This window comes from Gouania willdenowi, chromosome 7 (genome assembly GCF_900634775.1).
Source record: "Gouania willdenowi chromosome 7, fGouWil2.1, whole genome shotgun sequence".
In the NCBI taxonomy this organism is placed as follows: domain Eukaryota; kingdom Metazoa; phylum Chordata; class Actinopteri; order Blenniiformes; family Gobiesocidae; genus Gouania; species Gouania willdenowi.
In genome coordinates this window covers 24151902-24417984 of record NC_041050.1, presented here as the reverse complement: position 1 = coordinate 24417984, position 266083 = coordinate 24151902, and the positions used below count along the sequence as shown (strand labels likewise).

At 39.6% G+C, this 266083-nt stretch overlaps 10 protein-coding genes across 17 annotated transcripts; 4 read left to right on the top strand and 6 right to left on the bottom strand.

The window, feature by feature from the left end:
* The first annotated feature begins 4998 nt into the window (after window positions 1-4998).
* mrpl49 (mitochondrial ribosomal protein L49) lies at window positions 4999-7585 on the top strand. The gene has a single exon (XM_028453418.1). It carries the CDS (start codon window positions 5031-5033, stop codon window positions 5544-5546), a length of 516 nt encoding a protein of 171 aa, XP_028309219.1. The 5' UTR covers window positions 4999-5030; the 3' UTR covers window positions 5547-7585.
* A 14961-nt stretch (window positions 7586-22546) lies between these two features.
* On the bottom strand, window positions 22547-45129 carry haus7 (HAUS augmin-like complex, subunit 7). The gene is made up of 9 exons (XM_028454079.1): window positions 45021-45129; window positions 41005-41120; window positions 40855-40928; window positions 40715-40776; window positions 30320-30516; window positions 29412-29508; window positions 29108-29320; window positions 25126-25237; window positions 22547-23224 (listed from the first exon to the last, which is right to left on the bottom strand). The coding sequence occupies exons 1-9, from the start codon at window positions 45075-45077 to the stop codon at window positions 23103-23105; spliced, it is 1050 nt and encodes a 349-aa protein (XP_028309880.1). The 5' UTR covers window positions 45078-45129; the 3' UTR covers window positions 22547-23102.
* A 5039-nt stretch (window positions 45130-50168) lies between these two features.
* las1l (LAS1 like ribosome biogenesis factor) lies at window positions 50169-52215 on the top strand. The gene has a single exon (XM_028454078.1). It carries the CDS (start codon window positions 50308-50310, stop codon window positions 52021-52023), a length of 1716 nt encoding a protein of 571 aa, XP_028309879.1. The 5' UTR covers window positions 50169-50307; the 3' UTR covers window positions 52024-52215.
* Window positions 52216-55051: 2836 nt separating this feature from the next.
* Window positions 55052-59223, top strand: crebzf (CREB/ATF bZIP transcription factor). 2 transcript variants are annotated; one of them, XM_028453800.1, is made up of 4 exons: window positions 55052-55227; window positions 56793-57613; window positions 57796-57869; window positions 58852-59223. In XM_028453800.1, the coding sequence occupies exons 2-3, from the start codon at window positions 56823-56825 to the stop codon at window positions 57803-57805; spliced, it is 801 nt and encodes a 266-aa protein (XP_028309601.1). In that variant the 5' UTR covers window positions 55052-55227; window positions 56793-56822; the 3' UTR covers window positions 57806-57869; window positions 58852-59223. The 2 variants fall into 2 exon arrangements, with proteins under 2 accessions (XP_028309601.1, XP_028309602.1); XM_028453801.1 differs by having other exon boundaries at window positions 56793-57869.
* An 18696-nt stretch (window positions 59224-77919) lies between these two features.
* Window positions 77920-173592, bottom strand: atp2b3b (ATPase plasma membrane Ca2+ transporting 3b). Of its 6 annotated transcripts, none has more exons than XM_028451873.1 (26): window positions 173081-173592; window positions 169120-169930; window positions 158779-158976; window positions 157220-157477; window positions 150938-151063; window positions 150516-150641; window positions 128489-128530; window positions 128068-128232; window positions 125896-125967; window positions 125580-125722; window positions 124415-124547; window positions 119639-119748; window positions 119355-119489; window positions 119039-119145; window positions 118873-118948; window positions 113152-113310; window positions 112897-113076; window positions 109802-109889; window positions 109610-109716; window positions 107941-108132; window positions 107593-107806; window positions 104902-105113; window positions 104539-104646; window positions 95031-95213; window positions 89345-89458; window positions 77920-80705 (listed from the first exon to the last, which is right to left on the bottom strand). In XM_028451873.1, the coding sequence occupies exons 2-26, from the start codon at window positions 169367-169369 to the stop codon at window positions 80262-80264; spliced, it is 3942 nt and encodes a 1313-aa protein (XP_028307674.1). In that variant the 5' UTR covers window positions 169370-169930; window positions 173081-173592; the 3' UTR covers window positions 77920-80261. The 6 variants fall into 6 exon arrangements, with proteins under 6 accessions (XP_028307674.1, XP_028307670.1, XP_028307669.1 ...); XM_028451872.1 differs by having other exon boundaries at window positions 80546-80705; window positions 89299-89458; window positions 173081-173590; XM_028451869.1 differs by lacking the exon at window positions 89345-89458 and having other exon boundaries at window positions 173073-173591.
* A 2416-nt stretch (window positions 173593-176008) lies between these two features.
* ccnq (cyclin Q) lies at window positions 176009-184719 on the bottom strand. Its single transcript, XM_028453331.1, has 5 exons — window positions 184378-184719; window positions 180877-181060; window positions 180545-180677; window positions 178210-178428; window positions 176009-176310 (listed from the first exon to the last, which is right to left on the bottom strand). The coding sequence occupies exons 1-5, from the start codon at window positions 184520-184522 to the stop codon at window positions 176221-176223; spliced, it is 771 nt and encodes a 256-aa protein (XP_028309132.1). The 5' UTR covers window positions 184523-184719; the 3' UTR covers window positions 176009-176220.
* Window positions 184720-189858: 5139 nt separating this feature from the next.
* On the top strand, window positions 189859-194870 carry cfap126 (cilia and flagella associated protein 126). Its single transcript, XM_028453630.1, has 5 exons — window positions 189859-190037; window positions 190118-190180; window positions 191030-191104; window positions 191477-191656; window positions 194212-194870. Exons 1-5 carry the CDS (start codon window positions 190011-190013, stop codon window positions 194416-194418), a joined length of 552 nt encoding a protein of 183 aa, XP_028309431.1. The 5' UTR covers window positions 189859-190010; the 3' UTR covers window positions 194419-194870.
* Window positions 194871-196834: 1964 nt separating this feature from the next.
* On the bottom strand, window positions 196835-205019 carry LOC114467393 (alpha-1,3-mannosyl-glycoprotein 4-beta-N-acetylglucosaminyltransferase C). 2 transcript variants are annotated; one of them, XM_028453633.1, is made up of 5 exons: window positions 204815-205019; window positions 200237-200355; window positions 200000-200150; window positions 198020-198274; window positions 196835-197950 (listed from the first exon to the last, which is right to left on the bottom strand). In XM_028453633.1, the coding sequence occupies exons 1-5, from the start codon at window positions 204981-204983 to the stop codon at window positions 197064-197066; spliced, it is 1581 nt and encodes a 526-aa protein (XP_028309434.1). In that variant the 5' UTR covers window positions 204984-205019; the 3' UTR covers window positions 196835-197063. The 2 variants fall into 2 exon arrangements, with proteins under 2 accessions (XP_028309434.1, XP_028309435.1); XM_028453634.1 differs by having other exon boundaries at window positions 200237-200335; window positions 204815-204952.
* A 2935-nt stretch (window positions 205020-207954) lies between these two features.
* On the bottom strand, window positions 207955-243816 carry ap4b1 (adaptor related protein complex 4 subunit beta 1). The gene is made up of 13 exons (XM_028453819.1): window positions 243530-243816; window positions 242572-242796; window positions 242012-242142; window positions 240964-241111; window positions 240016-240301; window positions 235635-235733; window positions 233918-234029; window positions 233319-233402; window positions 226502-226605; window positions 225781-225988; window positions 215888-216151; window positions 212132-212281; window positions 207955-209496 (listed from the first exon to the last, which is right to left on the bottom strand). The coding sequence occupies exons 1-13, from the start codon at window positions 243640-243642 to the stop codon at window positions 209096-209098; spliced, it is 2325 nt and encodes a 774-aa protein (XP_028309620.1). The 5' UTR covers window positions 243643-243816; the 3' UTR covers window positions 207955-209095.
* A 2529-nt stretch (window positions 243817-246345) lies between these two features.
* On the bottom strand, window positions 246346-265788 carry sephs3 (selenophosphate synthetase 3). Its single transcript, XM_028453094.1, has 8 exons — window positions 265403-265788; window positions 258169-258272; window positions 256604-256711; window positions 254182-254336; window positions 251963-252053; window positions 250543-250642; window positions 250219-250431; window positions 246346-247231 (listed from the first exon to the last, which is right to left on the bottom strand). Exons 1-8 carry the CDS (start codon window positions 265680-265682, stop codon window positions 246987-246989), a joined length of 1296 nt encoding a protein of 431 aa, XP_028308895.1. The 5' UTR covers window positions 265683-265788; the 3' UTR covers window positions 246346-246986.
* Between the last annotated feature and the right edge of the window lie 295 nt (window positions 265789-266083).

Below are 266083 nucleotides of genomic sequence, written 5' to 3'. Positions count from 1 at the left end.
TATTCTGTAACGGTTGGCCCCACTCCTCTTATAAAAGCTGAGATGAGGGACTACGATAGTTTTCCTTCTATGCCAGCCCTCAATGAGCATTGATTAACAGCTCCATGCAAAGCTGCGTTCTGCTGCGGTAGTGATAGTGACTCTGTGCTTCTATAAAGAGCTGATTCTAATCAAAGGGTTCGTCAAGCTATGTGTGTATGTAAAGAAACATTGTGTGTGTATTCCCGTCGGTCTCTGCGTGTATTCTTTGTGTGTGTGTGTGTGTGTGTGTGTGTGTGTGTGTGTGTGTGTGTGTGTGTGTGTGTGTGTGTGTGTGTGTGTGTGTGTGTGTGTGTGTGTGTGTGTGTGTGTGTGTGTGTGTGTGAGGGTATGTTTTGGGGCTCATGGCTGGGTCTGTTTTCCCGTGAGTGATATGGTGTCTGTGAGGTGTGTGTGCATGGATGAGCTTCACATCGAGATTGTGTGCCTATGATTGTAGTAGTTGATCACAGCTCTCCTGAAATTTCCATCGCATCCGTAACTGCTGCAACATGCTGGAGCTCTCTGCAGCAGATAGGCAGCCGTTCTATTTTTGCTGGACAACAAAGCTGTGCTGCAGCAATTTAACAAATATAAACCCAATGCGGGACAGGAAGTAGTGCATAGACACAAAATAAAATATCTAAATTATTTTCAAAACAAAAAATCCGTGTTCAAGGCAGATCGTAATTTTGTCACTTGATCGAGGTTATCTCTAGCAGAGGAAAACACAGACCTTCCGGGGGCCTCCAGCGGGCCCATTTTGGACTCTAGCTGAAAACCGAGCACATATCTGGACTCGGGAGTAAAATCTGTTTGACACCGCATTTATGACAAAATGAACACTTTTTTTCGGCCCAAAAATTTTGCGTTTTGGTTCGTTTTTGAATGAAAGTGTCTATTCGTACGGTTGCCGTACGGAAAGTCCCCGGTGCTATTGGTATGTTTACCAAAGTACACGTACGTAGCGTCTTAGGGTTAGGGTTAGGTTTAGGGTTAAGTTTAGGGTTATGGTTAAGTTATAACCCTATATCGCAACAATTTTTAGGGTTAGGTTTACGGTTAGGTTTAGTCTTAGTCACGTGACCTAAACTGGCCAATATCTGATCTATCACGTGACCTAAACTGGCCAATGAGGGGCGCTGTGTATGGATAGAATGTTGGTATATTGATACGGCAACTGTACGGATAGCCACTGCCTTTTTGAATCTCAGGTCAGCAGAATGCAGGGGTTTAATTACTGTTTAAACAAAAACAAGCATACTTATGCTACACCAATGCAAATAGCTACTCAGAAAAAGAACAGAATCTCCGTGACACCAACGAACATCCTGGAACAAAGCTGCATAAGAAATCCAAAGGTAGGTAAAAAATGTCCTCCAATGCTTTACTTGAAGATACAGTATATTAAAAGATATTGACTCACTTGGAAGCCGTTTGGGCGACCGCGTGGATATTAGCAGTCAGATGCAGCAACAGTGCAAGTCAGGAGTGAAAAACATTAAGAAAGAGATGGACAATCTCAGAAAAGAAAATGAGGTGCCAAAAGATTGTCTACTGCACCAGGAAATAATACAAAAGAAGGTAGTGTTTACAGATAAAAGGCAAAAAAGAAAATGCTGTCGAGAGTAAAAGAGTAGTTATAGCAAACCTCCTACAAAAAATTGCACCTGACTTGGCTACTAAAGCCTAATTTAAGGTTCTGCGTAAAAAATCCCCTGCCGTAGACGCACGTGGGCTCAGACTCCCTCCCCCGTATCCTTATATGCGCCTCCCAAAAATCCTGATTACCCGTCAAGTCGACGCTTTGACGCGTAGTCAGCTAGCGCTGTGATTGGTCAGCTCTAAACCTCAGCCCCGGTCACTGCCTTTTCCAGTCACACCGCCATGTTTCAACTTTTAGCGTAGCGATACAAAAATTGTTTCTACAGTAGATTGAGTCAAAAAGAGAACCGAGACGGTCTAAAAGTGCAGGAGTTTTATTATTTCCTTTCACGGCTGCAGCACGCGAAGCACCGCCAAACGGAGTCAATCACAGACAAAAGGTGTGTGTTTACTGTTATTATCACTACTACTGCCCCATCTCTGTACCTACAGTGTGTTTCATTAACAGTAAACAATGACCTCCATGCTGTGGAGGCTGATAGAGGAGCAAACATGACGTTATGTTTAAAGTGATCTTTACAGCGCTGTCCTGCTCCAACTCCCCGCTTCCCGGGGGCCGTGGACCCGGTTACCTCGTTACTCTCTCTCCGCTCTACAGTGTTAGGGTTAGGGTTTTTTAATGCTCACTTATAATAACAACACACAGCTACAACCCCCTAGCGGCAGGGCGGCCAATCACATAGCGAGGCCTTCCCTCCACGCAGAAGTAAAAGGGCCAACCTTCGCGTCAAGTTGACGGCATGCCCCCGGCGTAGGTCCTGACGCTGAACCTTAAGCCAGGCTTAAGGCGGAAGATGCTGTGGACATAGTTCACAGGATTGGAAAGAAAGCTGACTTCAGACACGGACAGATCATCATCCTTTTTGCCGAACAAGGGATAATCATAAGTCATGAGATATGGAAGCATACAAAGACTTCTCCAGTGTGTAAAAAAGAAGGAAACCACTTTGCAGAGGACCTAACGCAGGAAGACTGGAAGTCCAGATGAGCTCTGTATGAAGGTAGATATGTTGCAAAATGGGAGAGCTTGTAGAATGTGATGTGAGGTTGTGTATAAAAAATCCACACACGTGAAATAAATATAATGTCAAATGATGAGAACAAGTTTATAGACTGATATGTACACATAAAATTACAGCTGCAAACTTGTAATCCAACATTTATTCACATGTTTGTTTTTTTTAAATAACTTGTGTAAATGATTGTTTACAACCACAACTCTTCAGTTACAACTTCTCCAATCTGCTGCTATAGATGCACAAACTACTTTTCTCGTGTGAATCTGCGCTGCTTGAGTTTTGCTACACATTTTGCGAGACGTGGCCCCTCTCCTCCACGTTCCCTCGTGTGTGGGATTGACCAATCAGAAGCGAGGATTTGGAGACAGAGCGCTGTGTCTTTTTTAGCGCAGCAGCAGGTGATATGACCAAAACAAAGTAATTTTTCTTCACTGTAATGGCAGGATGCTGAAATATGCCTCCACAGATTGTTTAAAAATGGTTGTTAAAGTCATTTCTGCACAAAAAGAGTCATGGAGAGTGATTCTTCTTGTTTTGATTTAAGTAAAAGCTATGTGGAGATGAGGATCAAGAGTTGACAACTGATGCAGTGGCCAAGCGGTTAATGTATTTCACAAATCTGTATAATGTGACGAAGCAATAAAACAATGAACATGACTGTGATCTGTCTCGTAAAAATAAAACAGGAAACGCTAGCCTGGAATCTATTCTTATCTCCTTGTATTAAGAACTAGCGTAGTTCTTTTTCCTTAAAAGGAGCCAGCAGACAAAAACAGCGTGTAGTAAGGTACAGACTTACGGTTTTAAAGTCTCTTCTTGTGGTGGTTTCAACAATATATCCAGGTCTTTTAAAACAGAGCAGAGCACAGTTTCAAACGTCTTCTCCGTGTCAGCCCCATGTTTTTTTTGATACTGCTTGGCGCAGGGGATATGACATTTTTTATTGGTCGATCTACTCTGGACCGAGGAAGTGAGCAGAGACGGCCGTGTTCTGGGAAAATCATAAAGACAAAGCAGACAAAGATGCCCATTGGGTGGAATGTGTTCTTTAGATTGACATTGTGATCATGATTTTAGTACATATTTATGGTTACAATGACGATCATAAAAATAGGATTTTGTTGCATCACGTGACAGTAGTTGGAAGAACTCCACTTGAACTTTCCAACTGAACATATTCTGATACGGAGGAGATTTCAGTTTGACTCGTAATGAATGTTCTGATAGACGGCCTCCCAGATTCCAACATGAACACCTAAATCCCATAATAGGGGAATTTATCAGAAATAACAACCTGATATATGTTTGGAGAAAGTTGAATATAAATTTAAAAAAACAATTAATTTGGTAAAAGGATCTGGGGTGGTGCTGCCACAAGGAGTCTTTTTCTATTGCTTATTCTGTATTTTTAGTTTTTGAAATAATTTACAACCTTGCACTATAGTTAACAGGTTTCTTTTAAGGTCCCATGTCATATGCTATTTTTCACCCATCCGCATTTGTTCTAAGAACCCCCAAAACATAATATTTGAGGTCCATTTTCCCAAACTCGCCTGTTTTCCAGAGTTTTAGCCTCTGAAAAGTCACTTTCTGAGCAACTACACAAACAGGCTGATTTGCGTCCTACTTATGCATATTGGTGAGTAGGCATTGTCTATAGACGTGACACTGACTTCCTCTTCCCTGCATGGTGACGTAGGGCCAGAGGACGGCCCGCCCTCCTCCCCGCTTTATAAACACGAGACAGAGTGTGGGGGCGGGGCGTTCGCCGGTACATACAGTACATAGACTGTAGAAAATACATACATAGCACTGCACGAAGGACGCTGAAATGCTCATCTTCATGGGCGTGTCTGTTTACATGTCAATCACGGCAGAGAGCTTCCTGGAGGCGCGGCTTCTCCAGCTCAGTGCCACATCATATTTGTCATCACAGTGGGAACGTGTCATCAAATTAGCGAAAGAGCCACGGAACCAGCCGGTTACCGGGACGACCGTAGCCGCTCTGTGAGAACTAGCAGGCGATTGCCAACAGCTTCGAGTTTTATTGTGGGTGTTCGTTAAAAATAAAGTTTGCTGAATTTAAAAAAAAAAAATCTTAGTTATTGAGATGTGTTTTATTTTCATTTGTTTGTTTTTTTTATGTTGTATAATGTCTGTATTCTTGAAGGACCAAAATGTAATACTTGCCTGACTGGTTTGTATATTTTGTTTACAATGAAAAAAAAGAATTTTTTTTCATGACAATAAAGCTTTTTTGAATGAAATTAAAACTTGAGAGATTTGCTCCGGAAGTTATGAACTGCTTCCTGCTTAGCGTCATACAAGATGGCGGTCCACATCTTCCTCTGTCCATCTGTGTTCCACCGCGCGCTGAGTGCAGCTTTCAGTCCGCTCAGGCTTCTCCAGAGGCTACCGTACAGCGACTGTTCTGCTCCAGAGGAGAACCAGACGGTGTTCGTGGAGTCTACAGAGGAGTTTAGGTTCGTGGAGAGGCTCATCCCTCCCTCCAGGGTTCCCTCTCCGCCCAGGTACGAAGGCCCGGCTCCATCCGGCTGGGTCAGCCCGGCGGACACTCCTCCCTCTCTGCCCTACGGCATCCGCCGCTCCCGCATGCACAACATCCCGGTGTACACGGACTTGACCCACGGCAACCGCAGGATGACGCTGATACGGAAGGTGAAGGGGGACATCTGGGCCTTGGACAAGGACGTGAGACACTTCCTGAAGGAGCTGACCGGGAAGGAACTGCCCACACAGGTCAACGAGGTCACAGGAACCCTGAAGGTCAAAGGTCACTTCGACCAGGAGCTAAAGGACTGGCTGGCCAGCAAAGGCTTCTGACGGACTTTTTCGTGCTGTAGTCACGTGTCTGAGTCTGTAATAACTACCTGTGACTGAATGCTCTGTTAGTTTCATCATAAACCTTTTTTTGAAAGCATAAATAAACACAAACTCATACAAAGCAGTAACTATTTAGGTGAATTGTACAAAATTGACATTAATTGACTAGTTATTTGCTGAGTTTTCCATCATTCATCTGCACACTGTTCCACTGTAGGAGAAATGTGCTTTCTAATGACGTGGTACAACAATTTCATGAATTAGATTTTTTTTTTTCTCTTTCAAGTAAACAAGTTAGTAACAAAAATAAAGGTTGTATTAAGATACTATGGGTTTTCAGTAATTCAAGTAAGAATTAGTGTTTTCTTAAATTTTTATTGTGACTTGTTTTATGTCATTGAAGTTGCTTAAACTAGACCAGTTAAGTGATCATGGATGAATGTGGTGTAACTAAAGCAGCAGGGTTGGGGTCAGTTACATATAACATCTTTAATTATCCATGTTCAAATATGATTATGATGACCAGCATTTTTCCAATTATCTGAAAGTCAATTGCAATTATGTTCTTAATTGCTGAAGTTAAAATTCAATTAATCAGTTAGTTAGCCTGAAATAATCTCATAAAACGAGACCTTCCTCTTGTGTTGGCATGTCTTATAATGAATCTGATATGACCTATGTCTTAAATCAGCTGGAAAACACACAAAATATTATCTATCATCCAATTTGTTTCTCATCCCTTAGTTATCCATGAAAATGTTGGTATTAATGTGTGGGTGTCTGATCCTTTTTTCTGTCATTATATCTATTGATTTAATTTTTAAAATGATCCTCATTAGAACTGACTGGTAGTGGGAAAATGTGATGTGAAACATTTGATTGTCAACTAGATATGTGTAAGCATATTTTCATCCCAGTTTAAAGAATATTTGCACTAGTTTTAGGGTCTAATGATAGCCTCGTTTTAGGAAAAAAGAATGACCCAATTTTTCCCATTTTTAGGATCTTAGATTTTTTTTTTTTTTAATTTTCATGCTTTACCTGAGAAATTGGGTTTTTCTCTCCACATTTTGGCCCCACTTTAAGTGTAGTAAACATTTGAACAAGTTTTTAGTCTCTGATAGCCTTATCTCAGAACAATAATAGCCCAAATTTTTCAATTTTCATGCATTACCTCTGAAATTTGGGTTCTATATTTCATGCAAAATGTTGCTGCATTTTCATCCCAGTTTAGGTGTGCTCACATTTGAAGTAGTTTTTCATGGTCTTATGATTTCACAAATGCAGTAAAACACAAATTTCCATTTTTATGCCTTACTATAGCCTTACCTCCAAAATTTGGGTATTTTTCACATATTTCTCACTTTACTGGATTATCACCCCAGTTTAAGTGTGCACATCATATTTGAACTAGTTTTTATGGTCTTATGATAGCCTTATTTCAGAAAAAATTCAAAATCTTTCAATTTTTATGCATTGGCACTGAGTTATTTTTTATTTGAATTTTTTAGAATTTCCATGCCAATTACAAGGTAATATATCTAAATTCAATGTTGACAATAGCAATAGATTTTTGCACGTACAAGTATAATTGTCATAATTGTAATTAATTATCAATTATGCAATTACAATTTTATTTCACCCCAATCTTGTAAAGAAGTTCAGCCAAGTATATGCAAATAATTTAAAATGAATCCATTAAAATGGTCAGTCTTTCACTGCTAACGTGCTGCAGCTGTATTCTAAATAGGTCGTGTCCCACCTGAACACCGTTTCTGAACCCTTTAATGTACCTTAACACTCTAATCTGAAACACGTTAGTAACATCACATACCACAGACATGCTCACATCAGTGCTGCTTTACGTTTTTTTTTTTGTGTGCGTGCAAACGGTAGTTTTCTTTATAACATTGTGGATGCAGAGTATTTTGTGAAAGACACAGAGGTAGGGATGTAATGATTAATCGTCAGGCAGTTAAAAATTGATTCATAGGTATCACGGTTCACATCGATACCCTGAAAATTGAATTGAAATTGTATTATTCCTTTATTTCATTCAAGATTTATTTTGAGTTAAATTCCATTGTTTTGAATAGTTTATCAAGGGGTTTTTTTGACAATGAAAAATAAAAGGAAAATAGTACAGTATTGTCTTGTTTTTTACCCCCCCCCAAAAAGGAATATTTTTCAGTCATCATTTGTCTTCAGTCCCATTTTGTAAAATAATTTGTGAGAGAATCGTATCGTGAATCCAGTATCATGAATCGAATCGTATCGGGAGTTGAGTGAATCGTTACATCCCTACTGAGAGGTTGATCTGCATGTAAAGATCTGAGGGGTATTCCATGAAGCGGGTTATGTTTAAACTCTGAGTATGTTCGGGCTCAAGTGAGGGAAACTGAGTATCCCAATATCCCCCGGTGTTCAGGTGGGCGGAGCCAGGTAGAAACCCAGGGTTTCTTCGATAAAACCCGCCAGCGACCAGGTTTAGTTCACGGACAATGTTGCCATGGTAACATACTCAGAGAAGAACATAACTCGCCTTTAGGAATGGTATACTCCGAGTTTCCCTCATTTGAGCCTGAACATACTCAGAGTTTGAACATAACCCGCTTTATGGAATACCCCCCAGTAACATAAATAGAATGTATACAAAAATAATACAAATCAATAGATCCCCATCAACGTAGTCAATGAGTCTCCCACCTCTCTCATGCTATCTTCATCACATCACTACTGAATAAAAAATCCAATGTCACTCCCATAAACTAAAGCCTTAGATTATTCCACTCTACTGCAGGGCTGTCAAATACATTTTAGTTCAGCTAAATGTTGCAATAGTGATGTTGCGAATACTGCTCCATGTTAGCTCCTATACTGACATGGAGCAGTTGTATCTCAAATGGGCTGCAGATTATCAGTAGGAAAACAAGTAAAAATCTACATTATCGTACCCTAATTGTACTTCCATGTTTGAATGGTATGTAAAGTATGTAAGACACCGACAACATCAAGCTGTAAGTGACAGATATCAGTCCCAGCAGGATCTTTTCGCCTTTGATTTTATGAAAAAGTTTTTGTGTAATTGTGTAAACATTAAGAGTTCCTTCCACAATTTGAGAATAAAAATGGCTGTTATGTGATAAAAGTGTGGAGAATGTGTGAGTGCTACCAAATCTTTTGGAGTTTCATTGTGTATTTGGATGAACTGAATTAGTTGGTCATGTAGAACAGTGGTTTTCAACCTTTTCAGCCCATGACCCCCAAAATAAAAGTGCCAGAGACCGGGGACCCCCACTGTGCACTGTGGTTGACCACAGACATAAACAGTGAAGAACTGTCATGAGGAGACAGGGCCATCTATAAGGGGGAATAAAAGAGATTGCTTTTTGAGGCCCATCCATAATTAAAGTCAGCAAAAATGTTGGTCCATTGTTCTGTGAATATGTGATCATTTATTTTTTTATTTATCTGACTATAATCCACTGTTATCCAGAAACTTTATTATCATTTGCTCCATATAGCCATCTTAAAGATCAACATTTTATTTCTTTATTTGTATTCATCAGAAATAAAATGGTTAACAATGACAAAAACTGACAGAAAAAGTGGTAAAAAAGGTTTCACTATGTCAATATTGGAACATTTTGTAGGACACTTAGTTTAAACTGGCAAATAATAGGCATGGTATATCATGAATGTGGTTAAATTGGCAAAAAAAAAAAAAAAAAAAGCATGACATATGGTGAAGAGATTTGAAGTGACAATAATGGGTCAGTATATGCACCATTAGGTGGGAAAAGCGGTGGAAAGGGTTTATGTTCCACAAATGTCTTGGAAGTGGAAAAAAGTGAAGAAAAGGCATTAAAATGTTATAGAGAAGTGGCAGAAATGGGAGTAATGTAGCAAAAATGCATTAAAAGGAGCAAGGAAAAGTGATGACAGATAAGGCAGGTTTGGTGTAGTTGCAGAAAAAAAGTAAAAAATAAACAAAAATGGCCTTAAATTGTTCAAAAACATATCTTAGTTTCTTGAAGGCACCTGGTGACCCCCTCCCAGTGACTCACGGCCCCAAATGGGGTCCTGACTCCAAGGTTGAGAACACCTGATATAGACAATGAAAGATGTTTTCTTTGACTTTGCCCTGCGTGCTCGACAGGGGTGTAAGGAAAGGGTTTGTTTTTTCACTTTTCTTTTGTGTAATTTGGTCATTTTAGGTGTTTTTATTTAGAGTCATTTGTGTTTTTGTTTTATCATTTATTGTGCTTATGTTTTTTTGTTTTTTTGTGTATTTTTTTTGTGTTTGGATTAATTCTTATGAGATTTGAAGCAATGATTATGTATGGTACTAACTTGTGTATTGTATAAATTAGACCTTTTTAAAATATTATTATATTGTATACATTTTCACATAATAATGCATATGGGGTGACAAACTAAAGACATTGAAACCCTGCCTTAGCCTATGACAGGGGTCAGCAACCTTTACTCTCAAAGGAGCCATTTTGCCCAATCTCACCAGGATTAAAGTCCTTCTGGAGCCGAAAAAAAAAAAAAAAAAAAAAAACCTTCTCAATGCAAACAATACAGTGTATAAAATTCTATAAAGTTGAAATAATATCAAATAATTTTATGAGTTAATTAATTTAATTTCTTGCAACATATCAAACAATCTATTTTCTTCCAGAATAGTCTTTTTGTTAGTTTTGTTATCTTACCAGGGATTTCATTACAATGAAATCCCTGGTGCAATAACTTGCACATTGTGCAAGTTATTGCACAATGTGATTTATTTTTAGGTTAACAAATTGTTTTTAATCCTAATTTTATTTGAAATTAATGTCATTATTAATCAATACCCTCTGTAAGAAATAATAATTAATTATTTTATTAAGTTTTTGAAAGCTATCTAGAGCCATTGCAAAAGAGTCATGTGGCTCCAGAGCCGCAGGTTGCAGACCCCTGGCCTATGATGTCATCATTGGAACCCTGCTTGTGATGTCTTTAAAATCAGGAATTCTGAATTTGAAGCCTATTTTTTGCAGAGGTACACAGAGGTAACAACGTATCTGACTCGGTAAAAATGCTTGCGGATTTTCTTGAAAACCTGGTTTTCTCGTTCTTCGAGCTAGACCATCAACATCAGATGATGTGCTTCGTACAGCAAGCTACTACTGTTACTGTTAAGAAGATAACAGACGTGTGTCCTGAAAATAAGGACACAGAGACAAGACAAGATGCTACTGCTAGGAAGATGACAGATGTGTCTCCTGAAAACATTAGCGTTGAAGAAGCACAGCCTGTGGATGACACTAACAACAATGTGACAGCAAACAAGGGATTTATACATATGCTCAAGATGGTCAAGGGTATTGGAAGAGATGTCTCCGAACTTCGGGAAAAAACGGATTATTATGAGGATAAAATAAGGAAGTTGGAGGAGGAAAGACCCTTGCCACACATCAATTTTATTGAAGACTCTTACAGAAAGTGCATGGTCCTTACTAGGTGTCAGAATGCAAAAAATAAACTCCATGGATCTGAGAAGTTGTTAGATGATAACTCACATATCATTAACAACCTAAAAGTTTCCCTTGTGGAGTCAAAGGAAGATCAAAGTAAGTTCAAACAAAAAGTGAATGTATCGACCAAAAACGAAAAAAATCTTGGTGGACAAGGTTAATACAAACCTTTAAGGTGGATTTAAAAAAAGGATCTTATCACATCCCAGCATCTCCTCAGAAATCCAACGGCTCCCTCAGCCCACCGAACATTTAAAAACCAGGGCTCCATTTTCATTAAAAGAAAAAGAAATAAAATAAATGCCTCTCTAATCTCCACCATCACCTAATATGTTCAGGCTCAGGATTGCAAACTCTGTGCCAATCAGGTGCACACCCTAAACAGGGCACCAGTCCTTTCCCAAATTATCTTGTCACGGCAAGTGACTGTGTTGAATGATGATGTCCAGTCAAAGCTTGATGATTTTATAAAAAAAGGATATATTATAAAACTAAATTCTCCTTTCCTGGAGCAAGGAGAAGCATAGCTGGAGTTGCAGTGATTCTCAAACTGTGGTACATCTGCTACTAGTGGTACACTGATACCTGGTGAGAAGCAACAATTTGAGAACCACTGTTTACAAGGACATGCAAGTCAGATAGAAAAGTGTGGAGTTACAACAATTTCTTCCCAAGATGAATACATACAATTGGGAGACATGGAGATGTGAAAAAGCCAACTAAGTTTAACCAAATAAATAAATAATGTTATTTATTCATTTAAATTGCTTGTTTTGTTTTTCTTTGCTATCTCTTATTTATGAAGGAGAAATCTTATTCTATCCTTTATTTATTCTGAATAATGTTAACACTCCACACCTAATAACATAACCAAATTATTTTTATAGAGCTGAATTTGTCAGTTCATTTATTTCATTATTTTCCCCTGTATTTGTTATTTGAAATGTAATTTATTTAATTTTTTAAGCTAAATTAGTGGCAAAAGTGTCTCCTATTCTGTGTCTGAACCAGAGTTAAGCAAGATTATCTGCCCTTTTAAGGTTAGACAGAATTAATGTTAAGTTGAGTCGAACAATCATATTGTCTTTTGCTCTCTGCATTTATCCCATTCGTAGGAGTGACGAGCCATAGCACGGTTTGGAGAGCTTCCTTAAATGCTCGGAAGTTACTTAACTTTAAACTATCTCATTTATATCGATCAATTATTAAGAAATTCAGGAGGACCTTCTTTAAATCTCAGGCAACCCAGATTGGGCCACCAACCCAATGTTGAGAACACTTAATTTTATTCTTAAAAATGTCTAAACCCAGTGAAAGTGTTTTATGGTCTTGCACGCTAAGTGCTGGTGGGGGAAGAAAAGGGTTGGAGAGTTTTGAGGTATATTATTTTCCTATGATAAAATACAAATCAAAAATCAGAGGGACGTTGGCCCTCTCCCTTCCCTTTTTTACATAAGAATACATTTGGATTCTTAAAACCATATGATAAATATCATTGGAAAATCACTTATCGGATCATTTTGGATGTGTCTCCGTTTTCCTCTCTCTTGTGTCCGCCTGCTTTTGTGCCCTACAGCCTCCTCGACCTCCTCCTCCTCAGCCATGAAGGTCAAAGCCAGGGTCAACTGTACGCTCCCTTTGGGAATTTGAAGATCTGTTCCCACAGTTGGATTGGAAGTCTCTGTAGTCTCTGGAATAGATATTATGTTATAACATCCACAATATGTCATATTGTCACGTGTCTATTTCAATCTATTTCCCCTTTGCTTCCCAGTTATAGTTATGGACAATACTTCCCTTTAATTCTCATCCTTCATCATAAGGAGCAGTGACCAGGCATGACGGCTGTAGGAGGCAGGATCGGAGTCGAAAAGGCGGTGGCTATTTCTGTTAGGAAACACTCAGAAACAGAAAGAGAGGAAAATATTAAGACTTAAATGAATCATTTAAAATATCCCTTTTCTTTAGTTGGATTTGATTCGTCTCCTTTGAATATACAGCCAGCGACCTGTATATTGGAAAAAACAACACAATAACAACAACTAAGACGAAGACATAGACAAGTGTACACAACAACGAGTATACACATACAACAACAAAAACATGAACACTGAACATGAACAGTAAGGTCAGTCAAGGTCAAAGCAAGTCATTCCACTGAGAGTGGTATTATATATATATATATATATATATATATATATATATATATAAAATGTCATTTGTTGCTTTTAAACACCCAGAAAAATAACCTTTAAAACCTGGTAAACTTTTTAGAAGGCCCAAAGCCAAAAATCATAATCCCATTAACAAGCAGCAGTGAGATCTGAACACCCCACTACATAATTGGCAAAAACAGGGAGAAGATTTAGTGCCTCGAAACCCAGGAGGAAAGGAAGGTGAAACAGAGGAACATGTGTAGTCAAACAGCCATTCATGATCAATCACTCAATGACACGTCCACGGCACATTCGCACTCACAACGCGGTTCTCTCAGGCATACGTAACGTGTCATCATTCAGTCATTCATGCACCGCACACGTTTATGCCTCAATTTTCACGTCCATGCATTCACAAAGTTTCGCTGCATAGTGTCTAAGTAGAATACAGGCCTCATCTAAACCCACCAGCGGCGATAGTCAGTCCACCTCCTCTCTCGGGGTCAATGAGCTCTTATTGGCCCCCCATGCTTGGCAACCTTTTAGCGTTGATTAATTTTCACTGGCATTCAACCCAAATAGGTTACTTTTCACAACATTCATCACACTATTTTTTCTTCATCTGATTATTAAGAGGTGCGCTCCAATCCACTTCCACTGGCCCATAATTCTCCTCACGGTCCGTTCTATGCTGATCAGGCACTCTACACTGGCCAGCGATTCGGAACCCTTCTGTACACGCTCAAAACAGTACTCTTTCCAGACCTATAAAAGTCCAAACCGACTGGAGCACAGCTCCCCCAGCTATTTAAAACAACAGCCTGGGAAACATCCGGTATTGTCCGGACATCAAAACCCTAATAACAGACTGTCTGGACTCTGGGCACTGTAACAGGATTGGAGGCAGCCTCTAACAACCCTCACTCTAAGGGAACGTACAATATTAATATTGTAGACTGAGAAATTTGTTCAGAACAATATTCGGTTACCAAGCATGTACAGTATCAGAAGGTGGACCGCTCTCCCCTGGCAAGACAGTATGTTCAACGAGTCAAAGATGGTGTCCGGGAGAGAGAAGCATTCCCCAGGAATTGTCCCGCATGTCAGAAAGGAAAGACCCCAAAGAGCGGCTCCCCTCGTAAGGTTTGTCCTTTTTTTTTTTTGCACATTAAAACCAGGACTTCTTGTTTGAAAAGTAATTGCCTATGTACTCATAGCAACTAATAGGACAGTTTTCTCAGGAAAAATTTGGTCCCCCCTGCTGTCCGACACGGTAAGGAGAAGGCGCGCAAAATCAAAACAATAAATGTTGAACTAGGCTGCCTGTTGCAAGCAGCTTCAAAAGGGTAAGGATACAGATTGTTTACGAAAGTATCGGTCAAAAAAAAAAAAATGTCAAAATGTAAACTTGGTTGAGGCTGCAGTCCTCAATGTCCATCTCAATTTTTCTGAAATTGAGTAAAAACAAAAGGGCAAAAGAAGAATCGTTCAGAAATAACGAAGGTATTGAAAAGAAGAAAAACGTGCAAGCTCAAAAAAATTCATGGCCAATAAAAAAATTTAAAAAACTTCAGCTCCAAAAGCTAAAGCAGCACTACAGAGAGCTCTGTCTTCAACGGATGTAACCATATCTTGCATTGTGGGGGTCTCCCCTCAACAAGAAAAGAAAAGGAAAGAAAAGCAAACAAAAACAAAACCATTAGTAACACTATTTTCCTCTCTTTTGTTTGTCTTTCTCATGAAGGCAAAAACAGTGTAAATAAATGAACAACATAATGAAAAAAAGCAAAGATAAATGATGGGCACACATGGTCTCATGCGGCAAACAGAAGGGTTCTGCGTGAAGTTATGGTGGTCTTGTGTTTCAGCTCATAGTTATGAACGTGAGTGTGTGACTGTATGTCTGGTCTGTCTGCCTAGAGCACACCTTCTTTTAAGTGTATCTCAAAGTGTGTGAGAGAATAAATGAAAACAAAATAATCTAGTGTACAGTCAGAAAAAAGAGGGGTTAGTATTGTCCTATCGAAGGAGAAGCTTGTTGGCTATTTGCTAGTTGTCCCCCTCCATGCCAAAGTTCAAGGCTAAAGTGATATAGCACTACCACCAAAGACTTGGTATCCTCGTGGCTTTTGAAACAGTGTCTTTTTTGGTGAAGGTGTTCCAGCAGACGTGTGATCAGTCTACAGTTGCTACCGCATCGTTCAGGCAGTAATCGTGGCGTTTAACCCGCAACTCATTGGTGGGGGGAGTGTCCAACCAACTCTGACGCCCACAGGTTCTCAGTCTTTGATGATGGGGCAGGATGTGTTAATCCCAGCATTGGCATGCGGCCCATTCCATAGACGATGAAGAGTTGACTTGGGACTGAGCGAATTATTTTGTTACAGCATTGTTTTGCTGAATGGGAGAGTTGAGTCCTTTGATAGTCGACTTACTTCTGAAGCTTGGTCCTTTGTATGATGTTGACATTTCATTAGCATAAGAGTTCAAGGTGATTCCATTCATTAAGGGCTTTCATTAAAGATGTCGTATCTTCAGGGACAACCGCAAAGCCAACAGAAACTAACAATAAAATAATAAAAAAAAGAATCATAATGATGATAACAGTAATATTAAAATCAAATAAAATGAAATACTTTAATCATCTGTGTGTTTGTTTGAGTGTGTGTCTCTTTCTCTCTGTGTGTGTGTGGCTCTCTGTCTCTGTGTGTGTGTGTTTTGTGTGCGTGTGTTACACACGCGCACAGGGGTTAGCACACGTCATGACCGAGACGCACACATTGAAAACAGGGCTCAAAGTGCTGCTTATATCCATACATTCAGCTGAGAGAAGCCGAAACGCACGGAAGACAGAGCAGCTGATACACGTCCAAAATGAAAGCATTAAAGCCAAACAACCAAAAGGAGAAATCTGATTCCATTCACACATTTAAACAAAATAAAAACAAAGAATAAAAAAAAGTAAAACTCACCGAAAGCTTGCCGGTTTCATGATCTGAGTTCACATCATACCGAGATTGTACATGCGCATGCATATATTATTTGTTTATTGGATTCTTCTCTATTTCTATAAATAGTACTAACTTATCCAATAATATCCCACTATATATATATATATATATATATATATATATATATAAAAAGGCAGCTTTACCTTATTAGTTCGAATTGGTGTTTGAAGATCAACCGATGTTTCGTGGTCCAGTCTCTGTCCAGGAGGCAGACCACCGCGGGGCAGACTCGGAGTCCCATGCCAAAACCTGGCTTTGGGGTTTTAAGCACGTCCGCTCTCCGGTACCGGTCCGCGGCAGAAGCCCCCCAGAGCAGAAGATGGATCCTGTTTGTGGTCGCCAATTTGTCACGGCAAATTTGCAGTTGACCTCATTTGGTGACATGAATTATGCCCTGTGTTAAATGATGATGTCCAGTCAAAGCTTGATGATTTTTTAAAAAAGGATTTATTATAAAACTAAATGAAAAAGAGTATAAAAAGGAGAGTGTCCCATTCGTATAGGATGGGCAAGCAGCCAGGTACTAAGCAGGATGGTCCAAAAAGTCTTGTCCCCGGCTCAGGATATGCAGGACTGACTAACCGTTTCACAGCTCAAGCTTTACACAGATATGAGAAAAAGTCCCAACCCTGAAGGAAGAAAAAGGAGGGGGTCAGATGCTCATCAGATGAAGTGGAGGAAGGCTGGCGCCACTGATATCTGTCCTCGAGTTTGGCCTTCAGCAGAGAATGTGTGTTGCTGGCACTGTGGATACAATACAATCTGTACTGCTAACCTAACATGACTCAGCTGTTCAAAAGTGGAAAGAGCAATGTAGTCATCATGTATTCAAACATGACAAATTGTACGCATGAACACACATTTGACGATAAGATGATGAATATAATAATTGCCATAACACGTAAAAAAGTTATTGTTGATATTTCTAACCTAACAGCTTTTGTTATTTTATTCCAGAGATCTTTAGTGTTTTAATAGTGTTTATATTATTAATATTACACATATTCAGAGCACTTTTAAAAACTGATGGGAGCAGCTGCAGCAGTAAGGTGCCCCCACCAGATATTAAAAAGCAAAAAAAAAGGCGGCGCGGCACGGCAAAAGCAACATGGCGAAGGCTGCGTGGCAAAGGCAGCGCAGAAAAAGGTGGCGCGGCGAAGGCGCTGCCTCAAGTTCATACAAAGACATATTATAACAGTGAATTTATGCTATTAATGCATTATTACTGGTTTGTTTAGATAGAAATGTACCATTGAGATATAAACTTAGTACAACAACAGAAATCATAAAAATGTCTAACACATCCAAGAACAATGCTGAAGTTGTGATGGGAGTCATTAAGAGTTCAGCTATCATATTTTGATAAAGAAGAAGATAACATTTGCCTTTAGACTATCATCCAATCATTATTTTTTCAATTGGGTTACAATACGGCCCAAACCCAATACACTGAAGCCCTTTACAAACAGCGTACATGGGTTGTATGTATCAATGTATCAATTTTACAGAGCTGTCATTAATTTCATTCTTCTCCTGTGGTGTCGAAGTTTCCCGTTTCTCATGATTTTGTGCGTAAGGCAGGGTCAGAGCTGCCATGGAGGTGCAGACATTAAATTGCCAAGTTTTTTTTTTTTATAAATACCAAACTTAAATGAGGGCCCTGGTAGTCTTGACCAAGCCTAGCATCAACATCAGGAGATGGGTCCTGACACTGCTTCTGACAGAGGCCCTATACAATAAAGTACACTTTACACCAGCGGTGTTTCATACAAAGCCCTGAAGAAGACACCTCGGAGTTAAAACGCGTTGGCGTAATAGAAAGGCTTACTTTCAAAGTGCCTTGGACCTTTTATCTCGTTTTCAACTCAATGCTATACCCTAAAAGGACCTTGAAGAGCACCTGTTATAAAACATACTGTGATCTGGGTCAGCACTCCTAGCTTTGTATTTTGTACACCTTACACCTGTGTTTTAAAACAAATATGGAGTACAGAGTGGCCAGGGAGCCTGCTTTTATCATCTATCAGGTCAATCACCTGTTGCCCGTTTTGTTCTACTAAAGCCAAAAGAGTGAGGACTTTAAATTCAACACATGTATTTAAGTCTGCATGTGGTGTAGTCTGCCACAGCCTTTCCTCTGACAGATACAGAAGTGAAACTCTAATTTCCTACGAATACTATTTCATTCACAACATTAGTTGTAGTAGTAGTAGTAGTAGAAATAGTGGTAGTAATAGTAGCTCCAAGAGGAGTGTGTTAAAGTTTGAGCAGTCAATTTTCAAGATTTGGCCAATTTCCCATTAACACAAAATGGATAGAATCTCAATACAAAACAACACGATAAAAAAGAAAGCATGCATCTCATTGACTTCTTTGATCAGGAGGCCAAGATAGAAGTTTGTAAAAAATTCCAGACATTTTTTATTTATTTTTTCCCCCCATATTAAATAGTTTTCACTCTGTAGGGGGCACTAACTCGCAAATGTCTGTTTTTCCACATTGAGCTGGTTTTGGGCCGGGGGTTTGACAACTGATTCGCATTTGACGCAAATTGGAGTTTTAAGTAAAAGTACTGTTACTTTGATTAATTTTTACTTAAAGTAAAAGTAAAGTTACTGGTGTAAAAATCTACCCGAGTAAAAGTAAAAAGTAGCTCACTTAAAATGTACTCAGAGTAAACGTTGGTTACTCTTTTTTTTTGGGGGGGGGGGGGGGGCTGCATATCTCCCATGCAATAAAAAATAAAAAGATATGCATAGAAATCAAACTAGGTTATTTTTTTTTATAATTTATTAGAGAACACCATTTCAAAATAACGTGCAAGAGAACAATCAAATGAATGTCAATTGGATGAGGTAAGTGCTTGTGTCAATACATCCAATGTGTAATAGCATCCAATAAATCACCTCTGTAAGCAAGAAATGAGTATAGTATGTTATATAGTCTATAAAACATTCTAGGTGGAATGAGCCGAAGGAGGAAAAAAATGATACTGATGCCCCAGGGTGACGTACAAATAATAATAATAATAATAATAATAATTAAAAAATAAATAAATAATAATAATAATAATAATAATAATAATAATAATAATAATAATAATAATAATAATAATAATAATAATAATCACATGATTATTGTGAAAAACTGCTGATCAATTGGCTACAACACCTATAGCTGTTATAAAAAGAAACGCGCACAAAGTGCGTAAAGACGCACAGTGGCTTATCTGGCACTGGAGGACGAGGCGCACGGGAGACCAGAGTTGGCGCCAGGCAGTAATAAATGGGGGGGCATTAAGAAAACTGCTCTGTGTCGCATGCAACCCCCCACCCACCAAAATATAGGTCTGCAGCTGGTCTCTCTTGGCACTTCTGAGCAGGTGGGTCCACATCCTCCTCCGCATTAACAGCTATAATGTAAACGAACTTACAAAACATCTTAACGACGTTAGCCTGACAGTCAAGGATACATGAGGTATTCGCTGCCACCTTTTTAACCCGGTCTGGTCCGGTGCCAGAATTACACCACAAGACAGAGGGATACAAATAACAATCTTTATTTAATTAATTTTCTAAGAGATGCTGACATCAGCAGTTCAGAAGAACTCCACACAAGGTTACTGTTGGCCCAGGTGGCCCCGCCCCAGCCCCATTTAACACACAGGACCCTTATCAATAAACTCCACTGCAAGCAAGCACAGCACCACTTCACAGCACACTAAAACCAGAAACATGCACACCCTTCAATACCACTGAAACGGAAATTATGGATCCAAGCACTGAGGCGAACAAACGTAGATGGAACTACATGGAGCCCAAAATCAAAGTGGTCGTATGTTTGCAGTAGACATTTCATTAATGGTAGGTTGTGTATTTTGGGAATCTAATTTCTTACTGACTGATTCTATGACATTCATTATGAATTAGCCTACATTTAAATTGTAATTTATTCAGTAATGACTGAAAAGCTTATGGCTAGTGCGTCTAACTTGAAGACAAGCAACGTGAAATTAACAGTAAATATGCAGTGCGTTGACTTGTATATGAAGTATATTAAATAAATTTATGTTTATTTATTTATTTTATTTATGTTTTAATTTAGGATGTGTTATTATGATTATATTATTAGCAGCGCTAGCCTAGCATAGCCACATTACGCAACGAGCCAATTATCATGATGACATAGGCCTATATAGACACAAAAACACATACATAAGCCTACCATAAAGAAAATATATGCATCCAAGCTTTAGTAAGTCCTCATCTTCTCCATTGTGTAGATGCCAGGCCTGTTAATGAGCTACTTGTAAATAGAAAGCCATTGGAGATCTGGCCATGTTGTCGGGTCGTTTTTCCATTAATCTTGAGGTCCTTTGTATGGACATGATTCCAAACCAACCAGATGTAACTTCCCTTCATATCGGTGCTTGGCCTTTGGCTCTAATCTGAGGAAATATTCGTACAACATTGAGTAAAACCTTTGTGTTGTCCGCGGTAAATAGTGTAAATAGCGGTTGTCAGACAAATGTAAACCCCTCTTAAAATGGCAAAGGGCGTTGCTCAGGCAATTCCCGGGTGATGATGTCACTGCGTAAAGGTGTATTAGGCATCAGTTGACTAAAAATGGGCTACAAACATAATACAAATGCAAAACAGTGAATCAAGATGCAATGGAGTTATTTAAATGGATAAAACTTATCCAGTCTGCTGTCGGCAACCCCCCCCCCTCCCCCTCCGTTATGGGGTTCCAAGTGTAAAAATTTAGTATAAAAGTTGTAGCTAACACATTTTCATTATATATCTCACTTTTCTCATATTTAGAACATTTTCCTACATGTAACACAATATTTAACCACATATATAGAGGTTAAAAAAAGCATTAAATCTAAATGGTATATGTTATACTGTATCTAAATGTTAAATCTATATCTAAATATTTAATCTAAATTTTACACGTTATCTAAATGTTAAATCTAAGTCTAAATATTTAATCTAAATGTTATATATCATATCTAAATGCTAAATCTTATATCTAAATGTTATATATCATATCTAAATGCTTAATCTTATATCGAAATGTTATATATTGTGACACTCTGCACAGTGAAAGGAACCAGGCAGGTCGGCACTCAAAACATCGGTTTATTTAACCAAACAAAAATTGTCACTGTGGGCCGTGACAACGCCAACAAAAAAAAATAAAACTAGCGAGGCTCATAAAATCCATACGCTGACTCCTCTGCACACTTTTTACTCTCTCATCCCAGCATCCCACTCGCTCATAACCCCTCCCCTCAGGGCCGCTGCCACCCCGTTGCCATGACAATAACATAAAAGATAGGAACCATGACAAAATAACAGTTTACAGCATGAACATTAAACACTTAAGTCATTACAATATCATATCTAAATGCTTAATGTTATATCTAAATGTTCAACCTAAATGTTTTGCACATATGCTAATTGACCCCGCCCCTTGTAACCTCAACCAATACACAAGCAGAGACACACACAGCCACTCCCACCCACCTCTTCACCGATGCCTGCATAACTGGTGTAAAACCATTGCTTAAGGCAAAGACAAGTGCAGCAGGTAAACATGTCCTTTCAACATTTTCATTTCTGAGCTATTGCAGCCACTCACCCCCTTCCTTGGAATGGTCAAGGTCAATGCCATATATGACATTATTGAAATCTTTGTGTAAAAAGTTAAAAACTCACTTTCTGCATTACTTGAGATGTCTTTTGTAACATTGTGATGTTGAAACGATTATAACGGCTCAACCACACTTTATGTCTGTATTAGTTATTGGAGTCAGGTTACACAAGAGCACAATAACTGATAAACGGATGACGTGAGTGGTAAAGCATAAATTAGCCCTGCACATGAAGTTCGGGGCTCTTCCTCTTTGATTTTGCTCAAGACTCTGGTTTAGGCATTTTTCTTAGAAGGGTGTGGTTGAGCTCGAGATCTCGTATTGAACTGTTTCCTGCACAACAGGTAAAATAAAAGGTCAAGTAAGAATTTAAACTGTGATCCTTCCTATTCAACGAACACGCTGGAATAAGGAAAGATTATATTCCAACACAGGCCAAAGATAAACACACACTGATCCTAACAACAGCTCTAGGGTACGTCCAATAGCACAAATGTAGCAGACTCCCGTCCGTGTGCGGGATTTATTTTACTCTATAACGTAATTTATTTCAAATGTAGTGAAGTATTGTTACTTGAAACTAAATTCACTTAAGTAAAATTACAGATTTTAAAAAGTAGTAGTACACAAAAAAGCTACTCAATTACAGTAACAAGAGTAAATGTAATTTGTTACTTTCCACCTCTGGTCCCTGACGGGCATGTGGTGTTCGAATAGGCTCCACCCCTTCTCTACGAGAGCAAGGCCCTTTGCCAGCTCGTGGCGCTCGGGCCAAATTATCTAAACTCAATTATGCTGACAACAGCAACAGACTTTTGCAAATACAAGTACAGGTATAATTATGTCATAATTGTAATTCATTATCAATTACGCAATTAGAATTCACCCCAACCCTGTAAAGAAGTTCAGCCAAGAATGTGCAAGTAGTTTAAAATGAAACCATTAAAATGATAAGTGGATGTTGTCAGTTTTTCACTGCTAACGTGTTGCAGCTGTATTCTAAATACAGTCTAAATGTTCTGTTAGTTACAATTTATTCATTCACACATTTATCAGATGACACATGATGAAAATATTTAATGTACAGGTATTGTCACACAGCATGAGGCTGCAATAATTTGACAGCAGAAGACACACACACATACACACACACACACAGAGAAACAATGCTTCGTTTCCCACTGACAGGTACAGGAAACAACAAGTCGTCACAAACGTCTCAGGTCTGATGACTGGTCGGAGCTTGAGCTCCCAGTGATTAAGTCACAGCTGAAATGAAGGTGAAGCAGGAAGTCTCTGATTCGTCGACTCATTTCCACCAACTGCTCCGCTGCAAGGAGACAAAAACAAACTGAAGCATGTCTTCAAAATAAAGCAATTTATTAATTAATTTAATTAATTAATTAATGACAGCTGCAGCCGCTGTTACTGAGGGCTGAATGGGTTCAACAATGACAAAATGCCAGGATTCTGATTAAGCAAAAAAAGAACTGTGACCTAGATCCTAGGTTCCCAAAGTGGTGTACGGGAACCCCAGGGTTACACAAATTTTCACAGGAGGTACATGAAGAGAAATTAAAAACAGCGTTCCAAACTAGAATATACTGTAAATAAACCAGCAGACAGGGGCCCTGCTCTGGCATAGACTTGCGTTAATCTCACTGATTGATTTACACCTGTGACTGACTGTTGCTCATTCCATCGGGCGCGGCTAACTGATAAAAATGAATAAGATAAATGTCCTTCCACATGGACTGCTACCACTAGTCAGCCCCCAGTTGAAGGGTCACCTGCCAGCGACAGCAACACGCAATATTCAAGGTGTACGGCGGACCAAGATGCTAGCAGTGGTACATGTGGATAGCTGAGTGACTAGCATGGCCATGGACAGCAGAGAGGAGTCAGATACAGAGCCCCCTCATGCAGCCTCATGAGGGGTCTCTCTGGGGGGGCAGATACAAAATACAGTAAGCAAAACATTCAAACATTCAACTGTGAGCCAGATAGCAAACAATAATCATTTTTGCCATCAAAAGCCTTGTCTCAGTGAAGTTGTTTATTTTTGTGTTTTTTTAGAAGGAAATTAATGTTTAGATGTTATAGTTTTCAATAAAGCAAAAAAAAGTCACTGACAGATTTTTTTTATTTTTTTTTTTTATGAAAAAGCCTGTTTTCTCAGCTTTTTGCTCTGATATTAGCGAATTGTGTAAAACTTGCTCTATTCAACTGCTGATAACGGAAGGACAAAACAAGCTACAAACAGAATCTTTCAGAATCTGGTGTCACATTTCAGATCGTCATAGTACAAAATATTCTGTGAGTCTTTAAAAATTAGTCAAAATGCTCTAAAATGGCTGGCACTGAACGAGTTAAGAGACTTACAGCTGTCTTTTAATAAAATGAATCTATTCCACAAAAGCTTCTGTTTGTCGGTTTGACGTTACATGATGACCGCACATTACAGTGCTCAACAAACCAAAACACACACGCACACAGGTTGTTTTTGAGTGAGCAGCTTACAAGCTGCTTTTTGGTGCATCAGCTGCTGTCTTACAATATAAATGAGTTTTTTTTAAAATTATTATTATTTATTTATTTATCAACTTTTACTTTTATTGTGAAAACTTTCTTTTAATCCATTTTTTTAAATTTAATTTTTTTTAAACAATGTATAAATCTAAAATGAAATTAAAAAAAGATGATAAGTTGATGACGTGACAATAACAACAATAATAATAATAACAACAATAATAATAATAATAATAATGCATTGGATTTTATATAGCGCTTTATTATAGACACTCAAAGCGCTTTACAGAATTAAGGCATTATTCTTTCACTCCAAACTTAGTGGTGGTAAGCTACTATTGTAGCCACAGCTGCCTTGGGGCAGACTGACGGAGGCAAGGCTGCCAAAGTGCACCATCTGTCCCCCGACCACCACCAACACTCACTCACACACTACATTCATACTAGGCAATGTGGGTGAAGTGTTTTTCCAGGCCCAGACCTGCTTAGCTTCTGAGATCTAACAAGCTCGGGCAATGACAGGCTGGTATGGTCACAAGTTGAAAGAGCATTTCATTAGTGATCTAATCATTAGTTGCAGCCCTATTCACTAATGAACCCAATATTTTCATTTGGACTTTTCTTTTCTCTCATCTTCTAATTCCTTTATTTACGCACGCACGCACGCACACGCACACACAAATATCGAAAGCCATGCCTTACACAACGTATACTTCTTCCCTTGGCTCCAGTACTGTGGGCGTGTCTGCAGCTGCTTTATTTCCTTGCTGATGAATGCAGAAGCTTCACACAATTCATTAAGCATCTCCAACTCCTGATTGGGAGAATAGACAGATAAGAGTGTAAACATCACTGTACTTCACTTCCTCTCTGATACACCATGTAACATTGAAATACTGGAATCTTGTACCAAAACAACAGTGTCATTAAAACATTTCCCAACTAATCCGTCCAATCAAAACCTCCAAATGCCTTGGTTTACTTCAGCATTTACTAAGTCACAAATGTCACCCTAACGTAAATCTGCATCATTTTTTTTTTTTTTTTTATCAGAGACATTGGTCCTCATTTATCAACCTCATTTATCAATTGGTCGTATGAAAGGACCAACGTGTGATTTATGAAACATTCATATGTGACCAATCCCAGCTTACAAATGATCAGGTGTTGAGAAATGCGGCAGCTGATAAGCCAATACATGTTACGCCCTTAAATATTCCTGATTCGGAGGCTCCGCCCACTTAGGTTAAACAAGAAAAGAAACTTTTCCAAGATGAAAATTGGCATCTTCACATCTGAGGAGGAGCCAAACAAAGATGTGAAAACTGGACTTAAAGGAGCTCATTTAAACGCTCTGGAAGACGATCAGCTACTGAGCAGGTGATGTTTGCCCTCGTTTGCAATGGAAACAACCTCACAGCAGAGATCCTGGAGAGACACACGGGAATATGACGTTTATATTGACCTCATTCCACACGCTTGAGGCACTAAATATCACAGCAAAAGAAATGAACAACATCCTTAAAAATGACTAAATCTTGTCCATTGTGTTTATTATGCTTTCAGCCAATTTCACCAATAATTTTTCACATTACTGATTAAATACTGCAGCATGTTTGTAAGTTTCAGGTGTACTTTACATTTTAAAAGCATGAATGAGGTCCTATTTCCTCCGTACAGCCCCCAGCAGAGATGGTAAGTAACAAATACTTTGTTACTTACTTAAGTAGATTTTTCAAGTACTTTGTACTTTTAGAAGTATTTATTTCTCTGTCGACTTTTTACTTTTACTCTGTTACATTTTCAACATAAATATCGGTACTTTCTACTCCTTACATTTCCTACAAAAAAGGCTCGTTACTTTATATATATATAGCCTATAAGCCTATATTGTTTATTTTTTGGCACCGCGACACCAATGCACGTCAACTGTTTTGACCCAGTGGCTCACTCAGCCAGGATCAGAAGCTGAACGTAAGGGGGAGGGCTTAGATGGACATACAAGTAATAATGATTGGCTAAAGGTAGAGTGAAATTCCATGGTAAGCCAATCAGTGACAGAGTTTAGGTAAGTGGGCGTTGCTACCAAGCTTGTGCAGACAGTGAGAGGACAAGAAACAACGATGTGGAGCCTGAAGCAGTCTGTTGATTTAAAACTGGTGTTTACAGCGTGGAAGAACAATCACCCCTTCAACCTGCTTGCTGTAAAAAGAAAAAAATACATGTCAAGTGTCCTCTTCATACGTAAGTTTTTCTAATCTAATGAAACATTTCTCAGCAGTGAACACCACTACTAAGCTAGTGGCCAAAAATATTAGGGCTGCAAAGTGTTGTTAGTAGCAAGCCAGGTGACATCAGAGAAAGACATGAAGTGCTCTTGAGCGTTGAAAGTAATAAAATGAGCACCACATCCAACTGTGTTAGTGCTCTTTTTCACTTCATGAAGTCAGATGTTATCTGTAGGTTTTATTTACCTGCCAATTTTGTATTGAATGTTATTTTATCAGAAAAAATACCTGACCCATGACTCAGACATTCAAAAAATGAGCGCCACCAAGAAACAACCTCCGGTGCTCCTTGAGAACCAGATCAAAATTGTTGTGTGCACCACTGGTTATGACATAAGAGCCTTATATCATAACCAGCGCTGCACACAATGTTCAGAAGTGTACAATACAAATGCTTAAAGGACTATATAGTGAAGTACATTGGGATAGTAGACAGTTTGTTCAAACAATAACATTGCTAAAGCAGATTTCATATAAATTATCCTGTGTTTAATAGCTTTGCAGCCAGTGAATCATTCAACAGAATTACATTTTACTTTTAAAGGGGACATATCATGGTTTTAAATCCTTCCTTTTTACATATAAATCATACAGTTGTGGTCTATATAAAGCGGAACTGCAATGCTTGGGTCTGAATTCCTCAATATTATAGCTCCACAGGCCCCTTTTCTACCCCTTTTCTGATGTGCTTCTGAGAGCAACTCGTTCGTGCGGCCTCTTTAAATGCAATTGAGACACTCCATACCCTGCCCCCTCTTCAGGTGACACTCGGTTCAACTCCACCCTGCTCGGCCATTTTTGTAGTTTGATAGAAGAGCTATGTAGCAGCGCATAAACTTTTTATTCAGGTTATTTACAAAATGTCAACAACAGAAGACTTGTCCATCCAGCCTTACATGTTTGAGCCAGAGTCTGACCCAGCGGAGCGAGATGAAAATGAAGATGATGAACCTGCAGAACCCTAACAAGTGAGCTAACACAAGCACCCGAGCTAACGCTAGCGCCAAGCTAACGTCACGAAATGCATTTTAATACAGTCTTTTCAAAGACAAAAACGGCAAAATGAAATGACTAATGAAAACTTTAGAATTAAATTAAATCACGTAGGCCATATCATCAAGGATCTAAAATAGCACACAGCGCTAACATATGAAGTCTGAAGACGGTGCAACTGCTAATGCTAACAAAACAATGACAGGGACGTCTTATCACACTTTTTAGCGTTATTTACAGCTTACTGAAGTGCTCTGTTCGTCGTCTCCAAAGATAGAAGGAATTGAACCCTCAATCAGACAAAGTCTTTTGGCAAATCCTTCTTTATACTGGCGAAGCGGTCATCCTTGAAGTGCTTCACGCACACAAAAATGACCTTACCCACAGATGTGGGTACATTTCTGTGAAAAATAAAACTCAACCAGGCACTTCGAAAAGGTTCTGATGCTGGGAGACGGTGTAATGAAGTGTGTGGGTTACTACATCCAACAACCGAACATTTTGACTTATCCTCTCGTAACTTCGGCATCCTTGAGCGTGGACTACAAAAGAAAAGCGAGAAATAAAAATGGCGGATTGCTCGAAGTGTTGGACCTGGAGTTGATGTACTAATTTGGCAGTTCCGCTGCAAATACTGTGATGTAATAGTTCAAAAAACGTAATAGAGAATAGAAAAATCGAAACAGATTGAAAAATATGAGCAAAACAGAATATAAAGATATCAACGGAGCACCTGAAGAGACTAATTTGATTTTTTCTGTACTTCTAAGCACTCTAAATATACAACAAAATGCATTTAAGGGCTAAAAAAGTGGATTTAACATGATATGTCCCCTTTAAAAGTACTTTTGAGTACATTTCAGAGCTGGTACTTTTTACTTTTACTTGAGTAGATACTTGGATCAGTACTTTTTACTCAAGTTGTTTTTACATAGGTATTTTACTTCTACTCAAGTAAGGAATCTGGGTACTTTTGCCATCTCTGGCCCCCAGTGATGTGCTGTGAGTAGGAAATACGACCCCGTTCTCCAATACAGAGTATAGCAGCGCTGCGTCCCGTTTGCGTATGTGTGCGTGCGCACTGGGTGAATCTATGTGCTCTGGTAGCAAAGTTATTTAAAATATACTTAAATGACAGCTGAGGTTTGTTTATTATTTTATTTTCAGTCTCAGTCAGATTTTGCAGTGCTGCACCACAAATCCACACACACAGATTTGCGTACACAAGGTCAGACCAGACGTGAGATCTGATCGTAGCGTACGCTCATGTCAGAATTGACAAATACCAAAGCTTGCGTGAATATGGTCAGATATGAATGTACGAACGGTTGATAAATGAGAGCCATGGTTTTTAGGTCTCGGGATGAAGAAAAAACATTATGAGTTATTTATTGTGTGTGTACCGTGTCGCAGGCGAGAAGAAGCTGGTGCACTCTCTGGAAGATATCTGTCCCAGTTTTGAAGCTGGGTGGCTCTCTGCTACAGAGAGCTCTCAAATCAGACTCGTAAACATGGCTGAAGGTCCCCATTAGCTGCTGGAGGTCTTGTGCCGCTACACGCAACAGGCTTGGAGAAAAGGCCGCAGGAGTCTGTCCCTCATGAGCTAAGAAATCACACTGAGGAGAGAGAGAGAGAGAAAGAGAATTGTCATTAGTAAAAAATAGACATTCATGGCAGCATTTATGTTTGTTCATTTCAGCACAGCACCTTTGACTGTAGCTGCTTCAGTTCTGACTGAGCTGCCTGCAGGAGTGCAGCAAAATCAGCAACGTCAGCTCTGCAGGGCCGATGACATGCCTTAGTGCTTTAGGAAAAGAAGAGATCTATCAAACCGGTTAACACCTGGAAACAAACACTACTTAAAAACATTCAAACTTCCACAACATGCAATAAGTTGTAAGGGCCTCCGATTTTCCATGATTGCGAAAAAACAGAATTACAAAAAACAAATGTTCCCTCTCCCTCTTTATTTAAAATAAGGCGGAAACATGACATGGAAATGCCTCACATGCATGTTTGCAATCTCTAGAATGCATGACAAACAAACAAATATGTCCAATTCCGCACATAATCACATGTAACAGATCAAGTAGTCACATTATCCTGTGATTGAAAATTAACGCAGAGCTTCATCTGAAATGTTCTTTTAATGTGTTGATTGAGGTTGTTGTGACTGCATTTAAATGTGAAAAGGCTCTGGCACAAAAACAGGTTTAGCTGATGGTGTATTAGCTGAACTGGTGATCAGTTTATCTGGTGACACGTCACGGTAGAAGCATCTCCAATCACATGGCTGAGCGGGATTCCGTGCAGTCGTCAGGAATCCAAGGTTTCACAAACAATGTTTTTGATTCATGTCACACATTTCCAGGCTGAGGGATTAGCAGTGTGGCTAACATTGCTCTAACAATATAATCTACAACCCTATTTATCATGTTTGGTATGATTTCAGGATGTTTAATAGCCAGTAAAGTCATCTCAACAGAAAAAGAAGATGAAACGAAGAGGAAACGGGTAAAGTGTAATGTGACGTGGAGAAATGTTGAACCGGATTATCAAGGCCCTACTCTTGGACAGGAAATAGTAATGATGACAGAGTTACTGGGCACACGTACCGGTACTCAGTGTGAGCAGGCCACGGGTCGAATGCAGGTTTGGTCATTTGTGTGAGGTGTGGAAGATTCTCAGGAGCAAAGATCTCATTCAGCAGCACCTCACCATCCGCTCTGAGCCCAGCAGACGTCTGGCAGCCCGTCACCAGAGCTAGCAGCTGCACCAGGAAACGCAGCTGCCGCTGAGGGCTTGCAATACCCTGGACAAATTGAACACTGATGTCAGGCGGGTGGAGTATTCTGATCAGAACAGTATTTCCCTGCAATGGGCAATTTCTACCATATGGAAGCCCAAAAGAGTTATAATTAAATAAATAAAAACAACATTTTGAAATAAATACTATTTTGATAAATAACAGACAAATATACAATATGGCCATTAAATTGTTAAATAAGGTAATATTAATATGAAATACATTTTATTATTTTTAAATACATGTATCTATTTCCACAATGGTCTTTTTTATTTCATAATGTCGTTTTTCAGCAGAATGACTTTGGTCTGTCAATCAAAGCTAGTGGGTTGGACCTCAGCTTAATCCTTTAAGATCGATTAGTTTTCCTGGACATGGGTCATGGCCGTTCTTTGACCGACATAGTGGTAGCAATGGGAGGGAATATAAATAAAAGTATTATTAATAATAAAAAAAATGAAGCAATAAAAGTGCTGTGAGATGTGTCTAGCTTGAATGTATTCATTGTGAGTGAGGGAGCGGGTTCATGCGCATGGCCGATGCACGCGTGTGTGCGTGTCAGTGGAGCAGGTGTGTGTGTGTTAAGACCTGGGTTCAGTCCAACACGGTGACCGTGACAGGTAGCGAGGTTTATGTTTACAGTCCAGGTAGTTAATAAGGTACAGCTCTCCAACTCCAACACAGCCTGTTGTTTCTGCGCTGTTCCACTTTTATCTGAGGATTTAACACCAGAGGAGGAGCTACAGATTCCAAATCAAGATATCTTCAACTCCCATCCATTAAAGATATCTTTCGTGACATTTGTAGATATCTTTAATCACGTTTTAACTAGTCAAAATGAAATTATAGATATCTTGATCTGGAATTACGCCTTGTCAGAATGCACTTGTAGATATCTCTAAATGGAGTTATGGATAGTCAAAATATAGTTGCAGTTATCAATTATTAAGTTAGAGATATCTTTAAATTTAGTGTGGTTAAAGATATCTCAGATTCAAGATATCTTTAACTTTAATTGTAACTAGTCAAAATGTTATTACAGAAATCTTGAACGAGAGTTTCGACTAGGTGAATTGCTATTGCAGATATCTGTTATGACAAGTAGGAGGAGGGGCTAATGGTGTGCGGGAGGTCAAATGTGAGACAAAAATTGTTCAATACGACGTAGATTTTTTGCACAACTCTCAAGTGAACGTAGCTGTTGCTCCCCACAAACACCGTGATTGTAACTTCTCTCTAACCCTAAGCCATTTCCTAAAGATCTAATCAATTACCGCAACTGCCATTTCTTCTGTTAACACTAAAATTACATTTCCTCTTCTCCTCCAGGTCATTTGCTTCGAAATCTTTTATCCAGTTAAAAGTTAAACATTCTGTTGTCAAAATGCAATTCCACAGTATTGATTCTCATTACCGATATTGTTGTATTCTCCAATAAGAAAAATCTTAGTTTTAAATTTAGTTGTCTAATTTTGTTCATTGACTAAAAATGTGCATAGTCATTGTGGCTTTGCTATTGTTAGCAAAACATGCTATGGTTCCAACAATTTAAGTCCAGTTGTGGTAAAGAGAACTTGTGTTTCGGTAATGAGAATGTAACCATACAAACTATATTTTTAACTTGCCTAACTATTAACTTTAATATTATAAACTAACTTGGTATTTTCATTAATGTCCTGTTTAATTGCAGACAGTCAGCAAGTGACAGAAAGAAAGCTATAGCGAAGACCAGGCTGAAAAACTTTAGAGAGAAGATTTACACCAACCCAGAACTACTGGAATAGTACAGAAGGAAAGAGAGAGAGGTTAGGGGTTGTAGAGGTCACAGCAACAGTAATTAGCTCAACGCGCATGCACGCATATTATTATATTATTGTACCATCATGCATTTGATCGCAAATTTCACCCCCTGAGCTAGGCTAATGCAAGGTTATTGCTAATGCTAGGCTAATGCTAATATTAACCCACTGATAATGCTAGGTTAACTAGACTAATGCAAGGTTATTGCTACATTATTGCTATTGCTAGGTTAATGCTAATGCTACGTTAACTAGGCTAATGCTAGGTTATTGCTACGTTAATGCTATTGCTACATTAATGCTAATTGATTTCTCCCTCATATCTATCAGATTTGAGGGGGAAAGGTCTGGTATTACTTTGATGACATTAAACCTATCATCCCAGAGCCACAACCTGCCCCTCCTCAGCTTTACACTTCTGTGTGTTTCCTGAGATCTGGGCAAAGTACACAAAAAGCATATGTAAAACAGTTGAATTAGAAGTTGTAAAGAGAATGTAACAGGAAGTAAAGAAATTAATTTTTAGTTAGTAATATGTTGTTGAGAATCTTTAGGTACAATGGACAGCCACTTATCAGTGACTTAGAAAAATGTATTTTTAGCATATGTTCTAATGCTGTATTTTTGTGTGTCTAATGTATTTTGTCCATGTATGTCATATAATTTATTATACCTGTATCCAATCTGTTCACCTATAAATTATTTTAACCATACATCAGTCTTAGTGTTTACTATATACAGTATAGTATATTTATTTATCATCACCGAAATTTTGAACCTCATTACCGAAACCCATGTTCATTACCACAACAGGTGTTGATTTAATGTCAATTTAATTAATAGAAATCTAGTAGGAGCTTTACAATGTGTGTGTATAATATATACTTTATGCCTTTCAGGTTTGTCAAATCATTTTGAAAATACCTATAGGTTTCATTAAAATAACAAAACTTTTTGGTTGCAGATTGTGGAAGGTGTTGCGGTAATGTAGATCATACAATTTTGTTGCACAGATTGCAAACATGGGTTGGACTAAATGGAAAAGTAATGCAATGGTTTAAGTCATACTTGGAGGAGCGAAGTTATTTTGTAAGCATTGGACACTTTGAATCTGACAGATTACCAATGTCCTGTGGGGTTCCTCATGGCTCTGTTCTTGGACCCCTTCTGTTTAGCCTTTATATGCTTCCTTTAGGACAAATTTTACAGAACTGTAAGGTTGATTATCAGAGCTACGCAGATGACACACAACTATATCTATCACTGAACCCAGATGACTATGGTCCCATTGAGGTGTTGTGTGACTGCTTAGAAAAAGTAAACTGCTGGATGAGTGAAAACTTCCTTCAACTAAACCATGACAAGATGGAGGTGATTGTTTTTGGTAACAAGGAAAAGAGGACTGCTGTCAGCAATTATCTTGAGTCTCGATCTTTAAAAGCTAAAGACCAAGTCAAAAACCTTGGTGTTCTGATTGACTCAGATCTTACATTCAGCAGTCAGATCAAATCAATCACAAAAACAGCTTTCTGCCACCTAAAGAACATCTCCAGAGTGAAAGGTTTAATGACTCAGAAAGATCAGGAGAAACTGTTCCATGCTTTTATCTCCAGCAGACTGGACCATTGTAATGTTCTTCTGACAGGAATCTCCCAAAAGAGCATCAAATAGCTACAGCTGGTTCAGAACGCTGCAGCTCGGGTCTTAACCAGAACAAAGAGGTCAGAGCACATTACTCCAGTTTTAAAGTCTTTACACTGGATCCCAGTCAGCCTCAGAAAATACTTTAAAGTTCTGCTGCTGGTGTATAAATCTGTGAATGGGTTTGGTCCAGAATACATCAGTGAGATGTTAGTCAGGTATGAACCCAGCAGGTCTCTCAGATTTATGGACACAGGTCAGATAGTGGAGCCCAGAGCTCACACTAAACACGGTGTTGCTGCGTTTAGTTGTTATGCTGCAAAGATGTGGAACAAACTGCCAGCAGAGCTGAAGTCAGCATCACATGTGAACATTTTTAAATCAAAGTTAAAGGCACTTTTTTTCTCTACTGCGTATGATTGAGAGAGAGATTTTTGGTCATGTTGTTAATGTAATGTTTGTTGATGATTTTAATTGATTTTACTGATGATTTTAATTGATTTTACTGATGATTTTATTTGATTTTTACTGATGATTTTAATTGATTTTACTGATGATTTTAAATGTTCTTATTGATTTTAAACAATTGAATGTTTTATCATGTAAAGCACATTGAGTTGCCTTGTGTATGAAATGCGCTATACAAATAAATTTGCCTTGCCTTGCCTAATGAGAGAACTCAGTCTAAATCACATAAAAGTGTTAATTTAAAGGTATTGTGGACGATGTTTAGCTTCCGGGTGGATCATCAAGGCTATTGGTCCTCCAAATTGTCAATCATGTTTACAAAAGGCCGTCGCACGTGCTCGTGCCCGGTGCGCACCGGATCCTTTTAAAATGGATTTTCACTTACCGGTGGCGAGTCTGACGTAGTGGGAAAAGTGCAAATCTTCTTTTGTAAGGTAAGCTTGTATGAACGATGCCGACTCCAACTTGTAAACAGAGCTGTGCACGAGGAAAACGGGGCTCGTGCACACGTAGGCGTGTTGCGCATGCGCATTTTTTTTCAAAATGTGGAGAGGAGTTTCTTTTTTAAACATCGTCCACAATACCTTTAAATATATGTCATGTCAGTTTCAAGTAACTGTGCAGGACTGTCAGAAATCAAACTTTAAAAATTTGAAAATGCATTCTTTTTCCTAATTATCTTGACGTTTTGAGACTATTGCGGTAATGAGATTTTTTTTAACTTGTTCTGGAAAATATGTTCTAAAAGGTGCTAAACTGTCAATAAATATTTTAAAATTAATGCCCACAAACACTTAAGACCTTGTTAATAATGCCTAAAAAATGTGTTTATTCTTGTCTTTTTAAAATTTAATGTTGTAACTCAATGAAAGGAAAATTTCATGAGCATCACCCCATTGCAGATATCTGTAACTCAGTTTTGACTAGTCGAAACTGAGTTACAGATATCTCTAACTGTCATTGTGACTAGTCAAAACTGAATGCAGATATTTCTAACTCAAAATTAAATTTTGACGAGTCACAAATATGTTGTTGATATCTATAATGTTAATTTTGGATAGTCAAATGTAGCTATTAAATGTTAAAAGGGCTTGCTATAAGCAGAATCTCTCCTTTCTGCTCTCTGTCGTCCGTCACCGAGTAAAAGTTGGAAACCGTCCATTTCCACAACCGAGTCCGTTGTTAACGCTGTGAGCCACTAATCCGTAAAGATCCCCATTGTTTCCTCCTTACGCTACACCGTGTCTCGCTGCATAGGCTAGTGTAGCATTAGCACATAGTGCTAACAGCTGATGTGTGTTAACAATGGGCCCGTGGCTCCAAGCAGTGACTACCAACATTATCAGCAGCAGAAAAAGTAGTGCAGTTTGGGCATCCAGTAGTGCAGTTTGCATTGACATATAAATAAAGTATAATATAAATTCTCTATTAACCCGCAGTGTTTGTTTTAGCTGTTAGATAGTTGGAGAGGGAGGAGCTAACATTCTAGGAGGCATGTTAGGTGACATCACCTGCCAACGTGGGCAAAATCCAACTGTCCAGTTTGGAGCAGAATTTTTACAAAAATGTGGAATAACAAGGGAGGGAGGAAAAAACTTTTTCAACTTTGGCCCTCTGAATGAGGCTAAAGAGATGTACTGTATATCACTGTAGCAAAACCATTATAAAATGATTTTTTCATCATGCCTTCCCTTTAAAGCACTTTAGCTTTTTTTTGGAATGCATGTTGTTTTATTTGAAGGGCTAATATAAATGAAAAACTTTGTTGTGCTTTTTATGAAAAGCAAAGACTACTGGAATATTTAAAAAATGTCATAAAATTCAATAAACATTTACCTTCTTTAAAAAACATGTCTAAAAATGTATTCTAGCCTATTTATGCACTATTTAAAAAAAATAGTAAAAAACTTAACCTCATTCAATATTCAGCCAAGCGTTTATATTTTATTCGCTTTTTAAACTAATGTTACCATTTATTTTGAAATGTGAGACTAATTACAATTATGAAATTATACTTATGTGTTAAAATTTAAGACTTGAGAAACATTAATTTAGGACATTTAAATGACAATTAAGGCCTTATTATCAGATTTATTAATTTAATGCCTTTTAAGACTTTTTAAGGATCCGCAGGAGCCCTGTTAATGCTCAGTCAGCCTATGTGATCGATAGCCATTAGCCGTGCACTCCAGTGACGTGCCGTGACCACTAGGGTTGGGTAGGCACGTTGCAAATTGAGACCACCAATGACAATTTCATATGTTTCTGCTTTCAAGTGTTAATTCAATTCAAATCAATTTTATTCATAAAAAGCAATTTCCGACAGTCATCTCAATGCGCTTATCAAAATATAAAATTAATAATAAAAGAAAAAAAACCTAACAAGATCCACATGAACAAGCATTTAGCCATCTAACAAAATCAACATCATAAACATCATCGAAGAAACATAAACAATTATTTTATATAGCCTCCATACTCTCCCAACAAGATATTTCTCATGACACGGCAGTGCATCCGTTGTTTGTGTTGGAAACACAGAGAAAATGACAACAACAACTCGGTACAGCCTCAGTGAGGAGCATCCACAAAGGCAATCTTTCCTTTTGTTCCTTTCACTGTGAAAAGTATGAAACATTTTCTGACCTTACCTTTGCTGAAGGTCTGGTAATTGAGGTGTAGTTCTCCCATCTTTTAAAAGCTGTCGTTTTTCCTCAAAAAAAAGTTTCTCTATCATTTCTGGCGCTGTCATCCTGTCTGTAGTATTATCCCACCCACTAGCTAGAGAACGTAGCAGCAGCGGTCACATGGCACCTTAGTCCTCAGTTCTGATAAAATACTGATAGTAGGAGATTTTAATATCCATGTGGACAAAGATAGTGATAGCCTGAGCTCAGCCTTTATGTCCCTAATAGACTCAGTTGGCTTTTTTCAAACTATTAATGAAGCTACTCATCGTTTAAATCATACTCTTGATCTTGTTCTAACATATGGCCTTGATATTAATGAACTAAAAGTCTACCCTGAAAATCCTCTGCTATCAGATCACTTTTTAATATCTTTTAACATTATATTAGAGGATCTCGCACTGTGCAATAAAATAGTTACGAGTAGAAATCTGTCCAATACTGCTGTGGCTAAATTTAAAGAGGCCATTCCTGCTGCCTTAAACTCAGTGCACCATCCAATAAATAACTATGATATTAATTATAACCCCTCTCAACTGGATCTGCTTGTCAATAGCTCTGCTAGTCTGCTAAAATCCACCTTGGACTCAATTGCCCCATTGAGGGAAAAAACTATTAAACGTCAGAGGAAAGCTCCGTGGTTTAGCTCTGAAACTCACACACTCAAACAAACAACCCGTAAATTAGAGAGAATGTGGCGCTCCAATAAAACAGAGGAGTCACGAATACTCTGGCAAGAAAGCCATAGTAAATACATGACAGCCTTACGACATAGTCGATCTACATACTACTCCTCACTAATTGAAGAAAATAAAAATAATCCGAGGTACCTTTTCAGCACTGTAGCCAGGCTAACACAAAGTCAGAGCTCTATTGAGCCCATGATTCCTCTAGCCCTCAGCTGTGAGGACTTTATGACATTTTTTAACGATAAAATTCATAAGATTAGAGATAAAATTAGCCACTCCCTGCCTTCACCTGGGCCTGCTGTACCATTAAATGTAAATAGGCCTAACCTAAACTGTTTCACACATATAGGACTTCAGGAACTTAACTCTATTATTTCATCCTCCAAACCATCGACCTGCCTTTCAGATCCGATCCCAACTAAGCTGTTTAAAGAAGTTGTTCCCCTGGTCTGCCCATCTTTGTTGGAGACAATAAATATATCCCTATCAATAGGCTACGTGCCACAGTCCTTTAAAGTAGCTGTAATCAAACCCCTTCTCAAAAAACCTACTCTTGATTCCAGCACTTTAGCAAACTACAGGCCTATATCTAATCTTCCTTTTATTTCAAAGATTCTTGAGAAAGTTGTGGCGGCTCAGCTCTGTGAATTTCTTCAAAACAACAGCCTGTTCGAGGACTTCCAGTCAGGTTTTAGAGCTCAACACAGCACAGAGACTGCTTTAGTTAAAGTAAATAATGATCTACTCTGGGCTTCAGATGAAGGACGACTCTCAGTGCTGGTTTTATTAGATCTTAGTGCAGCTTTTGACACTATAGATCACTATATTCTACTAGAGAGATTAGAGAAATTACTTGGAATCACAGGGACTGCCCTAAACTGGTTTAAGTCCTACCTATCTGATAGGTACCAGTTTGTACACGTGAATAATAGGTCTTCTGTGTACACTAAAGTAAGCTACGGGGTTCCTCAGGGCTCTGTGCTAGGTCCAATCCTCTTCTGTATCTATATGCTCCCCCTTGGTAATGTTATGAGAAAATACTCTGTTAACTTTCACTGCTATGCTGATGATACCCAACTGTATGTATCAATGAAGCCAGGTGAGACAAATCAGCTATCTAAACTTGAGGCCTGTCTAAAGGACATTAGGGCCTGGATGGACCAAAATTTTCTTCTTCTCAACTCAGACAAGACTGAGGTCATTGTACTGGGCCCACGACACCTTAGAGAAACCTATGCTAGCCTAACTGCCCTAGATGGCATTACTCTGGCACGAAGCACAACTGTTAGAAACCTTGGGGTTCTATTTGATCAGGATTTATCCTTCAACTCTCACATAAAACAAACTTCAAGAACTGCCTTCTTTCATCTCCGTAACATTGCTAAAATCAGATCTATCCTGTCTCAGGGCGACGCCGAAAAACTCGTCCATGCTTTTGTTACCTCTAGACTGGATTATTGTAATTCTCTTTTAGCAGGCTGCCCGAGCAAGTCGCTTAAGACACTTCAGCTGGTTCAAAATGCTGCAGCACGTGTACTGACTAAAACTAGGAGAAGAGATCACATTACTCCTGTATTAGCCTCTCTGCATTGGCTTCCCATAAAATATAGAATAGAATTCAAGATTCTTCTTCTCACTTATAAAGCCCTAAATGGACAGGCACCAGCCTATCTCAAGGAGCTTGTAGTGCCATACAATCCCCCCAGAACACTACGCTCTCAAAATGCTGGACTACTCGTTGTTCCATTTGTCTCTAAAAGTAGTATAGGAGGAAGAGCTTTCAGTTATCAGGCCCCACTTCTCTGGAACCATCTACCAACCACGGTTCGGGGGGCAGACACCCTCTCTACCTTTAAGGTTAGGCTCAAAACATTCCTCTGTGGTAAAGCTTTTAGTTAGGAACCAGCTCATAGCTCATAATTAAGATGCAATAGGCATAGACTGCCGGGGGGGGGGGGGGTCTGGCATGCTCGGTTGGAGAGAGGTTGGAGAGGGCGTTAAGAGAGAGGTCATTTAGGCTAGAGAGGGACCGGAGAGGGTCCCATTCCTCTCTCAAACACTCCCTCTATGTCTGCTTCTTCCCTTGTGTGTTTGCTCCTGTACTCCTTCTGGCTTTTGTCTTGCAGGTCCGTGGGATCCTTAGTGTGGAGTTACAGAGTCTCAGCGGTTCTGTCTCCACCCTCTCCTCTGCACACACCCAACACAGCATAACGTGGATGGCTGTTCATCATAGGAATGGGATCCACACAAGGTTCCTGCTGCTTAACAGAAGGTTTTCCTTGCCGCCATGATGAATTCATGTTGGGTGTGGGATACATATGTATGTGTATATACGTATATATGCATATGTGTGTATCCATAAAATGAAGAGTCCGTCCTTAAGACTGCTCTACTGTAAAGTGCCTTGAGATACCATTGGTTATGATTTGGCGCTATACAAATAAAGATTGATTGATTGATTGATCTATTCTCTAATGTACTGTGAACTTACGTATAGCATTTAGCATAGCACGGTTACGTGCAAAGGCAGCTCTCTACGCTGTCTTTGGACGTAAATGGTTGTCATCTTGGGGACCTGACTGCGCATGCGCAAACACGTAAAACCACGCAATGGGAACGGAGGCAGAGGAGCAATGTGCCTTTGGGAGGGGGCGTGGCCTCCCTCTGCCTTACAGCGGAGTGAAAAAAAAAAAGGACTGCAGCTGTTCCAGGAAATAGCGCCGTTTAGTACTTTGGGCTATGAAATGCACAAAATGCGGACACTTTCAAACTTATAGGTACTGTATGCTATTGGAAATGGAAAAATAAATAATTTATAATTATATTATAATTAAAACAAATAATCAAAATATCAATTCACCCTTGGGTAGGCACAGCCTACCTTGCCTACCCTGACGGCACGTCACTGGTGCACACTCACCTTTATCAGATCGAAGTCATCTGCATTGCACAGCATCAACTCTTTCCCGAGCATAGCCATTTCTGTGTGATCATCAACAAAAGAGTCTACAGACAACAGCTTTACTAGAGATGTGCACAAGTGTAGTACATCCCTCTTACCTATCACAAAAGCATCTTCTTGGTCTTTCACTCCATTTGATATTGCCTTAGAATGGGCAAGTTTGGGGTTTATACTGTAAAAAAAAGGGAACCAGAGTAAAAAATAAAGCTGATTGTTTTTATATTCTGTGTTGAAGCAAGTCCTTCAACCTGGTGCAGATCCAAGCCAGTATATGGGTGCGGCGCTGTGAAGGAGCAACAAGCAGCTGCAGCATGTCGTCAGCGTCCTGAAGGTACAAATCCTCCACCAGGGGACAGGATGCGGCCTGAAGCAGCAGAGAGAAACAGATAGCCTGAACGTTTACTTCTAACACAGTTAAGTCTGCCTGACAATTTGTAAAATCATACAAACCATTACCCACTGAACAATATTAAAAGAATATCACTGAAAAATGATCATTAGATACTTTTTAACACCGAACATTTTAGCAATGCTGAGAAAAATCAGAGTAAACACATATGTTGGTCCTCCCCTAAAATATGAATATTTTGAAAGTATACATCAATCAACATACTTATATCAGCAGCAAATACATGTACAGTATAACATCCCATCAGCTAAAAGTGTGATCCCAACTAAAAATGAATGGCTTGATAGAGGAAAGGAAATAAATTTAATGGAAGAACTAACTTTTAAATTAATTATGTGACAAATAATAGCAATTACAAAAAAGCTAATATTTACAGCAAATATTTACTGTTACAAGTAATCATACCTATCATGTCATTTTTGGAGTTATTTTATTGTATTTTCTAACTTTTATTAACACCAATGTAATTGCTTTGGTTATTATTTGTATGTATTACTTACTACTGCTATAATTATGTATTTTATATAAATGTTTATTATTATTTTATAATCACTGTTGCGATTATTATTATCTAGTGCTGTGGTTGTCAAACTGGGGGGGCGTGCCCCACATCAAGACAGGGGAATGGGGCTACAAAGGCCTTGCTGAACATCGAGCATAATTTTTTAAAAATGTTTTTTCTTTGCACTTAATAAACTTATTACTCATCCAAAAAATTGGATAATAGCACATTTTACGTAATTTTTTTATGGGTTTTTGAAGAATAGTCACAATGTTTACCTTTTAAATACATAAAAAAAAAATGTGATCTTTTTTTTTGACATTTTGTAAATTCTTCATTCTTCAAAGGGGAACGCAACAGAAAAGGTTCGGGAAGCACTGACCTAGTGTTCTCCATTTTTTTTTCTCTCTTTCTCTTTTCACCATCCCTTGAATACCAAAACTACTGTTGTAATGATTGCTCTTTATCTTATTTATAAAATACAAAAATATTAATTTCATTTTGACAAAAAGTGACAGCATTATTAAAATGTTATTTGCACCCCATCTGCTACACAGTCTGTGACTTTGCTTGATAGATGGTGGTTTGAATTGGGTAGTTGTGTGTCATTTAATGTTAGTTCGATTTTTCCTGTGTGCAAACAGACAAACTGGTAATTGTGGATGAAAGTGGTAGAAAAGGAGCTCTGCATGGATTTGAATGTCTTGACGGCTCATAAAGAGTTAAAATCCAAATTTCCTGCAAAGTAACACCTTAATTTGAGAGAAACTCAATTTTGAGAACAAAATTTAGCATCACTTTCAATTCAGTCATTGTTAAGAAAACAAAAGCAGAATTTGGTTAGAGCGAGTACCATCAGTTCTCCCACTTTCACACAGACTCACCTCTTCTCGCAAAAACGACATCAGATTTACATTCAAATTAGGGCTGGGCGATATATCGAATATACTCGATATATCGCAGCTTGTAGTCTGTGCGGTGTTGAAAATGACCATACCGTTAAACTCGCGGACTTTTTTTTGATTTTTTTTTTTTTTTTGAAATGTCATCTTAATGACAACATGCACAAAAGGGCACTATTTGTTTTAAAATATTGTAGTGGCATTATGTACAAAAAGTGCACTTTAATTTTGTGTTTTGAAATGCCATGTGAGTTGCATCCTGCACTAATGTCTTGTTTTGAAATGTCTCTGTGACAATTTTGCACAGAACGTGCACTTTCTGTTGACAATTTTATGTTTGAGCCACTCACTGTTTAATAAATACAGTTATGTCAACTTTGACTTAGTTGTGATATCCCCTTTTTTGCATGAAAGTTTAAAATTGGCATATATTAATGCAGTATGATCAAGAATGTTTTAATGTAGACATATAGAATCATCATACTGGTGTGATTTTGTGCATTAAAGTGTTAATTCAAGGGTAATGCAAAATATCGAGATATATATCGTGTATCGTGACATGGCCTAAAAATATCGCGGTATTTATAAAAGGCCATATTGCCCAGCCCTAATTCAAATTAGTCTTTGCTTGAAGGCATTTAACAAAGGTTATCAATCAATCAATCAATTTCATCACCAAATTGTACATTTCATCATCTATTTATTTTCATCAACATTTCTTTCAGCGAAAACAAACTAAGATCAAACTAGTAACTATTTTTATCATTAAAAATTGCATTTTTAGAAAGCAAATCTGAGTAAAGGCTTAAGTTTAAAAAAACCTCCAACTGTGTATGAAATATTTGGCCATTATAATAATGGAAGTGTCTATTGATACAAAAACGTATTAACTGGCCGAGTGGTGGCACCTGACTCAAGAATTCCTCCTTCTGCTGCAATTTGGTTCGAATCCCTCTTTGGTCATATGTATTTTTTTCATTTTAACATATTTAACACGGCAAATTCGACCTTTAAAAATACATATATACAAAAAAAGAAACATTTTAGGGTATTTCCTGGGTTAGAGCTAAAATAAAAGGGTTAGCGGGGTAGCTGAAAATAAATATGCAGTGATGTTGCAAGGTATGCGTCCTGCGTCGCTGACGCATACAAATCTGAAAGGACGCAGTAAATCCACTATCCATGCGTCCCAGGGACGCACCTAATTATTCCCATGAAAAACGACACATTGTGAGTTACAACTTATGTTTAAAATCACAGTAACTAGCAAAAGAAACCTAGCCGTCAGAGGACCCCTTTATGCATTAAATCTGCGCACACATGATCCCCTTGTGTACATGCTAGTTTAGCCGCTACAACAACAACTAGCACGTTAACTAGCTGCTTACAATACACCACAAACAAATCTGCATAATTTTATTTTTCTCAACAGACTTTGCATTGTGTTAGTTAAGTTAAATTTTTGTGCTATAAGTTTCATAGTGATTGACTCAGTTCATTTGATTTAGTTGATGTTCAGACAAGAAGATTTTGGTCTTATTTTGGTGACAATTTATTTTTTGACTGTCATGGTGATGAAATTTGTGTTAAAATCAGCACTTTTATTGACAATTTATTTTTGTACAACAGACACCATTTTGTTTTCATTTGAATTTTAGTAATATATTTTGGTGCTCTTTTATGTTGCTACAAAAGTACAACATAACCTGCCACTGTGACAGCTATTGTGGAATAAAGTTTTCAGATTTGGAATTCTATTTGTTTAATTTCAGATACATTTTGAACATACATGAATAAATCTGCTAATTATATACATATCATATCACCATTAAGAGAGTTTAAGACTACAATTTAAGAAATAGAAAGATTTTTTTATTTCTTTTTATTGGGGACCTATTGAATTTCCCATGGACCTACTCAAATCACCACCTGTGTGTCCCGGGACTCACTACATTGAAAACCTATCAACATCACTGAATATGAGCTAAAATAAAACTGACGGAACTTTACGTCACGTGGTGCACCTATCACGTTACCTACGGCCTATAATGATCCCATGGCTATACATCTTTTTCTTCTCGTCCTGTGTTGCAACTCCAAATGTAATGTTTGCAGTAATGAGGATAGTAAAAATTTCAGTCGTTTCCAGCTTTTCAGGTTTGAAACGCATCCCAAAATAATATGTTGGGCTTCTATTTCTACTTCTCAAATTATTCTCTGTCAATTTTAAACCTGTCACAAAAACATATTAAATTGATCATGAATGTATATCATTAGATACCATGTTAAACACGAAGGATACACATATAAGTGGGCGAGTACAGTTTTAAAGAGAAAACTGGTTAATAACTACCCATTTTGGTAGAGTCAATATTAGTAACGTTAGCAATAAATACCTAAAGAGAGTTTCTTCATTTTTTGTGTGTCTTCTTTAAAGTAAACACTTCCTACCTGCAGTGATGAATATACATGATGGGACAGTTTTTTTTCTGTCGAAGCTCCCGCCATTTTCTAAACAAAAACAAACAGCCCTCACTTCTTCGCTGGTTATCAGAGAGAAGAGACACAACAAACAGGCAGCGCCCCCCAGCGTCAGTCCGCCGTAACGCTCAACTCGCAAGACATTTGTTTCTTTTACTTTATTAGTGGTTGTTTTTTGTAATATTTACAGAAAGAACATGACAAAACAAATGCTCCACAGAATATCCACAGCCATAACACCAATAACACCAAAAATAAATTAAACAACTTACACTCCAACGCTGGTTTAAAATATAAAAATAACAAATCAAATAATAATATTTATATTTGTCTTGTTTTATACTATAAAGCCAAACAAGTTTTAGAGCCTCGGATACATCACCACGGAGTACTGATTGCTTTTTTAAAACAAAGCCATGTTTTTTTTTTTTTTACATTTTCTAAATTAGTTTAAATTGTATAAATAGACTAAAATTTGTCCAATCTAAACCAGCGGTTAAAGTTTCCCAAATTAATGGAATTTTGTCTTTAGGGGCCTGTACTACAAAGCTGGATAAGTATATCCAAGATATCTCTCCGAACGCAGGCTTCAACTAACCAAACTTTCTTCATCAGAGAGCCCCGTCCTACGAAGCAGAATATAAATATGTTCACTTAAGCTAATTGTTTTTAGACTGTCTACGTGCATGCTCCTGTGGCAGGGGTGAAGATTGCAGTGATAGACAAATTACAATCACGGAGATTCACTGATGTAGAGCAATTTATGTCAGAATTGAGAAATAATTCTTCAAAAATATGAAAAATTTAAATCCATAATTCAGGCCAAAAACAACACTGTTGCTGCAGTAAAAGCAGGAAGGAAGGAATGCAGGCAGGAAGCTGCAGACTCTGTTAATGCAAAGGATTGCATTTACCCAATAATAATATTTATTTCCTAAACGCAGCTGTCAGATCCATTCACCAACCAGGATCTTCTAAGAATGTGCAGGTCGTTTTCCATTGGTCTGGAGGCAGAACTTTTGTACTCGCTCAAATATTAGGTTAGGTGTTACCACAATGATTTAGCCTGGAAAAAGGAAATCCAGCTCTTACCCTGGGTGACCTCTTCTTCTAATAATAATAATAATAATAATTATTATTATTATTATTATTATTATTATGAGATACCTCAGAAATATGACTTAGTATCTCTTATGACTTAAAGCTGCAGTATGTCAATTCATTTTAGTGTCATTTGGTCAAAAATCCCTAATCATCTTTGAGCATATTGTAATTCTAAGGGTTCTGAGTGGACACTGAACAAATGGGGGATTTTTTATAATTTTTAAATTATTCAATAATATATATATTTTATCTCCCTGACTTACAGTCCTTGATGAGAGAGCTGAAGGCCTGAATTCCTTTGCATGTTATTTCCGCAGGATGGGAATGGGAAGAGATGGATCTTTATACAAAGTGATGAGCACAGTCACATTTAAATCTGCAAAGATCTTTCACCAAGCTCCCAACCTGCAGATTCCATACCTCAAGTTTCCTCTGTGAGTGCTCCTGCTGGGTTTTCCACACTCTCCTTCATCGGCCTCACCTGCTTTCTCATCGCCTTCTGTTGTGGTTCATGTTGATGTACTTCATGTTGGTTTTAAACCCGATTCCCCTGAGTGAATAAAAAAATTTTGGTTAATCCATCTCTAACTCTCCAGGAGACAGTGATTGTTGAGATTATAGATTTCTGGTTTCTGTGATCATTTCATAAACATTTGAGTCCATATGGTTATTAAAACGAATTAAACGCACAATAAATAGAATGTTAAGTAAAGTACCTTTGAAAATATAAAACTTTAAAAATTCATGTCTGTTTTGCATGTTGTGATTTGTGGAAATGAGGCAAGCCACGCAATAGATATCATATATAAAAGCTACAGTAGATGTCTTGTCCGCGCTGCCAATGGAGTTGCACGTCCGCACTGGCGGCCATCTTGTTTCGACCCATAATATTGTGTAGTAGTGGTGCATGTAGTTTTTAAATAACAATAACTTGCTCAATTTTCTACCAATTTTCAAATGGTTTGGTTTGTTATACAGGTCAGAGGTCTCATTATAAGACTGCATTTATGGATAATTATATGACACTTCCAGTCAAAATTTTTAAATCCCCCTCGTCAGTTATTGGAAGATTTACTCACATTTAAGATGCCAAGTAGAGGGGTTATCTCAGTAATGTATAGCCGCATACTGAACCTCGGAGATCACTCCAACTCCAAAACAAGGGCTGCATGGGTGGAGGAGATGGTTCTTCAAATTGATGAAGATTGGTGGGATGGGGTGGTGAGCAGGTCAAGCACGATCTCATCTTGTGCACGGCTGGCACTTATCCAGTTTAAGGTGATACACAGGGTTCATTTTTCCAAATGAAGGTTGTCTAAAATCTTCCTGGAAGTAGAGGACAAATGTGACCGTTGCTCAAATTCACAGTGTCATTTGAGTCATATGTTTTTCTTTTGCCCTCGCCTGCATTACTATTGGTCAAGTTATTTTCATATAATGTCCACCGTAATGGGAATTCATTTGTAACCCTGCCCATTTATTGCCATCTTTGGCACTCCCATTAAGCCAACACAACTAAATTTGGCCAAAAAAGAAATTATAAATTTGACCTCTTTGATTGCCAAATGTCGCCTCCTCCTTCAGTGGAAATCCCCTAACCCTCCCTCTGTATCACAGTGAATTACAGATATCATGTTCTTCCTTAAACTTGAGAAGATTAAATACAGAGGGTGTACTGTTAAGTTTTTTTGTAAATGGCAATATTTTATTTCATACTTCAAGGAGTTGCAAGTCCTGCCAGACTGAGTGCTGTTTTGTCAAGTATAGTTTGTGTGATCTCCATTTGAGCCAGGGTGGGATGGGTGAAGGATGGTGGCTTTAATCTTTGTTTTTTTTGTTGTTTTTTGTTGTTTTATTTTCTTGTTTTTGTGTTTTGTATGCATTAAAAAAAAAAAAAAATTTTAAACTGGAAAACTCTATTGCATGACTGTATGTTGCCAATTGATATATTTTCCAATAAATATGATTTGAAAAAAAAAAAAAGTGTTGGATGACCTACTTATTTCCCCATTGGACTTCAGATAGGTGCAATGAATACACACGCACACACAAGTTATTAATATGTCAAATCAATATATGAGCTACTAAAACTTGGCGTACAGAATGGCAACAGGAGATATATGTATGCTTTTATTATAAGAATATTACCAATATGATAAAATAATTTGAATTATTACATGTTTAGTTTAAACAAGTAATAATTCAAAAATATTGTATCATAGTAATATTTTGTAAATGTGACATTTATTTGCAATAAAAAAAAAATATGTACAAGATTTCCCCTTAAATACACATCAACTGTGGAGGTATACACATGGAGAAGAGAGAAAAGAAATGACCCCCCCCCCCCAAAAAAAAATAGTGGAAACAATAAATAATATTTATTACATAATGGTTCTGAATGAAAGGTGTCAGAATTAAAATCCCTTTCAAATTAATTTAAAAAAACAACAACAACATTTTCTTTATTATTACTAGACAACCCTGCAGAACATGAAGTTGTCGACATCTTGAGTCAGGAGCGTATGGAAAGCTCAGTGACTATTTACTAATCAATGTATCCTTGAAATCAAGATGTCAGAAAGAAACACAAAATGGTTCACTAGTGAGTTGCAACAACTCTGACTTGTTAACTAGTCAATCATAGATAAGATATCTAAATGCTGAAAAGATAGAATTGACTAGTAAACCCCCTTGCAGCAGGCAGCACTAGTGAACTAATGATGGTAAAAGTGTATAATGAACTAACTTACTAGTGTAGTGAAAAACAAGCACTAATGAACTAAATACAGAAACAAAAAAATGATAAGGTGGGAGGAGCATGCGCCTAGGCTTTCTATTGGCTCCCCACTCCAAAATGAAACATGACAACCAATGACAGTTTGTTCTTATCCTACCTGCTTCATTTGCTCTATAGTTCACTATTGAACGATGTTACCTCAGGAAATGCAGCATTAAGTGCATCTTAGTGTGTACATGTTAACGAGTTATATTAGTTCTAAATGTGACTCTGATTTTATATCAGCTCATTCACACAGGATTATCAATGGATATGTAAATAAATGTGCAATATTGTAAAACAGTATTTTTTTATTTTTTTTACAGGATTCATGAATTTAGCTGAATAAGTAACTATCCATCCATTTTCAGACCCGCTTTTTAATAAGTAACTAAATGTACAATATTGTAAAACAAGCAGTATTTTTTACTTGATTCAGGACTATCACTAAATTAGTCATTATAGTTTACAATAATACAAGAAACTCATGTTGGTAAAAAAAAAACTAAAACATAAACAAAACAAAACAAAACAAAACAAAACAAAAAAAAACAAAACAAAACAAAACAAAAACATTTGTCACTGAGGATATCTTGTGGCCAATCTTTACAAGGTGTTTTAAGGATATTAGGATATTTCTGACAGTCCTTTGTGCAGTCGCTCCTGTAGATTCTGACTTTATCTTAGCCTTACCTGTCAACATTCTGCAAACCTGCATTTATGACATATCATAAAGCACTACTGGTAGAAATGGGTTTCCAAAGTAATGTTACCTATGTATTGTGTTTTATTCTTTGTATATATTTTGTTAATGTTGTTGTCGTTTGTTAATAATATGTATATACAGTATTTTTTGTCAAATGGGGTTGAGGATACCTTTAAAGAATGCATTTGTTTACAGACTGCTCATTTGCTGCTGTGCTTGACCCTAATCTCCTCTCTGCCTATGTTATGATTATTATTCACCTGTTAATTTATTTTATTTTTTATGCCCAGCTCTCTTATGTTATGCTCCCCCTTTTGCTTTAAATGTTTGCTTTTATTCTGTTCTTAGTTCTGAGGCTGTAACAAGTTGAGATATTATCCTCATTGAGCTTTTGTAATTGTTCAATAATAATTAAAGAAAAAAAAAAAAGAAATACCTTTAAAAAAAATATATATATATATATATAATACCCTCCAGATGGTGGCGCTGATGAGCTGGTGGACACCGTATAAACAAAGCCGAAGAAGAGAGCTTTCCGGCAGTTCCTTGTTGTTCAGGTCGAGGCCTCCGCGTGGATAGTTTAAAACCGACGCACGGCGCCACACACGTATTTTAAGGACTTGTTGAAGCGCAGAGCTTTATAAAAGTTCACCACCATCACGGCTGAAATGAAGAAGAGGAGCTCGGAGAAGAGAACCCATGTGGTGGCTTGGCTTAATAAAGCGGAGTGGGACCGAGTGCTGGAGTGTCTGTACTCCACGGATGTCGCCCTGCAGAGGTTCGCACTGCACAGGATCTCAGCGTGGAAAAGCAGGTATGCACACAGCACGCCCGTGGCTGTGGGCTGCACTGCGGACCTGGTTCGGTGTCAGGTGTTGGATCGCTCGGGACAGCTCGGCGCTGACGACCTGGTCCTGCTCTATGGAGCTGCTCTGGTCCGGTTTGTCAATCTGATCACGGAGCGGCAGCAGGGCAGGATGGCCCGGCCGCTGAGGAAGCTGGCTGGGAACCTGAACATCCCAGAATGGGTTGTAGACCTGAGGCACGACTTCACCCATAGAAAGCTCCCTACTCTGAAGAGGTGTCGAAAGGGCTGTGATCTGGTAATGCAATGGCTCCAGCAGGAGTACTGGTCCAGACAGCTGGGAGGAGCCCCCCAGAATGACTGGGACTCCAATTCTGATGTGGAAGAAGACTATTCTGGGCCTAAAAACCACGATGAAACGATCACAGCGCGACAGAAAGAAAAAGAAGCATACAAAAGCTGCAGAGAGCTTTTGATATCTTATGAAAAGGAGCAGTATGAAGTTCTCAGCGGCCCTCCTGCTGAGAAAGACCAAAACCTGTGGCCGAGCCCACTCGCAGACATGAGCTGGATACTTGGTGAGATTAAACATTTGGCATTGGAGTTCAGTGACCTACTGGTAGATGTTTTGTTAGAAGATGGCTTTCTGGTTCCCACGGCCGAGCAGCTGGAGACGTTGGGCTGCAGTTCCTCTGACGCTGACGATCCTACAGAACCACGTCTTCCTCAAGCCTTTCTACGCTTCTGGCTCCCACTGCTAAAGACACTCAACTCACCATCCTTTATTCATCTCCTGTTAGAAAAGCTCTTCCTTGAACTCAAGCTGAGCACTAAAGAGCAGAGCAGCAGTCACAAGGTTTTCATCATTTCTGCTTGGATTTCAGAAATCATTCTCTGCAACAGCGACAAATTTGAATATCACTTTGAAACAAAAGGCCAAAAAAAGGTTCGAAGAAAGGACAGGATTTTCACAAACCGCATTCAGTTAAGGTGGCAGCAGCTGCTCTCTGCATGCCTCGAATCCCCCTGTGTCAGCACTCCTCATTTACTGAGATTTGTGTTGGAAGACATGGAGCATCCACTGCCCCTGGAGACCAGAGAGCGGCTGCTCCAGCTCTCCTTAATATACACCCAAAGAGAACACTCTCCATTAACCAGCGCTTCTTTGAAACAAAAGCAGCAGCAGCAGCCCATCTACACCCTGGAACATCTACATGAGAAGCTGAACCAACTGCAACACAACACTCATTCCCGCCACTTTGAGGCAGAGCAAAGCGGGCCCTCTCACGAGTCCAGGGCGAAGGCTGCTAAAGTGCTGCGAGGTTCTCCGTGGCAGGTCTGCGCTGATAAGGTTTTGTGGAAAAACTATCCTCTTGGAAAAGTTCCTGGACAATCAGAGGACCCCTCCTGCCTCATGTTGGAGAACTACTCCTCCATGACTGCTTTTGACCATCCAGTGGAGCTGGAGAGTGGCTCGGCACAGAAGGGTGTGGGAGCGGCTTCAGTCCGAGCAGCAGAAGGTCTGCTTTGGAGCCTCAGTGACGTCAGCAAGCTGAAGTCTGGCCTGCAGCTTTTCTGAGTGTTAAGACTCACACTGGGCTTTAAAATGTTCACAAGAAATATCAGTGTTTCATGCATTATTTTGTTGTCAAAAAAAAGAAAGTGGATTTCCAGTTAAATGCTCAGATCAACATTTAGTTGTTTGTGCCCAAAAGTCTGAATTAATTCAAATTATTTTTTGTAATCTGAGAATTAAAAAGCTTTTGACTTACTTAATTGAAGAAATTTGTTTTGTTTTTTTTTTTTTTCAAACAAGCACATAAAAATATGAACCTACCTTTTTTGTATTGACCCTCACATTTTAAAGGTTTGAATGTAAAGTTATCTTGTCAACACATTTATTTATTTTTTATACATTTTTAACAAACTTCTCATATGCTTAACATATCAAACGGTGGCTGGTACTTAGATTTAAGTATAATCTTATGCTAACATTTAAAGGAAATTTTACTATTTTCACATTTTCTCTTGTTTTTTCAAATCAAACATGGGTGTTTTTTTGCAAACAATACACAAGAGGGCAAGAAATACCAGAAATGATTGAAAACAATATACAAAATGACAGAAAATGTTTTGCTAGTAATGGCACCCTTACAGAAAACGAAAGTGACCCAGGTCTAGTTTTTAAACAAGGCTCTACAAAGAAAACCTATTTTTTTCTGGTCAGTTATCAATTTATTCTCTCACTTCAGCCTTCAATCCTTTGTTTGATGCCAGTTTTTAATAATGTAACTAGCACTCCCAGAGTAAATGCTTAAAATGACAGAAAAACACAAATGCAAAAATACACAAAAAAATTCTAAAAAAAAAATTACAAAAATAAACTAAATTACAAGAAATGTACCAAATGTAGTCCTGTGCCACTGTGATTGTAGCCCATCTCTGTTCTAGATCATGATAGACCTGAAAAAGACCACAATAGAAGTGTTTTTCTGCCAGGTAAACATTGACATCAATGGTCTGTGTAATGGGTGCCCACACTTCCTACTATAAAATATGGCCGAGTCATCAGGATCAGCTGTCCCGACTGAGTAAATGTAGATGAGAGTTGTCTTTGCCTTGCCTTTGCATCTGTTTAACGTTTCAATCAAAAGTCAAGTGAAAAATAAACATACATTTGTGTTGCAGCTTGACAGTACATGAAAGTAGATGTTTTAGCCCTTCCAAATTCACAAATCCAATGATACTATAACAATAGTTGCAGGTGCTCGCAGTTTTCCCGTGCTTATGTCACATGACTGCAGTCATTTAAATCAAATTAAAGAACTAAACTTTTCTTAAATCCTGCCATTTCTCACAAGCAATACCACAAAATTCCCCTTAAATTACATAAAAGAATACTCAAAAAATCAAGAATTTATTAAGTGAAGATCTTGCAGGGACTGAAACCTATCATTTATTGCTTGGATGTTGTCAATGCCTTTCATACTGTATACTTCATTTCTACTAGAAAATGCAAACTAAGGCACATTAGTGTCAAATGTACTCTTTTACGGTACCCCATTTAAAATCAGCCTCCCACTTTGGTTCCTGAGCAAAATTAAGTAATGTGAAAAATATTATTATTAAATTTGTAATTAAAGAATAAAACTGGCACAAGAATAACCTCTTTTTTCCCCAAAATAAAGTACATGAGAACCATATAATTGGTTAGTTTAGGTTAATTAAATTGTAAACTTGTTGTGGTATGTCATATGGAGAACCTTTTGTTTTTGTTAATTCTGTCTGGAGGTGGTTTTCCCCTTTATCTTAAGAAAAAGAAAACAAATTATTTTAAAAACAAGTTATAAACAACAAACATAGCTCAATGTTTTGCATAATATTGGTGCAGCATAAGGGATCACGGCAGTAAATATAAGGGTCACCGGTTCGAATTTCACCTGTGTCATCACTGTGGGATGTTGAGCAAGTCCCTTAACCCTAACTGCCCCCGCGGGTGCTACATTGTGGCTGTCCACTGCTCCTCGGGGATGGGTTAAATGCAGAAATTTGAATTGCCCCACAGCAACAAATAAAGTTTCAACAATGAATAGGGATGTCCTGATACAAGTTTTTTATTTCCGATATGATACCGATATTGCAGTCTTGTGTATCGGTCGATACCGATATTGATCCGATATCAGCATGAATTTTTTTTTTCTTTAATTAAAAAAGTGATGTTACTCAAACAGTAGGTATTAGAAAACTGACCCATTTATTATTATTAAAATTGGTTACATACATGTTCACCTTCAAGATAATATCTACAGTATTCTATAATTGAATAAAATAAATAAAAAATTAATTGGGAAAAAAAATTAAAAATAAAGAATCGGGAATTTGAATCCGATATTCGTTTTCAGGCTGATATCGGACTGATGTCCGATATTGATATTGGATCGGAACACCCCTAACAATAAATAAATATACGATTAACAGAAAACAATACATATAATAGTGAATTAATCATATTCATCTTATTGAAGTGTTAAATAATTATCATTTTTTTAAATTGCGGGGAACATGTTCTTGTATAAACTTGGCAAGTCATAAGATGACATTTACAGAGTTACTTGTTGTGAGTCGAATTTTTCATTTATTTTATGAATTACAATAGTGCAAATAGCCTACACTACTAGGTTTTCAGAGTACTATAGTATTGCAGGTCAGAAAACGTTACAAATCTGGCAGAGAGAGTGGAATACAGAGACTAGACATTGTTATTCTATTAAAAAAAGAGTTAAAAGTGGGGACACAAGTCTCTAGATTAAGATTAGGACACTCTGGTCTGGCCCTGGACTTGGCCTTAATTGGAAAAATAATTAATGTCCTTTGTGATTGTGGAGGAGAAACTGCTTTAAAACATTTTCACTAAAGACTGAAGTAACGGTAGTTCTGTTTGAATTTATACACAATACCAATCTGCACCTCAAGATCTGAAGCGTTCTTATCTCCTACATGGAGCTCTAACAAAGGACTTCAAGTGGAAAGACAACAATGCGCCAGGTGGCGCTCAGCTCAGCCTGCCCAAAACGCAAAAGAAGAGGAAGAAGAAAAATAAGAATTTGCACTCCCACCTGTGGGGGGCGGTAATGCGCCAATGAGTAAAAAGCTTGAAAACTGCGAACACGTTAGACTTCTGCTTCGCAATTACTTCTAAAAGTAGGACAAGTTCTCTGCTTGTTAAACCTCAGCCAAGGAAACATCAGTTCCTGCACTCAGTCTTTCAATACACAACGGGACGGTAAGTATATTACGTCACCATAGCTTAGCGCGCATTGGTAAATGCTAATGCTAACAGCCGTTTCAAGCGTGCTCGGTATTTGAGTAGTAGACGTGTTTAAACCTATTCTGTTATGTTTTGGCTTGTTTGAATTACAACATTTAATAGAATTGAATCCCTTAGAATAAGATAGGATTTTGGATTCCTCCTTTGTTAGCAACACGGACAGGTGGGGCCTAGCCTAGCTTAATCATTTTGTTTCGTAAGACGTAGATTAGGCTCTTAAAACGTAATGAGAACACTCATAAATACTTACTGATTACATTAATAATAAGTGTAGATGTAATGGAGTCGAATCCGTATTTTTGGTCCTATTAGTTACAAAGAATAATCACATGGCCCGAAATAAGATGGAAACTATACGTGAGTCAAACGTTTTGCTAGTAATGGCGCCTTTGCAGAGACCAGAAGTGATCATGGACTATTTTTTATTTTTTTTAAATAAAGCTTCACAAAGATAAACCTGTTTTTTTTTTATATTTATTTATTTTTTTTAATATATATATCTGGTAAGTTTTTAATATATTTTCCCACTTGTGCCCTTAAATCAATTGTTATAAACGAAAAGTTTTATTTTGATGGTCCAATCCACACATAAGGCAACTGGCGCCCCCCAGAGTAAATGCGCAAAATAACAGCAAACACACAATGCAAAAATACACAAAATCATGCGTAACAGAAAAAAAAAAACACAATTATTCAGAACAAAATACACAACGAGAAGAATGTACAATAACACACAAAACAAAAATGTGTAAAATACACGTTTATAATGTGACTTTCCAGTCGATCACATTTTTGTGGCCCCCAAAGTTTCCCATCAAGCTCGAACACATTCCTGTCAGTGAATTAGTGAGTGAACCAGTCACATCACAACCAACTGAAACTGAAGCCGATTAAAGCTGCAGGAGGTAGAATCCTTCCTATGCTCCCTGTTTTGAAACTTTACCTCCCTACTTGTGAATGCTCCAACTAGAAACATCAGAAACTCAAATACGATAAATGCATAAAGTTTAATGCTAATATTGCTTCACATAATCTCTGTCCGTGTCAAGCAGACATTCAAGACAGAAAATGTTGACAGGTTGCTGTTTCTTACCCAAAACTTCTAGCCTTAAGCCTAATGTTCTTAACTTTTCTTTCTACGCTTTGTTTTCAAAAAGCTGCACTCTGTAACAGTGTATTTATATTGTTTGCTGATAGTTAATTTAAAATTATTGGGTGCATTTTAATATTTACTATTATACTTTTTTAAAGCCTTTTGTTTGAACTCTAAACTGTTCACATATTGTTTGTTATGAAGTAGTTAAATAAAAATAAACACTTTCCCTAACAGAATGAATTATTGTGATTAAAATATTGTTCCAAGTAATTGTGATTATCACTTTGGTCATAATCATGCAGCCCTACCTTGAGAGGAGGTTGAGTCTGACTGCAAATATTACTTCCTATTATTGTATATGTTGTGTATTTCTATTTGTGCTCTTTGTAACCAAACTCAACATTATATTTTTCTATTTTTCTAGGCCTCACAGTCCACCAGTCATCAAGCAGCAATGATCACAAGAAGAAGAAGAAGATGCCCCTCCATCAGCAGTGAACATAATGAGTCCCTGGACGTGGGGGATGTTGAAGTCGTGGAAAACGTTGAAAACATCCTGAATTCCCTGGAACAGTCGCCAGATGACAGTGTTGGAGCTTCTGGTTTGGATGAGTTGAACGACCTTTTTGGAATTGAAGATTTAAAATGGTCCCTTGAAAGAGATCTCTCCTCTCCACTCTTTGATATTGATCCGACGACTCTGGATGGTTACGGTGCTGAAGGCAACAGCTTTGGGCCTGAAGATTACACAGCCTCATCTCCAGAGAGAACATCATCTGATGAAAGACAGAAGAGCAAGCGGAGTCATTCCAAGCCGGTGACCAACAAAAATGCCATTGCAGCCAGATTAAATCGTCTGAAGAAGAAAGAGTACGTCAGCAGCTTGGAAAGGAAAGTTGGATGTCTGGTGTCAGAAAATGGTTTACTGAAGCAGGAAAACTCTCAACTTACCAAGAGGGTTGAAGAACTGGAAGATGAGACCAGGTACCTGAGAGCTGTGCTGGCCAATGAGAGCACTTTAGCCCAGCTCTTATCCAGGCTGTCAGGTTTGAATGGGATGAAATTATCTTCCTCGCTTTTCCAGGGGGCCAGCTCCAATGACCATGACTATGCCCTGCCCAGGAAGCGCGTGAAAGTGGAAGACAAAGAGACCTCTGGTGGCGTGTGTCTGCACGTGGACAAGGACCACGTCTCTGTGGAATTCTGCACCAAGTGTGCAGAGAGTGCAAGCACATCATTCAAAATGTAGGGTCAAGTACTTCTCTCTGATTTCAGATGTTGACATTGGTCTTGGTGTGCCTAAATAACTTGCACCTTCGGGTGGATAAACACTGTTCAATGTGTTAGGATTACCTAAGAACTGCTGACACATGCATATATGAATGTTAGATGATGAAGAATCGCATACTGCTAAACCTTGTTGATAGTTTCTTCTAGGTAATGCTTGATCCACCTGTGGGATGAGTGGCTTTCTGAACGACATTACCTGCCTGACCTCATGGTAAGGATCAGAAAAGACAAAAAACACAATGAAATAGTTTTTTCACTGGCTCAGTCATCAGCTTTCTTTGTAAGTTTTATAGAGTTTGGTTTGGCAGAAATAGAATTCATAAGATGTGTAACTTGGGTTGTATTCACAATTTTTTTTTTTTTCATGTTCAGATTTAGTTTTAAATTCTGTATAAACATTATTATTGCTTGAGCGAACTCCAAAAAGAAACATTGGATGTGGAGTTAATTCCTACTATCAGTTTGGTCACATTAGTTAAAGATGGATTCTGTTCACTAACTGTTGTTTACTTGAACACATATGCAGAGTTTGGCTGGGTTCACATTTTGTTGCGTTAACACAGAATTGGATTTTCACCTAAACATAATTGGACAAAGAAGATTTTAACACATACACAAGCGATGTAAGCACTTCCCAATACCAGATAAAATTAAAACATCCATTAATTGAATTCTGACAGGAGATAAAGTACATTTCCTTAAAAGTTTTCTGAATAAAAGAAAATCGAAGCATATCTATTAATTTATTAAAGAATAATTTGGTTCCTTGTGAAATTTTTACCATTCAGACTTGGAACTTAATCTGTCAAGAAAAAATGGTCTGTACTGCCCTAAACATCAATTTGTCAATATATTATCTTGTTTTTTTCCTTTAATGTTGTCCCAGTATAGCAACATGTTTTTGACTTCGCTTCACATGGGAAGGCTTATATTTCAACAGAATTTGTCAAAATGTGAACACATCCAAAGATTTAAAATTCTATTAAAATGTTGAGATGAAGGTGAAGGTTCACAAAGAGGCGTCCTAGCTTTGCTCAACCTAATTGGAAAACTCCAGACCCATTATTGGCGCTAATAGCCAGTTAAAAAATTTTTTTATTATTATTATTGTGACTGTCAGCCTCTTTATGGACCTGCACCTGGTTTGTAAGATTACTTTCATTTAGCACCACCTATTTTTTTTTATGCTAAAGTGGATTCTGCTGGTGGAACAGGAAGCGCCCGGACAAGCTGACGCCAACGTGGCCTGATATTTTTATTAAAGGTAGTATTGGTAACAAATGGTATATGTGGTTTTCTTCTCTTCCTTTTTTTTTTTCAAATGTGCTTCATTGAGGATATCTGAGCTTTCTGTATAGCACCCCACTATAACAGTGTATATGTCTGTAAATACCTTTTTTAAAATGTATGTTGGAAGACACTGACTTCAGCTGTAAGTGCAGGAATTGATAAAGTGGGTGAAATGTAAATTTGTACAGAATGTTTTTGTTTTTTTTTTTGAAATCCTACTGTTTGAAGGAAATCACCTCTGAGAACTGAAAAAAAATAAATATTATTTTGATTAAGTTTGTGTTACAGTCATGTGCTGAGTCATGTTGTGTGCTGTTGATATTAATGCCTCTCCTTTTCTCTCTCTGAACAGCAAGCTCTCTGCTGATATACTGAACAATTGGTCCAAGTCTGGTAAAGGTTGTCAAAGCAAATGGCCTCGTTCCTCAAACATGCATCTCCCCTAGTCTAAGTTATTATACAACTATCACTGACATTCTTATGCAGAAGCATCAGTCAATCACAGCTGGGCCAACCTGGTATTTCCCAGGGCAGAATAATAATGGCTCCTGATTACACTATATGGATAAAAGCTATAGGACACATGACATGCTCCCCCCTTTTTGCAACTTCCACTGTCTCAGGAAGGATTTCTGCAAGAAGGGCCTTGGATTTTCCATTTCCAAATACCTAAGCTCTGTTTGAGCTTACTCGTTTCCGCTTCACGTTACACTTTTACGTTTCATCATTTTTGCCCTGTTAAGATGACTTACCAACTATTAACCTTCCTGTAATCATACCAAGCATGCTAAATAAGGTTAATACAGTCAACTACTATTATTAATTTTACATTTTTTATGCTTTACATTTACAAAAACGAACGGTTTCGCTGAAATAATGCAAGATAGCTGCAGACCCTCACAACCCGTTTAACAGGAAAACTTCCATTGAAATTTGTGATTATGGTCCCAAAATATTTTTGAAACCTTGATAAAAATGGCGAAGCATTCTTACGGTTTGCACTAAACACTGCAGCCATGTGATTGGAGGAGTATTGCTTCTGCAGTGATGCATCACCAGTTCAGCTAATACAGACGCTAAACCTGTCTTTGTACCAGAGCCTTTTCACATTTTAATGCCGTCACCATAATGTGAACGAACCAGGGTTGGGGTCAATTACATTTTTCAGTTAAAATTACATGTTCAGTTACGATTAGTGACCTGCATTTTTTTTACAATTAGGTTGCTATTAATTTTTATCCCTAAAGTCAATTACGAATACGTTCCCAATTACTGAGCCTGAAATAACCTAATAAGAGTTAACTTTTCTCTTGTGTTAGCTTTCCGTTAGCATCTCTTATACACTAAAGACTAATATTTATCTAATTTATATCCTATCTATTCGTTGCTTTGCTAGGAAAATATAGGTTTTAGTATTTTTGCTGAGGACATTTAAGCCATTTTTGCATCAGTATTACCCCTCGATTTCAACATTTTTTAAATGGTAAAATGTGTGAAAGCTTGATATGTAACATTTTAATACTAACCTACATATTTGTAGAAGTGTAACATGGTTCAACAGTTTTTCTTTAAATTATAATTTACTTCATAATTGCCATGAAAATTCTATAAAAACTCAATTATCTAAATGATTACAACAGCAAGAGATTTTTAAAATTTGTAATTATCAATAACACAATTGCAATTGACCCCAACTCTGGAACCAACACATTGAAAACACCTTGGATGACGCTTTCGCAGTATAACATGATTACAACATATTTGTCAAACTTGCCACACATTCATTATTTTTCCAGTGAAAAATAGTGTGTAAATGCATGATATTGTCTCAAAATGATCACCAATTGAACCGTGACATGTAGCGAGAGCTTTTAAAACTGGATCATAAGTGGAAATGGACATTTATCCCTTTGTCACACTTTCTAGACATTCATTCACTTGTTTTCCGGTGGAAAATAGTTTGTAAATGCGTGATAGTATCTCAAAACATGCGTTAGCAATTTCTGTCATTATGAGGCCTGAGTATAAAGACAAAATATACAGGTGAGATAGCTTTCTTTGTTTCAGGTCAGGAATTCAGTTTTTTTGGCATCTGTTTTCCACCATAATGGAAAATCTGAGGCCCTATGTCTATGGGAGTTCATGGTCATTCATTTTGTTGGGCATTTATTAGGTCAGGCACTGATGTTGGATGAGAAGATCCTGTCCACAATATTTGTTCCATTTGATCCCAAATGTGTTTGTAGATGAGATTTGGCTCCGTGCAACTCATCAAGGCCTGTCTGGATTAGGGCTGGGTATCACCAGGTACCTCGCAATACATCACAATAATTTTGCCCGCAATAATATTATTGCAATACTGCGATAAATGATATATTGCGGGGAAATTCAGAATTTATTGAATCCATTTCACTATAATTACAAAACATTGTCATTTAATTTCACATGAATGACAGCCAAGTAAAACAAAGTGTATACTGCACAATGGTTTAAGTCTCTATGGGAAGACTGACACAAAAATAATGCTTCACCAAAATATTGTTTGTGCAAATTAACTTTAAATCAATAAAAACAAAATGGATGCAGAAAATACTCATTGCAGTGCTAGTGTTATCAACTAATCTGTAAACATGGACACATTAGTGCTGCTTTTCAAGCAGAATGAACTTGTTGAATGAAAACTGGAAAATTTCACTGCATTTGAAAAAAAAACATTTCATCCAGTGCATTACCCTGGCAACGATGGTCTCGTCAACAACACGAAACGTTTCCCACGGAGACTTCGGTAGCTCTGATGAGATGCTGTTGCAGGTAAAGCTGCTCTGCAAAAAAGTTTCTCAGGCAAAGCAAAGTTAAGCAGGCACTGGTAGGCTCTGTATTTAGGAGTCAGTGATGATTTGCATAGTTTTGGGCAGTTTAGACAGCATTTAATGCAGCCAAGATGGGAGAAGGAGAGCGGTGGTAAGCGCTCCGTCCAGAAACATTTTCCCATGAAAAAAAAGTTTTTCCTCCTCACGGTGATACATTTCATGCAGATTCTGTCCATTTCATTTCGTCTGCGATTCCGTTAACGTGGATTTTATAGGGCCCTATACTTGTGTATTTTTTTAAAAAATAAATGAATATTGATTTTTGGTGCCAGTGAGTCGATAATGTACCGTTGGACGAAACATTGCGAATATTATATCGATATATTGGCACACCCCTAGTCTGGATGCTTTGTGCACTGGTACAGTTGTGTTGGAAGCATGACATTGTCTAAAATATCATGGAATGTTGAAGCTTTAAGATTAGCCTTTACTGGGGAAAAGGGGCCAAATACTTTTGTCCATATAGTGTAACTGCTGCCATAAAAACAGTGCTACGTCATGTTTCTTGGTAATTGTCACATTTTAATACCATATTTTTTTTACTGCATTATACCCAGTTTTTCATATATATGATTTTGTCTCAGGCAGAAACTAAAACAATTAGAGGCCTTGATGGAGGATCTTTTTAAAGTTGTCATGTTAATCCCTCAGTCAAGTCTAGAATTAAATGATCTGAAAGTTGTGGGAGAACGACAAAATCTTAATTACATAAAAATGTTGGTTTGTGCAAAGCAATCTTGATCTCACTCCAGGGATTTATATAGCGCTGAATACGACAAGGAATTAAGCTCATTTTAATAGTTTTGTTTTGGCCACAGTTTTTTTGCTTATGGTTTGTGGAAAGGAAAATGCATTCATCAAATTTTATTGCTGGATTTGAAGGGTAAGGAGTCGGAGTCTGAAAAAAGTATGAAAAATATATGTGAATATTAGCTTGTCTAGAAAAAGGTTTAGGATTACTTGACCTTAAAGTGTAAGTACATCCCCAGGTTTTTGCTGACCTGTCACTAGGAGTAAATCCAATAAACACCTTGATTATGGGCGTTGCTCCAAGGGTAGTTAAGACATGCCCAGTCGCAGCAACCCCGCCCCCACAGCGCTGCACAGTTTTGCATGGAGCTGTCAGTCAATGCTCACTGAGGGCTGTAAGAGGATAAAACCAGTCCCCCATCCCATCTTTTATAGTAGGTGTGAGGTCAACAGTAACAAGAGGATAAAACCAGTCCCCCCTCCCATCTTTTATAGTAGGTGTGGGGTCAACAGTAACAAGAGGATGAAACCAGTCCCCCATCCCATCTTTTATAGTAGGTGTGGGGTAAACAGTAACAGTGATGTCACTGATCCAAAAAGATGTCACTAGCTGTATTTCCATTACCCTTGGAAAAGCATAAAAATATTAATACACAAACCAAAAAACTGAGTTTAATTAATCTATAGTCAAATATGCTCACATTAGTGTTTTATTGCCCCATACTGGGAGCTGGAGAGGAGCCTGATGGCTGAACGCTTTCGGAACACAGTGGGTGACCCAATTAATAACCAAAGAAGAATATTCTACAAATGAATGAGTAGGCACTGAAAAAAATAGCCTCAATACAGCTAATTAAAACAATATATATATTATATATCTTGGATGCAGATATTTTTTTGGACTGATATTAGTATCCGTTCTGGACACTCAACATCCAGTAATACATTCAACCAACATTGTACGAGTGTACAGTTCTGCTGGGAAGATTTGAAATAATATGTAAACTTTACCATTAAAGAGCATTGTCTGTTAAAAAGATTAAAATGTAGTGCAATGCATCTTTGTGTGCTGAAAACAGGTTCAAATGAATACAAAGGTTGGTTTTCTGTTCATGTATCTTTTGGCAGCACCTGTTTGATTTAATGTGTTTTAAAGGTGCAGTCTGCAACTGTTATAAAAGTGACTTTTTTGTCATATTTGCTAAAGCTGTCACTATGTAAGGATAGCTTAACATCAAACCCGTAGTTTGTGTGAAAAGAAAAAAAAACAGGCTCGTTGAATCCCCCCTGCTGCTACTGCAGCCTTTGGCAGATTGCCAGAATGCACTGCGACCGAGCAAAAAGAACCAATCAGAGCCAGGGTTGTGTTTGATGGGCTGTCTGACAGCAGTCGCTCACAAGCCCCACCCCTTTCCCAGAGCTAGAGCGCCGTCTTTTTTTTTACAGTGTATATTGTGGAGGAGTAGAAGATGGAATTGGTGACTTTTCCGCTTGAAAGGTAATTACTGCAGCTTGATTTACATTATGTTTGATTTGTTATTGTTACACTAGAACTCTAGTGCATGTGTGCGCAGCAGCCTCCGTGTGGCTGCTGTAAGTGACACTGTCTCGTCGACAATGGGTCATGACATTTATTGACATTGCTTACCTGGAGCTCTCCACGGCACGGATGCATGGTGCTAAGGTGGGCACCACCAATATGTGGGACAGGGCAATTAAAGAACTTAAGTCATCCCTTCTTTAAGTTTAGTTTTTGTTTGAGTGCAGATTGTGTTTTTCATCATGTAATGTTCTTGTTGCCCTGGACCTGTGTATGTTTATGTTGGTGTGTGTTTTTGTTGTTGTTTGAAAATGAATGAAAAAAAATTGATAACAAAAAAAGGTAATCTTGTCAATTTATTTTTTGTAACTTACACATGTGCGGCTTATCCTCCTCCATCATCATTTTTGAAATCATGCACATGTTCGAAGTGCATGCTGGGAAATATAGCTAGCAGAGTATGCACAAGTCTCCTCTGATGCATGCTCGGTAAAACGGGTGGAGCAAGTCCTCATTTACAGCGGAATTGCTGAGAAGCAGACTTTGAATTGGATTAGGACTGGCCGCTCACTAGAGTGGTGCGTGAGGTCCGTGTGACTGCGCTCGTGTTAGAGAAGGTCAGCGACACATGTCTGCAAGCAGCTAAGTGCTGACTTACCCACACCAAAATAATACTATATTAAGGGCTATGACAAAGAGAAAACCTATCAGTCACACCGGAGGATATATTTGACAGACTTTTCCGCCAAAGGACACATTATTGGCAACTCCTCAAAACTCGGATTGACTACCGAGTAACAACAGGTGGAGAGAATCATGGAGTCAGACGCTGAATACTGCATGTTTGCACACTCCTATGCACGACTTCCAGAGAAACAACAAAATAAAAGCTTGGACAATCTTAAAACACAGGATGAAGATATGGGAAGTAAGAAGCAAAAACGTCCAACTAAGAAAGCTTAAACCTTTGCTAGCAAGGAAGACGAGCAGCCGTCTAATGCTATGCTAATGGATATTATGCAGCGCATTGAAGGAAGGCAGACGGAGTCACTGAACCATCTTCAGTCACAGGAGACCACAGTCAAGGACAACACCCTCACTATTAAAAGTATAACAGCCTGTGGAGCTCCTGGGAAAGCAAGTGCAAGAAGTGAAGGGGCAAGCAGACACTCTTCAAGAGCAAGTGAGTCATCTGCGGAGTGTTAACACCACACTGTGGAAACGCTGCCGGGACATGGAGACCCACCAAAGGAGAGGGAATCTTTGTATTGCTGGAGTTCCTGAACGAATCGGGGGAGACGTCAAGGAGACCGTTGTGGACCTGTTTCAGCAGGTCTCTCCAGGCATCGCAGACCAGATAATGGATAATGGTGGATGTAGCGTACCGACTGGGTCCCCGAACGGCAGCGGAGCGGTTTAATTGATGTATCCTGGTGCAGTTTTTGTCTTTCTCCAGGATAAGAAGATAAAGGTGTTTGAGGATCTGACGACTAAAGTGAAGGAGTCTAAACTGTGGCCGATGGTTGAAGCGGCGAGAAACAAAGGAAGGAGAGCCAGCTTCAGGGGACCGCATGCCTACATAGATGGTAAAAAAGTCATCTTAAAAGAAAAGGGAGGCTGCACTGGCCAATAGCTTCACATGGCATTACCTGAATGTGCGTAGGTATTGTGTATTATTAGTTGTTGAGATTCTTATGTGGAAATCATCTCCAATGGGACGGGATTAGATGAACATACGTCATTTATTATTATGATATTACAGTGCTGGCAGGTTAGCGCCCAATTTAGTTTATTATTCTTAACTTCATCATTTTCTTGTTATTTCCAAGGTTGGGGGATGTCGCTTTCTATTGTGTCTACAAATGTAAGGGGGATTCGAGAGCAGCTCAAAAGAAAGAGCTTATTTCTTTTTTGTCAAAATAAATGTGCAGATTTTAGTTTTTTACAAGAAACGCATGCTGTGGAGAAAGATGCAATGTTTTGGAGGAGTCAATGGGTTAGAGATGTGTGGTTTTCTTTTAGTACTAATCTGTCAGCAGGGGTCACAATACTCATGGGTAAATTCAGAGGACAGATCATCAAACACATATCTGATATACAGGGCTGGTGGATCATTTTAGTAATTGAGTATAACCACACACAAATTGCATTAATTAATGTCTATGCATCCAATAATCAACGAGTTAACTCTAATATTTTTAAAATGGTGGAAGACAAGATACAGCAGATACGGTCAAGTCTCTCAGATATAAAAAATATTTGGGGAGGAGATTTTAATAGTGTAATGGACAGATGGCCCCCAAAATCAAGAACAATGAATGAACTGCATTATATTCCTGAAAGGTTGAATTTGATAGATATTTGGAGGACAAAACACCCAGACAAAAGGGAATATTTTGTCTAGGAGCAATAAAGACAAATCCATGAATTCCAGATATGACTTTTGGCTAATATCAGCAGATATTGAGGTTAAGGTGGCTAAAGTGCAAATAGATCCTGCAATTTTGACAAACCATAAAGTTATATTACTAAAAATCAACCTCGGGAAGCACAGAGCCAATGTATTTACTGACTACTGGAAGCTCAACAACTCTCTCCTTCAAAATAAAACTTTTCAGGATGATGTTATAAAAAATATTGAGAATCATTGGAAGATAGCCCAAGAGACTAATGAGTACAGTCAAAACTATAAATTGCTGAAATCTAATGTTGGACTAGTGGCAAGGTCATTTGCACATCGTACATCTAAAGAAACAAAAGAAAGGAAACTCAGATATTGGATAAGTTGATAACCCTCTTAGGGAAAGCCTCTTTGACATCAGAAGAAACAATAGAATTAACAGCAATACAGAATCAGCTTGATCAATTATATGAAGAGAAGGCCAGAGGAGCTTTTATCAGAGGGTGAAGTGGTTAGAACAGGGAGAGAAATGCTCCAAATACTTTTTTAGCTTAGAAAAAAGGAACTATGAATACTCCTCTTTAAGTAAACTAAAAACTAATGATGTAAATTGTGAGGACCCAAAACAATATGTTGCTGAGTTCTACAGCCACCTGTATGCAGCCGAAAGTGTAGAGGAGGGGGAAATGAATAGATTACTAGACAAAATTAAAACCTCCAATGAGAAGATGAGCATTGAAAGTTTTAAGGTAATTTAGCTCCTAGAAATCTATGAATGCATTGATGGCTTAAAAGATAATAAATCATCTGGCAATGATGGTATAACAGGGGAATTTTACAAAGCTTTTAAGTCATCCATAGCCCCCTTCTTACTTAAAGGTTTTAAAGAGACCATTGATACAGAAGCTCTACCACCAATTTTCAAAAAAGGCCTAATTAATCTGATCCCCAAACCAAATAAAGACAAACTAAATATTGAAAACTGGAGACCCATAAGCCTGTTAAATAATGATACCAAAGTGTTTGCAGCAATTTTTGCTAAGATACTGAAAAGCGGGCTGCAAGGCATCATTGATGAAGAGCAGTCAGGCTTTATGCAAGGTAGAAATATAACCAATAATGTCCGATTCATTCTTGATATGATTGAATATAAAGAACTCTTACCAGCTGAAAGCCTTATATTGTTCAGAATCAGAATCAACTTTATTGACCAAGTAATGTATGTTCTACACATGAGGAATTTGTCTTGGTGAACTGTGCTCTCTCTAATAGTGTAAACATTAAATAATAACAATCAACTAGAAAAAAATCTAAACAGTAGTTAGACTAATATGTTCAAAACTAAATAAAATAACAAGATAAGATGATAATAATAATAATAATAATAATAATAATAATAATAATAATAATAATAATAATAATAATAATAATAATAATAATAAGATAATAGTGCAGTAGTGCATTGATGAGTAGTGCAGGTGAACATTTAAATTAAATATTATGTACATGAACATTCTCAGTGACAGTTTGTTCCAGGGTTGTTATGTTTGGCTCCAGGGTTATTTCAGAAACAGGTCTGACACTCTTTGACTGTTTAGTGTTGGTCAGAGTGACAGTTTTTATGGCGGGTTGTTTTGGCGTACAGTGATCTGTAGCATCTGCCGGAGGGGAGGAGTTTAAACAGATTGTGTGCAAGGTGTGTGGGGTCTGCAGTGATGCTACCTGCCCGTTTCCTGACCCTGGACAGGTATAAGTCTTGGATGGAGGGCAGATCGACACCAATGATCTTTTCTGCAGTCCTGATTATCTGTTGTAGTCTAGTTTGGTTGTAGAGCCAAACCAGTGATGGAGGTGCACAGAACAGACTGAATGATGGAGGTGTAGAACATTATCAGGGGCAGGTTGAACTTCCTCAGCTGACGCAGGAAGTACATTCTCTGCTGTGCCTTTTTTCTGGTTGTGTCTATGTGGGAGGTCCACTTCAGGTCCTGTGAGATTGTGGATCCCAGGAACCTGAAAGAGTCCACGGTAGCCACTTTGCTATTCAGAATGGTAAGGGGGGGGATTTCTCCTGAAGTCCACTGTCATCTCCACAGACTTGAGCGGGTTCAGTTCCAGGTGGTTCTGACTGCACCAGAGAGCCAGCTGTTCCACCTCCCGTCTGAAGGCAGACTCGTCCCCGTCCCGGATGAGACCGATGACGGTGGTGTCATCTGCAAACTTCAGGAGTTTCACAGAGGGTGCCCTGAGGTGCAGTCATTGGTGTAGAGGGAGAATAGAAGTGGGGAGAGAACACACCCCTGAGGGGTGCCAGTGCTGAGTGACCGGGTGCTGCACTCCCCAGCCTAATTTGCTGCTTCCTGTCAGTCAGGAAGTTGGTGATCCACTGACAGGTGGAGGCCGGCACTGTGAGCTGGGTGAGTTTCTGGTGAAGGATGTTCGGGATGATGGTGTTGAACGCAGAGTAGGTCCCTGGGGAGTCGAGGTGATGCAGGATGTAGTTCAGTCCCATGTTGACTGCATCCTCGACCGACCTGTTTGCCCGATAGGCAAACTGCAGGGGGTCCAGCAGGGGTCCTGTGATGTCCTTCAGGTGGCTCAATACCAGTCTCTCAAAGGACTTCATGACTACGGACGTCAGAGCAATGGGTCATATATTTGTTCATATGTTTCTACAAAGCCTTTGATACAGTGAGCCACCAATTTATGTTTAGAACCCTGCAGGCATTTGGCTTTGGACCCAGATTTCAAAAAGTTGTTAGGGCTCTGTATAATGGATGCAATAGCTCAATAAAAATTGGCATTGGAACAACACCCAGATTTTTCATTAAAAGGAGGATCAGACAAGGCTGTCCACTAAGTCCATTTCTTTTCCTACTGGTTACACAAGTTTTGGCTAAACAGGTTAAAATCAACTATTTTATTGGCATCAAAGCACTCAATACAGAATTGAAGATTGCACAGTTAGCGAATGATACAACATTTTTTTTTTGTCCAATAAGGAGCAGGTGGTTAAGGCTGTGGAATGTATTAAAGCCTTTGGTTTCTGGTTTAAGAATGAACTTGAGGAAATCTGCTATCCTACCTGTCCATAGTTGTGAGATGGTAGATATAGTAAGCATTCCTATTACTGAAACCATAACATACTTGGGTATTACTATAGACAAAGATCCTAAACAGTGGCCGTCACTTAACTTTGACCCACTTTCTTTAAATGGTAGCGTTATTAACCAAAGTGGAAGGATCTCAAGGACAGTTTATACCTCATTATCACTGGAGGTGCCCCTCTCCACAACAAAAAGCTGGACAAAACATTATTTAACTTCATTTGGAGGAACAGGTGCCATTATTTAAAGGTCATACTGTGTATCCTGAGGGACAAGGGGGGGCTTGAGGTGCTGTCATTTACGTCCATGATTAATTCATTTAAAATTAGGTGGGGTTAATATATTGCTCAAGGAAGGAGGTAACATATGGAACATCTTCCCTAACTATATTTTTGATTCTGTGGGGGGATTCATTTTTTTACTAAGATGCAATTACACTGTGGAAAAAATACCATTGAAATTAGCACAATTTCACAAACAAGCTTTAACTGCCTGGAAGCTCATTTACAAACATAACTTCTGCACAATATGGAATAATACCTGGATTTTGTACAAAAATAAAACATTTCCCTGCATGCCCCTGTGTTCCCATACCTGTAAGCTGCTGGAACTGTGAATTTCTCTTGGAGATGAATAAAGTATCTATCTATCTATCTATTGTTCTTCTTAAGATGGGTGGAACATGGTATAATATTAAATAAACAACTGTTAAATGATCAAGGTTTTTTGTTAAACTATTAAGAATTTCTTAATTGGTTTAAGTTTCCGGTTCCAGAGAATTTGCTGTTGTTTTCGATGCCATAACAAATGGAGTACTTCAGCTCCTGAAAGGAGGAGATAACATTAATGCAACCTCTACCAACATCTCTAACCAATATATTTGAACATTAAACCCTGGTCCCCACTGCTCAGTCCTTTAGGAACAGTCAATACACAACGACATAAATTGGAGAAAAGCCTGGACCATTGCAGAACAATTTTTTGTTTGATAAATAAAATTAAAGAAGTGCATTATAAAATAATCCATAATATTTTCCCTACAAAAAAAAACTCTCCAATGGTTTGGCATCGAAGAAGAGCCCAATTGTACATTCTGTGATCATGAAATAAAGTCATTTACTCACCTGATGTTTCATTGCTGATTTTCTAAAGCTTTTTGGAAGGACATTCAAGAATTCATATTAATGAAAATTAATAAACTTGTAATTATCAATGCTAAAGACGTTCTTTTATATGTTAGTGGCCATAGTAAAACCAGTACATTTATTATTCAGTTATTTATTATTTTGTGCAAATTCCACATCCACTGCATGAAATGGACATTCTGTTAGATTAATAACTGAGATTTTAGCATCTACCACGGAGGAAGAAACAACGTAAGTCAGCATAAAAAATCAGCCAATCACAAGCTCCATAAATACGCTCCTTTCAAAAAGTGAGGACGTAAAGTCTCCAACAAATGTGTCTAATAACTCATTAGTGAATACCAGAAAACCACATGAGTGAGCATGATAAATTAATGTCTAACTTAATGACAAGCAACGTGAAATTAACAGTAAATATGCAATGTGTTGACTTGTATATGAACTGTAAGTATATTAAATAAACAAATGTGCTTCATATACCCATTTATGTTTTAATTTAGGCTGTTTTATGATGTAAGGATTAGGGCTGGGCAATATATCGAGATTCAAGATACAGTATATCAAGTTTTCTATTTTGGTGATATAGAAAACTACAATATTGTATACATATATATATATATATATATGCAATAGCTTATTTTGTATTAACATACTCGCCATAAAGCTCAGTTAGATGGATTAATGAGTGCGTCCTAACGGAGACCTTCCCCATAACAAGCTACACTACAGAACTCACTCACACGTGCTGTCCCTTATAGGAGAAAAAGCCAAAAGTGACACAAATTGTACAGTTTGTTAATAAATGTCCCTGTGTGGCATTTTGCATCAGCAAATTGACCCCCTAATTGTCTTTCTGGTCAGACTTTATTTAAATAAAATGATCAAGATTTATATCATATATCACCATTTTGAGAAAATATATTGAGCTATGAATTTTAGTCCATATTGCCCAGCCCTAGAAGGAATGTTCACAGCATTTCAATGTCATTGAAGGTAGGCCCACCTGATTCTAATCACATAATTGTATTTAGTAAGTGGTTGACAAGTGTGTATTTTAGATTTCCTGTACACTTGTCTTAAAATATAAGGGACAGTGGAGCTTGGTTGGAGTGGTGGGACTGCTCGGAGCAGGTGTCAGAAAATGTTCCTTATTGTCAAATCCCAAACTTGACAGGTATGAGTCCAAGTATAAAGGATATCAAATATCTCTGCACTGTGGTTGTCGTTAGAATGTGATACTTATCCGTTCATCTGATGAGTGATGGTGAAGTAAATCAACTCTTTGTTGGAGTTTAATTCCAAAGAGTGAGACACAAACCGCTGCAGCCTCAGTGCAAGTGTCGGGTTCCTGTTTACACGGAGATGGAAAGGACTTCCACTGTGGAGCCCGTATTTAAACAGTTCAGTTTTCAAGTATTAAAGCACAGTTGTCATGTGAATGGACTGCCAAAACGCAACAAAACTTTGTGAAAACGTTTTCATGTAAACAGGACTTCAAACTCATGTATTTTGTGTGGAAGTTATTTCATGCAATTAAACTTATTGCAACATTTTATTCAGGGTTAGGATTATAATTAACGTTATATAATCCATTGACTTAAATCGGTTTATTCCAAGCAACTCGACCCAGATTTTGTGTCGCTCAGCATGAAAACATTTTGTTCCCTGCAGCACAAAACTCATGAAAATGTACATAGTTGTTTTTGCGACAGTTTCACAAGCCTCTGGGCTGAATATCCAATAAAAAGCAATGCCAGTTAGTGACTAAATAAAAATCATGCAACAAGAAGTAGCAGAAGTTTTGCTTTGATTTATTTTGTTTGTGTTTTTAGAATGACTAGCATTGCATCATCAAAGTTCTGATATGTTGTCATTAAACATCAAGTGAATTAAGTTAGATATAACCCAATAAAGGTGTGACAATATATTGCATTATTAAAATTACAATATCAAAAAGGGGTGGAGCCTACCTGTCCATCTCTGCGACATCTGTCCCAGTGTCTTTTCAACTACAGAAGAAAAAGTCTCACCAGCTGCCAGAAAATGTTGACATGCTAATATTGTTTTAAAAAAGAATGATTTTTGTGTGGCACTAACAGTGAGCATACAAAATGAAAGAAATATGTACAAAACATAAAAAATGATATTAAAATACACAAAATTTAGGCAAATAACAAAAATATTCAGAATTGCAGAAAAATATACAAAGCGAAAACAAAAACAGACAAAACAAAAAGGAAAAAATACACAAAACAACAATGTTAATGCTCAGATTTGTCATCATTCTAAACTATGGACCATTGGATCTAACACATTTATTTTTACAGTGTACACTGTTCTAGTTTGATGTTTCAAAACTTTTATGTATGGATAACAATGTCATGACATTTGTTCATGAATTGTTAGCAATTGTTACTGTAATTGAGTTCATTTCAAGGGTACTTGTACTTTTCTGAGTATATTTCTAAATCAGTCATTTTACTTGTACTCAAGTATGTTTTAAAAGCGTTAAAGTAATTTGTTATATTTTTACACAGACTCGTTACTGAGTAAATTATTTTTTTATTTCCGTTTCATGGTCAGTTTATAAAGGCACATAGTCCAATATGTTCTTAGTCGTGCTATTTCTGATAAATGCCCTGCCACTTTCTTTGGTTCAGGTTAAGGTTTCTACCTATCATGTTGTTACCTACATGGCACATTTGGCATATTCATAAATGAATAGCCTGAGATTTAATTCTTTTTATTTTAAATTGAATTTATTGGTGTTATTTTTTAATTTATTTTTTTTCAAAGAATTGTGCATTTTGACAAACCTTTTATTTTATTCAGATGCCTTTGTGGAAAATAATATAAGTTTCAATTTGGTCTCTGCCTTTTTAAGTTTATACACAACATGTTTACTGTTTACAAGAGAACCGTGGCAAGATTTATGACCAAAAATAAACGTGGTGGGTTAAAGTAACTAGTAACTTTTACTTTGAGTACTATTCATTTGAGCTACTTTTTACCTGTGCTTGAGTATTTTATGTATGACCTACTTTGTAGTTGAGTACAATTTCAATCAAGCAATAGTACTTCTACTTGAGTAGAATATCAGTACTCTTTACACCTCTGATTGTTAAGTCTCTGTGTTTTATTTCCTATCAATTGAAAAGGTCATACACAAAGTTTGTCCAGAGTTAAAGGAAAAAAAAAAAAAGCTTGGTTATTTTTTAAACTTTTTTTTTCTTCTCCTTTTTATAATATTGTCCCACCCCTATACCTACACTACCGATGATAAATACCAAGAACATTGTTGCTTGAAGAAAATTTTAAGATGGTAAAATTTTGTTTTTCACTCATAAAAATCTAAGTATGTTTAAGTAGGTGTTTTAATTTCCCATTTATTCACAAAAAATATGTTCGGTCACACGTCCCTCTTTGTTATCTGTGGTGTTGTATTCTTTGAGACCGGTCTTGGTCTCATCTCAGATTTATACACATAGCAGCAGAACTTTAAAATCTATTCTGAGGCTGACCATTTCAATAATCCAGTCTGATGGAGGAGGGGCTTCTCTTTCTGAGACAAGCCTTTCACTCTAGAAAAGTTCTTTTGATGTTGGAAGGTTCTTGAAGTAGGAAGGCCATATTCATAACACCAAAAAGCAGCACATCTTTCAAGATTCTGCAAAGCCAGGATAAATACTTGTTGTAGTGCTTGAGATCGGTCTTGAGTCCCAGACAGGACCTTCAAATTGTAATCTTCAGTTGCTCAAGAGCATTTTTCTGAGTCTTGAACTGACCGGATTCTGGGTTTTCCATCAGCCAGCACAAGCTATGTGAACTGTTCCTGACTAATATTGTAGTTTGACTTCAAACATTTAGCGTTAGCTCAACTTTTTTCCATCCATCCTACTTCTAGTCAGAAATCCATCTGAACACTTACTTTAGGCCTCATTCACCTGACTAATAAACATTTGTTTTCACATATTTAAAATCATTCTGGACCTTTAAATACATACAAGGATTTGTTTTGCAAGAATATAGTGGAACACACTTGTAAGTGGAGTTGCAGACACCTTGTTTGTGTTTGTCAAATGTATTTCAAATAAAACTAAAATTAAAGGGAGAAAAATATCTTAAACTGTTTAACCTTGTCATGGTTTTCAGAATGGATTTTTAAGGTCTTGGTATGGATTCTTGTTGTTGTGGTCTTGAGCACAACACTAGTTATTTGGTTAAAAACATTCTGGAGGTTTATGTAAAGTACTGACAACTGAAATGAAACAAGGCAACATAGACTTTGTCAAAGTTATTATTGTAGAATACTTTGATGTATTTTTTTTCTTTCATACAGATAAAAGGTGGTGGAGTTATTTCCCATTAAATTCTCTTAGATTTCATTACAGATTTAGTCTACAGTATACAGGTGAGTTATTTCTCATATATAGATATTTATTCGCTTAAATAACAGGCAGGTAACTCTGTAATATTTAATAATCTTCATGTTTTTTTCTTCTTTTTTCTGATCTTTTTCAGTTTCAGCACGATTAAGGCTGTGTTTTCTGTCAGAAGAACAGCGATGGTGCGCACGGCGAGCGACTATTCCACACACCATATGTACAAGCGCTTAATGAATAATGGAAAGGTAGGATTCCTTCCCGTGGACAGCATGGCAGTAATAACTTGTGGCAGATCTAACAGCGCAGCCTAACCAATGCATGGGGTGGCATTGCACTTCTGCAGACTCTAGCTCTGCATTCATCAACCGTCTGCTCTCCCTCCTGACTTTGGTCCAGTCCTTCAACAACACCATGAGGTCTGTGTGTTTTTGTCTATTTACAGACTGAGTGAATCTGTACCGCGTTACGTCACCGCGCACCACAGAGGCTATTCCATGGACAGAAAACACAGCCCGGGGAATATGCTCAGGAGAATGTGCAACTGTCTGGTTTCCATCAGTGGGAGCACTGGTGGAAAATAAATAAATAATTAATTATAATATACAAGCACTTCTGTTTGTGTTGTTTCTCCATACAAAAAGCAATCGAAGTAAAACAAAGAAACATAAGAAAGTGTAGCAGGAACATAGTACCTGTAAAATCAAAGATGCACATGTGCACGTTTGGGCAAACTGTACAAGTAGTAGTAGTAGTAGTAGTAGTACTCTTGTTGTTTTACAATTTCATAATTTTGATAAATATATTATTTTTCACATTGTGGTTTGCCTTCTGTGACACCGTCTCACAACATCATGATGAATCGTGGCAGGACAGAAAGGACAGAAGATGGCTGTAACTGTATTTGTTGCAAAAAATTTACACCGCGGGAAATTTTGGTTTTTGTTTTCAGCACAGAAAGCACACATGGAGTCGTGCTTTAGAGGTGCAGAGCTGGAACAGGCTGGGGGGGGGGGGTCTGTGTGACATGGACAGATATCAGGGGCTGAGAAAACTGATGTGGAGAGTTTAAAGCACACAGAAGTAGTGACAACAGCCTAAATGAGTTACCAACACAGTAAGAGTGACAGTAATGATACCAAATGCATGCTTCAAAAACAGACGGAGCAGTACAATGTTAACGTCAGCCCACCTGCTGTGAGGGTGGGGTGAGGTGGAGGGGGCGGGGCAACAATGCAGATGAGCATTCAAGAAGACAGTAAAGTTCTTTACAGGAATACAGATGATGTTCGTCCTGAAAACAGACCCAGCAGGACAGACATGCTTCTCCTCGCCACCGCTGCGTCCCCGTCCCAGAATCCTTTGATGAAAGAGGTTTGTTCACGCGGTCTGGCCCTGCTGCCGCTTTGGGCTAAGGGACTAAGCTGTGGTTTGGGAGCAGAGTAGTTGGGACAGGGAGAAAACACAGGGAAAGAATTCCTTTCTATTGGCACTTCACCCACCCCGAGTGCAACAGGAGACAACAACGTGTGGAATGTGATGCATTTGGTTTGGAATGTTCTGCTCCATGGAATGTCGAGTGATGCTGAAAATGACAGAATTTGGACGTGGCTGATCTGATGCCTTCCTGACATTTAAAACTGACACTGGCAGGCTGAGCTAGCTCTAAAAATAACACAAACAGCTTCAAAGTACATTTGTTAGCAGGGTTTGTTTTTGTTTTTTGTATCCAGGACCAGAAGACATTTGGCACCAAAAAACCTGCAAATCTGTGATTAGTCCAACACTGACTGTTTAAGCTGCTTCTCCTTCCTGAGTTCCTGGACTTGATGAATTTTGACAATTGCAGACCAACAACATCCCACAAACACTGTATCAACAGTGGTTCTCAACCTTTTCAGCCCACGACCCCCAAAATAAAGGTGCCAGATACAAATGTGGAAAAAGTGTGAGCGCTACCAAATCTTTTGGAGATTTATTGTGTATTTGAATGAACTGAATTAGATGGTCATTTAGAACAGTGGTTTTCAACCTTTTCAGCCTATGACTTCCAAAATAAAGGTGCCAGAGAGCGGGGACCCCCACTGTACCTGAAGGTGGTTGAACACAGACATGAACATTTAAGAACAGTCATATGGAGACAGGGCCATTTATAAGGGGGAATAAAGGGGAGAGCTTTTAGGGGCCCATCCATAAAATCAGCATTGTTCCAGGAATCTGTGATTACCACATTTATTTATTTATCTTAATAATATTTATTGTTATCCAGGAAGTTTATTATTTGCTCCATACTATATAGTCATCTTAAAGATGTAAATCCTTGTTTTAATCAGAAATAAAATGGGTTGAAAACCACAGAAATTGGGTTAAAGTTGCAAATTAGAGTAGCCAAAAACAGACAAAGGGACTGAAAGGGTTTAAAGTGTCAATATTGACTTAAAAGGGTCAGAAATGGGAGGAGGGGAGGTTGGGGTAATGTAAATTAAAAAGTAGAAACAATTATGGGTGAGACTAATTGTGAATGTGGTTAAATTGGCAAAAAATAAGTATGAAATATGGTGAAAAGAGGTTAAAAGTTGACATTTTAAAAAAAAAAATGGCATTGAAATTTGATGGAGAAGTGGCAGAAATATAAGTAATGTAGCAAAAGGAGGATAAATATGGCAAGAAAGAGTGATGAAAATAAGTTAAAATATGGCAAGTTTGGTGCAGTTGCAGAAAACGGGTAAAAATAAAAATGGCCTCAAATCTTTCAAAAGATATTCTTAGTTTTTTTAAAGCATCTGGCAACATATGGGGTCTTTGGATCAAGACCCCATATGGGGTCCTGATCCAAAGGTTGAGAACCCCTGGTTTAAGAGATACCCAGTCTAACCATCACAATGAGGTCTATTAGTAAAGTTGAGTTTATTACTAGTAGTTGATATAGCTTTACTAGTAAGGTCTACTCACAGCAAAAACTTTTTCTAGTAAAACCAAAATATTGTTTACTAGTACACTCAAAATCTCACTATAGTACTAGTAGAGCTAATGCAAATGTAGTGGAAGGGACTGTAACCAAAACCAGCTCCCTGATTGGTTGGAGTGTTTCCAAAAGCCAATGGAAAGCCTGAATTTGCTTTTCCCTGCCCCCTTATTAGCATATAAAGCTTACTAATAGTGCTAGCGACACTTTTTGCTTCACTAGTAAACCAATGTGAGCGCTAGTAGAGAGTAACCACAATTGATATAACTAGCTGTGTTTCCATTACAGTTTTTTCCAAAATAAAAGTGATATTTCCAAAATTTCAACAAAGTGTAATTGCACTTTGAACGTGTTTCCATTGAAGGTTTTTTGGAGCCTCGTAACATTCATAAAATCTCATCCTACGAGACTTCTCTGCAGAACTATGGACAATCCAAACCTTGTTATAACACTGTGCATTTCTTTGTTGTTTGCTCTATATCGTGGCAGTAATAACCTTAAAGTCTAATGCTAAGAAATGTTTCAGTTTCCTTTTCCGTCCACACGCACCGCACCATGTTTTTTGGGGAGAAGTGGTCATGTGATCAGGTACGTGTGACGTGACGTGTAATTGCAGGAAAAGAGTTTCCATTTAGCTTTTGTGATATTATTCAACATTGAAACGTCTGAAAAACCTCCTCATCAAATCATAAAAACGTTTTAGCGATATTTGAGTGTTTTTTCTAAATTGAGGTGTTTTAATCACCATTTCTAAGCTCTAAGTCATTGTGAATTTCTAAGGCCGGGTAATGGAAATGCAGCTACTGATATCTAATTTCCATGTTTTCCTTTCCCTAGGCACTCTTGTGATGAAGTCTTTTAATGGAAAGGATAACTTCTCCCTCATTGTAGTCTTGTTTCCTTACCAGGAGGAAGTTGTTTCTAACAGGTTATTTTCACTCCGTTTTTGATTTCTTCCTTTTTCTATTGATATGGCATGTTGTCCTTTTCTGCGGCATCAGATAGGTAGGTTGTAAATCTCGACAACAAACAAACAAAGAACCTCAAACCAAACAAATCTGACCTGTGCACATTGAGAAACAAGTTATTACTGTTTGTATTTCCTTTCAGCTAAGCTGACTCTCATGGTTGCCAGTCTTTAAGCTATCTGCTTACCGCTGTTTGTCAATTTTTTGGGGAGCAAACTAATCCAACAGTAGTCTGTTTTTCCCTAAAAGAGGTGTGATAATTCCATCTACAAAACTATACATTGCAATATTGGAGAATGAGTCTGATCCTGATATTGAGACATTTTTTTATCACCTGTCAGTAAAGAAATGCAGAAAATAACCAGATGTCATGAGCATGAGTGGCTTTGCAGTCGGTCATCTTAAAGGGCCATCACATGTGCAATGGGACTTATTTCATGGCATTTAAAGGGTTAATGCATCATAAATGGTTGAGCTTTTATAAAAAACTAAATAAAAAAAAACAAAAAGAGAAAAGCAGATGCACACCAATCGAAAGAGTGGGAAATAAAAAGGAAGAAAATGTCAACTGAAAGAGAGTTGCTGCTCGTACGTGAGCTGTTCTGTGCAGCATGTGAACGTGCACACACATCGGATCATACACGTCTGAGTTATCAATCAAAACGATTCACAAAGAGCCACTGAGAAATAAAAAAAGCATAAAAATGGGACAGAGAGAGGATGTGAACAGAAATGTAAAACTGAAAGTGAATGAGCACCTTCATGTGGAGACAAAACTGATGAAGTATCGTTAAAGCTTTGATGCTTCACTGATATGACGTTGGTTTAGTGTTTAGAGCAGAGCCTGGTGAGTGGTGGAGGTGATGGCAGCTTTATTCAGCTGCTGGGAGTGCACGGTGTGTGTGTGTGTGTCACAGGTGAATGTCCTTCTCCAGCTTTCTCTAACCTGAGTGCACACGTGCACAGAGCTTCAGTGCTGAAACATTTCCCAGAAGGAGCAGCTTGGTGGAGGAAAGGGGGTGGGGTCACAGGGTGGGGTTGAAAGGATGGTCACTACATGTTCTCAGGAAGTCTCTCATCATTGTCCCTTCCCTCCTCACACTCGCGTCTTTCATCCTCCAAAGGAAGATTTGATGAAAATGTCACACGTGTCACTTTTTTTCCTCCACCCCAAACTGATCTCCGTTATAAGGAGGTCTCCACACAGTAGAGGTGAGGCAGGTGGGGGGCGCAGGACTTTTTATGCTGCAGGTGGTGCTTGTTGGGGGCGCATGCGTCAGCACTCGATTTATCGCCATAAGGAACGACTGAAGCGAAGCTACTGTTGTTGTTGTTTCTGTTGCACGGGGTCACTGGAAGGCTGTGCTGGCGGTAGGGCCGCGTGGGGCGGGTACGTGCCGGGGGTTGGGCAGGAGGGGGCGGGGGCTTGCGAAGGGCGGGATGCAGGTGCTGGTATCTGCTGAGCTCCGATTCGTCGTCCACATCGGTGTCATCAATCAGGGGGATGTTGTGGATGAGGTCGTTGATGAGGAACTCCGGGTGGGCCATGAAGTTGTGGATGGAGTTGCGCGATTCTGGTTTTTCCCGACCCTCATAAAGCGAACTACGGAATGCTTTCACCACTCGCATCTATGAAGGGAGGGTAAAAGAAGGGAGAGACCACAAGAAAGCGAGATAGAATTATGAGAGAGAACAAAGAGGAGGAGCAAAGGGAGACCCAGAGACAAACTCGTGTCCTTCAGAGGACGGATGAGCAGAAACGGTCAGGAGCAGGAGGCCACAGTAAGTCTGTTACACATCATTACTCTCAATAAAAGTCTTTCTACGTTCTAAAACAATTTCCTTTTTATTTTTAAGATGATTTAAACATGTTTGAGTGTTTTTAAGAGGTTTTAAGAAATGTAGCAAAACATGTAAAATTTATCACCAAACTGAACTCAACGAAGTCACATACACAGATAAAAACACAGGATTGGATAACAAAGAACTAACACTTTCAAAAACTGGTAAAAAATACTGAACAAATTTTGACAAAACGTTAACCAAAGATAGACCCTGGTCCATGGAGGATTCCATTAAAATTTGGAGAGGATCCACATCAATATCCTGATTCTGGATCACTAAAAAAATAACAATCCCTCTCATCATTGGCAAAATTAAAAAAGTCATACCTCGATCTTAATGAAATTTGACTCCGTTATGTTGGGTGGGTTCTTTAATTACCCCAACGAATTTCTATCGAATTGCATCCAGATTGCACAATTTTTGAGCAATTTTTAAAAAAAGAAAATTAGTGTGCACTTACATTGGGAACTACTGTAGTTATTAATGGGGATATACATTTCTTACAAGCCTTTAAAGTGTGAATGATGAGGTTATCATTATCTGGATCATATATCCAGATTTGGCGTAGGTTTGCACTCTCTGAGTGATATTGTTTGCTGATATATTTATATTTAAAATAAAATGTAAATATTATTAATTGTTTCTATATTTCATTGTTATATTATTATTATTACTACTACTACTAATAATAATAATGTTATTATCATTATTATAACAATAAAATACAAAAATAATCAGCCAGTAAATAAATATTATTATTATAAATAATCAATAATAATAATAATAATAAGGATTTTATGAGTGTGTGAACAGCTCATTTGCTTAGTAAAACACATACTGTCACAGATTCAGTGGTGACGCAGCGTCCTCCTGCTCCCGTGTGTCTCCAGTGACGGATGTTGAAGAACAAAAAACACGGTGTCCAAATGAGTAACCTGATGACATGTTTTTGTTGTCAGTTCTTGCGCAGCAATCAACCCTCAGGGCATTCACAACCACAGAAACACGCTGCAGACACTTTGCACCATACACTCGTGTGTGTGTGTGTGTGTGCGTGTGTAAGGCAGTGATATATAATATGCATGGCAAACACTCACACCACAGCACACTAACTCCCAACTCAGCACACACAGATGAGTGCAGTCATTAGGCACAAACGGATGAGAAGTCTTATGAGCGTGCACTAGTTTAATATCCAATAAGAAAATATCTGCAGTGACCACACACACACACACACACAGAGGCAGACCCACACACACACACACATACGCATGCAGCGGCGGTGGAGCCGAGGGTGTCATCACATCATGCACGTGAGGCGATGACCTCTGTAGGCATCAGGCTGCAGTCACTCCCTTAAGCCGTTTGTTCATTAGAGCTGAGATATCCACACAAAAAACACACACACAGTGGGCACGCTCACACACAATGTACAAAACGACAACAAAAATGACTCCAAACCATCTGCTAACAAAAATACGTAAAAAGGACGGAACAATATACAGGACAACAAAAAAACACAAAAAGGCTTCAAAAACACAAAATGACAACATAAATGCATAAAAAGGACAGAAAACTATATACAAAACGACAAACATACACAAAAAACACTGACAACAAAAATATGTAAATGCAGCAGTGACAGACAGGAAAGAAGATGAATGAAAAGGTGCTGATGAAGTTGCTGCGGGATTTAAAAATAATAACTTCAAAACAGAAAAGTGACATCACAGAGAATCTGCAGATTACAACACGGGATTGAGTCGATAGCTGAAAACAAAAGATGTTTAGGAGCAAAGCTCGGTCATCAGCGCCATCACACAGAAGCAGGCAGGCCATGCTGAGTCTGATTATTGTCCCATAGTTTCAGTCTCACACACACGTACACACACATTAACATGAGATCAAGATCTATGGTGGAACCTGCAGGTGCATTATGCAGTGTATGGTGTATGCGTGCATCAACACATTCTTTGCCATGGCAGTGGATCCATGCACCCTTCCTCCAAGCCCAAAGAGTGGAAAGAAGTAGCATGAGCTCAAAAAGAAACCAAGACAGGTCAAGAAGCATGCTGAGCCCGACATAGAGACACGTTGGCCTGAGGAGCAGCACTGGGCGTGGTCCGAACGGTGCTGTTCGGAGTCACATGACAATCCCAGCTGGTCTCTATGTGTGACTCCAGCTCAATGGTTAACTGACACATGGACAGACAAACAGACAGTCAAGCAGTAGGTTCAGTGCTTATTGTTTTTCCAAAGAGCCTGTCAGACAGTCGAGAAACATCTCATGCAGTCTACAAAGCTGTTTAGATCGTTACTTTCTTGCTTTACTTTGTGTTTTCTCCATGAAAAGAGTAAACTTTCGAGTATATAAAGCCCACATTGTGACCGGGGAAGCTTCTCTCCCCTTTCAACAGTGCTGATGGAAAAACGATGATGGTTAAAAGTCGGAGGAGAAACAGGCGCTGGAAGGTAAGAGAGTAAGAGAGTGTGCAAAGTAACTGCTGATGGCGAGAGAGAGAGCGAAAGAAAAAGAGGTGAAGCAGTGAGGGAATCCATCGCTAATCCAGAGAGAGAAAAGCACTGGGCTAAAGTTTTGGAAATCTGTCATTTAAAATATAAAGACCTACGTTCTAAAACCAAGAATTGAGAGTGAATTCAAGCATCTTATTCACTTGTTCACTATAACTAACTTAGTGATGTTCTAATTTTTCTGTGCAGGTTTGCCATTGTAGGAAAAAGTTAGCATTTAACATATACGTATAACGTGTCGATTTGAACAGTAGCCAAATCCAGAACCCGAACAGGATTTTATTTTGGCAAAAAGAATTGGTTTCGAACGAACCAATCACAACCAGAGCATCTCCTGCTTCTACAAACAGGCCACAGAGCAATCAAAAGGAAGCAGACATAACTGAAAATGACATAAAACAACAACAAAAATACACGTAGAACATAAATATATACAGTATATATATATAATGACTACAAAAATAACTCCAAAAAACAAAGACATCAAAAACACTCAAAATGACAACAAAACTACGAGAATGACGCCATCAACACACAAGCCGACTACAAAAATCGAGAAAAACTACTTGAAAAAAAATGACAAAAAAGACACAAAAGAATGGCAGAAATACACAAAAGGACAACAGACACACACATATAACTGAAAAATACATACAACGACAACGAAAGTACACAAAAATGACTCCAAAAAGCAAACACACATCAAAAATTGACACAATGACAGAAAAATAGACTAAGAATGACTCCAACACACAAGCAGACTTAAGTAGTTTTTCTGTTTCCATACTTCACTTGAGTATTTATTTTTTGGTGAATTTTAACTTTTACTCCTTGCTTTTTTAAACAAATTTCTGCACTTTCTACTTTTTACATTTGATTTTTTATTACTCCTTACATTATAAAAAGGAGCTCGTTACTTTTAAGACCTTTGAAGATGATGTCACATGATGTATAAAGAGGCAAATTATGGGCTAAGATTTGTGTCACTAACTGAATTTGAATAATTGGTATTGAATTTGAAAGTAACATCTTGAAATTGAATTAACTGTTTTGAAACACACACCCTGCGAGCCGGGCTCTGCAGGTCTGGTCCCTGCTGACTCTGGGCCCACGCCGGCTGCCCATTTGGCGCGGCTCTGGCCGTCTGCTGGGCGTGGGCCTTGGCTCCTCTGCTGGGGTCTCAGGCGGGGGGCTCTCTGGGGCCTCCCCTTGGGGGGTTGGGTACCTGGGTGTGGGTGGGTGGGGGGATGCTGGAGGAGGGCCTTGGGGTTGGGGGTTGGGGGTTGGGGTCGGTGGTGGGATGCACTGGGTGCTCGGCTGCTTGGGGCTTCCTCGGATGTGTCTCTGGGGGCGGTGGCTGCCTCTCGGCCTGGGATCTTGGGGACGTCTGGGGGGCTGCTCGGCCGTAGTGGGGGTGGCCTGGGGCACCCTGGCCCCCGCTCTTTCTGCTGTCCTGGCTGCATCTGCGGGCCCGGGGCAGTTCCTGGGTTTGCACTAGCGGTTTTTGCACATATACTGGTATACGATGCACTGGCACGCCTTGGGATGTGGGATAAAACTCATACGAGGCTTAACTTTAGACACGTTAATCCCAAATACCTGCTTTAGGTACTACCACTCACTCATTCCCCCTGTCCACAGCCACCACCATTATAGCTAAGCTTCACACTTGTCACTATACTGGCTCGATTACACAACATAATAAGCACAATATGTTCTACAACTTCACATCTCACCCTCACTGTAAAACAATCTATTCTTCCCCACCCTTTATATTTCCTACCTTGAGTCTCTCCTCCCTGCTCCCCCCCCTAGGTGTAACACTGCTCTCCCTTTTTATATCCTCCCTATAATAAAAGATTTCTTACCCTTCCTTAGGGAGGGATGGTGATGGTCACAATTAAGCAATAAAATAAATCAATTTATTTTATTGCAATAACAAAACATGCATTGCTGTCTCATAATGATGGCACTTCTAGTAGTGTTGACCTTTGACAGCATGTGAAGACAAGAGAAAAAAAAAAAAAGAAATTGTATTTTTCTTGTTGAGAAAAAATCATCTTAGTACATTCAAAATATTCAATATATTTCTGTTTCTCAAATTTAGATTCACTATACGCAATTCAATTTCACTACACAGAAACACAAAATACTAATTCAGTTTTAGGGATGCAAAAGCCAAATAAAATATGAAAGCTTGGCCGAATACCAAATATCAAATGCGGTTAAGTTTTTCACTATTTTTTTGAACAGTGCATAAATAGCCTAGAATGCATATTTAGACATGTTTTTTATTTAAAAAAGGTAAATGTTTATTGAATTTTATGACATTTTTTCAGCTTTAAACGGGACAGTTGGATTTTGCCCACGTTGGCAGGTGATGTCACCTAACACGCCTCCTAGAATGTGAGCTCCTCCCTCTCCCACTATCTAACAGCTAAAACAAACACTGCGGTTTAATATAAAATATATATTATACTTTATTGCCATATATGTCAATGCAAACTGCACTACTTTTTCTGCTGCTGATCATGTTGGGAGTCACTGCTTGGAGCCACGGACCCATTGCTTACACACATCAGCTGTCAGCACTACGTGCTAATGCTACACCATTTTTATGCAGTGAGACCCGGTGAAGTGTAATGTTTACAGATTAGTGGCTCACAGCGCTAACAACGAACTCAGTTGTGGAAATGGACGGTTTACGTGGTGATGGACGTCAGAGAGCGGTAAGGAGAGAGTCTTGCTGTGTTTGTGTGTGAAAAGGAGGAGCTGTTGCTCCTGCAGCAACGCGTGCACACTTTTCCGACTCAAAATCACTGCACGTTGTTTGATTGCATCATTGTGTCACACGCTACTATTCAGCCTTGCTTTTAACTCACAAAACCGAGGGCCGAATGTTGCTTTTTTAGCAATATTCGGCCGAATACATTCAGTGGCCAAATTTTCGGTGCATCCCTATTCAGTTTCAAAACAGTAAAATCAATTTCAAGTTATTACTTTCAAATTCAATACCAACTGTTCAAATTCAGTTTCTAGTGGCACAAATCTCAGCCCATACAAACCAACAGCCGCGCAGCTGGAGGAGAAGCTAGTCTACATGCTAACATGGAGGTGAGCGAGCCAAGCAGCAGCAGCATTAGGGAAATGCTCCAGAAAACTCCAGGCAGAATGAGTCCTACCTTGCATGTCCAGATGACACAATGGATGTTCTCAAGTCCTGCAGTCCTAAACTTGTCACTCAAACAAAATAAGCCACTACCCACTTCTGCTGCTTGTAAAAGGCTTTTCAGCAGCAGGACTCATTTTCATACCAAACAGGGAACGTCTCCATTCCAGAAACCTGGAGAACATGACACTATTGAGGCTAAATTTAAAATTTTGGTAGTTTGAGCTTTTTTCTGTTCTTCTGTTCTTAGTTTTACGGTTAACATTTTCAAGTTTTTAAAAATGTTAAACTCAGAGCTGCTCAAATTTTATCTATAATGAGTGCTAAATTCTCCAGGTGTTCAAAGGTTTAACCTGTTTGCATGTACCAGTATTCTACAAGTTCTTAAAAAATAAAAGATATGGAATTTGCTGGTTTAAAAACCCTGTCTTATTATTGAAAAGACATTTGTTTTACTTTTTTAATTAAGTAAATTTAGCATATCCTGAACTTTTTTACTTTTACTCAAGTAAGAGAGCAACTTCATTAATTTTTTATTCAAGTATTTATACTACTACTTATAATAATACTTATAATCACTTGAGTACTGAAGACTATACTTTTGCCACCTTTGCTAAAAACACACAAAATGACAAAAAAGACAAAAAGAATAGCAGAAATACACAAAATGAGAACAAACACAAATACAAATAACTGAAAAACACATACAACACCTACAAAAGTATCCAAAAATGACTCTAAAAAACAAAGAAACATCCAAAATACACAAAATGACAACTACGAATGACTCCATCAATACGACTACAAAAATGCACAACAATATGACATTCATTATATAATGAATCCAAAAACACCATCTGACAAAAAAAATACAGAAAAATATACAAAACAACAACAAAAATACATAAAAATATGATTCTAAAAACAAAATGACAGGACACACATCCTTAGTTGTTTCCTGTGTTAATACTCAGATTGGTCATTTTTATAAATGCTGAACAAATGAAGATGAAGTTGACTGGCCTTCATTTTAAATTAAAACATTGATTTGAGAACAAATAAGTCCATCTAAATGTATTCAATTAAAGTTATTATCTTAATTTCTAAGAACTAAACTCTTATTTTCAGTGTCACCAATGGAAACAATTAAATTACGGTGCTCCAACAATTCATTCATCAGTGCATGATCAATAAATACTATTCATTATTGATTAGAATCATTTGAAGCTGTGCGTGTGGGTGGAGCCTCAGGCGTGTCGCGTGTGGAATGGGAAGAGAAAGGAGGTGGAGAGAGAGAGAGAGAGAGAAAGAGAGAGGTCAGGGTGAAGCAACTGAGAAAAACAAATGAGGACAATGAAACAAAAAGACAGCCTACACACACACATGCACACGCTCACACACGAGAGAACACACATGCAGACACACTCATACGTGCACGGCTCAGGTAAACCCTTTCAGAGGCACACGCAGAACTGACACACATCAAAATCAAGTCAAATATGAGAGATGGCAGCTCGTCTGTTACGGAGATGAGAGGATGGAAGAAAAGACAAACAAAGGAAAGAAGAAATATAAAAGGAATGTGGAAAAACCTTTCAAAGAAATCTTATCAGCACTAAACAAGAGCCGGTATTTAGATCGGGTGGAATAATCTAAATACTTCCACAAGAGAATAAATCTTCCATCGATCCACGATTAAATACATTTTTTTTTACAGGGAATCTTTGCAAACAGGAAACCTGCAATATCTCATAGAAATAAAAGGAAGGAAAAGATAGAACTGTGATGGGGAGAAAAGGACGGAGCAGAGAAAGAAAGGCAAACTTTCTGAGCCACTGGCAGGTCAGACTCACGGAGCTGAAAATACTGTTACTGATACTGAAAAGACAAGTTGGTCACAAACAAACAAACAAACAAACAAACACGAGAGGACGCAGAAGAAGGAGAAGTAGGAGAAGAAGAAGGAAAGCAAGTCGATAGAGGAGTTTACAGCCATCGTCTAGGAAACAGCAGAATGTCATGGGGCATTTATACTCGAAGGTTTACAGTTGAGTCACGTACCCAGTATTACAATACTAGCTCGTCTTAGCGCAGATCAATCAATCGACAGTAACCATGCTTGACCTCGTTCACAGACAGCAAATAAAAACCTGCGGTGCAGGAGGTTGCAGTGGCCGCCACGCTCTCTGCTTTGGAGCTTTTTCTCTAATCGATCTAGTGAAGAAACCCACACAACTTGTCTGTTTTTGTTTTGTCAATGCCCCCTTTTAGACAGAGCGAGAGAGAAAGAGAACAGCCAGGCTACCTCCTGCACCGACCAACAGTCAACAAGAAAACAAGACTCTGGCCTGGGACGGGGACTGGCACGTGTCACACCAGACCGGATCAGAGTAGACTTACACAGCTGGTCGGGACATGGTGCTGTTTGAGAAAGGAAGGAGTAAGAAAGAGGAGGAAATAAAGAGAAAGGAGACATTGCCACACAAAAAAAACGAGCAGCAAGCGAGCCGGAGGGGACACAACCATGGAGTCAAAAATGCTGCAGTCCACGTGCAGTGCAGCAGAGTGCACGTGTGGCTGTGTGTGTGTGTGTGTGTGCTTGTGTGTGTGACTGGGTGTGTTGGACTGCGGCTGCTACGTGGTGTCTCTGCGTGTACATGCGTTCGGCGGACTCACTCCCGGGCGCTGGGCTGGGATTGGCTGTAGCGGTGGAGAGAGCTACGTGAGAGGGGGTAGAGATAGTGTTTACGTCGTGGAGCTGACTGAGCACAGACGAGCGTCGTCGGACAGCTCCCTGAAACGAACCGCTGCGCTTGAACGTGCTCACTACCTCCATCTGCAGGACAGAGACAAAACAGCAGCACTCAATGACGGCAGGTCAGAGTGTGTGTGTGTGTGTGTGTGTGTGTGTGTACAGTTGAATTTTTTTTCTTCTTTCTCTCTTTTTAAATACTGATTCGACAGGAATAAATGATCTCTGAATGTAAGTAAAACAAACTATGTTATATAGAAATAAAAAGTGTGTCGGGAAGATGGAGCTAACAATCAATTATTGAAAGGGTTTATGAAACCCAGTTTTTGAGTATTTTCATTGACCACAAGTTTTGCTGGAAACCATACACAAGATATTTGTGTTTAAAAATGTACATATACATAAATCTACAAAATGATAAGGATCATCAATCATACGGGTTATAAAGACCACACTAATCCCCTTTTTTATATAATCATAATTCTTAAAATTTTTTGATTTAGTTTCTTTTAAAGTGGTGTTTGTAGTTCACAAAGCTGTGCTCTATTAACTAGCAAATAATCTACAAAAACTGTACAAAGCAAGAAACAATGGTTACAATTTAAGGGGACAACTTCACTTTATTCATCCAAAAGTCCATACAATGTCCAAAACCTTGTGCACTTCTGCTTGTGATATAAAATTATGGAACAACCTTGATTATAATTTAAAGTCTTGTAAAAACGGTGATATTTAAAAAAACAATATAAACTCATTGTAATTTATTCATACAGGCATACCAAGTAAGGAGATCACTATCCTATTATTCTGTGTCTGTGTGTTACAATATGGTTGACTGTACGTGTTAAACAGCATTTGGCTGGAATGGACATGTTGAGTTGGTCACTGATAGTAAAGAGGGTCAGGACTAGATCAGCTTTTGCTTCATCCTGCCCCTTCTCAAACTGAAGGATACATATGTACAACTGTACGATTGAGTTTGATGGACTGTCTGACAGCTGTTGCTCACAGTCCCCGCCCCTTTCCCAGAGCTGGAGCGACGTCTTATTTACAGTGTATGGTAAGGATGTCCCAATCCGATTATGGATATCAGGCCTGATCACGTGGTTTCAGACTCGATCGGAATTGGACGTTATCTCCCGATCAGGACTCGGCTATATATGTATATTTATTATCATTATAGAGGCAGGCGTTATACCGGTTCATACCAAATACCGCTATATATATTTGTTATGATATACATTTTTAATATACCACTGTACCGATATATTGATTACACAACGTTCGGAACGCTACATTGCGCCGCGTCAGACTGGAGCCTTTTCAATGTTGCACTGCGAAGGTAAACAGTAGCGCTCTGGTTACCATGGTTACGGTGTAAATGTATGAGAAAGATCTGAAGCTGGAGAACTAGTAGAACCTCGTCTGTTGTTTGGTCAGCAGAACAAGTTGGATGCAGAGCGGAGGTGGAGAGTTAGACCCAAGTTCCCAGACATTTGTGAATAAAGGAGTTCAACAGCAGGTAAATCCCTACATTTGTTCTGTTTGGAAGACACCAAACATATAGTTAGCCTCTCTGGTAACTAGCCTGATGCTATCGTGTGTGTGTGTGTGTGTGTGTGCACTGCACACAGATGTTTGAGGGCGTTTGTGTGCTTTGCACAAGTGTTTGTTTGAGCGTGCATGCATGTTTGTGTGTGAGAATAGACCGTCCTAAGTCAATCTACTGCAGTATTTCCTATATCAAAGATTCTCAACTGGTGGGTGGAGACCAAAAAGTGGGTCGCAGACCTGTACTGGGTGAGTCAAGGACAGCTGGTCAAAAATGAACAAATACTTAATGTCTCTCATGTTGGACTTGTCTTTTATTTTAAAAGAACCTTTTCTTTTGACAAGCATGCTGTACAATGCATGTTGCAAGGAAAAATATATAGATTTGTGTTTTAAAAATATTACATATACGTGTATGTTTTCAACAGCTATTTTTGAAAAACTAAATTTAATTTGTTGCATTCTAAATTAAATAAATACATGGGTCGTGATCTAATGACCATGGAAAAATGTGGGTCGCAGGGTGAGACCAGATGAGAACCCCTGTTCTAAATCAACCTCTATCTGCAGACCTCACACACTTTTTTTAATAAGCAGATAATACTTTACATGCTCTGCACCTGCAATGCCAACAAAATGAAGTTGTCGTACTTTTCATCAAGAAAAACATACATTTAAGTATGTGAAACTAAATGAGGAGAGTCAGCATAAAGAGTGCACTTCCTAAAAGCACATTACTGGCCTTACTTTACAGCACTGTGGCACTTTGATTTTCTTATTTGTTAACATATCTGTTGGATATTTTAAGATGAGGTACTATTCATTTTTATATTAGACATTTTTATTTAACATTATTTAATCTTGCACTAAAGTCTAAAGTGATTTTTCTTTTAAGTGTTCTGTTTAGTGTTGAATGTTAAAATAAGGTGAATAAAATAAATAAGTCCTGAATCAGTTTTTTTTGCTCTTTTTTTATTTTTTTAAATCATTTTATTGTATTATAGAAGTATCGGATCAGGACTTGGTATCGGCCAATTCTCAAAATCAAAGGACCCGGACTTTGGGGCAAAAAAAACCTGATTGGGACATCCCTAGTGTATGGTCTGGAGGAGTAGAAGTTGGAATTGGTGACTTTTCTTCTTGAAAGGTAATTACTGCTGCTTGATTTACATTATTAGTTTGATTTGTAATTGTTACACGAGCACTGTGCACATTGAGTGCACATTGAGAGAGAGAAGCGCTGCAGTAATATGCTTTTAACAGAGCATGTATGGTGCTGTCGGACAAACGTTAGCTTGTTAGCTCACCTGAGGGAGGGACTTTGGAAAGTTTGGAGGCAGAGTAAGAGAGCAGCGTGGAGGAGGGGGAGAGAGCTGCTCCACAGTTCTCCCATTCCTGTCCCCCCATGTTATATATGATTGTCTTTTCATGTTTCTTTGTCGGGATGTAACTGAAACTCAATTTCCCCTCGGGGATTAATAAAATATAATCAATCCATTTTAATATATTAAAATATAAATATATACTGTACATATTGATATGGTTTTTGTTAGCTTAAAAAATAGTCAGTTTAGTTACTCAAAAAATTTAGTTGATGAAAATTTTTAGTCGACTAACGTAGCACTGGAGGCAAACTAGACTGTGTGCGCTACGTTGTGTTCCTGACAGATGCAATCCTCATTGCGTGGGGTTCAAAGATGCCTGGCATAGTCTATAACAATAATAATAATAATAATAATAATAATAATAATAATAATAATAATATTAATAATAATAATAATAATATTAATAATAATATTAATAATAATAATAAATAAAAAAAAAAATAATAATAATAATAATAATAATAATAAACCACACATGTGGTGATATTTGTGCACGTTTTTCTAGGCCTTACAAACCTTGATTAAATCTGCCTCTCAGTGTCCTCAAAGGGTGGAGAAAATATGTAAATGATGTGTATTTAAATACTATAATGGGGTTAAATTAAACAGACCTTCCACAACACATTCGTGAATAATGAACATGTTTTACATCATTTGTTTGTCATTGTTTTCTTTCTTGTGTAATCTCTGCTACCAACAGCCCCTCCCAATAATAATGTCCTTTGTTTTATTCTAAAACTAGCGTTTCAGCTGCTTTTATAACACATGAGGAAGGCAGCTGTTAGACTGAAGGGAGTCTGTTGGAGACATGAAGCGGGTCAACAGGTCTACAGGCTGTGTGCTGCTTTGTCAGCTACAAAAGGTAGAATCATTTTTGTTTAAGCATCACACACGCACGCATGCACACACACACACACACACACACACACATTCTTTAAATCAGCTGTTGGGAAGAAAAGGACTTTGTTTGGCACATTTTAGAAGGAACAGCACAGGCACAATGAGACATTAAGAGTCGGAGAAAGAATAATTCCAACACAGTTTCACTTCTAAACTGCACACAGTAATCTAAAGGTAGAGTGGGTGGAGTCATTCTACACAGCAGAGCTCAGCTTAACATCTGAATACATTTGTACGAACCCAACAATCATTTAGAAGATCTTTCTTTATAGAGTCAAGTTAGTTTAGTCAGTGATTGGCAGCCATGATACTAGCAGTTTGTTTAAGCAGTCTTACTATTTAAAATTCAAACTTTTTCCTTTTGTTTAAGTGTTTTTAGGAGAGAACATTTTAATTCATCACTTACTTAAATAAAGCAGAGTTTACTGAATCACAGAAAGGGGCAACTTTTATCACAGCGGAGCCACACAAATGTGATTGTTTCCCATCTGAGTGTCACGTGACACAGTTGTTTTTCGATTGCTAACAAGCATTGGCCAAAACTGAAGTCACATGTTCAAAACTCTTAACACAGCCTGCATGTCTGCATGCATCTCAGCTCAACAGTTTCTCTCATTCCCAAAAGTGTTTCGCACCAACAAAACACTTCATACACGTCTCAAAAGAATTCATTCAATCACAACACAATCAAATACAAAGTCTTACTTTGGAAACACACATTGTCACCCTGAGCACCTTAAACTACAAAACACTAACAACAAAGAGCATTACATAATAAACATCTTATCTATTTTTGTCAGGTAAATCAGGATTATTATTATTATTGATCTTTGCACTATTATGATTCTAAATTATTGTATATGCTGTGATGTATTGCAACAACACTGAATCAGGAATGCAGCAATTTTCAGTTATCCAGAACATTTGTGCTTCTGCATAAGTAGTTCAGACCCTTACAAATAATATAAAGATTACTGTACACAGAAAAACGCAGAATCTCTTCCTCTTTTCCCTTTCCTCGCCGCTCTACCAACCTCACCCACTACTCTTTGATCCATACTTGCAAAGGAAAAAAAATCAGAAGCCACATGAATCAGTTTTCAGCTGTAAACTACACTCAGCTGTGTTTGACATAATTTTCAATAAATTTCAATGTGGCTGCAGCAGATATTCCCCATGTTTTCCCCCCATCATTCTGTTTAAATTGTGTTTTTAACTGTTTTGAAGAAAATGTGCTGTAAAAGTTTAGTGTTTTGCAGGTGGTGAACTAGTGACTGAGAAAAGACTTCATGGATTCTGATGACTGTGTGGTCACTGAATGTATTTTGTGTGAAAGCAATGAAAAGTGATTCACAGTTTAGTCCACATGGACTTATATTTTACAGGCTGTATTAAGAGTTCTGAACATGTGACTTCAGTTTCAATCAATGCTTGTTAGCAGGTCATTTTCCAAGAGAACTAATTGGTCCACTTCATTACCTGATCCCGTCCAGGTTAGATTGTCAGCCTAAGTTATTACAGTGATTTAGCCCGGTAAGACGCTAGCCAGCATCATAGTATAGGACACACTGAATAAATCCCAGAAGTTACCAATAAGAGGAAATCCAGCTTTGTAGGACAGGCCCCATGTGCATTTGCTTTGGGGCCGGACAGAATCAGTCCTCCAGTGTGTGCTGTATATATTTGGGATGGCGTGTCTCTCACCAACAGTAATTCAGCTTAAACAACCTCAGTATCATGGCCCAGTAAAGCTGTTGGTTCATGTTATACTGGTAAAACCTCTGGTCCCAGTGCATGTGTTTAGTGAGTGTGAACAGTACCTGGGTCTGAATACGATTGAGGCCTCTAAACCACAAGATCTGTCCCCGACGCAGTTCTCTCTCAGCGCAGTCGATCTCCTCCTCGTCCTCCGCAAGCTCCTCCCCTTCCTCCTCCCCTGGCTCCAGGCCAAGTCCTGCCTCCTTTAGACAGGGTAGCCGTTCTGTTGGTACTGTGGCGATCAACTACAACAGGAGTGGAAAACTCATTTTAGTTCACCCAATGAAAAAAAATACAGACTCTTTTTAAGGAAAATGTACTTCATAATTACACCAAGCATGAACAATATATTAAAATCATTTACAAAACTTAAGCAATGAGTAAAGCTATAAGATGAGATTATTAGGAACTCCACAATATTGATTTCAAAACAATTTTCTCAAAAAAACACAATGTAATGTGCATGAATTTATTTTGAAAAAATAAGAGCTTGTACAATAATTTAGAACAGAAATGACAAGGTGCAGAGATGGGCAACTTTTACTAAAGCCACAAAAATGTGATTGCCTGCTCTTTGAGTCTTATGGAAAAAGGTTCTACACAAATTCAAGCCCCTATTATTATTATTAGGGGGCCAAGCCCTAGGAACCGCGAATGTAAGCATACGCGGTTCCTAGGACCAGCAGTGCTAGGAACCCTATTGTAATCGTTCCGATTATTATTACCTTTTATTTTTCCTTGGGTAAAAGTGGTGCTGCAGAATAAACCGTGCAAGGTCGGGCGATGCCCTTTGGTGGTTGGGTCCAAAACCCCCAGGGGACCTTGGATGCAAGAATTCACATATGTCCGCCAGCAGGTGGCGCTATAACAAAGGTCAACGCGTTTTGGCCAATAACTCCCACATCGTTTGTTGCAAATTTAAAACCTTCATATCCACAGATTCCTTGAATAGCACTGAATCACCTGGGCTAGGCCACGCCCATTTCCGCCTCAACTTTTCTCGGAGCAAAATCGCAAAAACTGGAAAACCTACTTTTTTTAACTCCTCCTTGGGGGTTTGTCCAATCAGCGTGAAACTTGGCACGTAGAGTCTTCAGTTGGACTTGATCTAAATTTGAGAAAATAATTTTGTTCGGGCAAAATATGCGCAAATTATTAACTATGAAAACGCGAACTGGCGCATATCTCGGTCAAATTAAAAGCTAACAACACCAAATCTGAGATCCTTAGTTGGCATGTGACTGTGAGGGTATGCGCCAAATTTGAATAATATAGGCCACTAGAGGGCGCTACAAATTTCGAATATTTATATCTCTTAAATGGCACGACCAATATTTACCAAATTTGGAGGGTATGATCTTGGGTCCCTCCTGAGGCGATATCTCAAAGGTATTTGCGATTGGTCAAAGTGGGCGTGACTTATTACATCATATCACATAAATAAATAAACATTTATTTCTGCTGAATTATTATGTTGAGGGCAGTGAAATTTACAGGGTAGATATAGAAGACCACACAGACCACCCATACCAAAAATTGTGCCACTAGGTGGCGCTATAATTGCAAAAATATTTTGCCCTTTAACTTTCACAATTTAATTCACATCTTCATAAAATTCATATCCACATGTTGCCTACATAGATTCACATCTTCTGACATAGGCCACGCCCACTCCCACAGCACATTGCTCTTTGTAAGTCACGACATATCAAATTCAACTTTTGGGGTTTTGTCCAATAAGCGTGAAACTTGGCACGTAGAGTCTTTAATTGGACCTGATCTAAAGTTCAGCAAAAAATTTGTTTGGGCAAAATATGCGCAAAAAATAATGAGTAAAGTTTTCTAGCTAGCTTAAAAAACGCAAACTCTTGCATATCTCGGTCAAAATAATTGCTAACACCACCAAATCTGAGATCCTTAGTTGGCACGTGACTCTGGGGGTATGAGCCAGATTTGAATAAATTAGGCCTCCAGGGGGCACTGCAATTATGAGAAGTTTATATCTCCTAAATGGCACGACCAATTTTTACCAACATTGGTGGGTATGACCTTGGGTCTCTCCTGGGACCGTATCTCGAAGTTAATCGCGAATGGTCAAAATGGGCGTGGCTTATTGCTACATAACATATACATAAACAAACCTTTATTTCAGCTGAAGTATTATGTTGAGGGCTGTGAAATTTACAGGGTAACCATACAAGAGCACACAGATCACCCATACCAAAAAGTGCACCACTAGGTGGCGCTATAATGGGTGCAAATGCATTTTGGCCTGTAACTTTCACATTTTAAATCACATCTTCCAAAACTTCATATCCACCTGTTCACAGCAAATGGCACGTTAGCCTGTGTAATGATCCTCGCCCCAAGCCTGTCATCCGTCGTGACGTACTTCCACGGGCACGGAAAACCTGGGGGCCGAGTCGCGCGGGAAGTCTTGGCCCCCTTTCATAACTGCTTGCAGTTCTAGTTGTTGTTGTTATTATTATTATTATTATTATTGTTGTCCAATCCGAAGTCACAGACTAAAAATATTGACCAATCGCAGCATTAACAGAGGAAAGAACAAAGGTGCCTATCTCCGGCTCACACTGGCCGCTAGGCGGGGGTAAACCCTGGATGCCAGTCCATCGCAGAGCATGTTTTTGTTGACCTTTTTTGTATTTTTTATTCATGTGTTTTTGTTTTCATTCAGAGGGCCTGTACTACAATGCTAGATAAGTATATCTAGGATATCTTTCTGTTAGCGGGCTTCACCAAACCAAACATTCTCCATCAGAGAGCCCCTGTCCAACGAAGCAGGATATAAACACATTCACCTATGCAAAGTGATTTCAGCCAGGCTATATGTGCGCTCCTGTGACAGGGGTGGAAATTGTAGCGTCAGACCAATCACAAACACAGAGAAACTGTGTAGAGCAATTTACGTCACAATTGAGGAATAATTCCTAAACCTAAAAAATATGAATATTTAAAATCCATAATTCAGGCCAAAAACAACACTGATGTTGCAGAAAAAGCAGGAAGGAATAAATGCAGGAAGGAAGCTGCTGACTGTTAATGCATAAAAACAAGAATTATACAATATTAATCTTTCGGATGATAATCAGACAGCGCTTTGATCAGTTTCACTTTATTACAGCACAAACGTGTTTTTATTCAGGTAGCCCTCCTCAATTTAACACATACACACACAGGGATGAGAGCGCATTGTTTCACTGTAGTAAGTTCCTGCAGAATGGGCAGGTCATTTTCTAAGAGAATTGATTGGTCAGAAGGCCGGACTTTTGGACTCACACAGATCTGGTCCCAACCAGCTTAGGGGGTATTTCAGAAAGCGGGTTATGTTCAAACTCTGAATATGTTGGGGCTCAAATAAGGCAAACTCTGAGTTTCCTGTTCTAGAAAGCGAGGTAAGTTATACTCTAAGTATGTTACCACGGTAACATACTGTGTGAACTGAACCTGCTCGCTGACAGGTTTGTATAAGAAACCCTGGGTTTCTACCTGGCTCCACCCACCTGAACACCAGTTAGTCATGGATTGTGCGTTCATTCCAAATCCGATGGAAGTTGAGGCCTCCACCAGTTTTATTTAATTAATTTAAAAAAATAATGCAGTCATCATGTACACATGTTTACATTTTAAAATAAAATGTTGCTTCATTGTCAGAGTTAATCCTAAACAGAGAACATTAAGTGGCATACAGAAGATGAGGGCAGTTAAATGTCGTTAGGCTTTCAATCACTTTTTTTTATTATGATATGTTAATTTAAAGGATCACAAATTTATACCCTTGCCTTCAATATGATACAGCAATTTAAAAAGTCAAATTAAAATCTAAATGTGGTGAGATGATGAGCTAAATATGCATTACCATTTTGAGTAATGGTTTTATATTTCATTTTTAGCTGCTGCCAAATGTGCTTTTCTCCTGTCGGATTGACCCTAAAGTATCAAAACATATTTAACCAATTACTTATACGTATTTTCTTATTTCTATATAACTGTATTTATGAAATGCAAGCCATAGAAATCATTGTATACAAAAGTGTGCAATTTCTTTTCTTTATATACAGTTGAACAATTCCGACAAAAAAAACTTGAACAAAACAAAGAAAACCCCCTGAGCCTCTTAAATAATAACAGTGCAAATATGACAACAAAATAAAGCTAATAGAAATATACATATATATATATTAAAAAAAAATATATATATATATATATATATTAAAATATATACAGTATACATACATCTGCACAGCACATACACCCCCACATATACCCAAATGTACACGTACAGCGACACATCTAATGATGGCTTTTTATCGCTCTTGTGCACGCGAGTAACTCAATGTTTACATACTCAGAGTTGATTGACTCACTTAATACCAGCAGTAATGGAACCGGACACTCATAGTTTCCCGTATGTTAACTGAGAGTTTATGGATGAACTCAGAGTTTGTTGAATCTCCTTTCTGAAATACCCCCGAGGTGTTCAGCCTAAGTTACCACGTTGATTTAGCCCAGTAAGATTTCAGCCAGCGTCATAGTACAGGACACACCAAATAAATCTCAGAAATTAGTGCAATAAGAGGAAATCCAGCATTGTAGTACAGGCCCTAAGTGTACATAGAGTAATTTTGTGTATTTTTGTTGTCATGTTGCATTTTTTTGGTTTAATTTTGTGTTTCTGTTGTTGTTTTCTGTGTCTTTGAGCCATTTTTGAGTAATTTTATGTGTTTTGTGCATCTTGTTATTTTTTTGTATTTTTGGAGTCATTTTGTGCATTTTGACATACAAAAACAATTAAATAAATGACTTGTGGAAGGCAAGGCAAGACAGAGGCGCGGAGAGAACGGAGTAGATGCCAGCGGTTTATTGTTGGGCTTCACTACAAGACAACACCACCATATATACAAGACTTCCTGATTGTGCAACCAATCCCACCGTGACACATACCCTGGCCAATCTGGCGATGAGTGCCCCTAGTGGACCGCCACACAGGCCCCCCCCGAAACGACAGAATGGGCACCAGGCACAACAAAACCCAGCACCAACACGTCAAAGAAAGGACAACATATCAAAAAACAAAACATGAACCCAGAACGGGCAAAAGCACCTCAAGTCCCCCGAGGAGGTCTAATAGGACGACCATAACGGCTGACTCGCAAAGTCCCAGGAGGGTCAGACACCAGCAGGCGCGGGGGGCGACCACGACGGCGGCGGGCTCGACCCGGACGAGGGGGCACACCCGGCAACAAAACCAGGCGGGGAACAGAGTCCGTAGCAGCAGCAGGAGCAGCAGAAGCAGGAACAGCAGCAGGAGCAGTAGCAGCAGCAGCAGGAGGACGACCCCGGCGAGGAGGCAGGGCCGGAACCATCAACCCGTCGGGGTCCTGGTGAGCAGGCTTCAGACGATCAACAGAGACCCGCTCCAGGCGACCACCAAAGTCAATGACAAAGTTCTTAGGCCCCGCCTCCACAACCCGAAAGGGCCCATCGTATGGAGGTTGGAGCGGGGAGCGGTGGCCACCACGCCGGAGAAACACAAATCTCGATGACAGGAGATCCCTCGGCACTCGGAAACGAGGCAAACAGTGGTGCACAGGAACCGGAGCCAGCGCCCCTGCGGCCCCCTCAATGGGCAGACGAGGGGCCATCGGGACCGCCGGAGCCGAGGCAGCAGGCAGGAAATCCCCCGGGACCCTCAGAGGCTGCCCATACACCAGTTCAGCGACAGAAGACTGAAGATCCTCTTTGGGAGCAGAGCGCAGGCCCAACATGACCCACGGCAAACGGTCAACCCAGCCCCCATCCGTGAGGCTGGCCCGAAGAGCGGCCTTGAGGGAGCGATGGAAACGCTCACAGAGGCCATTCGCCTGGGGGTTGTAGGCTGTAGTGCGATGGAGCCGCACCCCCAGGCCCACAGCCATGGCGTCCCACAGCCCCGATGTGAATTGGGCCCCCCTGTCCGAAGTCAAATCCGCAGGTGTGCCGAACCGCGAGACCCAAGCAGAGATGAAGGCCCGGCCCACCACGTCCGTCGATGTAGATTCCAGGGGCACCACCTCCGGCCACCGAGTGGTTCTATCCACCATAGTCAGGAGATGCGTGCAGCCACGAGAAGGGGGCAAAGGACCGACCAAATCCACGTGCACGTGGTCAAAACGCCTTTCCGGCACCAGAAAAGGCTCCAGCGGAGCCCTGACGTGTTGGTGGACCTTAGCCCGCTGACAAGGCACGCAGGCAGCGGCCCATCCTTTGACGTCTCTGCGCAACCTGGGCCAGACGAACTTAGCGCTCACCAGCTTCACAGACGCCTTAACACCGGGATGAGACAAGGCGTGAACAGCATCGAAGATCCTGCGACGCCAGCCTACAGGAACCAGAGGCCGCGGCTGTCCGGTGGCCACGTCGCACAGCAGAGTGGTCCCATCCTCATGGCAGGGCACGTCCACGAGCTGCAAACCCGTCACAGCAGAACGACAGGCCTGGAGATCTGCATCGCCGTCCTGATCCACCGCCATAGCCGAATAATCCAAGCCTAGATGCACAGAGGAAACCAACACACGAGACAGACAGTCCGCCACCCCATTGTGCTTACCAGCAACGTGTTGAATGTCCGTGGTAAACTCTGAGATTGCGGCCAGCTGCCGCTGCTGGCGGGCAGACCAAGGATCCGAGACTTTGACCAGGGCAAAGGTCAACGGCTTATGATCCACAAACGCCGTGAACCGGCGGCCCTCCAACAGGAAACGGAAATGACGAGTGGCGAGGAAAAGAGCCAGGAGCTCCCTGTCGAACGTGCTGTATCTCCTCTCTGCAGTGCGGAGCTGCCTGCTGAAGAAAGCGAGGGGCTGCCATGCTCCAGCCACCCACTGCTCACACACCGCGCCCACAGCAATGTCCGACGCATCTGTAGTGAGAGCCAGTGGAGCCGAGGGAGAGGGATGCGCCAACAAGGCAGCCCCCGCCAGAGCGGCCCTGGCCGCCTCGAACGCCTGCAACCTGTCAGAGGACCAGGCCACTTCCTGCGACCCCTTCATCCCGCGAAGAGCCTCATACAGGGGATGCATGAGGTGAGCAGCACGAGGGATGAACCGATTATAAAAGTTCACCATGCCCAGGAACTCCTGGAGCTGCTTGACAGTAGACGGGCGTGGAAAACCCGTAACTGCCTCCACCCGTGCAGGTAGCGGAGCAGCCCCCAGCGAGGACACCCGGTGGCCGAGGAAATCAATGTCAGAGAGCCCAAACTGACACTTTGCTGGGTTGACAATCAGGCCATGAGAACTCAGCCGCCTAAACAACAGACGCAGATGCTCCAGATGTTCGGCTGCCGAAGCACTGGCAACCAAAATGTCATCCAAATAAACAAACAGAAAAGGTAAATCCCGTAACACAGAGTCCATGAGTCGTTGAAAGGTCTGCGCGGCCCTCCGCAGGCCAAAGGGCATCCGCAAAAATTCGAATAATCCAAATGGGGTTATAATAGCAGTTTTGGAAACATCCGCTTCATGCACAGGCACCTGATGGTAGCCCCGCACTAAATCCACTTTGGAAAAAACGGAAGCTCCAGCGAGCTGCGCAGAGAAATCCTGAATGTGCGGGATAGGATAGCGGTCTGGTGTGGTGACAGCATTCAGCCGCCGGAAATCACCACACGGCCGCCACCGCCCCCCGGGCTTGGGCACCATGTGCAGAGGCGAGGCCCATGGACTGTCGGAGCGCCGTACGATCCCCAAGCGCTCCATAGTTGCAAACTCCTCCTTCGCCAGGGACAGCTTAGCAGAGTCCAGACGCCGCGAACGAGCAAAGACGGGCGGCCCAACTGTAGGGATGAAGTGCTCCACGCCGTGCTTAGCGACTGCTGCCGAAAACGTCGGCACAGTCAGATCAGGAAACTCAGCGAGGAGGCGCTGATATACATCCCCAACAGCGAGAACCCGGGGCAGGGCCACCGGTTCAGCCCCCCCCAAAGAGCAGGGGTAGGTGGAGAACGAGACAGGGTCAATCAAACGGCCATTAGACACATCAACGAGCAGCCCATGAGCACACAAAAAATCTGCACCCAAAATAGGCACAGCGACTGAGGCAACCACAAAATCCCACAAAAACTGACGTCCAGAAAAAGAAACAGTCACTGACCTGGAGCCAAACGTACGGATGGTAGTACCATTAGCCGCACTCAGCGGGAGTCCCCGGCTGTCACTCAGCACATCGACGGCAGACGCAGGCAGGATGCTCCTCTGGGCGCCGGAATCCACCAACCAACGCCGTCCCGACACGTCATCCACGACAAACAGCAGCTTGGCCACCCCGCCAGCGCCCACAGCCGCTACTGAGCACTGGCCCTGGCGTTTCCCTGAGCCAGAAAAGCACACGGCGGCACGCAGCGCTTAGCCTTAGCACCGAACCGCCGATGGTAAAAACAAAGCGCGTCCTCCCGCCGGCGACGGTCCGTCACCGCGGCCACAGCGCCCACCTCGTCCGGCGCCGACCAGGAAGGCTCAGGAAGCAGGGCATGCACGCCGCACGGCCGGTTAGCCAGCAGAATCCGGTCCGCCTCCTCCGCCAAACCCCTGTAGTCCTTGGTAGCAACCAGCGGCGAGCTCGCCAGCGCAGTACGTACAGGAGGCGGCAGCTGACGGAGGAAAAGCTGCACAAACAAAAAGGAAGCATCCCCCGAACCGAGCAACGCCAGCATGTTCTCCATCAGCTCCGTCGGCTTACCATCCCCCAAACCGTTGAGGGACAGGAGCCGGTCGGCCCGCTCGGCATCCGACAGCTGATACAGCCTTAAAAGCAAAGCCTTAATAGCGGCATATTTACCGTCCGCCGGGGGTTCCCGCAACACGCACATCGCCCGACGCGTAGTCTGAGCATCCAGAGCAGCGACAACATGGTAGTAGCGGGTGTCATCCACAGTAATCCCACGAAGCCGAAACTGAGCCTCGATATGCTGAAACCAGGGCTCGGGGTCGTGCTGCCAAAACTCCGGAAGCTTAACAGTAGCCGCATAGACCGCAGGAGCAACAACCGGCGCAAGCGGAACGGCATCGCCAGCGGCAAGCGACATGGTCGAGAGCGGAAAAAGAAAATCACGTCGAGGTCACCAATGTGGAAGGCAAGGCAAGACAGAGGCGCGGAGAGAACGGAGTAGATGCCAGCGGTTTATTGTTGGGCTTCACTACAAGACAACACCACCATATATACAAGACTTCCTGATTGTGCAACCAATCCCACCGTGACACATACCCTGGCCAATCTGGCGATGAGTGCCCCTAGTGGACCGCCACAGACTCGTCTTATTGGGCACTTTCAATAAAAAACTGTGTAGTTGTGTAAATTCAATCAACTTACTGGTACACTCTAGTAACAACAAACTATATTCATAAGCTCCTTTAAAAACAAATAGAATCCATTTTTAAAAACAACTACTTTTATTCTGATATACTTATTATTAATGATGATATAACAAACTATTAAACATGAATGTAAGCTTGAATCTCTGTGTGATTGTAGCTGGAAACAGCTGTACTACACTCAGAGGTTGGAGTCTCTTACCTGCCCCCAGAGAAGCTCTCCAACGCCCACAAACAAACACCAGAGCCACTGCTCCACGTTGAGGGGGGCGCAGCTGAAGGGTTTCCCTCCCCACTGCACGATCACAATCTGCAGCACAAACACAAAGATGCTCCGATCATTTGTGGTTACACAATAGTACTGTTTTTCTCTTTTTCAGTCTGCATGTTAAACAAAGTGTTTGAGTTGCCTGTCTGACATGGATTCTTCCCACTGTGACGCTTGTAATTGAACAGAGTTATTATTATTAAAACTCACAGCAGCATCTCTGTAAACATTATCTCATAAAGTACAATCAGCATAGAGGAACTAAAGTGTGGGACAGTTTCAAAGAAACGTCCTGACCTGCACAGCAAAGGTTCCCAGAACTATGGAGCAGAAGATGGGGTTGGAGAAAATGCCGTCAAAGACGTTTCTCTCGCCGTGGATCTTGCGAGCGTTGATCTCATTGAAGAGCTGCATTAGGACGAAGGTGTTGAAGATGATGGTGTAGTGTTCAGACGGCGGAGAGTGGAGGGGGGCGTTACGACCGCTGTCGATGTTAAAAATGCGTTCTCCTGAAAAAACAACTTGTTCAGTATGTTGAAGATGGCATCATAAACTTACAAAATTACAGACGAATACTCAAAAAGGACAACAATAACACGTAAAAAGGACTCCCAAAACACATGAAAAGACAACAAAAACATAAAATGACTCATAAAACACAAAATATACACAAAGAAAAACAAATATACAAAGTTATTTTAAAAACATACAAAAGCATACAAAATGACTGAAATATACGCGACACGAATGTAACAAAAACACACAAAATGACTACAAAACTATCACAAAAATAGTAAAATACACAAAACAACAAATTAATTACAAAAAGCGACTCCAGAAAACATAAATATTTACAGAAAAACACACTAAACAACAATACAGACACACACAAACTCTATGGGCCTGTACTACGAAGCTGGATAAGTATATCCGGGATATCTCTACATTAGCAGGCTTCGCCTAACCAAACATTCTCCGTCAGAGACTAGTGGTACTACAAAGCAGTATATACTATAAATACGTTTATTAATAGAGTTGATTTCCAACAGACTACGTGTGCGCTCCTGTGACAGGCGTGAAAATTGCAGCGTCAGACCAATCACAATTGCGGTCATGGATACATACTGATGTAGAGCAATTTACGTCACAAGGAATAATTCTTTAAAAAATGAAGAATTAAAATCTATAATTCAGACCAAAAACAACACTGTTGCTGCAGAAAAGGCAGAAGGAAAAGAACATCGGCAGGAAGCTGCTGCTGACACTGTTATCTCCCACGTGGATGAATAAAGCTTTTTTCTGATTCTCATTCTTAAAGCGTGAAATTAAATAATATTAATCCATCGGATGATAAACGGACAGCGCTATGATCAGCCAGTTTTCAACTCAGTTTATATTCAAGTCATCCTCCTCAATTTATCACACACACACACACACTGGGATGAGAGAGCATTGTTTCAGTGTAGAATGTTCCTGCTGATTTAGCTTTATTTATCCCAAAGGGCAATTCAGTTTTTGGAGTCCACCAGGCCATACATACATTAAAAATAGCAGACAAGACAACAATGAAAATACATTTTTAAAAAACTCAGTACATCGGCAGAGATGCTCATTCAGCGTCAGTTTCTATCCACCATGTAGTTCAGCATCTACAGGCTGAAAATAAAAATAAATAAATAATACAAATCTATCAGTCCATAAGACTTCTATCCAGGTTTAACAGCCTGATGGCAGAAGGAATAAAAGACTTAGCATAACGATTTGTTCTCCTACAGTGTGCGATGAAGCAACAGCCTGAGGCATTAAAATAAACTCAGAGCACAGTATGTAGCCATGTTGGGAGATCATACCTTTAGCCTTTTTCACCACCTGTTTCTCCCAAAAAGAATGCAGCTCTCTCTGCTGAACTCCAGTTATTTTGGAGCAGATTTCAACAATGCTGTGGAGACTATATTTGTCTTTGTGAGACAGCCAACAAACAAAGGAAAATGTCAAAAGATTTAAATAAAGGACTTGTAAAAGATACCCAGAATTTTGTTACAGACTGTGCATTAAGCGGAAAGAGTGCTTTAAATGCATGAATCTCAATGGCAAGAGCTTCCAAGTGTGCACCCTTGGTTGTGCTATGACAAGGGAAGGAAGGAGAGGTTACGTTATTTTAAGTATGCACTCAAAACCGCTGTTAGAAGGGAAAAGTTTGGTGATGATGGGCCTGCTTCAGTGTGAGTGTCTGCATGTGTGTGTGTGTGTGTGTGTGTGTGTGTGTCTGCATGTGTGTGTGTGCATGTGTGTGCAGTCAGTGACGGACGTGCTTCGTCACACCGTCACCATCAATGAGTTGATCCGTTTGCAATACTGAAAAGCATTTGCAGGGTTTATCCATTAATAATCTTTCCTTCATTAAATGCAGCTGTCAGATCTGCACCAACCAATGGGAAGGTCATTTTCTAAGAGAACTGATTGGTCAGGAAGCGGGACTTTTGTACTCAGATCTTATCCACTTCATAACCTGGTCCCCACCAGGTTAAGTGTTCAGCCTCAGTTACCATGGTGATTTAGCGCAGTAAAAAAAGATAGCCAGCGTCGTAGGACACCACACACCAATAATATCCTGGAAGTTAGCGCGATAAGTGAAAATCCAGCTTCGTAGTACAGGCCTTTTGTTGTTTCCTGTGTTAATGTTCTGATTGGTCATTATTCTAAATTAATGTTGATCATGTGATACAATCAGATACAATCAAATCTGTGGCCCCGCTTAAAGTTGTCCAAATGATGTATATGTATAGTGTGAATTTACTGCTGTGCAGAGCATATATCTGGTACTCAAGTGCATACATTTCATATTGTTTGTGATCTACCTCAAATGATATAATATTTTATATACTTATGGTTTAATGCACATACTTATCATTGATGCGTGTTCACTTTTACAATGAATAATGGTGCGTGCTGAGCTTTAGGTGTGTGTGTGTGTGTGTGTGTGTGTACCGATGAAGAGAAGAGTGAAGATGATGACCAGCTGATACACTCCATGTCCCAGGATGTTCTTCATCATGGTCAGTGAGATGAGCGGGTTGTTCCGGCCATAGGGTTTCCGTAGCAACAGAGCTTCAGTCGGGGGCTCGGTGGCCAGAGCCAGAGACGCAAATGTGTCCATGATGAGATTCACCCACAACATCTGCACTGCCTTCAGCGGGGAGTCCTGCACACAACACACAGAGCACAGTCCTTTTTAGGTGATGTATCGCCTTGACAGAAATGCACAGAAAGCGTTTAGTTTGTCCTTTCAGATATGATATGAAAGATGTTGTAACATAAGCGCGTGTGTGTGTCCACCTGAGTGATGCACGCCCCGGTGAAGGCCACAATGACAGCGACTACATTGACAGTGAGCTGGAACTGCAGGAACTTGGAGATGCTATCGTAGACGTTTCGTCCCCACATTACGGCCTTGACGATGCTGCTGAAGTTGTCATCTGTCAGGATGATGTCTGACGCCTCTTTAGCCACGTCTGTCCCTGCAATGCCCTACAAAAGTGAGACAACAACAGGAAATCAGTTCCACATCAGCCTTTGTGCAACCATATATATTAATATTATTGTCACTATAAGCCAGACGTGGGCAACTGGCAGCCAGAGGCCCACATGCGGCTCTTGCTTTAATTTTTTGCGGCCCTCAAAGTCAATGCACTGAATGACAAAAAGCCATACCAAATTATCGAAAGGCAGCAAAGAAACACAAATACACAAGACAATATGAACAAAACTGACGCCAAAAACACACAGACAACTAAAATACACAAAAGAACAACAAAAATGCACAAAGTGAGAGAAGAATACACTAAGCAAGCACAAAATAATACAAAATGACACAAATCAAATAAAACAACAAAAATACATGTTTTTTTCCCCTGTATTAATGCTAATATCGGTTGGCTGACATGAATGTTGATAATGTGGCCCTCGGATTAGATACAGTGACATCTTTTGGCCCTTTATTACTGATTTTAGTAAAATTGCGACATGAGAACTGAGGGGATGAGTTCAAAGGAAGTTTCTGACGTTGGAATGGAAAGTTCTTTTTACATTTTTAGTATCATTTTAGTTGCATCACTGAGCCGGTTCGGTAACTCATACTGTCAGAAGATAAAATAAATATTGAACAATAAAGGCTTCATTTGTATTGTGAACTCTTTACCAAGCACTGCAACAGCACCTACACTAAATACTAATTACATAACTGTCACATGTCCATAAATCAAAGGCAATTAGTGAGGACGCACAGCATATTATTATAATTATTATTCAGTAAAATTCATCCCCCACATTTAGTCGGATTTTATCACCCAGGGTAGCCCAACATAAAGAATACTAACAACAATCCTGCTATGTCAATTAACTGATTCTGAGGTTATACTGACTCTGAGGGATTATACTGACTCCAAGGGATTATACTGACTCCGAGGGGTTATACTGACCCTTTTAGTTATTTTACGTTTAGTTATCTAGGCCTATGTCCAGGGTTGAACAGTCAGTTTTGGGTTAAAAAGTTTCCTGCTTTTCTTTATTTTGGCAAGCCCTGCATCCCATTTGCTTATTTTTTAATCATTTGCATTCTTGATTTAATCCAAACAAACTTTAGTTTTCAAAGCTTAAACTTGTTGTGTCGTCTTTATGTGTTTTCTTGACTCATCCCCAAGGCCATGACAACTTCCAAAACCCTTAAAGATTGTTAATGACCACATCGTGAACGACTAGACTTAATACAGACGAACGCTTACTAAAAAAAGACACAGTCCCCGACTTTTCTTTAGCAGGTAACAAGATTAGAGCATTGAGGTCATGGGGTCATTGTCTATCAACAGCATCAAAAACCGAAGACACCATTTTATTACAGCAGCAATATCTTTGTTGTATAAAAACGTAGCAATGCTGCAGTTTTATAAAAAAGTAGAAACTGGAGATTTAAATCCAAAAATAAACATTAAAGTTAATGCTCTGTTACCATGGCGAAGCCCACATCGGCCTTCTTCAAAGCTGGTCCATCATTTGTTCCATCGCCTGTTACTGCAACAACCTGCCGTTGCTCTATCACACTGCTGTCAATAATGCCTGAGACCCACATCAAAGTGAAAAACAGGCTAATTGTTAATAATTGTGTGTATTTTCCTGATTGGCTGGTAAGCTTGTGACTCACCTTTAACCAGTGTGTGTTTGTCCGTTGGTGAGGATCGAGCCAGCACACGCAGTTTGGGCCAGATTTTGTCGATACGTTCCTGTTCGATCTGCATCAAGGACGTAGATGAAAAAGAGAGAAACATACTGAACAAGTTCTTGGAGGACAACTCTCTCACATGAGAAATTCTCATCACATTTCAGCATTTGTAATTGAAAATGTAATTTGCATTTAAATACAACGGATGGCTAATATTATCGGTATCAATATTTGCCATAAAACGTATTATTGGTCGACAGCATGTTGGATTTTCCACTGATATTGGGAAACCGATATGTGCTGCTCTGCCTAAAGCCTGATATATGGTTCTGCTTAAAATCAACTCAGTAGACACAAGTAGCGCTCTACGTAGGCGTAAGTTGCGCTCTACGTAGGCGTAAGTTGCGCTCTACGTAGGCGTAGACGATTGAGGCGAAGTGGAACATAAGAGCTGTGATTGGTGAACTCCAAACCTCAGCCCAGTCTCTGCCTTTGTCAACGCCGCAATGTTTCAACTTTTAGCAGAGCAATGCGAGAGTTGTTTCTACAGTGAACTGAGTCAAAGAAAGAACCGAGACAGAAAGTGCCAGAGTTTTATTATTTCCTTTCATGGCTGCAACACGTGAAGCGTTTTGTTAACAGTAAACAATGACTGACATGCTGTGGAGGCTGCCAGAGGAGCAGATATGACGTTATCTTTAAAGCAAGTTTTACACCGCTGTCCCACTCCCAGCTTGCCGCTTCCCAGGACCGTGGGCCAGGTTACCTCGCTGCTCTCTCTCTGCTCTACAACTCCGGTCAACATGAATGAATGTGACTGTTGACCGGAGTTGTCAACAGTGCGCTCCACACTTTTATACTTTGTTTACGTGTTGCATATGTTTATATTGAAAAACAAATTGCACGTTTTGAAACCGATGTTTCAATGTTTGTGTCCAACAAAATACACTTGGTTTGGTAGGTAAGTAATAATCCAGAAATAAATTTCATTTTAAAATGCTTAAAAAACATAAAACATTGTTTTTTGTGAGCGGAAGATAAACAAGAGCTATTTAATGCTCATTTGTAACAACACAGCCATAACCTCCTAGGGGCATGGCGGTCAATCGCATAGCGAAGTGTTCTGCAGAACTACAGTTGGCCAACCTCTGCGTCACGTTGACAGCGTAGGTTCTGGTGCAAAAGCATATACCAGGCTTTAATCTTTATGTAACTGAATTGACTTTGTTTATGGTGTTACAGCGCTAACTAGTGGTGGAAATGAATAATATTTGGGTTTCACACCATGACATTTCAATACCTGTCATTTCCTGACAAAACCTTGTCATACTTTCTGTAAATATCTTGTTCTGTGAGCTAAAGAGGGTTACATCGGCATCTTTCACTTCCTGTTTTTTTTTAAGAGCAATCAAAAGCAGCACAAGCTGGTATTTTGACTGAAAAAGCTGCTAAAGATGGTGGAACAGGCTCTAAAAAGGCAATAAGATAAATATGGTGCATAATAATGCGTTTTGTTAGGCATAGATCTTCTAGTAGGTACATTTCAATGATTTTAGGCCAAACTTGTGAAAACAGTGGAGGATCTCTTTAATGTGCACCAATGTACAAACTATAATAAATATATGATATAATAATATGAAGTCATTTTGTCTATGTTCTGCAATTATATTGTCAAGTATTATGTTATGAATATTATATTCATATGGTTACTTAACCTGTATATTTTGATGATATATATACATTTTCCATACTATCTCCGTGGATAACATCCTGATGGAGGAGATAAATGTGGAATTTTTGTTTTCTAATGTATTTAACAATTTTGGGAAATATGAGGGTCAAGAGACCCCTGGACCGTGGAGGTGGGGGAGGGTGTGTGTGTGTGTGTGTGTGTGTGTTGCTTTATCTTTTATTTACTGTTATTTTTTGGGAAAAACGCTCTCTTCTTTTTTTCCTTAATTATTAGTTTATTCATTTATTTTTATTTACCGTATTTGTTTTCTTTCTTCCTCTTACTTCTTAGTGGTCTAAAGCCTTGGCTGCATTCTGTGGGGATGCATGGGAAGGTGTGGGGAGGGATGGGATGATATGTACAGGAACAATGGCTACTCAATGTGACCGACCACATGCAGTATGTAAAGAACTGATAACTGTTTCCTGTAAATATTGTATAAACTATACTCTGAAAGGTGATTTTATTGTGTATTTTTACAGTTTCACAGTTAACCTTGTTTGTTGTGGAGTTCTTCCATCTGTTTAACTGCTTAGAATCAGATAATTAGTCGGGACGATGACAAAAGTACACTTTTTTCCATCACTGAAGTTGAATAAGTAATCTTATTTTGCACAGATGATGTTTATTAGTGGGGCATCAAATTAAAAGTAAGATTAACCTGTTACAGTGTTTTAATAGCGGTATAATGTACATCAAGTAACTTAAAATTAGGCTGGAGAGGAGCCCTGTTTATATATAAGTATTGGTTAATGGTCAATGACGTATGCGGATTTCACCGCATGATATTTCACAAAATGTGCATGATTGAGCAAGGTTTGCATGAATATTATAATGGAAATGAAAATAAAAATAATTTGAAATATACAAGACTATAATATAACTAATATAAAAAATAAATGTGAATAGATATAGAGGAATTTTAAGATTTTTTTCAAAACAGCAGTCTTGGCTAGACAGTCACACCACATGATATTTTAACCCTTTGAATAACAGAATGAATTACTTCTGTAATTTAGTAAGTTAAAAAAAAGAATGTGAGCACATATATACTGAGTTACTCCATATTTGGGATATTTGTATGCATCTAAACCTTTTTTTAACTGAAAGAAATGCAGTTGGACAGAATATTTAGGTGTCACATCATTACCCTAACATCAGAAATTCAATGTCGGACAAATATCGGCATATCTGATATTGCTTATAAACATCTCTAATAAAAAATGCTTTGCACAGTACTTTGATATAGTCCTCAATATTCAGTGTTGATGATCAAACTGCTCTGAGTGAGTAACACAAATACTTTAGTGATGATGATGTTAAAGGACAGTAAACAACCACTGACCTCTCCTTTCTCATTCCTGATTCTTCGATTAAAGTCCTTGCCCTCTAGACAGATGAAGTCATCACCGGGGTTGATGATGCCACATTTAGCAGCGATGGCCCTGGCCGTGTTAATATTATCACCAGTCACCATCCGCACTGTGATGCCTGCGCGCTGACACTTGCGTATGGCCTCGGGTACCTGATGGAGATGATGAAAGCTTGTTCAAATCCAGACTCCAATCACACGTGGAGCAGTTGATGTGAAGTGGTCTACCTCCGGTCGCACTGGGTCCTCGATTCCCACCACAGTGATGCACGTCAGCTCAGTCACTATTTCTGCCTCGTTCTCCCAGTCTGGCTCCGGTTTGCCGGGAAGGTCACGGAACGCAATGCAGATGGTTCGTAGCCCCTCGCACGCCATTGGCTCGATTACCTATTGATCAAATAGAAAAAAAGAAGGGAGTTTGTTGTGATTACACAGCTTCATTTTAAACTTCAAATGGTTTATAATCAAAACCTATATTTGTGATTTAATTAATGAAGCACATTATCAATTACTGCGGTGGCCTAGTGGTTAAAGACAGCGGGCTTGTAATCAGAGGGTTGCCGGTTTGAATCTCACCCAGGCCATCACTGTGAGATGTTGAGGAAGTCCCTTAACCCCCCCAACTACTCACTGGGTGCCACACCATGGCTGCCCACTGCTCCTCAAGGGATGGCTCAACAAATTTCCTACATGCATAGACATATATGATGATAAATAAAGGCGAAAGCCCCGATTCTTCTTGACCTTTTTAATTTCATCTTTTATTACACAGACATGTTTTAATACATTTTTGTCATTATTTCTTGTCAATGAAAGAAAAATATCTTGATTGTTAGCTTTACTCAATTTACAATTAGAATAATTAAATATAATATTACATACAATATATCTATATTTTCATGTTTTTGCGTTAATTCTTTTTGCATTATTTTGGTAAAAGATTCCATAATTTTTTTATCTGAACTTTATTTGAAATTGAGATAAGGAGACCATAGAAAACTAAAACCTATTTTCCTTTACTTATTTAATTAGTTTAACTATAAATATATATTTAAACAACAAGCGATTAGATTTATTTTGCAGAATTCTTTTACCAAATTGATGCGGAAAATATGTACGCAAAAAAACCCCAATACACATACTGTATATAATATTATATCTAATTATACAATATTATATTTATTTATTTATTTTCTGCGTAAATAGTTTTTATATTAATTGTGTAAAAAATTGTTTGTAAAGGAACATATTTTTTACCAAATTAATGTGAAAAAAATCTACGCAAAAAATATACATGTATAATTAAATATAACAATATATAGTATTATATGTATGTGTATATATTTTAGTTTTATTTTGCATGAAAAGAAAAAATATATGTATATACATAAAAATATATATACATAATATCATATATTATTATATTTAATTATACAACATTATGTAATTTTTTTTGGCATACATTTTGTCTCATTAATTTGGTTAACAAAATCTATTTTTTTAAGAACTTTATTTACAAATGTATAATACATGTTAGAAGACTATAGAAAACTTGTAACAATTTGCGTGAAGTGTGAAGATGTACTAAATTTACATTAAAGGATCAATCAATCAATCTTTTTATAAAATAACAAAACCAAAACACAAAAAAAAACCAGATTGAAATTTGAACATAAGTCATCTCAAAAGATCATGAAAAGTGATGACTTGTACTTTACAAAAGAGTTCACTTGCACTATTCCATCATGGTTTACCAAGCAAGATACGTAGACAATCATTATACGCAACCTGAAGTTTGCGGATGCTGGAATTCTTAAATTGAATCCATTAGGGCGCAGTATAAAAATGGGTACAGTAAACCCTGAAGAGAGAGACCCACTTTCACCCTCTCAGGACACCAGGAAAATGTTCTGGTCAACAAATTTGCCTGCGTATATAAAATATGGCGCTGTCTATTCATATCTTCATCATCTGTCATATCATCAGTGATGATGTGTCCCAGATAATTAGTTTTAGAGCAAGAAGGAAGCACTTTTCTTGACAGGCAAAAGGATGGACAAGTGAGGTCCTTATCCCCTTTTACTCTGCAAATCAGAACAAAACTCTTCTTAACGTTATAATTCACATCAAATTTTACACCATAATTAGAACATATGTTGAGAAGCTCTTGAAACCCAGCACTGCTAGGTGAAACAATTGTCAAATCGTTGGCATACATAAAATGATTTATAAGTTCATTGCCAACCATAAAACCTGTTTAACAGTTTCTTAACTGGTCTGAAAGATCATTCATGTAAATATTAAAAAGGCAAGGTGATAAAAGCCCCCCTGTCTAACGCCATTACTTGTCCCAAATGGAGCAGAGACAACATTTCCTCATTTAATGTGCGTGCTCTGGTTACAGTACCAATAAGACAGGATCCTTATAAAAGTGTCAGGCACTCCTCTCTGATGTATTTTTAAAAACAATTTAGAATGATTTATATGGTCAAATGCCTTTAATGTATCAATGAAACCATTAAATACAGTAAAGTTCTGTCTTAAAGCCAAACTGGTTATCAGAGGTGCATAAATGTACAGATAATCTGTAAACCCTTCAACAGCACACTGGCTAGAGCAATTAGTAATACACCATGACCCATGAAACCTGTAAAACAAATAGTAAGGAGAACTGCTGCCCTCGAGCTTGCTATTTTAAAGTGCTCTGCAGATATTTTATCTGGACCACATGCCTTATTTATTAAAACTTCCTTAGCTGTGATTTGCATAGCGTCTGAATTGACAATCTCACCTACAATGTAGGGGTCACTCTTAACACAAGTAAATAGAGCCGAGTAATGTTTCCTCCACAGTTCAGCTATGTTATCACAACCAGAGACCCCCTCTAAGGTGCTTGGTAAAGATGTGGTGTTTGTGTTCAAAGCTCTCACCTCCTTCCAGAAACCAGTAACATCATTGTCAAGTCACTTTTCTGTCATAGAATCCGCTCTGATTTGTTGTGCATGTTTATTAACATAACAAACTGCCTATTTATAATTAGAATTGATTAACCTTTTCAGAACAAGGGCAGCCCCCGCTCTGGGCCTTCCTGCATGGACCCAGGCCCTAAAGGCATTCTTAGCTTCAGCATGACAATGAGCCACATACTTGCTTCATCCTGGCTTTACTTTGGATTTTTTTTCAGCATAGGTATAGAGTGGTGTGCTCGCCTCATGTATAGCACCCACAAAATGTTCATACAAGGCACAAAGATCATCCCAGTGAGAGTTTTCATCACAATTCACATCAGAACATAAAATAGCATCAATTGGCAAATAAACTTTGCTCAACAGGATATCAGTTCTTCCATAATATGATAACTTGTTCTCATTTGTAAGTTTAGACCAAACTAGTTTATTATTATGAGTACATTTCACCTAGCTTGGGAAGATTGTCAAAATCTAATGTCATTATAAATAGAATATGGTCAGAAATTAATGCCTCATAGACAATCTCTATAGAGTTTAGAATGTCATAGGCATCAGCAGTACTAATACAACAATCAAGCCATGATGTTGAATGCCAGGCCTCACTAACATATGTAAAGCTATCTGCTGGTGATAGTATTTGAGAGGATAAAAAATAATCATCATCATCACAAAATTGTAACAAAAATTTGTCAAATAAAGACCTTTTGTCTGATATGTCAGCATTCAAGTCACCCACTACATGAGCACTGGTAGTCTTCTTAATATGATCTTAATACAAAATTCATAAACGTGTGCTTTTCCACTGAGCTGCAGCTGTAGAGGGAAAAACCCCAAATGTACAGTCAGCAGATGAAAAACAAAGATGATTTAAAGCGGACATGACATAAAAGTGCCACAATGCAAACTGAATGAGTGAGCTGGAATAAAGCTGTAGTACAAGCAGAGTTTTTTTTATCTCAGGGCACAAGCTGAGTTCATCACCAGCCAAATTAAGGTCAACAGGCCTGTCAGTCAGCGAGACGACGCTCAGCCTGCATCGGCTGACACTGTAGAATCAACTGTAGGAGGGCAGAAGGCCAACACAATATTATTGTGACAAGTTAAAAAAAAAACATGATTTAATTAGTTTAACTAAGAAAAACCAAGGATAACCCTGTTTAAAATGCAAGCCATTAAATGTAGTTCTTCATTCAAATTATCCCCAGTAACTTTTTACTTTTTGTAACAGATGATGGATGATTTGTAATGATTGATTGATGCTACTGCTTTGCATTGATGTTTGTGTTGCTGACGTGTCATCTCCTTGTGGTCATCGGGACGCTTGCATGGCTGTGATTGTGGATTTTGGGTCACCAACCCCAGCCACGGGTTCGGTGTGTACCGGTGTGACGTACTGGGAGTGAATCGTATCATACATTTATGCGCATGAGCACTACCAGAAAATGAATTTTTGCAAAAACTCCGTCCCTACCCAGGGGTGTGATGCCCAGCAGCAGTCCATGTCAAGACAATACACATAATAAGCAGCTTATTATCCTTCTAAGAAGGTGATCATTGGTCTCCAGATCGCCTCATATTCCTCCAACCTGTCTACTAGAACATATCTGATTTTCTCCAAGTGGAGGGTGTCTGTTAGGCTGATGATCCATTGGCTGAAGGATGGAAGTTCTACTCCCTTCCAATGTTGCAGAATCCATTTTTTAGCACAGAGAAGAGCATATGAAAGTAATCAATACTGAGCTTTTGAGAAGTTTTCTGAGACACCAAGAAGGATCAGTAAAGGATCAGTTCTCAATTGCAACTTCAAAATCCTTGTCAAAAAAGCAAAAATCTCCAACCAGAACCCCTGTATGTTTGGACACAAGACGAAACTATGCAGGAAGCTGGCTTCAGCACATTTGCATTTATCCCAGATGGGGGACAGATCCTGGAGATTTTACTCAGTTTGTCCTTTATGCAACCTGTGAATAATTTTAAAATGTATTAAATGGTGTCTCGCATTAAGAGAACAGCGGTTAACAAATCGCAGTGAATTCCCGCAGATCTCCAACCCAAGCTCCTGCTCCCACTTCTTTTTAATTGGTTCCATACTCACTTGGTCCTGAACTTGTAATATTTCATATAAAAATGAAATGGGGTGTCTAATACACTCCTACTAAAACAAAGGACTAATTTATCTGGCTCAGCATTTTTTTCGAAATTGTGGAGATGCGTTCTGACAAAATGCTGAAATGACAAAAATATGCCCTGAGAGTAAAGATCACCAACCCTGCACAGCCTCATGTCCCTCCAACGATCAAAGCCTCCATCTGAAAGAGTACGTTCTCAATTACTAAAGTCCAAATTCAATGAATCACAATTAGATCCTGAAATAAATAGCCCCATAAAACATAACGTTCCTCCTGTGTTAGCTTTCTGTTAGCATCTCTAATCATAATGGGTCAGTTTTGATCCATGTCTTAAATAAGCTGTAAAATACACTAAAAATATAATCTATCGTCCACATCTGTTGGTTACCTTGTTAGGCTCCTTAAAAATATTGGTATTAATATTGTTGATGTAGGTGTCTGAGTATTTTTTCTATCAGTATACCCCTAGATTTAAATGTATTTTTAAATGGTAAATTGGTAGTGGGAAAACCTGATATGATATGTTTACAATTGTTAACTACATATACTGTATGTAAGCTATATAACTGTAACATAATTCCACATGTTTGCATTTCATTGAATTGTAAATGACAGTTTTTATAGAATTTCCATGAGAATTACAAAGTAATTTATCTGAACTCAATTATGATTCTAACAACAAAAGCTTTTTACAATTACAATTACACAATTGCAATTATAATTGACCAGAATCCCAGTCCCTATTCCTACATATTAGAATTGTTTGATAACACTAAAGGTGATTGTTCATAATGACGTATGTTGATGCCCTGTAAGGGAGCACATAATAATGATGATGAAACATAACTCACCTGCTTCACCATCTCATCCCTGTCACGTGGGCGGAATGTGCGTGCCTCTCCGTTGGCTTCTAGAATGTAGGAGCATCTGGACACACAGGGGTCAGAGTGTCACAAAATTTTAGCTTTTCTTTAGCATACACTGTCCAAATCCACTTCCTCAAACTGCTTCACTTACTTCTTCAGCATGATCTCAGAGGCTCCTTTGCTGTAGAGGCGGAAGGAACCATCAGGAAGCTTAATCACGGTGCTCATCGACTTGCGCACAGAGTTAAACGTATAAACCTGGAGGAGATGAAGACAGAAAAAGGAACAAACTTCACATTTCTGACTTAGAGACTTTAAAACCTACTCAGGTATTTTCTTACAATCCAAAATAATCAGTTTTTCACTTTTTCAAACCAGCTGCATTCAGTTTGATGCGTGTGTTGAACAGAACCGTTGCTGTGATAAAAACACATTGTAAACAGGAAGGGAACAGTATGATTGATTACCTTATAGAGTCTCTCCTCGGGCATCTGCTCTCGGACTTGTTCGTAATCCTGCTGCAGGTCCAGTACAAATCCCAGCAGGCCACACTCTGTTTTGTTGCCCACCTGTTTAGCCAGACCACCTTCCACATCAGGTGGCTAATGGATTGTATAGTTGGAGGCATGAAGACGGGGGATGATCATGGAGGAGGACACACACACACAGAGAGAGAGAGAGAGAGTAGTGTGAACACATGTAGGAGATGATTGTCCTGTGAACAAAGCTGCACTGGCTCCACGTGACTCACTAAGATCTTGGAGGTGTAGGCACTGTTGATGGCAATAGCGTTGACTAATATCTCCAGTGTGTGGGGGTTGATCTGTCCTGGATCTGGGATCACTCGATAGTGCACATCACCTGTTGTAAATAAAATGTTATATAAAATGTTCCAACAGCTGACTTTGGGATCAGTTTATCATTTGAATATTTCAGAATCAGAATCAGAATCAGAATCAGAAATGTTTTATTTGCCATGTACAGTTTTGAGGACAGTACAAGGAATTTGACTTGGTGGTTTGATTTGATTGTTATCTATTGGTATTGGCATTGATATTGTTGGCAGAGAGGCCTTTGTATGATTATGTGGATCTATCTCAAACACAAGAAATTGCAGTAAGAATGAAGTACAAACTAGGCTATACACCATCAGGATTTTTGGGCCGATCACCAATCAGTAAGTTTAAAAAAATCATTACCAATCACCTATCCGATTATATGAATTCAGGTTGGTTTGTTTTAGGTACCGACCAAATTACTTCGGAACTACCCAATGCAGAGTCACAAAAAATCAAAAAGTATCATGTTTTGGGATCTAAACGCAGCCTTGTGACTGTGAGAGAGTGGAAGAGTTGAAGAATTTCCATGCAGGACCTGAACATAACAATAATAATAATAATGCATTGGATTTTATATAACGCTTTATCGTAGACACTCAAAGAGCTTTACATTGATGTGCATTATTCTTTCTCTGGAGTAAACACAGTGGTGGTAAGCTACTATTGTAGCGACAACTGACAGAGGCGAGGCTGCCATGGTGCGCCATCGGTCTCTCCGAACACCACCAACACTAACACTCACCACATTCATACTAGGCAATGTAAAGTGCCTTGCTCAAAGACACAGCGACAATGACTTGGCTAGAGCGGGATTCAAACCCCCAACGCTTCGGTTATTGGATGACCCACTCTACCACTGAGCCAGTAATATAACATTTGTTGTCAGAGTGTATGTGTGTGGGTGCGTGGCCCTTTAACTGCAAATGAATGCGCTGGTCACATGACCAGTATTATAAGTTGTATGCTATTTTTGAGTGATTGGCAAAATCAGCTGTTGAATTAAACCGGAGTCCCATGTCATACTCATGATGACCGCTATGAAGCGACTACAAGAGAGTTGTCGATGAAGCTGCGGAGGCAGACCACACTGGAACCATGTTTCACCTCCATCAGCATTAGCATTAGGAGCAAAGACATATTTTCTGACTGAGGCACTACAAAACCTGCTGTTGCTTATTGTCCGTATTTACAGGTGCACAGCGGAGGTGGGGCGCATACACACTTCTGTGTCCACCACCGCCCTGTAATGGACACAAGTCTCCGGTATGCAAGCAAAAGTAAATGGAAGGGCACTGTTCCACTCTAGGACTCTCCCTTTTAACATGAATAATAAACAAAACAAGCGTGCACACACATACATACGTACACACCCAGGCACTAACAGCAGACCCTGCCCCCGCTTTCAGAGCCGGTTTACTGGGGAAGAAGTCCGGCGCTCACCCGCTCCAGTCCAACCGAGAGACATTTTTGCTATTCGCACACAGGTTTTCACCTTTGTGCATAAATGTGAGTGAAATAAAGCCGTGTCACAAAAAGCAAACAACTCTTCGGTGTATATAAGACAGATAAAACAATACAATGAAAGCCTCTACAGAAAGTTTCATCACGGCACTGACGTCATTGATCGGATCGACAAATTAAGATATTATAGCCAATCACATTAATTGCATAAAATGCAAAATATCGGCCAATCCGATATAGCCAATCAGATCGGTGTAAAGCCGAGTAAAAAACACTTCTACAGTACATAAACGTCTACGGGACTCCACATCCCACAATGCAATGCAACAAACTTTTTCAACAATGTCAATAAGAGAGTGTTTACAGTGGAGATCAAAACATTTGAGCAAATGATACTTGATTTATTAATCTATGAGACTTACACTATGACTTTATCTGATAAATAAATGATCGCCTTCAGCCGTTTTAATTTACAAATGAAAACTTTAACTCACAAATGTTGTTTCTGTTGTTTTTTAAATTCACTTGTTCTATTTTACAACATCATCAAAGTTGTCAAGTTTCAAGTATTCAGTGATTACAGATTGGTAATGAATGTCATTGTGTGCGTGAGTGGGAGTGGCTTGTACTAAGATTGTCTATTATATGACTATCAACCCCTTCAAAATAAAAGATAGATAAACGTGGAGTGGTTTTATTGTTTTAAATGTGAATAACGGAGGTGACTAGCAGCACGGCTACAATCCGCTCCGACTTGGACACGATGAAAACAACCATATCCGAAATGGAATGTGGATTGTCAGCGTGCTCTGATGACGTGACTTCACTGCAAACTAAAGTGGGACGGCTGGAGACTGAAGTAACCAGTTTGAAAGAAAAATGCCTCAACTTTGAGGGAAGGATGAGACGCTCCAATATTCGGATCTTGAATGTGCCTGAAACATCCATCTGCTGTCTCCAGTCTGCTGAGAAAGGTGCTGAACATGGACAGAGACATTCTGATCGACCGGTCTCACCAGGGTCTACCTGCAAGGAGATCAGATAAGCCCCGCGCCATTGTAGCTAAGCTACATTATAATCAGGACTGTGTGGAGATTCTCAGCTGTGCTCGGGAAACCGGCCCGCTTCAAATCAACGGAGCTACCGTCTATATATTCCCAGATTATCCACCTAACGTGGTGCAGGCGAGATCAGCATTCACGGAGGTAAAGCGGCTGCTGCGGGGACGCCCAAACATCCGATACGGCCTCCTCTACCTAGCGAGATTACGGATCACACACAACGGGACGGAGAAGCAGTTTGGAAATGCGGAGGAAGCCCTGGCATTTGTGAAGGCCAAAATTCTACCAGAGACGTCACAAAACTGAACATGTCATGAAGATAAGTGACAATTTACCTCACAAATATTAACGCTATCATCTGTCCTGGTGAGTAGGAAAGACACGCTGGTTGTCATTGTAAGGACTCAACATGAAGATGCTTATATGTTGGCGGACATAAATATACTGTTAATATAATTAATGTCAGAAGATAAAACATCTCAAACACGGGAGTTCTCTGAAAAGATCATTTGAAACCATCAGCCACTGGTGAGTCTTTTGCAGACACATTGTTTGAACCATATAACTGTTGTTCAATAACGAGCTGTTTCACTAGAGTCGGTTTTGACCTCAACCCGTTCAATACTCCATCTGGAAAACTGCAGATTCTCTGTGGTGTCGTGCATGGAAGCTAAGCTCTGACCACTCGGTTTGAAGGTAAACAATGATTTTTGTTTTTAAAAAAGGCATCCGAATTGTAGATAATACTTTAATTTACTTACTCACTCGTGTAGTTTGGAGCTTTACGTTTTGTTTTGCGCAGTTTGGTTGTTTTTCTGATTGGCGGTACAATCACTATGGAGTTTGTTTATCAGCGTCTCAAACACACACGGTATTTATTTATTTAAATATACTAATACTAAATGCATACTGAAACAACTGAAAGAATAAAAAATACACATGACTCCAAAAAACATACATTACTGAAAAATACAACAAAAATATGAAAATGACTCAAATATACAAAACTAAATATTTATACAAAAAAAACAGAGCGATACACAAATACACATATTGACTCCAAAAAACATACATTACAGAAAAATACACCAAACAAAAAAACATCAAAGTGAGTTAAAAAAAAAAAAAACAACAGCAAACACATTTATGATGTTCATGGCCCATAGAATTGAACCAGGAAAATTGGACCTGCAAATATACCCCTTATGCTCCCACATGAATGCATACTTCCGACGGGCACTGTACTAGTTATTTAAATGACCATACACATTTAAAAATCTTTTTTATTATTTTTATTTTTACATTATCAATATTTCTAACTGTTGTTTCCTTTTATTTGATTATTATTATTATTATTATTATTTTAATCTAATTTTCTACTCATACGTATTTTATTGGGTTTTGTTTTTCTTTCTTTTTCAATAAAAAGGAAATATGAATGGTTAAGTTGTTAAGTTTGAATACAATATTATAGTATCATTATTTTGTTCAGTCTGCCTTGTTCCCTTTATCAATCGGTTTTATTTTATTTTTTGAACTCAGTAGAGCTTGTTCAGTAAGGTTAGTGTAGTTGCCCTAAAAACACTTAAATGTGTGTATATCATTGCAAAGGGGTTGGGGAACACCTCGTTCTAATGGGTGTTGGGGTTTGGGAATCTAATGTATCTAAGTCGAAGTTCTGTCTTTTTTTTTTCAGTGGGTAAATAATCAGCTCTCTTAAAACACAAGTCTATCCTGGAACAGAATGGTGATAATATTTATCTTATAATATAATGACTACACACAATCTTTCAAATGGACCAGTTGGCTGCGATGTAACCTTTATTAGTTGGAATGTGAAATCTTTGAATCACCCTGTCAAACGCAAAAAGATATTATCTCACCTGGAAAAGCTTAATGTAGGTATAGCTTACCTCCAGGAAACGCATTTGCGTACATTTGATCACTTAAGGCTCAGAGGTGGATGGATTGGTCAGTCATATCCTTCAAATTTCCACCATAAGTCTAGAGGGGCAGCCATTCTTATCAATAAAACATCCCATTTGTGATGTCAAAGGTTGAAACCGATTCTTCAGGTCGCTATATAATAGTGGTGGGCAGGCTTTAAATGTGAACAACAGTGATATTGGTGTTCCACAGAAACAGGATTCTGGACTGGTCACTCACCTATGTAAGTCTGAACCACAGTCATGCGGTTGGTGGTGAGCGTGCCGGTCTTATCAGAGCAGATAGCTGTAGCATTACCCATAGTCTCGCACGCATCCAGGTGACGAACAAGGTTGTTATCTTTCATCATTTTCTACATGTCGGATGGAAAGCAGAGAGAGAGTCATGATTATTAGATTAATAAAAGTGAAGAAACAATTAAAAAGAAGGAACATCTGAAGAACGTTTGAAGACGCTTCTGGTAATTATCATTATCTTTGTGTTTTTCTATGATTTTGTTTTCTGAGTAATTTTTGTGTATTTTGGTTATTAATCAAACAATACGTTGATATAGATACTTTTAAAAAAAATAAAAAGAAAGAATGACTTTTTAACTTATCTCTTCAAGTGTACTTCCGGTTCCTTCAAAATAAAACAGCATGTCACGTTCTACAGATATTTTTTTTGTGTGTTTTCTTAACATTTTGTGTTTTTTTCAGTAATATTCTGTGCTTTTTAAAGTAAGTTTGTGTTCTTGTATGTAAATTGTAAATTTTTAGGTAATTTTGTATGCTTTCTAGAGTTATTTTGTGTATTTTTATATAATCTTGTATATTTATGTTTATTTTGGTTGTCATTTTGTGTATTGTTCTGTTATTTTTATGTTTTGTTGTCCTTTTTTGTGTTTTTCTGTAATACTGTGTTTTTTAAAGTGATTTTGTGTACGTATTTTGTATGTTTTTGGGTAATTTTGGTGTATTTCTTTTATTTTTGTGTCATTTTGGTGTATTTCTTTTATTTTTGTGTCATTTCGTAGTTATTTTAATTTTTTTAAGACCCTTATATTTATGTGGTCTTTTTGTGTCTTTCTGTTATCCTCTGTGTGTCTTTCTATAATTGTGTGCGCTTTCTGGACTCATTTGATGTATTTTTATGTAATTTTGTAGTTTTTCGTTCAAAGTAATTTTTGTGTGTATTGGTTATCGCTTTATATATTGTTCTGTTATTTTATGTTTTGTTGTCATTTTGTGTCTTTTTGTAGTAATTTTGTGTATTATTGTTATTTTGTACATTTACTGTAAAAATGTGTTTGTGCTCGTTTGATTTCCCAAACCTCAACAACTTTACAAAGTGATCTCTCTGATTTGATTGGCTACTACTTTGTGGGCGTGGCTGTCTGGCGTACCTTCACAGAGTAAGCTAAAGAGATCGTCACGGCGAGAGGTAAACCCTCTGGGACAGCCACCACTAGCACTGTGACTCCGATGATGAAGAACTTCACAAAGTACTGGACATAGATGGGTGTGCACTCTGTGAGCCAGGTCCGACCTGCGACACGCACACACCCACACACACACAGAGCAGTGACCACAGTGATACACACGCTCATCAGCTCTCTGCTGAAGTACATTAAACACTACATTAATTAAACAAGAACCTCATTAGTGTGAGCAAAAGAAGGTTGCATGTGTGAATTTGCATACGTGTTTACAAACACCGACCTTCAACAACAAAGGTGTTGATGACAAAGTACAGCACCAGAATGATGACCGTGATGGCAGACATCACCAGTCCTGTGAGAAGAAGGGAGGAGACATGTCATCAACAACCCTCCAATTACAAATCAGCTTCTTTCACTGACTTTGCATCATCACAAAATAACAGCTTTAATACAGTTTGATAAAGGAAAGGAAGTACAGTATATTTGAGAGTCCTTTTGTCCCAAAACTGTTCATCAGACTGTCAAGATGGTTTCACCACAACCTGGAAGCTTTTATCAGCGTAAAGACTGTGTCTGTTTGAAAAGAATGGCTTATATTTGCATGTGTTACTGTTGTCTTACACTCCTTTAGTTTTTGTCCATTCCCAGCCACTTTTTTTTAACTGTATTAAAATGTATTGAAAAAAGTGAATAAAAAGCACTTTGCTCACTTTTAGTAGTTTATATCTAGACTTTGTATCATTTTCATCAGCAGGAAAAAGACTTGTTGAAATCTACACTAGTAGTACTTGTGTGTGTCTGAAAGAACAAGATGTTTTGTGGTTAAAATCATAATATTAAAGCACAGATTTAGATTTTTTAATTAGTTGAAATAATTTTTTAAGTGTCTGCGGCTGGAATTATGATACTTTAAGAATACTAGTTTATATTGCTGTTCCCGACTGAAAGACGAGACCCTGAGAAACGCAAAATATGGAGGAATAAACATAAGCAAATGTACGATCATACAGTATGTTCTAATAATATATATGTATTTTTTCCTTCACATACAAAAACTATATATTCCAGTAATTTTTTTGGGTCTTTACCTGCTGCTGTAAAATATTTTTGTACAAAATGTATTATCCACCATACTCATTTAATTTTAAATGAGTAACACTTTTTTTTGTGGGATTAATAAAGTAATCATTAAGTCTAATCTAATCTAAATAACTTTGACTTGAAAACTATTTAACAGGTGAGTTCAGATGCACGTGCAAACTATCAGTGTTCATTTTGTTGACTAAAATTTTTATGACAATAAAACGAGACTAGAACTAATTTAGAAAAATACATGTGAACGAAAAGTACTGGAATTTCTGGACTATAAGACGCTACTTTTTCTCCACACTTTGAACCCTGCAGCTTAAACAATTACGCAGCTAATTTGTGGATTTTTTCCAATTTTCAAGATTCATGCCGCCAAAAAGTTAAACTCTGTCACATTAGACCAATGAAACTGTTAACATTCACGCTCCCACTGAGTAATTCTGATCAGTCATTTTGTAATGCACACACCCTCATCATGGCAACGACACAGGAGAAATGTTGTCAGAGAGAGAGAGAGAGAGAGAGAGCTGCAGAGCATGATAAAGTAAAAGTCAGCTAGTTTGTAATAGAAGGATAAACAGCATAAAGTTGTTAAATCATCACGTTGGATTTGTTCAGGAGCGATCATGTCCGTATTCTGACTCAGTCTGGACTTGGCGTGACGGAGGAAGCGGTGTGCCAGTGAGATCCAGTAAAAAGTGACCATAAGAAGCTGTAAATTGACCAATATGTAAACGCAGGGCAGTGAGGAGGTGACGTCTTACTTAACATGAGTACTGCAGCCCGCCTACCTGCCCATTCTGATTGGCCGAGTTGTTTGAAGGGCACCCTCATCAGCCAATAGAGTGTGGCCTATGTTACGATGCAGCCTTAGTGTGAATTTTTCTTAGAAAACTGCTAAATTATTGGAATGCGGGCAATAAAACAGTACGCTTTAAAGTCCAGAAATTACAGGACATCAAAACGTATTGAGATTTCTGTTGATTAATAAAACGAAACTAGAATTTCGTCACGGGACAAAATCTAATCAGAACTCATGCATTATTCTTACGCATTAATCACATCAAATCTGTGTCTACAAACATTAATAACATCAGGTTGATCAATGATAAATACATCTTTAAAAAATGTATAAGAATTATTTTAGTCGACTATATCTGTAACAGATTCAGTTGACTACAATCTTAATGTTATTTAGTTGAGCAGAACTAGACTACAGTATAACTGATACAGTCCTGATGACTAAATGTCGACTAAATTGCATTTTAGTCAAAGGACAAGAACTAAAACTAATTCAAAACCTACAGTTCAAATTCCCACTGATTGTTTGTTTACTCCATGTGGACCAGAGAACTCCTCCTACCTGCTTTACCAATCTGAACAGCGAGTTTGGTCAGCTTTCCCTGCAACACGCTCTTCTCTTTCTTTGGAACATTGGCCTTCTTCTTCTCTCGATCCTCTACTTCACCTCCCTCTGCACTCTTCAGAGGTTGCATCTCCATGGCAACGCCCCCATCCTGCTTCTTGGCTGGACATGTCATAAGCAACAGATATGGTCAGGCTACCTTTAGTTTACAAAGGGAAAAGATGTGAAGCTAAAGCAAAAAGTCTCACAATGTAAAAGAACAATAACAACAATAATAATAATAATAATTATTATTATTATTATTATTATAACAACAATAACATAGTAGTAATAATAATGTGTAGTGTATTCCACATTTCATTTAAAAGAGGCAACAAATTCTTCTCACGCACATACTGCACACTTTACATGCTCATACCTTTGTTCTGATTGTTCTCCACCGCACCATCAGGTTGTTTTCCTGAAAATTACAAACAAGAGAGAATCATTTGTGGATCATTTAAAACAGACTTGGGCAACTAGCGGCCTGGGGGGCCACATGCAGCCCTCAGCCTAATTTTGTGCAGCCCCCAACATAAGTGGTCAAAATGACACAAAACAGCAACAAAAACGGGAAAAATAACGAAATGATAACGGAAATGCACAAAATGAATCATAAAGTTATACAAAATTACATGAAAATCACAGAAAAATTCCCAAAAGGGTAACAAAAATACGCAAAACAACTACAAAATATACAAATTGACATCAATACAAAAAATTACTTAAAAAAACAAAAAATACAAAAAATTACTCCAGAAAACAAAAAAAATTACAAAACAAAAATGGCAATACGTAAAAAATTATTTTAAAAAACAATACAAAATTACATAAAAATGCACAAAATGACTGCAGAACTATCACAAAAATAGACAAAAGGACAAATAAAATACAAAAAATTAGTCCAAAAAAACAATTTTAAAGAGAAACACAAAATGACAAACAAAACAAACATTTGAAATTTGAAATTTATTTGAGGAAAACATAACAGAAAAACATACAAAGCACATAAAATGAGAGGAAAAATAAACAAAATGTACAAAACAATAATGGATGACATAAAAATACACAAAATTACTCCAAAACTATTACAAAAATACACAAAATGACAATGAAATACAAACAAATGACTCCAAAAAACATACAAATTTACAAAGTAACACAACACAACACAGACACACACAAACTCTTTGTTGTTTCCTGTGTTAATGCGCTGATTGGTCATTATTCTAAATGTTGACTTTAATATTGATCATGTGACCCTCAGATCAGATACAATCACATGTTTGTGTCCCCTGCTGTGATAAAAGTTGCCCATCTCTGATATAAAAGATTTTTAGCAGTTAAACATTTCTTATCCTAAGTGAGCCACACACCGTGAGAAACAGAAAACAAGGCAGAAACCTGTTTACAGCAACAAGTAAACAAAGGTAAACAAAGGCGTTGAAGGGGACACATCCAGTAGGGTATGGGACACTGTGTTCAGGGGACGTTCAAATGTACTGATCACTGCACTGTGTACACCAGGGAGGGGGCCACTCACTATGGGGTCACATGACTTTATGCTCACATACCATTGGTGAGTGAGTAGTAACTGTCATCAGTTGAGATGAGACACTGAGTACTGTCCTCTGTTAGGGGAACGGTAAGGAGGGGGAGTTTGGGGGCACATGAGAGGATGTGGAAATCAAAGAGAGCAAAAGGTAAGAATGAAAAAAACAAACAGTGGATGGTCCATTAGCGACAAATAATAATCATAAGATTTGAACTGATTCATTGCATTATACATGTCAGGCTGCCATGGTGATGCTAACATTATTTAGCATCATTAGAGCTCTCTGTAAAAGGTTTCAGAGGCAGGTCGATACAATCCGATAATAGTTTTTTTGCTAAGAACCAATATCAATATCAACATCCTTAATGTGCGTTAACACCAACACGACTATAGCTGCTTAAAGGTGCAGTTGGTAAAAAAGTCAACTTTTTGTCATATTTGCTAAAGCTGCCACTATGTAAGGACAGCCTTACATGAAACTAGTAGTTTATGTGTAAAAAACAGGCTCATTGAGTCCCCCTGCTGCTCCTGCAGCCTTTATGCACCGCGACCGAGCAAAAAGAACCAATCAGAGCCAGGCTTGTGTTTGATGGGCTGTCTAACAGCTGTTACAAGAACACAGTGTTCTTTTTTACAGTGTATGGTCTGGAGGAGTAGAAGATGGAATAGGCAACTTTTCTGCTTGAAAGGTAATTACTGCTGCTTGATTTACATTATGTTTGATTTGTATTTGTTACACTAGAACTCTGTAGTGGATAGGGATGGGAATTGATAAGAATTTAGCGATTCCGATTGCATTATCAATACTGCTTATCAATTCAATTCCTCATCGATTCTCATTGGGTGAAGGAATTAAATAATACAAACGGATTTGTTTGCTTTCACTCTTTATTATATCATCTTTGCCTCTTGAATTTCCTGCAGGGATATCAGCTTTCTTTAAATCCACCAGGTTTAGATTGTTTTCACTTAATAATAATATAAACAAAAGCACAATATAAAATTGATGAATTATTAGTATTATTATTACAACATATGACACATTTTGGCTACAACCATTTGAGAATATTTACAGTGCTCCTTTTGAACTTGAAAAACTTGATCCAAAACTAATTCAGACATAAAACAAAAAATTCTTCTGTAAAAGAAAGAACATATGAACCAAAATTACAGCTGCACTTATTGTTATGTATTTAAATGGTAAAACTTTAGTTTAGCCTTTGTTTACATTTCTATAAACGATCAGTATCACTCTGCCTCCCGTGTCTGATTACTTGTTATGAGGACATAAACTGGCGACGAGATGTGTGTTCTTGATAATTTTGTTGTTTTCGTAAGAAAAGTCTGTGCAAGAAGCAACTTTTGCGCGAGTGTACAGAACCCGGAAGTGACTAGCGTAGCAACAGAAACGCTACAAACACAGCACAAAGGGCAGCGCTGCTGCAGGTGGAGGAGGTGGATTCTCTGCGGTGGACAGCAAACAACTATATGGTGGAAGGAGCTTCACTTGGTGCTAGCATAAACACAATATACAGGACCTGGAGGAGTTTATCGTTATGTATTTGCGACATAAGAGGAACCGATAAGCGGAATTGACAGGCAAGCAAACAAACGATTCCTAGGAATTGAATTACACCTGTATGGACTAACACTCACCTCATTCTATGTATCAGTTTACAGTAACTTCTTGGAATGTGCGTGGCATTCGCTCACAGGCTAAAAAGATTAAGATATTTGACTATGTATCAAGATTAAATGCAGACATTGTCTTCTTTCAAGAAACTCACTTACTTAAATCAGAAGAAAAATCCCTGACAGATTCAAATTTTAACAAGATATATAATTCATGTTTTAATTCCAGACAAAGAGGAGTCTCGGTTCTTCTCAACAAAAGGTTACCCGTTAACATAATCAACTCCGTCATAGACCCAGAGGGTAGATATATTATTATCAAAGTAGTAATCTATAATAAATGTTTCACAATTCTTAATCTATATGCCCCCAATAATGATGACCCTGATTTTTTCCATAGAATTTTCTCAGAGCTTTCAGACCTTTCTGCAGACTCGTCTCTAATCATCGGAGGTGACTTCAATCTGGCGCTCAACACATCATTGGACAGATCTAGTAAGTGCTCAAATACAAAACCATCTCGATCTGCTAAAGTATTAATGGATTACATGGAAGACCTTGGAATAGGAGATGTATGGAGACTGAATAACCCAACTAAAAAAGAATATACCTTCTTCTCCCCTGTGCATAAATCCTTCTCCCGAATTGACTTTTTTCTTTCAAATAATTCCATCGTACATAAGATGTCCTCTAAAATACATCCTATAATTATTAGCGATCATGCCCCAATATCCCTCACCCTGCAGTGTGACTCTAATCAGAAAGTATCCTCTCTATGGCGCTTTAACACTTCATTACTTAATGACAGTAAATTTGAAAAAATTATAAGAAAAGAATGGGAGGACTTTCTATTGACAAACGACTCCCCGGAAATATCACCGTCCTTACTCTGGGAAACTGGCAAGGCTGTCATTAGAGGGAAGATTATATCATACTCTTCTTTTAAGAAAAAACAGGAACAGATGGCAGAAAAAACACTTGAAGAAAAGATCAAAAAACTTACGGAAGAATACGCAGCTAACCCTTCTGAACTTTTATGGGAAAAACTCCAAAATACAAAACTTAATCTGAATATCATCTTATCTAAAAAAACCGACTTCATTTTGCAACAATTAGGATACAAAAACTTTGACTACAATAATAAATCAGGCAAATATTTAGCAAATCAGCTCAAACATAGTAAAGAAAATTCCTTTATAGCAGCAATTTCTGATAACGCAGGTCAAACTTTAAACTTACCTCAGGACATTAATAACATCTTTCATGATTATTATCAAAACTTATACTCATCAAATTTAAACCCTGACCCTGAAGATATTAAAACCTTTCTTAATAAACTAAACCTACCACAGCTCACTATAGATCAGAAAACCACCTTAGACTCACCATTAACCTTACAAGAATTACAAAATGCTTTAGATAGCATGTCAACAGGCAAAGCACCAGGTCCAGATGGGTTCCCTGCTGAATTCCTTAAACATTTCTGGTCAATGCTGGCTCCACTATTTTTCAGAGTAGTAACAGAGATCAAAAATAAAGGGCATGTAGGAGGTCACATGAATACAGCGAACATTAAATTGTTACTTAAACCAGACAAAAACCCCATATTACCCTCAAGCTATCGTCCCATCTCACTTATTAACACAGACTTAAAAATTATTTCCAAAGCACTCACATCCAGGTTAGAGAAAGTAGTACAGTCAATTATACACCAAGACCAGACAGGTTTTATTAAAAATAGACACTCCACAGACAATGTGAGAAGACTGTTTAATGTGATCAACATGGCACAGAACTCTAAAAAGAAAACAATAATCTTGTCACTCGATGCAGAAAAAGCATTTGATAGAGTAAACTGGTCATTCCTCCTAACTGTCCTTGGCAAATTTGGCTTCGGAGAATCATTCATACAATGGATCTCCACCCTGTACAATAAACCTAAGGCCTCAGTAACCACAAACAAAATAACATCCCAAAGCTTCACACTGCAGAGGGGAACCAGACAAGGCTGTCCACTCTCACCTTTGCTTTTTGCAATATTCGTTGAACCTCTCGCAGCAGCTGTACGTCAGGAATCCACTCATCCATCTCAGAACACAAAATTAATCTCTACGCGGATGACATTTTACTCTATTTGGAAGAACCGCAATCCTCTTTAGAGGAAGTATTTAATCTAATAAACAGCTTCTCTAAATTATCAGACTATTCCATTAACTGGACAAAATCATCAATCCTCCCTTTGACAAAAAACTCTTGGAATCCTGCACACCAAAATCCACAACACCCCTCCACCACAAATACAATTAAATATCTAGGCTTAAATATATCACCAAACTTAAATGAATTAATTAAACTAAATCATGATCCGATGTTGGACAAAGTCACAGAAGATCTGCGGAGATGGAACAATCTCCCCATCTCACTACTTGGCAGGATAGCCTCAGTTAAAATGAAAATCTTACCAAAAATAAACTACTTGTTCTCAATGATACCACTAAAACCACCAAAACAATGGTTTCAAAGATTAGATTCTACAACTACAAAATTCTATACTAGAAATAAAAAACCTAAAATAAGCCTTTCTACCCTTCAAAAAAACAAAGACGAGGGTGGTTTAGAAGCCCCTAATTTCATGCATTATTACTTAGCAAACCAAATACTATATTTAACAGAATGGCTAAATCCAAAAGAATACTACAACACCTGGCTAGAAATAGAACAGTTAGACTGCAAACACATTAAACTCTCTGATCTCCCTTTTATCACTGCGACCCTCAAACATCACAACTGCTTTAAAAACCCACTAATTGCCTCCACACTGACTGCATGGTGGAAAGCCCTGGACATCACAAATGGCCAATTAAAAACTAGTATACTCTCTCCAATCTGGCACAACCCCGACTTTAAAAATAAAAAAACACCACTCTATCTGAAGACATGGGAAGAGAGTGGAATCACTCATCTCCAAGACCTTTTTGAAAATGACAAGATCAGGTCATATAACAATCTAACCCAAGCATTCGATATAAATAAAAGTAACTTTCTACAGTACTTACAAGTAACAGAGACAATAAAGAAAACCACTCCACTAGACTTAACTACGTTACAACCTCCAGAACTGGCTATATATATGAAAAAAATCTCAACAAAATCAAAAAAACTCTCAAAAATATACAGAGCGCTTTCGAACACTAACTGTAATTACTTACCAATCGCGAAGTGGGAGGCCGAACTCTCAATCACCCCGAGCACTGATTTCTGGGCAGAAATTTGTTGTAATACTTTTAAGATGACAAAAAACACAAACCTTCAGCTAATTCAATACAAGGTCCTCCACAGATCCCACATTACCCAACAGAAAATGCATAAAATGGGCTTCTCAGCAACAGACATCTGCTCTCAGTGCACCCAGAATACAGCGGATTCCTATTTACATGCCTTATGGCTTTGCTCCCCAGTTCAACACTTTTGGATTCTAATCACTGAAAAACTGTCCTCCATTTTGGACTACAGAATTCCTTTATCTCCAAATCTTTGTTTGATTGGAGACCTGACAATGCTTCAACCTCCAGCAAACCAATCACAATCAATCCTTGCGGCACTAGCCATAGCAAAAAAAACAATATTACTAAATTGGAAAGACAAAAAATCCTTAAACATAAACCAATGGCAAAATCTCCTCACAGAATTTATTTCCATGGAAAAGATGTCTGCTCTCAGAAAACAAAAAAAAATAACGTGGTTTGAGGAGCGTTGGACTCCTTTTTTAATTGCATTAAATCTAAATTTTTAAAAGCCTGATGATCTAGCCTGCAAGCGACTGCCAGCACCACTCTTTACTAACGCACTAGCCCAACTGTAGGCCGGGGCCGCCTTGGGCCTCTGGGGTGGTCTTGGTCAGGATGGCTGGGGTGGGTTGCCGGGGTGCCTTGTTGCCTCAGCACGGGTGTGCATTCCTTCTGGGTGTTCACGGGGTCCCGGGGCTGTTTGATTTGGCGCCGTTGCCCCTTGCATGCGCATCTGGTTGGTCTCTGGGGCTGGGGCCCTGCGTGCTTCCCTGCCGCTCCTTCCCCTTGCTCCCTGTCCCCCTGTCTCGTCCTCCCCCCCTCCTCCTCCTTTGCTCTTGCGCCCGCCATCCTGTGGGGTTGGGTTTGGGGGGCTCCCGTTGGCCTGGGGCGCTGGTGGGGGGGCTGTGGCTCCCGCCTGGGTGGCGGGCGGTGCCGTGCCGGGTGGGTTGGCTGGGGGGTGGTCTCGTTGGGGGGCCTGGGGTGGTGGGGTCCTTGGCTCCGGTCCGGGGGGATCCGGGGTGGGGGTAGCTTTGGGGGTGGCTGCTGCCCGGGGTCGGCGATTGCCTCCTGGGTTGCTGGGTGGCGGGGTGTGGCTGTGGGTTGCTCCGTCGGCCCTTGCGGGTCCTTGGCTTGGCTCCCTGGGGCGCACCTTTGCTAGGGATGTCGCTTGCGCGACGGGCTAGGCGGGGCCCCCTCGGGGGCTTTTTGTACGACCGCAATGGCCGGGGTGTGGACGTTATGGCTAGGGGGTGGGGTGAGGGGTGCTATGGGGCCTCCCCGGGGGTCGTATTGGGCGGGTGTGCGGGGGCGCGGCGCGTGGTTCCTGGCCCGGTGGATCCGCGTTGGGATTGGCTGGTCTGCTGGCTGGGTGCACCGGGCGCCGTGGGCGCGATTCCGGGGCGGGGGTGCCCCGGGGGCGGATCCTTGGGCTACGTGTCCGGGGAGGTGCTCTCCGGCCATCTGCCCGGGGACCGGCCGCGGCTCGTGGCGGCGCTGCGCAGCCTTGGGCGGGGCGGGGCTGGTGGCCTTGGGCCCGCTGTTGTTTGGGGTGTGCTGGCGTCGGGGGGGTGTCTCGTGCCGGTGCGTGGGTCGTCGGGGATTGCCTCCGTGGGGGGGGGGGGGCTCTATTGGCGCCGTTGGTGTGGGGGGGCGGTTCCGGGCTGGGGGTGCTTCGGTACTCTGGCTTGCCGGTCCGTGGCTGGCGGGGTGGCCCTGCTTGGCGGTGGATGGCGTCCTCTCTCGTCGGGGGGGCCGGGGCCGCCTCCCGGTGGAGAGTGTTGTATCGTGGCGCCGGGTGGGCCTGTGCTGGCCCTGGTGCGGGCATGGGCCTCCCCCCCGCTCGGCCGCTCCCCTTGGTGGCGGGGTGGCGTTGCTCCGGGCCGGCGGGCGGCGGGGGTCGCCCCCTGGGGCGCCGGGGGATGTTGTTGGTGCCTGGCTGTGCCCGGGGGTGGGGGGTGTCGCCGTGCTCCGCGGGGCCGGCGCGGTCTGGGGGGTGCCGTGGGGGGGGGTCTCCGGCTGTGCTGTTCCGGGGCCCGCAGTGCCACTTGCCCGTCTGCGCCATCTACCCTCTCGCGTGGCCCGCCACGCGGACGGGCCCGGCTCACACTGGACAGGCCTCCTACATGTTCACTTCACCCCACTCCCAGCTGGTCTGGCTCACTCACAAAATGCACCACACACCAATACCCAACCCTTGGGGGGCTGGATGGTGGGGCTGGGGGTGGAGGGGGCCGCCACCTGTGTTACTATGTAGTGGCGTGGGGGCGGCCCTCCCACCTCTAGTTGCCCTACTAATCCCTCCAATTTTAATCGCATCTCAACATGTCACCCCCCGGAGGGTGTATCATCTTTTACACCCTCCGGCCTATTACACCACATACACATAAATCCACAGAGGCTGGAGGGGGAGCACCGCTCCCCTCCATCCCCCTTCTTTTAATTACACCCCATACATTCACCAAACACACACATTCACACAGGGGATCGGGAAGTGCCTCTCCATTGGGGAATGGAGAGGCACCATAACAGGGTGGTGGGTTGGTACACATATTTGGGCCTCTCCGGTGGGGGCCTGGCCTCTCTGTTGGTGGCTGGGCCACTGCATAGAGCAAAAGCACATCAAGATGGTGCGGTCGGGCGTGGCGGTGGGTCTCGGGGGGGCTTTGCCGGGGTCTCTCCTTGCGGGGTCTTTCCGGGCTGTGTCGGCCGGGTGGGGCGCGGGGGTGCCTCTCCCCCTTGGGTGTGGCTTGGTGCTTGCTTTGTCTCCTGGTGGCCTTGGGGGCGGGCCCCGCGGTGTGCGGGCCCGGGGCGGCCTGCCTCGCCGGTTTGGGGGGTGGGTGTGCTGGGGGGGTGCTGGTGTCCTCGCCGGGGTTGGGGCGGGGTTGCTTGGCGCCTCGGGGTGATGCTGTTTACTGGGAGGCGGCGCTAGCTGTTCCGGTGGTGGAGGTTGCTGTCGGCCGCCTGGTGGGTCTATCCTGCCGTTTGCGGACTGGTGGGTGGGTCCGGGGCATCTTTGGCTGGGGGCTGCTGTCCCGCACTTGATGTGTGCCGTTGGGGTGCCTCCGTCCCCGCGGTGGGGATCGCCGGTTGCTCGCGGGCCGGCGGGGGGCGCTGCTCCGTGGCTGGCGCTGTCCGGGGGGCGGCGGGCCCTGGGCTGCTGGCCGTGGGCTGTCCGGGGCTGTGCGGTCCTGCTGGGCCGTGGCCGGGTCCCGGGCGGGGGTGGGGGATGCGTCCCGGGGGGCTTGGCCCGGGGGCTTGCCCTTGGGGGGTCCTGGTCCCGGGGGGTGCTCCTGGGGCCCGGGGTGCTTGGCCTGCTGGCCGGGCCGGTCCTGGCGGGGGTCTTTCGGGGCGGGTGGCGCGTGCCGCGCCCTTGCGTACCTACTGGTACGGCCCCTGCTTGGGCAGTGCCCCGTGAGGTAGGGTGTCGGGGGCCGGAATAGGGGGCCACATCCCGGCGGGGCGGTCTGGCTTGGCCCTTGGAGGGGGCCCTGGCTTTAAAAAAAAAAAAAAAAGAACTGAAGCTCGTGGCGCGGGCGGCATCAGTGAAGGGTGATCTGGGGCGCCGTGGGGGGCTAGGTTGGGGTGCCTGGGGGCCGGCGGGGAGACTCCCAGCGGCCCCCTGGTGCCTTATGCGGCTTGGGGTGTGGTCGTCCTCCCTGGGCGGGCTGCTCCTGGTGCTGCATCCGTTCCGGGTCCTTCTGGCCTGGGGTCGGGCCCCTGCTGGCTCTGGGCTCGCCGGCGGGTGCCCACTGGCTGCCTGTTCGGCGCGGTTCTGGTCGTCTGCTGGGTGTGGGCTTCGGCTCCTCCGCTGGGGCCTCGGGCAGGGAGTTCTCTGGGCCCTCCCCTCGGGGGGTTAGGCGCGGGGGTGGGGTGGGGGGGTGGGGGGGTCGATGGGGTGGGGGGTCTGGGGGTTGGGGGTGGGATCGGTGGCGTGGTGCGCTGGGTCCTTGGCTCCTTGGGGCTTTCTCGGGTTTGTATGGGGGGGCGATGGCTGCCTCTCGGCTTGGGATCTTGGGGGCGTTCGGGGGACTGCTTGGCCGTGGGGTGGTCGCCGGGGGCCCTTAGGCTGCCTGCTCTTGCTGCTGGCCTGACTGCTTCTTCGGGCCCGGGGGCGGCTCTTGGGTTTTGCAGTGGCGGTACTTGGAAATACATTTGTCATGGATGCACTGGCCTTGGGCTGTGGGATAACACTCATACTGGGCTCAACCTTAGACACGTTGTTCCCAAATACCTGTTTTATGGAATTTCCACTCACCTCTTCCTCTGTTCACAGCCACCACCATTATTCCTAAACCACACACTGGTCACCAAACTGGCTTGACAACACAACAATAAACACAATATACACAACCACAATTTCACATCGCATCACTTAAAACTATTCCTCACCCATTCCATATCCTATCTTGTATCCCTCTTCCCTGCTAACTTCCCCACCCCCCTCCAACCCCTCACCTTGGTGTAACACTGCCCTCTCTTTTTTACATCCTCCCTTTAATAAAGTATTTCTTACCCTTCCCTAGGGAGGGCTGGTGACGGTCACAATTATGCAATGAAATAAATAAATTTATTTAATTGCAATAATAAAATATGCATTGCTGTCAAAAGATTGCACTTCTTGTAGTGTTAACCTTCGAAAGCATGTGCAGACAAGGTAAAAAAAAAAAAAAAAAAAAAAAAAGAATTACTGGGAACCGGTTCTCAGAAAGAACCGGTTTTTGATTCCCATCCCTAGTAGTACATGTGTTGTTTGTTCGTGTGCGCGCTCCGTGTGGGTTGCTGTGAGTAACACTGTGTTGTTATGTTACTGCTGCTGCTGATCAGTGTGTGCACATTGAGAGAGAGAAGCGCTGCAGTAATATGCTTTCAACAGTGCGTTATATTACTGTGATGTTGCTGTCGGGCTAACTTTAGCTTGTTAGCTCCTCTGAGGGAGGGACTTTGGAGGCAGGGCAAGAGAGTGGCAGAGAGGGAGGGGGAGGGAGCGATCTGAAAGTTATGGACTGCACCTTTAAATTGCCCGTGGTGAGTCGCTTCAAGATAGTCGCGTTTTTGCTCACTTCATCCCTTCATCTACCCCAGTGACGTGACGACCAGGGGAGTGACATAGGGAGACACTCATTGCCAATTGGAAGTCGCGACGCGACATCACTTGAAGTCACTTGAAAAGTTCAAAATTTTCACCTTTGAGTGATTCAGTCACTGGAATCAAGCGAGTCGCGTCGCTTGACGTCGCGTCATTTACATTGATTTTGAATGTCCTCTAGTTGCCAGAGTTGTGTTCAGTGTGAACGTACCTTTAGTTGAAATAAATAAAACAACTCTTGAAGGACTGAACACTTGTGCTCACTCTTTAATCTCAGCAAATTTGTCATGAGACTGAATAATAAGATGAATAATCACCTTATTCATACTCATATGTCACTATTATTGATCAGTGAACTATTTCAATGTGTTCAAAGTCCAAGAAAAACACAAAAGGTAACCTTTCTGAACAATAAAACACAGTGTTACCTACATTAATCAGAAGGATAACATTGTACAAAACACTGCTGCTATGGTGCATTATTAGGTTTTACCTTCCCATTGCACATTATCTTTAACAAGAGACAACCCATGAGTACACAGCCTGTTGGAAAAGCAGGATTGAACGGATTAAAAAAAAAAAACAGGTTATAGCATTTATTGAGCTCTTGAATAATGTAGTGGCGACAGTAAACGAGTGTCTGACTGATCCAACTCATGGACGCTGCAGCAGGATGTACTGAGGGACTTTCTGTTATTTTAAAAGGCTTCATTTGTTTACTTTTTGCCATAATTGTACACATTTCATGATAATGATTGCATATGCACACTACACACACACAGGCATGAATAAATGAGGTATAGGCATGCAGGAGTGCGCTGTAATGATGTTAACTTAAGAGCCTCACAAAGCACATTGCTCTTCTAAAACAAGTCTGTGCACACACTAATGGTTCACGTGTTGACCGATCCAACGCTCCTCTCAGAGTCGCTCTCCCTCACTTGTTCAATAATTGATTCAATCTGCAGCCTCCCTCTTACTCTCTGTTTCCTCCCTTTATCTTTCTTTCAGTGACAGAGGAAATATGAAATGGGTCAAAAATGGCACAGATAGTGAGGTGAAGAAGGAACAAGAATAAAGTAGAGGTAAGGAAACCAGTGAGAGCGGAAATATACCACTGCTTAAGATGGAGGAGGGAAAAGTGGGAAAAACAGTGAGAGTGATGAGGAGGATGTCGACTAAATAATCCATGAGGCTAAACTTGTGTGTTTCCTGTTGGAGCTCTTTTCCAACATCAGTTAGGGACACACACACACAGGCACGCACGCAAGTCTTTTTATGTCTTTCTTGTATTGGTATTTTTTTCAATATTTTTCATCATTTGATAATAATAATCATGTATGCATCTTCGAGATTGCCTGAAATGAAGATTCTTGGCCAAAAACCAAAAAACCGAAATAAATTATCATGCAAATTATTACCACCACTGCATTTATGGCAAAAAAATGTGTACTAACTTCACCAAAAGTAAAGCATTGCAATTGTATAAATGAATATTAATGCTTTAAAGAATAAATCAAATACAAATTTTAAAATATTTATTAAACACTGACATTAAAAAAATGTTAAACGGGCAATCCTAACTCTTTTTGTCATATTTGCTAAAGCTGTCACTATGTAAGAACAGCCTTACATAAAATTAGTAGTTTGTGTGAATTGAGTCCCCCCTGCTGCTCCTGCTGCCTTTGGCAGGTTGCCAGAATGCACCGAGACCGAGTAAAAAGAACCAATCAGCGCTGTTGCCCCCACCCCCTTTCCACTGTGGCCAAAACACAGCAATGCTTATAGCAAGGTAGTGCTTGGAGCACCGTCTTTTGTACAGCGTATGGTCTGGAGAAGCAGAAGATGGAATTGGTGACTTTTCTGCTTGAAAGGTAATTACTGCTGCTTGATTTACATTATGTTTGATTTGTAATTGTTACACTAGTACTCTGTAGTGCATGTGTTGTTTGTGAATGCGCTGCTCTCACTGCAGCCTCCGTGTGGGCTGCTGTGAGTGACACTGTGTTGTTAGGCTGCTGCTGCTGCTACATTGGTGAGTGTACATTGAGAGAGAGAAGCACTGCAGTAATATGCTTTTAACAGTACATTTTATATTACTGTGATGTTGCTGTCAGGCTAACATTAGCTTCTTAGCTCCTCTGAGGGAGGGACTTTGAAGGCAGGGCAAGAGAGCGGCAGAGAGGGAGAGGGAGACAGGGATCTGAAAGTTACGGACTGCACCTTTAAACTTAACCCCACTTATACATTATGGCTGCTAAAAGAGAGTCAAATGAAAAATGTGTTTTCTCCTTAAAACACAAAGCGCATTGATGTTCTTGATGAAGAGCAGCTTCTCTGCTTTATTAGTGGATCCTCACTCTCCAAGGATGCTTTGAATCCACTGACTGGGATAACCTCCTAGCCCCCACTGATGACATTAATGAGCATGTGGACACTGTTTCATGGTACACCTCCTACTGTGTGGACATCATCCCCTCTAAACCAGTCACAATCTTCCCCAACAATAAACCCTGGATCACCAAAGAGCTCAAGGTGATCATCAACAATAAAATGGTCTCCTTCACCTGCTCCAAAATGGAGAAAAATTAGGTCAACAGAGAGGTCAAGCAGTAAAAACTGCCAAGCTAAAGTCCAAAGTCTAAAGAACAAAGTGGAGGAAAAATTCACACAATGTAACCTCCCCTCAGCTTGGCAGGGCCTTAAAAACATGACTGCTGTGAACACTGCTCCCAGCACTAACAAAATCATAAAGGTTGCAGCACTAGCGGAACAAATCAGAGCCGGGCCGGGGGCGGGGCAAATGACCGGGCCCTTTAAACCCAATTAATAAAGCTCATGATAACATAATTTTACAACATACACACGCCCCTGTCTGACTGTGCTCTTCAAGTAGTTTTTAATGAGTTTTAACTTGGAGAATGAGCGGGACAACCTATAGACCCATTTCAATGAGGACAAACATGAAACACAGGACTGACGTAAGGCAAGGCAAGGCAAATTTATTTGTATAGCGCATTTCATACACAAGGTAACTCAATATGCTTTAGATGATAAAACATTCAACAGCTTAAAATCAATAAGAACACTCAAAATAATCTGTTAAATCAATAAAAATGATCAACAAACACATTACATCAACAACATGACCAAAAATCTCTCTCTCAATCATATGCAGTAGAGAAAAAATGTACCTTTAACTTTGATTTAAAAATGTTCACATTGGATGCTGACTTCAGTTCTGCTGGCAGTTTGTTCCACTTCTTTGCAGCATAACAACTAAACGCAGCATCACCATGTTTACTGTGAGCTCTGGGCTCCACTATCTGACCTGTGTCCATAAATCTGAGAGACCTGCTGGGTTCATACCTGACTAACATCTCACTGATGTATTCTGGACCAAACTCATTCACAGATTTATACACCAGCAGCAGAACTTTAAAGTCTTTTCTGAGGCTGACTGGGAGCCAGTGTAAAGACTTTAAAACTGGAGTAATGTGTTCTGACCTCTTTGTTCTGGTTAAGACCCGAGCTGCAGCGTTCTGAACCAGCTGTAGCTGTTTGATGCTCTTTTGGGGGATTCCTGTCAGAAAACCATTACAATAGTCCAGTCTGCTAGAGATAAAAGCATGGACCAGTTTCTCCTGATCTTTCTGAGCCATTAAACCTTTCACTCTGGAGATATTCTTTAGGTGGCAGAAAGCTGTTTTTGTGATAGATTTGATCTGACTGCTGAATGTAAGATCTGAATCAATCAGAACACCAAGGTTTTTGATTTGGTCTTTAGCTTTTAAAGATCGAGACTCAAGATACTTGCTGACAGCAGTCCTCTTTTCCTTGTTACCAAAGACAGTCACCTCAATCTTGTCATGGTTTAGTTGAAGGAAGTTTTCACTTATCCAGCAGTTTACTTTTTCTAAGTCACATAACATAGTCATCTGGGTTCAGTGATAGATATAGTTGTGTCATCTGCGTAGCTCTGATAATCAACCTGACAGTTCTGTCAAATTTGTCCTAAAGGAAGCATATAAAGGCTAAACAGAAAAGGTCCAAGAACAGAGCCATGAGGAACCCCACAGGTCATTGGTAATCTGTCAGATTCAAAGTTCCCAATGCTTACAAAACAACTTCGCTCCTCCAAGTAGGACTTAAACCATTGCATTACTTTACTATTTAGTCCAACCCATGTTTGCAATCTTTGCAACAAATTTGTATGATCTACAGTGTCAAACGCAGCACTTAGATACAATAGAATGAGAACAGATACTTTTCCTGAATCAGTGTTCAACCTTATGTCATTGATCACTTTGATAAGATCAGTTTCTGTGCTGTGATGAGAACAAAAACCTGGCTGAAATGTATCAAATATTTTGTTGAATGTTAAGAAATGACTCAGTTGGTTGAAGACCACCATCTCAATGATCAGATAGAGCTAAATCTCTTACACCAACAGCAGAAATATTACCACTTTAGAGATAACCAGATCAAAAGTGTGACCTTGAGTGTGTGTCAGACCAGTCACATGTTGTATAAGACCAAAAGTGTCCATTAAAGCATAAAAGTTCTTTGGCAGTATTGTCCATGTTATTGTCTAAATTAATATTAATGTGACCAGTTATTTTTAAAAAGTTGTATTCAGTGCATACAACTGACAGCAGTTCAGCCAACTCATCCATGAATTCTCCAGAATATTTTGGGGATCTACTAAAAACAGAATTCTTGAATCACCCTCCAGTAAGAACGACATATTCAAAGGAGATAAAAAATCGCTGAAATATTGATTTAAAGATGGCAGCAACTCCACCACCTTTCCTGCAAGTACGACACTTATTGAAATAAATGATGTCTTGTGGTGCACTGTCATTGAGAATAGTTTTACTGATACCATCACTTAACCACGTTTCATTAAGAAGTAAAAAGTCCGAGTGATGTGTCAAAATAATATCATTATTTATCAGTGATTTGTTAACAAGAGATCTAACATTAAAGGGGACATATTTTTTAGCCCTTGCATTTTTTTGTATATTTAGAGTGTTTAGAAGTACAGAAAAGTTCAAATTACTCTCTTCAGGTGCTCCGTTGATGTCTTTATATTCTGTTTTGGTCATATTTTTCAATCTGTTTCGTTTTTCGATTCTCTGTTTTTTGAACTATTACATCACAGTATTTGCAGCAGAACTGCCAAATTAAGACATCGACTCCAGGCCCAACACTTCGAGCAATCCGCCGTTTTTATTTGTCGCTTTTATTTTGTAGTCCAAGCTCAAGGATGCCGAAGTTATGAGAGGATAAGTCAAAATGTTCGGTTGTTGGATGTAGTAACCCACACACTTCATTACACCATCTCCCAGCATCAGAACCTTTTCAAAGTGCCTGGTTGAGTTTTATTTTTCACAGAAATGTACCCACATCTGTGGGTAAGGTCATTTTTGTGTGCGCGAAGCACTTCAAGGATGACTGCTTCTGCAACCTCCGCCAGTATAAAGAAGGATTTGCCGAAAGACTTTGTCTGATTGAGGGTTCAATTCCTTCTATCTTTGGAGACGACGAACAGGGCACTTCGGTAAGCTGTAAATAACGCTAAAAAGTGTGATGATAAGATGTCCCTGTCATTGTTTTGTTAGCATTAGCAGTTGCATCGTCTTCATATGTTAGCGCTGTGTGCTCGTTTTAAATCCTTGATGACATGGCCTACGTGATTTAATTTAAGTCTAAAGTTTTCATTAGTCATTTCATTTTGCCGTTTTTGTCTCAGAAAAGACTGTATTAAAATGCATTTTGTGACATTAGCTTGGCGCTAGCGTTAGCTCACTTGTTAACATCCATCCATATGAAGACGTTGTTCTGCAGGTTCATCATCATTTTCATCTCGCTTTGCCGGGTCCGACTCTGGCTCGAACATGTAAGGCTGGATGGACAAGTCTTCTGTTGTTGACATTTTGTAAATAACGTGTGAATAAAAAGTTTCTGCGCCGCTACATAATCGTATCTCTTCTATCAAACTATAAAAATGGCCAAACAGGGTGGAGTTGAACCGAACGTCACCTCTGCAACGTGGAGAGGGGGCGGGGTATGGAGTGTCTCATTTGCATTTAAAGAGACCGCACCAAAATGAGTTGCTCTCAGAAACACATCAGAAAAGGGGTAGAAAAGGGGCCTGTGGAGCTATAATAATGAGGAATTCAGACCCAAGCATTGCAGTTCCGCTTTATATAGACCACAACTGTATGATTTATATGTAAAAAGGAAGGACTTAAAAGCATGATATGTCTCCTATAAGAAGAGATCATTTTAAAGACTTTACTGGAGACACTGGTGGGCTCTTTGCATTACAAATTATAGTTGTCAAATTTTTATCTATATTAAGCTTTTTGTTTTTCTTTAATTTAACAATTTTACCTGTATCACCAGTCACCGCAGGAATTAAAGAAGCTGCATTAACTTCATAAGGCTCTGACTTTTTCTGGTTGTTCCTAAAAATAGAGCTATTGCACTACGGACCCAGCACACATCAGATCTGTGTCGCTCTAAGATGAACACAGCTGGCCTGAGGAGAAGAGTGATCCTGAGCCTGGTATTGTCGAGGAGGGATAGGTGGTGCTGATTGATTCTTTAGAGGAGATAAAATGGGACCGTGGTGGGGTAAAGGGTGGGGTTTCAGTCTTGTGCCGGCCAGAACCAGCTCATTCATCTGGGCAGTTAACTCCAAGAAGGCAGGGGTAGGAAAGAAGCTGGGTGAGGTGAAAGTAGGTGAATTTTGGGGTGAAATAGGTGGGTCCTGAAAAGTGTGGAGTGGGTTGACCTCTTAATTTTGGTGATTTTGATTTTTTGCTGGAAGCTCGACTCCATGTTTTTTCCTTGCTGTTTTGTTCTTCGATGGTAGATGTTGTCCGCTGTCTTTATGAGGACTGATAGCTGTGGGACTGGTGAAGTAAAATAAGTTGGATGTGAAAAGTTTCACTCCTGCCTTTTTTAAACCCTGGGGTGTACCCCAGGGTTCGGTCCTAGGGCCGCTTTTGTTCTTGATTTATTTACTCCATCTAAGCGAGCTGAGGTCTCCTATCACCTGTGTGCTGATGACCTCCAGTTGTACTGCTCTTTTAAGTCCTCCGAACCTCAGAGACTGGCTTCTCTCACAAACTGCCTGGCCAAAATAAAGCAATGGCTAACTGAAAATAGCCTCCAGCTGAACTCCTGTAAAACAGAATTCCTAATCGTTGTTCCGGACAGTATTGTGCCTCTTATTAAGCAGCACCTTGACGTCCTAAGTAGCTCTGTAAAAGGTAGTCTGAGGAACCTTGGAGAAACTTTTGATGAAGGGGTGTCCCTAGAACGGCATTCTAAACAGCCTATTAGGAACTGTTTTTCCATTTGAGAAACATCTCTACGCTGAGACACATGGTCATGAGCCTGAGATGATTGTGCATGCGTTTGTTTCCTCACGATTAGATTACTGTAACAGTCTGTTTATATGCCTTAGTAAAAAGGACTTGGTTTGTCCAGAAGTAGTCCAAAACTCTGCTGCGTGGCTCCTGAGCAGCACCCACAAGACAGCCCATATTACTCTCATTTTAAAATATTTACATTGGCTCCCTGTCATATACAGGATTCATTTTAAAATCCTGGTACTGACGTTCAGGGCTCTCCATGGTCAGGCGCCTGGATACATTAAAGGCCTGATCCAGCCCTATGTTTCTAATAGGAGCTTAAGGTCCTCTTCTCAGAACCTGTTGATGGTCCCCACACTCACTTTAAAACTCAAGGAGATTGATCGTTTAAAGCAGTAGCTCCTCGCCTCTGGAATAAACTTCCACACACTCTGCACATGCTAGACTCCGTGGATGATTTCAAAAATCAACTAAAGACATACTTTTTTAGGGAGGCTTTCTAGCCACACTTTTGTATCCGTCCAATGTAGGCATTTTATGTACCCTTTTATTTCTCGCATTCTACCGACACTGCAGTGTACTGGCACATGTACTCTGTTATTGTTATTGTTTTAAACTGTAAAATGTGAAGCACTCTGTGACCCTGGTCTGTGAAAAGCCCTATATAAATAAATTTTACTTACTTACTTATCATAAAACAACACATTATCAGGGAAACCGACTCCCAGATGGGACCTGGTCCAATATGCTTATTGCGCCGGCAGAGGCGTCAATGATGCAAAAACATTTATAATAGACACTGTCCACAAAGAACCGAAGCACCCTAACACCTCAGCCAGACTCCTGTTTGCAAACTTTTCCTCTGCATTCAGCACCCTGCAGCCCCACACCCTGGCTTACAAACTCTTAGCCCTCTTACATCTGGACAACAAGCTAATCCTGTGGATATTGAACTTTCTGACCAACAGAGAGTCCTGGTCAACAACACCTTTTCTGACCTTCAACACACCTCAACTAACTCTCACCTCTGCTCTTCATCCTCTACACCGATGACTGCAGAACCTCACAGCCTAACTGTCATCTGGTGAAGTATGCATACGACACAGTTCTCCTGTCTCTGCTGTCAGGCCCCTCTCATTACCACAGACCAGCTCTTCGGAAGTTTGTGGAGTGGTGTGGCAGCTCCTGCCTTGAACTAAATGTCAACAAAGCCAAAGACATGGTGGTGACCTTCTCCAACAAGCAGAGGGAACTGGCTACACCATAATCCACGGGAAGCCTGTTGAAGTAGTCGAGGAGTGCAAATACCTTGGTACCATCTTTGACAGCCTGCTGAAATTCTCCTACAATACAGAGGAGATTCTCAGGAAATGTCAGCAGCGGAAATACCTCCTTAGGAAGCTTAATTCCTTTGGAGTCAGCAAAAACATCCTCCTGACTTTCTACTACTCCTTCATCGAGAGTATCATTACATTCTCCATAACCTGCTGGTTCCACTCCATCAGCCTACAGAACAGGAACCGCCTGCAAAGCAGGGCTTGAGACTGCGACCAAATTGCGAGTGAAAATTTCATGTGGTCGCATCTGTGCGATTGCGAGTGAAAATTCAAAAGGAGGAAACTTCCTCGTCCTGTTGAGTCTTCCTCCTGTGAATCAGTGTCCGACATAGACACTACACGCGCTGCCATGCCCCCAAACACACAGCTGCTGCGTCACCAACACTAGGGAGAGACACGGTCCGTGCTGCATTCACAGACACTGTTATGTCCACACGTACCATGCCGTGTTTTCTCAAAGAGAAGTGGTCATGTGACCAGAAACATCACGTCCTGTGATGAGTAATTGCGGAAAAAGTGTTTTCATTTTGCTTTTGTAATACATTTGAATTCTGGGCATGGCCAACCTTAGAGTTCTCTCAGGCTGGCCATGTCTCCTGAGAAGAGAGTCCCAGGTGTGGGAGAGTAAAAATGTTCCCTTATCCCTGTTGATGATAAAGCTCTGCATGGCTCCTTTGATCCAGCTTTTGTGTTTGTTTCCTTCTGTCTCAAATATTGTTGCTTTGTCCTAATCCATGACATGATTTTTTGTTCTGCAGTGCTCGGATATTGCAAATTTGAGATTTTCCTGTTGTGTCCTTTTCACATTCCGTTCAATGTTTGTTTTTCCTTGTATTAAACAATCATTGCATTTTTTGTCATGTTGTATTTTGTCTTTGGGGTGAACTAGCAGCTGACTGAGTGTGCTGGGTGGCCACGTTCATTGCATGCTTTTTTCATTTCTCGTTGTATTGATTCTGTTATGCCCCGGATGTATGGTATTGTTATTACGTCTTTGTAGGTGTTTTCTGATTTTTGTGTTTTTTCTGTCTTTCGGTTTGTTGTCTTTGTTTTTGACCTGTTGTCCCTTATTGATGGCCCATGTTGGGTACTGACAGTATTGTAGTGCTTGTTTGATGTGTTTTTCCTCCTCTTGTCTGTCCTCCTCGTCTGTGATGATGCCGGTCCGTTCATAATGTGTCCTGACTACTGACGGTTTGTGTGCGGTGGGATGTTCAGATGTCCATAGTAGGTATTGGTCAGTGTGTGTGGGTTTCCTGTAAACTGTAATTTTGATGCCGCCGCCGTTGTCTTTGTGGTGGATTTTCATGTCCATTTTCACTCTTCCACACCTGGGACTCTCTTCTCCAGACACAGGGGCCGTGCTCATGCCCAGAAAGAACTCATCCTTATTAGATAACTCGTAGGAATACAGCAAAGCAATCACTTCCGAGAAAGGGTGACAGTTGGCAGTCAAAACATGTCAGGAAATCAAATTTTCTGAAAAAATTATCTGCATAAATGAAAACTTACCATGTTGTATTTTAGCTATACAGCTGTAGTATTATATGACTGGTATTTTTAGGCTGTAATTGAAAAGTCTATGAGGACTTATTTACTAAATATGTAGATAACTATTTTTATTTATTTATTTATAAGGTTTTATTTCTATACCGTCTGATATTTGGGGTAGTGGGATTAAAGTAGCTTCACAACCAAAATTTTTCACCAAAGTCCATTTACAAATCTTAGACTTTAGGTGAGGACTGGACTGCCTCATTGAAAAGAGTACGACATCTCATTAACTGCTTTACAAACTGTAATAAACACGCACACATGTCCTGCAGCGTCACAAAATAAATACAAGTCATATCATAATTTAGTATAAGCACTACATCACGTGTACACTTTTAAATTACAAATATCTACACACAATGGACATTATTGGACATTAACGCAAACCTTCAGCAACTTCTCTGACTTTCTCCTGCTTAAATGCACGTGCAGGGCTGAGATGCTTCCATTCAAAGCAGAAACTACAATGACTTTGGGATTATAAATGTAAAAGTTTAACTGAGCCTTTGTGTGTAGAAAACCAAACTGTGTTTAAACTGGAGACTTCTATTTTTTCAGTTGTCTTACCTTTCTTCTCTTTGCCGTCCTCCTCCGCCTCTCCGGCTCCCAGCAAGGTAAAGATGATGCCCGTTTGTGAGTTGACGCCCACAGCTGTAACCAACATCCTGCCCGAGCCCTCCATCACATGAGTACCTTAAAACACAGGTTCCATTTAAAAATAGGCTTTGAGATTCACTGGTTAATTATTGAACCCCAGATTTGAATGGTTGATGCTACAAATTGTTTCATCATTTGGATTTTTTCCATGCTAAGTGCTAGAAAAATAAAAATGTATATGAAAAATCATATAAATAAACCAAGATTTGATCAAACATATCATATTGTTGTGCTTTGGTTGTATTTACTCACCAAGTTTGATTTAATGAAGCATTGCAGCTGGGCCTCAGTTCTGTGTAATAAAATGTTGTGTAGTAGTAACAATGACAAACCTGACAGGAGCATGGGGTCCTTATCCACAGACTTGCGTACGTGGTCCGACTCTCCAGTGAGGGAGCTTTCGTCGATCTTCAGGTCATTGGCTTGGACCAGGATACCATCGGCTGGCAGCAGATCCCCTAAACACATGAAGTGCAAGAATCAGGCTTTCATTCACCTTCAATTTCACTATATTTAAATAGTTGAGCTGTTCATGTGTTGCAATTTCTTTTCTTTTTTTTAACCATCCTTTTTACCTTTTTCCTAGTGTTTACTTATTTATTTATTGGTTTGTTTGTCTATTAGCAAGATTATGTTAACAGATTTTGACAAAGCTTAAACCACAGATTGACCTTACACCATGGAGGGGATCTGGATCAATATATTGATTCTGGATCAGTTTCAAAATGCAAAAAAATTGTTATCTCTCATCATTGGCCAAATCTTAAATAAATCAGATCTTGGTTCACAATGAACCGATCTTCATGAAATTTGACTCAGTTATGTCGAATTTGTTCCTAAATTACCCCACAGTTTCATCACATCAGATCTGGACTGGGCATTTAATCGTAATTTTTCTAAAAATGGTATGGTTATTATTGGGGATATACTGTATATTTCTTCCAAACCTTTAAAGTGTGAATGATCATGGTACCATAATCAGGATCATTTATCCAGATAACTGACAATATTTGAAAAAGAGGAGATTTGCGATTGCTGAGTGCTTTTGTTGTTGTTGAATATCAGAATCAGAAATACTTTATTGATCCCAGGGTGAAATTATTTACTTACAGAAGACAGAAATGCTAACAAAGAAAAGAAAGAAAAAGAAAAACATACATAATCAAGTAAAAGACTGTTAATTAAATAGGGATTAATTACAAATGCACACATTCCAGTACATATACAATTATACAAATATAATACAGATAATTACAAGTATAGTATAGTGAGCCATTATATGTATTATATTTATCCTACAATGCAATGTGCAAAACTCTTCTGAAGTTCACGTGACTATTTGTAATACATTTGTAATGTAATTTCAATCTTTGACAGTGTTTGTGAGTAAATTATCCAGTTAGTAAATACCTTTAATTTATTGATCTATGAGGCCTATGATATTTTTTTTAAAAGGACACCTGTAGCTTTAATACAGGGGGGGTATTTCATCAAAATGCTCTTAAAAGAACCCGGCTTATGGGTTAAAGCCTGGTCTAGCCATGCCCTATTTCACCATGCTGGCTTTTTTAATTTCACAAAACCCTTCTCAGCAGGAAGAGCAGTGGTTCAGCCAATCAGCTGTCACTGTTTATTATGTGCGTAAAAAGCAATTTTAACATTATTGTTATCATTACTGTTCCCTTGCACTTCCATGTGTAAATGATCTAATAAGTGAAATATATCAGTCCATGCTGGATCTTCACTCCTAAATTCATTGATTTAATGACCAATTTTGGGTGATGTCAAGGGAATTCGTATGGGATTGTTTGTGAGATATTGCAGGATTTTAGAAAAATAGTTTGTCCACATTTTGCAACTAAAAATGACTGCAGTCATGTGATATAAAGCAGAATTAAAAAAAAGTGATCTCCTGTAAATATTGTGAAGTTTTATTAAATTTGTGAATATGGAGGAAATGGGCCAGATTTGGCCACTGGAACATGAGTTTGACACATGTGGTCTAAATGGTAATTGCCTAACAATCTGGTAATGAAGTGAACAGTGTATGTTTCCTCTTTCCTTCATCTCATTCAACTCTTCATCTTCATCACTCTAATCTGCTGGGCTTCTCTCTGTGTACCTGCTACTCATGCTCTGATTGACAGTTTTCCTTTCTGCATCATCTCCCCAGCTGTCCCACTTTTATTTTTTGACCTCTCCCTGTGGATTCTTCCCTGTTGGTTTTATTTACCATCTGATGACCAGAGGGCACAGCAAACACTTCATCACCAGTTTCTCTTCACTGTCCTGTCCCATTCACACTGCTCACACTGGTTCACTGTTGAACTCTTCCTTTTCCTCAGTTTCCAACTTTAGTCACAGACGACATCTTCTTCTGCTTCCAATACCAAAACCATCCTCAAACAATGTTCACTCACAATGACCGAAGATTAATTTCTGTTCCTGCTCCTGCGTTGAATAATTCCCAGCTGATGAGATCAGAGGACCTCAATGTTAGCGTTTCAGTGGCATAGATCAGAGATGGGCCATTTTTATCACAGCAGAGTTACAAAGGTGTGATTGTTTGATCCGAGGGCCTCATTATCCACATTCATGTTAGCATTTAGAATATCTAGTACAGTGCCCGTCGGAAATATGTATTCATGTGGGAGTTGTCAATTATGGCCAGATGAGTTTGTGTTTGAAGGTTGGATGCACAAAGAAGTGTACATACTCTGTACTCTGTAGTGTTATAAAGGGGTTTTATTTGCAAGTGCAAAGTAAAATAGCGTATGCGATTTCCCTGATGTAATTCTATGGGACATGAGCATGATAAATTGATAGAGTTTGCACCAATGCTGTGGTTTAGGTAGAATCTGATAAAAGACACATACATTTGTACAAATAAAACAAGTTATTTAGCATTTAACATTTCTTAATGCAGGGGTGCTTTTCATCCAAGGTTCATGCATGTGTGTGGCTCACACCTCCAGAGGAAACATGGTGTGTGTGTGTGTGTGTGTGTGTGTGTGTGTGTGTGTGTGTGTGTGTGTGTGTGTGTGTGTGTGTGTGACTTGAAAACAAACGTTTCGAAATGTAATCACCAGTCAAAAAGTATGTTATCTCAAAAGAGCAAAAGAGATAGTTTTGTGTTGCCTCAGTTTCTTTTGGGCGGTTTTTTGTTAGATTACATAGTTTAGTGAATTGATTGGCGGCGGTGATAAGCATGACAGCTCAGGTGAGCTCTGTAAGGCAGAGCAGCCTCAAATGTGAGAAACTGATCTGGTGGCATGGCGTGAAGCTTTGCACGGGGTCAGGTGTCTCTGTGGAGGAATGTAGTTTGGTGTTGGGTGAAGTGGTGGGATTTGTGAGCGTAAAGTCAGCCTGTCGTATGAACAGCACGGTGGTGGTCTTCGTGGAGAACACGGAGAAGGTCAATCAGCTAGTGGAGAGTGGGGTGGTGATCCAGGGTGCACTGACTCCAATTGGGGAACCTTGCAAAAAAAGCAATGATCTCAAATGTTCCTCCGTTTTTAAAGAACAGTCTCCTTGAGAAGGAGCTGTCCCGGCACGGTCAGCTTGTGTCTCCGATCAAGCTGATCCCATTGGGATGCAAGTCTCCCAAACTGAGACATGTAGTGTCCTTTACGAGACAGGTCTTCGTGGTCCTCAACGGGAAGCAGAAGTTAGACCTGATCCTGAAATTCTGCATCGATGACTTTGATTAAACTGTTCACATCATGTTATTCTGTTTCACAAAGCACAGAGAGAGAGCACTGGGGGGCACGCATTGTGGTGAAGTGGGACCCACCGTCTCACATAAGGAGGGGTCCCCTGTTAGTGACAGTCAGAAGGAGGGAGGCAGTGAGCTGGCTGTGGTCAACATTCACACTCAGCCAGAGCTAAGGCTCACTGGTCTGAATGGGGGTTTACTGGAGGACGAGGAAAATGGAGCAATGGATGAAGATATCCTGAAATCTTCAACAAAACGTAAAATTACAGAAAAAATTGTTGGAAAGTGCAACAAAATTTCAAAGGTCGACACACATGTCATGTCTTCACAGGAAAAGGAGGAAACAGTGCAGGCACACACTGATGCCATTTCACCTAATACACACAGATTCACTGGACATGCACACAGTGCTACAGGAGACACAGACAGACTCACAAGGTGCACACACAGCTTTAAATTGTACACACACAGACGCGCATTTCACAGCACACACTCAGAGATTCACTCAGAACACACGCGCACAAACACACACACACAGATTATGAGGAACACACACTCACTCACTCATTGAATGCACACACTGACACCAAACATACCAACAGACCAGCAAAGCAAGGTTTAGATGTCAGACCTCCAGATGTTCCATGACTTGGTGGGTCATTTTATGAGGAACCCAGGAGATCTTGGGCAGAATGTGTTTTCTGAACAGGAACATTTTTGGTTAAATAAGCTTCTGACCAAGATTCGAAAACAGGCCAAGCAAGGTGATCAGGTTTAGGTGGTGTGTTTTTACTTTTGTGTTGTATTTATCCTTTGTCAAGTTATTCTTATCTGAAATAATGTGTGAATTCAAATTTGGTTCTCTGAACTTAAATGGGGCCAGAGAGGCAGCAACAAGGGCCTCACTGTTCAGCCTCAGTCAAGCTAAAAAGCTGGATGTCTTGTTCGTCCAGGAGACACACAGCACACCAGAATTAGAATCAGACTGGAAGAGGGAATGGGGAGGGCCTGTTCACCTTCGTCACAGGAGCAGCACTAGTGGAGGGGTGGGAGTGCTTTTCTCCAGGAATTTTTTACCTGTCTCGATTGTCTCTGAGGAAGTGGTCCCAAGGCGTCTTTTAAATGTCAGTGTGGTTTTTGAAAATGTGTCAGTGGTGTTTGTTAATGTATATGCTCCCACAATAGGCAGCCAGAGAGTGTTTTTTTAGTGTTTTGAGTGACTAGTAAGGTGCCCGTCGGAAGTATGTGTTCATATAGTGGGAGCTTAAGTAGAGTTGTCCATTATGGCCAAATGAGTGTGTTTGAAGGTTGGATGTACAAAGAGGTGTACATACTCTGTACTCTGTAGTGTTATAAAGGGTTATATTTGCGGGTGGCACCGGTTGGCGTGTGTGGAACCTCCAGGTGATTTGCTGGCAAAACTGCAGGCCAAGTTAGTGGATTTCTTCTGTAATCAACTACACTGGGTCCACCATAATGTGCTTTTCCTGCCAAAGGAGGAGGGGGCACAGTCTGATACACCTAGCCAGCTGAGGAGCTGGCTAGGTGTAGGCGATTGCTAACTGGTCCTGCAGACCTGGTGTGGAGGTCTGGATCTGGGTGATTTGCTGTTCCTGATGAATTTTAAAAGTCACGCAATGGATAAACTTTGGAGACTGTTACATGCACCAATCCAATCCCTGTATATCTTTGTTGTGGCTACTGAGGGAGCGAGTCGTGTTTGGAACCCGCCTTAGATGCAAAGCAGGACCGTCCGTAGTCCTGAACAAGCTCTGCGAGTCAAAGGTGCTGACCCTCGCAGACTTTGTGGATTTCGCTGGGCCCCTCCTTGAGGATGACGAGGGGTTGGCATCTCGGATCAGAGTCAGGTCGGTCAGAACCATCAGCCATCTTCTCGACCAACTTGTGAACTCTGAGCTGTGACTCCTGCCAGACCCCACAGATACTTTTCCAATGTGTGCGTTAATGCCAAAAATGAAACATCATGTGGAGCTTTTAAGACTGAGAAACACGATCATTATTTTTAAAGGAATGTTCAGAGTAAGGTTGAAGACTGATTTTCTTTATTTTAAGTCATGTGACAACCTGCAAGAGTTTAAAAAACTGTGGTCCCTGAAAAATGTGCTGTGTTCATTCACTAAGGGAGAATTAATTTTTGGTACCATTGTAACTTCAGCGTGCTTGTACTGTTTTTAGCACCAATTTGAAAATAAATGTGAGTTGAAAAAAAATCAAGAATCAAATCTCTCTCTCTCTCCGTGTGTGTGTGTGTGTGTGTGTGTGTGTGTGTGTGTGTGTGTGTGTGTGTGTGTGTGCGATCGCCCCTGCGTCTTCAGTTATTAAAGCTGAGAGAGCATCACTTTCCCCACATTATCCGAAGCTCGTTTCTGAACGTTCAGTTCACCGTGATGTTCAGTGGCTGTTACAGTTAATTAATTTCACTGTAGGGGTGACTGTCAGTAATATTCTCCCCCCGACACCCTCTTTCACTGGACATATGCGTCACAGACTGAAAAATCCACACATAGAATGCACCACCGCATTGGCAGCACCCTCAACTTTATTTTCATCTTTATTATTAGACTTGAGTGTTTGTTTTTGCAGCAGTTTGTTTAAACTTAGACTAAACAAGATATTTGTACTAAACTGACATTTTAGGCACACATTTGTGCAGCCTGCTGACTGGGCATCACTGAGAAATTAGAGATTAATAAAATATTATAATAAAAACCCTTGTGTGTTGATGGAATCATTGATAAATTCTCGCACTGCCCCACCCCGCGTCACGACCTGATGATACATTTTTACACAGAATTGATGTAAATGTTTGGATATAAATTTGCTTAAGAAAACACACAGTAAGTAATGAACAATAGAAATATGAATGTTGCCTACTTACCGTATTTGACTTGTGCCATGTCCCCAACAACCATGTCAGCCACAGGGATTTGGATGACGTTTCCTTTTCGCACCACTGTGAACTTTTGCTCTTGCTCGATCCTGCTCTGTAAACCCCGGAACTGCTTCTCTTTGGACCAGTCATTGAACGCTGTTACTAGGACAACACAAACAACGGACAGCAAAATGGCTGCACCCTCAATCCAACCGGCGTCGGCTTCCCCTTCATCCTCTGCGCCTGCTGACACGTTCCCACACGCTGCAGGGAAGGAGAAGACACGCAAACATTCAGGTACATCCATATCTGTTCATACTTTCATAAGGAAAGCTGTCAGCCATAGTTAAGATTTACTCGTACTAAATTTGAGGTACACGTACCCAATTGTGGTTTACTACAAGTACACTTACTAGTGAAGATGAAAGACTTGTAGCTGCACACGCTTCAAAGGTGAGGAAAGTGTGTTTGACATAATTTAATGAACTAGAAATTTTATATTTTAAATACCATATGATTATATATAATATAATAAATAGTATATCAATAATAAATAATTGATATAATGTATGCTTCAAATGTAATGTTTTTTTTCATATATATAATTTGATATTAATTTAATTCAGAAAACAATAAATGGGTCAGTTTGAGTAATTTCTGAAACAGTCGACACAGAGAAATATTGTTTCTGATATTTATGAAACTACTGACTTAGTTATCAAATAGTCAAAGTGTCCTGTCACGAGTCTGTGGGCCAGTGTTGGTTTAGTCATTTTATAATCCTTCCTCCGTGAGATCAAGCAGCTTATGTGAGAGTGAGCAAAATCTACTGATGGATTTCTGAGTAAGATAAATAGTGTCGTTGTACGTGTCACTGTTTCTAAAACAGGGTTTAGTTTTTTTTTTTTTGTTTTTAGAGAAAATATTCAAAGTCTACCCACAAACACTGGCAGCAGTGCTTCTATCAGACTGCTCAGGGCAGCTCTGGGTACAGATGTTGTTTGCCAGAAATATTGTAACTGTACTTTGGTTCATGACTCAGACAGTCCTACACCTAGTGATTTAGGTCTGTTACATCTGTGTTATGCATGTGATACTCTGCGTTACGTCTTTTTTAAGTCTTTGTTTCCTCTGCGTTACGTCTGTGTTTTGCCTACGTTACACTTGTGTTACGTCTGTTACTCTGCGTTACCTCTGTTATGTCTATTATGTCTGCGTTATTTCTATGTTGAGTCTGCGTTCAGTCTGTGCTGCGTCCGTTTTATGTTTCGTTTTACATCTGCATTACATTATGTATTACATCTGTAATGCGTCTGTTACATCTGTTTGTTGTTGTGTACGGTCTTTGTTTTACATTTGTGTTGCCTCTGTGTTAAGTCTGCATGACGTCTGTGTTAAGTCTGCATTACATCTGTGTTATGTCTTTGTTTTACATCTGTGTTAGGTCTGCGTTACGTCTGTGTTAGGTCTGCGTTACGTCTGCGTTAGGTCTGCGTTACATCTTTGTTTTACGTCTGCAATTCATCTGTGTTCCGTCTAATTATAATAATACTTGTGTTTACTACCTTCAGTGTCCCTTCCAGGCGGCTGGTAGAAGGACAGGCCCAGAGAGATGATGGCAGCGGCCTCCAAGATAATAAGCGTTACATCCTGTAAGGCTTCCCACACCAGCTCCAGGAAGGTCTTGGGCTTTTTTGGGGGAATGAAGTTCTGACCGTAAGTTTGGCCCCGACGTTCCAGGTCCGCTGGGTCCCCACTGAGCCCTGGAGAGGGTGATTGAGAGCACATGATCTATTTAGGATCCATCCATAATTTCATCCATTGTTCAGTCCATCCATCCCAGACATAATGCAATCCAAAGTAGTGACTCCAAAGACACAAAATGACAAAAAAGTACACAAAATGACAACAAAACAAAAAATAGTTGATACATGCACAAAACAGCAGTAAAAAAAAGACAAAAAGAGTTTAAAAAAAGAAGAAAAAAACTACAACAAAAATGAGAGAAAACATTTACAAATGACAAACAAAAATAAACAAAAAGACAACATATGCAAACAAAACAATCATAAAAATAAAAAAAAAATATAGCAGGAAAATATAAAAAACAACAATACACACAAACCCGTTGTTTCCTGTATTATTGCTCAGATTGGTCATTATTCTAAATGCCCACATGAATGTTGATCAAGTGGCCCTAAAATCAAACAATCACAGTTTTGTGGCCCCCACTGCAATAAAAGTTACCCATCCATCCATGTTGAAGGCATACCATTTTAGATGCTTTATGGTACTGTAATTTTAAAATGTCACTTTATTTAAACAAACACTTAGACATAAGAAATCAACAACTTTATTTTAATATTTTTATTACCTATATTACAAGAAGCTAGCTATCAACTCACACACATCAAACAGGTTATGTGCCTTTTAAAACCGCTTCAATTAAAGCTCTTCCCAAAGTGTTTACTTTCCTGCTATTCAGCCAACTACAGAACAACGTCTAACCTTCCTTTTATTATTTTATAAAAAATCTTGAAAATCAGCGGAATTTTTTTTTTAAAGAGATTACATCAAGATCATAGTGTGGTATTCTTCACAGTCATGATGTTAAAGTAACTCATTAAATCTCATTAGAACTTTAAATGTTATAATGATGCTTTGCAATCCCCTCTCCAATCCATCTGTTGCTTTTCTGTCTAATTTCTGAAGGTGTGCTGGCTTTGAAAGTGACATTTCCTGATGTGTGGCTCCTGGTCCAACCAGCTCTGATGTTGTCTCTCCATCCTGTTCTGTTCTCTCCTTAATGTTCACTAACTCCATCCGGTGGAGGCAGATGGCTGGTTCTGCTGGAGGTTTTTTCCTGTTCAAATGGAGCTTTCTCAATTTATGTGATGACTGTTGTAGAAAACGCATTCAAAACAAACATATTTCATCTTTTTTTTTTTTAATTAGTAGAGCACCTTTAATCTGAATCCTATATTAAACTTTTAAACCAATAGACATTTTTCACCTTTAGAATAACATTTTAATTGATGTGATTGGGAGTGTATAAATCCATGTCGTGTTTCTAGATCAAACTGATAAAATTTGTTAGCACATGTACTTTTGGATAACAAGATGCGTAGTCACGTCTGTTCACTGTAGATCTCACAATGAAAATGTTAGCGTGACTGTCATGTGAAAATTTAGGTGCAGACCCAAATGCAGGGACGGAGGCGGAGGTCAGGTGCATTAAACCATTATGTATTGTTCGTTCAGGCATGGCCAGGGCAAGCAGGCACACAGGTGGTCAGTCCAGGGAGGCAAAGGTATCCACAAAACCAACAACACAGAGCAAAGGTAAACAAGAAGGATGTCCAAAAGCAAAAACACTTTCATGCCGGTAACTTGAGGTTACCGGCATGAAACCAAGGCCAGGTCACAAGTGACAATGTAGCAATGCCCTAGCTCTGAACGGAGGCAAAGCATCCCATTTATACACAAAGCAGTTAATTGCAGCTGGTGCCCAGCAGGAGAAAGCTGCTGGGAGAGAGGCCAAGAGTTCCTGCCTGCCCTACAAAATAAAACCCCATCCTGACAGTGTTGTTCAAAAACCAGCAGACTTTCATTAAACAGTCATTAAAAGTCATTAATTGAACAAGTGCTGTGCTATGATTTTATGTCTTTATACAGCATTAACAAGATCTTAAAAAAATAATAATAATATTATTCTATATAATATTATTATTATTATTATAAATAATGTATTTATTATTTATTTATTCATCTATTTATTTTACAAAATCACTCAGAAATTGCAGTAATATGTGGAATGTAGCCTCCCATGCATGTTTTGGGATAATAACACATTTACACACAAGGTTTCAGCGTAAACAGATGGTGCGAGAGACAGCTATGTAACAAAATGTTACGGAATTAACCTTTTAAAGTAGAAATAGTTTCATGATATGGACTAAAAGCTTACAGACAGGTTTTGGGATAATATCGCACATTAACAATGTAAAACGAGTGGTCTATGTGTAGTAACTTTAGCAAATAGAAGTCAAACCAAGTGCAAAATCTTACACGATTTCAGTGAGTGCATTTGGTGCAAATACAGCAAATATCTCAATTAACTCTATTTGGCATGTTTGGCACAATTTCGGGAAGTTTAAAAGACAGTAATGACATCGGACGAGGGAAAGAAGATGAAATGGAAACAAAAACAAAAAAAGTTAATTGACAAGACAAAACAGATTTGAGCCAGATTTGAGCCTCTACTGAATTGAATTAAAACAGTTATTAATATTATTATTATTATTATTAATAATAATAATAATAATAATATTAATAATAATAATAATAATAATAATAATAATAATAATAATAATAATAATAATAATTGTTGTTAAGAATCATTTTACAAATTCCCAAGATGCAATTAATTAATTTGCAAATGATACACTGGGTGACCAATCAAAGGTACAGTATATCATGTCTGGGTAAGCTGTTTTTAAAAATACATTTTTTATTAATGTTAAAATGTCCCAAAAAAAACCTACACAATAAAAATGTGTTAAACACTGTTTGATTCTACTGTCTGAGCACTGAATGTTATCCTAGCACTGATGGAAAAGTTCTATTCTTTCAAGATTCTATTTAACTTCATTGGATTCTTATGAAATCAAGGATCAGAGTTGGATTGCATTGTTGGGACTGTTGTGTTACTTTTTTGTGAGCTTTTGAAACCTTTATTTTTGAGTGAAATCTTCTTTAAACTCTGTTTTGGTTGAACCTTTTTCAGTGCTTGTTCTGTGATTTGCGAACTATAATGAGCAAAGTCAGAATAATTAAGGTTTTGAACACCAATGACTTTTCTTTCTGTTTTATAGCATTTCCATCCGCACCCTCTTCTACCCTTCAACTAACCCCTCAGTGATTCAGTTTCCATGGTGACCGGGATATCAGGTCCAGGGCTTCCTGTCTCTCACAGTAGTCTGCCTAGCAACAGGTGATGCCATTCCTGTGGTAGCGTAGGGAGGAGTTCTTGAGTGTATTTTTTTATTGGCTGTTGGGTGGTGGAATTGCAATTTGTATTCAGTGGTTGGCTAAGATCAATGAGCGTCTTTGGTGCTTCTCCGTGCACGTGTGTTTTGCAAAGGAAAGTGCACAGCATGCGTTTCCCAGCAGGGTTCAGACTGAGGAGAGGCAGGAAAAGAGAGATACAGGTGACCTGATGCTGACTAATCACAGATACAACCTCATACGTCCCACTCCCATCCATCCTTTCCTTCTCTGCTCAGTCTCTCCCTCACAGGGTCTCCTCTTCCTCACTTTTCCTCCCTCTCTCTCTCAATATCCCCTTGATTTGTCCTTGACAATGCGGCAAGCTGTTCTGGCTTTCCTTCCTCACCCCTCACCCACTCGTCCCTCATCACCACACACTCTCAATCTCTCACTCCCTCATCCTCATCGTTTCTTCTGCTCCTCCTTTATGTCTCCTCACTGTGTATACAATCATAATGTGCTGCAGTGTCAGGGTGTGTATGTGTGTTTGACACACACACACTGTATCCCATTACAGCTAACGTTCAGCATCAGCAGCATCATCATGCACGATGTGTAATATTCATCCCAGTGTGTCTTACAACATCAGTTTGTGCAGCTTATTACAAACCCATACTTTTCATCTGATCCCTGGTTTGTTTCTCAGCTCCGTGCTCAGTTTATCTGTCACTGTATATGTTGGCTGGTCAAAAACAGAATCCTCTTGAACTTTGTGCAGATGATGGGATGACTGCATTCATAGCGTTTGACTCCTAACTTCATGTTTCCAAGTCTTTCTTGGCAGGTCGATAACATCCAGTGACACTATCATCCCTATTTTCGAGTTTAAAGTCAGTTTTTTCTTTCACCTTGTCAAACTAGCAAATGCTTGCGCTCCTCGTGCGACAGGTCAACTAAAAACAACAAGTGTTCAGGCTCTGTTCTTTGCTAGTACGACATCAGCACAAAGGCCAAATTAGCGGTTGTGCTTTAGATCAAAGGTCCCTGACCACTCTAGATTAGAATTCTTCATTTTAAGTCAATTTTATACGAGCTTTAATAACTGATAACCAGTGTTACCATCACGCAAAGCAAACAAGGACGATCATTCTGTTAATCTGATAAGGACATCGTGTGGGCCTTATAGCCCAATAAATCAAAGTTCAATTGGTCGAAAAAGTTGTTTTGATCTCCACTATAAACACTCGTTTGTTGACATTGCCGGAATAATTTCAGGAATTGCATTGTGGGATGTGGAGTCCAGAAGTGTTTTCACTCCATTCTTACTGTGACCTCTGAACACATTTCTGGTGTTTTCACTGACAGTTTGCGGCAAAAAAATGTTTATTTTGTGGTTTACATGGAAACATGTGAATCTGGACAAAACTGAATGTCTAGCACAGTGAGGTGATATTGCAGGGAAGGCTGGGAATAAACTAGAACAAAAATGGAGTTGAGCCAATCACTGTCCTCCAAATCCTCCAAAACAGACTTTTAGACTGTGAGAGCTGGAAGCCAAAACACCCAAAGATTTTACTTATCGCGGAAAATTAACGAAAAATGCAGAAATAACTTTCTGGAGTAGAATAGCAATATGAAAACATGAACCGCTTTTTTTTTTCCTTTATCTAAAATCAGTTCCCAACATGACACAAAAATACGTCACATGCATAATTTGGGACAAAATCATGCTTTTACAAGCTATTTTTTCCCAGGAAAACAGGCTCTCACACCTCGTACGGCTATACAGGATTATCTAAACAGAGAAAGATGATTAAATAAAAATGAAACAGAAATGTGTAAACTGAGGAAAAAAATGACAAAACTCTTTAGACTCTTGAGGAATTGAGGATAATTTAAAACAGTCCCTAAAAGCCCACATAGTGCTGGGAGAACATAGAAACAACACACGTGTCCTGCTCAGGGATCAACCCCAAGGCTTCATGCTGTAAAGATGAAATGCTAACCACTGTCTGAATTTAGATCATCTTAACTCAGAAAAACAAGCAAAAAGACAAAGATTTTTACTTCAAACTAAACGCAACATGCTTCTGTTTAAAAGGACAAGTTAAAACATGGTTGAAGAAGGTGAAGAAGCAGATGGTCGGCCATGATTAGCAGCTTCAGTGTGTCCTCCCAGAGCATCTACAGTGGTTCACAAAAGCAGCTAGTGAGAGCAAGTCTAACATAAGTCAACACTAATACACATTAGGTAACTCTCATCCCCAAACTACTTTTTTCACAATCTTCCCCCATTCACTAATTTCCAGCAAGGAAGGTTTATTTGTACAGCAAATTTTATGATTCAAAGTATTTTACAAATACGTAACAAAAATTAAAAAAAAAAAAAAAAAAGCAGAAGCAGAAAAAATAAAACTCAAAACTGAAGTTTTAAAAAGACATTGAATCCAAAGTGCAGGTCTGAGAGTGACTAATTTAGTAATGGGCAGCTGTAAACATTGATTTAACTGTACACCCCTGTAGTTTTCAGGGAGTTTGTTTCATATATAGAGAGCATAGAAGGTAAATGCAGCTTCTCCATGTTTGGAAACACAAAGCAGACCAGTCCTAGAAGATCTGAGTGGTCTGGATCCGTGGTCGTTATGCATCAAATACCTTTTATGTTGTACGATACAAGACTAGTAAAGGTACTCTTTAGGTTTATTTCTACAATGAAGATCTTCAATATTTAGGTTTGAAAATTTCAAAGAATAGATCATTTCTGTGACATTTAGGGGAACAAATGACAGTAAATTGTGAGGATTATCGGGCGGGGTCTTTGAAAAATGGTCTCTCTAAAAACCCTTGCTATAGATGATTGGTATTGTATCAGGTAGGGCAGGGCAAAAAAATCGATTTAATCAATTGATCAAATTTGTAAATAAAAATGATTTTTATTTTGCAAATTCGAGTTAAAAAAAAAAACATATATATATATATAATTTTTTTTTTCCCACCACAGTTTTTTCTGACTTTTTTGTGTTCCGATGTGAGCCAGTCCCCTCTTTGTTTACATTTGTTTACCTTATGAGTAGGCTATTTGTGTGCATGTTAAATTTTTTTATTCGTACTATGCTGAGATGCTAAGAGAAGAGTTTATTATTTTTTTTAATTGTAATGTTATATGTTATAGAATATGTAGTTATCTGATTTCTTAATCAGAAAATTTAAGCTACTGTGAAGTTATTGCTGCACTTTTGCTTAAACCTGGGTTAAAGCTTAAAATAGTTGAATGAAAGAACCTTATTTACTTTTTATTTTGGATTGTTCTATGCATTTTAACTCTTGAGGACATTCACAGCAATAAAGTTGCACTTTTGACAATATAACTGATGTCTGCAGTCATTTTTAAGTGCATTTAAAAAAAAATAAATCGAAAATCGAATTGAAACTTTTGTTTAAAAAATCAGTGATTTTTATTTTTTTTTAGGCAAAATTGCCCAGCCCTAGTATCAGGAGTTCACTGATGTATGTATTGTAATTATTCCAGAATGAGGCAGATGTTTAAACCCAACCAGGAAGAGCTGAGGCACTTGATTGGAAAAGTACAGGTTTGTTTGGATGCTGAAGAAAACGAGTCTCTATCTGGGTTTCATTACCCTTGGAAATGCACAAAATCTAAAGAGCACAATAAAAACTGACCACTTCTCTCTGAGAAAACATGGCATGGTACATGTAAACAGAAGAGGAAAAGAAAACCCTGTTTTAAACTGGATTTATCATCAAAACGGTGAAATCCTGTATGAACGTAACAGTGCACTTTAATAAGTGTAAAGTGGTTCATAATGGTTGGAGTCAGTGGTGTGAGAATGTCGTCTAATTGAACTGTCAGTAAAGGACAGATGAGGTGCCACAAACCAATGGGTCACTAAAACCATTGCAGGTGTGTTTCCGGACGTTTCATCTCTCATCACATCATAATGTTATTGATTCACTCTGTCAGCACTTCATTCATTCATCCACCCATAATCCTCTGAATCATCAATTAATCCACCCTTCCATATTTACTCATGCTTGCTCCAACTAGGATTACACTCGACGAGCAAAACTTCCGTTACCATTAAATGGATTGCCCTCGTTTTATTCTGCGTTCATTTGTGTCAGAGAGGTGTCACCGTACTTTTCACTGATTGGTTCATCAATAACCAACAGTTCATTTAAATGTGTGCGTGACATGTTATAATAACCAATACAATAAAACATCACAAGGCCCAAGGACCCCATGGGATCTGTTTGCCGCATTGGAAAATAGAAATTAAAATTTGTGGCATTACACAAACATACCTGGATGAAACTACTGTATTCTCTACTAGGGCTGGGCAATATGGGCCGAAACTCATATCAATCATTTTTCTCAAAATGGCGATATACGACATAAATCTATTAAGATATTATTAAATATATTTTAAACTCAATAAAGTCTAATAATAATAATAAAGTCTACAATTCTGGGTTAAATTTTGGATGAAAATTGCCACATAGGTACATTTATTAACAAAAAACTGCACGATATGTGCCACTTTTGGCTTTTTGTTCTCTAACAGACAGCATGTGTGAGTGAGTTTTGTAGTGTGGCTTATTAAGGACGTACTTGGCAATCAATCTAACTGAGCTTTACATGCTGTTCTGAGAAGTAGTGAAAGCAGCAACTCCTAAAACGAGTATTTGAATATAAAACCAAGGGCAACATGAAAAAGTAGCTCCATCAAGGGGCAGATGTAAGAGCATGGTCTATGACGGGGTGGACAACTCCAGTCCTCGAGGACCTGATTCCTGAAACTGAATTGATTAATTTAACAAATTAATTGCAAATTTGACTGCAATTAATCACGATTCATTGCATTTCGTGAATATATACAGTATTTGTATAAACCGTATTTATTCGGAAACAGTTTCATTTATTAGGGTGAAATATGTAAAAAAAATAAATACATTAAAAAAAATGTAGAGTGTGAACCACCTTCAAAGGTTTGGGCTTTGTTAAAGGTCAGTCTGTAATTACCAAAAAAATATTACTTATTAAAATAAAAGTGCATAAAGAATCGTACTTTTGAGCATTCCAGCATAAATAAGAGAGAACAGCAGAAAAAATATGAACCTTGAACATTCAAATCAAACTATTGCTCTTTTTACATTCAGCTGCTGAGGCACAGCAGTCTGCACACATTACTGCAGGAATGAGCAGGTCTCTTTTTCTAAACTACTATTATTGTTGTTATAAATAATTACAACTGTGTATAAGGGTGTCCCAGTCTGATATTGGAAATCAGTCCAATATCAGCAAAAGAATCTGATCACGTCATATCGGCCTGCATCAAAAGTCTCCGCTATCAGCACTCCAATACAAGCAGGGCATTCCAGACTCCGCTCCAGCACGTCTATCCAGCAGCTGATGGAACAAAATACTGACGGTAAAAAAATAATTTAAGTGAACTTGAATTGCTATTTTGCACTTTGGCCCAGTATAATTAGTTTTTATTGGTTTGGATGTTATTTTTCATGGTTTTCTAATTCTAGTTCTATATTTGAGTAACATCACTTAATCAAGCCTTTTCTAACATTCCACACTACAAATGAAGTAATACAAGTATGTGATTCACACTGATATCATATCCAGCTAATATCGGTGTCGACCAAAACACAAGGCTGCAATATCGGTATTGTATCGGACTTAAAAAAGTTGTATCTGGACACTCCTAATAGTGTCCCAGTATTCCTGTCCCTATTCCCAGTGTGGAAGTGTTGCTCACAGGCTTCCATGTAGTGACGCTAGGGCCCTAGAAAATCTACGTTCACGGAAACGCGGACGGAATCACGGAATCGACCGGAATCCACTATTGAACGCGGAAATGAACAGAATCGGGATGGAACGCCATCACCGTGAGGCAAAAACGTTTCTTATGGGGAAATGATTCCGGGGACTGCTCATTAGATCCATCCCCCCCCATCCCCCCCCCATCCTGGTTGCTTCAAACACAGTCTAAACTAAACTTCCCAAAAATGAAGCCTAAATACTCCTACTCCTAAATACAGAGCCAACTACTGTTTAACTCTACTGTGTTTGTGAAGCTCCGTCCGTTTCTCGTCAAGTGCAGTGGCTCTCCATGAAAACATGATCAGTTTCACCTATTCACAGCGTTTGAACAACATCTCATCAGTGCTACAGAAGATCCGTGGGAAAAGTTGCGTGTTGTGGACGAGACCATCGATGCCAGGGTCTGAAACATCGTAGGTTAATGATAATAACTTCTGATACTGTAAAATATCCTGTCCCCTAGTGGTGAAATAACTGATGTATCCTTGCATCCATTTATGTTTGTGTAATCATTACGGTCTGCAATGATGTCATCAGGATCATTTAAATTAGATTAATTTAAATTAAGTTGATCAAAACAACAAACCAGCTCAGATGCAGTAAACCATTGATCCCTGAGGGGGAATTGGGTGACAATAATGCTGCTCTCATACAACTTTATAAGACATATAAACATTTTTGTTTAATTATGGGATTTTTATTTATTAGTAATTATTTTGTTTCCTCACAGTAGTTAAAAAATTAATATTTTCTTTAAAAATTGATTAATATTTGAAAAAAAAAAACGGAATTTGAAAAAAAAATTTGGAATACGGAATTTGGAAAAACAAAACTGCCACAAACAGAGCGCTTTTGTCTTCCTCGTGGGTAAATGTTAAGCTGAGACCACCTCATTAATAAGATGGTAGTTTATAGCTTCCATTGCGCGTTTGCCTCAGTAACTTTGTTTCCTCACTCACATCTTCTCCTTCATTTACCCTTCTGTTTAATTCATATCATACATCATCTATAGATGAAATCAGTCACTCTTCATCCACCCAACCATTCATCCATCCTTGCTTACCATCAGTAGTGCTGGACTGTAGTCTCTGACAGAGTCCTTCTATATCTCCGTAGCTGTCCTGGACTTTCTGAAGGGCCTCAGATCCTCGAAGCTCCATTAGCTCCCTGAGCTCCTTCACAGTAACCACAAAGTCTCCTCCTGCATGGCTTCCGTCCGGCCTTCCTCCTCCTCCGTCCCCGCCCCGAGTCCCTTTGGGATAAAACTCCACAGCACTGTTAGCCATTTCACCCATGGTGGCAGTTGTTGACATGCCAGTAGTTACTTTGTCCGTCTTGGTCCTCCTTCCCTACGTGGTTGGTCGACTCAGGTCCTCTTTCGTTTGGTGGGTGGATGATCACTCATGTGTCTTGATCCTGCCTAAATCTTTAGTCAATTTAACAATATGCATAAATTCCCTTTTGGAAATATTGATGGACAGATTTTGGTTTGTGTGAGCGGGTTTTGTCACACTTTGTTGGTCACTTTACCTCCCACTAAATCTTCAAATTTCCATTCCATGAGGCCGTGGAGGAGGGCGAGGAGGATGAAACACGTCGAGGAGGGAAACCTTAGAAACGTGACGTCTGTTTGACTCCAGTTTTCTTGCCTTTGTCTCTGATGTGGTTCTCTCTATCCTTGTTATTTTCCCCTCCCTCCAGTGTCACTGCTGGTCCATGAGTGGGTGAACACGAGGACAGACGTGCTGATGGACTTGGACAGGAATGAAGCAATGATGAGAGTTAGAGAGAGGGGGGAGTGAATGAGGCGGCTGATGAAGCAGATACAGGAAGCAGATCTGGTTCAGAGGTAACTACTGCTTTCCCACTGGGACCTAAGAGAGAGCAGATAAGAGACAGAAACATTACCACACTGTTCTATCGATCTCACTCACTTCCATTACAGAAAAAGCATCTGTGAGAGGGAGATGAGGCACACTCAGGCTGGATTCAATTCAACCGTTCATCTCATGGCTATAAAATCCACCTGTGATACATCCATCTCAACCAGGACACATTTGTAAGTACATACAAAAAAATCTGAATCACTGACCCAAGTTTTTCAGTAACGTTTACAAATGTGGAGACATTTCTTTTCCTTTTTTGTGGCCAAGCTTCTAGAAGTGTGCATCTAGTCATCATGTGTTGCCTGGGTGAAGGAAATCTGCATTCAGGCGTCTGTAGGCAGTGACCTTGCCGTGATAACCAATCAGATTTGAGGTTTCGCACTCAGACCTCTCACAGCCTCCGCTTGGATGATAGAGCGCATCGATCAGGACGAGGACTGTAATGTGAGACAACCGCCGAGTCCATCACCAGACAGTCGGACACTGACAACAAGAAGCTTCAGAAAGTAACAGGAGATACCAGAGGGTGGCCCCTGATAATGAACATCTGTGCAAGAAACTGAGCTAAACAACCAACAAAGAATAAAAAGTAGCATTTGTAGCTTCAGTGTGGCTTACGCTGCGTTGCACCCAATGTTAGCGGGGCTAAGTCCAGGCAGACTTTCTCCAGCAGGGCTGCACATAATGCGTGATATCCACTAAGGGTGTTTATATTCCCACGATCCAACTACATCATTCTGTGCTCAGCAAGTTGTCCTTCCTGATGACACATTGATCTAAAATTGTTTTAAAAGGTAATCAATCAACTGTATCGATACAAGGAAATAATGCATTGGATTTAAGCAAAGCAGACTTTATATGGATGCCTTTTAAAAGTGTTTTTAATAATAAAGACGTTACTGTCTGCGACGTAATTGCCACGCGTTGGCAGACAGCACAACATAGCATGAAGCTGGAAAAGGAAAAATTGGGATCCAGTGTGTGGAAACACTGACTTTTGCACAGACAGATATTCTCAAGGAGTCGCTCTCTGTGTCGACATCGACCACCAGGCCCTTCTGACAGCGTTCACTGCAGCAGCAAGTGTAGCATTAGCTTGTTAGCATTAACTAGTAAGAATTAGCTCGTTAGCATTAGCTCTGCAGAAAGCCTCAGGCTTTGCCATCAAGTTAAAATGAAAAGTAGCAGCAGCAGCTTTAACCACTGCTCATTTAACCTGAATAGATGTTAGCTGCACTTATATAATATATTATTGTATTATTTTTATGTATAAAAAAACAAGCCAGAGGAGTCAGGTAAATCTAATATGTATTTTTACTGAAAAGTTGTTGAGTATTGAAAATGAGAGCAGAAAAGTTAACGTCCTGTTAATTTAAACTGAAGTGTTGGTTAATTTTTATTCAAATAAAATGTGAATACATTTTCTTTACTTGTCAATAATACATTTATATACAATTAACTTACAAGAAACATCAGGAATCTAGGGAAGCTCACCTGTACTGTCCAGTATCCTGGGATTTATTTCACTCACACTGGTTGAAATATCATTTTGGCTAAAAAGTTACTTAATTGAATTCAAGTCACTGAATCATTCATTGGTCAGGAATAGAAGTCACTCACTGCCATGTACAACACCAGAGTCCTGAGGAAAGGCACCCAGATATCCACTGATCCCTCACTACACTCTGCTGCCTTCAGGGCGCAGGTACAGGTCGCTCCAGCTTCCTCCCCACCTCCATCCGCCTGTTAAACAGCTGATCACACACAAACTGTGTAGCTGAGGACCATCACGTTTTTAATCTATTATTATTAGTCTTTTTAAACTATTAATTAGGGAATTTGAATGTGTGAATGGATATGTGCAGTGATTTGTTGTTGCTGCACTGGCGCTCTCTCTGTAAATGAAGTTCCTAACAGATGAATAAAGTATACTGTATTTGAGTTTGAACTGAATTTGAATGAATTGTTCTAAATTAACCAATATCACCGAATTGAATCATTATAGCCCCAATAAACAGAACAAAGACTGAACCTGAGCTGAAATCTATCGACACCAAATACTGTTAAGTGGTAAATAAAAATGATTAATATTTGTTATGAGTTAAAGAATGGGGATGGAGATAAGTATGACCAAAGAGTCAAAATAAAGGTCACTACAATGTACTCAACTCACTCATTACTACTCTGTGTGACACTGTTAGAGAAATGGTGTCGTTATTCTCTCCTGGGAGTGTTACATCTTTATCAGAGCTGCAGGAATGAGAGGAGGGAAGAACACGGAGGGAGAGAAACTTTGCTTCGAGGCCAAACAGGCGTGCTGCTTAAACCAAAGGCACATAGCAATACACACATTATTATGGGATGCTTCAAGCTGATTGGATGTCTGGGCCAGTTACATGGATTATTGTGGCAAGACTGAGTTCACCTGGTACCTGATGCTCATGGATCAATCAGCCAATCAGGAGGAGCACATACTTAGACTGTAACATAGATAGATAGATAGATAGATAGATAGATAGATAGATAGATAGATAGATAGATAGATAGATGTGTGTTCTCTCTCATTGCTAAGGGAGTCAGCATCAGCTCTCCGGGCTTCGAGCTGATGCTGGAAACACCTGCAGCACTTGGCCCGCGTGCAACAGTGTGTTCCCTCATTAACGACCTTTGGTGGTCACCTTCAAACGTACCTCAGCTCCAGCATCACTGCACCTCCTCCTCGCGGTCAGCAGAGGAGAAAGGCCGACGGACGCACTAACCGTCGGTGCCCGGTGCCGGCGTCCATCTGCAAGGTTACCGAGCACACTGGACACGCGCTGAGCACGCTCACGGCTTGAAGGACGTGCACTGGACTTTCCCTCGAACAATTAGGAACGATCACGGTGAACGTCACCGACAGAAGGTTAGCTACTGACGCTCAGGAGACGGACGGAGCTCATTGAACGCACACGGTTCAAAGCGCACGTGCGCGCACCCACACGCGCGCTGCTGTAATGTGATAATGTTGTTGACCAAGTTACCGGTGCTGCCCGGGCCGGTGCTGCAGCGGGAATGGGGGAGGCCCTCATCAGGCCGTCGGTAAATCACAGCATCCTTGCGTGCACGCAGGCGCGTACTGACGGCAACTCACCGACTCACCGTGCAGGCCAAGCTCAAGGACATCAGCATCATGCGGGGTGGGGGGCAAAATCCCCGCTAAACTGCGTCCCACGGCGGATGAGAGGACACGGGACACGGGAGGTGGACCCGGACTGCCTCCGGTCCACACACGAGACAAGGATGAAAGACGACGACGGTGTTGATGAATATTCCGCCTCTCACGGTCACCTGACGGATGGACGGCGGAGGTCTGCGGTGGTAGAGAGAGAGAGAGAGAGAGAGAGAGAGAGAGAGAGAGAGAGAGAGAGAGAGAGAGAGAGAATGCGCAGGGCTTCAACCTCTCGCTCGTGTCTGTGCGCCCGGACGGGCCACTACCGGCGGCTCCCTGTCAACTGCCTCCAACAGCGGTGAGAGCGGACAGGGAGGAGCGGGGGAGAGAAGACCCGCAGCGGGGAGAGGAGAAGCTCCTGCGACATCTTTGGAGGAGAAGGTGGAGGAGGATCTCGAGGAGATGGGGGGAGATGGGGGGGAGGCTCCATGCCGTCACTCCCGCCTCACGGCACCGTGATGACGTCAGCCGACACGGTTCACTAGACGCACGTTGGGCTTTTTTTTTTAATGGAGGTAGTTTTAAGTCTACATTATTGAATCATTAAAAAAAGATGCTTTTTTTTAATAAAAATATTATAAAAGGCCAACGGTTTCCAAACGTTTTAGTTTCAGGAACTCTTTATAAGGAAGATCATTTTTCCATCAACCCATTCATAATTATGATCTCAATTAAACACAATTTACTGCCATTTGTAGCCGTAAATGCCACATAAATGATGTATTTTTGAACGCTTCAACTTGAATATTTAAGATTCTTAAGTGGCAGTGGAAAATTCACTGAAGGAGTTCCTGTAGTAGTTTTTCATTTAATATTAAAAAAAAAAAAAAAAAAAAAAAACAATTAACACATTTGCATTTATTTGAAAAATTGAAGTTTTTTTATGCAATCCATTTGAGACATCCAATGCACTTCACAGATATACAGCAGTGCTTCATTAGTATCCATATATTGGTTGTTTTATTTCTGCATTGGTCCCTCATGTAGTTATAAACTTTAATAAAGAAACCACATGAATAATACATAATTTTTTATTTATAAAATTGTGTGTGTGAAGCTACTGACCCTACAGACACTCAATTAATACTTCTAATTTTTGTCAGTTAAGGGATGTTGTAGCATGTCGACTGTATGTGTGATACAACATTAACACCTCAAACTGTCATTGTAATGCATGTTCATCAAGACAACCAAGGCTGTGTTGTGCGTGCCTGTGCCGTGCGTGACCTTCCAACCTTTCCCTCAGGCCCAGAGTGAAAGCAGAAGTGTTGTGTAAGCAGAGGAGACACACGCAGAGGAAAGGTTGTCTGAAAACCTGAAAAAATGTTGAAGACTGATGCAAAGATAAATCCAATCCTATGATATTTGTTCTTTCATTCCCCATTCCCTGCCGAGCCGTGCAGCCTCCAAACTCCGCTCCACCTCACACATCCCTGCCTCACCCATTTTGCAATACTTCTCTTGCTCTTTCCCGCCTGATTGATAATTTATGGATCCTGGCTGAACACGCACCCTCTTCATTATTGATATCACATTAGGGAACCGCAGGGAGGAGGAGAGACAGAAAAACCAAGAGGAAAACTGTAACCAAAAAAGAAAGGAAACGGACCAAAAAATGGATGATGAAGGCGGACAGGCAGTAATAGCAGTGAATAGTAAAGAAATGCCACAGAAAGCAGAATGGAGCACATGAAAAGAAAAGCTGCCAGATGTTTCATCTAAGGCACAGAATGGAGGGTGGGGAGATCTGGGGTCAGAGTGGAGGAGCAATGAGAGAACGCGTCAGGAGGAGGACAACTTTAGCTGTAGCAGGAGTGTCTGTTATCTCCTGAAGAAAAGCAGTAATTGTGTATTTTGTTTTTAATTTTCCTATCGAGTTGAAAAGGTAATTTTTCCAAAAATAATGTCCCATCTCCTTATCACGAGCCAAGCATTGTATATCATTTCGTGAACGTTGTGTATTGTCTCACCCCTAATGCATTCATATCCATTTATCTCATAATAATTTAGCTACAGCAGGAATGTCAAGTCATTTTAGTTCAAGGGCCAAATACGGACCAGTTTGATCTTAAGTGGGCCAAAGATTTTATGCAAGAAAACAAGTCATTTCAACATTATTGTGCCATAGTTTGCACTTCTACGTATACATAAAATACAAAATATGTAAGAAATCCAAGCAATAAGTGATAGATATACGTTCCTATAGGATCTTCACTTTAAATTTAGAATAAGCACTGGCAAAACTGTTAGCCCCTGTAAATATCGTTGAGTTTCATTTACATAATGATTCATGTTTTCTCTGTCACTTTTACTTTCTCCTGCGCAGCGGGCCGAATTGAGTGCTCCAAAGGGCTGGATTTTGCACCCGGGCCATGAGTTTGACACATGCGAGCTACAGTATACACCACCTAAGACAGGGGTGCACATAACGTTTGGAGGTTTCTACCTTTCATCATCATTTATAGCAGATGTGACCATTTTCCAGCAGAATTTAGGGAAGAATATGAGGAATTTAAATATTATTGTGCCCAAAATAACGTGTATCAGATCCATCCATACTGTAAACCATCTGTTTAGTCAGTGTTGTCTGTTCTGCTGCAGACGACCTGTGACAAAATCAGCATTCCCTGTACAGCACAACGCAGGAATTTATCATGAAAAGACACATTTACGACAATAAATATCACATCAACTGCAATAAATGCACAGCCAGCTAGCACCAGGGTGGTAATCAGAGCTATACTGTGATGCATTGTGGGATTACACGTCATCTATAAAATGAATGGTGCGAAAAACAGTTGTTCTGCAAGGCTGAGCAAAAAAAAAACTTGTACAATGTCTCCCACATGTGGCCAATGTCGGTAATGCAGATATGGTTCTTTAATTTATTTGATCAATCACTGAGAAGAACAAAGACTTCTACTCACTTACTTACACAAATAAAATGACCTTCATCTCCAGTTATCTTTGGAGAGAAGTTTGGTTCTTACATCTTTACTGGTGCACCAACACATCACCAGTGTGTGGGCACACACACGCACACACACATTCATCCTTTGGTACTTCTCCTTCAAATACATTTGGCTTCCATGTCATAGAGTTGAAGGAGCTCTGAGATGATAGTATCAATGTCCTCTTTGGTCACATCATCACACAGTGCCTACAAACAGACAAGCATAGACAGTTAACAGCAAAAACTAAATAATAGGAAATATCAGCAATAAACAATGACCAATGGTCTTCATATCATTTCAATAGGGTCCAAACAAGAACCCAAATTACTCCTGAAATATCTCTAATTGTGTAACAAAAACAAATTCAGATAGCAAAATAATAGGTGACACGTAGGAGGTAGCAGCCTCCTTTGGATGAGAGATCATCCATGCTCAGCAGCGCTAAGAGGAAGAGGAGGAAAGGCGTTTACGAGACAGAAAATGGCGTTCCCAGCAGCGCACACTCGACCAGAGCATGTGTGGAACTCATGGATAGTGTGGCGATGGTGAGATAAAACAACAAAAAAAAAAAAAAAAACAGGGAAGGCAGTGACACACTGCATGTCCTGGAGGAAGAGGAAGTTGCGTGTGTACAGACTGATGGGAGAGAAAAATACAGTAAGAAATCCATTCAACTCTGAGCCAGATAACAAAATAATAATAATTTTTCCATCAAAAGCCCGGTCTCAGTGTTTTTTTTTTTGTTTTATATAAGGAAACAATCTTCAGATGTTAGAGTTGTCACTAAAGCAAAAAAAAGCAGCTTTAAAGTCACTGACAGGGTTTTTTTTAGAAAAAGGCTTTTTTCTCAGCTTTTTGCTCTGAAACTGAAGATTTGTGTAAAACTTGCTCTATTCAACAGCTGATTACAAAAAAACAAAATGAGCCAGAAACATTTTTTTTAATTTGATGAAAGTAGAGGCTTCAATCTTTCAGAATGTCAGATTTCAGATAGTCATAGAAGAAAATATTCTGTGGGTCTATAAAAATCAGTCAAAATGCTCAAAAACAACTGGCACTGAGGGGAGTAGAAAATGGCACTGAATGAGTTAAAGGTGCAGTCTGCAACTCTTATAAAAGTGACTTTTTGTCATATTTGCTAAAGGACAGCTTTACATCAAACTAGTAGTTTATGTGAAAAAACAGGCTCATTGAGTCCCCCCGTTGCTCCTGCAGCCTTTGACAGGTTGCCAGAATACACCGCAACTGAGCAAAAAGAACCAATCAGAGCCAGGATTGTGTTTGATGGGCTGTCTGACAGCTATTGGTCACAGGCCCCGCCCCTTTCCCTTTTTCTTTTTTTAGTGTATGGTCTGGAGGAGTAGAAGATGGAATTGGTGACTTTTCTACTTGAAAGGTAATTACTGCTGCTTGATTTACATTATGTTTGATTTGTAATTGTTACACTAGAACTCTGTAGTGCATGTGTTGTTTGTGTGTGCGCAGCAGCCTCCGTATGGGTGCTGTAAGTGACAGGGTGTTGTTGCTGCTGCTGCTGATAAATTGGTGTACTGTGCACACATAAAAAGAGAGAAGCACTGCAGTAATATGCTTTTAACAGAGCATGTTATATTACTGTGATGTTGCTGTCGGACTAACGTTAGCTTGATAGCTCCTCTGAGGGAGGGACTTTAGAAAGTTTGGAGGCAGGGCATGAGAGCATCGGGGAGGGAGGGGGAGAGAGGAAGATGAAAGGCGCAGACTGCACCTTTAAGATGTACAAAGAATATTTACGTGCATTTTACCTGTTTTCTTTACTTCTGAAGTTATTTAAAGATTTTAGCTATTTTTTCAAAATCAAAGATCATTTGCTTAAATAAAAGATGTTTTGATCTCCACTGTAAACACATCCATCTATTGAACTCCACATCCCACAATGTAATGTGCCAACGTTTCCGAAAATGTCAAACTAACTGGTAAGGAAAACAAACTTAAGCAACAATTTCAACCTGTCACATGCTTTTTTGTCTTTATCTGATTCACAAAACGATCATTTCCAGCAGCTCTAACGTCACACAGAGGATTTGTTTGACTGTAAACAGGAAAAGACAAATAAAAAAACACACCTGCCACCATTCTTTCTCCCCAACAGGCAGCTCCACTCCATAGCTGTTTATGGCCAGGTACAGCGTTGCTATGGCAATGTGCTGAGGTGTATGCCGGATGCATGTGTCTCCATGGTAACAGTCTCTAAGCAATGCCCAGGAAGTCTCAGCCACAGGGGTCCGGGACCACGCATGACGGTTTACAAGTGAACTCACGGACAGCAGGTAGTGAAGCAAATACTGAAAAACACACAACATGAAAAAACGTGACTAAGTGAAGCGAAACCAGGAACAAGTGTGGAGTTTGTTAGAGTGTGACAGTGTGGTTCTAATGCTTTCCAATGGTGTCTTTATGGGCTCATTTTTCAGCTTCATGAGTACATGAAAAGTTCAATGAACCAAAACTTGTCCATCATTTCAGTTATAGCTATCAGGAATAACAAAACATTTCCTCTTTTTAAGCTCAGAGTTTCTTTTTTTTTTTTTTTTTACCAAAAATTGTAATTCAAGAAGTTGAAAAGAATATGAATCCCAACATAATACACAAAATAACTCAACACAAAATTTAGCCATCGAAAAACCTTTTTCACTGAAACGACACGGTCGAAACAGTATGCTGTAATGACGCCGCAAACACCGCGGTCAGCGTGCACTTATCTGGATACGAGCCAACGCGCATGCGTATTTGAGCACTGAATCCTCTTCTAAGCTGAGGTTGAGACGGGCTATGAAGTGAAAACAATGAAAAGTTCGCTCTCAAGTGAGATTTATGTTTCTGCATCACGTCGATGTCGTAGCCTAATGCATATCTCTATTTTACTTTATATTGTGCATTGTTGGAATGTCACTGCTGAATAGATATTTTCATATAATATTCTGATGTATTTATTCGTTGAAGCATTATTATTAATTTATGCAATTGCATTGCCTTGATTGACGTGAGGCGAGTACAGTATTTTCTGGGCTATTGAACACACTGCTGTATTGGCCACATTCCAAAAATGTAGCAATTTTTTTTAACTTTGCAACATACATACAAGACAATGTCAAAGACAACAGAGACATGAAGTAGGCCACATTCTATTGGCTGATGAGGGTGCCCTTCAGATGACTCAGCTATTCAGAACAGGCAGGTAGGAGGGCTGATACACTTCTGTTAACCCGAAGTTTCAGTGATATTCTATTTCAGTGTATTCTGATCAGTTTACACCAATGAGTTTCTGGCATCAACACATGAAACCTCCTCCTCACTGTCCCGTGTCTGCATATCAGTCCATTTACAGCTTTTTAGGGTAAATTCAGCCTCAGCAGCGAATACGTCAAGTCCAGATCTGAGTCAGAATCCGGACACAATTCCTGAACAAAACCAACGTGGTGATTTTGCAACTTTATTCTGTTAATCATTTCTTTCCATCATTAACTGGCTGATTTTTACTTTATTCCGAGAGTTTCAGCGCTCTCGCTGTCTTCGTGTGTCAGTTACGTCAGCAGTTAGCCTCAGTCACGTGCGCCATCGCTCCTGATAAACCTAACACAGTGATATGACAATTTATGCCGTTTATGAATTCCTACTATTAAAAACTGACGGAGATATCTTACATTTTAAATGTTATTGTATTTTTTTTATACACTTTTCCCACTGTAAACGCATATGAGCCAGCACCGCTTCCCCCTCCACAAACTTAAATTTATTACCAGTATTTGATTTTTACTTAAACAATCATCAATCTTATATTATATATTTAAATATGAATATATAAATAAAAACAAATATTCAACAGATATATGACTTCTGCTGTCATTCGCTCCCACGCAAATTCCCTCCATGATCGGACACTCTCCTGCATACAGACACAATTCTCCGTTCCAAGCCCGTGGTCGTATAACGGTCAAAATTAAGCCCGAGGCCGACCATTCAAGCTCAAGTTAGTACAAGCTATTTATTCTGTCTGTTCTCACTCTCTCTCTCTGACTCGAGCGGACTGCGCTGACTGAAAGCGGATCGCTAGAACGCACATAGACTTTTGACGAGCAGCTCGAGCAGCTAATAGTAATGTTTAAAACAGCTCATGGGATCGCCCTGTTGGTAGAAAGATCTCTGATTGGCTGAAATCCTATGTCACGCTCCTGTATTTATAAACTTCATTTACAGAGTCAGGAAAAGAGAACAGATTCACTGTCACTCAGAACACTTTACATTAAAATATGCTTAATAATGATTTACATCAGCATGTACCTCACAAACTTAATAGCTGACTAAAAAAAATAATTCCTTTTTTGGTTTTCTTAAAGGAAGGGTAGGAAATTTTCAAAAGCTAGCATGATTTTGAATGTACGGACAGACAGACAGACAGACCTTGTGAGGATGTTCAACGGAAACATGGAAGTTGAGCTGTCGAAGGACAAGGAGCTCACATTGCACCACACTGTCCCTTAGCTCCCAGAATTCCTTGTCACATTCGAGTGGACAACTGCCACTGTTGAAATACCTACAGGAGGAACAATGTCAGAGTTTTGATCATTTCTAAAACATTCCAGTGTGATGACTTCAAATGTACACAATATAAATAGTGACATCACACCTGGCTTAGAGAAAAAAAAAATTAAGAAAAAATAGATAAAATGAAAACATTCTTCACAAAAAAATGGTCCGAGAGTGTCATTTACTCGTCACTCGTGGCACATTACCTGTGGCTTACATTGATGATGTCACGGGTCCTGATGTGCTGCTCCTCCACTTTACCAGCCAGGTACACACAGCTCATAGCCACCAAGTAGGGCTCGTACGCTCCAACGCTGGCTCGCTTGAAGAAGCGGTGGTAGAGCACACATGCTGTGGCTACAGGCACGGAACGCATGCAGAGCTTCACACCTGAGCAAAGAGAGCACCAGAAAAACATCTAATTCATCATTCATTCATTCATTTTTTTATTTTAAAACTGTTCAAAGAAAAATGTGTTTGAATCCAAACAAATAATTGACACCCAAAAAGTTCCATGTGAACGCACATTTAAAAAAGGTTTTGTTATTATTTTTTATTTTGAAGTTAATCTTTTTGGGGATTGAATCATAAAGACACCTACCCACACAATGTCCCAAATACAAAATAGATGACTTCAGTCTAAGAATAAAAGGGTTCAAAATATATGAATAATACAGTATGTCTTAAGGATGTGTATTGCCTGGCATCTGGCGATACGATTCGTATCCCAATACATAGGTCACGATACTATATATCCCGATATCAAAGTAAAAGGAGATTATTGCAATTTTTTTTTTATATCTGACCTAAGAAACAACTAATCTGTAAATGCGTACATCTTCATGAGAACATTATGTATGAAATACATTTTATTGGCATATTTTACACTCAAAACATTGACTTTAACATGCTATGTGCCAACAACTTAAAATAAAAAAATTAAATACAATCTACCTGTGGCTAGTGCAACTTAACTGAGGTATATGCCTAGAACAACAAATAAATGCAGAAAGTTAGTACTTTCTTTTTCAATTTTTTGGAAAAAACACACCGAGTTACTATCTCATGCACCCTGACTCTCTCGAGCCCCGACTTAATAACTCGGGCCCCAAGTTGTTATCTCTTGCCCTCATCTTAGTAAGTCGGGATCCCGACATAATTACCCTTTTTTTTATCTCATTCATGTCACCTCAAGGGCTGTGTATTGTTGGGACAACAGTAAGTAACAAAATATATGTATCGAGATATAAACAAAAACACACACCCCATCAACCAAGTTGTATAATTGTCATTTTACTAGCCGCCTTACGCACGCAAATTACCGAAATGTATAACGTGGATGGGTTGGAGTTTTTTATGCCAACGGTGGCTAACTGTTGATTGACGTTTGGGTTATTTGTTGTCTAAATGAAAACGACATGAGGATTTAAAGGCTATCCTTCATTCCACTCGTTTTATACTCTTACTTATTGAAATACATATACAGTATTTTAACAGCACTTTTTCTGTGTTATGTAGATGCATCACTCAATCTATGAGGAGGGTACAGGGCTTAAAGTGGAATGCTCAGTTTTTCTGGTTCTAGTTCTACACCTGTTTCTGCAGGTGTACTTTTTGATATTTTGAATTCCTCTAAAGTAGATTGCAGTGCCTTTGTGAAACCATATAAATAAATAAATATACATTTCTGTGTATACTCAATGCTTTTGCTTTGCAATGTGGTATTCAAAATCAGCAGTGATTATTAACTTAAGAAGTTTGTATGTTTTTAAGTGAGCACTTAATACTTTTTATTATACCATTACTTGGTTGGTACTGTTTACATATACATAAAAGTACCATATTAATCTATATTATTTGTAAATAAATAAACATTTGTCTGCTTCTTGGGTTTCCTCTGTGGCTTGGGAGTGAGGAAGGTGTCCACTCATTCATGTTATGCCCTAGGTTCGCTAAGCCAGTGCATAACAGAGATTACGGCAGTATGTATAACCCTCCGACTCTGAGTAGACATTAACTTGTATCATTAAATACATTTTCCATTAAGAAATACATCTTCCATTAAGCTCAACGTTTTTATGTAATGTCGCTAAACTATAGGCTCTGAATGGAGTTTATTTTGACACTTGATAATAATAATGGTAGACTTATGCATGGTATAAATTCATGTTTTTCAAGTTGATTAATTAAAAAAAAAAATTTAAAACGTGGTGCGTTACGTTACCGCCTCATCACCGGAGCTGATAGGTTTCTAATTTAGTCTATGTGTTAATTTCCATACTTCGGATTATATTTCAAGTAAGTACATCACCAAAATGTCATAATGTGTAAAAACAAAATCACATTCACTATATTGTTTCCTCTCATACTGTAACTGCACTGTAAACTGCAGCAATTTTGATTTAGTTCATGTTTTACTGGTGCAGTTATATCTCTTCTCTGTTGGCTGTTGCTAAAAAATGTGGCTATGACAAATACAGAGTCCAACCTTCTTGTTTTCCTTTATTACAAACATCCACATTTGGCATTATCATTCGGTAATTTGCAAACGTAACCTGTGGTTTCAGGGTGTATGTATACGCCAGAGTCCTTTAAGAGATGCACAAAAAGTTTGTTTTTTCCTGTCCTGACACTGGAGGAGGCCTGAGATGGGAGCCTGCACTGGAAGCAGCCTGACGCTGAAGGTCTACAATCAGACCCTCTTGCTGGTTTCAGCCAATAGCAAAATTCCATTGTAATAGCAGGCGTTCAACCTAGTGATGTCCCAATACAACAATTTCACTTCCGATATGATACCGATATTGCAGCCTTGATTATATTGGCAAATATCAATATCCCTCCGCTATTAGCACGAATCATCCATGTTACTCAAACAGAGAACAATAGTCAGCAACAGTAGGTATGAGAAAAACTGACCCATTTATTAACAAATTGGTTCCATACATTTTAACCATCAACATAATATCTACAGTATTCTACAATTGAATAAACATAATACATATTGGTGATTTTAGATGCAGTCCGATAAAATCCGATATTTGTTTTCTGGCTGATATCGGACCGATATCCGATATCAAAATCAGGTCGGGACACCCCTAGTTCAACCCTTAGAGGCCAGTAACTCTGACATTTTACAACTAAACACACAAAATTAAAACACTTACTAAAACGTGAAGAGTGGGACTAGGATTAATAAACAGTACTACTTAATACTAAATACTGTGTGTTATTTGGATTATTTAATTATTGAATTATTTGGAAGTAACAGATATTAGTGTTCAAACAGAGCAACAAACATGGCATATCACAGCCAAAAAAGAGGAAACATTTTTTTATGCTTTACTTTTTACTTTAAACTCGTGCAGTGTCCGTGGGAAGTATATCTTGCTATTTAGAAATAGGAGGTTAAGCTTTTTCATGGATGGTTTATATGGGAGCTTTACTTCCTCTTTAATTCAGAATAAAAGTTAAATCCTCTTTAAACTGACCTTGTAAACACTAAATTCATAATACAAATTGAATTGTGAATCTCTCACACACACGCACACGCACACACACAGGTTTCTTGCTTTATAGATGGATAGATGTTACATTTTATTCTATACTGTTGAACTTTTGCACTTTGGTACAGATTATTAAGATTGAATGGTATTATTATCCAATTGAACGGCAGATGGCCCACACACAGCAGGAGTCAGGGGCATTACCTAGCTCCATGATGAAGCGGCAGACGCGAAAGTGAGTCTTTGTGTTCCGGGCGTCAGCTTCTGTTTCCCCGCAGGACTCTCTCCGGCCCGCTATTCCTGGTGCTCTGTTCAGGGCAGCGGGGTACCGGGACGACGGAGCGTCCATGTCTGCAGGAACAGAGGAGCCCCCCCCGCCCCCGTGTCTACAGACAACACCCGGGGTTGTGTTCCTCCATGAACACTTGGACAGCGACACGAATATGTTTAAATGTGTTACAAAAAACAAAACAAATGCGCAGAATAGTTTGTGTCAGATATGAGCTAGCCGTTAGCACGAACGTGTCTGATTTAGCTGACTCGACAATACCGGAAACTAAACTGATACAATTCCGAAAAACGATTTCAAAATAAAATAGCTTTTTCTCATGACATGTAATATATATAATTTCTAAACAGTTTGATGTTACAGCGTTTTGTTTTTTTGTTTTTTTTGTTTTTTTGTTTTTCAGCCATTAAGCTGTATTGTTTTCTTGGATGAGTTTGTTATTCAGTAAATTTAAATAAATAAATATTTCTAAGATCTCAGTGAATATTTCCCTTTACTATTACTTTACTATACATTCACTATTTATGTAAATAAGTGAATGTAGATGAACTCATCATTAAAAAAAAAAAAAAAAAAGTAACAGAGGTGAGGAAGAAAAAAAAGTAATGGGCAGTTGAAGCTTTATGAAGCCTTGAAGCCTTTCTTAAAATTGGTTCACTCCACTGTGTATACAAATGAGGCCTAAAACCTTTGAAATATCCTTATTAGAAGCTCTATGCCTAACAAAACACATTATTTGGCACCATATTCGTTTTATAACTTTAAAAATTAGACTACCGTTTGAGAATCTGTGTGCTGACTTGTTAAAATGACATCATTGATGACCTAAATCGCTCCTTTTAGTCCATTGAGTTCTATGGGAAATGAAGCATTCAGGATCATTTAGCAGCTTTTTCAGACAAAATGACAACTTGTGCTGCTTTGGAAAAAAAAGTTGATGTAAAATGTTAGTTTTCAAGCTAACTCTCATGTTCAGTACCTGAGACTGCATACAGACAGACATAGTCAGAGGTTTTGCTTTGCTGAATCAATCAATCAATCAATTTATTAGAGATGAACAGTAATGAATGAAATAAATGAACACGTCATATCAAGGCACTCATCTAATGTACAGCTGATGGCCTCATGGTCCGCTCACTCCCCTGGGCCTCAAATGTAGTTTTCTCAGCATTTTTATTCCATGTTGTTATCTCTTGTTTCTCCTCTTTTTGCCTGGCACATGCAGGCTGCACGTCTTTTTTTTTTTTTTGTTATGATATGTAAGGCATTTTTGATTGTCAGGGTCAAACATGAGCTCATCAAAGATAAAGATTTATGCAGGAAGAAATTTACAAGTTAAAGCACAGTTTCCAAAAGTTTATATCTTACAGTATTTCTTTTAATTAGAAGATGTTTTACATTTAGAAATAAAACTATCAGTTATTTAAAGATGACGTTTTTTGGTGATTTAAAGCAATATAAATGATGTTCAAGATTACTGATTTATTCATTATTATTTATCATTTAGGGGTCTGTGGTGTCTGTTTATTTGATTGATTCAGGTATTTGTACATGTGTTGTTTCATGTGTATTAAGTTTAGTTTTAAAATAAGCACTTGTTCCACCTGCAATTGTCCATATTAATCCATTCTAATGTTTAACCAATTTATCAATTATTGCCTAAAGTCTTTAGTTATGTCACAAGAGAAGAAAAGATGTTCAATGGTTTCCTCCTCCTTTGAACAGAAGACACACGGCTCCACGTCAAAACCAAATATCCATCCATCCATCCATTTTCAAACCCACTTGCTCCTGTTTTACAGGGTCGCGGGGGTCTGCCGGTGCCAATCTCCGGCTCTCATTGGGCGCTGGCCGGGGGTACACCCTGGACAGGGCGCCAGTCCATCGTAGGGCCAAAACCAAAATATTTTTTTAACAATTGTTGCTGCTGGATAATTTTTTGTCATTTAAAGAAATTTGATCCAATTGTAATTTAGATAAAAATATTTGTCTGTTAGAATATTGCAAATAGTTTTGAATTATATTTAGTGAGGCAACAAGTATTGCTTTGCAAACTTTATTGTTCTCTCTGACTGAATTCTGAATATTAAATTTAGTCTGCAAAGTCATGATACTTAGAAAATGACCTTGGTTAACTAGGTAAAAATGATACTCTTTTTGTATCAGCTCTGAATTAATAATATTTCTTTATTAGACGTAACATCTCTATTGTTCCACAAGGTGAAGACATGTAGAGTAAAGTTATGGATAAATGCCATCTTCCAATAGTGGAGAATTTGCTTATGGTATTCAGACAATTTCAAAGGCAGTTTGGATACTTCGAAATCACATTTCAAAAGAAATTCAAACCCCCCTACTTGAAAATGTTTTTTGGGGATATTATACCAAATTGAATCAGGATGAGCAAGAAAAGATTTTATCCAATTATTTCTAAAGACACTAACCACTCAAAGTCAATGTTGTTTTCCTTATATTTTGTGGAGAAATATAAAGAGAGTAACTTGGATAAACTAATTTAGAGACGCCCTCTGATTTTGACAGTAAATTTCGACCAAATACTGTATATATGGTTCCTTGTCAACCAGTAGTTGAGACTTTTTGTAATTTCTTCAGTTATGTAATTAAATTTGTTTTGCTTCTTTTGTTTTGACATCCGTGGACAGATGAATTCCCAAGTATTTGATTTTGGTTTTCACAGGAATTGATTCTAATTCAGTATCCTTGCAATCATACAATGGAAGTAATTCACACTTTTTCAGATTAAGGCAAAGGCCTGATGCTTTGGAGAAAACTTAAATAGCTTCTAAAGCTTTTTTGAGGATTGATTTGTCCTTTAGGAAGATTATGGTATCGTCTGCAAATTGCCTCAATTTAAAGTTTCATTCATTTCTATTCTTTTTAAATTGTTGTTGTTGTTTACTATAGGCCATTAATTGAGTACAAAGTATGAATAATTTCTTGATGTGATTCTGGCATGTAGAGAAATATAACTAAAGATTTTGTCATAAAACGTTTTGATTATTTCACAGAATTTGTCACCAAAATCAAAAAAATCGAATGATTTAAGTAAGAAATTGTGCTCAATGGACTCAAAAGGCCTTAAAAAATCTATAAGTTTTCTGAATTTAAAAGGGTGTGATAATCCATCATATCAAAAATTAGCCTTAAATTGTTTTGTATAAATCTGCCATTGATAAAAGCGGACTGAAATTCGTCTATTAAGGAGTGTAAGACATTTTTCATCCTATTGGTGTAAACAAGAGCAATTATTTTATAGTCATTACAGAGTAATGTTATAGGTCTCCAGTTGTCGAGTTTTAACAAGTCTTTATTAGGTTTGGGCAACAAAGTTATGAGACCAGTTTTTATTGTTGGGGATAATTGACAATTATTATTAAGATCTAAATATGCATTAAATAATTGCTGTTTAATGTCCTGCCAAAACCTTTTATAAAACTCTATAGTTAGGCCATCTATACCGGGTGATTTCCATTCTTCATTTGTTTAAGAGCAATTTCAATCTCTGATATTGTGACATCTTCATCTAATAACTGTTTATCTTCATTTAATAATTTATTCCTATTGTTTTAAATTGTGTTAAAAAAAAAAAAAAAGCATCACGTGTCCTGGAATTTTCTCTACCAAATTATTGTTGAAACAAAAAGCACTTATGATACTATTATAGTCCGGTTGTTGTCCTTTTGGAGGTTTTCTGTCAAGCCACGAATCAGGGGCAGTGTTGAAATCACCACCCAGTATTATGTTATGAGTACCATATGTTACCCTCCATTCTCCCATATATTGAGTTAGTTTTGATAGCATATTCCTATTAAGAGCTCTGTTATTGTATCCATATATATTGACTAAGATGCATTTAGAATCAAGCATCTCCACGACAACTATTAACCAATGACCGTTCTTGTCACTTTTATGATCAATTATTGTTTCGGTAAACCTGTAAAATAAAATCATCGCCCCTGCTGAGTGAGAAGTGTCGTGTGAATAAAAAGTATTATTTTCCCATTGCTGCTTCCAAAAGTTTTTGTCATCTTTGCTAGAATGTTTGCAGAAAAATAAGATTAGCTTTAGTCTCATTGCAAAATAAAAAAATATTGCCTTGTGTTTAACAATATTTTTTAAACCTCCAACATTTAACGAATTCAAAAAAACAGAAGACTTAGCCTCTTTGAACTACTCTAAATAAGAATAGATAAATAGAGCTGCAAGCTATCAATGCATTATTATTGATTTGTTTAGACAGAAATGTATTATTGAGATATAAACTTAGACATATTTATGATTTTTGTTGTTGTACTAACACATCCAAGAACATTGCTGGAGTTGTAGCTGTAGTTGTAGTAGTAGTAGTAGTAGTAGTAGTAGTTGTTGTAGTAGTAGTTGTAGTTGTAGCTGTAGTTGTAGTTGTAGTAGTAGTAGTAGTTGTAGTTGTAGTTGTAGTAGTAGTAGTAGTAGTAGTTGTAGTAGTAGTAGTAGTAGTTGTAGTAGTAGTAGTAGTAGTAGTAGTAGTTGTAGTAGTAGTAGTAGTAGTAGTAGTTGTAGTTGTAGTTGTAGTAGTAGTAGTAGTTGTAGTAGTAGTAGTAGTAGTTGTAGTAGTAGTAGTAGTAGTAGTAGTAGTAGTAGTAGTAGTTGTTGTCGTAGTAGTTGTAGCTGTAGTTGTAGTTGTAGTAGTAGTAGTAGTAGTTGTAGTTGTAGTAGTAGTAGTAGTAGTTGTTGTTGTAGTAGTAGTAGTTACCACTGCCTGATCTTTTTGTTGATAAAATTTGATCGATTGCATTGAGAGACCAACTGATCAATTCCATAATTCCAGTTTTGGATGAGATGCAAAGAGAGGCTCCTATTAGATTCACAAGACCAGTCAAAACAAAAGCAGCAGCAATGACAGATATGGGTGGGATGAGAGGGAGCAAAGGAAAATGCCGCCGCCTTCGTCGAGTAGCAGAAGTTAAAGTCCAAAATACACTTAATAGCCTACGTGTGTAAAAATCATTTCCCAAATTATTTTTAATTGGCTACATTTTTTTTTTTACTTATTACTATTGATAATTATCATTTATTTCTCTTTTTCCCTCTCTTCTTTCAATTTTATTTTGTATAGGTATATTATATATATATATATATATATATATATAGATATATATATATATATATATATATATATATATATATATATATATATATATATATATATATATATACATACATTTACATATTGTTACTTTCCCTCACATATTTGCCTATTATTAACTTGTTATTGTTTCCTCCCCTCACCCAAAATAAAAATAAAGAGAAAAAAAAATAACTTTTTTTTTTTTTTTTTTTAATCTCCCTCTCGCCACGAGCACCCCCACTTCCACTTCCTGGAATTACGTCACGCATACGTCATCAAACCTCGATGCTTCCATAGCGAAGCCTGGATTATTCGCCATACGCTCCGAAGCCTCGAAAAGTAACGTCACATTTTAGTGCTGCTAAGCAACGGAACAACAAACTCGAAAACCAGTCTCCTGCAAGTCACTGACGGGGAAAGATGGCATTCAATTTCTCAGCAAACCAGGTGAGGCTTTTGTCAGGAAATCCATGTGTTTTTAATTTTAGTCTTGACTCGTGAAGCATCTTTCCTTCCTCTCTCCTCAGTTTGAAAACGCCTTCACATCCCACAGGCTGCAGAACTGGTGCGTGTCCGAGCAGAAATCCAAGGTACACACAAAATAAACACACAACACGACTCTAAAAATACACAAAATGACTTCAAAAACACAAAAACTCCATTTACAAAAATACACAAAAAGGTAGAAATCAATCCAACTCCAAAACCACAAAACAACAAAAAGGCAAAAAAATACACAACTTAAAACACACAAAATGACAAAAATACATAAAACAGCAATAAAACACACAGAACAGCAACAAAATACACAAAATAACTAAAAACTCCATCCATCCAGTTTCTGACCCACTTAAAAAGTGCAGAAAATAACAACAGAAATGCACAACATAACTAAGAAATCTACAAAATAACAAAAACAGTTGTTCTTTCCTGCAATAATTTTTTAATCACGTTTTTTTTTTTTTTTTTTTGGCCCTCGCTGTAACAAAAGTTGCCTGTCTCTGAGTTAGACATGGGCAGTTACTTTATTTTTTCACAATTGAAGTTACCTTTACAGAGTTCAGTTCTGTTTAATAAGAGTATTTATTTAAGGGCACCTTTGTTCGCCATTCTTCTTTTTTTTTTCAATACTTTTGTAATTTTCAGATAAAGTGAATATATGATTCTAAAATAATTCTCCAACATTTATACAAACATTTACCAACATTTACCAATGTAAATTGGTATTTATTTGTAACATTTTACTGTACTATGTAAAATGTCCTAATACTTTATGCAATCATTTGATTTTAACAGTATCAAATAGGTTTTCTTTCTTGTACGCTAATGTTTTTTAACAGGTAAATGCAGCTGCATCTAGTGTCATCTATGCAGCACTTAATTTGATAAGTTTGTGTGACCTACTTGCTGTTCAAAGTTTATTATGTGATTGTTTGTAGAGACCCAGAACACGGGTCGGTTCCACTGTCATCATTACTGATGGTCGAGGTCATCTGCTCCCAGGGAAGAAGAAGGTGAGAACATCTCAGAGCTGTTGCTTTTAGAAGGATTTAGTGTGAAACCATTGGTGAAGGCTTCTGCCAGCGTGTCTTTACAACTGCAGGAGACAAAGTCATTGTTTGAAGGTCTAGCCATGCTAATATTGATGAAAAAGAACATATTCATATCTTAAATCTGGACTGTTCTAATTTGACGTTTTAAAAAAACATGTGCAAAGTTCAAAGACAAATATTCATGACATGAAAGTGTTGATTGGCTTTACACATAAATGTTTGTAAGTGATCATTCATCTTGTTTCTAGTTTCTGTGTTTCAATATTGAATTTATGGAATGAAGTACATCCTCTGCTCTTATCATTGCTCTCTGGTCTGATTGTCATCTACCAGAGTAAAAGTGCACAGACAGACTTCAGGGGGACGTGGGATCTACCTTCTCCTATTACACGTCATCACATCAACCCCACCTCAAGATCTAAGGAGGGTCTGAACAGGCTCCAGTCCTGGGGGTTTTCCTGTCAGCACAGCACAATACCAGTAGGGGGCAGCAGAAGTCCAAGTAACTATCAGGTAAGTCCTCAGTACACTGGAAAAACATCTGTGTACTTTAAAAGTATCTTTTTTTTAATCATTATTCATCATCAAATACATACATTAATGTTATGAATAAAGTATGTATCTATCTATACATACATTGGATTGTATTGGAACTAAGCTGGTTTCATCCTTCAAGAAATTTCTCATAATTTATCATTTGAATTTTCTAACATTGGATTTTTTAATTGCCACCCCAACATAAACATACAAAAGGATAACAAGACAAAACCACTACAAAAACATACAAATATAAAACCAAAATGCACAATAGGACTTCATAAACGTACAAGATCACAGGAAAATACACAAAACGACTATCAATAAGAAACTAACAGAAAAATATACAAAACGACCACAAAAACACACAAAACTCTTTGTTTCTTGTTATTCCTCAGATTGGTCGTTATTATAATGCTTTTTGTGGTTCCGTTGTGAAAAAAGTTGCTTCACCATGTTGGTCTAAATATCCACTGTGTGTCTCTGTAGCATGAACCACATCAGCATTGCTTTTATGTACAGATGTAACATAGGCTGCTTTCAGGGCTGTGAAGCAGTCGTCATCGCTGCTGGACAAACAAGCCTGTTTGTGTCATCCTGATGATTTGGGGGTTATTTTGGGGTGGGTGGGCTACTTTTTTCCACCTTAACTCATCCTTGCAACAGTGACATACACAGTGACCATCCTTCTGTGATTATCCAAGGCTTAACATAAGTGAAGACTGTTGCAATTTAGATTATTACCTCTATCAAGGAGCTCATATATTTCACCAGCGTTAATTTGTTTGACTTTTAGCAGGACTATGTAAACATTACTTACCTGATTTTGACAAAATAGTAGTTATAAATTTAACCAAAAATAGACCTTACACCATGGAAGATTATACAAAATTTACAGTGGGGCAAAAAAGTATTTAGTCAGCCATCAATTGTGCAAGTTCTCTCACTTCAAAAGATGAGCGAGGTCTGTAATTTTCATCATAGGTATACCTCAACTATGAGACAAAATGAGAAAAAAAAATTCAGAAAATCACATTGTAGGATTTTTGATAAATTTATTTGCAAATTATGGTGGAAAATATGTATTTAGTCAATAACAAAAGTTCATCTCAATACTTTGTAATGTTCCCTTTGTTGGCAATGACAGAGGTCAAACATTTTCTGTAAGTCTCCACACACTGTTGCTGGTATTTTGGCCCATTCCTCCATGCAGATCTCCTCTAGAGCAGTGATGTTTTGGGGCTGCCGCTGGGCAACACGAACTTTCAACTCCCTCCAAAGATTTTCTATGGGGTTGAGATCTGGAGACTGGTTATGCCACTCCAGGACCTTGAAATGCTTCTTACAAAGCCACTCCTTTGTTGCCCGGGTGGTGTGTTTGGGATCATTGTCGTGCTGAAAGACCCAGCCACGTTTCATCTTCAATGCCTTTGCTGATGGAAGGAAGTTTTCACTCAAAATTTAATGGCCCCATTAAACAGATCAGTCGTCCTAGTCTCTTTGCAGAGAAACAGCCCCAAAGCATGATGTTACCACCCTCATGCTTTACAGTAGGTTTGGTGTTCTTTCTCCTCCAAACACGAGGTGAGTTTTTACCAAAAAGTTCTAATTTGGTTTCATCTGGCCATATGACATTCACCCAATCCTCTTCTGGATCACATCAAATGCTCTTTAGCAAACTTCAGACGGGCCAGGACATGTACTGGCTTAAGCAGTGGGACACGTCTGGCACTGCAGGATTTTAGTCTCTGGCAGCGTAGTGTTACTGATGGTAGCCTTTGTTACTTTGGTCCCAGCTCTCTGCAGGTCATTCACTAGGTCCCCAGCGTGGTTCTGGGATTTTTGCTCATCGTTCTTGTGATCATTTTGACCCTACGGGGTGAGATCTTGTGTGGAGCCCCAGATCAAGGGAGATTATCAGTGGTCTTGTATGTCCTCCATTTTCTAATAATTGCTCCCACAGTTGATTTCTTCACACCAAGCTGCTCACCTATTGAATATTCAGTCTTCCCAGCCTGGTGCGGGTCTACAATTTTGTTTCTGGTGTCCTTTGACAGCTCTTTGGTCTTGGCCGTAGTGGATTTTGGAGTGTGACTGTTTGAGGTTGTGGACAGGTGTCTTTTATACTGATAATGAGTTAAAACAGGTGCCATTAATACAGGTAATGAGTGGAGGACAGAGGAACCTCTTAAAGAAGAAGTTACAGGTCTGTGAGAGCCAGAAATCTTGCTTGTTTGTCGGTGACCAAATACTTATTTTACCAAGGGATTTACCAATAAATACATTAAAAATCCTACAAAGTGATTTTCTGGATTTTTTTGTCTCATTTTGTCTCTCATAGTTGAGGTATACCTGTGATGAAAATTACAGGCCTCTCTCGTCTTTTTAAGTGGGAATACTTGCACAATTGGTGGCTGACTAAATACTTTTTTGCCCCTCTGTAGATGAATATACTGATTCTAGATCAGTTTGAATATGAGTAAAATGATTGATTAAATTAAAAATTGATCTTTATTTCTCAAACCTTTCAGAGAGGCCCCACCCTCAAGATTCGTCCACCGTCTCAGAGCAGCCCCCCGCCCACTGAGCCTCACCAGGACCCTGAAGCAGGGTGTGCACATGTGTCCATATCTGCATACGTGTCCATCCCTCAGGCCTGGGACTCAACTCTCGGTCCTGAGCAGACTCCAGCAGGAGCTTCTGATGCTAGGGAAGTGATTGCAGAAGGCAGTTTTTAAACTGAGTGCACCAAAACGCCTCTCTTTGAAGTGTGTAGTACTGACTGTGTTTTAAGAATTCAACACATAAATGGAGGTTCGAAAAAATGAAATTCCTCACAAGGACACATCAAAGCAATCAGCAGACGCCTCTGAGGAAGACTGGAACTTGACAGTCGGAACATGTCAGGAGATTAAAGTAAATTGATACTACTTGTGTGTGGCGGGGCGTCTGCTGCCGTTGTGGTTCCCCTCCTGTCCGTCCAAAGTGTGCTATTGTTCTGTCAGCAGACCAGTGTCATGAGGTCCAGCAGCGCTGTGCACATGACAATGGAGCGTTGTTCCATCTGCACTCCCAGCACTTTTTCCATTCCTCACTCTGCAGCGTTCAGCCTCACGTCCACCTCATTGATTAGGAACCCCAGTTTATTTTTAAAGAGCAATTAAACCACTTTTCTCTACTAAAAAACAAATCTATTTGGTATGAAGTATCGTTGATTGATTCTTGTACAACTTGACATTTTAGTCAGTGTTTCTTTCAATTTGGTGTATTTTGCTGTAAAAATGTAAGAGTGACTGTCAAGTTCTTCATATATTTTATAGTATAGAGTGGGCGTGTCTTAACTGCTCCAGGAGCCCCGTCCATAATCAAGGCTTTTTAAAAATGTATTTCCAGCCTAGACGCTGGTCAGTCGTCAGCCTAAACCTCAGGATTTATTCTACACATTTACCCATATGTACGTTACTAAAGAAATATTTTATGAAATCTAAATCCTACTGTAAAATAATAGTTTACATTAAACATCAGGCGCACGGTGGATTAGTGGTTAGCACGTCCGCCCCACAGCAAGAAGGTCCTGGGTTCAAGCCCTGGGGTGGGCTTGGGTCCTTTCTGTGTGGAGTTTGTATGTTCTCCCCGTGCTGCGTGGGTTTCCTCCGGGTACGCCGGCTTCCTCCCACAATCCAAAAACATGACTGTAAAGCTTTTAGTTAGGAACCAGCTCATAATTAAGATGCAATAGGCATAGACTGCCGGCGGGGGGTCTGGCATGCTCGGTTGGAGAGGGCGTTAAGAGAGAGGTCATTTAGGTTAGAGAGGGACCGGAGAGGGTCCCATTCCTCTTTCAAACACTCCCTCTATGTCTGCTTCTTCCCTTGTGTGTTTGCTCCTGTACTCCCTCTGGCTTTTGTCTTGCAGGTCCGTGGGATCCTCAGTGTGGAGTTACAGAGTCTCAGCGGCTCTGTCTCCACCCTCTCCTCTGCACACACCCAACACAGCATAACGTGGATGGCTGTTCATCATAGGAATGGGATCCACACAAGGTTCCTGCTGGTTTTCCTTGCCGCCATGATGAATTCATGTTGGGTGTGGGATACATATGTATGTGTATATACGTATATATGCATATGTGTGTATCCATAAAATGAAGAGTCCGTCCTTAAGACTGCTCTACTGTAAAGTGTCTTGAGATACCATTGGTTATGATTTGGCGCTATACAAATAAAGATTGATTGATTGATTGAGATTGATTGACTGTAAGGTTGACTGGAGTCTCTAAATTGCCCATAGGAGTGAATGAGAGAGTGAATGGTTGTCTGTGTCTGTGTTGCCCTGTGATGGACTGGCGCCCTGTCCAGGGTGTACCCCCGCCCAGCGCCCTATGAGAGCCGGAGATTGGCACCGGCAGACCCCCGCGACCCTGTTAAACGGGAATAAGCGGGTATGAAAATGGATGGATGGATGGACGTTAAACATCCTCACTTGACGGGTTGAGATATACTGCCAGAAGACTAGTTACGGCAAAGAAATAATCTGCCAAACAGATTGTTTTATTTTGTGCCAAGTTTAGAAACGTAAAACGTGTTCCCTACATAGAGTCGCATCTTCTGACATAGGCCACCCCCACTCCCACAGCATATTGCTCTTTGTAAGTCATTCCACATCAAAAACCTACTTTTCAAATTCCTTCTTAGGGTTTTGTGTAATCAGCATGAAACTTGGCACAGAGTCTTCAGTTAGACCTGATCTAAAGTTAAAATAATTTTGTTTGCTCAAAATATGCATGAATAATTACCGAGTACAGTTTTCTAGCAATCTATAAAAATGGATAACTGTTGCATATCTCGTCAAAATATGTATGAGCCAAATTTGAATAATTTAGGCCTCTAGGGGGCACTGCAAATATGAGAAATTATTATCTCCTAAATGGCACGACCAAATTTAACCGAATTTGGTGGGTATGGCCACTGGTCACTCCTGGGACCGTATCTCTAAGTTAATCACGATTGGTCAAAGTGGGCGTGACATTTTGGCCTGTAACTTTCACATTTTAAATCACATCTTCATAAAGTTCATATCCACCTGTTCACAGCAAATGGCAGCTTTTTGTCAGAAAACCTTACATTTGTGAACAAACCAGTTTCATCCAAGTTAGTCCTTCATCACTCTTTATTATGAAACAATAAAAATTCCCTGAACATGAAGATCCTTAATCTTTTAATCTTCATTAAGAAAAAAACATCCTGAGTTTACACAACAATCACATTTTTTGCAGAAGTTTCCAGTCTTACAAAAGGTACAACAAAAAACAAATAGTGAATTTATAAAATTATTTTTCTAACTGAATCATAAAAGACAGTAAAATATAAGGCACAGATTTAAGGAGTTAAGTATTCTTTGTCTTTGTCTTGACCCGAATCTTGTGAATAACCACCCAGTCCTTCTGTGGAGCAGTGACTTGTATCCTCAGACATGATGAGACAGAGCTGTACTTTGCATCGATATTGTACATTTCAAACTTCCCGTTTTTAAACGGTCCCAGTGAATAAAAGCTCTTACAGCTCTCTTCTTCTTTAGTGAGTACATCCTGGCCCAGCTCCACCTGAGCAGACTCCAGCAGGTCCTTCTTCCCTGAGCCCGTTTCTACGAGTATCTCCGTCACTACAACGGGCTCTGTGAAAACAACCGTCAGATAGTTCCCTTTCTCCGGAGATCGTCCCCAAAAGAAGCCCTCCCCAGAATCCCAGGCCAGTTGAGGAAAATGTTTTTGGTAGGTAGACATGTCGGAGTAAACCTTCGCCGAGGGGTTGGTGTAAAGGCTTTCCTCAAAGTTCTTGTCCTTGAGTTTGTTGTACGTCCCCTTGAACGAGGAGAATGTCCCCATGTGTTGGAACAGTGAAGGTTTGAAAAGGATCTGCTCTCTCTGAGTCATCAACTCTCTGAAATGAGTCATTAACCAATCACAGGGCATCTCCTGGTAGAAGAGGAAAAGGAAGCGGGAAAGAAGGGGGAGGTGGGCGGACTTGTAGAGTTTCCCAATATATCCAAGGCTGGAGAACTCCAGCGTCGCCCAAGTGCTCTTTTTTGCTTCCTGTTCTTCTATGCGAGTCTTGATGGAGGTGAAAAAGTTCTTCGCAGAGGAGACGTCGTCCTCCAGTTGGAGATAGTACCGACCCAGACCGGCACTGTACAGCGTCAAGAAGGAGTAATCCAAGTTCTGCTTGGAACGGAAGGTCACACGATCCGAAGCGTCGTTGTAATTCCTCTTCAGGCCTTAAACAGGAAGTCACAAACATGACACACAGACAGGAACCAATCAGCATGCACCGGAGTGGAGCTCACCTGTGACGGGGGGGTACCAAACCTGAGGGACGTGAATGATCAAAAGCTGGCCCTGGTCCAGCTCTGAGCTGAAGCCCTCTTTGATTCTCTTCACTGTGTCCATTATCCAGCTGAGGTCGAAGTCAGCGAGCAGCACAACCACCTGCAGAGACGAGAGCTCCTGAGGAGACGACTGGGAGAACACGGACTCCAGGGTGGGGATGAGGTAGCTGCCCTTCTTCCTCTTCACAGATGACATGCCAATAGTTAAATACCCTGAAACACACAGTGCCAACAAACATCGTCTAAGAAAGAGTTCCTGAAACTCCTGATATGAAGATGATTCAATAAAGAACACATGAAGGTCGGCTGAGCGAGTCCTAGTTGTCACACGGACATCGGCAACCAGAACAGGCTTCATCGGGGAACATGAAGCCTGCGCCACGACACAGAGCTTCACTAATGACGTGCGGGTCATGTTAAAGTAAAACATTATCCTTTTACTCAAAATCTTGTGGAATGAAGGCAGAGCAGGTGTTGCATTAACCACTAGCTTTGATTAGGGTTGAGTACGGTCATCTGACTCCCTTCTCTTCCTCAGTGGACAAAAGTGAAATGTGAAAAGTAAAAGTGTGTTGTTGTCGAGCTGCTGCTTCAAAACAACAATCAAAATAAAAGTGAAAATATTTTCCCTATAGACGTTGACATGTCACGGTCACCCTCTGTCCAATCAGAAGCCTTCCCAAGGATGACCCAGATAGGGTTAGGGTTAAAACCAGGTAGTTGACCATATCAGGATACGCAATAGACAGAAGACTCTCCGGGTTGTCACTGATCCAAGACGAGGGAGCCAACTCGTATCAATCTGACAAGAAAACGGAATGTGTAAACTCTCAAATAGATTTCTGGATATTTTGAAACTGAAAATCAGAGCCACCAAATTTTGTGCGCGCACAAATAATCTGCCATTAATGAAAGATGGTGTGGAAACGCAGCATAGCCAAGGACTACTGGTGCAACGGAGCATCATTGATCCGTGATTCGCATGGATATCTATCCACAGTTCGCAGATTGGTTTAGTTTTTATGATTTGCGCATCATTAGTAATGCCTCGATGAAGCCTGTTCCGTTTGCGTAGTCCGTGTGTGCGACTGACCCGCGTATGTTTGGTACGCGCTCCTGGTCGTGTATCTGTGTGTGATTGAGTGAGAGTTGAAGAGAGACACACACACAGAGAGAGAGAGAGAGAGAGAGAGAGAGGAAATGCTGTGTGTGTGTGTGCATAATAAGTCCATGTGAATGTTGTCATGTTTATGCCTCCATCCATCCATGTCTTTTAAAGCTCTTATTGAATAAATATTGGCTCTAGTCCAGATGGCCATCCTTGACTCTTGTAAGAATTTGAATTTATAAACTCTCCGCTTTCTTTTCTTTCTTTTTTGATGATGTGGGCATAGGCTAGTTTCTATTTCACTCTCCATGTTTAAAAAAAGAAGGTGTCATACCTTATATTGCACTTTAATTTGTTTTTATATGATTCAAAATTTTATTTAAGCATTGGATTGACACCTCAAGTTAAATGTTGTTTGTATTTAATGAGCAGAAAAATGTTTTACAAAATAAATGGACAGCAACGTTATTGGTATTCTTTTTTTCTTCTTCTGCTGATCCGATCAGTGACTCAAAACCGTGATACAAACCAAACCGTGAGTTTTTTGATCCTTTGCACCACTACCGAGAACAGTGACCACGAGCAAAATTTGAAATGTTGCAAATGTGCTCAATACAATGTTTGTGTTATTTTTCTTGTTTGACAGACCCAATCCTAAAGGCGTGGGGTTGATTGATCACATGTTAGCATTTCACAAAGCAGCAACAATCTGCACACATTTCGGAGTTTATCATTCTTGCATTTGCTACAAATCTGGGATTTGACAAGACATTTTTATGAAATTATGCCTCTTTGATTTTGAACGTCTACAAAGCCCGGAATGTGCTCACTCTGCTGGGAGGCTGGGGTTCCTGCAAGCAGCTGATAGGAGACGTTGAGCGGTAGAAACTGTCCTTGTTCCACCCATGATTCCAGACTGATGGGCCGATTTCCCTCCCAGGAGAACTCTAATGGAGCAGCTTCTGGTGACGGTCCCAAGGCCTGCAAAACAAACGAGAAGCTGTTCACTCATCAGTTCTTCACACAAAGCCTGCATGTTTTAGGTTCCTCAAGAGGCGCGTCTTTACACTTATGAGGAGGTTGAACAGACTAGTGACGAAGAATCCACCAAGGAGGAACAGCCCTCCAAGAACAACATTCCTCTTCTTTAGAACACACCGCATCTCCTGAGACACACAAAAACACACTGTGCAACAAATCCAATCAGGAAACACCTTGTCAGGAATTAATTTGTGAATAAGCTGCTCTTAATGCTGCAAACAAAAGCTGACAGAGTCTCAAAAGGACTGCGCGCGTGACTTTAACAATAATTAAGGCTCATCCCGCGGGCGGCATCAATAAAAGGTGATCTGGGGTGGTCTGTCAGTGCGCCTGGGGCCCTAGGCAGCTGGGGAAGTGGTCGTCGTCCCTGGGTGGGCTGCTGCCAGTGCTGCTTCTATTCCGGGTCCTTCTGGCCTGGGGTCCGGTCCCTGCTGGCGCTGGACCCGCCGGCGGGCGTCTGCTGGGTGTGGGCCTTGGCTCCTCTGCTGGGGTCTCAGGCGGGAGCTCTCTGGGCCCTCCACTCGAGGGGCTGGGTGCTTTAAATACTTTAGAAGAAGAAGCAGAGGCCTGAAAGGGTTTGAACAAGACTTTGTTGTTTTACACAGGGGTCATTTTATCGAACGAGTCAGGCAGACGAGTAATATTTTACATAATATTGATGCGTTTGTTTTTTTGGTGAAAGAATTCATTGTAAAGTTCAATCAGAAAGTTTAAGTTAAAACAACTGTAATGTTTTTGCTGCTGAGATTTATGGTTATAAAGGTTAGCAAGTTGAAAACCCAATTTTTGACATTTTAAATTAAGATCGTATTACTTTCTGCAATTCCAAAAAAAACCCAAAACAAGATGATTACAAAACTTGATTGTAAACTTCTACTTACAAATAAATCAGTTGAAACGCTATGTTTTTCAATTTTGCATTATATTCATGTTTGTATATATGATACACATATTTTGAATTACTACAAATTTCTGGTTAATTTAAATAAATAATTCTCATGGGAAATTTTTTTTTTTTTTTTGATTATTTGCAATGCCCAGAGATTAAGTTCCTGTGAAAATCTACTGGAAATGTGTGACCCTAATCACATGTTTATCTATTAAAACTAATATTTACAAATGACTATGATTAGAAATCTTTAAAAATAAACAATGCGCAATTATCTACATGGATGATTTAGGAAGAAATTTGGAAGAAAAAGGAGAGGGTTTTTAGAGGTTGCACAAGCTGCTCAAAGTTTCTTGGAAATTGATATATAACAGAGCATATAGTTTATAGATTCCACCAAAGCATTGTGATACCCTTAATCGAGAAGATTATGAAAGGAAGCAGATCAGTGACTTTGTCACCACCATTGGCACGATGCGTTTCTTTGAAACTCTGGATCTGACACAAACATTCTTAAGAATTCCTCCAGCACATGTCAACAAAGCCACAGGACTTGCTGGACTTTCAAATAAACTTTTGATGTAATTTTCAGTTTGTTTTTGCAGAACAAAACCAGAAATTATTCCAATATGCTATGCCTTTTTTTTTAATTTGGCTCGCTATGTTATAGTATGCAGCAATTTTCAAGTGTCTTGTGCAACCTCTAAATATAGATTCAATAATTTGACAATATGGAACCAAAAGCTGGGTTCTAATGTACAAAATCTAAAAAAAAATGTTTTGGACCAGCCTAATATATATATATATACTTTGTGTTTATATATATATGTGTGTGTGTGTGGAAATAACAGGTTATTTCTACTTTCAATTGTATGTATTCCACTAATAGGCACCATTCATGCAAAATAATATTTATTGAACATTAGGAATGAAAAAGACACAATAATAATTATCTGATACTGATGTCAACCGATATCAGATTTTTTGGCAAATATCGTCCAATAATGGTAAAAGATTTACACTCTTATCCAGTATATTCGAACGATATATAACTGAACTTAAACAAGGAGAAGCACTCTCCATGACTCTTTTTGTTCAGAAATTACTCTAACAAGCTTTTTTAAACAATCTGTGGAGAAAAATTTCAGCATGCTGACTTTACAGTCCAGAACAATGACTGTTTCGGTCATATAACTCAGAGAGTCGGCATTTGTATAAACACAAATCTGTTTTGCTACAGACATCTCGCAAAAAAGCAGCGCAGATTCACGCAAGAAAAGTTACACAGGTGAAAACCTTCTATACTAGTAAACAGTGGCGGCTGGCCAATAGAGGGCGCTAGGGCACCGCCTGACCACTCACCACGTTTGTTTAAGACATGAAAAAATAATAAAAATTAATAATTAATTAAAATTACTACGAAACAAATGTATATCTGTATTTAGTAGGGATGCAATCCAACAGCTAAAACAACACTGCAGTTTAATATAGAAACTGCACTAAACTGCACTACTGGACGCCCAAACTGCACTACTTTTTCTGCTGCCGATAATGTTGGGAGTCACTGCTTGGAGCCACGGGCCCATGGTTAACACACATCAGCTGCTAGCACTATGTGCTAATGCTTCAGCCTTGCTTTTAACTCACTAAACCGAAGACCTAATGTTGCTTTTTCTTGCAATATTCGGCCAAATATATTCCGTGGCCGAATATTCGGTGCATCCCTAGTATTTAGATAATCAGAATGAATATTATATAGATAATGATTATGTGTAAAGTTTTTTAGTTCATCTGTGTCTGATTGGTGACATGTTTCCTCCTTGAGGCACAAAAATCTTTACCGTCCACTCTTGGTAAAAGTTGTGCATGCGCAGTAAACTCCTCTTCAATATAATCCAATGGAGTGTATCTGGGCGCTGGTAAGCTACGTCCAGAGTCACTCTGCGTCTGTGCAGAGTTGAATGCAGCCGATCATTTATACAACACCCCCCTCCCGCCAAGGGAGGGGCTGACTTCACAGTGGTCCGTCATAAAGTGGCTTAGATGAAACCGTGGGACGTTAGAAGGAGAATCAAAATGAAGAAAGAGAAATTAAATAATTCTGCTTTCACTGCCTACCTGCTGACTCAGCATGGATGAAGACAGCTACGACCCATTTAAAGCACTTTCAGAGAAGGCAAAGAAACATGAACAAACTAAATTTGATCATTTCAAATCTTGAATATGTCCATATTTCGTAAACTAGGTCTTAAACTATGTATTGTCAGGTCTTAAATGTATATTCATTTACCACTTCTTTTGTCACCCCCGTTTGTATTTAATTACTTGTTAAACTAACTAAAACTAAAACAAAAATAGGTTAAATCTGAAAAACTAAATAAAAGAAACAAAAAACTAAATAAATTAAATTTTAAGTACAATAACCCTGACACACACTCACTCTATTGTATATACCAGAGTTTCTCAAATTATGGTACGGGGTACGCGATGGCACTACAGGGGGTACTTGAGAGAGAAAGAGAGAGAAGAAGTAAAATTAACAAATGAAAGCATGAAAAATATGAGGTTTTATGTTTACTTTTAGTTAAAAATTATAATAATACTAAATATGACCAGTAATTCATAAAAAGACAAGAAAACACCAAATAAGAGAAAAATATACTGAATAATTAAAACAGACAACCAACAACAAAATACGCAAAATGACAGCAAAAAACACACACTAAGAGAGAAAAATACTTACTATTACCAGCAACACACAAGATCACTACAAATTACACAAACATAACAGAGAAACATATAAAATGACATAAGACAACCAAACAACACCAAAAACACACAGAGAATAATTTGAATAATGCCAACCACACAAAAACGAAACACACAAAATGATGATAGAGATGGTCTTCATTAGAACATGAACTGATAAAACAAGGATCATTCTCTTGGTCCCACATCAGGAGGGAGATGACCATAAATGATAAAAACTAAATAAATCTTTGCAGGACCAGGTAGCACTAAATACTGTTTCTTTCCACTTATTTACAAAATGAGATTCTTTAAAATGTGTGTTATCACATATTCATTCCATCATTATAATCTTTTTTTTTTTTTTTTTTACAGTATTCTGAGCAAAATGTGGTAGTTGGACATTGAGCCAAATAAAGTTTGAGAACCACTGTTATGTTTTACATTTTGCTTGTTTATGGGTTCTGTGGAAATAAATGTGGTTCTATAACTGTAATTTCCCTTATTTGTTGAAAGCCACACAAACCCTGTTTGTGGTGTATATCTATTTTGGAGTTGTAGCCCCTTCTGGAGAAAAATGCACCAGCCGCCACTGGTAGTGAAGCTTTGGGTTTGGACTCGTTTTCCCATGCACAATTTTTAACCTACAAATAAAGTTAACAGCAGAAAGTTACATTTGGTAATTTATTGAAATGTATTTTTTAAAATCGCTTTCTTTTCAGTTGAGTGAGTTCATTTGGAACATTTGATAAGCAGAGTTCATGATGTTCTGGGTCCATTCTGAGCAGAGAAGCTGCTTAAAACCGGCCTAACTTCCAGTTGTCCTCTATCATTAATGAGGCACTCTACGGTTACACACACACACACACACACACACACACACACACACACACACACACACAGACAGACAGACAGACAGACAGACAGACAGACAGACAGTTCTTTCCCAGCGCACGACCTGACTCACCTCCCGGTGCCGGGGAGCCTCCCTCGCGGTTCACGGTACCGGGGAGAGCAGCTGAACTTGGACTATCCGCTGGAGCCACAGCCTGAGCCGCGTGGGGCGCACATTCCGAGCGCGCGCGCAGTGCACACACAGCTCGAGCGTCAGGTGGTAAAGTGTTCCCCTCTACCATTGTGAAGCCCCGCCCCTCCCTCCGAGGAGAACACGTGTGTTTGAAATGAATAAAAGTACATTTCCATAAGTTGTGCTTTTATCTTCAACGGTTATTTGGGGCTTGTGAACACACACACACACATACACACACTCAGGTCAGGTTTCATGTTGTTTTTGGTTCCATCCCCTCCCCCTTCACTGAGTGTCCTATGTAATCATCCTTTTCTTGCTTTATTCTCTCTTTGTTTATCATCTCTCCATCATGACCAAACATCTCCACCTCGTCTCTTTCACTTTACCAGTAAACTCTGCAACATTCGCTCTCCCTTTAAATCACTGCTTCTCAAACTGGGGTCCGTCAAATTATATTAATAATAAAAGCAGTATTACTCATGTCATATTGTTACAAAGTGTAAAAGTGGACCATTGCAGCACTAAAACAAGTGTACAGTGTATGATACTGGACATGAAGCACTGCAGTTAAATGAATGGTTCAATGGATATAAAATCAAGCAAAAAGAAAACGATACTTTTTTTCTTTAATGAATGTGCACATATTAAGTTTTTTGCTACTTGATCAAACATATTTTATGTTATAAACATAAGCTACAAATGCAGTGAATTGTGTTTACTTGACATGAAGATGATGAGAGGGTCCTTAAAAAAAATTATTTATTAAACTTGACAAGTGAAGTAAAAAGTGTCACAAGTAACTACGGATTTTCACTGGAAAAAAAAAAAACCTTTACTAGTACTGTAAACACATTTTTCTTTACTAGTACAATTATAATGTCTCACTAATAGTACACGTAGACTGTTTTAGTTGACTAGTAGTACTAGTGTGACTGTTATTTCATGTTATTATGTTTATATGTGCACTATTTACGAGTTCACTATTTGATGCGTGCTGTAGACTATGGTTCCTACTTACCACAGTTTCAGGGGGACACGTTAAAGAGTAACTCAGGAAAAAGCGGACCGCGAGGTAAAGTAGGGAGAGTGACTTTTATACTGAGCTGTATCGCTGTGTTGGTCTGTACCCGAGTGGAGGAAATAAAGAGAACTCTGGAGTTCAGACTATTGTAGCCCGTTTTTACTCAACGCCAGAAGGACTGGAGGAGTGAACAAGAAAAGAGGGTTACACTAGTAAAGCACTAATAGTACTGGTATGTCTAATGCAAATGAAGTAGGAGGGATTATAACTAAGGTTTTTCTCTCCCCTCTTTGTAAATATTTGAATTGAACAGCTCTGAGGACAGATGACAAGAGTAGTCAGTCATACCTGTCAAGTTTTGGATTTGAAAATATGAGAAATTTTCTGGCACTCGCTACGAGCCGTCCCACCACTCCCACCATGCTCCAGTATCCCTTATATTTTAAGACAGGAGTACAAGAAAATTAAAAAATACCTGCTTGTCAACCACTTACTAAATACAATTGGGTGATTAGAATGTGGTAGGCCTACCTTTGTTGACATTGAAACGCTGTGAACATACAACGGTTTTTAAATTGAATATACTTACAGATCTTACATTCAGCAGTCACATCAAATCTATCACAAAAACAGCTTCTACCACCTAAAGAACATCTCCAGAGTGAAAGGTTTAATGACTCAGAAAGATCAGGAGAAACTGGTCCATGCTTTTATCTCCAGCAGACTGGACTATTGTAATGTTCTTCTGACAGGAATCCCCCAAAAGAGCATCAAACAGCTACAGCTGGTTCAGAACGCTGCAGCTCGGGTCTGAACCAGAACAAAGAGGTCAGAACACATTACTCCAGTTTTAAAGTCTTTACACTGGCTCCCAGTCAGCCTCAGAATAGACTTTAAAGTTCTGCTGCTGGTGTATAAATCTGTGAATGGGTTTGGTCCAGAATACATCAGTGAGATGTTAGTCAGGTATGAACCCAGCAGGTCTCTCAGATCTATGGACACAGATCAGATAGTGGAGCCCAGAGCTCACAGTAAACATGGTGATGCTGCGTTTAGTTGTTATGCTGCAAAGATGTGGAACAAACTGCCAGCAGAGCTGAAGTCAGCATCTAATGTGAACATTTTTAAATCAAAGTTAAAGGCACTTTTTTTCTCTACTGCATATGATTGAGAGAGAGATTTTTTGTCATGTTGTTTATGTAATGATGATTTTACTGATGATTTTAATTGATTTTACTGATGATTTTAAATGTTCTTATTGATTTTAAACAATTGAATGTTTTATCATGTAAAGCACATTGAGTTGCCTTGAGTATGAAATGCACTATACAAATAAATTTGCCTTGCCTACAGTGTATATACAAGTCAACACATTGTACATTTACTGTTAATTTCACATTGCTCGCCTCATGTGGTTGTCTGGCATTTACTAATGACTTATACACATTTGTTGGAGACTTAAGCTCTTTTAACACTTTTTTGAAAGGACTGTATTTGTGTAGCTTGTGCTTTGTGGATTTTTCATGCTTTCATTCTAAAATCACAGTTACACATCTTTCATAACACATACAGTAACTGCCTCATCCTGCTCCTCTTTAGGAAGGTAAATTCTTAGTCCCATTTTTCAAGATATTTACAGAAATTCTTTGTTTTTTTTGCCAGAACAACTTCTTAAGTTCATCCATCTCTCTTCTTAGTTGTTTCCGGTGTCACGTACTGAGTTTGTAACCGTACTCTGATTGTAAAACAATCTCAGCACAGTGGAAGTAGCAAAAAGTCATTTTCCGGTAGTGCGCATACGCATCTACAATGTCAATACGATGCAATCCCAGTACGCCACACCAGGTTTTGCTGCTGTCGGCAATAATCTTGCGAGAACTGCCACCCAGACCACTTCAGTTGGCAATTCTCACGAGGCTAGTGACAGCGTTAAGTTTAGAGGCAGAGGAATTTATCTTTTAATTATTATTATTACAGTATAATATGGGATATTTCCGGCGGGAAAGAAGAGTAAAATATGGTAGTTTTCCGGCCAAAAAGGGAGACTTGACAGATATGAGAGTAGTATAATTTTAATCTAGTTGGTTCTAGTTAGTCACAAGCAAAGTTTATCAGGCCTTTTGCTCCTGCAAACAGCTCATACACACGTGAGTCCGAGAAGCAAGAGTGTATCCAGAAAATTGGGAGTAGACATTTTATCTTCTTGGGCTTGGTCAGCCCCGTACAATGGGAAAGCTGGCGCAAACGTTTTTGGCTGATTTATCACCATGAGCCAGTCCAGCCGACTGCATCATGACCTTGGGCTTATGTCAACAGTGCACAATGTGTGTGTGTTGGAAGCCAAGCAGCTCAGAGCCTAAAAGAGACTAACTTTGAAAAATACAGAAATATCTCACATAACCAAATCCTGCTCCCTGATTGGTTAGAATACTTTCAAAAGCCAATGGCAAGCCTGAATTTGTTATCCCGCCCCCTTATTAGAATTTGATGCTTACCCTTTTTCTTCACTAGTAAAGTGTACTCATGCACTAGTAGAGCTCAACTATGGCTGTTATTACATTTACGCTAGAATGATGTTCCATAAATTCTCACTGCTGTTGCTCGTTTCCATCCAGTCCACTGTTTTTAATTGTTTACCTTTCCTCCCACAGCTCCCGACACTTTGCCGAACCATCTTCCTGATACTTTGCTACCTCTCACTTCTCCATCATCAACATTCTCAAAACAAAGACTTTATGTAGTGCTCGTTGTTCAGCTACATTTATAACTTTACTAACACAGCCTCATTGTAACACAAGCAAAATGGTAAAATTCTCAAATTAAAAAAGTAATTGATCAGGGCATGTGTTTGTAGGTGAATAGAAAATAGATTATCTGTCTCCACACACACACACACAAGCTGCTGAGACAATACTTTCATGTATTCCACTTCATTTACATCTCACCACGAGCTTCTTGTTTTGAACTTCCTGTTTTGAACTTCCTGTTTTGAACTTGCTGTTATGCACGGCAGCAATAGCCTAAGTTTCCAAGTAGTCTTAATTACATAAAGACAAAAAGAAATCTCCTTAAATATCTTTAAGACTACCAGAATTTAATCCACACACACACACATTTGCGTTGAGACAAAATCAAACTTTGCAGTATTTTCATCCAACCTAAAGGCTCAGTGCATAGAGTTAGTGAAAGACGTGTTTCTATGGAAGCGTTTCATTGGACGATGAGTGTGTGTGCAGTACAGTCGTCAAGATAGAGAGAAAGGCCTTCAGAGTTTCATCATCGCGGGGCTGCTGCCTGAGTGTCACTCTCACAGTTTTCTCCTCCTGTGGTGCTGCTGCTGGTGCTCTCGTTCTCTCCTTCTCATTAACAGGCTCTTCTTCACAGTGCACAAGCTCGCCCAGGATAAGCGTGCTGCCACGTGAGTCCAGCTGCATGCGCGTGTACAGATACACCTTCCACGGCCGTGCATGTGCGGGCGTGAAGGCCAAAGTCTGGACGTTGACCAGCTGTAGGGAGGCCTGGAGGCTTTGTGCAGAACATTGGAATACAGCTGGACACTGGATGGATTCTTCTATCCACAAACAGTCATCCTCAGCAGCTAAACAAAAGAAATGCACAGTTACACAAAGGCCTAAAAAAAGAGGCATGGCTTAAAGCTGCTGGAGACGATTACCTTATCAGATAAAGACACAGAGTAGGTCTCATAGTGAAAAACACTTTCCCCCACTTTTCCAACCTAATGTTTCATATGATGACCCATTATTGTCACTTTAATCTAATTTCACTATAATGAATGCTTATTTTTGCCAATTTAATTACATTCACGATTTGTCATGCCCATTATTTGCCAGGTTAAACTAATTGTTCCTACTTTTTTCTGCCATTTTTCAGCCAACATTGACACTTTGAACCCTTTTTAACACTTTTTCTGTCCGTTTTTTGCCACTCTAATTTGCAACTTTTAACCAATTTCTGTGGTTTGTAAAACCCTATTTCACCACCGTTTCCACTATTTTTGGTCACATTTAACACATTTTATTTCTCATTAAAACAAGGATTTACATCTTTAATATGACTATATACCATGGCACAAAATAATAAACTTCCTGGATAACAGTGAATACTATTCAGATAAATAAATGTGGTTATCACAGATTCATACAACAAGGCACCAGTATTCTACTGACTTTATAAATGGGCCCCAAAAAGCTCTCTCCTTTATTCCCCCTTATAAATGGCCCCATCTCCACATTTATTTTAGGGGTTGTGGGCTGAATATATTGAAACAACTGCTGTAGATGGATGCATAGAAGTGTTTTGACTTCAATCTTATTGCCCCAGAAACACAAGAAATCACAGTAAGAATAAAGTAAAAACACTTCTATGGTCTACAGAACTTCACATCCTAAAATGCAATCCACCGTTGAGTTGTAATTTTTTTTTTTTTTTGAGGAAATTATTGATCTACGAGGCCTTCGCTTTGTCTCTATCTGATCAATAAACTATCATCTCCAGCTGCTTTAAATATAAACTATTGGACCTTTTTAATCAGTTTGTCATTTTAGCAGCATGACGCTCCATGTTTCTTTGTACTGAATCTACAGAAATTACACAGCACATGTTGAAACTGGGCTCTGTTTTGAATTCTCTGGCTACCTTCACACGGCAGGCAAATGCAACCCAAATCCGATCTTTTTGCCCAGCAATATGCAACTTGTATCTGATCAGTTAAAGACAGTCTGAACAACACAATTCCAATTTTTTTCAAATCCGACCCAGGTCACTTTAATATGTACTCCTGAATCTGATACGTATCCAATTTTTGGAATGCGACAGCAGTCTAGACGGCCCAGGCGGTTTTTAACCTTGTTACGATGTTAATTCCTTATCAAAAACATCCCCAAAGTATTATTAGGCTTCTTTCCTGCATCTCTGAGAAATCCTCACTAATCCTGCTCTCTGAGCTGCTGCTTTGCCCTCTTCTGAAAAATGAGCGGTCAGACTTTTGTGACATCACAGAAGTCTGAACCGCCCAGCTCCAGGAAGTGCCTGCTGCGCCTCCACAGTGAACATACACGCCCACTCTCTCAGAGTTAAAGGCATATGCGAGCTACATACATGAAATGTCTTCTCTGCATTTAACCCATCCCTGAAGGGCAGTGGGCAGCAACGGTGTAGAACCCAGTGAGCAGTTCCATTTTTAGTATCCGTTATATCGCCTTGTATCGCCTTTGACTTGATCTGATGTGTTTGTGACGCAATGCAACGCAGCGGTTGGACAAAACAAATGATTATCACCTTAAATGCACTATTCTTGCAGTTAATAGAGATGAGGAGAAGAAAGTGACATAGCAGCTTAACACTCAGGTGTTTGAAGCAGCTGATCTCTGCTGCTGCTGCAATAAATACAGCCTAAGGCTTTGAGATGACTCACAATCACAATAGCCGCTTTAATAGCCATGTGTTTTACTGTAATGTGCAGTTTTTTGGCAGAAAACAATAACAGTGTGTGGATAGCATAAAGAAAATCGCTTTGGTGTCCACTGATATGCCTCGCAAGAGCAAGGCATGAAGTCATCATTTACAGACACGCCTACTCATGAATACGCATAAGTAAGCTCCAAAACGGCCTGTTTTTAGAACTGATCAGAAAGTCACTTTTCAGAGGGCTGAAACTCTGGAAAACAGGCGAGTTTGGGAAAAATAACCTTAAATACTATGTTGTTGGGGTTCTTAGAACAAATGGAGATGGGTAAAAAATAGCATGATATAGGATCTTTAAAGTTATGAAGTGCTGACCTGTTAGAAAGAAAATTTCTCAGCGTGACACAGTCCTACAATGGACGCCTCGATTTAATTCCGTAAACACCGTATGTGCCTACGAGGTCATGCACTTTAGTACCTCTTCTATGCATGCGGATTATTTCAGGGTCGCGTTCTATTCATACTCCAAACTGATTTAATATAATATGAACAATTACACACAAAAAAAAAATGACTTGTGCATTAAGACCTACAGTGTGAACGGATTCTGTCTAGGAGGCACTTTGCTGATTCAGGTTTACTACTTTTTGTCTTGTTCCCCTAACCCTGGTAATGGACAGCCTGTTCCTTCACCAGTCGGATCCTTTCACACAGCTGTTTAGTACAGAAGCATGTGGCCCCGAGGTGGACTTTGGAACTTTGAAGTGTATGATTGTCATTTAGATCAGACATGCTTTGCTGTAGTTTACCATGTTCATCATGCTGAGCACGTGGCTGTAGCCACAGACGCTCAAACTTTTCAGGACTGAGGGCCGGAGACACAGACAGGCTGAGGGGAGCTGCACTGCTGGAAGTCTGGATGTGAGTGGACGAGTCCATCTGTTTGTCAGGGCAGTTGCCTGAGTCGAGTGAGGGGAAGGAGAAAATATGATTCAAACAAACAGCAAGCAGACAGACAAAGAAAAGATAGATTTATATTTCAAGGAGAATTGAAGAATATGAGAGTGAGCGTCAGATGAAGACGAAGCTGATGAATGTCCACAAAAACTTTGTGTTGTCAACCAAAACCGAGGTGAAAATTTGTGGCCTGTTGCTAGGTTGCCAGGTTTGACTGAACATACAAAAATAAGAAAAATCATCTGCCTCTGATTAAACATTACAGGGCTTTTCAACAGTTTAAAAAAATAAAGACGTTACAACTGTGGCTCAGGTGGTAAAGGGGTCGTCAGAAGACAACCCCTTTACCACCTTTGATCTTCTGGTCGTTGCAGTGCTATGTGTCAAATTGTCCTTGGGCAAGACACTGAACCCCAATGGTTGACTAGCACTTTGCATGGCAGCTCAATCCCATTGTTAATAACAATCAACTAGAATAAATATAAACATAACTAGAAACAGTAGTTAGACTAATATGTGCAAAACTAAATGAAATAATATAACAAGATAACAATAATAATAATAATAATAATAGTGCAATAATGCAGTGATGAGTGGTGCAGGTGAACATTTAAATTAAATAGTATACGTTTATGTACATGAACATTCACAGTGACAGTTTGTTCCAGGGTTGTTATGTTTAGTTCCAGGATTATTTCACAGAAACAGGTCTGACACTCTTTGAGTGTTTAATGTTGATCAGAGTGACAGCCTGGGGGAAGAAACGGGTTGTTTTGGTGTACAGTGATCTGTAGCGTCTGCCAGAGGGGAGGAGTTTCAACAGATTGTGTGCAGGGTGACTCTGCAGTGATGCTACCTGCCCGTTTCCTGACCCTGGACAGGTATAAGTCTTGGATGGAGGGCAGATCGACACCAATGATCTTTTCTGCAGTCCTGATTATCTGTTGTAGTCTGTGTCTGTCTAGTTTGGTTGAAGATCCAAACCAGACAGTGATGGAGGTGCACAGAACAGACTGAATGATGGAGGTGTAGAACATGATCAGGGGCAGGTTGAACTTCCTCAGCTGATGCAGGAAGTACATCCTCTGCTGTGCCTTTTTTCTGGTTGTGTTTATGTGGGAGGTCCACTTCAGGTCATGTGAGATTGTGGATCCCAGAAACCTGAAAGAGTCCACGGTAGCCACTTTGCTATTCAGAATGGTAAGGGGAGGGGGGGGGGGGGGGTGGATTCCTCCACTGTCATCTCCACAGTCTTGGGCGACCGTGGCTCAGTGGTAGAGTGGGTTGTCCAGTTGGGGGTTCAAATCCCGCTCTAACCAAGTCATTGTCGTTGTGTCCTTGGGCAAGGCACTTTATCCACATTGCCTTGTACGAGTGAGTATGAATTGTGCATGTATGTTGGTGGTGGTCAGAGGGGCCGTAGGCGCGAAATGGCAGCCACGCCTCTGTCAGTCTGCCCCAGGCAATGTGGCTACATTGTAGTTTACCACCACTGGTATGACTGTGTGAGTGACTGGTGTGAATGAAGAATGGTTTCTGTGATGCGCTTCGAGTCTTCTCGAAGAAAGCGCTATATAAATCCAAGCCATTATTATTATTATTATCTTGAGCGGGTTCAGTTCCAGATGGTTCTGACTGCACCAGAGAGCCAGCTGTTCCACCTCCCGTCTGAAGGCAGACTCGTCTGATGACTGATGACGGTGGTGTCGTCTGCAAACTTCAGGAGTTTCACAGAGGGGTCCCCTGAGGTGCAGTCATTGGTGTAGAGGGAGAATAGAAGTGGGGCGAGAACACACCCCTGGGGGGCGCCAGTGCTGAGTGACCGGGTGCTGAGTGACCGGGTGCTGGATGTGATGCTTCCCAGCCTTACTTGCTGCTTCCTGTCAGTCAGGAAGTTGGTGATCCACTGACAGGTGGAGGCCGGCACTGTGAGCTGGGTAAGTTTCTGGTGAAGGATGTTCGGGATGATGGTGTTGAACGCAGAGCTGACATCCACAAACAGGATCCTAGCGTAGGTCCCTGGGGAGTCGAGGTGATGCAGGATGTAGTTCAGTCCCATGTTGACTGCATCCTCGACAGACCTGTTTGCCCGATAGGCAAACTGCAGGGGGTCCAGCAGGGGTCCTGTGATGTCCTTCAGGTGGCTCAATACTAGCCTCTCAAAGGACTTCATGACTACAGACGTCAGAGCAATGGGTCGATAGTCATTAAGTCCTGTGATGGCAGGTTTCTTTAGGACTGGGATGATGCTGGAGCTTTTGAAGCAGGATGGTACTTCACACAGCTCCAGTGAAGTGTTGAAGATCTGTGTGAAGATGGGGGCCAGCTGCTCAGCACAGGCTTTCAGGCAGGAGGGAGATACTCCGTCTGGTCCTGGAGCCTTTTCGGTCTTTTGTTTCTTGAATAGCTGGCACACATTTCTTTCATTGATCTTCAGGGCAGGTGGGGGATCAGAGAGTGAGGTAGGGGGGAAGTGGATGGAGCAGGAAGGGCAGAGTCCAGGTGATGGGCTGATGCTAATGAGCTGGGGGGTGGGTGTGAAAACCTGCAGTAGAAGCTATTCAGGTCTTCAGCCAGTCTATTGTTACCTGTTGAGTGGGGGGAGGGTTTCCTGTAGTTTGTAAGCTCACACAGGCCTTTCCACACTTCTGAAGGGTCTTTGTCTGAGAAGCTTTGTTTTAGCTTCATCAGGTTCGGGCTGGGTCGACACTAACTTTGTAGGTTCGATTGAAGCTCTACTCTTACTTTTGTTCAGAGGAAGTGTCTCTACGCATATGCTTATTTTGGTTCATTGCAAAATCACACCGCCATCTATTGGCCTGACATGTATGCTACATAATTTTTCATGCTTCCCACGGCCTCATACAAACAGAGATCGTTTTGAAAATGTTGACGGGTGAATATCGAATGTTTTGGAAACAAAAATAGAAATGTTGTCGTGTAAACAGGGCCTTACTGTGGGTTTATGACAGGACACAAGGACTTATCTCTGTTTACACCGTGGAAGGCAAAAGGATGTGCACTTTCATTTCCTTTGAGTGTTTTATTTATAGCGTGGACAGAAAAGTTGCTTTTGATCTCTTGATCTTCAGATCTTGGCTGTGTTGTAGTAACGCATCCAAGAACATCAGTATATCCAAGCCAAAAGTTTAGAAAGTTTCCATAAGCTTAATCCCTTAAACCTTTGGAGCACTGAGGAACTCTGCAATGATCATGCATGGAATGCAAAGCTGCTGCCTTTCAAAAATACTTCAGTGCATACCAGCGCAGCTTTAACAACCACCTCAGCAGCCCGGGGGACGGACGCCGTGCCGCATGCCTTTTTTGAAGTTTAGGGTGTAACAGTGCAAATTTACACTTCTTATCTTCGTCAGTGCAAACATTTATTGCTGCAATTATCACAACAGATTAGCATCAAGGGAAGTAAACAGTACTTAATGTCAATAGGAGGCAGAATGTACACAAGATAAGACAGAAATAGACTTTAGCTGGAGTTCAGTAGAAAAATGTAACCAAGTTACATTTCTCAGCAGAAAGCTACATGTTGTGTAAATGAAGAACTAAAAATGCTAACTGTGTGATTGGTGAACAGTCGGCAGGCGTCTTACCTGAAGTCTCCACTGGATCACACCTCAGTGCATCCGAGAGCTGAGGCTTTGAGTCAGGCTTAAATGTGCTTTGAAGCAGTGGGGCCAAGGTGTTGAAGCTGTGAGCCCATTGGCTGATGGATTCGGCAGGCGGACCAATCAGAACGCCAAGGGAAGGGTCCGAGCGCCGGCCCTGGAGGACCTTTTCTGTCTCTTCTTTCCCACAATGTAACAGGCGATAGTATAGAAGGGCCTGATCACGGACACACATGTCGGTCTCCTCCTCTGCAATACAAACATTTTGTTGACGTTAGAACCCGAATCCATTCAATGTATAAGACGTACAAAAACCGCAATAAAGAGACATTTATTGGTGGAAGTTTTTCCTCTGCATCGTCACTGAGGCTGGTCATGTTTTTTCATTAAATCATTACTTATGCGATAAGTATCATGAGATGACTTTGTTGTATTAAACACCATAGTATATACAATAAAGTTGAATTGATTCTGAATTTAATTCAGATTCAGACTCAGAACTGAATTAGAAATTTAGCCAATGTGTCGCACACCAGGCGTCATGAATCAGTCGTGCCTCTCCTTGACCCTGATTGGCTCATGTAAGTGTGTTGTTTTAGTTTGGTGGGCATTGGTCTAATTTTGCATACACAAAATTACTCCCAAAACAAATAAAATTGACAAAAAAAGAAATACACAAAAATTACACTGAAAACATACAGAAACATAGCCGCAAGCGGCAATAAACGGCCCTCGCCTTCACCCCCTTCGCCGTGCCGCGCCGCCTTTTCCTGTGCTGGCTTCGCTGCCCCGCCTTTGCCATGCTGCCTTTGCTCTGCCACTTCAAGTTCATATAAAGACCTAATTTAACAGTGAATTTTATACTATCAATGCGTTATTATTGATTTGTTTAGACAGAAATGTACTACTGACATATAAACTTAGTAGAAGCAGCAGCTCCAGGGGGAGTGTGTTTAAGTTTGAGCTGACAATTTTCAACATTTGGCCAATTTCCTATTAACACAAAATGGAGAGAATCTCGATACAAAATAACACGATAAAAAATAAAGCATGTATCTCATTGACTTTTTTGATCGAGACGCAAAAACAGAAGTTCATGAAAAATTACAAACATTTTTTTTTTACCCCATATTAAATTGTCTTCACTTTGTAGGGGGCGCTAACGTGCCGATTTCCATATTTCCACCTTGAGCTGGTTTAGGGACGAGAGTTTAACAACTGATTTATATGTGAAGCAAATCAAAGTTAGTGTGTGCAAATGGGAGCATTTTCAAAAAAAAAATAATTTTCAAAAGGTTTTGGCCAAAATGCAAGTTATCAAAAATCTATAGATAACTTTTGATGTCCCACTTCTCTAGATGATCTCCAGCAACTTTGAGCTTTGTGGGTGAAACACCGTAGGAAAAGTGCGCTAAAATAGGACATTTGTCTCATATTAAATTCTCTTCTAATGCGCCAATGTCCGTTTTTCCACATTGAGCTGGTTTAGGGACATGTATGTGTAAATGGGAGCATTTTCCAAAAATTTTATATTTTATCATTTTTGACAAAATTCTCGGTTCCGCCCTGCAAATACTTCTCTAGATGATCTCCAGCATTTTGAATCCCGTCAGTGAAACGCCCTGGGAGAAATGCGTTAAAATACGTGAGTGAAAATAGCAATTTTGCAATTTTCAATTCAATATTTTTGGGCATGGTCTTAATAATATTTTTACGTGTCTTGTCATGGTCTACTTCTGTGTCAATTTTCCTGATTCAATGATTAATTAATTTTTTTGTCAATTCCTATCTCGTTATTAGCGTATTTGAGGGCATTTTTAAAATCGGAAATAACCACAAATTAGAGAAGCGCGCGATTGAATTTTGTTTGAATTTTTGAGACCCTACATAATGGATCAGTGGGTGAAAAGTAAGTGAGTTGGTTCCAACACCGTTTCCTCCTTTTTGAGTACCATAAACTATACATTTTTGGAAAGCGCGGGGGCATGCCTATGACATGACAAGGGTCCCTGGTCACTGACGGGCACGTGGGGTTCTCATAGGCTCCGCCCCTTCCCTCGTAGTGTTGCCACTACGAGAGCAAGAGGCCCTTCGCCAGCTTGTGGCACTCGGGCCTAATTACAGTAAAACACAAAAGAATAACCAACATATACCAAAATATCAGAAAAATATTTTTAAAAAAAAGACAGAAAATGACTCTAAAATCATACTAAATTACAGAGAAATACACAAACGACAACACAAAACAAGAACAAAAACATAAAATGAAAGAAAAATATACAAAATGACTCAAAAAACACAACCAAATAAAAAAACAATATTAAAAATGATAATGGAAAAATGACTCTTAAAAAGTTACAGAGAAATAAACAATACGACTACCAAAACAGGCCTCTAAATTAAACACACAAAACTATTTTGAATACATAAGAACATCAAGGATAAAAGAAAAACAAAAATTACTTCATAAACAAAATAAAAACAATACAACAATTAAAAAATACACAACAATAACATGAAAATGACAACAAAACAACATAGATACACAAAATAACTGAACAAACACACGAAACATATAGAAAATGAATCCAAAAACATACGAAATGACAGAAAAAAAACCCAAATCACAACAAAAACACACAGGGCCTATGCTATGAAGCCAGATAATTATATCCTGGATTAATCTCTGTTAGCAGGCTTCACTTAACCAAACACTCCCTATCAGAGAGAAGCTGTCCTACGAAGGTCGATAACAACACGCTAAGCCTGGGTACGTGTGTGCTCACATAAAAGGGGTGGAGATTGTAGCATCTGACCAATAACTACAATTGAGAAATTTGGCAGAGCAACCGTCTTTACAATGGAGGAACAGCTTATTATCTTGAACAAATATAATTAATTTAAATCAATGATGACAGCGAAGAGCAACTCTAGCTGGGTTTCCATTACAGATTTATATATAGATACATATAAACACACTTTATGAATGTGTTTAGAAGAAAATGGCTGAATTCACTTTACACAGACTTAAATGTGCTGGGTGGATGACTGGGAGTTTGGGACAAAGTGCCTGGGATTAACTGGGACAAACCTTTTTATAGTGTAACACACATATCTTACACATTCTCACTTACCACTACCACGTTTTTTATTTTCATCCACTTCTTGTCTTTTTCTTCTTTTCATGAGCCCTGTGGGATATGTCCGCTTCATTTTTTCGGTGTGTGTTTGATAACATCAGCACGTTCATGCAGGGACCGGTAGTAGTGGGGCCCATTAGTGAAGTTCCCGTATCACTGTAATGTGTCCAGGGGGGTTTCAAGTTGTGTCACTGATATCTGCCGTCTGTCGGGCCCCCTACTAGCAACTAACCAGTGACTACTCAGAAAGGTCCCAGTGCAGGGGATTTTCAAATTCGATTTTCGTCGTTGCAGAGTCTCAAAGCAGTTACATTATTTTGTCATTGAAATTGACTGTCAGCCGTTCCTCGGGGCCCCCTTCAGCTCGGGGCCCTAGGCAATATCCTTTGTTGCCTAACCTGTTGCAATGCCTCTGCAAGCACTACAGTGGAAAGCCCCAAATACTGTGTTTTTCAAAGCCACAAACACACCTACAGACCTGTTTTGAAGGAGAAACTGGTTTGACTTAAAAACCAAGTAATGAATAAAAAAAAAAGAGCAAGTTGGCTAAAGGCTGGGATACAATGTGCAATTTTTTTTCAATTGTTGTACTCAGCTGCAGCTCAAACTGTGCTACTCAATTGCAGAGCCTGAATGTGCGCAGCTCACGATTCATGTTCTTGCACTGTACGGACCGACACGCTGACACGATCTGGCTGCCCAAACTGTACTGTACGTCCATACACGACACGTCAGGGTCTTGTTTCCGGAAATGCAACGTACAACTTAGTAGAAGAACTCTGAAGTGCCACCATTAAAACAGAAGATAAAGAACCCGGAAGTGGAGAGACAATTGCAAATCTGAGCAAGAAGAGCTTTAAAAAAAAAACAAACCGCGATGTGATGGACCAGGAGCTGGCTGGACAGACGTGGGCAGTAGAGTCCGTCAATTTGACAGCGGTCCTACAGTGTTCAAGCATGCGGAGCAACTGGATTTCAAACATTTTTGATTTCCTTACAACCATACGATTGCAAACGCAAAAAGGTCACAACACGAATGCAAAATGACCACAACGGAAGTGTTTCCGACGGACCGGTATTACAGACGAACACGTTTCTGGCGGATGTTTTTAACCCACCAGAACAGAGAAGAACAAGAAGAAGACATCGAAACGCGTATGAAAGTAAGTGAAAGTTGATTAGGATACTCTTTTCATATCAGGCTATCATATCATAATACCCGTCCGACTGTAATACCGGTCAGTCAAAAACACTTCCGTTGTGGCCGGTTTGCATTCGTGTTGTGACCTGTTTGCATTTGTGTTCGTTTCTGTAAATGCATTCACCTGACACTTCCCAGCCACCGTAGTTAATCGCTTCTTGTGACCCCATGTATACTATACAATGCATGACACACGATTTAGCAGAGACTCGGCCCGATCTCAAAAATAGACGCACGAGTCAAAAATCAGCTCAAAATGGGCCAGAAATCTTACAGGGCATACCTGTCATTTACATGTCTAATGAGGTGATTTTCCTAACAATGTCATGTTAATCAATGTCAAAGTTGGTTACCTTACATACAGTAAAGAAAGAAAAGTAAAGTAAAATAATATAATTGCGATTTGATACATTTTTTTCAATCTCCTCTTTTTGTGTGTTTTTCAACAAAAACAAACAATAGTTTGTTTTTGTTAATATTAAACAAAATCAGACTTTTATATCAAACGCACTTTCATATTGGTTGGGTTTACGTTGATTATTTTGGAGATTACATGGAATCCGACCAAAACTGACTGTGTGGTGGAGTAAGGTGATTTGACGGGGTATACTGTACTGGGAACATCGAGCCAGTCACTGCCCTCGTTGTTTGGCAAATAAACACAATAAATCACAGTAAGAATGAAGTAAAAACACTTCAAAACATCAATCTACAGCACGCAATAAAAAATTATCGTCCCGAGCAGCTTTAATTGCTCAACGTCAAAAATTTTCCGAAACATCAGCAACTGTTAAATGCAAAAAATACTGCAAACAAACATTAGGACACCTACAATATACAAAATAAATGTATACAAAAATTAGATAAATTTATAAAATGTCAACAAAAATACATTAAATGAGAAAAATATTAAATACAACAACAAAATTATGTAAAAATGTACTCACACAAAATGACAAAAAAATACACAAAACGGCTCCAAAAACTCCTTCAGAAAAAAAAGAAACATATAAAATGAGAGAAAAATATACAACACAACTAAAATATGCAAAATGACTTAAATAACACACAATGACCAAAATGCACAAAAATACTTTAAAAAATCTCAAGACGACAAAAACATAAAAAATTACAAAAAAATTAAAAACGACAAAAATGAAACAACACAACAACAAAAATATGCAAAAATTACTCCAAAAACACACAATGACAACAAAAATGCACAAACTTATTTTCAAAACAGACAAGACGACTACAAATCTATCTAAAAAGCAAAGACAGTCTGCATGCGTGCGTGTGTGGAGCGAATTTCTCCCCAACGCAGTGTTTGTTGGACCTGAAAGTGTGTGCATCCGTTATTTTGAAGTAATTTGGTGTTGCAAAACGTCTATTTTAATTTAATTTTGTACAGAAATGAAACCTATTCAACTTTTGACCTCAGGGGGCGTTACTTCCGGTTCTGGTTCATCCATCCATCTTGATCACAGTCTGTTTTGTCATTAAAGGTGCAGTCTACAACTCTTATAAAAGTGACTTTTTGTCATATTTGCTAAAGCTGTCACTATGTAAGGACAGCTTTACATCAAACTAGTAGTTTGTGTGAAAAAACAGGCTCATTGAGTCCCCCCTGCTGCTCCTGCAGCCTTTGGCAGATTGCCAGAATGCACCGCGACCGAGCAAAAAGAACCAATCAGAGCCAGGATTGTGTTTGATGGACTGCTGCTCACAGTTCTCAAGATTACCGCATGGCCGACACCGTTGGACGCATTCCAATGATTGCCTTCAACCCACACACTGCTGAACTGTTCTATCTCCGCATCCTTTTATACCGTGTCCCAGGACCAACTTCCTTAAGAGATCGCCGTAAAGTTGGAGATGTGGTCATGGACACCTACCTGGCTGCCTGCATTGCACATGGCATCGTTGACAATGACCAGGAAGTGGATTCTGTTATGGAGGAAGCAGCAAATGTGACCTTTGGCCTAGCACAACATGAAGTATTTGCCACCATGCTCATGTTTGTGCTTAGAGGAGAGCACTTGCAGTTTTGGGAAAGGCACAATGCGTTCTGAATGAAGACTTAATGCACAGGGCTGCAATGAATGAGCCAAATGAGAACATTTTGAATCAAGTGCTACTCGACCTCAAGGCCCACAATGAAAGACATGGTTTCACACTGAGTGGAAACTTTGGACTCCCTGAGCCTAATCCACTTCATGATCATAATCAGACTTCCTGCATCATCCAGCACGAGACAGAGCACAACATGGAGGAACTTCTCGTTCAAATTACTCAAACAGAAAACACTTAATAATGAGCAGAAAAACTGTTGTCAAAACTGTGATGGAGACAAACCATTTGGTGGCATCATAATGGTCTTTGGTGGCGACTGGAGGCAAATACTGACCGTTGTGCCACACGGTAGCCAAACCGAGATCATAGGACGGTGTTACAAGAACTCATACCTATGGAAAAATGTTGAAAGTCACTCTAACAATAAACATGAGGATCTCTTAAGCTACAGAACATCAAAAAACTGAAGAAGACTGCCAAATTTCTCTTAGACCTTGGCGAGGCAAAAATTCCAATAGTTCCAGAGGAAGGTGAATTTGAAATTAAACTCAATGACACACTGACAATTCCTGATGACAAACTAAAAGACGTAAATTGGGTGTATGAAGACATGCTGACCAACATTTCCTGTACAACTTGGCTATGTGAACGTGTTATATTATGCCCAACTAACTCTGAAATAGACACAGTAAATGAGTACATGACCAAGATCTTTCCAGGACAAGAAGACGTTTGCAACAGCATTGACACAGCAGATTCTGAGGGTCACCATATGTACCCAACTGAGTTTTTAAACACACTCTGCCCTTCCGGAATGCCTCCTCATCGCAATTGTTTAAAAGTTGGAATGGTGATCATGCTACTGTGAAACTTTGACCAACAAAATGGACATTGTAATGGCTCAAGATACAGTATCGAAGAAATCCTGCCACACCTCTTAGTTACAAAATCTGTAATTGGTGTAAATGCTGGACGCACTCTCTTAATTCCACGAATCACACTCATACCATCTGACAACATCTTCCCATTCACCTTAAGATGAAAACAATTTCCAGTGAGATCTTGCTTTGACATGACTGTGAATAAATCACAGGGTCTATCTTTGTAGCGTGTTGGTGTTTTCGGCACGAGATTTCTTCAGCCATGGTCAATTCTATGTTGCGGCCAGCAGAGTTAGAGGTTCTAACAGACTTTTCATACCTGCTCTAGATGAAGAAACTAAAAAAAACCAACACTTTCTAAGCAATTTGTACTGTATATACTGAAGTACTGTCACAGTAAACCACTCTCTCATGCTCACTCAGTAGTGGGGGGGAAGCAGTGAGAGGTCCATACAGACCCAGTTGTGGTGAAGCCCTAACAGGCTCCCACTTCTGACCTGGCTAAAGGTTCTCTAAACCCTCACATTACACATAATCCAAGGGTGGGCATCCATTATTTATGACTTTTTAGTAATTATGTTTCAAAACGTTTCTTTTGATTTTTAAATCAACACACGTTAGACCAAATGGGACATGAGAGGGAGAAAGGGCGTCTGAGCGGCACGCACACTGATACTACGTACTATTACTACGAACAACTAACAACTAACAAACTAACCTCTAACATGGTGTGGTGGTGGGAATCCAACCACAAAAGGACTCACTCAGTGTGTTCCTGTGTGCCAGTCCCAAGCCTGGAAAAATGGAGAGGGACACTTTGAGTGTAAAACCCACCAGTTTTGTGTCTCTTCTCTATGGTCGTATGTTGGATGCACATGACATATTTGTGTGTAATTAATTTTCCCACTGGGTTTTCTGTTTTTCCTTGCTGAAGGAGGGTCTTAAGAACTGGGATGCTCCGGTACATTTATTATCCATTTGATTAAGTCGAACAACAATTGGTGCAACCTTTATCTATTTATCATGCACATGTCCCATAGAATTACACCAGAGAAATCACACAAGCTATTTTACTTTGACCCTGCAAATAAAACCCCTCTATAACACTACAGAGTACAGAGTATGTACACTTTGTACATCCAACCTTCAAACACATACTCAATTGCCAATAATTGACAACTCTACTTAAGCTCCCACTATATGAATACATACCTCCGACGGGCACTGTACTAGTATACAGTAGTACTGCATTACATTGTAAAAATAACCCGCAATAGGAGAAATAGTCAGGAAAGTAGTCAGCTTTATTTTTTACAATTATTATTATACATGTTTTAAGGCTATAAAACCCCTCACCACACACTTTATACACTTCTCTCAGACAGGAATTAACATTTTTCTCTTAAACACTCTCAAAGTTCAAATTTCATAGATTTTAAAACATAAACCTGTTTTCAAACAAACAGCACTTCAGAGTCACACAGCTAGTGATCAGACATTGATGCCGAACGCATTCAGAGTCTTTGTTGACGATGACGTCAGGCCGTCAACACGGACACCGTTCTGTTCACCCATTCAACCATGGAGTAGAAGCTGTGTGTGACCACCATGGAGCTGTATGACATGGCTTTTATAACAGGGACTGGACTAGGAAGGATTTTGAGAGGAGGGGAATCAGCGAGAAAGTGGCAGTAGCAGGTAAAAGTTCTCTCTGTAGCACTGAGCTAAAATAGCATTAGCTGCTAATCACACCGGCTTTTTTCACTGGTGGTTTATGTTTGTGAGAGGAGAAAAAGGAGCTCAGCTCCTCACTTCAGCAGACAGTGAAACTCACCGAGATAGATGTGTCGCTGGTATGCTGTTGAGTGAACGAAGCATTAGCCAATCAGGACGCAGAGCACAATGCATATTCATACGCTGTAAAAAAAATGCATCCAAAAATTGCACTGTAAAAAAAATCCGCAAAACACTGATGCGGCGAAAGGTGAACCGCGATATAGCAAGGGACTACTGTACACAAAATTACAAAACTATTAAAAACAAGAACAAAAATACACAAAATAACTCCAAAAAAAAACAATAAACAGCAACAACAATTGTACAAAATGAGAAAAATATATGAAATGTCAACAAAAATACATTAAATGAGAGAAAAATATTCAACACGACAACAAAAATATGCAATAATGACTCAAATAACACACAATAAAAATGCATAGAATTACTCGAGAAAAACACAAGACAATTACAATAACACCGGTACACAAAAATACAAAGAATTATAAAAACAAAAACAAAAATAAACAAAATGACTCCAAAAAACAAATGTGCAAAATGAGAGAAAAATATACAACAAAAAAATACACAAAAAATAGTTCCAAAAACACACAATAAGAAGAAAAACGCACAAACTTATTAGCAAAGCACACAATGACTACAAAAAACACACAGAATTACAAGACTTTTAAAAACTACAACAAAAATACACAAAATGAATAAAAAATAAACCCAACAAAAAACTACAAAAGCACACAAAATGAGAGAAAACCATAAAAACAACAACACAAACCCTCACAGACTCACCGATATAGTGATGCAACAGCCTTCCGAGCATATCTTGCATCTCAGCAGGTCGGCACAGAAACAGTCTCATGGAGGCGGTGAGCAGCTCCAGCTTAACCCCTGCTGATGTCTCATTCCTAACGTCATCGATGAACACCTCCAACTTGTAGGGGGCACTGGAGATCCGCTCGCCATACACACCGAGCATCCAGAGTAAGGCCTGTCTGCCCTGAAGGAGGACGACAATAAGATAAAGGCAAAAAAAGAGCATTTTTAACCTAACAAGAGAGACACATCGTGTTTGTATTCATCAGAGGTAAAGAGCATCAGGAAATAAATGATATTCAGGGCCTGCGATTTCCCAATTTTAAATTTTTCAAATTCTGCCTCAGGGTTTATCAAATTCTGTCACGTTACACTTTTCCATGTAATCATCTTTCCCTGTTTAGATGACTATTTATCTTCCTGAAATCATACCAAATATGCTAAATGCTAAATATGGATAATAGAACCAAATACTGTTGTTAATCTTACATTTATTTACAAAATCAGGATGGTTACGCTGAAATCACGCGAGATTACATCGTAAGAGAAATGTTAGCCACACTTCTTTCCTCATCACTGCAGTCAGACTTAATGGAAACTTCTTCCACATTGTACCAACTGTAGTCTGTATGTGGTTAAAGTGAAATCCGTGGCCAAGGATGGTCTGTAATCCTGTATGTTTGTCTGACAGTCTGACCTGAGCATCCTGCATTGTGTCCTCGCATTCTTCCAGAGCCAAACAAACAGTGCTGCTACACTGAGGACACACCCAGAGCAGGTCACGCATGGTTTGGACAACCGCTGAGGTGTTGTGATACACAAAGCAGAGAGAGAGAAGTATGATGATTGTAGACACACACACGTATAACTGTTGACGTGTAAATGTGATATCAAGCTTAGTTAAACTCTACTAGTACATGTACTCGATTTAGGTAAACTAGTCAAGTAAAATGTGTCACTACTAGTAAGCTTTATACAGTATGCTAATAAGAGGGCTGGGAAGAGCAAATTCAGGCTTTCCATTGGGTTTTAAAATATTCCAACCAATTGAGAGCTGGATTTGGGTATAGTCCCTCCTACTTCATATGAATTAGCTCCACTAGTACTTCTAGTGAATCTTTTGGCTTTACTAGTTCTACTAATAAACTAAAAACAGTCTACTAGTGCTACTACTGAAAGTTTGTGTGTACTAATAAGGAAACATTTTGTTTTACTAGTAAAAGGTTTTTGGCATACTAATGTGTGAGTAGACCTAAACTTTTTCTGCACTTATAAACCCTTTCCCTTCCCCCATTTCTGTCACTTTTAAGCCAAAATCGACACATTGAACCATTTTTACCACTTTTTTTGCTCGTTTTTGAACACTAATTTGCACCTTTCTGTGGTTTTTAAGGTAACTTTTAATCCATTTTATTTCTGATTAAAAAAAGGTTTACATCTGACTATACTGTGGAGCAAATAATAATGAGCTTCCTGGATAACAGTGGATATTATTCAGATAAATAAATAAATGTGGTTATCACAGATTCATATAACAATGGACGATCATTTTGCTGACTTTATAGATGGGCCCCAAAAAGCTCTCCCCTTTATAGATGGCCCTGTCCCCACATGACTGTTCTTCAATGTTTGTGTATGTGTTCAACCACCCACAATAACAGTGGGGATCCCTGGTCTCTAGTACCTTTAATTTGGGGGTCGTGGGCTGAAAAGGTTGAGAAGTCCTGTTCTAGTAAATCAAACCTTTTACTAGTAGAAAAAAAATGTACAATAGACTTCCGGCAGCTGAGCTGGCAGCAGCAAAAGAGCAGAGCACACAGAGGAAATTATTTACTCCACATTAATTTTTTTCTTCTGAGAAAGGACACGATACTTCAACAACAAACTCAATGATTTACCATCTGACTCTGGCTCTGAGGTAATCATCTACTCCTTTTTTATTCACTGGCTCAAATGGAAAGCTAAGTAGCAAGCTAACTAGCAGAAGATTGGTTCTTTCCACAACAGAATACAGCAGTCTTCTCCAAAAGATTACTGAACTGGAGACTACAGTGCGAGGAATTCAAGTAAATATTGAAGTTAATGGACACTGTCGATACAATGTTAGGGTAAGGATGTGGGGGTTCGAGTTTGTATATGTATGTCTTGTCCTTGTATGTCGTTTAAAAAAAAAAAAAAAAGAATTTTGTATAAAAAAAAAAAAAAAAAAAATTGTATGTAAAATGTTCTATTTTTCTTCAATAAAAAAAAAAAAAAAAAAAAAAAAATGGACACTGTCGATATGACAATGATACGACTGCGCCGCTGTTTCAAAACACTCTATGAGCCTGTACTAACAAAGCTATCAGAGCTAGGCAAGGCAAGGAAAATGTATTTGTATAGCGCATTTCATACACAAGGCAACTCACTGTGCTTTACATGATAAAACATTCAACAGCTTAAAATCAATAAGAACATTTAAAATCATCAGTAAAATCAATTAAAATCATAAACAAACAAATTACATCAACATGACCAAAAATCTCTCTCTCAATCATACGCAGTAGAAAAAAAAAGTGCCTTTAACTTTGATTTAAAAATGTTCACATTGGATGCTGACTTGGCTCTGCTGGCAGTTTGTTCCACTTCTTTGCAGCATAACAACTAAAAGCAGCATCACCATGTTTACTGTGAGCTCTGGGCTCCACTATCTGACCTGTGTCCATAGATCTGAGAGACCTGCTGGGTTCATACCTGACTAACATGTCACTGATGTATTCCGGACCAAACCCATTCACAGATTTCTACACCAGCAGCAGAACTTTAAAGTCTTTTCTGAGGCTGACTGGGAGCCAGTGTAAATATTTTAAAACTGGAGTAATGTGTTCTGACCTCTTTGTTCTGGTTAAGACCTGAGCTGCAGCATTCTGAACCAGCTGTAGCTGTAGTAGATGCTCTTTTGGGGGATTCCTGTCAGAAGACCATTACAATAATCCAGTCTGCTGGAGATAAAAGCATGGAACAGTTTCTCCTGATCTTTCTGAGCCATTAAACCTTTCACTCTGGAGATGTTCTTTCGGTGGTAGAAGCTGTTTTTGTGATAGATTTCATCTGACTGGTGAATGTAAGATCTGAGTCAATCAGAACACCATGGTTTTTGACTTGGTGTTTATCTTTTAAAGACTGAGACTCAAGATAATTGCTGACAGCAGTCCTCTTTTCTTTGTTACCAAAGACCTCCATCTTGTCATGGTTTAGTTGAAGTTAGTTTTCACTCATCAAGCAGTTTACTTTTTCTAAGCAGTCACACAACACCTCAATGGGAGTCATCTGGGTTCAGTGATAGATATAGTTGTGTCATCTGCGTAGTTCTAATAATCAACCTGAAAATTTGTCCTAAAGGAAGCATATAAAGGCTAAACAGAAGGGGTCCAAGAACAGATCCCTGAGGAACCCCACAGGACATTGGTAATCTGTCAGATTCAAAGTTTCCAACGCTTACAAAATAACTTCGCTCCTCCAAGTATGACTTAAACCATTGCATTACTTTTCCATTTAGTCCAACCCATGTTTGCAATATGTGCAACAAAATTGTATTATTTACACTGCCAAATGCACTTAGATCCAATAGAATGAGAACAAATACTTTTCCTGAATCAGTGTTCAACCTTATGTCATTGATCACTTTGATCAGAGCAGTTTTGGTGCTGTGATGAGAACAAAAATCTGACTAAAATTTATCAAATATTTTGTTGAATGATAAGAATTGACTCAGTTGGTTGAAGACCACCTTCTCAATGATCTTGGCCATGAATGGAAGGTTGCTGATTGGTCTATAGTTAGCCAGTATAGAGGCATCCAGTGTTCTCTTTTTTAACAGAGGTTTCACAGCAGCTACTTTCAGGGATTTTGGTATGGTGCAACTAACATTGTAGTTGACTCATCCCTCAGTGGTTGAAGCTGTTCAAGATTTTTGTTATTTTGCTGGTTTGTTCTGATGTTGACCTTATTGATTGTATTTTTTCATTGAAATATACAGCAAATTCATTGCATTTTAAAGCTGACAGTAATTCAGGGGCTATCTGATCAAGGGGGGGGGGTTGTGAGCTTTTCAATTACAGAAAACAACGTGCGAGAGTTATTGACATTTTTGGCAATAATTTCAGAAAAGTATTGCTGCCTTGCTTTGAACAAGCCATCACTGAATTTTCGCAGACTTATTTAGTACAGTTCTAGATTAATTTGGAGTTTTGTTGATCTCCATTTACGCTCAGCTCTTCTACAGTCAGATTTCAAATTCTGCATTATCTCAGTCCTCCTCCAAGGTGTTTTCAGTGTGTTTGGTGTTCTCTTAGTTTTGATTGGAGCCACCACAGCTATGACATTACAGACTTTTGTATTAAACTCATCCAAAAGATTATCAACTCTCTCAGCACTCAATGTTGGTGGCATTGCTATGGCTTCCATAAACTGAGCACGTGTTGTCATTTATGTACCTTTTCTTTAAACACACAGAAGTAGGGGGAACAGATGTTACAGTCTCTAAGTCAAAAAGACACAGAAATGATCAGATAGAGCTAAGTCTCTTACATCAACAGCAGAGATATCAACACCTTTAGAGATAATCAGATCCAAAGTGTGACCTTGAGTGTGTGTCGGACCAGTCACATGTTGTATAAGACCAAAAGTGTCCATTAAAGCATACAGTTCTTTGGCAGTATTGTCCATGTTATTGTCTACATGAATATTTAAGTCACCTGTTATTATTAAAAAGTTGTATTCAGTGCATACAACTGACAGCAGTTCAGAAAAACTCATCCATGAAATCTCCAGAATATTTTGGAGGTCTATAAACGATTAAAAACAGAACTCTTGAATCACCCTCCAGTAAGAACGACATATATTCAAATGAGATAAAATCACTAAATGTTATTTCTTTGCACTGAAATATTGATTTAATAGATGGCAGCAACTCCACCACCTTTCCTGCAAGTACGACACTTATTGAAATAAATAAAGTCTTGTGGTGCACTTTCATTGAGAAAAGTATTACTGATACCATCATTCAACCACGTTTCATTAAGAAATAAAAAGTCTAAGTGATGTGTCAAAATAATATCATTAATTAGTAGTGACTTGTTAACAAGAGATCTAACGTTAAGAAGAGATCATTCTAAAGACTTTACTGGGGACACTGGTGGACTTTTTGGATGATAGGTTATAGGAGTCAAATTTTTATCTCTATTAAGCTTCTTGTTTTTCTTTAATTTAACAATTTTACCTGTGTTACCTGTCACCACAGGAATTAAAGAAGCTGCATTAATTCCATGAGGCTCTGACTTTTTCTGATTGTTCCTAAAAATAGAGGCATTGCAGTCTGGACCCAGCACACATCAGACCTGACCTCCTCAGGCCAGCTGTTGAACACAGCTGGCCTGAGGAGAAGACTGATCCTGGGCCTGGTATCGTCGAGGAGGGATAGGTGGTGTTGATTGGTTCTTTAGGGGAGATAAGATGGGTCCGTGGTGGGGTAAAGAGTGGGGTGTCAGTCTTGTGCCAGCCAGAACCAGCTCATTCATCTGGGCAATTAAATCCAAGAAGGCAGGGGGTAGGGTTAGGGTTAGATCGGTTAGAGTTAGGGCTTGGGTTAGCGTGCGCACGCACAAACTAACACAAAACTAAATATTTATACAAAAATACACAAAATAACAATAGAAATGCACAGAACTACACCAAAAAAGATACAAAAATATACAAAATGATTCCAGAATCACACTACAATGGCAACAAAAAACAATAATTATACAAAAAATGCACAAAAAGATACAAAAATACACATTATGACTCCAAAAACATACATTACAGAAAAATACAAACAAAAAATATAAAAGTGAGTTAAAAAAAAAAACAGCAAACACATTTATCATGCACATCTCCCATAGAATTAAACCAGGAAAATTGCACCCACATTTTGCACCCGCAAATATACCCTTTTATAACACAACAGAGTATGTACACCTCTTTGTACATCCAACCATCAAACATATTCTCATTTGGCCATAATTGACAACTGTACTTATGCTCCCACATGAATGCATACTTCCGACAGGCACTGTACTAGTAATATAAAAAAAAACTCAACATGATCCACATGAACAAGCATTTAGCCATCTAACAAAATCAAGACCGTAAAACAGCATTATTGAAACATAAACAATTATTCGATAATGCCTACATACTCTCCCAACAAAATATACATCATGACACCGCAGCACATCCGTTGTTTGTGTTGGAAACACAGAAACACGGAGAAAATGACTACAAAAACAACTCGGAACAGCCTCAGTGAGACATCCACAAAGCCAATCCTACCTTTTGTACCATTCACTGTGGAAAATTCAAAGAATTTTCTGACCTTACCTTTGCTGAAGGTCTGGTAGCTCAGGTGTTGGTCTCCCATCTTTTAAAAGCTGTCATTTTTCCTCAAAAGAAAGTTTCTTTATCGTCTCTAGCGCTGTCATCTTGTCTGTAGTATTATCCCGCTTCTAGCTAGAGAACGTTGCAGCAGCAGCCACGCTCTATCAATTCACTAATGCACTCTGAAGGTACGTATATCATTTAGCATATCACAGTTACATCCAAAAGTAACGTAGAGAGCTGCCTTTTTACGTAAATGGTTTTCATCTTGGTGAACTGACTGCGCATGCGCAAACACATAAAAACACGCTATGGAAACAGAGGCAGAGCAGCAATGTGGTTTTGGGAGGGGGTGTGGCCTCCTCCTGCCTTACAGCGGAGTGAGACCCTGCATCATCTCTGCCACCCCAGGAAATAGCGATGTTTAGTCATTTGGGCTATGAAAAGCACAAACTGCTGACACATTCAAACTTAAAGGTACTGTAGGCTATCGGAAATGAAAAAATAAATAATTTATAATTACATTATAATTAAAACAAATAATAAAAATATCAATTCACCCTTAGGTAGGCACTGCCTACCTTGCCTACCCTGACTGCACGTCACTGATACTGCGTATGATTGAGAGGGAGATTTTTGGTCATGTTGTTCGTGTAATGTGTTTGTTGATGATTTTAAATCATGTTCTTATAGATTTTAAGCTGTTGAATGTTTTCTGTTTTTTGATCATGTAAAGCACATTGAGTTGCTTTGTGTATGAAATGTACTATACAAATAAATTTGCCTTGCCTTGCCTAGAGCTAATGCAAATGAAGTGTGATATTTCCGAAGCCAATGGCAAGCCTAAATGAGCCTTTCCTCATATCTATCTATCCGTATTAGCATACGAATCTTACTACAGGTAGTACCACTTGTGATACTTTTTGCCTCACTAGTAAAGTGTACTCTTGCACTAGTAACTCAAAGCTAACGTGAGTACTACTAGAGCTTCACTAAGGTTGATATCTCATTTCTGCTCAAACAGTTTCCCAAAGCCACAGCTGCTGTGATGTGTTAACAGCTGCTTCAGTGAGCAGCCATGCTGTGCAGCAAGCTCAGCCTTTAGATTGGAGTTTTACCAGAAGTGATGTGATCCTGTTTGAGTCCAAGTAATCCAACGAGAATCTCCAGACTTCTGTCGCTATAGCTACGACCTATGTGACCTGTACGGAAAGGACAGTGGGAGAACAATGTTCATGATTTGTTTTAACAACCCTGACATCAAAGTGTTAAAACATACTTGGTTCGAGGAGGGGAAGGGGGGGGGGGGGTGCTCATTCTTTCTCCAGGCTTCAAGTTACTAATCAACAGGTGAGGGCAACACTGACCTTTGTATTACAGTGATTGAAAAGATAATATTGGCTCCTTTGATAGCAGCGTGAGTCACCCTGAGCTCTGAGGTTATACTGTTTTATCAGAATACTTTTCCTCCTCTGTGACAAAAAACAGGAATTCCAGTAAGGTGTAAGTTATAGGTTCATATCATACCAGGAATGACATTTAACAGAATAGTGATTTATCACGTCCTCATTGTGAAACACTAGGTTTGGTGAAACCGTGGGCTGTGCAGGTTATTCAGCTTCTCCTTTTTCCTTCGGGTTCCTCCCAAAGTCAACAAACATGTCTCTCTCTCTCTCTGTGTGTGTGTGTGTGTGTGTGTGTGTGTGTGTGTGTTCACCTATAGCTGAAATTGCAGCCTGGGCAGTGTCAGGATTGACATCAGTGCAGTAACCTTTCATTTCATCCAATAACATTGCTACATTGTCATCGTTCACCAGCTCCACCAGCACCTGCAAATGCAGCAGAACTGTGTGTACAGAACAACAGACAAACGGGATGTGATCACAAACAAGACAACGTTGTACTGCGTACATTGAGAGAGAAATAACAAGCATTCTGATTGGCCAACAATTACCGGTTTATGGTATCTGATAATAAAGGGGCTCACATCTGATGTTGGTAATAATCAGCCTATTGTTAAAACAGTAACTGTAAAAATTAAAGAATGAAAAATCTAAATGACCAAACATGAGTGAAAGAAATATACTTTAAGAAACTTTCAGGTGATTTATGTATTCTGAAGCACACTTTTTGCAGTTTCCTCTGCAATTCAGCAAAAATAGACACAAGTACACGATCCACTACCACCTGAGCCACGGGCGACCACCTGAGCCACGGGCGACCGTGGCTCAGGTGGTAGTGGATCGTCCTCTGATCGAGAGGTTGGGGGTTCGATCCCAGTACCTGACTATGTGTCGAAGTGTCCTTGGGCAAGACACTGAACCCTAAGTTGCTCCCAGTGGTCGACTAGCGCCTTGCATGGCAGTCCTGTCCCATTGGTGTGTGAATGTGAGAGTGATTGGGTGAATGAGCTGATGTGTAAAGCGCTTTGAGACTGCTTCAGTGTGGGGATAAAGCGCTATATAAATCAAGTCCATTTACCATTTACAATAATAATAAAAGAAAAACAAAAAATACACAAAATGGCATCAAATAAACACAAGACTACAAATCAATAACTGAATAATATACAAAACTATAACAAAAACACACAAAACAACAAATATATACACAACAAAACACAAAAACAGAAAGAAAACATATAAAAATGCACTAAATGAAATACAAAAACCCAAATAACAACAAAACCACACAAAATGCCAGAAAAACAAACAAAATTATAACAAAAATAGCAAGAAAATACACAAAATGACTAAAAAGCATAAAATTACACAAAAGGACTACAATCATGAAAGGAAAACAAAAATGTACAAATATACACCAAATTACCCAATAAACACACAAGATCACAAAAATAACTACTTAAAAATATATTTACAAAACTACAATAAAAATACACAAAAATGAGAGAAAAATATACTAAATGACAATAAAAACACACAAGCCAATAAACATACACAAAAGACTCAAACACAAAACAACAACACACATACATAAAATGAGAGAAAAATATGCAAAACAATAAAAAATACACAAAAATAACAGGAAAATATACCAAAGTGAGAGAATAATATACAAACATACACAAGATGTATGTATTAATGCTGTTATGTTATTCTAAATGCTGACATGAATGTTGATCATGTGACCCTCTGATCAGATACAATCACATTTTTGTGGCCTAGCTGTGATAAATGTTACCAATCTCTGTTCTAAGCCAAGCAATAACTTTGGTTGGGGCGTATTTGTTATTTTGTAACACTGTTGTAACAGTGTAACAGTAGCTGTAATCCATTAAATGTTGAGCAATGGGGATTACACTGTTACTGCAGTGACAGCGCCCTCCTGTGGACAGGAATGGAAGGTACACACAGTGGAGGACAAAACCAGAAAGGAAGCAGAAACACATCCTAACACAGCACTGAAGCCGTTACCTTCATCTTCCTTTGCTTGATGAATGCTGGCTCTGCATAACCACAGAAGAAACGTTTGTAGTGCGCCCCCAGCAGGCCAGGGAGGGAACGAAGCAGCAGCTGCAAAACATTGATGACAAGTTCAAGTTTAATAACAGCAGTTTTCAATCATTACTTCTTAGAAAAGCGTCACAGTGCTGGATGAGAACACAATCTGTCAAATACAGTATTACAGTATCAGCTGAAATGTAGATCAGTTTATCTGGTCACACATCACAGTTACCTAAGATAACTCGGCTGTGCAGGGTTGCACTCAATACATGAAGATGATTCTGCAGTTGGAAGTAATTAAAGGTTTCACAAATAATGTTTTGGGACCATATCACACATTTCAATGGGACATTTCCCATTAAACGGTGTATCAAACATCGCTCTTAGATGTAATCTCTCCGTGATTTCAGAGTAACTAATCATATAAATATAAAATGAACAACAGTAGTTGACTTTATTAACCATGTTTAGCATGTTTGGTAAGATTTTGGGAAGTCATCTAAACAGGGAAAGATGAGTCAAATGAAAAATGGGAGGCCCCTCTATTTGTGTTAAGAAACTAATACAGTCTCGTTCTAAGGTTACAAAGATTTTGTCTGACAAACAGATGAGACAAAGGATTGTCAGTAAAATTCACAGTGTTTATCAGTGGGGTTTAATGTGCATCTGTCCACAGGAAGAGTGAACAATGGCAGTGTTTACAGTAAACATTTGATCGCGCACATGCAGATGAGGGCCTCAGGTAACATGCTGTCTGCTGCGTGGGCTGATGTACACAAACAAAAACAATCACCTAAGTGAAGCACTGGCAGCGCATTGTGGTTTCAAGAGGCGGCGAACTCCCAACATCTTACACAACTGGTAATAGACCAATCCAACATAATGACTGAACATGCACAGGATTTAGTCGTGAAAGGTCACAACCATTCCACAGTGTTGTGTTTCCATTGTGACTGTGAAGCTTTTTTATACCTTAAAATACCTTAAAGGTGCAGTCTGCAACTGCCATATTTGCTTGCACATGAAACTAGCAGCTTGTATGAAAAAAAACGGAGTCATTAAATCCTGTTGCTCCTGCAGCCTTTGGCAGATTGCCAGAATACACCTCAACTGAGCAAAAAGACCCAATCAGAGCTCGGATTGTGTTTGATGGACTGTCTGACAGGTGTTGCTCATAGTCCCCGCCCCTTTTCCGATGCTGGAGCGCCGTCTTTTTTACAGTGTATGGTCTGGAGGAGTGGAAGATGGAATTAAGTGACTTTTCTGCTTGAAAGGTAATTATTGCTGCTTGATTTACATTATGTTTGATTTGTAATTGTTACACTAGAACTCTGTGGTGCATGTGTTGTTTGTGTGCGTGCTGCTGTCACTGCAGCCTCCATGTGAGCTGCTGTAAGTGACACTGTGTTGTTGCTGCTGCTGCTGCTGCTGAGGTGTGTGCACATTGAAAGAGAGAAGTGCTGCAGTAATATGCTTTTAACAGAGCATGTTATATTACTGTGATGTTGCTGTCGGACTAACGTTAGCTTGTTAGCTCCTCTGAGGGAGGAACTTTAGGAAGTTTGGAGGCAGGGCAAGAGAGCAGTGAGGAGGGAGTGGAAGGGAGTCATCTGAGAGTTGCGAACTGCACTTTTACACCACATGAGTCAAACTCATGGTCCAGGGGCCACATATAGCCATTTGAAGCATCCAATTCGGTCCGCAGGAGAAGATAAAAATTACAGAGAAAACATTAATCATTGTATAAATGAAACTCAACAATATTCACAGGGGCACTCAGTTTTTCCAGGGCTTATATTGCACGATTGCAGTCATTTATAATGTTAAACTGTTTAAAAAAAACCCCTCAAAATTCTTACAAAACCTTTAATTTTTCTTCAAACTGACATAATATTTACCTTAATTAAATAGAAATTGGTGACAAAATCTAGGACATTTAAAGTGAAAATCTTGTTGGAACTCATATCTATCACTTATCGGTTGGATATAATTGGTTTCTTACATATTTTGTATTTTATGTCCATGTAGAAGCGTAAACTAGGGCACAATAATGTTGGAATTACTTGTTTTCCTGCTAAAAATCTGTCCCACTTGAGATCAAACTGCTCTGTATTTTGCCCCTGAACGTAATTGAGTTTTAATAACTCAGGAAATGGAAACGGGAGAAATGTGATGTGCACGGTACTGGATACGTCCCTCACCGAAACAAACATCATGAGTAACGTGTATGTGGCATTGAGGGGAGGTGATTCAGGGTAAGCAGCTGCATGAGTTAGCAGTCTGCTGAGCTGAGCTAACAGAACTCTGTATAAATAATAATTTGAATAATATGAAATAATAATTTGTGCTGTGTCTCCAACCCTTACCTGTCAGCAGCTACAGACAGTCTGTTTATAGAGAACTCACACTAAAGAACAGTTTACTAGCTCTGTTTTCCAACACGATAAAGTTAGGGTGGTATTCAGCTAAAAATGCACAATTTTTATGTATGAACATTTTTAAAGCTCTGTTGTGTTTGTTTCAGCAGCAGGATTAGACACTTAAAAAATATTGAACAAATTTGGTCAAAAATATGGAAGCTATTGAGCGTTTTCAGCAGAATGTTTGGATGTGTAAAATATCTACCCAACTTCAACACAGTTTGGTTACCGTGAATTCCTCCGGGATCCGTCACCTCCCCCCCATCCTTTAAAGGGATCTTCCAGTGTTTTTACAAGTTTGGCCTAAAATGTTTTTAAATGTACTTATTAAAAGATCTATGCCTAAAAAAATGCATTATTATGCACCATGTTAATTTAATGGCCACCAGTGCTACCTTCTCCCAAACCTCAGAGTTGGAACTGTTGCCCCCTGCGGTCACAGATTTTTTTTCGAGTCACAACAGTTTTTGATGCTCTTTCAGCAAACAAAAGAGGGTAACATCAACTTTTTCCTGATTATTTAGAGCAACCAAAAGCACCTTAAGATGTCATTTTGACTGAAAAAGCTGCTAAATGATCTAAAAATCAGGCTCAATGCTTCACTCCAATGGAAAACAATGGGACGTTTACAGGCAGTGGGGCCATGTGACATCATCAACCATGTGATTTCAAGATGACGGAACACAGGCTCTTAAACTGTAAAGTAGTCCCATTTTTAAAAGGAAATTAAATGAATATGGTGCAAAAAATGTGTTATGTTAGGCATAAATCTTCTAATAAGAACATTTCAAAGATTTTAGGCCAGACTTGTAAAAAGAGTGGATGATCCCAAAGGGGTTCTGGTAGTTACAGGCTGGTTAAAACCATCAGGTTGCTGGTTTCATGTGTAGCAGCTAACATCTGTTTTTACTTTGAAAGGAACAATTCAGCACTTTTGGTCTCAATGCAACAAGTTCATTGTTTTGCTTGCCAGTAAAATTATTTTAACTGCTGCACCTTTGAGCACCTAAAATAACAATGGTTTGTATTTCTCTAGTGTTGCTCATTGTCAAAGCTGTATTCGGGTGGTAGTGACCTTTGACATCATCATGTAAAAAAGCAAGGTCTATTAACGTACAGTATGTCACATAAATTACTAAAGGCAGAGACTGCATAATTTTTGGTCCAATTTGAGCCGATTTTCGACATGTGCGTCTATTTATGGGATCGTGCGAGTCTCTGCTAGATCGTGTGTCGTGCAGTATAAATGGGGTCACGAGAAGCGATTAACACCTCACGACCAACTCCCGATCAGCAATCGTATGGTCGTAAGGAAATCAAATGTTTGAAATCCAGTCGCTCCTCGTGAGGGTATCTCACAGTTGAAGCAGTGCCACGGACCGTCTTACCTTAAACTCTCACACTGCACATGCGCAAACACCATAGGACTGCTGTAAAATTGATGAACTGCACTGCCCACGTCTGTCCAGCCAGCTCCTGGTCCATCACATCACCGTCTTTTCTTTTTTAAAGCTCTTTTTGCGGAGATTTGCAAGTGTCTCTCCACTTCCGGGTTCTTCTTCTGCGTCTGTTTTAATGGCGGCGCTTTAGACTTCTTCTTCTTCAAATTTGTACGTTGCATTTCCGGAAACAAGATCCTGACGTGTCGTGTATGAATGTACAGTGTGAAGAGTCCGTATAGTGCGAGAATATGAATCGTGAGCTGCGCACATTTGGGCTCTGCACTTGAGTCGCACAGTGTATCCCAGCCTTAACTCTTTTTACATGCATTCAATACACATTCTTAAACATTTGTAGATAAATAAAACCCTAAAGTGTTGTGTTATTTTTTTTTTAAGGTAAAAACTTTAAAATAATGAGGAGTGAAATATGACGCACAGGTAAAAATGAAAGGAAAACGATGTGATTATTGATCATTTTCTGTAGCTGACCTGTATGTGGCAGAGGGCGGTGAACCTCATTTCTCTGGAGCCACTCCCACAGGCAGCGAGCAAAGGCCCCTGTGCTCGCCGCAGCGCCGACAGACCCACGGCGGGCAGACTGCCGCACAGGCTCAGGAAGAGGCCGACGGTGGCCGCCATCACGGGAGGGTGAGGGGAGACCAGCGAGGCGTCCAGCAGAGACAAGATGTCAAACAGCTCGTCTTCAGACTGAGGCTGGTAACGCTGGAGGAACTTCAGCACCTCACACTGACCCCAAATATCACATTCCTTTAACCTAGAGACAGTTTACCACAAAAGATGTGATTAGATCTGATCTGAGGGTCACATGATCAACATTCATCTTAGCATTAGAATAATGACCAATCAGAGCATTCATATAGGAAACAACAATGGCTTTATGTGTTTTTGGAGTCATTTTGTGAATTCTGGTTATTGTTTTGTATCTTATTTTTCATTTTGTGTGTTGACGTTGTTTTGTGTGTGCCTTGACCTGGCTGATGTATTTTTGTTGCTATTTTGCATGATGTATTGTCGTTTTGTGTACAGGTATATCCGTCCTCATTTTGTGTATTTTTGTTGCTGTTTTGTAAATTTTCTGTTATTTTTGGGTATTGTTTGAAGTCATCTTGTGTGTAAGTTGCTATGTTTTCATACTCAAATTGTGTATTTTGGGAGTCGTTAAGTGCGTTGCCGTTGACTTTGAGGGACACTCAAAATGAACATTAAAATACAATGAACAAACAGGGAAAAAAGGGCTGAGCTGATTGAGCTGCTGATTTATTCTATTGTATATATATATATATATATATAATAAACTGTGTTTTAAAAATATCCATTAACATTCCTTCTACAGAATTTACCATTTAAATAATCAATTATTAGAAATGTATAGAAGGATCAATTATAATTTATATATTTATATAAATAAGAACCAACCTGTTGAGGAGGTGATGCGTGATGGGTTTGTTAATAACCACTCCACCTTCTTCCTTCAGGATTCCTTCCAGAGCTCGGAGACAGTTGACCATCACCACGGGGTCGGGGTCCCTCAGAAGGCTGTACAGCTCGTTTACCACAGCGGCGTCTGTCGGAAGGAGGAGGAGAAAAATCATTATTTTTGTTGTTGTTTTGTGTGAATTTTTGTTGTGATTTTGTACATTTCTGTTGTTTCGTATGTTGAATCAATTTGTTGTCGTTTTTTGTACCTTGGGAGTCATTTTGTGTTTGTTTTGGGGGCCACCAGTTGCCCATGTCTGTCTTAAAGGCTTTAAGGGCCTATACTACGATCTAGATAATTATATCTTGGATTTATCTCCGTTTGCGGGCTTCACCAAACCAAACATTCTCAGTCAGACAGAAGCTGTCCTTCGAATCTAGATTAGTTGATTTCAGCCTGGCTACGTGTGCGCTCTTGTGACAGAGGTGAAGATTACAGCAACAGACCAATCACAATCCCAGAAGAACTCTAGCGCAATTGAGGAATAATTCTTTAAAAATATGAAGAATTAAAATCAATAATTCAGATAAAAAAAACAACACTGTTGCTGTAGTAAAAGCAGCAAGTAATGAATGCAAGAATTGATGAGTGTTAATGCTTAAATTAGTGAGATTATGAATGGAGAATAAACAGACACTCTGATCAGTTTTACTTTCACTTTTACCTCATCCGTGGTCAGGAGCTTTAGTACTCGCTCAGATCTTAGCCAGAACAAAACCTGGTCCCGAACAGGTTAGGTGTTCAGCCTAAGTTACCATGGTTATTTTGCTCCGTAAGACATTAGCCAGCTTTGTAGTCCAGCACACACTGATTTATAACCGGAAGTTAGCGCAATAAGAGGAAATCTAGCATCGTAACATAGGCCCTAAATGTCTCGCTCAGCTGAGTGGCTCATGATAAAGCTTTGTTGCGTATTTTGTATGTTTTAGTATGTATTAGTAACTTGTTCTAATACAGGAGCTCCTCCAAGCACATAAATATAAAAACCTATTTCAGAGTCTGGCTGGAGATCGTGTAGTTTGGCCCAGCCAAGGACAGCTACTCGCCGCACGCAGGCCGCTCTGTCTCGAAGTCCAGCAATCAGAGGCTGCTCCACGTACTCCACCAGACTGGACAACCTGGAGCACAGACACGCAGTCAGAACAAACACAGACTGGACAACCTGCAGCACAGACACGCAGTCAGAACAAACACAAACTGGACAACCTGCAGCACGGACACGCAGTCAGAACAAACACAGACTGGACAACCTGCAGCATGGACACGCAGTCAGAACAAACACAGACTGGACAACCTGCAGCACAGACACGCAGTCAGAACAAACACAGACTGGACAACCTGCAGCACAGACACGCAGTCAGAACAAACACAGACTGGACAACCTGCAGCACAGACACGCAGTCAGAACAAACACAGACTGGACAACCTGCAGCACAGACACGCAGTCAGAACAAACACAGACTGGACAACCTGCAGCACGGACACGCAGTCAGAACAAACACAGACTGGACAACCTGCAGCACGGACACACCGGCACCACAGCTCACCTAAGGTTGGTCATGTTCCTCAGGGCCAGGCTGCGCACCATGGGATTTGGATCCTGACAGTCCTTCCTCAGGGTGTTGATGACCAGCAGGGACAGCTCCGGGTTGACAGCAGCGTAGGAACACAGGAAAATATAAATGAGCTTCTTCTGGACGATGTCGACAGTGGCACAAGCTTTCACCATTTCACTGAACAGTGCAGAGACGTCCACACCTTGGGACATCGCCCTGAGGAAACACAAAATACATCATGTACAACATTTCAAATATGAAAGGACAATGAATACACCAAAAAAAAAAAAACCTAACAACAACAACAATGCTAATAAGAAATATAACAAGCACTAAACTAAAGTACTACTAAATATTTAATTTATTTGAATCAATAGTTTTGGGCTATAAACCAAAGATTGGCAACTTATACAAAAGTGGGACCACAAAAAAGTATTTGTCTAATCCAATCACATCCAGCAGATTTTAGAAGAGCCGAGGAGCAGCCCCCAAGTAAACGCACAAAGGGACAAAAAAAATACTTACAAAAACACACGTAAAATAGAAAAATTGATCCAAAAACACACAAAACTATTACAAAAATAAAACAACAGAAATAGAAATTACTACAAAAACACAAAACGACTCCAGAAAACATGCACAATTACAAAATAGTACAAAAAGGTCAAGAAAAACATAAAATAACGACAAATATATAACATAAAAGATATTTTTATTTTGTTATGTTTATTTTTATTACAACTGGATACTAGTATAAAAATATATGTCACTACGCATTGCACAACAAACAAAAAAAATACGCAACAGAATGAATACACGAAATGACAGACAAAATGAGTCTAAAAAGACAGAAAACCCCTTCGTTGTTCTGTATTAATGCTCAGACTGGTCGTTATTATAAATGCTGAGTGTTGATAATGTGGCCCATCTGCGGTTCACGCGCACGCACCTGATGACCCTGAGCACAGCGTTGCGGTGTCGCAGCGGGTCGGAGTGAACATTGGGGTTACACAGAGCTCTCCTCAGCTCCTTCACCGTCTCCTCTCCGCTCAGGTACGGCATGTTGTCACAAACTGTCTCAGTCCCAAAGACGTGAAAAACCTAAAGAACGTATTTAATTTAGCCTCGTCCTTACATATATGATCTACTTTATGATTCTCGGCTGATATACTACTGAAAACATTCAATTATTTATCTGTGGTTTACAACTTGTACACTTCCGCTTTCCTTCTTCTACTGACCTCCTGTTTGTGTGTATACAGCGACACTGCCCTCTACTGGCTGATTTGGGAACCCCATAAATGAAAAGCTGTATCTGAGAGTCAGCAGCAGAGTCTGAGTAAACAGGCTTATCTCAACGAACACTTTCACTCCTCCTACATCACTACATATCCTGTCTTTGTCACCGTCTCCTCTCGCTCCAACCCTCCTCCCTCCCAGCGGTTGGGCAGTAGGAGACGTGCCCTAAGGGCAGCGCCACACTGTGGCTGACCTGTGAACTACCCATCCTAAAGACCCATCCCCTGTGCTAATGTGCTGTTGTATTAAATTGAATGTTGTGTTTGTTAGTTTCTGTTGCAATGTTGCTGAAGAGTTTTTTTTCCATGATCCCAAACTCTGCCCCTCTCTACAAGGGCCTTGTTTGGTTTTTGCCTTTTTTTAATCTCTTCTTCCTCCCCATCGTTTTTATCCCATTTCTCATCTAAATAAGGGGCACCGCCCCTGTGGCGAACAACTGCAGTTCTCCCGCTCCTGTGCTCCCATGTTATGATTGTCTTTTCATGTTTTCTTGGATGCTATGAAACTGAAATGTAATTTTGTTGCTCTGTAACATGTGCAATGACAAATAAACTCAACTCTAAACAACTAACTCTTGATAAAAACAATTTTTGTTTTAGACCTTCTGATAACTCTGGACAACTTTTAAGTTATGAACGGTTCATGAAAAAACACCAATTCCCTATTGCCTTCAAAGACTATCAATCTGTAATAAAATGTATACCTATTACCCAAGGGCTTACCTACATGATCTTTGTTGATGGGATAGATTTCTTCGGTAAAAAACTGTTATTCAGATCACAAAACAAACCCAAGCTCTTTGTAAACATCACTGGACTTCTCAATTCTCATATTAACTGGAAAAGAACTTGGATGACATCTTTTCAATTCTTAATCAACAATAAAATATGCAAAACTCACTTTAAAATTATTTCCTTTGCTATCCCAACAACTATCAAGATTTTTGGAAATTGATAAACTGTACATTCTGTCATTTACATCCTGAAAATATTACTCACCTGTTTTTTCAATGTCCAAAAACTCTCACATTCTGAAATTCAATAGAACATTATCTTCCACAAAAAACTCATAATATAATGGAGCTCGCCTCTATTGTTTGTTTCTTAACCCTGCATTAAATATGTATTATTTATTTTTGCTTTGTTTTCTTCTTCTGTGTTCTGTTCTCTCAGAAAACTGTCCCCTGTGCAGTGATTGTCTGTCTGTCTGTACATAATTTGTGAATACTGTTTGTCCATCTGTAAATGTTTCTAAAAAAAAAAACATGACACGTGACTGATGTGCGTGCGCCTACTCGGTGCAGAAACCATGTTTATATATGTGATGCTTGAAATAGTATGTCAACGAATGAACTGCTGTTAAGACTCAAAAATAGTTAGATGTAGAAAGCTTGTCACCTGAGGACGCGGCTGCAAAAGGAAACTCACTTTAAGTACAGGTGAACGATTGCAGGATCTGTGTAGCATTCCCGAAAACGAGTGGTCATCCGATGTGTGCTCCTGGCCCCATATTCAACAGAGGGTTTTCACTGCAGGTCTTCAAACACGTCATCAACCCGGCAGTCGCCATTTTGGAGATAGGCTAAGCAGTAGGTTTACAAACAGCACACACACAAGCGATTGCAATCTTGACCCAGGGTTACTGACTGCAGTTTTGACGCCGGCCCCCAGTCCATGGTCAGGCAGACCATCATAAAAGACCCAGAGCAGTCAGTCATTTGGAATCCTCAGTTTCGCGAGTAGATTCTGAAGACACAGAACCTCGGACGGAACCGGAAGTTATAGACTACCGGGTGCTCGGGGTTACACGTGACATTGTTGGTATTACACTGGACCTGCGTGATTTTTTTTTTATATCTGTCTGTCTAGGAATCAGATTTTAGCCTATGGCTAAAATCTGATGAATCTACATTTGTTGCATGTTCATTGATATGTACTGTACCTACTTTAATAAATACATAAAACATAAATGTTTTGAGTCAAATGTAATTGTCATTTTGTGTGTTCTGTTTGTTTTGTAAAATGTTTGACATATCGTGTATTTTTGTGTCTGAATAAATCATTTTGTGGAGTCAGTCTTTTGTGGTCTAATGGTTTTTAACATTTGTGTGCACTTCTGACCAATTTGAGCATTAGCATAGGAAAGATGTTTGTGTATTTATTGCATCGTTTTGTGTCATTTTGTGCCTTTACTTTTAAAACGGGTGAAGTGTAATATCTACTACAATGTCATACTGTATAATAACAGATCTGATGTTTATAAACAATTTGCAGAACTGTGGCATTTTTCCTGTGGTGAGTGGATATTTGTAATGAATTATTTATTGTGTGTTAATCTGTTTGGTGTGTGGAAGATTTCACTTTAAGGTGTTTTGCAGCAGCTTTGAAATTAGGTGAGATTTTTTAAACTGTTCACCACCAAAATGTATGTCCATGCTTGACTTATTTACAGACACACAAAACCCACTTTACTTCCAGCTATTTTTTATTGATTGTGAAAAGCAAAAAATAAAATAAAAAAAGGAAGAAATTAACAAACTTTGGATATGTGGCACTCCAAGTCCGATTCCCAAAGTCCTTAGAGATTACATCAGCACTGCCCCACCCCACTGAGATTGGGCTTTAAAAGGTAGCGCATCATTAAAAGGACCGATGGGAGGACTGGGCCCAGAGAGCCCGCGGAACAAAGGCAGTGGAACACAGCGAGTGCAGCCGGCTGCTGCCAGCGGGAAGCTGCTCAAGCCTTCCCTCTGAACAGAGCGAGCCACGCTTCCTTCCACTCCTTCGCCAAAGTATCTCATCCACCAACACGTAACCTCAATCACACACACGTCATTTCACGTTCATTCTCCCCTTAAAAAAAAACACCAGGAATGACATTGATTAGTTCGTTGGTTTAAGAATTATTTCATCCATCAAATGTCCTTATTTTTCACTTCCAAACCACAAAGCCAGAAGTGTAAAGGAAACACAGAACAAGAAGAAAGTCCAGCATTGTTGATTTAAGAGGAAAGAACACATTCCACTTCCTTCACCACTAAACCCAATTAGACTTTATAATCCTAATGCAGTGGGAATGAAAAAAAAAAACCCAGTGTCGGATGGTTTCTATGACAGGTTAGCGTTAGGGTCAGGGTTGGACGAGTTGTCATTTGCTGCCTGGCTTCCTCGTGGTGGAACCTCAATGATACGAGGCTTGTCGATGATGCGAGCACCGCGCTCGCCCTTTTCTACTATTCCGATTATCCAAGCTCCGCCCACAGCGCCCTGCCCTCCAGCTCCAGAACTCTGGTTCTTCATCTCAGAGCAAAACTTTGCCGCCTGTTCTCTGGGAAGACACACCAGCAGTCCGCCTGCACAGAGGATATATATACGCAAGTCATTAAAATATGCTGCGGTCATGGAGTTTTCTTCCAGTTTTACAGCTTTTCTGATAATTTTTACTCTCCTCCGATTTCTAAATATTCAATGCTTGTGTAACGGTTGAATTTCTTCATTATGGGCCTAATGTATGATCTTATCATGAGGTAGATACAGTGGGGCAAAAAAGTGTTTAGTCAGCCACCAATTGTGCAAGATCTCCCACTTAAAAAGATGAGAGGCCTGTAATTTTCATCATAGGTATACCTCAACTATGAGAGAAAATAAGAAAAATTAATCCAGAAAAATCACATTGTAGGATTTTTAATTAATTTATTTGCATTATTTGGTCAATAACAAAAGTTAATCTCAATACTTTGTAATGTACCCTTTGTTGGCAATGACAGAGGTCAAACATTTTCTGTAAGTCTTGTTTACACAATGTTTTCACACACTGTTGCTGGTATTTTGGCCCATTCCTCCATGCAGATCTCCTCTAGAGCAGTGATGTTTGTTTAGGGCTGTCACTGGGCAACACAGACTTTCAACGCCCTCCAAAGATTTTCTATGGGGTTGGGATCTGGAGACTGGCTAAACCACTCCAGGACCTTGAAATGCTTCTTACGAAGCCACTCCTTCGTTGCCCTGGCGGTGTGTTTGGGATCATTGTTGTGCTGAAAGACCCAGCCATGTTTCATCTTCAATGCCCTTGCTGATGGAAGGAGATTTTCACTCAAAATCTCACGATACATGGCTCCATTCATTCTTTCCTGTACACCAATCAGTCCTCCTGGTCCCTTTGAAAAGAAACAGCCCCAAAGCATGATGTTACCACCCCCATGCTTTACGATAGGTATAATGTTCTTTCTCCTCCAAACACGACGAGTTGAGTTTTCACCAAAAAGCTCTAATTTGGTTTCATCTGACCATATGACATTCGCCCAATCCTCTTCTGGATAATCCAAATGCTCTCTAGCAAACTTCAGATGGGCCCGGACATGTACTGGCTTAAGCAGGAGGACACATCTGGCACTGCAGGATTTTAGTCTCTGGCAGCGTAGTGTTACTGAAGGTTACTTTGGTCCCAGCTCTCTGCAGGTCATTCACTAGGTCCCCCCATATGGTTCTGGGATTTTTGCTCACCGTTCTTGTGATCATTTTGACCCTACGGGGTGAGATCTTGTGTGGAGCCCCAGATCAAGGGAGATTATCAGTGGTCTTGTATGTCCTCCATTTTCTAATAATTGCTCACAGTTGAATTCTTCACACCAAGCTGCTCACCTATTGCAGGTTCAGTCTTCCCAGCCTGGTGAAGGTCAACAATTTTGTTTCTGGTGTCCTTTGACAGCTGTTTGGTCTTGGCCGTAGTGGAGTTTGGAGTGTGACTGTTTGAGGTTGTGGACAGGTGTCTTTTATACTGATAACGAGTTCAAACAGGTGCCATTAATACAGGTAATGAGTGGAGGACAGAGGAGCCTCTTAAATAACAAGTGATGAGATGAACAAGGGCCGAACAGGTTTGTTTTTTCTCCACACTCTTCCATGGATGGATGTTGATTCGACACTGACTTTTCCCCCACCTGGGATCTGGCTTGGAGACACACTCAAGGTCACCTCTACGGCAGCGCCGTCCCACGTCATCGGCTTTTGAGATGAACTGAGAAATTGTAGTCTCAGAAAACAGGCTTACGCCCACACGTCACTGACTCTCACTCCTACATTACATACACAACCTGTTTCTTCACCGTCTCCTCTGACCCCAACCCTTTCTCCCTCCCTGCAGATGGCAGCAGGAGCCGAGCCATAAGTGCAGACCTACGTACAACCCATTATAAGACCCATCCCCTATGCCAACGTGCTGTTGTATTTAATTGAATGTTGTGTTTGTTGATTTTTGTTGCAATGTTTGCGGAGGAGTTTTTTCATGATTCCAAACTCCGCCTCTTTCTCCAAGGGCCTGGTTTGATTTTGCCTTTTTTTTTTACCTCTTCTTCTTACCCATTGTTCCATATTTCTCATCTAAAACAAAGCGCTACCCTGCTGCGGCTGCTCCCCAGTTCTCACATTTAAGCGGTTTTGCAAATGAAGAAAACTAAGGCCGTTTTTTGACAGGTACACTTTTTTAAATTTCTAAGACAAGGGTGCCAAACTCATTTTAGTTAAATTAGATTTAGTTGATTTTGACATTGATAGGGCTGCAGATTATAGGCAGAAAACCAAGAAATGACAACAATAAAATGCCCTACTTTGCACTTCCACCTTAAAATGATAAGTATGTAAGGCACCGATAATATCCATCAATACGTGACATATCAGTCCCTGCAGGATGGAATCTTTGTGATTATTTTTATTTAATTTGGAGAAATCTTGTGTAATAATTTGAGTTGAATTGATGAGCACTGGCAAATATTGTAAAGATTCATTGAATTTGTGTATTTTGAGGGGCTGCAATATCAACAATTCAAATTAGTTTGTCATTTACGCAATGATTCCTCATACTTTTTTTTTTTCTTTTTGGCATTTTTTACTTTCTCCTGCAGGCCAAATTGGGACTGAAAGGGCTGGAAGTGGCCCCCCAGCCTTGAGTTTGACATGTTTTAAGCATAGACTGTAAAAACAATGGACGGGACAAGTTCCCCGCTGGAGGAAGCTTTTATTTTTACAGCTCCCCCTGCTGACTGGCTGCAGTATAGGTCATAAACCTCTCCTCGTCAGTGATAATAGATGGCATATGGGATGTGGGTCAAACTGTTAAAATACTTGTCACATGATTTTTTTCCAAACCTAAGTTGTGATCATCAATGACCCCTGCCCGTCTGCTATTATGTCACGCCAACTGTGCTGCTGTAAATTACATAAGCAAAGGGAGCTTCAGCCGCTGCTGAAGGTCAGTAAATGCCTCACATCCTCACATTTGTTTGTATTTTTATTTGGTTTCTCTGCCAAATGAAGTGTTCGAAGAATATTAATGTGAGTGTACCAGAAGTCTCTGCAGATGTCCCCTGGACCAAGTTGAACAGGTTCCCACAGGCTTTGCTGATGGCAGTCATCTTGGCTATAATTGGCAGGTTGTGGATGACGAAAGCCACCTCGTTGCGTTGCTGTGCTGCCAAATTGTTGGCGTGTCCCAACAACCCAAAGCCTGTGACGTCAGTCGCAGCGTGAGCCTGGAACTTGTGCATGAGGCCGGCCGCTGCAGAGCAAATGTGTCACTAATTACCTTTTATGTGAAGCTGTTGGCAAATGATCACCAGAGGAGTGAATACACAATCTGAAATCATTTCTGAACTGGCTTGGAGCTCACCTGTGCGGTTAAGTGTTGCCATGGAGAACATAGCTTCCTGGTAGGCCTCTTTAACTTCTTCTTTGGTGACAACTAGTTTGATCCTGTTCCACCTGTCGAGCTGACGAGACAGACAGTCACCATTACAAACATATACTGACATGTTCTTACAAAGCAAATACAAGTATCATTAGTCATCAGGTTCGTTTCAATAAAACACCTGAATAAGTCAGGGTTCAAAATTAACAGCGATTAATTCCGCATTAAAGGAAACATTTTCACTTTAAATCAAACATGGGAACGGGTAATCCCCTCGAGTAAACAATCGTCTTCAAAAACCTTACAAAATTATAGAAAATTATGAAGAAATTAACACAAAAATACACAAAACGGACTAATATACACAAAAAGTACAAGTACAAAAATGATTCACAACACAAAACCATCAAACGACTATAATTTTTGGCTGAATTTGTGTGCGTCCCCAAAGTAAATGCAAATGTCTCCAAAAAACATGCTAAATTACAAGAAAACACAAAAATAGTAGTAAAATTAAAATTAAACAAACTCAAATATACACAAAAATGAGAGATAAGTATAAATGATTCACAACAGACAAAACGACAAAGACTAATTGTGTGCAGCCACCAAAGTAAAGGCAAATGTCTCAAAAAATAAACAAAATTACAGAAAAACAATTAAATTAACACAAAAATATACAAAACAGACTGATACAGAAAAATAACAAAACGAGCACAAAAATTATTCATAACACAAAATAGAACTAAAAAAATTTTAGCAAAAAGGCAAATGTCTTCTAAAAACATACAAAATTACAGAAAAATACACAAAATAGCCGAAAAACATACAAAAAATGAGTACAAAAATTATTCATAACACCACTCTAAAAACTTTTAACTCCAACATTGACAAAAAACCCAGTAAAATAAACAAAATTAACAGTACAATATCCAAATAAACACATAACTGACTCCTAGAATTACACAGCATGATTCCAAAAATGTAGGCTAACTTTGTGCAGTTCACAATGTAAATACAAATGTCTCCAAAAACCATACAAAATTACAAAACAAACTCAAACATGACCCTACACATGAAAAAACTAGAAATTTACCCAGAATTACTTCAAAAACACACAAAATGACAACAAAAATTAATTATAAAACAAAAAAAAAAACACTATTTATAAATGAGAACAAAAACACAAACTTTGTTGTTTCCTGTGGTAAAACTCTGAATGATCATTATTCTAATACTGACAGATGTTGATTATGTGACTCTCACATCAGATACAATCACATTTGTGGCCCGGCTGTGATAAAACTTGTCCATCTCTTTCTTCAACCTTTTCTTAGCGACACACTGTTAACTTGCTGCCTCAGTCACAACAATGATGGACGATATGAGTGTTTGAGATCACCTGGTCCAGCCACTGGTGAGCGTTTACAGCAACTTGAGTCCCCAGAGGTTTGGTGAGGACCAGGACGTCCCCTGGTACAGCTCCGTCAGGCCTGAGGAAACAAGAACGTGAATGCAAAACCATCACTCCCACCAGTTGCGAGGAGCTGAGAAAAATGTGTTTAAATAAAGCTAAGGATGCAACGATTAGACTACAAAATCAATAACAACTACGAAAAATCGTTGACGCAGATCTTAGTGTCAACGATTTTTCGTCGTTTAATCTTGAAAAAAATAACAAAGGATAAAAACTGGCGCACAGCCACTTCCTAATGCAGATCTTTACATGAACTGCGGGGGGCAGTACCAGTCCCACCTGACCGTTTAAATGCTGGAAATTGGAAAATACAAGCCAGGAGGAATGTCAGACCAAACTGTTGAAGAAGCCCGAAAGCTTCGACCTAAAGTTTCTAAAGTGTGGGAACATTTCAGCGAAGACAAAACAGCAAAATAAGTTGGACGTAAACTACGTGAGGTACAACTGGCTTTCCATGGTAAGCGCTAGCACCCCGCAGCACCGCTGGTGTTCCACATTCTTCATGTCCAACGGAAAGGTGAGATCATGTCACGTTGATATCAGTAATTTTTTTAATTTTAATCAGATGCAGATTTGTTCGTTAGCCAACAAACTGATTGAAATAGTTATTACGCTTGTTTAGCGCTCACCAGTCAGAAAACTATGGAAGAAGCTTGTTAAGTTTGCAAATGCTCGTTCAGTTTTGTTTATGCATAATTTACTTCACTAAACCAGATTTGAATTAAAATACCATGTTTTCCACTTATACTAGCATTAATTATGAATGTAAATGCTTTCATCTACTATCAATTGTGTAATTTTATATAATATTGATAAATGATCAGATTTTTCTCAACTTGTAGGTAATCTGATCATTTGCAATAGGTATTTTATTGTGATAAACATATATCATCTTTAATGCATTTTTTTTTTTTAAATAGTGCTCCTAAGCAAAGGCGTTTGGATGAGTTTGTCATGAGGAGAGGTTATGGCTAAAATACTAAGAGAGCATCCTGAATATGATAATCATTAATATGAATCCAATATCCATGGTTGAGGATGATACAGACCTTCCATCCAGACTACACCTTACCATGCACAACTCTTTAGTTGGTTTAAAGCTCTTATCACCAGAACCTGTAAGGCAGGTTAGCAACATCTTTTGTTACTTTTTTTTTTTTTTTTACAAAGTGTTTCTGTTATGAGTAGTTGTTCAAGACCACATGCACTTTGTATTATTTTATTTATTAAATTTTTCATTGTGATCACAATTTCTAATGTTGAAAATACAACTATTATAAATGCATTATTTTTTCCTGTCAATGTTTTATTTCCTTTCTGTAAAACATGCTGTCAGAGTACAACAGGGTCACTTTCAAAAGTGTGAGGATTTAAGCAGGTGGGTTAAAATAGCGATTCAAAAATATGTGCTTTAAAACAAAAACAATCATGATTAGTTAACTAATCGAAAAAAATAATTGATAGATTAGTTGACTACAAAAATAATCAGTTGCAGCTCAAAATAAAGCCAAGTTCTAACATCATCATCACAGATTCATTCTGTAGGTCAGTGAGGACTAGGGATGTCCTGATCTGATATCGGTCCGATATTAGCCTAAAAACGAATATCGGATATCAGATTCAAATTTCCGGATTTCTTGTTTTTTCTTTTTCCCCCAATTAATTTTTTATATATTTTATTCAATTGTAGAATACTGTAGATATTATGTTGAAGGTTAAAAATGATGTAACCAATTGTGAATAATAAATGGGTCAGTTTTTCTCATACTGTTGCTGACTATTGTTTTCTGTTTGAGTAACATCACTTGATCAAGCCTTTTCTAACATTCCACACTACATAAGTATTTTTTTTATAAAAAATCGGGACATCTCTAGTGAGGACACATCACTGTAAATGGCTCTTACAACGATGCTACTGTTGGAAAGAATCTTTTACAATACAGCTCAGTCTATTATAAGTCATCGTTAAACTGTGAAAATGATCATGAATTGGTGATTAACTACACTGCTCTCATATAAAATTATCTATTTCAGTTTAAAAAAAGGAGTAATGATCTGTGAACAGACTTCTCACATGTTGAAATATCTAATCAATCAGGAAACGTATGAGGAAGCTTTTTTTTTTTTTTTTTTTTAAATCTCACATTATGAACTCGCCAGGCTGACAGACGACCGATGCCACGCCTCCAACGATGATCCAGGGATTAACGACCGTCTGACCCCCCGTCACTGAAGTCCCTCCTTCCTCCGCCGCATCGCGAAAGCCACGAATCATCAACGGCATCACCCGCTCTCGATCCTACGAGCACAAATTCAGAACAACATTACAAAACCATCAGTTTCATTCACAACCCTGACACGGTGATCACAGGGATAGTGAACCACATTAGCAGTTAGGATATGTATGGGGACATGGGGTTTTCAAAATTATTTTTATTAATATTATTAAGATTTGCCGAAGTGCCATCCAGTATTGCGTTATAGTGTCCTAGATCACTTTACGAGTTATTGATGAATACCTTGTCCTTCAGGGTGTGAATTCTTGTCAAACTATCGACTCTTCTATAGCAAAACAATGTTGATACATGAACCACGGACAAATAGTTAAGTGGGCTGTTAGTGCTTTAATCAGGTCGAAAAAAGAAGACCAAAACCAGACCATGACTGAATAAACAGGACCTGAATCAGTCCGACCCAAATGAAGGCGATGTCTCTTTAAACCTGAACCCGTTTCAACCGGCACTATTAACATCCACAAAGCTGCTGAAATTGGACATTTCTTTTTATTTTTGCACTACAAGGAAACCTAAAACTGGTGGTTTAAGATGTTGATAGTTTCTCCTTAGATTATTATTTTATCATTTACCTCAAACGTGATTTTCTTTATTTGTAAAATAAAAATTCTGCTGTGCACTTTATTTATGGCAAAGAGCTCAAAACAGGTCTGCAGTGTAACCTGATGCACAAGTTTTGTTTGTTTTTAAATGTAAAAAATGAAAGACTAAAGGAAATTATATAATTTAGTATTTTGGACAGCAATGCTCTAAAGTTCAAAACCTTTCATTTTTAGTTGAGATAGCTACCTTGTGTGCAATTAAAACATCAAGTTTGTATTGTTTCAAGATAATTTCATGTTTCACAATAAAATTAAATTGGAACATTGAAGGTGTATGCTGTCAAAAAAAAAATGAAATTGGCTATTTAAAGTTTGGTGATCAGCCAGAAAATTGGTGCACCCCAAGTAGAAATGGTTTACTTTATTCTGGGATAAAGGACAAGTCCGACACACATCAACCACCATTAAACACCCTGAATCAGAGGGTCCAAAGTGTGGGCGTTACCCTAGAGTTCCACTGGATATGTATCTGTCAGACCTGGATATGTAACTATCAGGCCTATAAGGCTTATAAGTAGGACCGTTAGTGGAACAGATGATGTCAAATTTTGGAAATATATGATACTAAGTGACAATAAATCAGGTTTTAAATACAGAAGTTTGTAGTCTTCCCTAAAAAACCTAGAGATTTACATCAAATATAAAGCCAGTTCTCAGTAGGGACTATAAAAGCAGAAATAATTGAACTAGTGTATGGACATCAACTGCAGTAAGTTTGGTGATAATAATAATAATAATAATAATAATAATAATAATAATAATAATAATAAGGCCAAAGACATGTTTTTGTCCAAAAAAGTTCAGGCAGAAGCCCACTTTGTCACAACTGTGCCAAAGTTTATAACTGTAATATGTCAGTCAAATTGGTTCCAATCATGATGTTTGAGCACTAGATGTTGCAATTTGGTTTGAAAAAAACACACATCCATTTTTATTAAGGTTTCTGCTGTGCCATGCGTAATGCTATTTTTTGTTCCACTCTTTGATGCTGTTACGCATGGGTGTAATTCAGCAATGTTTTGACCAATCAGAATGCTTGAAACAGCGTTGTAAAGCTCAGAACCTGTAGAAAATGGTAATATCAAACACCATGGAACCAGGCTTTAGAGCTGGATAAAGGAGGGACCTGCTACTTTACGCACAAGTGCTATGCATTCATTGGACGGATTTCTTGACTGAGAAATGGCTGGATATCTGTAATGACGGTATCTATCCGACGACACGATTTGGATAAAAATATGGAGTTTTAGGCACATTGGAGCAACTTTTGATACCCGACCTGTATATCAGTGGATTCAGTATGGCCTGTAGTTTCAAGTAGTCTCTTGTTATATAGCTCTGTTTATTTTGTGAAACAGAGGACTGAAAAAGGCCAAGTTTGCGGCATTGTCGACTTTTCCCTCTTTGACTACAATGGCCTGGTCTGTGTGCTGTGGTCTATAGTTCTGAATATGGGTTGGCTACAGTTTTAGCAGGGTTTCGTAGGATTCCGGAGAGGTATAGAATGTGTGATTTCATTCATTCTTTTCAACATTTAGACCCGCGAGAGTCACGGAGGCTGGAGCTGCCCCCGCAGGCGGGTCCGGTGGGATGAAGAGTTGGAAACCTATCAGCTGCATTGCGGTTCACACAGGACAGGGGCCCTCTAAGCACCATGCACCAAAACGTACCTTTTCATTCATCTTCTGGCTGACGCTCAGCAGCATTAGCATGTTGTCACACTCTGTGATTCCCATGGCATAGAGGTCACTGAGGACGTTAGCACACGCTATCCTCCCCTGATGAAAGAGAGAATTTGTTTTCAAGAACATTGGTAAGTTTCTCATCCTCTCCATCAGCAGTAAACACTCACCATGAATATTTGTGTTGCTTCACCAATGATCTAGCATTTGTCTTGTTCTTGGCAGTTTCAGAGTCATGACATTAAAGGAAAAAGCCTTCGTGTGTCAAACCTAACCAAATATGTGAGCAGTGTTATAACGTGTATACTGTAATAATGATGAATGCATTATGATAACTGTTCCCCAAACTTGTACAAATACAGGAAATAAACATTTTCATAAACAAAAAACACAGTGCAGATGTATACAGATGTTACTGAGTCCATTTGTCTGTCCATCACTCTGACAAAAATGACCAAAACAGAGCAGTTACAATGTGTATTACAATAATTTTTTGGAAATAAAAAAAAAATTTGCCACAAAGTCTTTCTTTGTACACTATGGACATTGAGGATCACATGAAGGCATCTTCAGAAAGGAATGCCCTTAAAGGGATCCTCAACAGTTTTTGGCCTAAAAATCAATGAATTTGTATTTATTAGAAGATCTACGCCTAACAAAACGCATTGTTATGCACCATATTCATTTATTGCCTTTTGAAAATGGGACCGCTGTAATTTCTGATCTATAAGCCGCTACTTTTTTCCCACGCTTTAAACCCTGCGGCTTAAACAGTGACACGGCTAATTTGTGGATATGAGAGAGAGAGAGAGAGAGAGAGAGAGAGAGAGAGAGAGAGAGAGAGAGAGAGAGAGAGAGAGAGAGAGAGAGAGAGAGAGACTACACTCTGCGTAATTGCTCCATGGTGATTCACGGTAAGAAGAACAGAGGAAGCGGTGTATCAGTCTGGTTCTTGTAAAAAGTGACCATAAAAAGCTGTAAATGGACTGATATGTAAACGTGGGGCAGTGAGAAGGTGACTTCATGTGGAGAAGGAAATTCTGATTGGCCGAGTCGTCTGAAGGGCACCCTCATAAGCCAATAGAGTACGGCCTATGTTACACTGCGGCCTTTGTGTGGATTTTTCTTAGAAAATTGCTAAGGTCAAATGAATTTCTGTGAATGCAACCATGTCGGAAATGAACTGAATAAATAAATAAATAAAAAATAAATTATTAGAATGCCGCGATTATAACGTTGCGCTTGATTGTCCGGAAATTACGATGCTTTACAGTTTAAGCCCAAGTTGTCATCATTTTGACTGTAAGAGCTGCTAAATGATCCAAAAATAATGTGTTTTGTTAGGCATAGATATTCTAATAAGTATATTTCAAAACTTTTAGGCCACATTTGTAAAAACAGTGGAGGATCCCTTGAAGGCATCTAAACCAAAATGTTGACACAATCTAAACAGACAGCAGCAGCAGCACATAGTGTGTCACTAATAATTAGTCAAATAAAGAACTGTAGCTTTGTGGTGTCTTTGTAGAGAAACGCATTGTCCTGTGACTCACCATCATGTAGGGGTCTTCTACTAAAGGGTAAAAGAAATCTGTAGTCTGGACCAGTGACAGTCCTCCATGTCTCAGTGGGATCACACAGCAGTCCATCCCCACACCTGGACACAAAGCACAGAATGACACAAGCCACAGCAGTGGGCACGGGCTTCATTACATGCTCTTAAACTTCTAAAAATCCTGTTAAACATGCTTAATACAGTTAACCATTGTCACGGCATTTTTTTTTTCAAGTAACTACATCACCAAAACGTCATGTGTAAAAACAAATGCACATCCACTATATTGATTCCTCTCATACTGTAACTGTACTGTAAACTGCAGCAACTTTGATTTAGTTAATGTTTTACTGGTGCAGTTTTATCACTTCTCTGTTGGCTGTTGCTAAAAAATGTGGTTATGACAAAACCAGAAAGTCCAACCTTCTTGTTCGTTAGGAACACTGACCTGTTTATTGTTGCGTTTATAACACACATTTAACTGCATTCTCGCGCGATTATATAAATATTGTGAGAACTGCTCTGTCTCGTGACATCACAGTCATTCAACCGGAGTGCACCGCGGCGCACTCAAAATGCAACCGGTGGGGAAAACCGGACGGAGGACAGCGGTGAAAAACCGGATCGTGCCGTGGTGCAGCGGAGACGTATCCAGTAGAAACCCCGGGTAAGTGTAGAGCCCTGCAGTTTTTTTCCTTAATATTACAATTATTTTTTCAAGGTCCTCTTCTCATGTATTTTCAACAATCAATCAATAAATGGCTAGTCTTACGTTAAGATAAAGAAAAATGAAGCATTAATTCATATTAAATACAGTTTAATTATTTACTTCAATTACAGTTGTAAACCTAGATACTTTGACATGCAATCTTGTAAGCATTCAGCATGACAACGTAAAAAAAATTCTGTGCCTAAACCAAATGCAGAATATTTAGGTAAATAAAAGTCCCAATAAACACAAAAAAAAATGTGTATGTTCTTATTAAACCTTAAGGAAACAAATTTTTTCAACCCTAATAAAAACATACTTAATTGCAGCACACAACACACTAAATGATTTCCCCTACATTTCACCCATATCCCCCTAACGGACAGCAGTGGGCTGCCATAACATTGCGGGTGGCCCGGGAAGCAATTTGTGGTGGAGGAGGAGGGAGGGAGGTATGCAGGGTACCCGGGGCGGCGTCGGACAGGGCGACTGCCAGGGCACGCCCGCTGGCCCAAAGTGGGGCTCCTAGCGACTGACTGTACACCCACGCAGACAGGGGCACATCTGCCACGAGCGCGCCCACAGTGAGTACGTCGTGGCCCTCGAAGCGAGCCGCATAGCATGGCATGGGAGCGCAGCATCATCTTTTTTACAGCCAAAATAATTCCATACTACTGACGTGCTGCTCCTCTTTGGTTCTAAACTTTGTGCGGTGTCGGCTTCCGTTGAGCCTGAGCCCATTGTGCAACAGTTTAAAGCAGCATTTACATCTCATCTCCATCCGCCTGTGTTGCTCCACTTGAAAGTCAAACGGCCAGAACTTGTTTTTTTTTTGTTTTTTTTTTTAAATCCCAGCCTTTGCAGTTAGGAAATCTCGTTTTTATCATACTGTGATATGATCGCAAATGCAATTAATCGTTCAACCATTGTAGGAATGTCACGGTATTGACGATATCGCAATACCTGCTCCTCTATCCACGGCGCAAGCCCAGCCCCGCTTCGCACCCCAGCCCGACCGACCTAGTCCTTAGAGCCAATCCTCATCCCGAAGTTACAGGTCAACTACTGTCTGTATACACAATCAATCAAACAACAAGGGAGGCTGGCCTGACAGACAGTTTGTTGATTTTTGCAACAGTGCTGCAGCACTTGTGGCCACTAGGGGCGCTTGACGTGAAAGTTACAAGTCTAGCGCCCCTAGTGGCCAAAAAATACACAATGTGCCTTTAAACAGCTGTTCCTAGACATAGAATCATGTTTAGTCATTAAATAAATTATATTTGATATTTAATCTTTATCTCCTATTTAAGTGTTCTGCATTTTTTTTTCCATATTGAAACTGATACCGTTGCTATTTCATGACACCGCGGTAAACGGTAATACTGTATTACCGCCCAAGCCTAATGGACTCCACCCCCGACCTGATGAAAACGTTTGTGAAAGTCCGCCACTGTTTTTTTTACTAGCAAAGAAGTGAAGGTGCATTCACACCAAACGCGACTGTAGTGACTTCAATCGCCCGTGATGAGTCGCTTGACCATAGTGGTGCTTTTTGGTCACTCCATCGCTCTAGTGACGTGATGACCAGGAAACAGTGTGTGTGTGTCTGTCTGTGGAACCAGTGTCAGGGGAGAGAGTGGGCTTATCACTTCTTCTCCGGCCGTACATTTGCAGCACTTATAGACAGCGCCGCTTTTACAGTTTAAATGATAAACTTACGGAGTTATTAAAGGATGAGTTTACCCAGAATGTAATCTTATTCAAGTCAATGGCTTTAATTTTGCCCCGTTAAGTTCAGGAAGTGTACAGCCACTGCAGCCTTCTCACTGTAGCAGGAGGGAGGGGCTGCTGCCTCGGCTCTACAGGCAGTGAAGGACGGGGGAGTTTGCTTGAAGTCGCGTCATTTACAATGATTTTGATTGTAATCTAGTCACTTCAGTCGCTTTCGGTGGGAACGCACCTTTAGTGTGTGCCACCCTGTGGAAGAGAGGGGCGGGGGAGGTCTTTGCAACTCCAGGCACATGCCCCACAAAACAGAGCACTCTGAAACAGCTGTTTTATACAGGGTTTTAAAGCTCCCCTGTTGCTTAATTCATTTTATTTTTTGACCAAATCCCAGCACATATGTCATTTAGACCACAGGGAACTGTTTTAAAAGGTGAAAAATTGGTATAACATGTCCCCTTTAAGGATTGCATCAAACTTACAATCCAGTCTGGTCAAAAAACTCTAAAGGAAGCATTTACAACCAAACTCTCTCAGAAAAGCTCAAGGGCACAAAAATAAGATACGTCGCACAGTTACACCCGTTTTCTGTTGTTGTTAGTTTTACCCTAATGATGATGTGTTGTTCTAATAGTCTTGGATGAAAAAAACCCAAAATTGTACCCATTTGTAAATATCTGTGTATGTGTGCGCACACATGAATGTTTTTGTAATCTTTGTATTGTGGATGGGTGAGTTTTATTGTATTGACTGTATTTCACTGTAATGTAGAAAGGCCCAATCAGGGACAGCACTTTTAAACTAGCACGAGCTTTAAACTTTCATGTGCATCACATCAGCTGCAAACCTATTTTGTATCTATGTTGAACTGCAATGTCCCTGTCAAATACATAAATGCTGACAACCTGGTTACTTCTAGTGCTAACCTCAAATGTTGACTTGTTCATCTTTCTCTAGAAATACCTAAAATTAAGCCAAACACAGAATATAGAAGTTTGCAATACTTTGATTTCTTTGGCTGTTTTTTTAATATTATTATTATTTTTATGTATTGTTACAAGGCTGTTTCTATACCTGTGTTGCCTTAAAGAGTGTTCCTTACTCTATTTGAATTATTGCACTTTAGCTAAATAAGTATCTGTTAGTAGGCAGTATTCAGTTTCTATTGCCATGAATGTAAAAGTATGACGATAAATACTGTCAAAAATGTTGAACAGACAATTTCTCAATAGTTATAATTCTTGTTATTGTTAGCATTGCTCCAAACTGCGTGCCTTGCTGTAAAACTGTGAGCTTTCCTACACTATTGCAATAATTATCGTACCGTGGGGTTACTTCTGAGATTATATCAAACCGTGAGATTTAGATATCGTTATATTCCTACTAGTCAGTGAAAAACATTAAAGAATGACAGCTGCTGCAGTGTGACAGAAAGGAACATGAAGTTTTGCATGTCCGTCTTTTTGTTTGATGTTAATTGTACTTGGAACCAGTGTGATAAATCGCTTACATACATTTTTTTAAATGTTTGAAAAGTACCCTGACTTAAAGGTGCAGTCTGCAACTCTTATAAAAGTGACTTTTTGTCATATTTGCTAAAGCTGTCACTATGTAAGGACAGCTTTACATGAAACTAGTAGTTTGTGTGAAAAAAAACAAAAAAAAAAACAGACTCATTGAGTCCCCCCTGCTACTCCTCCAGCCTTTGGCAGATTGCCAAGAATGCACCTCTACCGAGCAAACAGAACCAATCAGAGCCAGGGTTGTGTTTGATGGGCTGTTTGATAGCTGTTGCTCACAGGCCCTGCCCTTTTCCTGGAGCTAGAGCGCTGTCTTTTTCACAGTGTATGGTCTGGATGAGTAGAAGTTGGAATTGGTGACTTTTCTGCTTGAAAGGTAATTGCTGCTGCTTGATTTACATCTACCTATAAAAGCAAGGGAGGTCTGTGTGGATGTGTGTGTGTGTGGAGCAAATATCTCCCAGTCAGTGCGAGTTCGATCTGAAACTCAGTCGACAGGTTCCAAATACCCCGAGTGTATGTATCTGTTATTTTGGAGTAATTTAGTCATTTCAAAATGTATATTTTAATTTTATTTCACTTCTGGACGGCCTCGAAATGAAACCTATTCAGCTTTTGACCTCAGGGTGTGAGAGGGCGCTAGCGCACCATCTATATCTATTTCACTGCACAGCTCCTCACACGAGCAAGAGTCATGCGTGCAGCCAGAGCCAATCGCTGCGCACACAGCCAAGCAGACGCGGACTGTAAACACACGAGTGAGAGAGAAGATAGTTTTATACCAGAGAGGGGAGAGGAGCGTCTGAGCAGCCGTGCTTGCACTGATATACTAGCAAAGCTCTTAAGTCTCACTTATTGGGTCTGATGTTAGTCACTGATGTTCTTGTGTGTGAGCCACTGCCGACTCCACTTCCTCCTGTGCCATGCTATCGTTAGCGTCTCAAACACGGGAGTTCTCTGAAAAGATCATTTGAAACCATCAGCCACTGGTGAGTCTTTTGCAGACACGTTTCCCATTGTTTAAACCATATAACTGCTGTTCAATAACGAGCTGTATCACTAGAGTCGGTTTTGACCTCAACCGGTTCAATACTCCATCTGGAAAACTGCAGATTCTGTGTCATGCCGCGCATGGAAGCTACTCGGTTCGAACGTAAAAAATGCTTTTTGTTTTTTTTTTAAAAAGGCAGCCGAACTGTAGGTAATACTTTAATTTACTTACTCACTCGTGTAGTTTGGAGCTTTACATTTTGTTTTGCGCAGTTTTGTTACTTTTCTGATTGGCGGTACAATCACTATGGAGTTTATCAGCGTCTCAAACATTTCACGGACGGTATTTATTTATTTATTTAAATATACTAAATGAGTAAAATAAAACACAAAAATGCACAAAAAGACAACTGAAAGAATAAAAAATACACATGACTCCAAAAAACATACATTACAGAAAAATACAACAAAAATATGAAAATGACTCAAATACGCAAAACTAAATATTTATACAAAAAATACACAAAATGACAACAGAAAGTTACACAAATACGCATATTGACTCCAAAAAACATACATTACAGAAAAATACACCAAGCAAAAAAAATATAAAAAGCAAATAAAAAAACAAAACAACAAACACATTCATCATGTTCATGTCCCATAGAATTAAACCGGGGAAATCGCACACGCTGTTTTATTTTGCACCCGCAAATAAACCCCTTTATAACACTACAGAGCACAGAGTATGTACACCTCTTTGTACATCCAACATTCAAACACATACTGATTTGGACATAATTAACTCTACTTAAGCTCCCACATGAATGCATACTTCAGACGGGCACTGTATCTATTTCACTGCACAGCTCTCTGTCGGTGCGTGCCAGCTGAGTTTGGCCCTGATCTCGCTCCTGTGGACTTCTCTTTTGAGGAAAAATATTTTTTTTACTGTTCCTTATTTGGCGATGACGCCGTTTCAAAACGTTAGTTTGACCGTACGCTATTTAGACTGGACGGATCTCACCCGGAAGTGATTGACGGCAATAGCTGCTGTGTTGAAAGCTACAAATTTCTCTGCAGCGCGTGTGTGAGAGAGAAAAAACACATATTACAGAAAAATACACCAAACGACAACAAAAATATGAAAATGACTCAAAATACACTAAACTAAATATTTATACTAAAAATACATGAAACTAAATATTTATACTAAAAATACATAAAACTAAATATTTACATGAAAAATACACAAAATGACTCCTGAATCACACTAAAATGGCAAAACATTAAACAAAAAATGCACAAAAACACAACAGAAAGATACTCAAATACACATGACCCCCCAAAAAACATACATTACAAAAAAATTTTTTTAATAAAAAACAGCAAACATTTATGCACAAAAAGACACATAAATACACATGACTCCAAAAAACATAAGTTACAGGAAAATACACCAAACAAAAGTTACTAGTTATGTTTGATTTGTAATTGTTACACTAGAACTCTGTGGTGCATGTGTTGTTTGTGTGGGCTGCTGTGAGTGACACTGTTGTTGCTGCTGCTAGAATCTGGTGTGTGCACATAGAAAGAAGCGCTGCAGTAATATGCTTTTAACAGAGCATGTTATATTACTGTGATGTTGCTGTCTGGCTTATGTTAGCTTGTTTGCTCCTGTGAGAAAGGAACTTTGAAAATTTTGGAGGCATGGCAAGAGAACAGCGAGGAGGGAGGGATCTGAAAGTCTTTGACAGCACCTTTAATTTATCTTGTATCCCTTTTTTTTTCCATTTAGGGTGATGCTATTAAATAGGTTAATTGGTTTGTTTACTAGTAAATAACTTGAAAATACTCTAAATCATCTTAATAAAAAAAATCGTGATCTTGATTTTACAAAGAAAAAAATAATTTTTTCCACATGGCCCACCCTGATCATGGCAAATAAAAGTGTTCATTTTTGGCACAGAAAATTAAACAAAAACAAGCCACAGTTTTTGATTGTTTTCAAAAGCGCCCTTCGACCTGGGAAGCTTCTGGTAAGTCGTCTTCCAAATATAGCTGGTATTGCATATAGCTGTCAGTCAAGCTACTGTAATGTTGACATTTCTGTTGAGCTTTTCATTGCTAATGTTCTTAAATGTGTGTATATTATTGTAGCACTCTGAGATTATTTGAATTACAAGTGAGTTACAAATAAAATGTATTATTATTATAATCGGTATTTAGTTTTTCTAAGCGTGTGCGGAGCAGAAGCTAACTTTGCTAACTTCCAATCTGCTTCTTACCGAGCCGCGGGCCAGGCAACTGCTGCTGACCGAACTCGAGAGCCTGATCTCCAGCCTTCCCCGTCCCATCGGCCCGGTCCGACTCCAGTCCCGCCAGGAGTTTGAGCAGAGCCTCCTGTGGGACTTTACAGCCTCATCCCTTCAGCTCGGAGAAGGCGGTGAGACGGAAGCCGCGCTCCAGGCCGTGCTCCTCGGGTTTAAACAGCTTGTATCCCGGGGGAACACATCCCACAGTGCCTACAGCCTCCACCGGCAGTGACGGAGAGGTCGTTCCCGACATGTTTGTCTGAAAACCTTCAACCCGTCAACCCCCGCGGAGAAGCCAGCGGCAACGAGTCTTCCAGGCGGTGAACGGAAGGCGGATATCCGGTAGTGACCTGAGCCGCTGGATCTCGCGAGAGAAATAAGCAACTGCGCTCTTCTTCTTCGAATGGTTTCCAGCTGGCTGTACACTAAAAAAGATAATGCTGCCCTCTTCTGTTCAACAGAATCACTGCACTTCAGATTCTCAAATAGAGGTTGGTGGAGAGAAGATAGCTCACGACTGCCTTATCTGTTAAACCCGATTTTCTTGTAGGCGAAAACATTTTTTGAAAACACTGTGAGCCCAATGGTTGAAAGTTATTTAAATAACATTCCTCTTTCAACAGAGTAACACACATGATAATAAAACATGTGAAA

Bases quoted from the DNA above. Each gene is read 5' to 3' on its own strand.
- haus7 (XM_028454079.1), bottom strand. From the start codon at position 45,077: ATGGCGGGAGCTTCGACAGAAAAAAAACTGTCCCATCATGTATATTCA. The intron at 40,777-40,854 runs GTAAGAGGGATG...ATGATCACACAG, and splicing joins AGAAGATGCTTTTGTGATAG to AAATGGCTATGCTCGGGAAA. The intron at 25,238-29,107 runs GTACACACACAA...TCTCCCAATCAG, and splicing joins TTCTTCTCGCCTGCGACACG to GAGTTGGAGATGCTTAATGA.
- ccnq (XM_028453331.1), bottom strand. From the start codon at position 184,522: ATGGACGCTCCGTCGTCCCGGTACCCCGCTGCCCTGAACAGAGCACCA. The intron at 181,061-184,377 runs GTAATGCCCCTG...CTCTTTGCTCAG, and splicing joins CCGCTTCATCATGGAGCTAG to GTGTGAAGCTCTGCATGCGT. The intron at 176,311-178,209 runs GTGTGTTTTTTT...GTCTGTTTGTAG, and splicing joins GGGAGAAAGAATGGTGGCAG to GCACTGTGTGATGATGTGAC.
- ap4b1 (XM_028453819.1), bottom strand. From the start codon at position 243,642: ATGCCGTACCTGAGCGGAGAGGAGACGGTGAAGGAGCTGAGGAGAGCT. The intron at 241,112-242,011 runs GTTTTTATATTT...TCCTTCCGACAG, and splicing joins CCAGCCAGACTCTGAAATAG to ACGCCGCTGTGGTAAACGAG. The intron at 235,734-240,015 runs GTCAGCTACAGA...AATGTTTTGCAG, and splicing joins CCGCCCTCTGCCACATACAG to CTGCTGCTTCGTTCCCTCCC.
- cfap126 (XM_028453630.1), top strand. From the start codon at position 190,011: ATGGCATTCAATTTCTCAGCAAACCAG. The intron at 191,105-191,476 runs GTGAGAACATCT...GTCATCTACCAG, and splicing joins TGCTCCCAGGGAAGAAGAAG to AGTAAAAGTGCACAGACAGA. The intron at 191,657-194,211 runs GTAAGTCCTCAG...CAAACCTTTCAG, and splicing joins GAAGTCCAAGTAACTATCAG to AGAGGCCCCACCCTCAAGAT.
- las1l (XM_028454078.1), top strand. From the start codon at position 50,308: ATGAAGAAGAGGAGCTCGGAGAAGAGAACCCATGTGGTGGCTTGGCTT.
- mrpl49 (XM_028453418.1), top strand. From the start codon at position 5,031: ATGGCGGTCCACATCTTCCTCTGTCCATCTGTGTTCCACCGCGCGCTG.
- LOC114467393 (XM_028453633.1), bottom strand. From the start codon at position 204,983: ATGGTAGAGGGGAACACTTTACCACCTGACGCTCGAGCTGTGTGTGCA. The intron at 200,151-200,236 runs GTAAAGACGCGC...TTTGTTTTGCAG, and splicing joins TGTTCAACCTCCTCATAAGT to GCCTTGGGACCGTCACCAGA. The intron at 198,275-199,999 runs GTGAGCACATTC...TGTGTGTTTCAG, and splicing joins AACCCCAGCCTCCCAGCAGA to GGTATTTAACTATTGGCATG.
- crebzf (XM_028453800.1), top strand. From the start codon at position 56,823: ATGATCACAAGAAGAAGAAGAAGATGCCCCTCCATCAGCAGTGAACAT.
- atp2b3b (XM_028451873.1), bottom strand. From the start codon at position 169,369: ATGTCAACAACTGCCACCATGGGTGAAATGGCTAACAGTGCTGTGGAG. The intron at 118,949-119,038 runs GTAAGTGAAGCA...CTGTGTGTCCAG, and splicing joins TCTGAGATCATGCTGAAGAA to ATGCTCCTACATTCTAGAAG. The intron at 113,311-118,872 runs GTGAGTTATGTT...TTTGATCAATAG, and splicing joins GGGATGAGATGGTGAAGCAG to GTAATCGAGCCAATGGCGTG.